Source organism: Ischnura elegans, chromosome 6, assembly GCF_921293095.1.
Source record: "Ischnura elegans chromosome 6, ioIscEleg1.1, whole genome shotgun sequence".
Classification (NCBI taxonomy): Eukaryota; Metazoa; Arthropoda; class Insecta; order Odonata; family Coenagrionidae; genus Ischnura; species Ischnura elegans.
Genome location: NC_060251.1, coordinates 3,755,771 through 4,040,936, shown reverse-complemented (window position 1 = coordinate 4,040,936; position 285,166 = coordinate 3,755,771). Strand labels below are relative to the sequence as shown.

The following is a 285,166-nucleotide window of genomic DNA, read 5'->3' as shown; positions in this document are numbered from 1 at the left end:
ACCAATCCGTTGGTGGTGACGGCCCGATAAATAAACAAACCCCTCGCAACGGAATCCGGCACACCACAGAACGGCGGGCGGTGAGCTTACGACGCTGCTGCCTGTTTGTGTGGAGGGGGGACGCGCTCGGCGGAGGGGAGGGGGCTGGCGTCGCCGCTCGCCATTGGTCGGGGGACCATAACAAACTGGGTCACGTGACTCCGCGCCACTCGACGGCGGTGGGGTGGGCGCCGCAGGGGAAGTGAGGGGACGCGTACAACTGGAAAAGAGGGGAATGGACGAGAAAGAAAAAAACAGAACAAAGGATGCTTGCAGCCGCTCGCATAGTGTAGGACAAGCGCATAAGAACAAACGCGAAAGGCCGCGACGAGTAGGTATGCTAAATGTCACCAACAGAGGGGTTCACTGTTGAATGTCTTTTCCGTTTGCAGTTCGCATAAATAATCTCAGCAAAAAGAAAAATAGCACCCATTCATTTCAAATGTGCTAGTGAACAATTATTTATTTTTCAATCGAAAATTCGAAATGAATTGATGATGTTGAAGTGGGAAAAAGAGGTCTCAATGTTGTTACAGTTTTAGTGTTTTATTATTTATAAATTAAAATCTACCATTTTTTTAGGAATAATAATAAATGCATAGAGTAAAGAAGTACATAAAATTTCCAACAAATTTTATCCATAAGATTTTTCTCTCCAACGAATCGCTTTGAATCACGCGTAATTTGAAAATTGTTGTCTTAGCCTTATCTCCGCTAAAAAAACCGTTTCGCCGTTGTCGATAAAACAAGCCGACGGTGGCTGTACTGATATTTTAATGCTATTTATATTCATCGCTCCGAAAACAGTGGTAATTCCTTGTTTAAATCACATTTAAGATATGGAACTGAACCTTCATCTACATCTACATAATACCCCGCAAGCCGCCTAAAAGGCGTATGGCAGAGGATCTTAGGACACCAGCCGTTTACAGATATAAAAAATTAAGTGCCCTAAGGAAATTACGACTCGCATTTATTAAAGTTCTTTATGGTTCGGGGGAAAAACGAATTCCCATATCTATCCGTTGGGCAAAACATCTCTCTTAATTTATCGCTTCTATCGGACCTGGAAATATAGTGTGGCTCTAATATTATGTTCTCCGTGTCGTTCTTCAAGATATTCATTCTCAATTGTTCAAGCGATCTAAGCCTATCGCGCAGCCTCCGAGTCTCCAGCGCCTCCCAGCCTAATTTGCTTAACATCTGGGTAACACTGTCTGTACGCCCGTAGCCGTTTTTGACGAAACGCGCAGCCTTCCTTTGTATTTTATTCAGTTCGCGGATTAAGTCTTTCTGCACCGGATTCCATGCTCTCGCTGCATATTCAAGGTGCAGTCGGACGAGAGCGAAATAGCACCTTTCTTTTACTTTCTCATCGAACACTTCCCACAATACGCTTGATAAAATCCTAATTTCTTCAGGGCTATACCGCAAATATTCTTTATATGTGTTCCCCACGTGAGGTTCGAAGTTATCGTAACTCCCAGGTACTTCACTTCGTCTGTTGCCTTTATGTTAATACCATCCACTGCATAAACATGGTTAGAATTGGACGAATTATGCAAGAAATGTACCGTCATGCATTTGCTCAGATTAAGTTCGAGTCCCCACTCTTGGCTCCACAAATGAACGTTGTTTAAGTCCAATGATAGAATATCATAGACAGAGTGATCACTACTTTCGCGATTGATGACAGCGTCGTCAGCAAATAAACGTATTTTACTGCCAATGCGGGAGCAGAGATCATTAATGTGTATAATGAACAATAGGGGACCGATTACGCTTCCTTGTGGGGTTTGCATCCCAGTGTTATATATGATCATAAGTAATGCCTGGCAGGAGGAAGTTCTGAACAGCTTAAATTATGTAAATGATAAATTGCACTTTGATTGCATAAAAATAATAATAAATACACCTTGTTACAATAATACTTAAGGTATGTAATACTGTTATGCAAATATCATGATGATATAAATTGTCAAAACCTATAAATCATCATCTAAATACCAGAGAAAGAATATAGAACTGAAATTTAACACCCAAAGAAAATAACATATGTGGAGAAACAGAAAGGAAGTATAATATCCCAAAGCTATTTTATACATACAGAAAATACAGAGAGGCTGTGTGTGACGGTCAAATTATTGTAAAAATTAAAACTGTGAAAATATTGCTAAAACAGTGCTCCAGTGCTGAGATGTTTAATTCTACATTACTCTAACTACTGGTTTATGGTTATTACAATAGCGAACCTGGGCTGCGTCATTTTCAAAAATTCGTGACTTTAAATGATCACGGTAGCATCTCCCTCACGTCCATCTCATGCAAAATACTAGAACGCATAATCTTCATCTCAGCAATGACGTATTTACCAAGCGAAAACTTGCCAATTGTGAGTAAAAATCTGAATGGATTCCGAAAAGATAGGTCGTGCGAGACTCAGCTAGCCCTATTTCAAAATGACATTCTTTCTTTTAGAGAGAGGCACTTTCGCCTACTAGACGCGAGATTTTTAGATTTCAAAAAGCTTTCGATAAAATTCAGCACGTGAAATTATTAATTACTCAATTATCCCATAGAATGCATTCCGATATCATATGTTGGATTGAGGATTTCTTAAACTACCACGAACAAGGGTAATTCTAAATGGCGTTAGTTCAGATAAGGGGAAGGTCACATCCGGTGTATCCCACAGAAGTGTTACTGTTCCTTGTGTACATTAATTTTGGCCCTATCGTTGATATTTCTTGATCGGTCGATCCATTTCATCCTCATCGTTCTTCTGTAGCACCACATTTCGAAGGCCTCTGTCCTCGTTTTCTCCTCGGCTGTCATTGTCCATGTCTCAATTCCGCAGAGATGCACTCTCCTGTGCTCGTGAATCCGATTCTGAGGCGCGTTACCAAAAACCACGTGCTTCACAATCGCACTGTTTAGTTTCGACCCGCACACCGAGAGCGAAGTGCGGTTGAATGAGGAAGTAGAGGTTCGGCCCACCGCCACTAGGCGCACGGGGCACCAATAGTTTCACCACAAACAGGAGAACGGTGAACGCAAACTGGCCATTCGATTTTCTAAGCTCAATTTATTAACCTCTCAATATTCTGTCATGAGATGGGTCGAAACTTTTCCCTCTTTTCCCCCTCCGCTCAACTTCTGGGATCGAAACTTAAGTATGAGCAGCAGATTTCGATTCATTTAGTTTCTTTCCTGGGAGTAAAGTTTTGTCCCGGGTCGAAACTAAACTCCTTGGTGATTTTAATTTCGTGCGGGAAATACACTAAACCTATGCCTCGTATTTTCGTTTCCCTCCTCGTCGAAACGAAATATTTTCCTTTCGATTCACCTGCCATCCCTGGTGTCAACTACATGATGGATTTTAATTACCATTTGATCACCTTGATAATCAATATCTAATAGTTGAAACCCAGGGTCGGAATAATGCATTTTTGTGGAGAATAATCAAATGAGTATTTCGCACTATCGAATCGTATGTAATTTTCAGCGAAGACATTAGCTGAAAATAAGCACAAAGAAAACCAAGATATTCGTATGCAGCAGAATATAATAAGTAGAGCTAACATTGAAATAGGCAAAAAACTGGAAGAGGTGTATGAATTCTGTAAAGTATTTGGGAAGCAAGATAACAAGCGATGGGAGAAGCGAGAAAGAAATTTTCATAGAATGGTCCAGGCGAAGAGAGCATTCCACCGAAAGAAAAATCTACTTACAGAGGGAAATTTAAACATACAAGTAAGGGTTTAACAGTTTATCAGAACTTAAATTTGGAGTACGCTCCTCTACCGAAGTGAGGCATGGACAATGACAGCTAAAGAGAAGAAGGATTTGGTTCTTTCCCGGCGAATGCTGTTGATGAAATCTTCTCGGGAAATCAGCCGGGTGATGATGGCCATTGCTGCCAACGTTTCGATGGCCTTCTCTGCCATCGCCCTGAAGACGATGGCAGAGAAGGCCATCGAAACGTTGGCAGCAATGGCCATCATCACCCGGCTGATTTCCCGAGAAGATTTCATCAACAGCTAAAGAGAAATCAAGGAAAGAGGCCTTCGAAATGTGGCGCTGCGGAATAATGATGAGAATGAAATGTAAATGATGATGATCGACCGAAGTAGTAATGAGGAAGTCCTAAGAAGAGTAGGGGAGAAGAGAAGCCTCGTGAAAACCTTAATAAGAAGACGGAACGACTTGATAGGCCACATCTTGAGACGTGATAGCGAGCCGTTTTATCGTCGAGTGTTTGGTCAAATCTTCATCCACGAGTGTACGAGTGGCAGATTCGTTCGTGGGCACGCACGAAAAGAATATTCGGGAAGTTTAGAGGAAGGGAAGAGGAGCGTGCTTGCTGGTGACTCGGTAATGGCGGCTCCCCTCCCCTCTCTCCCCTCCCTCCTCCCCCTCCCCTTCCACTTCCCAAACACAGGAAGACGCTGGTGGGCAAGTGGAATCAATGGAAGGGGGGGGGGCGATGCATGCATACTATGTACTACTGTTGTGCACCCACCCTGAATTCTTGAATGGCCATGAGTGTACAGCTAAAATATTATGCGCGCAGCCTGAATTCCAGGGCAGTGTCATAGGCCCACTCCTCTTCCTTCCCTATATCAACGGTATCGGTGAAACAGCGGTCAGGAAACTTCCGATTATTAGCAGACGACGCTGTGGTTTGCAGGGAAATCCGATGCAGTAACGGCTGTAATGAAATACTGAACGACCTTTCTGCAATCCAAGCATGGTGCGATTCGTGGCAGCTAGAGCTAAATTTGACAAATGCGTAGTAATGAATTTCTGGAAACTATAACTGCTACAACAGAGCTTTTTCATCCAGAGAATCCAATTTGAGTCTTTAGAGTGCGTAAAATATCTAGGAGTTGGACTCTATAAAGATATATTGTGGAATAAACAAATTCGGGAAATAACGGGTCAAGGTAATCGCAAATTGGGGTTTGTTAAAAGAATACTAAGATAGTGTGACGACAAAGTGTGAGAAATTAGCTACTTCTCCCTACGTCTGAGCCTAGTTGGAATACCTAAGATGTTTGACATCCTCATGAAATAGGTTGAAAAACAGAGCTAGAACGCGTACAGAGATGAGCAGTCAGATACGTTAAAAGTCGTTGCGATAGTCTTGTTAGTATTACATGCCTCTGAATACAACTCGGATGTCTGTCACTGTCAGACCGCAGAACGAAAACTAGGCTAACCTCTTACGTAAATTCAAGAGAAGTTTATTTTACGAGGATGTTAATCATATCTTACGAAAGACAACATACTACGGTCGAATTTGGGTTTGTTCTAATGACATCATGAACAGCTTTACTTTTCGCAGTAAATATAGGAAGCCAAACAGTTGATGGTTGCAGTACAAACATGCAGAAAGCTACGTTGGTCGCTACAGTGGTCGCTGTTAAAACCAGATCACAATGGATTAATCCCATTCATTGAGTGCGCTGCCTATGTGCCCAGCAGAAACGGCAGCTACGTCTTTTTGGCACCAGCATACCAGATAACAGACCAACTACTATGATGCAGGATTAAGAGCATGCTAGTTCCTTATCAAAAGACCTAGCACAGCACTGTGGATTCTAGTCGGCCGCGCTAGTTCCAGGTGTCGAGGATCGTTCTATTTAGGCTGAGGGGAGGAATAAGAACGTGAAACCATTCGCGTATGCACTCAGCGGATGAAAAACGTGGACACCAGGAAGCACTTATCAGAGAGACGCCTTCGAGACACGGGATATCAGATAGACGAAGAGGAACGAGGAGGCTCTTCTCGGGATTCTTCCCAGCGGGTTAATTTATCCATAATAGCCAACTATATTAATAAATATTCATAATAACCAATAGGCCAGTAATATCCATAATAGCCAATTTTCTATAATAGCTCCGACTCACTATGGGCTCATCCTCAGAGCGACACAAAAACGATTGAAACGTTGGCTCTTATGGATAAATTGACCCGGTGGGAATCCAGAGAAGAGTTTACCTACTTCATTCGCCGGGAAAGCATCAAATCATATTTCAGGAACGAGGAGGTATATATTATATCGTATAATAGGAGAAGACGTGGAAGTGTACAGCCATGGTACAACGGATACAAGATACGTCGAAACCAATATGAGACCCGTTGAACTCATGACGTCACCAGAGTGCAATTCGTGCAAAAGGTAAACAAACAAGTAAATAAACGAATCGAGATGCATGGTGGACGACTTGAACATTGGCACTGAAGTTGAGGATAAAATCTCAGATAACTTAGTATATAATAAAGTCAAATGATATCAGGCACTTATGTACAATACAAGGATCGCCTATACCTACAAATGCAAATTTGATAAAGATTGAACATTTCTTCTATTTCAAATTCCTTCGATTTTTCAATGAAAGCAAGGGATTTTTTTAAATAAATTTTTAATATTTTTCCTGATTTCTGAGATCCCTTTCCTGTTTTTTCATGTTTTTTGGTGTGACATACCTTTCATGTTTTTAGGTATTTGGTCATAAATTTGATTCCTTGTCGTAGAATTTTATGGAATTAGATCCATGACGCAATTATCCTCTGTTTTATCTACGAAGTCAGTGAATGAATGATTAAGCATCTCGAAATTATGGGCCGCCCAAGGGTCGTTAACATTCCTGAGTTTGGGAGGAGGCCAAGCTGGGAAACTGCCGGGGCGTACCATACTCAAGTTGGGCGAAGGAGAAATAGCAAAAGGTCGCGACAAAAAAGGATCCCTTCCCACTTCTGGCCGCTTTGGAGTGAAAAGAAGGGCAGCCGAAGGACATAGTATATTCAGCCGCTCAGCAGAAGTGCATGTAGCCGGGAGCATATTTAATTATAAAATATTACCAGAATCGCGCGATTTCGGTTGTTGGTATAACTTGCTCTTGTGGCGTCACTGCCGCGCTTAGCATTATGGAGACCGGAATTATATCTATCGCTCTAGATAGACTACGTTTAGGCAATAATAAAATAATATGTGAATACTCGTAAGACGCTATCGAAAATGAGAGGGAAGTGGATGCCGATGACATGGGAGCCCCAATTTTAAGATCAGAATTTGATGCGGCTGTTAGAGACCTTAGGGTAAATAAAGCATCTGCCATTGATGATATTCCCGCAGAGCTAATTAAAAATGCTGGAGAGAAGACGTTGAACCAGTTATACAAATTCATTAGTGAAATGTATTCTAAAGGTGAGATACCAAAGGACTTCGAGAGGAACATTATAATCCCTATTCCCAAGAAGAAAAGAGCGGAGAACTGCGAAGATTTTAGGACCATAAGGCTAACCACACAGGCGTCGAAGATACTGACAAGGATCGTCTATGGAAGAATAGAACGAAGAGCAGAAGAATATTTTGTTGAGGACCAATTTGGATTCAGAAAAAACTAAGGCATAAGGGAAGCAATATTGGTCATTATACTGCTCATAGAGAAGAGAATGGAAAAGAACAAGCCAACGTTCGTTGCGTTCGTGCACTTAGAGAAAGCATTTGACAACTTGGATTGGAGCACAATACATGGAATCCTAAAAGAAATTGAGGTTCATTAGAATGACAGAAGAATCATCCACAGTTTGTACAAAAACTAAGTAGCGGTCATAAAATCAGGGCCCAGCTGTGAAGAAGCTAGAATTAGGAAAGGAGTGAGACAAAGTTGCGCGTTGTCACCCGTAATTTTCAACGTTTACATTGAGAAAGCCATTAATGAAATCAAAGAAAAGGCATTGGGAGTGAATATCGGTGGAGAAAAATTAGCATGCTAAGATTAGCGATTACATAGCCGTTATATCAGAAATAGGGAAGGATTTGAAAAATATTTTGGTCACTATGGGTAGGGTGATAGGTAAATATCAACTGAAAATAAGCACAAAGAAAACCAAGATATTAGTATGCAGCAGAAGAGAAGAAGTCAAGAATAACATTAAAATAGGGAAGCAAAAACTGATAGAGGTGGATAAATTCGGTTATTTGGGAAGCAAGATCACTAGTGACGGGAGAAGTAAGAAAGAAATTATCAGCAGATTAGCCCAGGCGAAGAGAGCATTCCACCAGAGGAAAGACCTGCTTATAGTGGGAAACTTAAATATGGAAGTAAAGAAACAATTTATAAGAACCTACATTTTGGAATATGCTCCTATACGGAAGTGAGGCATGGGCAATGATCGAAGCGGAAAAAGCAAGGATAGAGGCCTTCGAAATGTGGTGCTACAGAAGAATGATGAAGATCAAATGGATCGACCAAGTTAGTAAAAAGGAAGTCCTAAGAAGATTAGGAGAGAAGAGAAGCCTCATGAAAACCTTAACAAGAAGACGGAACAACCTTATAGGCCACATCCTGAGACATGATGGTCTGATAAAGACAATCGTCGAGGGACAAGTGGAAGGCAAGAACGGAAAAGGAAGACCTCGAACAAAATATATGGAACAAGTAAAGAAGGATGTGAAAGAGAAGAAATACGTAGGTGTGAAAAGATCAGCTGATAGGAGAACTGAGTGGAGAGCTGCTTCAAACCAATCCTAGGATTGCTGACAAGTGATGATGACTCGTAAGATGTGAAGTATTAAACACTGTTATTTTTTTCTATTTTTGGTCATTGAACGTTCGGAAGAAATGCCTCGAAAGGTGATGGCCGTTGGATTGGATGCTACAAAAACTCGACGATAGGGGAGTTTCCTTAATCAAAGAAAACGAAAGGCATTGATAGCGATTCGTTGCCCACCATTGTTGTATTCATAATATACATATCATTTGGTTTTAGAAATCCCAGTTTACACGAATGTTAATGATCAATTTTAACCTCATTTGAAAAAGGCCAGATTGGCGCCCATGCGATGCCACTCCACGTGACGTCACAGGGACCTAGTTTCTATACGAGTAGATAGGAGTTTTACATCGTCTAAGATTACCAATGCACGCCTGAGGCACAGAGCTCAGGTAAACATCTCTAAATAATCACCTATTAAAATTGCCTACGATCGGAAATTTCCTTCGTTTGATAAGGTATAAATAATCCTTATTTAAGCCAAGCTCTACCTGCTAGCAGGGTACTCCACGCTACCGCCATGCTAGGCAGGAGGCAGTCTGCATCGTAGCGGTGCTCATAGCCTCGCACCCAGGTGGCCTCACACTGCAGCTGCTAAACGTCACACGGACTTTTCCCAGCACTCATACTTAGCCGTCGCGTTTTCGCGCGCTTGAAATTTTTCACTTCTCATTTAATCGCTAAAAATAGATATCGCTTTTGAACAATCTAAAAGCGTGAAAAACGTACCCCAGGAGTAATAATCTTTCGATTTGGGCAATGAAAAATAGGAAACCACCCTATTGAGGAGAAAACTACAAATGGAGTCGTAGTCGTGGTCGAGAAATGAGTATTAAGAATTTTCTTCATCAAAACCCGAAGAAAATGTCGAATAAAAAACCTTAAAAATTAATGTGAAATTTGTAAGTTTTTTTATTCAACATGAAGCAATTTCACCAAGTCACGTCTCAAACTATCAATTATATTGAGAAGAAAATCCAACAGGCGAGGGATCATCCGATTTGGATCACTAAGTTCCTTATCAAATGAACATCAAGAACGAAAATCAACCTGGACCTTTTGCGGGAATATGCATCTGCCATTTCCAACTGTGGCAGAAGTATGTATGCAAGAACCAAACAGCACGAACCATCACTCCGATCCGAAGCAGTAATCGTCACCAAAACGTCAGCTGACGAAAAAATTATAACCGCGGAAGACGCATCCAGGGTAGTAGATCGAAAACATTTACACTGGCAGAAAATTGATATTAGATGCTATGAAAACAACCAAAATATAAATTTAATCATTTTTTAACATATAAATCCTAGTCAATCAACGTCCCATTTTTAGATGTAAGCATTATATGCGTTTTGGATGAAAAATATTGTTCCTATTGAAAAATTAATACAGAAATTATTATGGTCACTAAAAGTCTGCTATCCATTTTTTCTTGCTATTAAATTTCCATATTATTACAAAATTCAGTGAGTTTATGTTTAGCCAATATGTTTGGTGTTTTAAGGCCAAAAATAATTCATAATACCTACTTTTAGAGAACACGAAAAAAGCGCGCTTCCGTCATAAGTTGTTCTAATATGAATCAATACATCTAAAGTCAATTTTTGAAGAAAAGATAAAGTTGGATACCCCAGGCATATTACTGCATAACCTACCAAGTCAAAGAGAGTTTCCAAAAAGTCGAAAAAAATGATTTTTGTGCGTTTCTTTCCGGACCAATTTGGACCACTGTGCGACGTAATCTGTCGCCAGTGATTCGACAGCACTCATCGTCTTGAGCTAGGTCACGGAAACCGCGATAAATGCACGCATACGTGCAGAGAGAGTGAAGGTGCAGAGCTCAGAGTGACTGGTAGGCGTGGGTGCCGGCACGTGGCTCCCGCCATTGTTGCGTGAGCGACGCAACAATGGTCGCACGCGTCTGCAACGCAGCCAGGGTTCGGGCAGGCCTAAACTCGCTCCGAAATAGAATGTACCTACGCTTTTTGGGAGCCATGGGAAAATATTTACGTTATTACTCATTGAGACGCGCTACGGCGACTACGAAATGGCTGTCGACCTGCTACAACTCCAATTCCCCACGGATTGGCAGAGAGAATTAGGTATGGTGAAGATATCCCTCGCTAAAAAAGGATGGTATAATCTCCAAAGGAGCATAACTCTGGGGTAGGCCATAGCTGTAGTCGGGCCCAGAGAGGATAATTATGAAGCCAGAAGTTTAAGCTACAGAAGTTATTCAAATATGCAGCTACGGCGTTACCTATCGGAAAATTATGGAGACTTGTGAGAATTGTGGGCTCGCTGTTCACGCAAATTCGGAATTTCAATCCATTGAAATGATCAGATGGAAGAAGAAAGATCATGAGTTCAGACGAAAATATAAAAAAAAGTCCCCTCAAACCGTATCCTCTCTTAAAATTTTAAAATTAAAACACGCGAAATTTGTCGCATGCGTTTCATGAGTTGGTGACGACAGCAAAGTACCTGTTCATTGCCCCGCCGGTGATTTTGGTGTATGAAATAGCTCGTAAAGCAAAACAGCAAAAGGACAGCACTTGAGAGATCAATGCGCGAGGGGCAGGTGCTGTGACTCGGCAGGATATAGTGTGACGTCATCAACTTACATGGGGAAAGAATATTACGTCGAGAATATCTCGAGAAGAATTCGAGAAACGGAAAACACTCGTGTCTCTTTCTTTATTCGATAACATTCGCAAATTTATTTATTGCATTTATTTACGTAATTTTTCACATACAGCCAATTTACAGTGAGTTTTTTTTAAATAAAAAAGTGGTAAACGAGTGTGATAACCATTTGTGAAGTTTTTAAAAATGCTAATTATTGAAGAGTTGTCCATTTCTCATAATTTTCAACAGGAGGTTTAAAAATGAGCAAATTCTACACCTGTCGACATTTGTCCGTCATTAGTAATGCACCGAACAATGGTGGTCTGCGACGACTCCACTTATTAGTTATTAAAAGGAAATCTAGAGGACTCTATGCACTTCCAACTTGGACTTCTCCCTTCAAATCATGATACAGTCAGCCCTCTTTCATTACCTCTTCAAATCCTATTCTCTTCATTTCTCTCCATCTCAACACTTCGAAACTGTTTTTAACATCCCCACCCGGTCCCACTTATCCGTATCCCAACCTTCCTGTGGGACCTGGAAATACCCTGAGATTCTAATATGGTGTTCTCCATGTCGCTCTGGAAGATATCTATTCTCAATTGATCAAGAAATCTCAGAGCCTATGGGCCTCTATTGACTCCCAGCCCAACCCTTTAATATCTGTGTATCGCTTTCTTATCGCTCGTAGCAGCTTTTGACGAATAGCGGAGTTTTCCTTTGTACTTCATTCCGGATTAAGTCTTTCTGCACTGGATCCCATTTTGTCGCTGCATATTCAAGGTGTGGCCGGACTAGTGCGAAATATCACCTCTCTTTAACTTTATCATCCGAAAATGTTCCCAAAATCCGCTTGACGTATCCTAGCTCCTTCAGTGTACTGTCACAAATATTCCTTATATGTGTTCCCTGCGATAGGTTCGAAGTGTCTTGATTCCACTATACTTCACTTCATCTGTCGCCTTTATGTTAACTCCATTCACAGCATATACACGTGGGGATAGTTGGACGTACACCGCAAGAAATGTACCGCCATGCATTTCCTCGAACTAAGTTCGAGTCCCCGCTCTTGCGCGTTGTTTATATCCCGTGAAACTTAAAAAGTCAGGGTGATAATTAACTTCGTTATAGATGACAGGGTCATCAGAAAACAGACGTGTTTTACTGCTAATTCGGGAGCATAGGTCAACAATTTATACGATGAACAAAAGGGGGCCGATGATACTGCCTTGTATGACACCTGATGACACTTTAACAGCATCAAAGCTATTTCCACCAAGAGCTACTATTTGTTTACGATCGCGATATTGAAAGACACGCATCCAGTTTACTACTGCTTCGTTCAATGCGCACGACCGTAACGTGTATCAAGGTACCAAGGCAGTATCATCGGCCCCCTTTTGTAATATAAACTAGAATCCGACTCTACCTATCACCACACCGTGCTTCAGAGTGGATAATACCGATAATCGCTACTCACTCTTAACCTTCTGCCGTTTTCGCAAATGCATGGGCAGTGGCGCAAAGGTAGAGAGTGGCACCAGGTAGACCGGCATCAAGGGAGGTGGGGGGTGCGAGTTGAGCTTGAGGGCCAAGGCTGTGTTTACAAACAAACGCTGCTCTTGCATCGATCGCGCCCTCCCCTCCCCTCTCCTCCCCTCCCCCCTCCTACTCTGGCCACGCCCACTCTCCCTCTGCTGCGTAGGTGCTCTCGGGGAGTGGCAGGGGGATGGAGGGGAAGGGAAGGGGAGAAGGAGGGGAAGGCGGCGTCCCCCAAATACGAATCGCAAAAAGAAAACAACGCCACCCCCTTCGCTTTCTCTTTTTATTTTCCAACCCTTTTCCGGTTTCCCTCGAATGTGCGCAACGTCTCCACCGAAAGAAGAATCCGACGACGCTTTCGATGACGAAGGGCTCTCTCACTGCTTTATAGGATAATTAAAAACTGACGATAAAATAAACGTATTGGAGCTCTTGTAGTTTGAGATTCCACTGCCTCTATGTCAATGGTGGCGTTCGCAGGATAAAAACTAGCGTGAAGAGGTTTGGTGGATTTCGAATTAACGCGAGACAGCGTGGAAATTTGGAACGCGCAGAGCCGCATTCATTTTTTCCCATGCGCTTTGCAATCGTGCTTTGTTAGTGCAATTTGGGGAAAATGCATCACCGCATTTATCACACTGGTGTCATCCTTCGTTTTTGTTTGTATTTAAATGTTGCGCTTCAAATTTTATAAATTATTGCACTTTAATGTTGAGCTTAAAATTTCAGATTAGTCTGCATAGTAAGTTCTAATTCATGAAAAATCGCCGTCTGAGACTAAACTGTCACCCGTGGTTTTGGTCGCCTGGGAAACAGCCATTCTCAATTCCAACACCTTATTTCCGGCAGTCTGCAGTCATAGTTCAGCAAAAAAATGATAGATGATGTGAAGTCCACGCTAATTATCTCCATGAACGCCCCGAAGCTAGCCGAATACCCGCCATGAAGGTGCGGAGCTAATATTTCCATCAATCCAAATTTATATAAATTACTCATTTTTCTATAAAACGGCCTAAATATTATTAAGTATCTAACAAAGGGGCGGACGATTCATCATTTTCATTTGAATTCTCACTCACTCTCCAGTGTGGCCACTCAAATCCAAGTCGAATTTTGACCTCGCCAACGAGTTGTCTCCTGTCCTCCGCCATGTCAACTTCTCCCTCAAATCTCCTCATGTGGTGACAACCACTTGGTCATTCCATCTTACTTAGTCTGGGTCTTCCCCGTGGGCGCCATCCTTCTGGCTGACCTCTCCACACTCCCCTAATCATTGCATCGTTCTCCCTTCTTCTCACATGACCAAGCCACCTGACTATCCAACTTATTATCGCAGCCACAATATCTGGTCCTCTGTATAGGTTTCTGAGCTCCCTGTTTTTCACTTTTCTCCGATACCCCCTTTTCAAACGTTGGCCCTCAATAATTTACTTCCAATTCTTCAGGGTCTGCTTTGTTAGGGTCCATGCCTCCGCCCCATACGACAGAACTGGCTGTATTAATACTGTGTGTGTATTATAACTTTTGGATTTCTCTTTTTCCTCTTCAATAATTTTGATGTGCTCCAGTAGCATATATTGTCTGCTTCAGTAATAATATAACAAAAGATCACAATTCATCATTGCGATTTACATTCTCCAGATTGCAGACTGTCCCATTGATCATGCGTCATTTTCCATATCTCTACTTTTAGACACATGTGTGACTTTGATAAAATTTATCACATAGACCAGACCAGAGGTCTTTCGTTCTGTAGGATTTTTAGCGGAATATTACATAAACGACCTTTTGACCTCATAATCTGGGTCCAAGCACAGAATTTGAATTTTTCTGATGGAATTTCGATATTAAATATTAGATACAAGATTAAAAATATGAATTTCTCTGTGAAAATGATATTTTCTGTTGTATTTTTTGGCGGTGGAAAAATGAATGAACTTGATTTATTTGCAACAAAATCCTCACAAGGCCACGAGGGTGGTCACCACCGAGGTCGAATTAAGTGCAAAAGAAAAGCTTGGCTTCCGAGGTGTTGAACCTTTGGTTTTCAGGGGTGGGTGCCGACGTCACTCAGCATGCATAAGATATGTTAGAATTGTACTAACATGATCTTAAAGGTAAATATATCTTTAATCATCTTGTTCCAGTCTCCATTTTTCGTTGCGTCATTGGCGAGATTATACCCCTTACCAATGCATTTAAGCCAATAAATGTAGATATTAGGAAAAATAAATACGTTAAAACACGTAAAATAATTCAAAAGTATGTGAAATGGAAAGAAGCTGTTTGCCGCAAGCTAAATTACCCTGTTTCCGACCACCGTGACCATAGGGCTACATCCTACCATTCTGAGCAAATAAAGCTCTTAATGAAAACCCGCACACCTTTATGCTGTCGAATCGTCACAAATATGTTGTTAAAGCTTCTTGCCATAACCGAAACCACTTATTAGTTTATTTTTGAAGGCGGTCGAAATGACGGGAAGAGATGCGAAAAGGATATTGAAATTACAAATAGGCCTACTGTCTGTGCATTAGAAGCGAGAAATATAAAAACTAAACAGGATATTACATTTTAAATATCCTTGTTGTATCTTCCCTTAAATTTCTTATTCTTTCATTATTTTATTCGACATCTGCTCTTCCACGGCATTCCATTTCGGTGGTCAGTCGTGAGATTTCTGATGTTTCCATTGGTGGCCATTCTTCACACCATTAGGTTACTGCGATTTTCACCATGCCATTGTATATCCCCCTTTCATTTTTATTACATGTTGTCTCATACTAAGTTATTCAAAAGTACAATTGCCTTTTTTAATTTATAGCATCTATCCCTGATGGCAGACTCCATCGTTTTGTTTTCTGAAATTTGTATCCCCATATATTTATACTCCTCGCAGCATCTCATATGTTGCCTTCTTTCTTCTATAATTTATTTAATATTATCAAATAATATGCATTCCATATGGTAATAGATATGAAGACCTACAAAATCATGCCATTAAACATTAAATAAATAATCTTCTATCAATTTAGAAATATGTCCTGCGTTCAGCCCATCTGACCATGTGCCGCCGAAACGTTAGCGGAATATAATGAATAATAGTGTTATTACGAGGCGTGTCCGTAAAATAAGTTCCACGAATTTTTTTCACATAAAAAACTGGTTTAATTGCAAAGAAAATTACATTGTTGGAAAGTTCAGTATTTCTTTTATTTTTCTGCATAATCGACGTTGCGTTCTATGCACTTCTGCATTCGAGACACCCACTTCTTCAAACCAGAGTCATAGAACTCTGCCGCCTGTCCGTGTAGAAAACTAACAACCGCGTTTTGCACCTCTTCATCTGCCTGGAATTTGGTTCCGCCAAGGTTTTTCTTCAACTCGGGGAAGAGATGGAATTCACTTGGTGCTAAGTCTGTGCTGAAGGGTGGGTGAGACACCATTTCCCATCCAAATCTTTCGATGAGGGCTGTGGTTCGATTGGCGGTGTGCGGTCGGGCGTTGTCATGGTGAAAACGCACTCCTTTTGTCAGCATTCCTCTTCTCTTGTTCTGAATTGCACGTCTAAGATTTTTCAAGGTCTCACAGTACCGGTCAGCATTGATTGCTGTCCCGCGAGGCATAAACTCGCACGACAATATGCCCGTTCGACCCCAAAAAACGCTAGCCATGATTTTCCCGGCAGACAGGATTTGTTTGAACTTCTTTGCTCTGGGCAAAGAAGGGTGCTTCGATTGCTCTTTTGTTTCCGGTGTGGTGTAGTGTACCCAGGTCTCGTCACCAGTAACAATAGTGTCAAAAAATGCCTCTTCCATTGTTCTGTGAAAAGCGAGAAATTCTTGGGCCGCTTCAACCCCTGCCGCTGGTGGTCTGCAGTGAGCATTTTTGGTACCCATCTTGAGCAGACCTATGACTAGCCTAAATGTTCAGTCAAAATCTTGTCAATTGTGGTTTTGCTGACCTCCGGAATCTTTTCGCGCAGCTCCCGAACTGTAATCTGTCGATCTTCAAGCATTGCCGCTTCGACTTTGGCAATTGTTTCGTCGGAAACCGATGGCCGCCCTGCACGGGCTTCATCGTGGACGTCTGTTCGGCCATTTTTAAAGTCCCTGACCCATCTGTGCACCATCCCGGAGCTCATACACTCTTCTTCATACACTTGACAAAGTTCTTCGTGAATTTCCTTAGCCGATTTCTTCTTAGCGGCCAGGAAACAAATAACAGACCGCAACTCGCAGCTGGCGGGAGACGCAAGAGGAAGCTCCATCGCTGACGGCTGATGAGTCAAGACTAAATGTCGCAGTGACGCTGGCTTGGTGAGGGATTGGAGTGGGGGAACCAAACAACCTGCCTTTGTTGCCTGGTCACGCATAGAAACGATCCTAGTGCCAGCGGCAGCTCGTGGAACTTATTTTACGGACAAGCCTCGTATAACGTGTAAGACTAAGGTACAAGTATGAAGCAAAGAGAAGAAGGCTAGGAATTAACTAAGAAAACAGAATCTTGAAAAGGCGCAGGAGTTTTCTTACCCAGGAACATAGAATTCAATAGTGGAAGCATTCGAAATGTGGTGCTACCGAAGAATGATGAAGATGAAATGGAACGACAGTGTAAGTGACGAGGAAGTGCTAAGAAGAGTGGGAGGAAAGAGAAGCCTCCTAAAAACCTTAAGGAGAAGACGGGACAACTTAGTTGGCGATATTTTGAGGCACGATGGCCTGATGAGGACAAACGTCGAAGGACAGGTGGAAGGGAAGATGGGCAAGGGATGAGTTACACAGGACAGATCATGAAGGATGTAAAAGAGAAGAAATACGTTGATATTAAAAGGTCAGCGGATAGGAGAGAGGAATGGAGAGCTGCTTCAAACCAATCTTAGGATTATTGACTCGTTGATGATGGCGTGTAAAGTGTGCTTGCGTTGATTGTTTAGGATGAGCCTTCTGAGTTTAAGTGAGCACGTGCCCTCTTGCAGCTTCTGCATCATGTTCTTCAACTCCGGATTTACTCCGCAATCCAATACCACTTGTACTTGTTTTTCCCTGCGTCCTTCAGCAGAGATGGATTCGGTAACATAGTGGCAGTTGCAGAAAGAACTGCAGGCTGTAGTTAGGCCCAGCGGACTAAGCACTATTACATATTTCTCCTACTTCATTGTAACATTTTGACAAAGTTTTGAAGTAATTGTACAGCTACCATTGTCCCATGGCGCCGTATTCAGGAGCAATATTGAATTTTAGTTGTTTCTATGATATCAATATACTATCTTTCTTTTGAGCTACAATCTCATCGCGGTGCATTAAGTAAGGCATTCCTACACAGCCACTGTAGGCCCAATCAAGCTGGATAGGTTGAAGGTTAGCCAGAAGAAAGGTAGTCCACGTGATGGTGTCACGTAAAAAACACTGCTGGAATGGAAGTGGGAAACCCTACCAACTATCTCTTCCCTGAAAACATGGACTGCAACCAAATGAGCCTGGGAATCTCATCGTCCGGGACCAGTCCGCAAAGGGCGGGTGTCGTTCACGGCAGCGAGGTCGGCAAGGTCCTCGGGGTCGTCAGCATGCGAAATTCTTCCAGAGACTTATCATCAGCAGCATCAGCAATCAAGAAAGAAGAAAAAGGAGATCATGAAAATGGAGAAAAAGAAGACATTAATAAATGCAGGGACGTGGAATGTGAGGGCATTGATGAGGGGGGTGAAGCTAGAAACTATCATAAGGGAAATGCATAAAGGGATGTTAGTTATTCTATGATAATGCGAAGTGAGGTAGAGGGACTATTGGAGTGATGGTTATAGGGCTATGTAGGGGAGAGTGGGGCAAAACCGACCAGGCTGGTCAAACCCTTTAATATTTCCCAGTAGGTGTTGTTATCCAGCGGCAAAACTATGAACTAGTTGAAGAGGCCGCCATTTCGTGCAGATCGAGCTTGGTTTCGTTGGCATGCTTGACGATGTTGGGGCTATGTAGAGTTCTGAAGTTTTAACCAGTTTATTTTACGACTTAAATGTCATATTTATTTTGATTTGAGAAGTGTAACCACAATCTGGTTTACCGAAGGTGAGTACATATGTTTATTTCCTGTGTTTACTTATATTTTAACGTACGATTAGCTTAGCTAATGATTTTGGATAACCTCAAATTGCCATATTTGTTTTACTGTGTACCTAGGGGTAAAACCGTCAACAGAAAGTGGGGCAGAACCGATCGGGGTCGGTTTTGCCCCACGATATTTCAACTTATCAGCTTTGCTTCATTATACCTAATAAAATAATAGAACCCAATTTATTAAGTACTAGCTGTACCCGTTGCCCGCATTAAATTGAGTTTTTAAACTGCCATATTACATTTTATATAATATTTTTAATTATTTTACATTTCATACAATGTACTTTTCCCCCCGTATTATTATCTATTATATATCGGCGTCAAGTATTCTCCAACCCCTTCCAATGGAAAAAAGTGTGTGGAAACAAATTTCACCCAAACCACTCATGCCACCTCCACAAGAAAAGGAAAGAGTTAAAAAGAAAGGAGGCTGTATGTCGTAACCTTATAAATTAGAACTGGAGGAAGGCGAGAAAAAAAGGAGGAGAAAAAGAATATTAAAAAAGAAAGAATGAAAGCTAAAAGCAAAGGAACAGTGGCGAAGAATGATAAAAATAAAAAGGGTCCTAAAAGAAAACTTGCTTTCCAAGCCACAGCCCCCCAAATGTACAAAAGTGAAGTCGAAGAAAATGAAAACCGATGCTTTCGAAGATGAGGAAGAATGTGAAGAAGACGAGGCGGCATGCATATTTTGCAATGAATTATATTCAAGATCTAAAGAGAGGGAGGGGTGGATTCAGTGTTTGAACTGTAAAGGATGGGCTCATGAGGCGTGCGTTAATTGTGAAGAAGAAGATGACAATTTCATATGTGACTTTTGTTCCTAAAATGTAAATCTAAACTCACACAGTGTTAATTTCTTATTTTTAAATAATAAATATTGCTGTACATTGTAAAAACAGTGAGTTTTGTAATATAAATTCCCAAAAGTAGCATTATAAACTTTTTTAATGTAAAACATATGGGTGTCCGTTTTGCCCCACCAGAGGGGCAAAACCGTCATTTTGTCAGCATTAGAAAAAAAATTCATATAAATTTAACCTGTATCAGTAAAGAATAATGCATCAGTATTTTATTTCTTTAAATAGTAAACGTTGCAATTACGCTAATTTTGTGTAAATATTTGTAGCAGAAAGCCAAATTTCTCATGAAAAAGCTTAGCAGGTCGGTTTTGCCCCACTCTCCCCTATAGTGGTGGGGAGGAAAGTCAACGAGGGGTAACATTAGTATTAAACGGGAAAATGGGTAAGCGTGTGGTAGGTATAGAGTCTATACTATAGACCAGGAACAGGGGCGCAGCTAGGAATTAAGGTTGGGGGGGGTTTAGGTGCAACTAATAATACCGGGGCATGTGGGGTATGGTATACCCACAAGGATAAGCGGTAGGTGCGAGATTAATAACTTGCGGAATTTAAAGATAAACGATTCAAAATGGTGAGTTTTACGGCATTTTGCGGGACATTTCATTGATCCTTACGCTATTCTATTAGTAATATCAATTCAATTTAGTAAAACGTATTAAACTTAATAAGATATCTGTGAGCTCTGGGGGGGGGGGGGGGTTTATCCCCCAAAACAGGAGGAACATTTCGAGGAAATAATTCTCCTGATAAGGAAAATCAAGTAGTGATGGGGGACTAGAACGCATCAGTCGAAGATATGAGGGATGGAAATGAAATAGGAGAATTTGGAGTAGGAATGCAAAAGGATAGACGAGAGAAACTAATTACGTCTCCGCATCTTCTAATCTGCAACTGAAAAATACCTTTGATCGTTTACATTGACTTTCAGCTTACATCCAGTCATAATATTTTCCGTATTTATTTTTATTAATCTGCATAAAGAAGAGTGGAGAAAGTAAAGTGGTAGGAGAGGAGGAGAAACGACGATTTGCTGGGCATAGTGGGTGAGGGGTGAGCTAGCTATTAGATAAGATTTGGAGGAGACAGGAGGGATGGATGGAGGGGGTACTCATCGGGGAGGGGATGTTGAAAACAGTGTTTAGAGGTTAGATTGTGAAGTAAACGAGGGAGAGGAAGGAAGGGAATTGGATTTTTACTTAGAAAGGAGTAAGTCTTATTATGAATTGAAGAATAAAAAAGAGGGAAGTCCATGAAGGAAAGGGAGGCTGCCAGAATGATGCTAACTCCTTGGAAACCCATCTTAATCAGTAAAATAAGGCAGATATCCCTCTGTTTCTGCTATGCCATCGAAAAAACGCGGAAAAATCGTCCTCTACAGCTTACTGCTCCCTAATATCACGGCAAATAGTTATTTTAATCATACTAATCGGGAGATCTCCCGAGAAAACTGAAGTTTTTCTCGGGAGATCTCCACAATAAAATGTTAACCTTAGCCGTGGGTTACAAAAAAATGCCTAACTGATGAAAAAAAAAAGAAATTTTTAAGTTTAATAATCTCTTATTTTCCGATAACTGCACAAATAATCGCAAAACAAATCTCACGCACGTGTCCCTTTGAAAGGGGAGATTGTTTATTGATAGGATTGCCAGTTGTTTAGAGGACATCATTCGAAGGCATTGGGCTCAGTACTTAGGATTCGTGATTCTACACACATCTATGAATAGATTCAGAGCTGCATCGAGATGGACCACTGCAGAGGTGGACATTTAGTTACGCTAAATAATCTACGGTTGAGCATAAGGTCGCGACTGGGATGAATTCGAATTATGGAGGCCCATATGTCACAACGGCCCACATGAGGATATGCCGTAGGAAAAAAGGCAGATAATGAGAGAGATAAAATGAAGCAGTGGAGAAGCGAGGGGGGCTCTTGAGCTCTGGGGGGGGGGGATGAAACCCCCCCAGAGCTCAGAGAAATTTTTAAGTTTAATTAATTTTACATTATTGGATTTATATTACTAATAGAATAGTGTAAGGATGAATAAAATATCCCTTAAAAAAAGCCGTAAAACTCACCATTTTGAACCATTTATCTTTAAAATTCCGCAATTTATTAATCTCGCACCTACCGCTTATCCTGGTGGGTATTCCATACCCCCACACACCCCGGTATTAGTTGCACCTAATCACCCCCCCCCTCCCCCATGCCTTAATTTCTAGCTGCGCCCCTGTAATGAAGCAGTGAATAATTGAAGAAGACCTAGAGATATATCTACATAATACTGCAGCCTGCAAGAGGACCGCTATAAGCCCGCCACACGGTCTTAATATATCACTAATAATTAATAACAAAATATGCGTGCACATTCATGGTACGGCAAAACTTGCCATCGGCTAGTAATTCTTATAGAAAATCCATGCAAGATTAAAACAACGGAAAAAATAAAAACATGCAATAAGTCGTCCTAGCGAGAGACGCTTTTAATTCTATTAATTGAGACACCGTTGCTATCCCTAATAGGACGGGGAAAGAATGACATTTTAAACCTCTCTGTTTTGCAGTCTTTTTTCTATATATTCTTCTCATGGTCACGTCAACCGCACGACGGTCTACGAAGAATATGATTCACCACGTCTAAGAAAAGAATCTTCTACGATTTTACCACGTAAACTTAGCCTATACTTTCCTCTACGATCCTGCAAAGAATCCCATCCTAACTCACCTTACACATTGGAAAAGTTGCACTTTTTACTGCAACAATTCATCATGAATCTGGATGTCTTGCACTGTGCTCTATCGATATCTGCTATCAGCCCTACTTCATAAGGGTCTCCAACGCCTGTAACATATTACTAATTATATTCCTACTCAGGATTGTTTATTGAAATAAATCTACTATGGCAACAAGTAAAAGGATCGCCTTATCAGCAGTGTCTATATGAATTAAAGACGTGTATCACGCTGTCGAGATGAGTAGATACACTAGAGAGGAGAATATGAGGGAACTAGATTTGGAAACGAACGGCTGTAATATGACCGCTAAACTCAGAACCAATGTTTATTATTGTAAATACACCACGGCAACAAATAAAAGTGTCGCCTTATCAGCAGTGTCTATATGAAGTGAAGATGTGCATCACGTCGTCGTGTAGTCGTCCGTTCTGCCGTCGCTTTCACGTATTGATTATTCGCTTGTTTCAACGGATATATCTCACCTCCCTCCCCTTATCCCTCTCTCCCCCGAAATACTCGGAAAGAGGGGAGACTTGTGCCAGAGAGTCACGGGGGTTATGCACGGGAGGGGAGGGGGGAGTCACGGTCAATGGCGGAGGGGAACGAAAGTGAAAATGGCGACCGTGAAGTGGTGAGGGGAGTGGGGGGGAGAGAGAGAGAGGCAACAAAGGATTGCGGCGTTGCCACGTCGAGGAGAGAGAGAGAGAGAAAAATACACCTCTCGGCTTTCGTCCGTGACGCCGGCCTCTCCGTGCACGAAATGCTGCCACGAATCGGTCCGAAAAATCCGCCAAGTCTCCTCCATCTTAAACCCCTCACTCGCGTTCGCCTTGCTGCGATTACATGTATTAAACGTGGCAAATTGCGAGGGCATCACATTCATAGTCGCACATTTTTTATGTGTTGCCACCGTCAAATTAATTTATGAGGATCTGGAAATTGGAGACATACAAGGGAAAATGAATGACTTAAGATACTTTTATCGAATAACTATTATAAGATACACCACGCGATTCTCTCGAAGGTGCAAAATATGTAGCCCAATTTAAAAACGACGTCGCTGTATCCTTATTGATATAACTTGAAGATCCACCACCGAAACCTATGTAATTATATGTAAGTATCTTATCAGCTTTGATAGCTGATTTTGCTGAATTTTTCAATATTTTTTATACTATTTCCTTAAAAGTATCCTCCTTTCACAATTAAAAACTACAACATCAAAGCCGATCTCTGAGGAAAATTATGGGGCACAATCTTTATGAAATAAATAATGACATTTACGCTTAATTCCAACATAACGAAAGACGAAATTGATGGAATTAATCTTTACTAGGAAGGAGGTGATCTCTCACGGCAAAGGCTTCGAAACTTAAATAAGGCATATGAAATCGCAATTAAATGTAACACGCAATTTATTTTCCGTAGGCACATGAAGTACAATAGTTCGCCAATTGCTGACTTTGCAACCAATACAAAATTATTTCTATCTATGAGAAATCGCCTCCGAGATCTTTATCGTGGGATATGCATGCTTCGGTGGGCCATCATTCTTTCGAGTCGAGTCGGCTGAGGGCCAAAGAGGGAAGAAAATATATGATAATGTTTAGCGAAATACCAACGAATGCTCAGAAATTTGAAATAGTGATAGTGCACTCATTGTGATACAAAGTGACTTCGTAGATACCGGAGCACGGAAACGCGAGTATTTAATATGATACATCTGGCAGTTACCTCGGAAATGTTTTAAATTATTATAACTTAGAAATTATAAATAGGATTTCGAATAAAAGATACAGTGTCCGGCGTGATAAAATGGCAATCTTTGATATTCAGCTTATTAAAAATACTTGTCTGTTTCCACACACTTTTATTTTCACCGACCATGGTAAGTACCTTGATAATGGCACCACTTGCCGAAACCATGGTCGGTGAAAATAAAAGAGTGTGGAAACAGACAAGTATTTTTAATAAGCTGAATATCAAATAAAATGTCCAACGTCATCACTAGCCAATAATCCCAACATTGGTTTGACGAAGCCCTCCGCTAAATTATCCTTTCTGCCTTTCACCTTTTCATACCCACAAAATTCTTCTCTGTCATATCCTTCTTTACCTGCTCCTGTTATTATGTTCGAGGTAATCTTTTTTCCATTCTTTCCATCTAGTTCCCCATCGATGATTGTTTCATCATGTACTAAGTGTTATGAATGAACATGTTATTCCGTCTTCTAATCAAGTTTTCATGAGGTTTCTCCTATCTCCTACTCTTCTTAGGACTTCGTCATTACTTACTCGGTCGATCCATTTGATCCTCGTCATACTTCTGTAGAACCACATTTCGAAGGCCTCAATCCTTCATTTCTCGGCTGCTGTCATTGTCCATGACTCACTTCCTTGCAGGAGCACACTCCAAATGTAACTTTCGATGAATTTGTTTCCTTACTTCAATGTTTAAATTTCCTGCTTCAAGTAAATCTTTGTTTAGGTGGAATGCTCTCTTAGCCAAGGCTATTCTGATGATAATTTCATTCTAACTTATTCCATCGCTAGTTTGACGCAAACCTCCGACATTGCACGCTTATAAATTGAAAACAACTACCTATAATTACTTCTCCTTCAGCCTTCTCAAAGAGGAGCGGCGGGTGTCGTTAGGAAACCAATCGTAAACAAAGACCAGAAATGAATGTGCGCATTGGAGATATTTGACTAATGCGCCCAACCAAAAGTATTTGACCATTTTCATCACTGATTATTACAAGAGTTTTGCAACCCGAAGCGAATCATAATATGCTGAGCAGATTAATACCAATATAAGATTGGTATGAAGTACCACGCGTCTTACAAAAGTTCATCATATTTACATAATTTATTATTTATTAAATAACTCAATGTAAAGGCCTAAGTGCTGTTTTTGGTGCTAAAATTAAATTGGAAGTAAATGCATAAATAGAGCTCATATAGCAATTACATTACGGAAAAATGATTCAAGTAGGATAAATTCAACAAAGAGACAGAGAAAGTATTGGTATTTAAAAGAAACGAGTGCATGATGAATGCGATGGTGGTTGGCGTAACATGGCGAAACTCCTTCATGATGCACAAAGGTTAAGAAAAAGACTTCGCTGTTTCACAAAATAAAATATATTTGCGACCGGTTTCGATACAGCGTATCATCAGCGATATACAGATACAGTGACGATCACGAGCTGCATCACTCAATTCTGTAGCAATGCAACCAAGCACAGCCTTCGCGACTGGATTTTGATTCACCGTCCCTTGTGAACAATTTCGATTTCGTTCCTTTTGATCGATTTTACTGCATCGTCATGATTCAAATCATTCGATTCATCACTATGAATCGTTAATTTTGAACGATTTGGTCGTGAACGAATCAGCTATTCTGCACCCACAGCACCTTCTGTTGCGCATTCGAAAGAGCCATTCCCTCTCTGACCATTGATGCATTCAGGCGGAACGAAGGTCGTTCGACGGATCGCTTACGTCTCTAACCTTCTCCTTTTTCGATACATAACTTGCCTCACTTTATGTAACCGGAAGGTCTCCTTGGTTTCCGCGAGTGTGAATTTTGGCGATCTCATTGTTGCTCGAATTTAGTATTTGATTGGGATAGTCAGGTCTGAACAGCGAATTGTATGTCGTTGGCAAAATCGCATATGACACAACCAAAAATTTAAAAAATCTTCTTAAGAATGCAAAAAAATATCGGGGCTGCACGAGGTTGTGTTGCACTGGCGCCAGAATCGAAGTACCCCGGTGAAATTAAAAAAATATCCATATCTTGAGTGTCCTTCTCCTTCGAATGAAGGCCACACATTACCTTTCCATGTAATTTTCCCTATAAATTGCATCTCATCACACTTTCTCATTTCCAAACATGCTTTAATGACGGTATTGTACAGTATAGCCATACATGAAATGTATTTACAAAATAGAGTAACAATACTCTTCACATATATATGTCTATATTTTGGCAAAAGATGTGTGGTAATGTTCGCGATATCCATGACAAAAACTAAACATCGACACCTCAACGTGATACTTTCTCATTCATTAGAAATAAAGTGTTTTAATGGCGTATTAATTCAAATACGCGTTAATACTGCCGGCCTCGGTGGCGGCGGGGTAACGTTCTCGCCTGCCAAACAAGAGGGTTCGAGACCCGCCTGGGTAGATTTCCTATGTCCAGGGTATGGTTGTTCGTGTACGTTTAGTTGTTAAATTTGTTGAATATCCCGATGTAAAATGGCCAATATAGGCTGTATTCGATGGTTTGAGAATAAAATAAAATTAAAAATAAAACAAATCGCGTTAGTTATATGAAAATGGCTTCACCATCGGTTCAAATAGCTCGAAAAGCCTTTTGTCATAACTCAAAAACACATTAATACAATGATTTCCCCACTTCCTTTATGCCCTTAATTTGCTGCCTTTTTTATTCGATCAGCGTCGTAAATGATCGAAAAACGACATTTTTTTATACATGTGCGCAAGTTGATTTTAGTTCGGTGCGGCTGACATTACATATACAGTGAAACCTGCCTTTAGCGGAACCTGAGTTAAGCGGAAACCTGTCTTATCCGGAAAATTTTGTTGGTCCTGGCGGTCACAATAGGGTTTTACGTGCATTGGTGCCCTCTGTTAAACGAAAACTGTCAAACGCGGAAACGGAATCGATTCCCGGGCACGTGTTTCTTGGTTAAGCGGAATTGCAAAAAGAAATTCCATAGACAATTTTTACCGTAAGGAAATAAAATCCTAACATGTTTTGTAAAGTCCTCTCCACAGAAAATAATCCAAAGGAACCAGCTAAATGTGTCGTACGTTGACAATGTGTACGTCATTATTGACTGGCATCACGTCGCAGGAGGGACTCAGGACAATATTGCATCAACCTTGACCAAAACACTTGGCCGCGTCTCCCTAAACCTAGTGTTAATCCTCCTCCAGTGCCTTATGTCCCTCGTCCCTAATGTAGTGAGTTTCGTTTCACGTATACATTGTATCAAATGCTCCACAATACTCCACCCCTCTTCCCTCCCGCCACCTCCTTTCTTAACCATTCCGCCAACCCATGCTTGCACACTTACCTCCCCTCCAACTCGTAGAACCCTCTCTCTACATACGCAAGAATTTTGTGCATCCTTGCTCGCAACCGAATAATAAGGAATCATTCTCCTTCGTGCTGCCGACAGGGTAGAATACAACGCGGAACGCTAAGAATAAAGGGAACTGCTGACTGATTTCCGCCATGCCACGAAACGTATTAACGCTGAAAAATAAACTGGACTTGATCGAGTGCTTTGAACGAGAAAAGCTCTCCGTGAAGCAGATACAAGAGAAGTTTAAGTGTGGAAAGACTCAAGTTTACGAAGCAATTAAGAAGAAGAACGAAATCAAGAAAGACTTTGAAAGAGGTAGGTTCTAAGAAACATATTTCTTCTTTTCCCATGCCACAATAGTTTGCAAAACGACACACCATAAAATAATTATTGCTACCGTCGATTATTTTAGGCCTTAGTTTACATTCAAAGAGGAAAACACCTATCTGCGAATATGAAGAGATAAACGAATTAGTTTGGGAATGGTTTGTGCGAGCAAGATCTAGGAATATTCCATTGTCAGGTCCAATAGTCCAAGAAAAGGCCAAGGAATTTGCAGTGTCTTTAGGAAAATTGGATTTTAAGGCCTCCAATGGATGGCTAGAGAGCTTCAGAGCAAGACACAATGTTGTTTGGAGCAGTGTTGTTGGCGAGTCCAATGACGTTGACATGGAAACCGTAGAGGAGTGGAAATGTATGGTTCAAGTAAAAATTAAAGACTATCAACCATGTGATATCTACAACGGGGATGAAACTGGAATGTATTTTAGGGCTCTGCCGTCTAAAACATTGTGCGTAAAAGGAGAAAACTGCAAGGGTTTGTATGCATTTCCGAGTTCTATTTCTAGAAATTAGGGTAAAATTTCAAATAATGATGTTATATTTACACTTTTTCTTTATTCTGTAGGAGGGAAGCACTCAAAGGAGCGTTTGACCATTTTCATTTGTGGGAATATGGCAGGGGAGCTCCTAAAGCCTCTTGTCATCGGGAAATCAGCTCGACCACGATGCTTTAAAAACGTTGAAATTGAGAAGCTACCGGTCAAATGGAGACATAATAAAAAAGCATGGAACACGGCTTCGATCATGGAAGAGTGGCTTAAAAGTTTCAATGCCGAAATGAAGAGGAAAAATAGGAAAGTCATACTTTTCCTTGACAATGCAACCTGTCACCCTAAAATTCACCTTGCGAATGTGGAGCTAGCCTGGTTTCCGGCAAACACAACAAGCATCACTCAGCCAATGGATCAGGGAGTAATTAGATAGCTGAAGGCACAATATAGGAAGTACATGATGCGATCATTATTAGCTGCTGCAGATACTGCGAATTCAGTATCGGAGGTGACAAAAAAATATAAGTGCTGGATGCCATTAATTGGATTAATTTGGCAGTGAAAGATATTAAAACATCGACTGTCAAACAATGTTTCGCCAAAGCTGGAATTCTGCCAGAACTGATCCCCGAGGAAGGTAAGGAAAATAATTTACATCCTAATATATCGCCAATTTAAATGCATATTTACGCATTTACAGGATAATATATATGACCTTTGCTATTTTAGAGCCAATGGTGGATCTAAGCGAATTGCTGCAAGTAATAGGCATTGACATGAATGCTGAGAGATTTGTGGATTTCGATCTTCTCACGAGCGATGAAGATGGTTCCTTAACAGCCAATAATAAAGAAGACGAAAGCTGTGACACCGACGAAGAAGTGCCCTTATTGTGTGAAGAAAATAAAAAATCGTATAAAGAAATGTTGGTCTCATTAAAAGAATTAGAAGAATGCAGTCTCACCAAAGGTAATACTGATTTGTATAATATCTTACATGGGGCCATTGGCAACGTAGAAAATTTTATTATAGAAGAAAAAAAGGAAAGACAAACAAAAATGACCGATTACTTCAAATAAACAATTTAAAAATAATGCGATGCTGTTCTTTTATTATTTCATTATAATTTCGTCAACGTGTAGAATTTGAGTCAAACCAACCTTTTAGGCAACGCATGCAATAGACGTGATATGACTTTCGCGGCCTTTTTTGAATTGTCAGACCCTGAGTTAAGCGGAATACTGTCTTATCCGGAAATAAGTGAAGGGCCCGAGAGATTCCGCTTAAGACAGGTTTCACTGTATTAGCCGACAGGAAAATTCTCCATTGCTGTAAGCCAGTGTAAGATTCAGTGCATGCATATTTTAATTAATAGTTGTAAAGGTCGTTCGAGTCTACAGTAGCTCCATTCTCATAGAGTTTACATTATTGGAATCTAGTTTTATCATGAATCTCTTTTGCATATAACTGTCCTAGTCGAGACAGAATGATTTGAAGATAACGTTGACAAATATCGGAATTCAATGGCTAAATATCAGTTGAAATTCGGAAAAAGAATAATAAGATATTAGTAAGCTGCAAAAGATAGAGCAGGGTAGGACAAACATTATAAGCTTAGGAAAGAATAAGGAAAACAAAAGCTTGAAGCTGTCTTGAAAGAGTTTGTTACTTCGAAAGCCGAATGAATTTTTATCACCGTGAACTGATTTCAACTTTATTAATTTTGATTTGGTATGCATTCGACCTTTATAAAAATAAAATATATCTACTGATTTACTTGAACACTCACCCATGATGAAATCATGAATCACTTGGATCCACAACGCATCAGTCAAAGGTTTGGTTCAATCGAAAGAACCGTGAATTTCTATGATTACGTTCATGACGAACTATTTGAAGAATCGAATCAACGTCATGAATCAAAACACGAGGACCGAATCCTCGAAATGAATCGAAACGTGCAGACTATCTTTTTATACATATATGTGCTTTCATATATATATTGACGGCTGGGGTCGTGCAGCCCCAGCAGACGAGGCGACGTTGCCACATCTACGCGGACTGCCTTTCCCTTTCATTCTCTTGCAGAAAGTGAAGCTCCCAGGCATAGTACTACGGTACTTCAATCACCACTACTCCATTTCATACGATAGTACTCACATAGCCACATCCAATCACATCGCAAATGCTTCCGATGTAGGAGCAAATTACGTATATTTGCTGACGACGCCGTCATCTATCGCGAAATTTTCAACACTCAGCAGTTTGAAGCCCCTCATCGGACCTGAACAACGCACTATTTGCGTAGAGCAAAAAATGGGGACTAGAACTCAATTTGAGCAAATTCATGGCTATAAATTTCGTGCGTAGGACGCCCAAATATTCCCACGAATATGTGGTGGATGGAGTTTAGAAAAGTTAGTCAGATGAAGTGTAATATCTGGAATAAATTTTAACCTATCGTGGGGAACACTAGAGAGTGCAGCGGGAAGATAGTCGGATGAGAAAGTGAAAAAGAGGTGACGCAGTCCGATCGTTAACGTGGATGTAGATTAATTTACAGAAGGAAAAACAATGGACCAATAGCACTCCCCTGAGGTACACTCGATGTGACCTTCGATGTACCTGACTTAATGTCAACTGGAAATACCCTTTCCTCGCGGTTATTTAAGGAATCCTTAATATGATATTGGAATGTATTCCATAATCTTCAAGCTCAAATTGTAATTCCGCATGTGGATATTTATTGAAAGCTTTTTTGAAGTCTAAAAATATCGCACGTATTTGAACGTGAAAGAATGTCATGTAGGAAGAGGGCTAGCTGAGTCTCTCGCGACCTACCTTTTCGGAAACTATTTTTATTTTGACTTAACAAGTTTTCGCTGTCACCTCATTATTGAGCTGACGACTATGCAGCTACAGTTCTGTAGCGACTACGATCTTATTTATCATCACTCTTAAATATAGGGGTAACTTTCCCAATTGTTACCCGGCCATACGTTGATATGCAGCGAGCATATAGGATACGGCGATGAAAGATTTAATCCACTAACTTAATAAAAATAAGTTGTGAGAATCGTCAAAAATTATTTCTCGCGAACAGACAGCGTTATACAGATGTGAACGATTTAGGCTGGAGGTAGCTATAGACTCAGAGGCTACGCGCTAGACGTAGATGATTTGAACTACTAAGAACAGATCTATTTCAGAGAGATATGGAGAACAACATCATGATAGAAGCACACTGTTTCTATGCTATACAGATACGATAAAATAGAGATTAATTATTCCTATAATAAAGGAAAGGAATTTTGTCGATAAGAATGCAATTCGAATTCGTATTTTCTATAGAGGACTCCAATGAACCCTTGGTTGGGAGCAAAAGTAAATTATTTCGTTCACGTACCTTATCTTTTTCTGTTATCCTTACATCCACTGTCACGTGCCCCCATTTAGGTGGCTTATTGCGGATTAGGACGTAGATGTAACTATAAAGTGATACGCTATACGTGTTCTTTGCCCATTAATTACCTGCAATGTAATTTATATACTTCTCCCTACTTAGTCCCAATTCGGAATACTCTGCCAGCGATTGGGATCCTCATGAAAAATATTTAAAAACAGTTTATACGCGTACAGAGAAGAGCTTCCAGCTACGTTAAAAGTCGTTACGATAGTCCAGTTAGTGTTACTGGCCTCTTAGAACAACTTCGACGGGAATCTCAGTCAGATCGTGGCATGAAAACTAGACTAAACCTATTTGATTATTCAAGAGCAGTTTATTTTCCGACGAAGTTGCCCATCCATATCTTACGAAAGCCAAAATACTAAGGTAGATCAGATCATAAAAATGAAATGTGAGAGATAGTGTGTAGAACAGACAAATTTTGAATGTTGTTTTTTCCACGATCCATGAGAGCCTATAACGGCTGCGTTAGGACTTACTAAAAGGTAAGTTGAATCATCGTGTAGCCTACTAACCTATGTATTTCTTAGTCCATGTTTCTGTATTTTCTTAGTATTTCTAACAATACGTTGTGAATGCTCTTGCTTCATAGGCACATTGCCTCAATGAGCAGTTGTCAAGTTTTGCCTCTGCATGCATGTGAAAGTACAATTTGTTAGCACGCGTAACATTTTTATGACCGTATGGTGTGCATGTGGGAATCCTCTTAGATGCTGGTAATTTATCACCCCTTGCCAAACACCCTAGACGTGGCTCGCATGGTACTACGTAGATGTAGATTTTATGTTTTCATTACGCAAAAAATCTCTCATGGTAAATTTCTCAATTTGAAGTAATTAAAATTCAATCCCACATTGAAATAACCTTTCGAAGCAGAATTACAATACGGACTTTCTTCGACCGAAAAATTTAATGACTATTTTGCTTCTACCAAAAATTATTTATTTCGAGGAAAACATACCAACGAAAGAAAAAAATCACACCTGAAATTATGAAACGAGTTGGACTTTCTTGAATCTTCGGATGTTACTCGTAACGCTAGCATGTCGGTACAAGGGAAACAATGTCTAAAAGTGATTGGTAAGGGCTGAATAGCACCATCATTATTTTTAACAGGAAGTGTTTACTCCAATTAAAAATGATATTAATTGAATTCACACCATTTTTACCTCGAAGATGATGTGAATACATCCAAACCTAGGTCGTAATAAATTTTTCTTCTCCTAAATCCTGCCTCTAGTACATACTTGCATCGAGAAATTAAAAAATGTCAAGATGAGTGTCATAGCCATGAGCCCTCCCACCAAAGGGCCAATCCAATCCCAGCGTAAGATGTCATTCTGGATATCAGTTGCACCTACTTAGAGGGTGCAGGCAACAAACAGGTCCCACCAAGGTCAGAATGAAATAATGGAATAAAAGAGAAGCGAGATATCCAAAATGAGAAGAAGGCGAGGAGAGGGCGTGGGATATTCCGCTCCTGCCACCAGAGCGCGGCTGCGTCACGCTTCGCGATGCTCATCTGTGCTTCTCGCGCGGATTATAAAGAGTAAACATAAAATCGAGATAAGGGCGGCCGAAATATGAGAAGTGTAGGAAAAATCCCAAAGCTCCAAATCACGAAATGGAAAATGAGAAAAAGATAGCGAATGATATACATGTACCTAAGCGAGAAAGAAATTATTATTAGAATATTATAGAAGAACATATTATAGAATATGCATATACATTATAAGAATATTAGAGAAGAAAGAAAGGAATCATTATTAGAACGGCCTAAGTGAAGAGGGCATTCCAACAAAAGAAAGATCTGCTTAAATCAGGAAATTTAAGAATAGAAGTAACGACTCGATTCATCACAACTTCAAATTCATTTCGATTATGCTTCTCCACAGAAGAGAGATACGGACATTGGCAGCAGCGAAGGAATCAAGGGCTTTCGGAAAGTGATTCTAAGCAGAAGAACAAATGGATCCACCGAGTACGTATTGAGTATTTCTTAAGAGGAGTAGGAGAGAGGAGAAGACTCATGAAAGCCTTGTCAAAAAAAGGGAACAACTTGATAGGCCACATCTTGAGACGTGATAGGCTGATGAAAACAACTGTAGAGGGACAAGTGTATAGCAAGAACGGAAAAGCAATACAAAGAACAAAATACAGTGGAACTTGGTTATAACGTCATCAAAGGGACCAGAAGATTTTTAACGTTATATCCGAGTGAGCCTTATATTATAGCAGCCTTAAATCTGAGTGAAAGGACAGAATAAAAACGCAAATGTTCTGCTATATACAACACTGTTAATTGAAATCTACTCGTGTATTGGAATATCTAGAGTAAAAAACGTTAATAAAAAAATGATATTAAAAATTAAATATTTTATGGCCTAATAAAAATCTTACTTTACTGTCGAAAAAAATCTGTGATCTTCTTTTGAACGGTCCTTTCAGAAATAAAAATTCTCTCCGCTGTTCAACAAATGTGTTGAAGGGCGCTGAGTGCAATGGGAATGTTGGCGGTGCGGCATTGCTTCGACCATTTAAGCAACGCCTCATCCACATCACTACGTTCGCACTTTCTTATTTTTTTACGTTTTCTCCGTCTTCCTTAAACGCGGATAAAATTTTGTCTTGATTCTTTAAAATTGAACCTACTGTAGAATTTGCCAGACCAAACTCACGACACACTTCAGCGATTTTTCTTCCACTTTCCACCGCTCTGATCATCCGCACTTTTTCCTTGATAGGAAGCACCTTCCGTTTGACACCACAACTTATCATTGCACTAACAAAACACAAGTAACGACGTATAAAACAACTGTCAACATACGCTATGCTCACACGGAGGTAGGTATATATGTTATAGTGATGTGACTGATGATCTTCCGTAACTAACGAAACAAACAATACAATACAGTTTTCCTGTGTCAGTGACCTTGTAGAATGTAGGGGTGGGAAGGGATAAGACCCAGGTATGCGGGACAGCCCCCGCTCCCTCCAGACACTAATTAAACAAAAGAGTTGCATCCCGTCAACAGCTCAACGTCCAGCTTGTGACCTGTTTTTGCTTTTGACGTTTCTACACATGGTTTCTATAAACTTTGGGACATAATACAACCACACTACCACTTTTGCAACCTAAGAATCGCAAAATTTTTGACGCTATACCCGAGCGTCGCAATATTTGTTGACGATATAAACGGGTTTTCGTACAACATAAAATGTTCAATTTTGGCTGGTCTGTATAAAATGTGACGTTAAACCCGAGTTGACGTTACAGCCGATGACGTTATAACCAAGTTCCACTGTATATGGAACAGGTAAAGAAGGATGTGAAAGAGAAGAAATTCGTGGATGTAACTAAATTAGCTGATGGAAGAATTGAGTGGAGTCAAGCCAATCTTAGGTTGTTGACCATTGATAATGATGAGAAACTACTGATCACTTTTAGACGTGTTTTAATTATGCGTGCCCTGAGGCCCCGTTTCAAATCCTGCCTGCTGCCCGACCCCTTTTCTAGTGCTTTGGCAGTATCACGACAAGAGCGATGGCAATTGGCATATCAGTCACGCTGCCGAACGGTCGATGGTAAATGGTTAGCCGCAAAAATAGGTCGATAGTAGCCAGAGAGGGTGAATTGACGGAGACACCTCGAGGGTAATTGGCAGGGGGTGAACATTTTCACCAAAAATACACTAATTGTAAGCTATAGTTACACGGTTATGGATGACAAGGATCAAAGCATATCAATCTTAGGAAGACTATCTGTGACACCTCTAAGATGCTATAGCTTATGTAACGTAAAAGTAGGTGGTCAAAAAGTTGAGCAGTTAGAACACTTCAACTATTTTGTCAGCACATCAGAGGAAAACGGATACAGTAGTAAGGACATCAGGAAGCGAATTGTGTTAATAAAGGAGGCGTTCATCAACAGGAAAGAGCTTATGAGAGGATCGCCATGTAAGATTTTAAAGAAAAGGTCGGTTAAGAGTTCGATATAGAGCGTAGCTCTCTACGGTGTGGAAACGTGGACTCTTAGGAAGTAGGACGAGAGAAGACTGAAGGATTTCGAGATATGGGTGCAGCAAAGAATGGAGAGGGTGAAATGGACGGAGAGGAGGAGGAACGACGAAGTGCTGGATACGGTGGGTGAGGAGAGGCAACTTTTAGATGAGATACGGAGGAGACAGAAGGTATGGATGGAGGGAGTACTGACGTTGAAGACAGTGTTAGAGGGTAGAATGCTAGGGTAAACGAGGGAGAGGAAGGAAGGTAATATGATTTTTTAGATTGAATGAAATGGAGTAGGCCTTATTGTGAATTGAAGGGAGAAGTCCATGAAGGGAGGGGAGACTGATAGAATACTTCTTAAATACTCCATGGAAACCTTCGTTTATCGGTAGAATATTATCATAAAAATCCTAATTATGGATCATACTCGCAGAGTTAGTGTAAAAATAATCAATTTTCATGGTTATTCCTAATACCCATTATGCTGTTTACTATTCCAAATTCCGGCGACGCGAACGATTTGGCATTACGAATGGAATGAATGAATTGACATTTTATTGATCTTTTGTCTCCTGGGAAGGGTGAGTAAAATCCCGATTATTTATTCCGTCCCTCTAAAATGATAGCTCCAGGGATCGCTCCAATGATGGCGGAAGAAAATGACCGGTTCACGCAATGATCATTTTTTGCCAATGCTCCACGTTTGGGAATTCCATGAGATCATAATTCATTCGCCATTTCTCCATTGCTGGAACCATCTTTTAGCCAATCAGAAATCATGGCCACTTTTCCGAATGTAATGCCACGTTTGATATTTTATGAAATGACAGTTGTAAATACGGAAAACGACGGATATGGGAAGGTGGGAATGACATTGTATTTCAGAAAATGACTGGTCGGGCCATCACACATCTGGTCCCTGAAGCAATTGCTATCGCTAGTGCTATCCCTTTGAGAGACACCAAAAATGATAGTTTTAATATTTAAGCTTTAGGGTACTAATAATAACAACTGAAATGGAATAAATTCCCCTTATTTTACAGCGGTCTTTCTTGAATGGAAAAAATCAATTGATATCAAAATAAGGGCGTTATTTTTGCGTACAATGGAACCCTTACATTTTTGCACAAATGCTTCCTCGTGCTTTCTGAGGCGACATCAGCGCCAACTCCTCGCAATGTATGTTATTTGACTTAAATTATTCCATTGACAAATCGAAAACACAAAAATAAAAATATCTACAACTCAATTCAAAGTCCGTAATAGTTTTTGCCACTAGGAGTTACATTGTTGTCGTAATGAACATGCATCCAATGCTTAAAACAATATCACGCGTAATTTTGTATGAATATGATGATTTCCGAAGGCCGTTACAAGAGCAGCAGCGACAAACCAACCAACGGTTGAAGTGGGAGGAGACGCCGAGATGAGAGGGTGGAAAATGTGGCCGGACCGGTACTCGAACCCGGATCGAATGTCACGAGGTTGAGCGGGTGGCCGACCCGGTTTAATGATGAAAAGCGACGAAACGAAACTATCTATCTGTGAGGAGAGCGGAAGCGCCGCCCTAAGACCAGCGGAGAAACCCGCAGTGACAAACGCGATGGAAAGAAGACGGTGAGGCGCGTGACGAAAGCCAGACCAATTCTGCACTTCCGAATTTGGGGTCGAGGGCGTCACAGATTTAACCGAGTAAGGACAGTGCAAGGACATTATAATTAGGATCCGCAAATCCCGTGGCCACAACAGCTTCCGTGCGGAGGAAAATGCCGATAGGTGGTGCTAGTGGGATCCGCCATTACTTAAATTACTTAAAAACGAGGTGCATTTCCTGATCGCAATAACAACGATTTAATAATCACTTCAACTAAATTGAGCTATAAAAAGCGCTCATATAACCTTTTGATTTTATTGGCAGCCAGTTAGCAAGCCCTTGCGCAAAAAACTTTACCGCCAGAACAAACAGAATATGCGATGTTATCGTCTGCAAGCGGGCGTATTTTATTAGCTCAGCAGCATTACACGGAAGTTATTTACGTCCTGAACGCCATAAATTTACAACTGAACGGCAATGAAAACGGCGTACTACCTGACATATGACAGTCAAGGTAGGTACCCGTCTCTGAAAAGAATTTGCGATGAAGACCATCGAGTTATCGTCTGCTCCGCCCGGGAATCTCAGTAGATAGGTTGTTCTGAGAGCGAAAATAAGTTTTCGCAGCAGTGAACTTGAAAACTGTGTAAACAGACCAGCTTAAATGGGTAATCCTCAGCAGGTAAAAACGATGGTACGTTATTTAGTCGCCAATTCTGAAATTACTTGATTCAGAATTCAGAGATTAGGTATCAGGGAGAGGGAATTTTTTTCTTCTCCAAGATGGCCGATGGTGATAGTTGTGTTTGTTGCTCTAAAACTATTAGCCCCAATGCTCAATATATTATCTGCAGCTTATGTGATAATCACATTAATAAAAAGTGCTCAAACTTATCTAGTAAACTTTTTAGTTGATTGCGAACGATCCTGAAGCAGACTGGTTCTGTGGTAATTGCAACCAGAAAACAAATAGTAAGATTGTCCATTTGGATTGCACTACTGTTAACAAGGAACTGAAGACGCTGATTCTCGGAATGAGAAATGAAATTGAATCGCTGAAGAAACAACTCTCTCAGATATCAAATGAGGTGCCTCATCCGAGCATGGACGTGGAGTTATTTTTCGCTGAAGTGAACGAGAAACAACAATGTGCATCGAACGTGATAATGTTCAATTGTAACGATACCAACTCCTCCCATGATGACAAGGTAACGGTCCAGTCGATAATTATGGACATCAGCAATGATATTCCCCTTGGTAATTTGAGATTTTTTCGTCTGGGTAAATTTCAAAACGGCAAAAATCGGCCGATAAAAGTTATACTGGACTCCCCAGTCTCCGCTAAAAAGTTATATCTACACCGCGGGTTATCTTCAGAAATAAAGATTGTCCCTGATCGTACAAGAATCGAAAGGGAATATCTTTGACAACTTCGTCTTACCTTGGACGAGTGAAGGGAAAACGACGAATCAGACCTAACAATTAAGTTCTTCTATGGGTGTCCGAAAATTGTGAGCTCAAAAAAAATTATCATGCTAAAATAACAGTCCAGCATCTCAATGTACCTACTATCAGAATGTACGAGGGATGCGTTATAAATTAAGTGACTTTAGAAACTCGATGTTGAATTGTGATCATGAGGTGATTGCACCAACTGAAGCCTGGCTTAGTCCAGACATTCTAAATAGTGAATTAGGTTTGAGTGATTGAAATATCATCAGATATGATCGTAGCAAGTATTCTAGTGTGAAGAAGAGCGGTGAAATCCTATTTGTGCGTAATGTTTTTGAGTGTGAACCGACCAAGGAGGTTGTAAATACCACGTTGTATCAGAGAACCGACTATTGAGTCAGTGTTTGTCTCGTTCTGTTCAACTCAATCTAAATTTCCGATAGCCACCTCTTATTTTCCTCCGAATTCGTTGTCTGACAGCTACCAAACATATTGTGAAACTTTATAAAACATCGTTGATTCTGATATATATTCTGAAATATTGCAACTGAGTAATTTTAACTTCCCGCAGATTGAGTCCTGGGATTTTTTGGAATCCAACGACTTAATGGCAGAACAGTAATATTCCCACCCGTCAGAACTCTAGCAAATACTTTGCACTATCTGCAGCTTAAGCAAGTGATTGATATCCACAACATCTATGGTAAATTGCTTTATTTAGTTTTTACCAACATATGTTCAGTGAGCAGGTTGAGCAATTCAACTATTTAGGCAGTACGTTAGAGGAAAACGGATACAGTAGTAAGGAAATCAGGAAGAGAATAGCATTAGCGAAGGAGGCGTTCATGAGCAGGAAGGAGCTTCTGAGAGGATCGTTGTGTAAGAGTTTAAAGAAAAGGTTAGTGAAGAGTTTGATTTGGAGTGTAGCTCTCTACGGTGCGGAAACGTGGACTCTGAGGAAAGAAGACGAGAGAAGATTGGAGGCGTTCGAGATGTGGGTATGGAGAAGAATGGAGAGGGTGAAATGGACGGAGAGGAAAAGGAACGACGAAGTGCTGGATATGGTTGGCGAGGAGAGGCAGCTTTTAGATGAGATACGCAGGAGACAGAAGGTTTGGATGGAGTTAGCGCTTAGCGGTGAAGGGATGTTGAAAATGGTGTTGGAGGGTAGAATGTTGGGGAAACGAGGGAGGGGAAGGAAAAGAATAGGATTTTTAGATAGATTGAAAGAGAGTAGGCCTTACAGTGAATTAAAGAAGGCAGTGCTGGAAGGAAAGGGAGGCTCCCAGATCACCTCTTTAGTATTCCATGGAAACCTACCTTAATCGGTAGAATACTATAATAATAATGTTCAGTGACAACTTCCCGTGAATGCTGCTCTCTTGTTGTGACCTCTATCATCCTGCACTTAATAGTCACATTACTCTTAAAGAGTCACATGGCATTGTCGTATCTAAATATAATTGCAAGAAATGTGACTTTGTCTGAGTCTATGAAATTGAAATAAACTCTGTAATCTTGGTCTAAATAAAGGCTCTGGACCTGAAGAGCTCCCTCCCCTATTTTTGAAGATGTGTCTAAACCCCATTACTGTATCCAATATTCATACTTTCTAACAAATACCTCAGTATTGGCATTTTTTCTGACTCCCTAAAGTTCACTTACATATTACCTGTACATAAAGAGGGGCAAAGAAATATCATCTCTAATTATCGCCCTAATGCCAAACTATCAGTATCAGCCAAAGTTTTTGAATCACTGGCTGTAGATAAACTTAGTCTTACTAATTTACCATTAACAGCATAATTATCTCAGAACAACATGGCTTTATTAAAGGTCCTTCTATTTTGACTTATATTTTTACTTTTCAAAACCAGTTATCAAAAGCTATGGAAATAGGTACTCAAACAGATGTCATATATACCGATTTCTCTAAAGCTTTTGACTCAGTTAATCACAGATTTCTCCTAGGGAAACTAAATTCACTTGGCTTTATTAGCACTCTGAAAGCATGGCTCGAAAGCTATTTATCAGACAGACCACTTGTGTTAAATATCAATTCCTCGAAATTAAAATTTTTATGCCACTTCTGGAGTACCACAAGGCTCCCATTTGGGCCCTATGCTATTCAATGCATTTATAATTGATATCAAGTCCATGATCTAGTTCCTTTTTTATTCTCTGCTGATGACCTGAAGATTTTTCAAATCATCCATTCTGAAACTGCCTCTTTATCCTTATAAAACTGCCCACAAAGGTTTTGAAACATGGCGTAGCCTTAGCTATCTGAATCTGAATATTAAAAGTGCAATGCTGTCTCTTTTCATAGGAAAAAATGCCATATCAATTTCATTTCAATTTCAAAGGAAATTATCTATCACAACAAACCCACGTAAAAGACTTTGGAGCTTACTATGGGGGGCGGATCTATAGCCCCCCCCCTTGGTTGTCCAATTTACAATAGATAGAATGGTTATTCTTTCCGACCCCCACTACTACTGGAATTTTTAACCCCACTTAGACCCCCCCCCTTGTCCCTGTCCTGGATCCGCCACTGCTTACGAGTTATATTTGATTCAAATCTCAACTTTCTGAAACATTTCAATTATAATGAAGCGGAATCGTTTACAGTCCTTGGCCTTCTTTAAAGATTTGGAAGAAAACTTGGGAGTTTTGATATTTACCTACATAGTGCACACTTCTCTAGTTAGATCTATTTGTGAGTACTGTTCTGTAGCATGGCCACCTTATTTTTTCTCTCATATCAACACCATAGAGTCCGTCCATCGCAAGTTTCTTCGTTAGATTTCAAAAAAGTTTCGATTAATTGATACAGACTATAGCTGTTCTGGTGTCTAACCTTTGTTTAATCATACGTCCATGTAAAAGCGAAAGTAGTGCTCTAATATTATTTTTCTCTATAAGCTGTTAAAAAACCTGGTTGACTCCCCGGCTTTACTAATTGTGAGTGAAATTCACATAAAAGTTCCAAATGATATTACACTCCCGTTGATACTAATCATCATTCGCATTATTCTTCTACACTCGTGCAAAGGCAAAATATGCCAACTGCTCATGAGTGCAATTTGACTTTGGCGATAGAACATAACAAAACATGTTATTAAACGCGCTGTGTTTCGGTGTGTATGTGTGCGCATGTTATTAAAAGCGCTGCCGCCCCTTGGACGCCTCCTCGCGGATGTATATTAAATTCAACGCGCACCTTTCGCTGGCTGATGATAATGGATCGAGATCTCTTCACTCATAGCCGCAGTGCGGGCGTTTTCGAAATCCGATTACTATTTGCCGAAATTGGCAACCGTAAAAATCAATCACCAATGCGATGGCGTGGCCCACATGTGTATTCCAGCGCAGCTCAGACACAGACGCGCACGGTAGAGACAGACAAAGGAGGAAGTGGATTATTTGAGCCCTCGTGTCCCCAGCGCAAGAATTCGCTCTAAAAATAGCATCACATGCATGAGACACACCCCAGAGGAAGGCCGGGGACCCGGGTTCGTCCCCCCCCCTCCTGGCGACACGCAGGCAGGAGAGAGAAAAAAAACAGAAGACTGTCACCGTCGTAGTCGATGGGGACGCGGCAGCAAAATTAGTCCATGCCATCCACGACATTTTCATTCATCCACTCATTCATTCCGTTTTTTTTCGTTTCGTTACGATTTTTCTCAGACAACGAGCAGCATATGAATCGCTCGCCGTCGTAATAAGGTAGAATTGATCACGAGAAGGAAGTAAAAAATTAGACTGCAAAACGGACTGCATGTGGAAATACTGTTGCATGCTGTATGTTTGTGATTGATCACCCCCTGCCAGACACCCTGGCTTGCAAGGTATTATGTAGATATATTCACATGCATATTAACCCATAACCACACAGAATACTTTCTCCTGGCGATTGCAAATATATTTAGCCTTTTTCTATTAATGTGGTGAAATATTTTGATGATATATCAGCTTGTTTCTCCAGGATGACCCGTAGCCATACAGCCGCACTGGGAGCTAGCGAGATCAGAGTATAAGGTCGTTTAATTTCTAAGAGTGACATTGATAGAAAGGATGAATCTTCAGTGCAAGTATATTTTTGGACGAAGGAAAGTTCAAATAATTTATACTATTTTTCATGCTAATTCCCGTATATATTTATGATACTTGCATGTATTTAGAGAAATCAGGTGTCCATGTTAAATGTTCGTTTCGCACCCGTCTCTTTCCGTCATTCAGAATGTTTCGACCGGCTTCAAAAATAAACTAATGAGCGGATTAAGTTATTGCAAGATTCAAAAACATATTTGTGTCGATTCGACGGCATTGACTTCAAGAGCGTCAAATGCTCTGAATGGCAGAATCCAGCCGCATGGCTACTGTGGGCGCAAGTGGGCAAAGAGGCAACATTCACCGTTAGCGTCTTTGTTGCTTTTATGTTAACTTCATATGTATATACTTTAAATGATGATTCTGATTGTGTTTTCCCTAGTTAGCCATATCTTACGAACGCCAGCAAGCTACGGTAGATCAGATCATAAAAATAATCAGATCATAATAAACGTTGGCACTGTCGAAGGAATAAGTGACCATAGGGTAGTAACTGCAAAGTTTTCTCTAAATACCGCTGTAAACTTTAAAAAAGAGCGTAAAGTTTTCATTTTTAAAAGAGCTAATTTTGATGGGTTTAAGAGTCATATGAAAAATGCTTTCCCCGAGTTTCAAGAATCAGTATTAAAGTTAAATGTAGAGAATACTTGGAAAGCTTTTCTTTCGCTCGTAACTTCGGGAATAAATAGCTACATCCCTAGTAAAATAGTAAAAGAAGGCAGCGAACCGAGATGGTACGACGCGGAAGTGAGAAAATCATTGAGGCGACAGAGAGCGTGTCATGCTAAAATGAAAAAAGTCAGCACGGATTTATCCGCTAATGAACGCGAGCTAATAATTAAAAAATATAGGATGACTAAAGCCGCCACGAAGGAAGCGTTCAGGAATGCGTTCACGAATTTTAAAAGAAAAACACTAGTAGAGCAGTTACAGGATAACCCAAAAGCATTTTGGTCATATGTTAGGGAAGTTCAAGGTAAACGATCTACCGTATGTTCGCTGAGAAACGACAATGGAGATGTGTTGACAAGCAGTTACGATAAAGCCAATTTATTAAATTCCTACTTTAAGAGCGTGTTCACGGAGCCTTCCGAAAACTCACCCGAGACCGATGACAATCCCTGTATACATAAGATGCCACCAATTGACATTAGTACGCTCGGAATAGAAAATATATTGAAATCGCTTAGTCCAAATAAATCACCTGGTCCAGACGAAATCCCTTCTCGCGTATATAAAGAACTAGCCTCAGAACTTGCCCCCTACTTGCAGTTAATATTCAGTAAATCCATCAAGCAACACGAAGTACCTAATGACTGGAAAATCGCTAATGTAACGCCTATATTTAAAAGTGGAGACAAGGAACAGCCATCTAATTACAGGCCGATATCTTTAACGTCCATCTCTTGCAAAGTCCTTGAACACATCGTAGTCAGCTCGGTAATGAAACACCTAGACGCGCAAAACTTATTAATGGGAAATCAACATGGATTCAGGAAAAGCAGATCGTGCGAAACTCAGTTAGCGCTTTTCGCCCACGATATTTTAGTCTCCGGGGAAGACAACATTCCAGTAGACGCGATTTTTCTTGATTTCAAAAAGGCATTTGATAAAGTACCCCACGGAAAGTTAATAACAAAACTGAAATCTTACGGTCTAGACGAATATGTCATTTCCTGGATTAGAGAATTTTTGAGCGACCGCGTCCAAAGAGTAGTATTAGACGGTGCAGTCTCCAATGAGGTTAGAGTGACTTCTGGCGTTCCTCAGGGTAGTGTCATTGGCCCACTCCTATTCCTTCTTTATATAAATGACATTGGCGAAGTAGTGCAGAGTAAGTTACGATTATTTGCAGACGACGCTGTAGTTTACAGAGAAATCCGTTCCAGCAAAGATATAGATGAACTAATGAATGACCTTGCTGCTATCCAAGCTTGGTGCGATGCTTGGCAGTTAGAATTAAATTTGGAAAAATGCGTCGTAATGAATTTCTGGAAGAAGAATAACTCCCTACAGCGTAACTATGTCATTCGGGGCACGCAGTTAAAGGCAGTTGAATCTGTGAAATATCTAGGGGTTAGACTCAATAATGATCTATCGTGGAATAAACATATTCGAGAAATAACCGGTCAAGCTAATCGTAAAATGGGTTTTGTTAAAAGAATATTAGGAAAGTGCGACGACAAAGTGAGAGAAATTAGCTACTTTTCCCTCGTTCGACCACATTTGGAATACGCTGCCAGTGTTTGGGACCCTCATGAAAAAGGCTTAATAACAGAGTTAGAACGCGTGCAAAGAAGAGCTGCCAGGTATGTGAAAGGTCGTTACGATAGTCTTGTTAGTGTAACTGACCTCTTACATAAACTCGGATGGGAATCTCTGTCGGACCGTAGATTGAAAAATACACTAAACCTTTTAGATAAATTCAAGAGCAGTGTCTTTTCTGACGAAGTTAACCATATCTTGCGGACGCCAACGTACTACGGAAGATCAGATCATATAAATAAAATAAGAGAGATAGATTGCAGAACAGACAGATTCCGAATGTCATTTTTTCCACGATCAATAAGAGATTATAACGGCAGCAACAGAAGGCGTAAATAGATTGCATGACTTGTAGTGTAGCCTACTAACCTATGTAAAACTTGCTGCATGTTTCTGAATTTCTATTCTAAATTCTATTTCTAACAGCATATAGTAATATAGTTTGTTATTATACGGGACGTTTCTTGGACGGTGTGGTGTGCATGTGGGAGTCCAAATGCATGCTGCATGCTGGTGATTGATCACCCCCTGCCAAACACCCTAGAGGTGGCTCGCAGGGTAATTTGTAGATGTAGATGTGAATAAAATAAGAGAGATTGACTGTAGAACAGATAAATCGGGAATGTCGTTTTTTACACGATCGATAAGATGCTATTTCGACAGCGTTAGGATTTAGTAATAGGTTGGTTGACATGTAGTGTAGCCTACTAACTTATGTCTTTCTTAATGCATGTTTGTTAATTTTCTTAGTATTTCTAAAGGCATACCTTGTGTGTTCTAGCTCTACTGGAAGGTAACCTTAATGAGTGGTTGGCAATTTTTGCCTTCGCATGAGTGTGAAAGTATAATGTGTTAGTGTATGCGTAACATTTTTATGTCCGTGTGGTGTGAATGTAGGATTAAAAGATACAGTGTCCGGCGTGATACGGTGGAAAATTTTGATATTCAGCCTAGTAAAACCACTTGTCTGTATCCACACACTTTTATTTAAACCGACCATGGTTTCGGCAAGTGGTGCTTGATACCTTGATGATAGCACCAGGTGCCGAAACCATGGTCGGTTTAAATAAAAGTGTGTGGAAACAGACAAGTGGTTTTACTAAGCTGAATGTGGGAATCCTCTTTCATGCTGCATACCGCTGATTGATCACCCCCTGCCAAACACCCTAGAGGTGCCTCGCAGTGTCTACTCTGCGAAATGCATGCAGAAGTTGATGCTCGTCCTATGGAGAGATGATGACTTTCATTCCACGAGGAATCGGTTATGTGAGGTGCAACCGGGCTCATATCACGGTGGGAGCAGAGAATTCTCATAGACTTGCTGTCTGCCTTAGAGGTCACCTGAAGTTCATCACCCTTGCCATCGGATAGGACTTGGGGTCTTGCATTAGATGCCGAGTTTCCCTCCGGCCAACTCTTGTCTCTCATTCTCCAAACGCCATTATCCACAAGGACACAGAGGAGGCTGCCTTGGCTCCTGTTGCCACTTATTGTCCTGGCAGATTAAAGACAACACTTAAGTGCTGTATCTCAATTTTGTTTCCAATATGTTAGGTAATTTAGGATGGGAATCTTTACAGGAGCGTAGATAAAGTATAGGCTAAATTTACTAAGTGAGATCGGAGATTTTTTCTCAGGCGACGTGAAACATATTCCACGTTTATCGTCGTAGGTACTATGATAGACGTGATCACGAGAAGAATATAAATGAAAGAGACTGCAAAACAGAGAGATTTAAAATGACATTCTTTCCTCGTGATATTAAGGATAGCAACCGTGTCTCGAATAATAAATTATATGGCGTCACTCGCTAGGACGACTCATGGCATGTTCACCTTTTTCCATTGTTTTAATCTTGCATGGATTTTCTATTGGAATTACTAACCTTTGGCAAGTTTTTCCTTTTCATGAATGTCCCCGTATATTTTGTCATTATGAGTAATGTATTAAGGCAGTGTGGTGTGCATGTGGAAATCCTCTTGCATGCTGCATGCTGGTGATTGATCACTCCCTGCCAAACACTCTAGTGGTGGCTCGCAGGGTATTACGTATATATCTCGGTAGTACTCCATCGGTTACTCTGAAATTAAAGTAAGATGGAAGGGGGTTTCTTTCCACGATTTCTCAACATCATTAAATACACAAACATTAACAATCTTTAAAATTCGGCATTTTATGAGAGAAGGCAAGGCTTTCGAGGCTCGGGAACCGGTACCTCCACGCTATTTTCTCAAGAATTTATCGATGTATTGACCAGAGGTTTCATTCAGTGAAGGAACGGGCTTTTAAACTTACATCCACGTCCCAGAGAATAAATTTGCATAACTCTGAAAATTGACACGAAAAGAAAGGTCCACCATTTTCGTAAATTCATGACTTAAAGAAATATTAAAAGGACTTTCATTTGGCAGGGCCTGTGGGCCAGGGAACTAAGGCGGGATAAGTGCCCCGGGCGGCAGATCCCAAGGGGTGGGAAATTTGAAAAGTTCGTTTAGAAAAAGTTATTTGCTGTTTCAAAATTATAATACCGCAATCAATATTGTTTGATTTTGCAGCACATTTGATCAAAATTTATTACCAAATTACAAAATTATTATTAATCATTGTATGTCAAATTATTTTCTTCTTTCAATGGCCGGATACGAGGATTAACTCACGGGTCGGTAGAGAGTGATTTACTGTCATGTTTACTTCTGTTATGCAATAGCCGCCTGAGCACTCGGCAGCGGGGGCGCGAAAGAAGTCTACATTGTAATGCATTGATGTGTTTTTCAATGGAAGATACAGGGAATTTATGATAATGTATTTGATTGATTATATATGTGTTATTAAGGAATTTTTTCCATGTGTAATATTTCTAATGGCTTTAATACGGTGTGTAATTTCAGCTACTGCATCTCAAAGAATAGCTTGCGTAGGTAATATATTTTAGTGACTCGGGAGAAAGGGAGGGTGGGGATGGGAGCGGAACTTGATCTTCCCCCCACCCCCCAAGGGTAGGGCATATTTCAATCGCTTCTGAATTAAGTCCGCAGCTGAACACCCATCAATTATTATCGTAAAATTCGGATTGATCTGACGTCGACGTCGCTCATGGCGACTTCATTAAATCCACTTCAATGCGCGGTTATTGCAGCGTTTCCAAATAAAATGTGAGGCACAAGAAGAAATGATTCTGAACTTGGTGAAAATTATAGATTTAAGTTTCTATTTCTCACTAACATCACCTTACACCAGCAACAATACACGTGCTCCATTTTATTCAAGTCTTTTTTTTTAACTGGATGGTAGAGGTTAGTACCTAAGGGCTCATCGGAACAACAGAACTATGCGCCCCTTAGGCGCGGCCATAAAAGTGATTAATTGGAAAACAATCATTCATTTTACATCAACTGTTGCGTACTTCTTCAAACTGTATACTCTATTTACCCAGTTGAAGGCATTTATTAACCTATTCCTTTCGGACACTTGGAAAACAATTTTACACATACCTACTCATCAAGTAACTCTTTTATGAGTCTTTAGAATGTCTTCACCTTCTTCCCACCATAGGTAATTAAAATTGATTGTTTGAGGCGTAACTTTGTGAAAGCGATTTATTATTTAAGTTGAAAAGAAGAACTTTTTGCTTTCATGTGAAATCACAAAGTTCTTCTTTTTAGTTTCAACATAGGTTATTAATTAGTAATATTATTGTTTTTTTCTTTTCATAATTTGTAAGGAAATTCAAAAAAGAAAAAAACCAATAGGATGTTAGTAATTCGCAGCAGTGAATTGAAATGCATTTTTAAAAATCAAGAGAAATGAAAAGAACCATATTGGTTAAAAAATAAAATAAATTATCAATTGGAAAAAATAATAAAAATTATATCTTTGTTAAAATTGGTCAATTGTTTCCTGAACTGTGCAAAAATTTATCAGTTTGTAGTTTTCTCTTCACACAAACATCACGTTACGCTAACAACGCAAACTTGAGCGCTAATTAAAATTGCTATTGTGAACTGGCTGGGTGGAATGAGTTTTGAACTCACCGGTAGAGCTTCTGGTAATTACCCTTTGACGTGAAAAATTGGTAATGTTTACGTTAATGTTGAGCACAGAGCAAAATATAGGCTAAATTCATTAGCAAATTAGAAAACAAGATATTCTCCGTGATTGTGTGACATATCTTTCATTAACCGCCATTTTATGTTAGAAGTCATCGATAGAAAAAAAAATTGATTGCAAGATAGAAAGATTCAAGATGTCAATTATTTTTTTTTCGCACAATCTACCACGGATAGACTTATGTTAGTTTCCCTAAATTTCATGAAATAAATTCCGGAACTCGCCAGGATGAATCACTGAACGTCTTTCATTCGTTCTAAATGGCAATTCACTAATTCTTTCTCCATCTTATCATTATTATCTAGTTTCGTTTGCACTCAATCTCCCCTCGATAAATACATTGCTTGATTCAAGCTTAACATGGATCCACTTGTTTTAATTATGTACTAACTTTTGGCAGAGTCTTGATCTCTATTATTAAAGTGTTCGTCCGATAAAGGTAGGTTTCCATTTATTATGTACGAAGTATTCTTTCGGCATGGCCTCTCCTCACGGAATTCAAAGCGCAATGCCTACTCCTTTTAATTCTATCTAAGAATCCTATTCTCTTCCTACCTCTCCCTCGTTTACCCAATATTCTACCCTCTAAAACTGTTTTCCACATAATCGCTCCACTCCAATCAATACTCTCTCCATCCATACCTTCTGTCTCCTCCGTATCTCAAGTAAAAGCTGCCTCTCCTCACCCACCATGTCCAGCACTTCATTATTTTCCGTCCATTTAACTCTCTCCATTCTTCTCCATACCCACATCTCGAATGCCTCCAATCTTCTCTCGTCTTCTTTCCTCAGTGTCCACGTTTCCGCACCGTAGAGCGCTACACTCTAAATCAAACTCTTCGCTAACCTTTCATTCAAACTCTTATATAACGATCCTCTCAGAAGCTCCTTCCTGTTCATGAACGCCTTTTTTGCCAGTGCAATTCTCTTCCTGATAACCTTTGTGCTGCATCAATTTTCCTATAATGTACTGCCCAAATACTCAAATCGATTCACCTGTTCAAATTGGACCTGGACAACTTAGTCGGCTATATCATGATGCATGATGGCCTGATGAAAATAATGGAGGAAGGAGTAGTGCAAGGAACGGCCCCGATTGAGTTACATAGAATAGGTTACAAATAAACGGAGGACATTTGGGCATTAAAATTGAAGAAATATGCAGCCTTTATAGGCACTAAAAATAGGCGCTTAAAATTAGGGATGAGTCGATTCCACTTTTTTTCGATTCCGATTCCAATTTCGATTCCTTCAAATCGATTCCCGATTCTCGATTCCGATTCCATCGATTCTTGTTCCTTCTAACAGGTGGGATTTTGATTTATCTGTAGCATTTCTGTCATTAAAATTTAAGAATTGAATGGAATAAAATAACTAGGGATGGACGGATCCAGGATTTTTGGAGCCTGATCTTTCGAATCGGATATTTTCGAATCCAAATGCATTTTCAAATTCCTGCCATTAAACAAAGTCATTATTCAAGTTTATTGTGGGTACATACAATCAATGGCATGCTTCTTAGATTTTCATACACATTTTAATATTTTTATAAATTAAAAATTATTTTATGAGCTTTCAAGGTGTTTTTTAAAAACATCTTTACATACTCAGGGCCTAAACTGTTACCCTTGGGTTTGGAAATGAAAATAGGAAGAATCTTTGGATGAACCACTGACCAGTGGCGTAGCGAGAGGACCCCCCAAAATATAAAAACACAATTACTTTCCTTCATAAAAGGAAACAAAATATTTAAAAATTATGAATTTACAAAAATGAAAAAAATGAATCTTTGAAAAATGAAGTTTTTTCTATTATGAAGGGCGTTAAAATAAGTTTGAAACCCTCTCCTTTGTACCCTGTTGTTTAAAAACTTTCCCCCTGGTTTTGGACCCCCCCTTAACAAAATTCCTGGCTACCCCCCTGCCATCGACTGAATTCCAATTTTCCTCACGCACGTTTCCCCTGAATTTTACTTTCTCATCGCTTACGGACTTGTGTTTCATCCGAAAATGCTTCAGTATGGTGAGGTGGATTTAGCACATCCTCGCGATAATTTACGCCACAGTGCACGCACACGGCATTCATTGGTTCTCCTTATCTCAATGGAAATGTTTATACACAATGAAAGACATTTTTATCGGTGTATCATTAAATTGAATTGCAACTGCGCAATAAGCAACACAATTAACAGTATTTAAAACGGCATTAACGTCAGGTGCGACGAGGTGCTCAACCGCTCAGCATGAGGAAGAAGTGGGCAGCAGAAGCGTGTAAAGGAGAGGTGGAGGGGAAGGAGCAGTGGCGTAGCCAGGAATTTCAATCGGGGGGGGGATCCAATACCAGGGGGGGAAATATTTGAAAAAACTGGGCACTAAATAATGGGTTTTAAACTAATTTTAACACTTTTTATAATCGAAAAACTTAATTTGCTAAAGAAAAATTTTGTAAATTCCTGATATTTCAATATTTAGTTTTCTTTTGTGAAGGACAGTAACTGTGTTTTTATATTTCGGCGGGTGGGGTCCGGACCCTCCCCATGGGGAACGCCACTGGGAAGGAGCGCGTAAAGGAGAGGTGGAGAGGAAGGAGCACGCTCCCTCCGTATTTCAAACAACAAGGCTACAAATGAGGGAGTCGGACGAAGAAGTCAGATCTTGCTTCAGTGACGTCGTTGCCTTCAAAGCGAAGCCGGGCGAGCTACGTGATATATGTAGTCGGCGTTTCTAATCCGTCTGTAATTGTTTGAGGGGTTAATGCTGCGCTTGTTTCTTTGAAAATTATGCTGTTTGGACAATGTTGCATATCAGTAAAATGTAATTGTAGAATTGTAGATAGAAAACTGAGTGGCAATCAATTACAGCTGAAAAATAAACAGAAATATCGCCAGGAATGCGTCTCGTTTGCTCTAATTCTTTTTTAAATCTCGTGCATATCATTGTCGAAGCTATCAAGATATCTTCGGGCCCAGAAAGTCACTCTCTTAGCATTTATCGTCTAGAAACGGAGAATTGAAGCAGGTAGGCCAAAAAAGGTCAGTTGGTGAGGCGCGTTAGGGATGAAACTTCAATTGTTTTCGTGTGATTTGATATTTTCCTTGGAAGACAATGATTTTTGGTTCGTGCGATTTCGGATACGAAAAAAAACAACAGAGACACAGGCTGATGGACGGCCGAGGTGGATTTCTGAAATCTGCGACGTAGTTACTTTTGACGTGGTTATTATCCTACGGCGCTGAAATTCCTCCGATGATTGTTCAATCTCTTGGGAAGAGTCACACTATGTGCCAGTCGTATTTTGCCTTTTTTATTTTCTGGCTGAAAATCCTGGCCACGGCTGAAATTCTACTCGCAACCTCTGCGAGAGCTTTCAAACAAAACGGTTCATGAGTAGGACAAGAATCGCATGCGACGGCGCATTCGAAGAGATAATCGGAACTTTTTCCACCCTTATTTGGGGCGTTGCATTCAGTGAAGCTATTACTTAAAATTTCGGATCCAGATCCGATGTCTTCCGCATTTTTGGATCCGATGTATCCGATGAAGGGCAATATCCGCGGATATTTGGATCTGAGGTATCCGATCCGACCATCCCTAAAAATAACAATAGCCGCGGTGGCTACATTCTCGTTTGGCCGCGGTGGCTAAACAATAATGTAGCGTTCATTGCGTCCATACACACTAGAGCAGCATGGCGGGTGCGCGGTGGCGGCCGAACGCTACCTGTCGAGTCCGCCCGGAAGCCGCGGCGGCTTCTGCCAAGCAATTATCAACTTCCTCAAGGGTGCATTGATGAAACTGGGCTATACAAATGCGAATGTGTCTAATTATTTATTATTGACGCAGACGCGTGTTTGTCTAAAAAATTTACATATATAAAAAAACCCGCTCTCAGCGCGTGTTTATAAGAAACTTTTTTCACAGGAAAACTCGCTCTCTGCACGTTTTTATTATCATCAGACTTCAAATATCATTCGGAAAAAAAAATATATATTTCGATCTATTATAATTTAAAATTGGCGGTCCAGATGAATTCTCCGAATGTGATTCATAATCGCAATAATTTGATTTGCCGTGACCAGCTGTTAATAAACGAACGGAAAACGCATGCATTGCTTCCCGATCCCGAGGCTTCCAATTTTTTTTTCTCTGAGAGTTGCTCATGAAAACGTGCCATTTCAGGGTTCGTCAGTTTGTCGCTCTTGCCGACATTTTCATGTTTCCGAGGCCGCTTAGGTATGTTCGTCGCAGCACCCGCGTGCCGGGCGTATCCTCCGCGCGGGCAAGGCTGACACCGCGGCCGCTTTGGTGAGAGGTAGCCTTTGCGCCCCAAACTTATAGTCTATACTCAAAACATTTATCTTCCTGGAATCGATGGAATCGGAATCGACTTTAGGCGATCGATTCTCGATTCCGATTCCGTGCCCTAGAATCGGTGGAATCGAGAATCGACATTTGGAATCGACTCATCCCTACTTAAAGTATTTTTTGCATTTCGGAAGATTCCGTCGAACCTGGAATTTCAAAATTCTAAGCCTGTACATATTGAGGTTTTTAAGGGACCTGACATACAAAACTTGGCGTACATCTATGCCTTGGGTCATTGGCGTAACTGCGAATATGCTTTGTGGGGATGGGATGGCCTGGGGTGGCAACCCCCCTCCCCTAGGCGACGGGGGGTTCGGGAAAATCTTTTTTGAAAAATATCATGCCTAGAAATATATTTTACATTATTTTGTAACTAAAAAATTAGCTTTGAGCAGATGCAGTTATTATATGTCAAAACTAGGCAATGGTTTGTAATATTTTTTTTATTTCCCTTAGGTTTTGGGGGGGGGGATGTATCCCCTCATTCCCCCCCACAGTTACGCCATTGCCTTGGGTGGTGAAATACCCACCCAGGTGGGAATCGATCCCGTAATACCAAGATTCGACGACTTTACCCCGCCACCACCGAGGACGGCTTGAAAAATAATGCGGCTTACTGCCGCAAAGAAGCATCTGGAATTTAAAGCTTGGGTCGAAATACACGATTACTTTGCGGTGAAACTGATGGAGAGGAAAGAGGATGAACCTCCAAATAAAATTAGCTTATACATTTTGGAATAATAAAATACAAAAGGTCACATTAGAATTTACATCTCATTTTTATAAATTTTCCCCGGTAAATTGATGCCCAGAGTCTGTCAGGATATTTCTATATATAGTAATACTTACCAACAGACAAGATGCGAGACCTAGTCCGTAAGTTGCATTTGTTCGTAAGTTGAAAAACTTACTCTTCTGCAATTCTACTATTCTACCACAATTACATTCTACTTTTCTACTTACTAGTACCCAGGGCATCGTAAAGTGGAGTTATCCTGCAGAATGCAACGATGCATTGCAATTTGCGTTAACTCCGGACGGTGACGAACTGATGTCGCGGGGCGTTCGACGCTGTTGGAACAGAAAAATTTCGCTGCCCGCAGGAAGGAAGAACGGGCGAAACACTGAACAGTTCCTGACTGAATTTACATCTCGCAGGAAGGAAGAACGGGCGAAACACTGAACAGTTCCTGACTGAATTTACATCTCGCAGGAAGGAAGAACGGGCGAAACACTGAACAGTTCCTGACTGAATTTACATCTCGCAGGAAGGAAGAACGGGAGAAACACTGAACAGTTCCTGACTGAATTTACATCTCGCAGGAAGGAAGAACGGGCGAAACACTGAACAGTTCCTGACTGAATTTACATCTCGCAGGAAGGAAGAACGGGAGAAACACTGAACAGTTCCTGACTGAATTTACATCTCGCAGGAAGGAAGAACGGGCGAAACACTGAACAGTTCCTGACTGAATTTACATCTCGCAGGAAGGAAGAACGGGCGAAACACTGAACAGTTCCTGACTGAATTTACATCTCGCAGGAAGGAAGAACGGGCGAAACACTGAACAGTTCCTGACTTAACAGCCGTTTAATCGATACTTTATTCAAAGTGCGAGTTCCTCCGCTCCACACCACGATGCATATAGTCAAACCTCCAGTGCACCAAATTTAAAAATTTTGGGCACGCTTGAATTTTGTTGCATGTTCATATCTCTGAAAGTTCGTAAGCTGAATATTCGCAAGTAGAGGATTTATTATTGCATGAAACTAACCTCTCAACCTCACACGATGTGATAAACCATTATTTAAGTGATGCAAGCCTTTGGTCCTGAAGTAACCTGATAAAATGTCTACAATTTTCTATTGTTTCCGCATAAAATGTCGTCAATCTAATTAATGTATTGCCATTCAGGGGTTTTCAACATAGTGTCATAATTCTTGAGCAATGGATTTTCCCAAATAACTTGGTATATCAAATAGGTCACTCTCCGTAGCTCAGATTTTCTCAATAGGCGTTACAACGAGTAATCTCTTGCATGCAGTGATGACATGAGTGATAGTAGTTAACCAAAATTGCATCTGATAAACGCAGGATCCTCGTCTAAATCAGCACCAGAGTAGCTTTGGATTTGAGAATGCAGTTTGCTTTTTCTTCTTCATCCAGATATTCTGTTGCCCATAGAAAACCTACTCATGCACCGTGATGGCTTAACATTCTTATAGACAGAGTTGACACGTAGTCTAAAAGATGATTGGAATCTGTTACAATGATGTACCTTTTAGTTGTCGAAAAATATGTTCGAACTGATGAATAGGAGGGGTAAATTATTCCTGTCTCATACCTAACGTGTATGTAAATAATTTTATCTGCGGAGTATATTTCAGAATACAGCCATACTCCCCATTATATCAATACCTACTGGCTAAAAAGGCACACCAACTTCGGGAAGAATCTCATAAAACTCAGCAAAACTGAGCGCTGCCTTCAAAAACAACCATAACCATCACATGCACACATCACGTTAAACAGCCATAGTTGTTTTTCTGCTCCTTATATAATAATTATCTGGGTGATGTATTATTTATGTACGTTTAATGACATTATTTTAACATTGACAGATTGTATAAGAAACTGAAAAATAGACTATCTCCGCACTAAGGAGAATTTTGGTGATGTTGGAAAAGTTTTCTTTTTTTAAGCCCTTAAATAGGCAATATCAGCAGAAAAAGCCATATTAACGTAAAATAGGCATTTTTAGGCAGTAAAAAACTGCCTTAATTTCGCTATAAATGAACGTATCACTTCGTAAAATTGGTTTCCTGAGTAAAAGAAAAAGAAGGCATTTTAGGCGATGTCCTCAGCTTAGTTATAAGGCACGTATAAGAGAAGAAATACGTCGCCATGCAAAGGCTTGTGGATAGGATAGCTGAATGGAGAGCTGCGTGAAACCAATCTCAGGGCAGTGTGATTCAACTCTCTTCCGGCGAATGGAATGAATAAACCTTTCCCGGGTTTCCGCGCGGGTCAGACATTCGAAGAGCGCCGACGCTTTTTAAGATTTTCTCAGAAAGAGAAAGGTTTATTCAATCTCAGGAATGTTGAGTAATGGTGGTAGTGGCAGCATATTTAGTGGCCAACAGGATGATAATCTATCGCTATATTCGTGGTAGCAGCATAAAGTCACGGAAGTGTCGCCGATTTAAATAAATAGTGCCGCACGTGAATAACTTCCTCTTGTACTCCGAAAAAAAACATGTCATTCTCTTTCGGACACGTGTAAACATTGAATCGGTCAAAATCAAATTCCTCCAGGATATGACGCCAGGATGCTTTGATTCCCACCATCCACGGAGACTGGATTGGCTATTTAAGCGGCGCTAGCCTCAGCTGCAGCTGAAACTCTTCGGATCGTCACCAACGGACACCAGCATAGATTCACCTGGATTTCTCAAGGTGCAGTCCAAGATGGCCAATATGAGAAGACTGGAACAGTGGCTGTTGCTAGTCGCACTACTCGCGATCACCATCAATGGCAAGTCATTGCATTTAAAAACAGTCAGTTTTCTGCTTCGACCTCTCTTTCAATCAGGGTACAGTGCTTCCCTCTCGATCGTCTTCACACATTTATCTAGAAAATATTCTCTGCAATACTTATTGAACCATGAAATTGCTCGTGAAAAATAACCCCCGCGACTCTGCAGTCTTGAACCGACTTCATTAAGTTAATCAGGGTGTTTTCTTGTCTCGGTTAAATGCAAGTGGAATCGCGGTTACAAAACGGGGGTTCCCTTTTTAGAATCGGGTCGTGAAAATGGGCCACTTAGTTTTTTAACCAATTTACCACGTCCGCCGATAAGGTTCCTGTAGTATGAAGCAGGGAAGTTCAACAGGATAGGGGAAATTTTTTCGCAAGCATTTGCGACATCTATTCTTGACGTAGTTGTTAAATATAGTATTTGTAGCCACAAAAATGCATAATTTAGCCATAAATTTCCAATTTACGCTATATTGCCTTTCCTTCTGATAACTAAATGTCTTTTTCTAATGATTTATATTTTCGGTCGAAGTGCTATTAGAAAAACAAATGAAGGTGACATCCGCGTCCTCTCAAGTGAACTCTGTTGTTGTTTCAGAGTTCTGTAGTGAAATCGAAGAATGTCGGCATTTGCCAGCGTGTATCGCATTGTAATAGATCTTCAAAATTTGGAGTATTGTAAGAAATACGTTACTGTTGCGCAGTTAAGGACTGCCCTTCCAAGGGCTGTAAGTTTTTTCTGTTTTCCTCGACAAGTAGCCAGGTAAGTCACATTTATTTTTATTGCATCTGCTGTCATGTGTTGTGAAATACTTTTCTCAAGAACGTAGTTGTTGGATGTTTTACATTTAGGTAACTTAATCCAAGTCTTTAGAAGAACAGCGACATTTCAGTTTATTTCCTCTCTATTGATAAAGACATATCTTTCCCGTGGAGTAAGTATAGGACTGTTAAGAATGATTAATCCAAATGTAGTTCATCTGCTTGAAGCGATTATTATTAAATTCCAAGGATCTCGAAAAAGGAATGCATAATTTTTACTATGCTTTGTTAACTTCCATCCTTCGCTCGTCACATTGTTTTTATGCTTCTATGTGCTTGCTCCAAACATCCAAACTCGGTGGTTTGAAGTTACTATGTATTAGAATTACTGTTTAAATCTATTTAATTAAGTTAAATCATTTTTAATTAATGCCTTTATTTTTCACTTATCTACGAGCTACACCAAATTGTGTTGTTAGTGAAGTTACTTTATGCATTTTTGTGGTGGTGTCATGTGAATCTGTCTTTAATTTTAACCTGGCATTGAAATACTCTTTGCAACAGTCTAAGATAATTTTCTTCTAAGAAATTACTGAGCTAAATTTCTAGTTCTTTTAAAAGTTTTGAATCATCGCCTCATCCATGCTGCCATTCAGAGGGGTAACTAGGACTATGCATTGGGGGGAGAGGATAGCCTGGAGTGGCGATTCCCCACTTTCGTTGGGGAAATTTTTTGAAAAATAGCATGCCTGGAGATACATTTCACATAATTTTCGCACTAAAAAATTGACTTTAAGCAGACGCAGTTATTAAATGTCAAAACTAGACAATTGTTTTTGTTTCTCTGAGGCTTTGGGGGGGATCTATCCCCCTTCCCACCGCCATAGTTACGCGTCTGCTTCCATTTTTGTCTTACAGAACTGATTTTTGTGGATATCGTCTGAAAATTGTTTAACAGTGCAATACTCAGTTATGGCCAATTCACTCAGCTAATTTTGTTTGAAAGTCCTAGCATTTCTCATAAATTTCTTGTGTTTTTCATAGGGAGGTGTAATTTTCCTTTAATTCCTGAAACATTACAAGTGATGTACTCTGATTGTGTTTCTTTCTATTCTTTCTTTATCCAGGAGTTCATGAATCATTCTTCAGAACTTCATCATGAAAAGAATTTGTAGCACAGAACTATTCGGATAAGTTTGTTATTCTCATGATTAATGTACTTATTGACAATAAATATTATTTTTGTCTTTTTATATTCGATTTTAATTTATGTGCAATAACCTAAGATAAACAATAAGCTACTGCCCTGGAGGCCTTGATGGATCTTTCCTCCAAATAAAAATGCTATGAAACTATCCATACGCTCCTGAGAATCAGTTATTTTGTGCGTACGAGTTTGCGGGCATTTTGAGTTGAAGCAAATAGACTTGAAATAATGGAATGGGAAGGGAGGTCGTGTTTTAGTGATTTGAATTTGGCGGCAGATGCCGATGCTGCTGCCATCTGAACTTATAGTAGTAAAACTCTTAACTGTCAAAGAAGTTTTGCGTGGAGTTGGACATCTATGGTATGAAGTGCTAAGGCCATTTTACGCGGTTCACGCAATTGCACAATCTGACGTGAGAACGACGGCGCAGTCAAAATTGTGTCATTTAAAGCGGCGCTTTTGCTATAAAGCATGCGAAAATGCATGGATGTGAGACGGAAAAATAGCCCCTTCTCTTATTTCTTTCGTGCATTCGCGCAATTCCACGCCATAAAGAGAAATTAATGCAATTATAACCTGCGCAGTTCCGTGTAAAACGGCCTTTTTAATCTCTTCAGGCATTTTATATCTGGCCACGTACGTATTCTGTAAATTATATTGACGCTTTTTGAATCTCAAGTTACAAAACTTCTAAGAATCACAGTTAAATCTTAGTTCAAGGGGAAATTTTGGAGCTCATTACACGACTATGTAGTCAGCTTGGTGTATAGCGAGAAGAATTATCTAGCAATGTTGGCCTTTTTTAGTGTTGAGGATAAGGAAGAGTGTATGGTTGATTTGGGGATGGTAAGTCATGAGGTGACTGGTTCCGATCAAACACCAATAAAGTGGACGAAAAGCCGAAATTTCCATTTTGAAAATTTCGACTGTATACTTATCTGTAAATCAGAAAAATCAGGTATAGAATGCACCGGAAAACTTAAATTCTCTGCAAAGGTTAAAAAATCGAACATCATCAGTAGTGCTTTTAAATTTTTGTAGAACTAAAAACAAAGTAGATGATTTCAGCTTTGTAATTCTGAAAACAGAAGCTGATGTAATCATAGAGACGGAAAGTTGGTTGGCGGATGAAATTCATGACAGAGATATCTTCCCGAAATCACGTACATACCTTGTACACGAAGGGCCGAAAAACGATAACAGGAGAAGGAGTGTTCATTGCTGTCAAACATGAGAACCGGAGCAGAGAATTTTGAATACAGCGATTTGAAAAGTGTTTGGAGTTCAATCAAGTGTTCAGTTAATTAATTCTCTACACGCGAATTCCGTAGATCACCATATTCAAGCCTGAATTTGGTGGTGGAGTTAGATAGCCAGAAAAGGCTTTTTACTCATCGGAAATATAGCAATAGTGTCCAAAATTAGCGGCCATTCATTGGTTCATCCAATGTTCCATCGATCGATTGGGAAAACTATTGTTTTTACAATGGAAGTAAAGACAAGGACCTGGGCGAAACTTTGCTTTTCACATTCTATTCCACTTCCTTTTCGCACCTAGTAGGGTAACAGCATTACAAGACCTACTAAAAACATACTAGACAAGACAAATGATTTTTTAAAGCATTAAGTCTTTGCAACACGAAAACATTGTATCTAGAGGTATTTTGGAGAGCAATTAGCTAAGTGGAAGACTGAATATATTCTTTTATAAAAATATGCAAAACAATTGAGTTCAAGAAATATAAATCTCGCATTGATGTTCAACTTTAGTAATCCTATCTTGTTCCATCATACAAAAAATGGACAACTATATATGTTTTTAATATTGATACTTGCACACCAGCATCGCAAATAACCTTAGTCCATATTCATGTCGTTGTCGTTGCCCTATTTATGTCGAATCACGTCGTTGATGAGAGATTGCGTGAAAATGAAATTTGAAAACAAAAGCCTTCTCTTTATGAGAAGCCCTACGTTGAGCCTTAAAAAGCCAAATGCTGGCATCCATGAGCTGTTTTCTTGGTCCAGACAGCTGCAATATGCGAGGCTATCGACGCTCGTGATCAGGTTTGTTCGGATGGATGCAAGGTTCGTTTCACACAATCTCAGTTACATCCGTTTTCGGTGGCCGGCGAAAAATAACTCATTCCCATTCCACACAAAATGCGCTGTTCACATCAGGTTTTTAAGTGGACACGATCGGGTTAATAACACATTTTGTTATCTGATGGGCACTTTTCAGTTACAACACAAAGATATCCTCGTAATTTATGGTGATATTATATTTTTGAAGTAACTCTGATAACACTTCTGTTACATTATGCTTCCGAGATTACTTCGTTTTTCGTTAGCATCGTTTTCTTCGTTTTTTTAAATATCCATATCGTGCCAAGGATGGTTTTATTTAGAAGAATGTATCATGAGACTAAAACGCCTACAATCTACGAGGATTGATAAAAAAACTTCATTTGCATGAGGTTGGAACTGCAGAGAGCTATTGAATGATATTTTGTGTTTCCGTAAAAAGCTACGTGTTCTTTAATAACTACGATTTGAGTATTATAGATTATTTGATAACATTGTGGAATACCTTTTGAAATTATTTTGCCGGAAACTGTATACATCGGAGGTAAATTTTATTTTTCTCCATTTGATCTCCACTAATCTAAGGCTCCAACTTCCTTGTGAGTTTTTCAATGACAAATACCGGTTTGGGTAATTCTTAAAGGCATACGGCCGTATTCATAGTTTCCTTAGTAAGCTACTAACGCCCAAGTAGTGTTCTAAGTAGTAGCATACTAGCAAAATGGTATTCATAGATCGTTAGTAAGGGCTACTAAGCTTAGTATGCTACTATCTTAGTAGCCGGTTCTTAGTCGCCCTCCGGCCTTGTCTAAGGGAGCTACTAAATATGGCGGACCGTTGTGGATGATCGAACTCCGGTTTTATTTGTATACTGTAATAGAGTTTTTATGCATTTGTGCCAAAATGGAATACGAGAATCCATTCTTCAAGTAAGGCAGGCAACGTATGTAGTGTAATTGTTGACAGGAATTGAAAGTTTTTCGTAGCTGCGAGGAAGCTACGACTTGCAGTGAACTTGTGCCTCTAGTGTAAGTGAACACAATTTGTACATTCAATGCGCCCCTAAGTGAATTGATTGCATATAGACGATGAAGTCAAGAGTGAAGCGACAAGTGAAGTGATTTGTGAGTGTATGAGCTACGACAAAATTATTTATTTCTTTCATACTGGTTTAACCATTTCGATCAAAGGTATCTACTAGCTGTTGCGAAGGGGATATGTTTCATATTTGAAGCAGTTGTTCTTTAGGGATACAGCAAACAATTATAAATTTTCATTCGTTTGTGCGCTTTTAATTTGTGTTTAATTATATTACTTATTCTAGTAACTTTATCGTGAGCTTTCGGCAGTGTTTACATTCCGTGTATTTCGTTCCGCTGTTGTTTTTGTTTTGGTTACGGTACGAGTGATAGTGGAGAGTGAAATTGGAAGTTTGTTGATGTTACAATTTCTGGTTTAAAAATTTGTCTCAGAATATTTATTTCATTGTCTACGTAATGGTAATGTGAAATAGCATCAACTGATTCTAAATCATTAGTGATGAGTGGGAAGTGAGATGTGAAGAATTCTTTCGAACGACAACGAGTGCAAATTTTTTTGGTGCGTGCAGAGTGATTGGAAAAATGATTATCATTGTTTACTAGAGTTACGTTATAGTGTTTTAAATTAAGTGTGAGTCAAGATTTTCATTGAACCAGTTGATTCAGAATGTACGGATTATAAGTGTCATAAAGACAGCTCGTGAAATGTGAAGCGAAATGTTGTGTGCGTTGTAGTGCTATTTGTGATATGATCAGCAATAAATAAGTAAAACAAGTTACGTTAATTATGCTTTGTTTTTTACATTAACCACCTCTAGTAAACTATATGCCGTATATTTCCGCACGCTGTCAATATTTGAAATATTTAAATGTAGCGACACAGATTGTTGTTTCCTTGACTAACATTTTAGGAGTAGCAAACATATATTACTAATTGCTCGCACGTAGGTGTTTGTAACGTAATATATATAATAATGTATCATTCACACATTTATCTCAACGTTATTTTCTTAACGTTTAATTTCTGCATTGCAAAAGTTTTCGTTTCTACTCCGACATTGAGGTGTATTTCTGCTTTCCGATATGTATAATACTGACGTTGCTAGTTATGTTTTTCCATACTAATCACGCATACACTAATGGAAACAAATATCGGAAGTGCAAACAATACGCGATGTATATGATCAATAAATATACGGCCGTTTGTAAAGCAATAACTGCATCTCAAACATACAAATACAAAATTCGGTATTACTCATAAATCTACCCTTTCCCAAAGGTATTGCATAATTTTTGTGTACAGCAATCAAAAAATATGTCTGAGATGCGATATCACATCGAATTATCCATTATGAAGTAAAAATTTCAATGCATTTTGCTGAATCAATTTCTTTTGTTTGATAGTGTTACGAATTTTGCACGCCGCGGAGGAGTCAGATGCAGTGTTGTCAAGCGTAGCCTAGCGAGTTGAACCCAAATCGCTACCGAGTATCGGCTGCCGAGCTGGCTAGTAGCATACTAAGTTAGTAGCTCACGTAATACAATCCATGAATACCATATCTTAGTAGGCGACTAAAAGGTCTTAGTAGCCGACTAAGTTAGTCGCCCTACTAGCGTGTTTTAGCGGAAATCTATGAATACGGCCGATAGAGTCTAATCAAAACCACTGGTTTTCTTCTGTTTTTCCTCAAACTATTTGACCTTCGAAAGGCAATGTAAACGAGAAAGTAATTTTGATTTGATTGACAGCTCACTTAAGCCGAAGCCAATTCTTTGATTTGTTGTTCACCGATGTGCACGTTCATCTACACTTTGGTATGCTCCAAATGCAAGTTCAAATGAATTGCTTCCTCGATTATATTTTTAGCCGTGAGGAGGAGACCCCACTTTTGAGGAATCGCTCCGGCTGTCCCACGGACCATTTCCTTCTTGCTTCGCCAATAATAGTTGGGCACTCGGTCACGCAACCAGCAGACCTCCTTCACCTCCTCAAATATATGGTTTCCCATTTCAGGGTGGTCTTCGCCTCCACTTCAGACCAAAACTTTATTTTATTTGAATTAATTTTCAGCTTGTATCTGATTATTATATTTTATATAATTACCAGAAATTTCCTTTTACTTGAACAACCGCGGTGGAAAGGCATCCGCATCCCTACGACCCCTAGAGTCATATCTCTCAACTATTGTTTGTTTTTGTGTAAACGGCTGTCGTCCTATCATCCCCCGCCACATGCCCTTGAAGATAGTGTATGTATACCCTTCCATGAGCAACCAAGTCTCTAAGTGCGTAGAGGAGGCACGAATCCATTCCACGGAAGGCTGATTTCCGCTGTCACTTCGGACGTTTAGGGTAGTTTCCTTCATCAGAGAAAACGAAAGGCATTGATTGAGATTCGTTACCCACCACTAGTGTATTCATAATTGACAAATTATTTGCTTTTACAAATCCCAGTTTAGACGAATAGCAATGGTCAATTTTCACTGCATTTGAAAAAGTCCAGATTGGCGCCCATGCGATTCCGACTCACGTGACGTTTCTATACGAGTAGATAGGATTTTTACCTTATTTGTGATTACCAATATATGCATGAGGCACAGAGCTCAGGGAAATATCACCTATTAAAACTACCAATGTTCGAAAAGTTTCCTTCGTTTGATAAGGTATTAATAATCCTTATTTAATCCAAGCGCTGCCTGCTAGCAGGGTAATCTGCTACCCGCTAGCAGCCTGCATCGCAGCGACGCACATATCCTCGCCCCAAGATCACCTCACACGGCGGTAGCGGGAGCCAGAATGACGTCACACGGGCTTTTCCCAGCATTTATACGTAGCCGTCGCGTTTTTGCGCGCTTGAAATTTTTCACTATTCCTTTAATCGCGGAAAATAGATATCGTCATTTAAAAATCTAAAAGCGTGAAATGCATACTCCATTAGTAATAATCTTTCAATTTAGGCAATAAAAAAATAGTAGGGAACCACCCTTTTTGTGCTTTTGGAATAAGCCGCGGCGCGGTGATGAGTGCAATGTGATCTTTTCCAATATTTTGCAGTGTAATGTTTTTAATTGAGAGGAATAGCTTTGAAAAGTAATGAATATTAGGAATAATAAGATCACATCATCATGTTTACAAGTTTCGGCTCATCATCATTAGTCAACAATCCTAAGATTGGTTTGACGCAGCTCTCCACTTCTCTCTCCTATCCGCTAATCTCTTCATAGCTACATATTTATTCTCTTTTACATCCTTTATAACCTGTCCGATATAACTCATTTGGGGCCGTCCCTTGCCCTTTTTCCCTTCCACTTGTCCTTCAACGATTGTCTTCATCAGACCATCGTGCCTCAAAATGTGGCCAACTAAAGCCCGTATGACACTTGCCAATTTATTGGCCAATATATCGGCGCGCAATATTGGTTAAAATATTGGGCTTTAGGCATCGTATGACACGTACCAATATTTACACCAATATTGGCCGTTATACTGTTCTAATACCCCACTAGAGAACGCCACATAACACAAAATGACAAAAGAGCATCTCAAGACGCAGATTGATTGCCGAGCTACAGAATGGGAGGTGGCATAATAATTGTAAATTTAATAACTATTTCGAGGGGCTGCAAAGATATTCTCGAATTGCTCGAAATTTCATTCGGGTGAGTTCCTTGAATGATGAGAGATAGGAAATATTGTGATCTCATAGGTGAGCCAAGATAACGTAGCGGCTCGTTTTGGCTGGAATATGTTCATCGAATAAACAGAGATTGTGTCATCAATTGGGACTTTCACCCGAAACTTTAGCGCTCAAATCATGAAAAATAGTTTAATAATTGTAATTTAAACAAAATATAGACGCAATCGAGGAGAATCACGACGTTCTTATTCCTTAAATATCCGAAATGTTATTTCCGAATTACCCACTTTAGACAGTTGATGTTTGTGAATTTATGTTCTCTCAAAGTACATATTAATTATTTGAGCTATTTCATGGATTGCTATGCTTCTAAAGCTTTTATATATGATATTAAAATTCCGAGGTTAAATGTTTTGCAACGAGCTTCTAGATTTGGCCACTAGGAGTCGACAAGACTGAGTTCTGATTGGAGATTGGCCTCGAGAAAATAGAACCCGTTCTAAAATCTAGATTGGCCAAGAAATTGTGCCCAATATTGTGAAACGGAGATTGGGCTAGAAATTGGTGTGTGTCAGTGGGTCCACAATCCAATATCCAATGGATTGGCCAATAAATTGGGAAGTGTCATACGGGCTTAAGTTGTCCCTTCTTCTGCTTAATGTTTTTAGGAGGCTTCTATTTTCTCCCACTCTCCTTAGCACTTCCTGGTTACTCACACGGTCAATCCATTTTATCTTCATCATTCTTCGGTAGCACCACATTTCGAATGCTTCCACTCTTGACTTCTCTGCTGCTGTCAACGTCCAAGCCTCGCTTCCATAGAGAAACATACTCCATATGAGGTATCTGATGAATTGTTTCCTTCCTTCTATGCTGGTATTTTCAGCTGTAAGAAGATTCTTCTTTTTGTAGAAAGCCCTCTTCGCCTGCGCTATTCTACTGAGTATTTCTTTCTTGCTCCGTCCATCGCTGGTAATTCGTCTTCCCAGGTAAGAGAACTCGTTCACCTCTTCAAGCTTATGCTTTCCTAGGTTGATGTTTGTTTTAGCCTCCTCTCTTTTGCTGCAAACTAATATCTTAGTCTTCTTTTTGTTGATTTTCAGCTGATATTTGGCCATTGTCCTTTCCATCTTTGTCAACGTCTTCTTCAAATCCTTCTCTGTCTCGGCTATGACTGCTATGTCGTCAGCAAATCGCAGCATACTAATTTTTTCTCCGTGGATATTGACACCCGAAGCTTTCTGCTTGATTTCGTTGATGGCTTTCTCTATGTAAACATTAAAAATTAAGGGGGAAAGCGCACAACCTTGTCTCACCCCTTTTCATATTCTTGCTTCTGCACTGTTTGGTCCACATTTGATCACAGCTACTTGGTTTTTATACAAACTATGAATAATTCTACGATCATTGTAGGGTACGCCGATTTCTTTCAAAATTCTAAGCATTGAATTCCATTCCACGTTATCAAAGGCCTTCTCTAAATCGACAAATGCAATGAAGGTTGGTTTGTTTTTCTCCATTCTCTTCTCTATGATCATCCTAAGAGCAATAATTGCTTCCTTTGTGCCCCTGCTTTTCCTAAATCCGAATTGGTCCTCATCCAGGAATTCTTCTGCTCTTCGTTCAATTCTCCTGTAAATGATTCTTGTCAGAATCTTCGACGCATGTGTCGTCAGGCTTATAGTCCTAAATTCTTCGCACTTCTCAGCTCTCTTCTTTTTGGGTATGGGAATGATGATGTTCTTCTCGAAGTCACTAGGTAAATCTCCTGTTGAGTACATATCGCAGATAGCTTTATACAGTTGAGTTAAGACCTTTTCTCCTGCATTCTGTATTAGCTCTGCTGGAATGTCATCTATTCCTGGGGCCTTATTCTTTCGCATGTCTCTTACTGCAGCGTCAAATTCCGATCTCAAGATGCTTGCTCCAATGTCATCCTTTTCAACTTCACTTTCCTTTTCGAGAACTTTTGAGCAAAGTTTGCTCCCGTTGTATAATTCCTCCAGGTATTCCTTCCATATCTCGGCTTTGTCTTCGTTTTCAATTAGAATGTTTTCATTCCTGTCCCTTATACTATTACATTTTGTTTTTCGTTCCTTGAAATGGTTCCTCACTATTCTATAGGCCGCTTCCACTTTCCCTTTTACGAGGTTATTTTGTACGTCCTCACATATGTTCCTCATCCACGCTTCTCTGGCTTTCCTCGCTTGGCGGCAAATCTCGTTCCTTATTCTCTTGTAGCAAGCCTGTCCTTCCTCAGTATTCGTATTCTTATACTTTCTCCGTTCTTCAATGAGGTCTAGGATTTCATCCGTGATCCATGGCTTTTTCTTAACACATTTTCTTATCCCTAGAACTTCTCTAGCGGCCTCCTGAAATCCACTTTTTATGGTAGTCCAGTTATTCTCAACTGAGTTTTCAGACTGATCTAGTCCTATCTTGCGCTCCACTACTTCTTGAAAGGCCTGTTGATTTTTTGGCTCCTTAAGTTTCTCTAATTGCCAGGTGTTCTTTGCTGATTTCTTCAATTTCTTGAATTTCAGATGGCATTTCATCATCACTAGATTATGATCACTGTCGATATCTGCCCCCGGGTAGCTTTTACAGTCCTTTATCTGGTTTCTAAACCTCTGCTTCACTAAAATATAGTGTAGTTGAAATCTTCTTTTGTCTCCTGGCATTTTCCATGTGTATCTTCTTCGCATGTGATTCTTAAATAGAGTGTTGACAACCACTAATTTGTGTTCTGTGCAGAACTCTAATAGCCTTTCTCCTCTTTCATTTCTATTTCCTAATCCATATTTTCCGGTTATTCTTCCATCCTGGCCTTCGCCGACGACAGCGTTCCAATCACATAAAACAATTAGGTTTTCTTCACCCCTTACCTTTTTGATTACTTCCTTTATATCATCGTAGACGTCTTCAACTTCTTCATCCTCGTAGTCTGTCGTGGGCATGTAGACTTGTACCACTACGGTATCTACTGGCTTAGTCTCTATCTTCACCATAACTATCCTTTCATTGTACTGTAGGAAGCTGTTCACACGCATTCCGGCGCTCTTTCTGAGCATTATCCCAACCCCAGCATTACCGTTCAGGGATCCTGTGTGTATAATCCTATAGCTTCCACTCCAAAATTCTCCCTCCTCAGGCCATTTCATTTCGCTGATTCCTAGCACGTCGATATTCAGTCTTTCCATTTCCACTTTAAGGTTTTCTAGCTTGCCGCAAGTCCTGAGTGATCTCACGTTCCATGTACCTATCCTCATAACTTTATCACAATTGACCGATGTACCCTCTCGGGTAGTCCCCGCCCGGAGATCCGAATGGGGGACTAGTTTACCTCCGGAATTTTTTACCTGAGAGAATTCCATCATGTCAGACAATTTAAAGTTGGAGTATCTGCGCCTCCTCGGGATAATAATGTGGTGGTTTCCCCTTGCCTTCCACATCGCAGTACTACAGCCGTTAAAGTAAATGTTACCACGCCTGAAGTGCAATGAGTGTCGCTGTACTGACCATCATGATCTCCACCTTCACTCATATGAAGAAGAGCTGCTGCCCTCTCCTCCGGGTGATGTGAGGCATAATTGTTGGCGGCCTCTCATCGCCAAGTCACGGTATCATCACAGGTTTAGTGTATCATTTAGATGGCCTATCTCACCCAGGGATTGACCCATACCACCTCGGATTACCGCCGCTTTTTGTCCACGACTGCTTATTCGACAAGTAAACTCGCTTATATCGCAGCTAACCTCTATATCTAGAGGTTGACCCACCATCCGCAACCCGGTGGACGCACTTGGTGGCTTAAAGCTCAGCCGCGAGAAGTTTCGGCTATAACATCTATTAATACTTTATTTCCCCGTGAATTTCGGATCACTTTGTCCGTCTCCAACCCCATCTTGGACTTGCCTCTTCTAATTTACAGTGCGGCCTCCTCCATTCCATTCTATAACTTTAAATGCTATTCTGTTCCTTTCCGCCTGTAATACCAAGCATTCTTCCCCCCTGGACGGGTTTTTACATCCCTTTCCCGCTCTGAACCCGCTCATCCAAATCCTCTGTCTCCTCCGTATTTCGTCTAGAAGCTGCTAGCTCTCCTAACCCGCCTTGTCCAGCACTTCGTCATTCTTCCACCTCTCCGTCCACTTCACATTTTCCACCCTTCCATGCACATGTGGCGAGGGTCGTGCTCACTAAGCCACTGTTGGAGAGAAAACCCCCACGACGAATTTCAAAGCACTGCAGAAACAATAGAGTATGTGCACATTTTTGGGAAGTGATCTTAAAAAAGAATTTACACCTCAATTAGGCTAAATTCCGAGTCTGAGAATAAAGAGGTACTTTTTAAGCGAGATATTAATTATTAAAATTTGCAAAATTAATGATGCGCTGAAACACCAGTCGGCCATATTCTCAAGGCTGTGACGTCATTTTGTTCGACGTGTTCTCAGGCATTCCTTGTTCTTTAGGGTGAGCCCCTCTACAGCGTATACTGAGTTTGGAAAGAAGCCATGGAATGCCTTATGAACTAGATTTAAAGTGTGTACATGCCATCATCTACATCTTTTAATTCATTTGTTTCTCGGTTACGCTGACGACGAGGCTCTATCAACTTTTCTACCTCGAACTACCTAATCGTATTTCTTACTCCTCGGTTCTCGCATTTGCGTTCGTTTGCAGATTTATAGTGACATTAAAATTAAGAGACACTTAAACAGTGATGATCCTTGAAAATAGTACGACTTAATTCGTGAAAACTAAGTCACTAATTAGTAACTAACTTAGTAACTGTACCCGTACTACTAACGGAAAATTAATTTTCGATAAAAAGTGATAGTTTGGGTATTCAAAATGTTTGTAATTTAATTCCAAACACAGTGATGCTAATATTTTCCAAATCGGATGTGAAATAAGCTCATTATTACGTATCACAAGTCGGGACTACTTTTTGGAAATGCACCGCGCGCAGGGATTCCTCGCTTAATGGATAGTCATAACAAGACACTTGTACCTTGAAAACCAATAAACTTATGCTGTGAAGAAATGTAAAATGAACCAATTATTAAATTGTGCTAACAAATGCTTCGAGAAGCATATTGAAACCGAATGAATGAAAAGTAATCGTCTGATCTAACTATCAAACATTTGATTTACAGCCCGAGAGATTTCCGTCATTCATCCGGACCAAGTTTTCAATGACCAATTTTTAGATATACCTCACAAATGCTATTCATAAACCTCAACCAAGCAAATGTACATCTGACTGACATATCTATGTTAGCGAACTGAAAATAACTTGTAGAAACATTGAGATAATCAGAACTCTGCTTTTGAAAACATTAATTCTACGAAAGAACAAATACGTCGACTAAAAGTGCGTTTCTTTTAAAGAAATTAAGATCAGATTACTGCTTAAACTGGACCAAAATGTAACTTCAGTTATTTGTGCTTACGTTTAAAACCTTAAATAGCCCAGAAGAAGAAGAACCCAGCTCAGTAACGGCAATTTAATAATTAAGTATGGATATTCATCCAGTCACCACGGGCCATAACTGAATATGAAAAATTATTTTTCGCGAGACAGTAGGTTAAATATTAATAGAATAGAAAATAGTTAAATAGATAGATTAAATTATGATCGGTATTTGAAATGACAATAATACAAATATCGATAGTTATCTACCTACCGGCACTTTTAGTTCCGCAAACCTTCGAATCGTGCTAACAAACTTTTGGCCAATTACCTACTGTAAACAATCTTACTTAATTCACTTATGTTAGACCTAATTTCCGATGAGGTTTCCCGTCCATTTCTCTTTATTATGAATGAGACAAGACAACAAAAAAGCTCCAGTTCAACATTAAAACTTCGTGCCGAGGCATGTAGGTATAGTCCAACATAATCAGCACGGTCAATCGTTGAAGCATCCACCTTCGGGATATTATTTGAAGAAACCCTCACGAAACCTGATTCCATGATAAGCACTTAAACGTATTTCCCTTTACACAGATCAGATCCACCAACTTTTTCCAATGCACACGTAGTTTATTGAATCATAAACACGATCATAACACGATAAACACCTTGCACGCTGATGAGATAGACCAGAATGACGTCACATACCGAGGAGCCAGTAGATGAGCGTTTTCGTCTGCCTAATATCGTTGCGAAAACAATGCATATTAAATAGTAATTATTAAACAAACTAAGCAACAATTAATGCTGTTAATCGAAAGTAATGATATTTACGATACACTTTATCGAATAAACTGCATTTCATTCGTATTCCTCCCGAGTGCACATACTCTATTGACTTTGTACGCAGTACGGGAGATCCGGGTTCGAATCCCGGCTAAGTCAAATATTTTTCCACGACCAACTTCATCTTTTGATGTATTTGACTTGCACCCGTGCGCGTGACTGCGTACAAAGTCACTTGTTTCTGCAGTACTTTTATGTTTAGTGTTTGAGGAAGGGATTGAGGATAATCCTTTCACAGAAGCCCATGGCATTGTCGCCGCTGAGTGAGGCACCGTTGTAGAAAGACATACTTAAATAAATACAGTGGTTAGGTACGATACGAAACTCTACTTGGAATATACTTTAGGGTAGACGTAACAACATATATTTTTTTCGGCGTGTCTATTGTTTCCTAAAGTTTTTAATTTAATTTTGAAAATTTCAAACTTATGTAAAAGTTTAGTTTTCGCTTAAAAATTTTGAAAAAATCATGATGGTAGAACGTAATTGTATTTACATTTTAAAATCAAGAAAACGATTTTACAAAAATTAAAACTAGAGATATGGTTGAAAAACTAAAAACCATGCTTAAATTTTTTTGGGGTTATTATCCGTCGTTAAGACCAGAAACTTTGGGGAAATACATAATTTTGGATGCACTTTAAGTGTACATTTTTTATTTTTCAAAATATCTGGGGGCACTTTTCACCATCTTAACCTGCTAGGCCCTTTAACTTTAATAGATTCGGGGTTATTTAAATATTACTAAATTATTATCACTTAATTAGGTTAGGAGCTGTAAAATGAAACATGTAAATAATTGATTAAAATTTACCTTAAGTAATCACTATTTAACTCTGAAAAATTGGCTAAAATGCAAAATTTTTTGTAATGTTTTTGGTAATTTGCGTGATCGGACGTCCAAATTTAATAATTTCTTTTTTGTTTTTCTTGTACTAACATTTAACAACTTTTCCACGCTATAGCGACACGAAATATGGGAGTTGAGTTTTTTCGCACCACCGTAGTATGGATCGTAGTATCGAGGAGGGAATATAGGGGGTAGAATGCTAGGTAAACAAGGGATATGAAGGAAGAGAAAAGGATTTTTAGATAGAATTGAAGGGAGTAAGCCTAATTGTGAATTGAAGAGGGTTATCCGTGAAGGGAGGGCAGACTACTAGAATACTTTGTAAATAATCCATGGAAACCTACCCTTATCAGTATAATACTTTAATAAAATAAAATATCCGCTTCCCTTTTTTAATATTGGTCTTAGGTTTGCGTTACATTCACGCTTAGAAGGTTGGCTAACCGAATGATAACAGTGAACCCGAAAGGTTTCTTGCTTTTATTTCGAGTAATCCTAAAATACGTAATACAAAAATGATGTTGATGGAAATCAGCCAACAAACAGGCCATATGGATGTCAACATTACACCTTTCCATTCCCAAGGGGTAGTACATAGGGGGAGTGTTTCAGAGCGACATCTTCAAGACGCTCATCTTGATGGCGTGCAGCTGCTCCTTCCTTCTCTCGTCCGCCTCGAACGCCGCCTGCCTCCTCCTCTCCTCCTCCGCGAACGCCTCCTCCCTCCTCCTCTCCTCCACCTCCAACGAGCGCAGCCTCACCCTCGCCGCCTCCACCAGCAGACTCTGCTCCTCCAGCTTCAGCTCGTACAGCCTCCTCACGTCCACAGCCGAGCGCCTCACGAACGGCGCCTCCTCCGGCACCCTCTTGTCCTTCGGCGCCTTAGCCCCGTTCTCTTCTTCCCCTTCCTCGAACAGCGGCTCTTCGTTCGGTGCGGGAGGGGGCGGAGATGAACCTCCAAAGGTCGCATCTTCCGACATGTCACCTGGCGAAAAAAAAAAACATTTATTTATTTCACCGCCAAAAGAACGCCACAAAAGCTTTTAAATTGGCTGAATCAAAAAATAATGACAGCTAAAAGATAACACGGTAAATAATTTAAAAAACAAGACACAAAATGTAGAATTTGAGTTTTTCCCGGCGTATAGTTTGGAGGAATAATTCTCGTGTTGCCCAACGGGCGTTGATGCACACTTTACCCCTGAAGATGATGGCAGAGTCAGCCTTCGAAACGTTGGGACCAATTGCCGGAAACACCACCCGGTGAGAAACCCGAGCATTGTTCCTTCAAAGAAACTAGTGGTTGAGGAAGAAGAGGTCGAGGGATGTCGAGAGATGTTTTGAAGAGTTAAAAAAGGATTAAGGGGATTCGGTATTAAAGAGAGCGTTGAAAGATGGATTCGCGGAATAAGAAGCAGAGAGTTATTTAGTAATGGGCGAGGAGGAACATGAAAACGGAAAAGAGGGAGAATTCGTTGGTCTGGAGAGACCATTTGGTAGGAATATTTATTTAGAGCTAATGGCATTATATGTTAGGAACTAAGACCATGTTAAGTTAATAAACAACTATTTATCAGGAAAGCTAATACGACGGCAATTATTTACCTATTAGGCTAGAGAGACGCATATTCTTTCAAAGCTTAAAAAAATCAATAAATGAGAATAAATGTGTTTATTTTGTTTATAAACTCATAATATAAGTAGTTTCAACGTCTGCGAGCTAAAATGAGCAGTATAATTTCAATATCATTTTTGCGCACAAAGGATCACATCTTTTTCTGGAATGACAGTAAACATAATGAATTTAATAAAATCCAATTCATAGAAAAAAAACTACAAGTAGTTGCTCGGTGTTTACTGGTTTCTATGTGGCTAAAACAATGGAAAATAAGTTGCACATACGCTGGGATCGTAAAAGAATGGTTTGAGTGTTTTCAAGAAGAAAAATTTGGAAAAAATGGGGAATAAATCTACATGATACTAAAATAAACTCGATGGCAACACAAAAGTCGATCACGAGATATGATATCGCTACTGAACTGTTTTCCGTCTTCGTTATGATTTTTTGTTTCCTGGCTTACGTTTCTCGTTGCAAATCAGCAATATCTTATACGCCTTGTGTCTTATACCCTCTGCCTGAAGACAAATTTTATACAGGAAATCATAGAAGAATGATAACGACCAAATTGATAGATCGCGTGAATAATGCGTAAGTAATGAGAGGAGAATGAGAGAAGAGAAGCTTTTTGAAACCTTGGGTAGAAGTCGGGACAATTTAATCGGAAAGATTATGACACACGATGGAATGGATAATGATCGTTGAAGGACCAGAAGAAGAGAAGAACGGCAGGGTTAGGCATCCATTGATGAAGAATGAGAAACAGTGGTGTAATCATAATGTGGATTATTGAATAATGTAATGAATACTTGTAATATTTGTAAAGAATGACTGATAAAGAGGAATAACGATACCTTCCAGTGTATCAGCCGAGTCACTTAAAATAAATCGGAATCCAGTTTGATTCGGGAGCAGCGACGCCGCAGTGGCGCTTTCAGGAATCAACCGGAACGATGAGTCATTGTTAGCCTCGCCGCCATTTGCAATCCTCAGATTGGCTGTTATCTCTCCGGTCAACTCCTTCTTGTGCCTCGCCTTCATGTTTATCCAGCACTTCTTCAGCTGGTGGACCGTGCGCTGAAAACAGGGACACGATTTTAGAAGAATAAAAGTCAACATATCCAACGTACATACAACGAGTTTCCCTAGAGTCCAATAAGTTAAACATATTCCTATCAAAGCACTCTCTTCAACTTCAGTTGGGTAGATATTATTTTAAACTCAGATCAGACGCAACTGTTAACAGACGTTTGGATGATAATAAGTAGACGCATTTTGAGTTATGAGAATTAATTCATTCCAAGAATTTATAACATATATATTGGTAAAAAAAAACTCTCCTAGCCTCCAAATTATGCTCTTTCACCATCTATACACTTTTAAATGCGAGTTTTCCACGCTTCGCACGCTCCCTATAAGTGAACAACCGAAGCATCCCTCAGAGCAAGCTTGCGAGCCGCTTTCACAGCATCCAGGGTCCGTGGTTCCCGAGCACCTGGCAAAAGAATGACATCATAACGAAATCCCTAAGGGTGCCTTCATAGCTCGGCGTTGCGTACTTGGGGGCGGAGCTAACTCATCGCAGCAAGCTGGAGCCCTTCACAGCTCTGCGTTGCGAAAACAAATGATAGGCAAAAAGCGTCGGCTCCTAAAAATCAGCCTGTGAGCATATCATCTTATGATTTCGAACTAAACGCAAAATACATATGTTGTTTTCTGCATGTTAACACAATTTTATTTCTTAAAATATTCTTCTTAACTGTAAATAGCATTTGAAGTTAATATGGCGACCACAAAGTCGATAATAATGCATGTAGTGATGGCCCTTGCCTATGCATTATTATGACCTTTAAATTATATTTCCTAACTCGGAATATTCGAAAAATAGCTAATTACATACACTCAATGAACATGAGTAACGTGGAATGTTATCAGGAATATTTATTAATGATATCTATTATTCAAACATATTGTCCTAGTCATGTCATCTAAATAGCTCTGAGTAGATCATGAGGGCACAATTATTGGATATAAAATGGAATTTAAACGACCTTATTTCTGCATGTTTACCCAATTTCATTTCTTAAAATGTTCTTCTTAACTATAAATAGTATTTGAAGTTAATATGGCGACCATAAAGTCGATAATAATGCATGTAGTGATGGCCCTTGCCTATGTATTAGTATGACCTTTAAATGTTATTTCCTAACTCGGAATATTCGAAAAATAGCTAATTACATACACTCAATGAACATGAGTAACGTGGAATGTTATCAGGAATATTTATTAATGATATATATTGTTCAAACAGATTGTCCTAGTCATGTTATCTAAATAGCTCTAACTGAGTAGATCATGAGGGCACAATTATTGGATATAAAATGGAATTTAAACGACCTTAGCTACCAACAAGCACCTCTAACGCTGTATTTAGCTTTTGATATAATTTACGGGCATGAGTTACGCTAATCTATGCTCCTCAGTGACTGTAATCTAATTTAGGGTTAACAATTGTCTTATGTTTAGGAAAGATACGAAATATCTAAGCTGAACACTTCAAAATAATAGTAAATAAAGAAATAAATAGCATTTGCCACTCCCATTACAGCTAATCTTGCATATTTGCATACCCATAAACAAACACCAATTCGAAATCGTCGGCGTACTGCCGCCTTGACGCAGAGAAAATTGAACAGGTTCAGTTTTTCTGCGACGACGCAGCGAGCTGGAGACGTGACGTCATCAATTCTCAAAGACGGGCTCTGATTGGCTCGCTAGCCGCGGCGTCAACGCAACGCCGAACTGTGAAGGCCCCCTCAGCCTCCGTACAGCCCTGATCTTCCCCCAGCAGACTTTTTGGTTAAGGTGCGTTTGGTTGGGCCATGGACCAGGTAGTCCCAAGTTGGGCGTGGCACACCCTCCGTAGGATCCCTAATCCCGAACCCTTTCCTCGACGCGTTAGCCCTCGCTGCCCCATCTCTAGGACCCTCCCAGCGGGGGCCTACCTTCCGAAAAGTGACCGCTATGACTGCAATTTGGAAATCAATTAATCAATCCAATAATCAAAAAATGATTGTTTGCATCGTACTCCTGTCCATCGCGCGATCAAGTACGTCTTTGAACCGTGTTTCTGCGATGAAAAATAACGATTTTGTTAACTTTGCTAAACACGTGGCTGCAGACCACCGGGAAATGGCAACAGCGCTTTGGAATGAGCAAGGTAGCGGGCTGTTTGAATGAGTTACGAGCATTATTTGGCCATATGGTACCGCTCATTTTCACGCCAGGGCTTCAGTTAATTTATCTACAGTTCCACATCGTCTCCGATAGATAACCTGGGTCGAGATAAAGTGTCTATAACAACCTTGACCTCTTGGCAGCGGATATTTCAGAGTGCGTAATCAGAACTGAGGCTGTTATTGTTGACCTCAAGGCACATACTTCATACCTCATGGTTCGCCTACATCTACGTAATACCCCGCAAGCCATCTAAAAGGCGTGTGGCAGGGGGTGTTAGGACACAAGCCGTTTACGCATAAAAAATGAAGTGCTCTAAGAAGGTGGGACTAGCATTTATTAAAGTCCTTTATGGTTCGGGGGAAAAACAAATTCCCATATCTATCCGTTCGGGAAAACATCTCTCTTAATTTATCGCTTCTATCGCACCTGGAAATATAGTTTGGCTCTAATATTATGTTCTCTGTGTCACTCTTAAAGATATCCATTCTCAATTGTTCAAGCAATCTAAGCCTAATTGCGCGCAGCCTCCAAGTATTCAGCGGCTCGCAGCCTAATTCGCTTAACATCTGCGTAACGCTGTCTGTACGCCCGTAGCAGTTTTTGGCGAAACGCACAGCCTTCCTTTGTATTTAATTCAGTTCGCGGATTGATTATTTCTGTTCCGAATCCTATACGCTCGCTTTATATTCAAGAGTGCGAAATTTTATTTATTTCACACACCACCGAAAACAGCTCTATTCGGCCTATACATCGGGGTTGATAACATTTAACAATCACAAACATCCATGCCCTGGACAAGGGTAACTTACCCAGGCGGGACTCGAACCCGCGACCTTCGGTTTGGCAGTCGAGGACTTTACCCCGCCACCACCGAGGCCGGCAACATGGCCGGCGAAATAGCAGCTTTCTTTCATTTTCTCATACGAAAATCTTCTACATCTACATCTACATAATACCCAGCGAGCCAACTCTAGGGTGTTTGGCAGGGGGTGATCAATCGCCAGCATGCAGCATGCATTGGACTCCCACATGCACACCACACCGTCCAAAAAACGTCCCGTATACTAACAAACTATACTACTATATGCTGTTAGAAATAATAATTGAATTAAGAAACATGCATTAATTTTTACATATGTTAGTAGGCTACACTACAAGTCATGCAATCTATATACGAGTTCTATTGCTGCCGTTATAATCTCTTACTGATCGTGGAAAAAATGACATTCGGAATCTGTCTGTTCTACAATCTACCTCTCTTATTTTATTTATATAATCTGATTTTCCGTAGTATGTTGGCGTCCGTAAAATATGGTAAACTTCGTCAGAAAAGACACTGCTCTTGAATTTATCTAAAAGGTTTAGTCTATTTTTCAATCTACGGTCCGACAGAGATTCCCATCCGAGTTTATCTAAGGCCTCTTTCAGACGGGACCGGGCTTTTCGCCGGCCGCCGTGAACGGCATGGCTCCATGCCTTTAAATAACCATAGGTAGCTATGGATGTCTTCAGACGAGTCGAATCTCGCCGTGGACGGCGCGGCGCCGTGGACGGCCGCCGTGGTATCCACGGCTCCCATTTCAATCCGGCCCGGCGTACGCCGTCTACGGCATGAAATAAACACTGTGGTGTATTGGACTTTTCAGACGCGTCGACTTCTGCCGTCCGCCGTGTTGTCCTATAGAATTCAGAGTATCGTGATCAGCGAATAAATACGGACATCAATAATATTTCATCGTTCCCATATTTGAAATTGTGTTTTTGAGCGAGAGGGGAGATATTGTAGTGGGCGCTGAACTCTTCATTTCTCTCGTTACGGATAGACCCATTCTATGGGATAAGAGTTTGGAAGGATATAAATCCACGACAGAGAGTAGTGCAGCATGGAGAGAAGTATTCCTGGAGCTGGACCCTGGATTCAACATCATGAATGCCGAAAAAATCGACAAATATGGTGAGTATTTGTATTCCATTAATATCAAACACCGCACAGATAATTACAAAGAAATCCCGAGGCTTGCCGATTGGACTTATGAATAAACTCTTGTTGTTAGATGATTGGTATGACATTCTGCAGCATGGAAGTGGAAGGGACACTTTTTCTTCCGAATCCAAGTCGTGCAATTACGTGTGCGATATGTCCAATAGCTATCAACCTATCTAGAGCTAATCATTTATTTAAATGGAGAAATAGAGAAAAAATGCTAAAATATGTGTATTCTATTAAGTAAATAACGAGCGTGATGCGCCCGCTCCCAGCGGGCTTTCCCCGCTCTTTTCAATGCAGGTCCACACAGGGATAGGCGCGTTTATAATTTTAAAATGAAGAAAAAAAGGCAGGGTCTTACGTACAAATTTAATTGGAATGTTCATTAGATGTTCCAAAGAAGAATTGCGAATTTCTCCGAGGAAATATTTAAGTGAAATAGTACTACATGGCGGCCCTGTCAAAGTAAAGGAAACATTTAGACCGTTGAAACACCATGAGCTTAGACGCACATAATGACTCATACTTACGTATCAACAGGAGACTTGAATGTGGAATCAGCCGCATTTTGATAAAGTTATTTAAAGAATGCGAGATATTGTTGCAAATGAACAAATGTATCAGTTTGTGCGCCGTTAACGTCAGGAATATTTACCGGTTTTTATTTATTTTTTTTATTTAAAAACCAATTTTAGGAAACAATAGCAATATTTAGGAAGTAAGATATGCCGTCGTATGTTCTCTGATAAATTCTGTGCATTTTGGTACCTCATTTGTAGAGTTTGGTTGCGTTTAAGTTGAGAAAAAGGTATCTTTACAGTAGAAATAATATAGAAGATGGATAAGACTAATAATATACGCAAAATAGTCTATATGGCTATAAGTACATATCAATTGAAAATTACGCCGAGGTACGACATTCCATACCATCGGGGAGCTGACGCGGACTGCGCGCGCGGTAAAAACATCGATTTTTATTTTGCTTGATTATAATGGTCGTAGTTGATTTCTTTGGATGGCCACTCTAAAACGTTTGATGTAATTCAACGTAAATATCTTGAGGTAACACGGTGATCCTTCTCTTAAAATCCCAAACAAACACAAAATTTCGGCGAAAAACAGAGTCCTCCAATTTGTATCGAATTGACGATAAATATCGCAAGACAGCGAAGAAATTAGGTTAAATGAAATGTAAATTAAATGCGGCACTAAATAAATTATATCTTATACATAATTCACTTGCTAAAAAATTCACTTTCCAACGTCCGTCGAGCACGGTATTTCCCGTGGCCAGCAGAAAGCTCCGAACTGTGCCGCACGTTCGAAAAATCGGTTTTAATTTCGGCGTCGCGGGTGGTCGCAATTCTCCTTTTGGTATCATGCTCTATAGGTTTTGTTGTATATGTGGTGTAAATATCTCGACTCGGTGATCCTTTTTTATAATCCTACATGAAAATAAAAGTGGAGGATAGTAATTTCAACTTTTTAAAGGAATTCTACCAAGCCTGCATAATCTCAAGGATGTGGAAACAGTTAATTTCCAAATCGAGGTATTGAACATTCTGCCGAGGATACAGCAGTCGCGAGCTGTTTCTTCTCCTCTAGCAGGATCAAGTCATTCTCCAGCATCACTTAATTCTACGCCGTCAAACCAGTCAACTTATTCTGTGAGAGATGAGGTAGTGTTTTGGGATCTGGGAGGCAGCGAAAGGTTTCAACTTTACCAATATTTTGTGTATTTTGTAAAAATCCTTTGTATTTTATTTTTTCTTCCTGTTTGATTTCTTTAAATATTTGAAAGTAGCGGAAAGAATTTTTGATGAATAATGTTTTGAGAAGTAAACAATAAAAATTCTAAAATCGGACTGAATGAATAAATTAGGGATGAGTCGATTCCACTTTTTTTCGATTCCGATTCCAATTTCGATTCCTTCAAATCGATTCCCGATTCTCGATTCCGATTCCATCGATTCTTGTTCCTTCTAACAGGTGGGATTTTGATTTATCTGTAGCATTTCTGTCATTAAAATTTAAGAATTGAATGGAATAAAATAACTAGGGATGGACGGATCCAGGATTTTTGGAGCCTGATCTTTCGAATCGGGTATTTTCGAATCCAAATGCATTTTCAAATTCCTGCCATTAAACAAAGTCATTATTCAAGTTTATTGTGGGTACATACAATCAATGGCATGCTTCTTAGATTTTCATACACATTTTAATATTTTTATAAATTAAAAATTATTTTATGAGCTTTCAAGGTGTTTTTTAAAAACATCTTTACATACTCAGGGCCTAAACTGTTACCCTTGGGTTTGGAAATGAAAATAGGAAGAATCTTTGGATGAACCACTGACCAGTGGCGTAGCGAGAGGACCCCCCAAAATATAAAAACACAATTACTTTCCTTCATAAAAGGAAACAAAATATTTAAAAATTATGAATTTACAAAAATGAAAAAAATGAATCTTTGAAAAATGAAGTTTTTTCTATTATGAAGGGCGTTAAAATAAGTTTGAAACCCTCTCCTTTGTACCCTGTTGTTTAAAAACTTTCCCCCTGGTTTTGGACCCCCCCTTAACAAAATTCCTGGCTACCCCCCTGCCATCGACTGAATTCCAATTTTCCTCACGCACGTTTCCCCTGAATTTTACTTTCTCATCGCTTACGGACTTGTGTTTCATCCGAAAATGCTTCAGTATGGTGAGGTGGATTTAGCACATCCTCGCGATAATTTACGCCACAGTGCACGCACACGGCATTCATTGGTTCTCCTTATCTCAATGGAAATGTTTATACACAATGAAAGACATTTTTATCGGTGTATCATTAAATTGAATTGCAACTGCGCAATAAGCAACACAATTAACAGTATTTAAAACGGCATTAACGTCAGGTGCGACGAGGTGCTCAACCGCTCAGCATGAGGAAGAAGTGGGCAGCAGAAGCGTGTAAAGGAGAGGTGGAGGGGAAGGAGCAGTGGCGTAGCCAGGAATTTCAATCGGGGGGGGGATCCAATACCAGGGGGGGAAATATTTGAAAAAACTGGGCACTAAATAATGGGTTTTAAACTAATTTTAACACTTTTTATAATCGAAAAACTTAATTTGCTAAAGAAAAATTTTGTAAATTCCTGATATTTCAATATTTAGTTTTCTTTTGTGAAGGACAGTAACTGTGTTTTTATATTTCGGCGGGTGGGGTCCGGACCCTCCCCATGGGGAACGCCACTGGGAAGGAGCGCGTAAAGGAGAGGTGGAGAGGAAGGAGCACGCTCCCTCCGTATTTCAAACAACAAGGCTACAAATGAGGGAGTCGGACGAAGAAGTCAGATCTTGCTTCAGTGACGTCGTTGCCTTCAAAGCGAAGCCGGGCGAGCTACGTGATATATGTAGTCGGCGTTTCTAATCCGTCTGTAATTGTTTGAGGGGTTAATGCTGCGCTTGTTTCTTTGAAAATTATGCTGTTTGGACAATGTTGCATATCAGTAAAATGTAATTGTAGAATTGTAGATAGAAAACTGAGTGGCAATCAATTACAGCTGAAAAATAAACAGAAATATCGCCAGGAATGCGTCTCGTTTGCTCTAATTCTTTTTTAAATCTCGTGCATATCATTGTCGAAGCTATCAAGATATCTTCGGGCCCAGAAAGTCACTCTCTTAGCATTTATCGTCTAGAAACGGAGAATTGAAGCAGGTAGGCCAAAAAAGGTCAGTTGGTGAGGCGCGTTAGGGATGAAACTTCAATTGTTTTCGTGTGATTTGATATTTTCCTTGGAAGACAATGATTTTTGGTTCGTGCGATTTCGGATACGAAAAAAAACAACAGAGACACAGGCTGATGGACGGCCGAGGTGGATTTCTGAAATCTGCGACGTAGTTACTTTTGACGTGGTTATTATCCTACGGCGCTGAAATTCCTCCGATGATTGTTCAATCTCTTGGGAAGAGTCACACTATGTGCCAGTCGTATTTTGCCTTTTTTATTTTCTGGCTGAAAATCCTGGCCACGGCTGAAATTCTACTCGCAACCTCTGCGAGAGCTTTCAAACAAAACGGTTCATGAGTAGGACAAGAATCGCATGCGACGGCGCATTCGAAGAGATAATCGGAACTTTTTCCACCCTTATTTGGGGCGTTGCATTCAGTGAAGCTATTACTTAAAATTTCGGATCCAGATCCGATGTCTTCCGCATTTTTGGATCCGATGTATCCGATGAAGGGCAATATCCGCGGATATTTGGATCTGAGGTATCCGATCCGACCATCCCTAAAAATAACAATAGCCGCGGTGGCTACATTCTCGTTTGGCCGCGGTGGCTAAACAATAATGTAGCGTTCATTGCGTCCATACACACTAGAGCAGCATGGCGGGTGCGCGGTGGCGGCCGAACGCTACCTGTCGAGTCCGCCCGGAAGCCGCGGCGGCTTCTGCCAAGCAATTATCAACTTCCTCAAGGGTGCATTGATGAAACTGGGCTATACAAATGCGAATGTGTCTAATTATTTATTATTGACGCAGACGCGTGTTTGTCTAAAAAATTTACATATATAAAAAAACCCGCTCTCAGCGCGTGTTTATAAGAAACTTTTTTCACAGGAAAACTCGCTCTCTGCACGTTTTTATTATCATCAGACTTCAAATATCATTCGGAAAAAAAAATATATATTTCGATCTATTATAATTTAAAATTGGCGGTCCAGATGAATTCTCCGAATGTGATTCATAATCGCAATAATTTGATTTGCCGTGACCAGCTGTTAATAAACGAACGGAAAACGCATGCATTGCTTCCCGATCCCGAGGCTTCCAATTTTTTTTTCTCTGAGAGTTGCTCATGAAAACGTGCCATTTCAGGGTTCGTCAGTTTGTCGCTCTTGCCGACATTTTCATGTTTCCGAGGCCGCTTAGGTATGTTCGTCGCAGCACCCGCGTGCCGGGCGTATCCTCCGCGCGGGCAAGGCTGACACCGCGGCCGCTTTGGTGAGAGGTAGCCTTTGCGCCCCAAACTTTAATTTCACGGCGCGGTGCCGTGGGCGGCAAGCGGCGAAAAGCCGTCCCGTCTGAAAGGGGCCTTAAGAGGTCAGTTACACTAACAAGACTATCGTAACGACCTTTCACATACCTGGCAGCTCTTCTTTGCACGCGTTCTAACTCTGTTATTAAGCCTTTTTCATGAGGGTCCCAAACACTGGCAGCGTATTCCAAATGTGGTCTAACGAGGGAAAAGTAGCTAATTTCTCTCACTTTGTCGTCGCACTTTCCTAATATTCTTTTAACAAAACCCATTTTACGATTAGCTTGACCGGTTATTTCTCGAATATGTTTATCCCACGATAGATCATTATTGAGTCTAACCCCTAGATATTTCACGGATTCAACTGCCTTTAACTGGGTGCCCCGAATGATATAGTTACGCTGTAGGGAGTTATTCTTCTTCCAGAAATTCATTACGACGCATTTTTCCAAATTTAATTCTAACTGCCAAGCATCGCACCAAGCTTGGATAGCAGCATGGTCATTCGTTAGTTCATCTATATCTTTGCTGGAACGGATTTCTCTGTAAACTACAGCGTCGCCTGCAAATAATCGTAACTTACTCTGCACTACTTCGCCAATGTCGTTTATATAAAGAAGGAATGGGAGTGGGCCTATGACACTACCCTGAGGAACGCCAGAAGTGACTCTAACCTCATTGGAGACTGCACCGTCTAATACTACTCTTTGGACGCGGTCGCTCAAAAATTCTCCAATCCAGGAAATGACATCTTCGTCTAGACCGTAAGATTTCAGTTTTATTATTAACTTTCCGTGGGGTACTTTATCAAATGCCTTTTTGAAATCAAGAAAAATCGCGTCTACTGGCATGTTGTCTTCCCCGGAGACTAAAATATCGCGGGCGAAAAGCGCTAACTGAGTTTCGCACGATCTGCTTTCCCTGAATCCATGCTGAGTTGCCATTAATAAGTTTTGCGCGTCTAGGTGTTTCATTACCGAGCTGACTACGATGTGTTCAAGGACTTTGCAAGAGATGGACGTTAAAGATATCGGCCTGTAATTAGATGGCTGTTCCTTGTCTCCACTTTTAAATATAGGCGTTACATTAGCGATTTTCCAGTCATTAGGTACTTCGTGTTGCTTGATGGATTTACTGAATATTAACTGCAAGTAGGGGGCAAGTTCTGAGGCTAGTTCTTTATATACGCGAGAAGGGATTTCGTCTGGACCAGGTGATTTATTTGGACTAAGCGATTTCAATATATTTTCTATTCCGAGCGTACTAATGTCAATTGGTGGCATCTTATGTATACAGGGATTGTCATCGGTCTCGGGTGAGTTTTCGGAAGGCTCCGTGAACACGCTCTTAAAGTAGGAATTTAATAAATTGGCTTTATCGTAACTGCTTGTCAACACATCTCCATTGTCGTTTCTCAGCGAACATACGGTAGATCGTTTACCTTGAACTTCCCTAACATATGACCAAAATGCTTTTGGGTTATCCTGTAACTGCTCTACTAGTGTTTTTCTTTTAAAATTCGTGAACGCATTCCTGAACGCTTCCTTCGTGGCGGCTTTAGTCATCCTATATTTTTTAATTATTAGCTCGCGTTCATTAGCGGATAAATCCGTGCTGACTTTTTTCATTTTAGCATGACACGCTCTCTGTCGCCTCAATGATTTTCTCACTTCCGCGTCGTACCATCTCGGTTCGCTGCCTTCTTTTACTATTTTACTAGGGATGTAGCTATTTATTCCCGAAGTTACGAGCGAAAGAAAAGCTTTCCAAGTATTCTCTACATTAAACGTTAATGCTGATTCTTGAAACTCGGGGAACGCATTTTTCAGATGACTCTTAAACCCATCAAAATCAGCTCTTTTAAAAATGAAAACTTTACGCTCTTTTTTTTAAAGTTTACAGCGGTATTTAGAGAAAACTTTGCAGTTACTACATTATGGTCACTTATTCCTTCGACAGTGCCAACGTTTATTACCTGATGTGGTATATTTGTCGCTTATAAATCAAGAATACTTTCTCCTCTGTTTGGTGCGGATGCTATTTGAAACAATGAATTAGATGTAAAAGTGTGTAATAAAGCCTCGCAGATCACTTTAAGGAAAAAGCGGGGGGAGGTGAGTGGGGAAAAACTACCCCCTCTTAACATGGCTGTTCTCAATCCCTGGACGGCGCTAATGCGCGCTACGTGGTTATCTAAACAAATGACACGTATTAAGAAGGTTTTGTGGGGTCTAATAAAAAATCCATCACTCCATGCAAGACTACTATGTATTTTTACCGAAATAGTGAAAGGCAAGAGAAATTATTGAAAGGTATGCCTTTAAAAATATTGATGGAAATAAATAAGGAGGCAGAAGGTATGGATGGAGCGAGTACTGAAATGGGAGGGGAAGGAAGATAATTGGATTTAAAGACCGAAAGAAATGAAATACGCCTAAACTTCAGACTACTTAAATGAAGTCACATTCCTAGGTTGGCAACGAAAATCATAAGCACAAGCCTGCTGTTGCCACCTTCGTTATCCGCTGAAATGGGAATAGATTTGTCGTAGCCTTCGAGATGTACGTACCGCATGTAGGGTACTTATCGCATGTTGGAGATTGGACACCCTCTGCCAAACAGCCTAGATGTGGCTCGCAGGGTACCATGTAAACGCAGGGTTTGTAGGGTTTCTCACCCCCTGCCAAGCACCCTAGATGTGGCTCGCAGGGTACTATGTACATGTAGGGTGATTTGTAGGAGTAGAAACATAAACTCAGACCCGAAATCGTTCACTCTGCGACGGCATTAGCTTTCGTGGGAGCGAAGGACATTTCATCACGTGACAGGTAGGTACACAAACACACACAAATAAATGGTGCAGTCAAAAAGGGGTGACTTTGAGTAGAGATGATGCACAGAACGTGTGGGATATCAAAAAAGCAGTTACCTTGGTGACATGTGGTTTGGAATTGTAAGCGGAAGCAATCCCCTCCCACGCCTTCCTCTTCCTCGCCATGGAGATGACGTCACATCCTTTCTGTTGCACCACGGAGTTGCTGCGAACCAATTGGATGAGCAGAGCCTTCTCATCGGCCGTGAACATCTTGTGAGCACTCGACATCATATTCAGGGTGATGACAATTAGATACAATCAGAATGCGATCGTCGAATGTTTTTTAGGATCGATGGGAATTGCTTCTCGTGGGCGTGTACGTACACCAGTCGCTGATGGCCCGACCCGGAGAAACAGCTGAGCAGAGAAGCGTGTCGCTTCGCTCGCATTGATCTCGAGTCCAGAACGAGCGGAGATACGTCTCAAGACGAGCACGAGCACAACGCCAGTGTCCTCTATGCGGCGGTAGCGGTAACTACATCATCTGACTAGGAGCGCCGTTCCCATTACGAATGCGTTAGTCGATACTACAATGGACATACACAACTAGATGAAGATTTCGAACAACACGCGAATGTTGCCCCAAAATTTGTGAACGCGCTAAAACCGTAGCTTACGAAACGCACAGGCAGGAGCGTCTGAATTTCGATAGGCATCTGATTGACAAATTTAAGCCTGTAATTGTGCATTAATAAAAAAAGATTAAATGTCCTATACCACTTAATAAAAAACATGCATTTTTTGAGCAACAGAAATGGAAAACCAACAATTAGGAACAAACATGGTGAAAAATTAAGTATAAATTAATAAAATTTTATGCTATGTATTGCGGAAATCAATTTTTTTAAACTCTTCCGTATACTTTTTTTTGAAGTTAATAACAGAAAAATTGCACTAAAATACTATTATAAAATAATTTTGAATTTCCACAACGGTAGGGTCAGATATATCTGGAGCTACCGTGCTCTCTTCCCAATTTATCACCGGCGCGCCGGACCCGCAGCCGCGGCGGGTAGTCCGTCGAATTTTAATTTGTTTGCAGATAAACATGACTGTGTTCCGACGGCATATGTATTTGACGCGGAGTTCTCAAACACAAAATAAGTGGTGTTACAATTCATTTCAATCTCAAAGTTGGTATTGAACAAGCAGCAGAAAGCGCCAACGGTAAACTAGATTTAAGACTACAAAAAAATAAATAAATAAAAATTAATTACAAAATATTAAAAAATATTATTAATATATGGCATTTAAAAAGTAATTTATGAGTAATACACATTTTGCCATAAATAGCGAGTCTATGCTTCTGTTCGTCCATTCATTTGCTCAATGGACACACTCGAACGCCCAAAATTTAAAGATAAAAAAACACAGGTGGCTTGGTATTCTACTATCACTCAGCTCTGCCGAATTTAGAGGAATTTTCTCTTGAGCCGGGAAAGGAAGCCTCGCTGGCATGCAGCGAATGGTTGCGTGCACCGAAGCGAAGCTGGACGACGCGGATAAGTAGTCAAAATTTACTCTTCAGTCAACAGCCCAAATGGTTATGCAAGGTAAGAGTTAGATTTCAGCAAATGAATAAGCGCTTATAAATGCAAAAGGCATGCAATATCCTTCAAAACCTCATACAAGGCGTCAGCGAAGTTTTTAAGACAAGAAAAATATCCACATTGTGTTTATAGAATGCAGTCATCGTTACTAAGATTTGATCCAATAGTCCGCAACATGAAACTTTGCCCACCACCCTGGAACGATTGCGTTCTCCAGCAGATTCAATTCCCAATACGTTGGCTGCCTTCACAGATCTCACGACAAGAGTAAACTCCATTCCAGGCGAGACTTGGGCGAAGCATAGGTCGGAGAATATGGGGAAATAATTTCGTAGTTGGGTCTTCCACGCGTTGTTACACTGCGAACACTCTAAATGGTATTTAATGAAGACCAAAGCTTCAAATGAACACAAAAAAGACAAAACAAAAATTATGGAGGTATAAAGAAAGAGAAGTGGAAAGATAACAAACATATTTAATGGCGGAATGAAATAGGAATAAGTTACAGAGTTCTGATACTTTGGTAGTACACTGTAAAATAATAACAAATGTGCCTCAGGAGTAAAATAAGGTTAGCGTTGGCCAAAAACAACCCTTCAATTTAAGAAATGTCTCCGATTAAACATCAGCGTTGCTCTTAAGACTAGGAAGAAATTCCTGAAACCGTTTTCATATTGTGTGCTGACACATGGATGCGAGATTGAACAATAAGATAAGGAAGGATGAGATGACCAATCAAAGCAGACATGTGGTTTGAAGGAGGGGTACAAGAACTAGGTGGACCTTCAGAAAATTAATTGAGCAAGTACCAAATTTAGTCCATGCAGAAAAAGAACTACGAATAGTTATCGGAAGAAATCAAAATAAGAAAGTAAAGGACATAGGAAAATACCTCAAGTAACAAAATATAATTTTACACAAGGAAAAATTCTTGGCAAAATACAGAGAGGCCAGCCGAGACCTTCATGCGTAGTACAAGTATTGGAAGTGAAAATGGGAAGCATCTCTAACGATGACAAGGAGAGAAAGGCAGAAAATTGCTGGAAGCCATGGCTACAACAACAAGATCGACGTTTAAAAGAAGCAGGACGTAAACAAACCAGCATTTGAAACTGCCGAAGATTTGCGAAAGACTTTAATTCACGTTCATAACTCTGATGGCTAACTTTTCTTTCTCAAAATTCGGGAAGCAGAGGTGTAAGCAGCCAGTTTACTATTATTTGACCGTATTTTCAACCACATTTTTCAGTGCTTTGTGCGTTTCTTATTACGGAGGAAATCACCACAAATCTGAAAATATGCAGCACAAGAATTCCCGTTTCAATACCTCTGCAAAAACAATAAATTGACGACGGGTGTCTTTAAGGGTAAAAAAAAACAGCCGAGTAGGTTACCTACGCGTTACACCCGAACATCTATAGCAAGGATCTTCTAGTCAGACGGAGTTCTTAATTGAATTTGAAACTAAATGAATTCGAAATAAACGAATGAATAAAATTAAGAACCTTTGCCATACGCAGTGCTGCAGTTGGAAAAAAATTTAGGCGGTATTCACCAAAAATTCCAACAGCTGAACATTTATTTTACATCCGGGCGCGATTGAAATGTCTAACTCCAACTCTCATATTAGTTCCAAGTTGTGCCACGAAATAACTCTGAACAACTAAATAATCATTTCTGATTTTCTTTCTGAAATCCATTGGAAAATTTACAGTAGTGTTCTTTTTTACAGATTTAAAAAGGTATTTTAACCGGTACGCTTATAACGAGTTTGGATTTTAGGGGTTACGCCGTACCGGCCCAACTACAGCACTGGCCATACGTTTAACCACGCTGTGGATACCAAGAACACATGTAAGGTTGTTGGTGTCGTGAAGAATGCAGCTCATTGAAGGTAAATGAATTTTTCTGTTAATATATCTATAAGACAACTTAAAAGTAAATAATACTATCGACTGACAGCAGAAGAATCAACAATAAGTAACATAGACACATAATTGAGTTTATGTCACAAAGCAACTTTTCGGCGTGTAAAATAATAAAATTTTGCATAATATCGGAAAAATGAAATTTGCTTGTAATTCATTCCGCACGATCTCATTCCAATGCAGGAGAATTCAAAAAAATATCACTCGTATGAATGACACATCCATGCATTGACACTGACTCGGTTTACTGGATATAATAAGAAAAAGTCGGATTCTGTATTGACATAATGCTGTCATCATTCACGGACCCAGTGTACGAAATGCATGCGTGCTGAAATATATTGTCATAGCAACATCCGGCTACTACAACAACGGAAAAGTTTGGATAAGAAATGAAACAAGAGAAAAATGATAGTTAGTCCGATAACTTATTCAATCATTTATCCTTTTTGATTGCTTAAGTCAACGACCAACGACAGAAAATTAAAGATGAAAAATGGAAGGTCTTGGATGGTTGAATTCAGAGGGAATTCCGGAATAATTGCGACAAGTAAAAGCAATTACAACCATTCGCCGATGACACGAAGAAGGGGTGCCTATTTTAAATCTCAAAACGACATATTAAGAAATTAGTCCAGTTAACTCTCTGCATAATACTTTGAGATCGATAAAAACAATATGCAGCAATCTGCGGTCAAACGGGACAATCTTACAAAAATTCCATTATGAAAGGTGACAAGCCTCTGCCAGCTCAGAATATTCTGGCGGGAAGAACTGCGAAGGCGCGAAAACTCAATGACGATCTCTTTCAGCCATCGATGGGGAACAAATCCGTAAAAGTAAGCTATTCTCAAAACATTTAAGAAATCGCCCGAATAGTGCATGCGAATGACCTTGGGGAAAGCACTTGGTCAGCCATTCAAAAATTCCCACAATTTGGTCAAAGTAATATGAATCCTCCTCGTTGGCAATAGGATCACAATATGGATCCCAAGGATCGCTGCAAGGGACAATTTACCAACATCTGATACGTGACGCATGCAGGAAACATAGCTGAAACTTGATTCCTAGACAGCGCACTCAACGATGAACATTTGAGGACAGTGGCGTAACAAGGAACATGCTTTGGGGGGATGCCCTCGATTGGCGACCCACCACCCCACGCAATGGGGGAACCGGGAAAATGTTTTGAAAAATGACGTGCCTGGATATATACATTTTACATAATTTTAGCGCCAAAATTTAAAGTTAAGCAGATGCACTTATTGAATTTCAAAACTAGACAATAATTTTAAATGTTTTTTTAAATTTCTATGAGGCTTTGGGGGAATCTATCCCCTCATCCCCCCCCCCCCCCCATAGTTACGGCAATATTTTAGGAGGATCTCGATGTACAATAGAAACCCGTAGAAGTGAATTGGGGAAAACAATTAAGAATGGGGATTGGAAATGAAAAATATCTAACATCCCACAGTCCTCGCATCTTAAGCAGGATTAAAAAAAGCATACAAGTCTCAACCGAGGATTGCGCAAAATCCCTATCTCTTGAAACTTGGTCCTTGGCAGAGGGTAGAACATTGCCGTTGGCGGCATTGAGCAGTGAAATCAAGAATAACAATCGCCATTAATCACAGTACATTTACTGATATGTTAAAAACTAAAATTGAACAGTAATGGCACAGACATGAACCGGCGAAACGATGATGTTTACATGGCTTGCTTTCTTACCTCTTAACTCGACGGCGGTTACCTCCGAACTGGGAAAGATCTGGCAATAAGTGCCCGAGAGAGAATAGTCATATAGATAGAGAGAGTAACAACTGTGATGGCCCGAAAAATAAGTCAAATATATTTTCGTAAAACAATATCAATGGAATTTTAGCATGAAATAAATGAATAAAAAATTATAAAAATGAATTTTCAAATGTAATATTTGTAATAGCTTTATTTTATATTATTTAGTTTTCCGAAAGCTTGTTGAGCGGGAAAAATATAACGCCACTTTTGATACAACTTCTGAAAACTGATAGTACTGTCATCTCGTCTACTTTCCTTTTCTTTAGTATATAACATACACGAATATTACAGAAGAGGATCATCAGTTGGCCCCTGAATGTTATGTGACCCGCCGCGCATTTAAATGAGTTTACAAAAGTCGCTGACCGGCAAATTGATCCAAGTTTCAAAAGGGAAATTAAGTATAATTAGGGGTATTAACCAAAATTTTAACACATGATGATGTCATCTTTCAAATTCAATACTTTTCAACGCTATTCCTTGCAATCACAAATATTATACTGCAAAATATTGAAAAATAAAGTGGATCGCATCGCGCTCATCACCGCGCCGCGGACATTTTTGAAAACCGATTAAAATGTGACCGATGGGGCGAGAACAGAAATAAGACTTTTATGGATTGGAATTGGGCCTCCTCTATGTAGTCTCCCTTTCCCTTGGGCAGGAACCTTGTCGCGGTGGAAAGGCTTGCGCGTTCCTATATCCCCTGGAGCCGCACCGGCGGGATTAATTCTAAATTATTCCCGGTAGAGCCGCCCATGCCAGATAGGTCGAAGGGTAGGAGCCAGACGAAAGGTAGTCCACGTGATGGTGTCACGTAAAAAAACACTGTTGGAATGGAAGTGGGAAACCCTACCAACTATCTCTTCCCTGAAAACATGGACTGCAACCAAATGAGCCTCGGAATCTCAACGCCCGGGACCCGTCCGCAAAGGGCGGGTGTCGGGCACGGCAGCGAGGTCGGCAAGGTCCTCGGGGTCGTCAACATGCGAAATCCTTGCAGAGACTTATCATCACCATCAGCAGCAGCAATGAAGAAAAGAAGACCAAGAAGATGGAGAAGAAGAAGTCGGCTGTACATGTAGGGACGTGGAATGTGAGGACAATGATGACGGCGGGGAAGTTAGAAAATATCAAAAGGGAAATAGATAAAGGGAGGCTAGATATCTTAGGATTATGCGACGTTGCTGAACAGAATAGGCTGTGTGGTGATACTAACGAGGAAACAAATTCAAATAATTTGATTGTCAATTATAAATCTAACGATTTGATCGTTGGATTATTCTTCCTCATAGAATAATCCTCCAAGGTCCAATAGTAGGACCTGCCCGCCTTTGTGACGGTGCAGGATTCCTCGTCCCCTCCCTTCCTTCCCCGTCCTTCCCCTAGAGGTGTCGTCGGGCTCTCGTCGCGGCGATGCCTCTAATCCTTTGTTCCTATCTGTCCTCCCCCTCTCGAGAGGCTCGGGCGTATAAGTCTCTGACTTGGTTCCCGGTCCTCGAGAGCGTATCCTTGCGGGGGCCCGCCCTTGGACCCCCGAACACACTGTCAATTATAAATGAAGTAGTATTAAAACCATTAGATTGGTGTTCATTATGGAGTTTACCCATTTACATCCTCCTACTTCCTCCACTCACTATGTCCTGTTCTCCGTTCTCGCGTCTTTGTGTCCAAAGTGCATTATCTCTTTGTCTTCCTCGGTGTACCTCTCTTTAAAAATTTTCCTCCGCTATATTCTCCCGCAATTGTTATTCTTAACCATGTTTGAATTTTCTGGATTCATACGCAGATTGCATCCATGAGTAGTTAGCGACTTTTATGTTCACATGAATGTGGAACTGCAATTTGTCAGTACTACGGAACCGGGGCGCAGCTAGGAATTAAGGCTGGGAGGGGTTTTAGACGCAACTAATACTGGGGTGTGTGGGGGTATGGCATACCCGCCAGGGTAATCGATGGTGCGGGGGCCCTCCCCAGAAAAGTTTTAGGATAAATAGTGAGTTTTGCCGTTTTCTGAGGGATATTTTATATATCCTTAGAATGTTCTATAAGTAATATTAATGCAATTAAGTAAAATGGATTTAACTTTAAAATTTCTATGAGCTCTGGGGGGGGGGGGGGGTTTATCCCCCAAAACCCCCCTCGCTGCGCCACTGCTATGCAACAACATTTTTATGACCATGTGTTGTGCATGTTGGAATGCTCTTGGCTCTTCTATGCCGGTGATTGATCACCCCCTGCCATACACCTATGCGGTGGCTAAAAGGATATTATGTAGTTGTACGTGTATTATGTCGTGGACCTCTTAATTTCCCACCCTATTCGTTCATTCTATCTTAACACCCTATCATGATTCAAAGATTGCTATATTGCACGGGAATTCTTTCGCGAACTGTTTCCTAGACTTATGAAGAGTGCATGGGCAAATTTTGTAAGCATCCCGTTCATATTAAGAATAGAACAAATCTCAAGATAGTGTATTCGTTAATATAATCAGATCCTGCGCTACATTCTTGTATAAACTGTGCCATTGAACTTTTGCTTATTGATTTTCATTTGATGTGAATTTATCGCTAATGCTATTAGTGTGCTATTATTATTATGTTATTCCTAACCTGCATTTTGCCCTTTGAAGGTAATTTTTCGAGAATTCATTCATTTTATCTGCGATAGTATTGGTGCTCACTTTGTGGAATATGCTAATTGTAAATAATATCAGTTGGTTACTAGACATTTAATCTATGGAGATAGCAAATCTATTTCTTTAATCTTTTTTAAATAATGTTTCTGATTTTAAAGTCGACATTTTGCATGTTGTAAACAAAGGTGCAAAGCTGGAGTTTATTGAGAAGTTTTCAATCCTGACGTATGCCAAGATGTCCTATGGACATCTGATGTATGAATTCATACTCACTCACTCAGTGAATCGGCCTAAAAGTTGCTTTTGCTAGGCAAGGGTAGAGCTCACCTCTAATTAGACGTCAGGCGTTTGAATTTTGAACATTCAGTGCAGGTAAGCCAGGTTCTTTCCCTGAGAGAAGTCGATTTCCGACGATTTAGATTTAGGGTGGAAATTTTGATTATGAACCCGGTACCCCTGGATCTACAGCCAAGTGCTCTACCTACTAGACTAGCACGCACCCTGACCTTGTACATTGAATGAGGAAGAGAATATGATGCGTATTGACTTAGAATGAAATGGAATCGTTTGTGTTGTTCGTGTTGGAGAATGTAGATGGCTATAATGATACTCACTTGCAATAGAATTCCTCAAAAATATTTCACTGCTTCCTCAGTTTATATTAAATATATAAAAATATATTGTCTATAAGTCAACATGTGGAGCAGAAAATTAGCTGTCAATGTTTATGTGCGGGAAAAACTCGACGGAGGTTTAGTGCAAGAAAGGCAGAACATTTCTAAGCCTTTTTATCAATGATGAAAGTCAATCTGTATTTGCAAATTATTAGTAAAGGTTTAATCTGCTTTCAGGTAATAAAGAGGATATTTTACATGTATTTTACAAAAGTATGTGTGGACAATCCTGGCCTCTCACCGCGTACAGTTGTAAATACATCCGCTCCTTGTACGAGATATTGAGAAATTCCTTGGGATACTGCCGTCGTCCTCAACAATGAGCCCAGTGTTCAACCTGCGGGGAAAATGAAATATTAAGTCATCAAGTGAGAAATAGACACAAGTTACTGTGCAGCCATTATGCTTCGTGTGACTGGGACATAAGCCATCAGAGTATCAGTATTAACTTAATACCCTGAGATATGCGCCATCAGAGAGCCACAGAAACATATCAGTATTGACTTAATGCCGGTTCTTAAGGAATAAAAAAGATATCAGAAAATTATCCGTACGGAACTCTAGCGTGAAATTCAAGTGCACACGCGCGAATGACGGATTGCAAATCGCATGTAAAATTTTACATTTAAGGATTTAGTACCATGATGTTAACTACTTAATGAAGGAAAAATAATGTGAACACTCTGAATGGGTAAATTTGACAATAGTTGTCTGAAGTCGTTTGATCCGCCCATAAACATTTTAAGTTTATGTAAGTACTTATTGACATCGCAAAAGATACGCATTGCAGAAGAAGCGGTGTTCATAGGAAAAATTAGATAAGAGTTTGGTCGATTTTTAATCAAATGGAAAATTATCATAAAACTTCGGATCGCGAAGTGTCATGAAATTTTTTTTCTTGCGTGTTTCGATCGTGTTTTGTTAGCTTTAATCATGGACGGTGGACGAAGACACCTCGAAAGAAAAAATAACGCGGATATAATATGACATTTAGAAGAAAAGTCATAAAAAGACATTGATGCGATGATAAGAAACAGCTCAACTCAATTACAAGACGTTTTGAGCGGCAATTCGGAGTTATAGTTTTGCAGGAGAATCATAGATGGCGAGCAGTTTGCGATTAGTTTTTATACGAACGTCCCGAAGCTGTGACGCTAGTTTTCTCAAAATTATATTCACTGCTAATCATATCTAATAACCACTTTTAATCCGCAAACCATAAGCCATAAGGACAAAAGTTAAGATCATCATTTCGGCGTACGTTTAGAAAATCAGATCTCGTTTAAAGCTACAGGGGTCTAGGTTCTGTCTTTCGCCAAACCTGCTTTTTGGCCACAGTTGTAACATCACATAACTAGTGGTAAGACATGCCGTCGTTATATAAAGTGATTGAACAACTTTCGGATTGAAAATAATGTGAAGGCTTAACTGAGTGAGGTATTGCATTTTACATTTATGAATTTAGAGCCGTAATGTTACCTTCATAGAGAAGATAGGAAAATATCCACACTCGGAGAGGGTAAAACCGAACATAGCTGTCTTAATTCGCTTGATCCGCTTAAAGCATTGAAAAGTAATATTCGGATTAATTGAAACTGCAAAAGAGTGTATTGAAAGATCTGGAGATTTAAATAAAGGAAATAAAAAGCTAAAAAACTTGTGTATCATCCATAAAACCTCTTCAAGTTTGAATTTCGAATGGTGTTAACGGGACTCAACTTTTTTTCGTCCGCAAGTAATGGATGCAAGCGATTTAAAGAAAGCACAACGCAAGTGTAATGAGAGGAATAATTATTTACCTTCTCCTGTTGCTCTCGTATGTGAGCACATTGAATTCATTCACCGTCAGTTGACGGTATTGTCCACGGCGAGTAGCAGTTTCATGTCCGTTGGTCTGAAAAATAATGAAAACGAGCTCATTAGGAATTAATTATGTAGTCAGAAACCCTCGTCACCAAATTCATTCTTAGCCTGCAGTTCATTTTTAAACTTTAACCGTTAATGTAATGCGTTAGTATCGGAAAATGTAGATATTTATGAGATGTGATATTTACATCCAATCTGTAGGTCGTTTTTCTCATCGACAAATGTAGGTCGTCGCAATTTCCAGTGACGAAATTAAAAAATATTTTCGTCTGAAATATGAGGAGTCGGAATGCGAAAATCAACTTCCATTTCCTGAAAGAAAAGACAAAACTCTTGTTAGCCACTTGAGTAATATTCTCATCGATTGTGTCGTGATTTTGAAAATACATATGTGTCGGAATATGAATCCATTCAAGTGAATACTCACATTTTCCTTATCCTTGGCATTTGCTGATTAAGAATCAGCATCAGCCGAGTCATAATTATGGATGGAATGGTGGCGAAAATGGTCGCCGCTAATAATCTCACATCCATTACAGGATGCTTCGATCAATCGCTTTAATTATTACTGTTAATCGCAGTAGTCACTTTTTCGACTTGCTTCCAAGCGAATACTCGGTTGCTAACTGAGTAGACCGATGGTTGTCAATGCTTTTTGGTATCACGTCGTCATTGTTGATGCGTTTCCTTGACCGATATTCACTCGATGAAGCGTTGCCGTGCGATAGATATCCATATTGTTGGACGTATCAAGTCGCCGTGTTTGCTAATGAAGGCGAGATTTAAAAGGCTTCGCTGCCTTGTTTGCGAATTATAGGCGTTAGGTCCCGAAAGTAGTCTCAACTGCTTAGAATTCTTCGAATGAGGTCTTAGCTGCTGAGAAGTAATTTAGATACTGCTGTATGCTTCACAATTTGACAACGGGAATATGTTACGAAGTATTCAGGTGTGTGTGCAAGCAAATGCCGTGGGATAAAAGTTTGAGTTTCAAATTTTGAGTAAGCAAATGAAACATTGCTGAAATATGATCACTAAATATAATTGAATAGAAGTCGGCAAAGAATTTCAATGAAGAACGTGCCCGAAATAAATGATATATTTATTTATGCGTAAATTAGATTCTGGTATTCGCGTAGGACTCCGGCAGGGCTGGAAAAATGGACTTTACGGTATGAGGACGGAGAATTCTAGATCAAAATATGAATGTTTCATGCCACGCAGCAAATCAGCAGCAGATTCAGCAGTTGGTGTTACGTCCTCACCAAATCATAGACGGATTCTAGGATAATCTCTTCTCCTAGAATCTGTCTAGGATTGGGTCAGGACGTAACACCAACGAGCACAGTATAATATTTCGACGGTGCACAATTTCCCAGCCCACCCTAATTATTCTCGCAGAGTACCCTAGTTTAGGAAAAATGACCTTAGTTCTGCGGGAGACTAAGCAACTCAATTCTGATATAAATGTAACTATTTATCCTTTCTATGACTATGTAGATACATAGAGATAACTCCATTTTTGTTTATCAACAGTTTTTGCAGATAGTTGGTAAAATAGCTACGCAAAGTGATTTCCATTGAAGTGTCTGCCAATTGAAGCTTAATATTAGCTTTCCTATAAGTTTTCTCGGCAATTATTCCTTTGATATTTTTACTATGTATTCACTATTCCAGGTAAATATATAATGAACTGATTAGTTATAGTTGGACATTTTTTATCGACATGTTCGAAGTAACACTTATTTTTTGTAATGTTAGCAAAGTAGTAAGTAGTAGTAACTCACCGTATTACGTGTTAATATTTGAATTATATTTTCATTTCAATAATAATCCCACGTCGGAAGAAATTGCTGGAATTGTGTCTAAAACCGTTTTGCATATGAGCCGTTGTTCAACAACACCCTTTCCAAAGAAGTTAGGCCTCGAGGGGGAGGAGAAAAGCTTGGAAGCCAAGTTGCGAAGGATGAATTGATGGGTATAAACAATTGAAGTTTCATATATATATATGTAACTGAATAAGAGGTGAAGTTATTTAGTTGTTACAGATCATCTTCACAAATGTATTTAGTATTAAGTCAGTAGTTTTCTTAAGAAATTATAAATTACCAGGTGCTTAGCGTAATTCGCTGTTGATAGAGTTTGTGCTTTCCTTTATAATTCCATTCGCATAAAAATAATTGCAAATTAGATTTAGGTAGAAGAATCGTCTTCCCGCTCATTTGGGAAAGTTCATTTCAGGTGGATAGTGGGATCCAGGCGAGGAATCAACCATTGTGTATGACCGAAATTGCATTTTGAGAACTGTCATGAAAAGCATCGCATGCGCAATATCACCGAAATGCATTTTAAAATCACTCGCGCGCTTGGGAACTGACTATCAGATATCAAAGAAACGCAGCCATGATGAGAGAAAAAGATTGCAACACCATTTGATTTAATCATGTCTAATTTTCAATGTGCTTAATCAAGTGTTTGTAATAAAATTACTATGAAGTGAATATTTTCCTGAAATTACATGTGTAAATAAATTGACATTATTACATTCTTATCCTAAGCAATTTGATCGTATTTCCTTATTAATCGTTCATTTCGTAATTCCTCATTTTGTAATAATTCCAGAAAATACGTATAACTTCACTTAAAATTTGGCCAATTGAAAATCCATTCCTTTCCCTGGGCTACAACCTTGTCGCGGTGGAAAGGCTTGCGCGTTCCTATGACCCCTAGAGCTGCACCGGCGGGATTAATTCTAAATTATTCCCGGTAGAGCCACCCATGCCAGATAGGTCGAAGGGTAGGAGCCAGACGAAAGGTAGTCCACGTGATGGTGTCACGTAAAAAAACACTGTTGGAATGGAAGTGGGAAACCCTACCAACTATCTCTTCCCTGAAAACATGGACTGCAACCAAATGAGCCTCGGAATCTCAACGCCCGGGACCCGTCCGCAAAGGGCGGGTGTCGGGCACGGCAGCGAGGTCGGCAAGGTCCTCGGGGTCGTCAACATGCGAAATCCTTGCAGAGACTTGCTCCATCTCCATCGCGTCGGCAGCGATGGAGATGGAGCTCACTCGGATGGAAACCCGAGAAGAATTCACCGCCATCATACGCCGGGAAAAAGTGAAATCATACAAAATCTGGTAGTGATGGGGGACTGGAACGCCTCAGTCGGGGAAGGGAGGGATGGAAACGAAATAGTGTGAAAAACTCGCGCAGCTTTCCTGATTCGGATGCGGATTCAGACCACAATCTAGTGCTCATGAAATACAACGTAAATTTCAAAAGACTCATGAAAGTTAGGAGGGCGAGGAAATGGAATGTAGAATCGCTGAAGGGGAGTATGAGGAGAGAATATCATGAACAAGTGGACAATAGTACCCGGGAGATTGGAGGTACACAGACTGTAGAGGAAGGAAGGGATAATATTAAACGGGAAATAGTCAAATCGGCGAAGTCAATTGGCTACGTGGACAGCAGAAGGGTAAAGAAGCCTTTGGTTACGGAGGCAATGGTGAAAGAAATGGAGGAGAGAAGGAAGTGGAAGAACGTGGACGTAGAGCAGGGCAAAAGAATGTATAGGGAACTAAATAATCGATTACGACGTGAAACTAAGAAGGCAAGGGAGGCTTGGTGGAAAAGACAGTGTGAAGAAATGGAAAAGTTCCAGAAGGATGGAGAAGTAGGCGCGTTGTACGCCAAAGTTAAGTCGCTATCGGGTGGCAAAAGAGGACAAGTCATGTCTAAAATTAAGGTTAAAGATGGGAGGATGCAAACCGAGCGAGAAGAGGTACGGAGTAGATGGAAGGAATACGTGGAGGATCTGCACGACGGAATGAGCAGACCAGAGAGGTTGACTCTAGAGGAGGAAAGTGCAGTGGAGGAGGATAATTTTGGGCCGGGGATCTTAGATTCGGAAATAGAGAGAGCACTTCGTGAAATGAAGGCTAGGAAAGCAGTAGGCGTGGACAATATCCCGTGTGAGCTTATGAAGAATCTAGGGAAGGAAGGTAAGAAAAGGTTTTTCGAACTAGCACGCAGGATCAATGAGGAGGGACGTTGGCCAGAGGATTTCGTGAAGACGGTTTTAATTTCGCTTCTGAAAAAGAAGCTATGGAATGCGGAGATTATAGGAGATTATACTATCATCCTAATATCGCACGCGACGAAAGTGGTACTAAGGATATTGAACAGACGAATGGAGGCGAGGGATAACGAGTATTTGGGCGAAGATCAGTTTGGTTTTAGAAAAGGGAAGTCAACTCGTGATGCAATAGCAGTAATGAGGTCCCTCGTGGAGAGGAACCTAGAAAACGAACAGGACGTATATGCGTGTTTCGTGGATTTTGAAAAAGCGTTTGATAGGGTGAACTGGGTAAAGTTAATGGATATACTCAAGAGAATAGGTGTAGATTGGAGGGATAGACGACTGATTCGTAATATGTATATTGCCCAGGCTGCGCAGGAGAGGGTAGCAGACGGAGACTGGGTGGGCAAGAATTGGTCGAGGCGTGAGGCAATGCTGTCCTCTATCGCCTCAGCTTTTTGATGTATACGCTGAAGAGATGGTAAGGGCAGCGTGGGATGAGTTAGAAGCTGAAATAAAAGTGGGAGGAATGATGTTCAAATCAGTGAGGTTCGTGGATGATTAGGCGCTGATTAGCCAGTCAGCGAGGGGGCTTCAGGCTTTAATGGATGTGTTAAACGAGCGGTGCGAGGAGTATGGGATGAGGATAAATCATAAGAAAAGTAAGGTTATGCGGTTTTGTAAAGCATCACGAGCGAGGAATGTGAGACTCAAGATAAAGGTTGGTGGTGAAAAAGTTGAGCAGGTTGAGTCGTTCAACTATTTATGCAGTACGTTAAAGGAAAACAAATACAGTAGCAAGGATATCAGTAAGCAAATTGCACTAGCAAAGGAGGCGTTCATGAACAGGAAGGAGCTTCTGAGTGGATCGTTATGTAAGAGTTTAAAGAAAAGGTTAGTGAAGAGTTTGATTTGGAGTGTAGCTCTCTACGGTGCGGAAACGTGGATACTGAGGAAAGAAGACGAGAGAAGATTGGAGGCATTCGAGATGTGGGTATGGAGAAGAATGGAGAGGGTGAAATGGACGGATAGGAAAAGGAACGACGAAGTGCTGGACGTGGTGGGTGAGGAGAGAGAAGGTGGGAGAGGCAGCTTTTAGATGAGGTACGGAGGAGACAGAATGTATGGATGGAGCGAATACTTAGCGCGGAGGGGATGTTGAAAATGGTGTTAGAGGGTAGAATGTTAGGGAAACGAAGGAGGGGAAGGAAAAGAATAGGATTTTTAGATAGATTGAAAGCTAGTATGCCTTACAGTGAATTGAAGAAGGTAGCGCTGGGAGGAAAGGGAGGCTTCCAAATCACTTCTTTAGTGCTTCATGGAAACCTACCTTAATCGGTATAATACTGTAATAAATAAATATGCAGTCTATTTGGTATTGTGTTTGGCAGTTTCGGTGCCAAGGCGCATGTGAATTTCCGACGGCTTCAGGGCCCCATTCTATCATCCCCCTAACCTCCTTTCTTTTCGCGAGGCCACGGTAATTCCTCCCCCACCCTAAAGTGAACCCAGATTAACGAACATGTTAACTGTCAGCTGACTATAAATCGTCCCTTGTGTCACAAGGTAGACACTGTTACGCTATGACCACCTTACATTAGTTCATCGCCATTGTTGCGTCGCCCGGGTGAAGCAAAGTGACTATTTAGTGTACACAGGGCACGCTGGAGTTATTTAAAATTGGTGAATACATGTGTTTTTGTGTGAATAGAGTTAGAGGATAACCTGGCGAGAAAAGCGGCTTGCTGACACGGAATTCGAAGGATCGATCGGGAATACGTGAGTGAGTAAATGTTATTGACGAGCATTCGTGATTTGGATTCCGTGTATTTATCACCGTATCACATCGAGAAATTACCATCAAAATAAAACATAAATTTCGAATGTTGGCGTTCTATGATGCAAACTTCATTATTTAGCAATCCTCTCAATACCTCCTCAAGAAGTCATAGAGGTAAAAACTGATATTCCTTCAAATTTTGGGATTCTCCGATATATTCTTATAAATAGCAACAGAAAAACTTTATTCGTCGGTCTTTCATGAGCATTTTATAGCAAACTTTTTCATTACTGTTTTGAAGGGCAATGATCCTAAGGTTGGGGCTGATTACAGAGTATGTGAGGACGAAGCAGGAGGAAGATTTGGTGAAGACGTGCGCGCGCAGCAGAAATCGCCGGGAAAGATCTTCATTGCGTGAGGGTGGAAGTCGTGCTGTTTATTTATTTATTGGTTTTTATTGTATTCCCAAAAACATAATTACAGGAAAAACACAATTGATAGAAAGAATATAAACATAATACAAAAATACAATCCCAGTTTTTTAGAATATAACACATCAAATTTAGTCGTCATAGTTCATTAACAGCCTTACAGTACTCATTTCTTTGTTAAAAGAAATTAAATTCATTAAAATATTTATTGTATGTCTTACACATTCTACGTATTGGTGAATTTTTTGCATAATCATGTTTCACACAATAAGTGTTTAAGTAAGTTTAAGTAAAACAAAGATTTGGGCCTCAAATTAACATTTGAAGCATAAAAATTTAAACTCGCCAAAGATAACTGGCATTCACCTATGCTCAGGGCATCAGGGGTGACCCTATGAGCTCAATGAGCACCCCTGATGCTATGCATTGAGTGTCGTCTAATCAACCTTTGTGCTGAATGAGTGATGATGTCAATCAGGGTCGCAGCTAGGAATTAGGGCTAGGGGGGGGGGATTTCAAGGCGCAACAAATGCTGGGGGGTCTGAGGGTGTGGAATAGGGTAAGCGGGAGGTATGGGGGGCTCTCCCCCAGAAATTTTTTTTTCAGATAAATGGTTAAAAATGGCGAGTTTTACGCATATTTTATTAATCCTTACACTATAATGTAAGTTATATCAATCAAATTAAGTAAAATGAATTAAATTAAAAAATTTCTCTGAGCTCTGAGGGGGGGGGGGGGTTAATCCCCCAAAACTCCCCTCGCTGCGCCACTGATGTCAAATGTATTTGTGTAAACCCCTTCAAATATAGCTTTACGCCCCATCCTAAATTTACAACGGCGCACTTAGCGTCGTCAACTCAATGAGCACCCCAGATAAATATTCCCTGAACTTAGCGGCTTGCATTTCACATATTAAATGGATTGTTGCTCACCGTTCAATCCCATAAAATATTTAGTACATCTACAATTAGATTTCATTAGAGGCAACGAATTCAAACTTCGACGCAAAGATCCCACGAGTTCATTCCAAAAGGAAACCCACGACGTGATCCACAGGAGCGACGGATTGTTCAGCTACAAAGAAAAGATTTGGCTATTGCAAAAAAATCCCCTCCCGCCCCGGTTGTATGGTTTGATCAAATTACACAAAGCTAACTTCCTTGTCCGGCCAGTAATCTCAATTACTCCTTCACCTACACATAAACTAGCAGCAAAACTGAACCACCTGATTAAAGACTACACGAAATTCATCCCTAAGTATGGCATAAAAAATTCATTAGACTTAATTGAGAGAATCAAGGATGTAAAAGTACCACACAATGCCAAACTGATCTCCTTTGATATCAACAGTTTATTCACGAATGTCCCAAAAAATGAAGTTCCACCAACCATTAGAGACCACCTACAAAATAACCATGTCAATCCCGTAGTAATTGAAGAGATATTGGAACTTACTAACACATGCCTCAATCAAAACTTCTTCCTATTTGATAATAATTATTATCAACAATTAGAAGGACTTGCCATGGGATCACCCCTTTCACCCCTGCTCGCAGAAATGTTTCTGGATAATTTTGAGTCAAAATTATTTCATTCAAATCACGTTCTAATTAAACATGTGCACTATTGGTACAGATATGTGGACGACGTGCTATGCTGTTGGACCGGCACCACTAGGCAGTTAGAACGATTTTTCACATTTATTAATTCCCAGAATAGCAATATTAAATTTACTATGGAAGTAGGAAATAAATCAATTAATTATCTAGATTTAAACACTCAACTAAATGAAGGAATACATCTTTTTGATATTTACCGAAAACCCACCTCCACCGACGTTACCATTCCAGCGGACTCATGCCACCCCTTCCAACACAAGACAGCAGCGTTCCATTCTTTAATCAATAGACTCATAAAAATTCCTCTCAATGTACAGAATTACAATAAGAAATGGAAAATCATTCAGCACATTGCAAAGGTTAATGGCTATCAACCAGCAGTAATTGATAACATCCTCAATAAAGTGCGGAAGAAACAGGCCTTATCAAAGGTGTTATCCTCGCTCTCCCGCATCAACACTACAAAAAATTGGTGCAGGATTCCCTTCCTAGGAAAAATTTCTCATTCTGTTACTTCCCGAAAGAGAAATACAGAATTGCATATTACACCCCCTCAACTCTCAAAACATTGTTGCCCAACTGCAAAGATCGTTTCCCACCAGAAAGAGGAAGTGGAATTTACTGCCTTAAGTGCGACGATTGTGTTATGAAATACATCGGCAGAACGGAGAGAAGTGTTAAGATCAGAGTAAATCACAACTGCTTCAAGAAGAAGAAAGAGCAATCCAACTTCGCCAATCATTTATTACATGGCAAACACAAAAGTGATTTCAAGCCGGACATTCTACACTCAGAAGGAAACAGGAGGAGACTCGATGCCCTGGAAACGTTGGAGATTATACAACATTTAAAGAACAACACCCCCCTTGCCAACGAACAAGTGCTCCCCTCCCACTCCCCTCTCTTTTCCATCCCCATCAATGATCTCCTACAGTGACAACCTTAAAATTTCCAAGAACGAATGCTACGCAGTGCCTTTACCAAAATTCCCCCAGTGACCCATGTCCTTCGGGGAAATCATTAACCCATACCAGCACCTTCAACAGCCGGACTCAACGACCTTCCATAGACTATTGTGATTTAGAAAACTCAATGTACCCTGCTAATCCTCTCTTTCTTCCCCAACACCGCCACCTTCTTTAGCTCTCGTCTCCTCACCCACTTTAACCCCGCCCTCCCCTGGCTGGTCAGATCCTCACAGGAAAAACCCTCGTCCAAAATCAAGGCTGCCCCTTCCCCCCCCCCTCTCCCTATTTCAGTCCGTGTTTAACCCTCACCCCCGCCCTTTCAACCAGTCCTTTTCCTTTCCGATAGATGTCCTCACTGTCACTTGTGTACTTTGTGCATGAATGTATGATGCATGCAAGATCAGTCACCTGACGATGTAACCAAGTTACGAAACCCGGCCGTGCCCATAAGTAAATAACAGTGAACCTTACAAAGTTTTATTTCTTTATTTCCAGCATCTACAATTTTTCGGTTTTCCTCCGTATCTCGGCAAGAATTAAATGACCCGCAAAAAATTTGGTCAGTAATTGGCCTTACTTGGTCATCTTATCAATATCTCATGTGATATTGATAACGATAATACTCTACATTTATTTAAAATATGGATTTCTCAACATTATTTTCAGGTATCACTCCTCTATTTCTAAAAATCTTTCCGATATCGTTCCCTTATGTGTAATTTCCAGTAACATTTACGTAAGCTTATTTCCTGGCATTAATCTAAGGTTCGTCGACGCTGCTGTCAGGGATATGAGGCAGAAGTGAGAAGAAATTTTGGTGCGGACACTTGCACCCTGATTATGTAACTGTGAGAAGGGTGAGAGCGATGCCGTTGCCAGGGGCAACGCGATCCCCACGACGGAAGGTGATAGCAGCGATTATTAAACCGTGATCGCTCTCTTTATCACGCTGCGAGTGCCATCGGCCTATCACGTTCGAAACCGATGGTGACAAGCATATGCTGACATAAAAACGAGCACTAAATGCATATATTAGCAAAAAGTATTGTTTACTTAATTTAAAAATGCCCTATAATCGAGTAAAAAACAATAAAAGTCTTAATTATTTCTACTGCAGTGCTGTCTTGACTATATTAGTTGTCCACGTTGTTCAACTGTTATATGCGCATGGTGGTGAATTCGATTGAGCAGCTTTATTTTCACGCAGCAAATTGGAAAGTACTGCTAATTGAAGTACATCCGTGATTTAAACGTCAATTACTTTATATCGAAGTTTAATTATAAAAATTTTCCAAGTACGTTCTCCAATATAGCAATACTGTCAAACTCCTTTTCGATTTTTTAATCATCATAAATCAACTACTAACTACTTACATTCAAAAAGCTAGCGCGATTACACTTCCGTTATCATTTCAACATTAATTAGTTTCAATACAAGGTCACGACTTTTCGACCATTCTCTAAGATATAGCAAATATAATGACTGCAGCATCTCCCGGCGAGCATTAGCATAACACATTACGTTATCACACATCGAAAAGTAAAACCACACTTTCCCCATAACTCTACCATAATACGAGTACTTAATCATAATACTACCTATTGGCGAAGCGAAGTACTTAGCCTTGAACTGCCTCCATTTTATGTTTTCGTCGTTTGTTATTGTTATTTCAAAGACTCCGCAAACGGCGCATTCTTGGACAGAGATGTGTCGAAGAATTTCATTGGCTCTTCAGATTTCTCAATGATACCATCTTCGCGCGCTCGTACCTTTATGATACGCGCGATGACGGTAGCTTACATGATCGCTGGATACAGCGGAACGTGATGGTCATCTATCGCCGTCGTCGCTGTCACATTTACATAATCGAGGTGCTTGTACGAGCACGCCGGCGGAGTAGAAATTCACGGAAAAATTCGACATTAAGTAAGTAAATTTTTTTTTTTTAATTAATGTGAAAATTGAAATTTGTAAAGGGGTGCCAACCCCCTCCCACCCGCACAAACCTGGCGACAAAACGCTCCAGAAACACATGACTCACCTATAACCCCCCACACTATTAATGCGTATTTCTATTTGCAAGAGGAATCAAAGTAGCTGGCATCTGGTGGTCAATTTAAGAAATGAGATTGAGATGATCGGCCGGTTTGTTTACCAGCAGTGGCGCAGCGAGGGGGGTGTTTGGGGGATAAACCCCCCCCCCCCAGAGCTCAGAGAAATATTTAAGTTTAATGCTAATCAATTTCACCTAATTGAAATAGTATTACTTATAGAATAGTGTTCCGATGAATCAAATATCCCTCAGAAAGCCGTATAACTCGCCATTTTGAACCATTAATCTTGAAATTTTCTGGAGTAGGGCCCCCGCAACTCTCGCTTACGCCGGAGGGAATGCAGTACCCCCACGCCCCTAACTATTAGTTGCGCCTAACCCCCCCCCCCCCCCCTAATCTAAATTCTTAGCTTCGCCCCTGTTTACCACTGCTTCAGCCTGGCGGTGAACGAAATGGGTGTGTTTTCAGCAATTTTGTGGAGCGAATACTGATGTATTTATCAGTCGAAAATAATGGATGAAGTAATTTTCTCCACATCCGACATTTTGGAGTTCATTAGAAAATTCAAGAGGCCCTTCGTTGAGGGCTGTGAAGTGGAACGCTATAATCACATATAATGGAAGTTGTCGTGGTTGAAGCAGTGGAGTATTTGGTTCTTGTAATGGGCTGATACCTGTAAAAGCTGGCGATATTAATGGCATGTCACATGAGATACTTGATTTTCGGAAGAAAATTGGCGCTTCTTTTTCCGTTTTCGTGTAAAATGTTTGGCGACTTTATTAACCATCCATTACAATAGATCATCAACCATTAAGTCCACTTACGAGTGATAAGTTTAGCAACAAATCACATTTGAGTGAGTGAGGAGCCAAGGGGTGATTTTTCTTTCTGAGTCAGGAACATGAATTGGGTGAAGAAAACTAACGAGATCAATAAGATACTTTGCATAGTGCATTTGATTCTCCACTCGATGTCAGCACAGGGGCCGTATTCTGTAACCCCAAACCGATCGGTGCGGCACCGATTCGTCGGGTGCGACGTCACACCGACTCCCGGTAAGAAGTCGTGCGATTCTGTACGAACCCGGTCGGTGCGGCACCGACGAGAGGACGGGAGATCGTCGGTAGCCGTACCGACAGCAAAGAGGTGTCGGTACGGCCACCGACTAGTGGGTTTCATGAATTCCCCGGTGCGCATTGTACGTTTTATTTTGTTTTTACCTCATCACCGAGTAAATAATGAGGTTTTCTCCAATGTTATCTTTTTCTGCCCCTTCGAATATGCCTCTATAATTCACTGTGTCATCATCTATATTAATTACCTTGACAGAAATATAAGATAATGGTTAATAAAAATGAGGTTTGCTAACATATAATGACTTTCTCTCATTTATGTTACCGCACTTTCACTCGCTTGTAATAGGCTTTATTTCTCTCTATCATCATTTTTTTGCTCCTTTGACATAAAAAAGATATTTTTGATTAAATATGAGTTTTGCCGCAATGTTATCACTTTATATCACTCTGAATAGGCGACTGTTATTTCACTCAATCATCAATTTGGCGTTTCTCTCGGCATAGAAATAAGATCTTTTTATTTAAGTATGAAGTTTGCCACAACGGTATCAGTTTCTTTCATTTGTAACGGGCAACTATATTTCATTTCATCGTCAGCCATTGATTCCCTTGACGATAAAAGAAGATATTTGTTAATAAGTATGAGGTTTACCGCAATATTATCATTTTCTCTCACTTGGAATGCGCAACTTATACATATGTATTTCACCCAATCACAATTTATTTACTTCCTCGTCATTACACTTCTTTTAATTGCACCCAGCTCCATACTTTTATAACAATTTCCTAACTTGTTCCTCTAATATTACATTTGCATTTGAATCCTACGTTCACGTTCCATGGTATGCTATTTTCGTCTGCTACGGTGCCAATGGCATAACCTTCCGTTGATAACATTTATACGGAACTTACTTAATGACAACTATATTACCAAATCATGAATAAATAGCATTATACGGAACCAATATTTAAAAAAAGAAACTACGATCTCAAGGATAGTTTCAATAATTCATTCCAGCAACAACAATCTCCATCACATACAAACTTTATTGTGATGTTGTAATATTGTTTCCTTCGATTCTGTAGGTACAGCATTACTACCACACATTATATAAGCATTGTCAACAACTTATCCAATATCGTTTATGTTAATCTAGCAATAAGTCGTAATTTCCGCAAATAAAAAGATTGAGAATGACGACAACAAACTGTGCCAATGAGTCTTCACTTGTTTTTACCCTTCTCTCATTGGTGGAGACACGTGAAACTTCGGATATATTCGGATTTTCCCTGTTTGGGAAGGAAGGGGAACCGTACCGACTGGTTTGAAACCGACGACCTTACAGAATCGCTGAAAGTGTCGTCGTCGGTGCGGAATCCGTTGTCGGTACGGTTTGATGTCCAGTCGGTGGGCTTGAAAGGGAAACCGACCGGTGCGGCACCGACGAAATACAGAATACGGCCCCAGAACAGAGACTCACCAGTATCACTCGACCACCATGTTTTTGTATATTTCTTTTATCAATTTATCTACCAAACTTCGTTTAGAAAGAAAATCACTTGCACCGCTTGGCTTCTCATCAACTCATTTTTGAGAGATGATCCTAAAATTAGTCGGACCGCTGTACCTACAGCTCAGTGGATGTTAGGGGGAATTTACATACAAACATGGCTGCGGAGGGTTCCGTCTTGGGGAGGGAATTTATCTTTGTATAGACTACATTTATAACTGGTTAAGTTTCTCCATTTCCAATGATGATACATTGACATTCATAAAATGTTACATTAACTTTGTCGTAGTTTATTGCGACGCGTTAAAAATATGCGCGCTAAAATCGAGCATGTAGTTCACGACGCAGGCGTTGTCATAGGAACAGAGAGCTGACTGATAGAGTATATAAGCGACAACGAAGTTTTTCCTCCGGGATATAAAATCTACAGATGCGATCGACGCGATAGGATAGGCGATGGAGTTCTTCATGCAGTCAAATCACATTTATACATGAAATAAGTGACGAAGGAATATAAAGTGTATGGTGAAAAATTAAAACGAATAAACAAAAGGATTATCCATATTTGCTCTTTTAGTAGACCTCCAAAGTCCCAAGTTTACATTGTTTACCAATTAAAAAAATCAAATATCCGCATTTATTTTGAGATACATCAAAAGTTAAAGAATTACTGGGGATGATTTTAATATACTATCTAAATATTACTTAATTTAATATACTATATAAATTGCTATTCTTACACTTAAATATCGAATGCAAGGAATAGAGAAATCACCGATATCTTACTAAATGCACCAGCAAATCACTCAATTGCACGAGTAGTTGACAAGCCTGCGAGAGGAAATAAAATATTAGACCTTCTCGCAGTAAGACTTCCTAAGTTTATACGACAAATTGATACCGTTGACGGTACAAGTGGTCACAGGGTAATTTTTGCTATCTTAAAAATTGGAGTAGAGTCATCTATAAAACCAAAACAGAATATATATTTTTTTATCTGGTAAATACGAATTCATTAAATTTGGCGAGATGCTCAACGAATCGTGCACGGACTTCGTATCTGAAGCAAGGGAAGCACTTACGTATCATGAAAATACTTCTTAGAAAATGTTCACCAAGGAATCAACGAATAATTTTTTTTAAATACCGAAATGTGATAGTAAAGAACCTCGCTGGTTCAAAATAGATGTTAGGAGGGACCTTAGGAAACAGAACACACAACTTGCTCGGGAAGTCCGTTGCGTTAAGTGAAAAATCGAAGGAACTTGAAGCAAAAGAAAGTTACGCTGCGCAACGCTCAAAAACGGAGAAAAATCCACTGCACTGCAAAATTTCAAGATAAAGTACATGATGAATTATTAGAAGAAAATCCTAAATATTTTTTTCGCATGCGAGAGACCTCCAGGGAAAATATTCAACCGTTATTCTTAATTTTATAAAGATGAGAAGCTTGTCACCCATAATATTGACGAAGCAAATACGTTAAATTCCCACTCCGAAAGTGTATGACTACATACGATATTGCATCTAATTTAGATATTCCTTCCACTGAGGAACCGATGACAGAAATCACTATTCAACGCGATGGCATAACAATCGATAAAAAATTGTAAATCTCCGGGTCCGGAGGGAACACCCACGGATGTCTTCGAGGAGTTAGCGTCACAGATCGCACCGTCCTTCGAGATAATATTCAAGAAGGCATTGTCTGAAGGAAAGGTACCAATTGACTGGAAATTGCAAGCATTACACTGATAACAAAAAACGTAAACAGAAATAACCCAAGGAACTATCGACCAATTTTATTAACATCGATCATAGGCTCGAACATACGGTCGCTAGCCGTTTCATGACACTTCTGGACAATCACAACTGAGGGTAAAAGACGGTGACAGTAAATGAAAGATGCTATTTCGCATTCATCCAACCACACCTTGAATATGCAGCGAGCATATGGGATCCGGTGCAAAAGATTTAATCTGTAAACTGAATAAAATACAACGGAAAGTAGCGCGTTTCGTCAAAAACTGCTACGGGCGTACAGACAGTGTTACCCAGATGTTAAGCGATTGAGGCTGGGAGCCGCTGGAGACTCGGAGGCTGCGCGCTAGGCTTAGATTGCTTGAACAATTGAGAATGGATATCTTCAAGAGCGACATGGAGAACATCTTGTCAATTCATGATCACCACTACATTTCCAGGCCCGATAGAAGCCATTAAGAGAGATATTTTCCGAACGAATATGTAGGGGAATTCGTTTTTTCCGCAACAACAAAGGACTTTAGTAAATGCTATGCGTAATTGGTGTCATAGTAACCCCCCAAAAGTCTTTATAGGCGGCCTGAGGGATAGTGGATAGATGTATAGAAATGATGATGAAATATAATTAATAATAGGGTGTATATGATTTAACACTTTCCCGGCGAACAACTTTTGAAAAATCTTCTCGGGATACCGCGCGGGTAAGATTATTGTAAGATTACCCGCGTGGTATCCCGAGAAGATTTTTCAAAAATAATAGGGTGGTTTCCCATTTTTTAATTGCCAAGATCGAAATATTATTACTCCTGGAGTACGCATTCCACGCTTATAGATTTTTAAATGACGTTATCTATTTTTAGCGATTAAATAAAAAGTGAACATTTTCAAGCGCGCGAAAACGCGACGGCTAAGTATGAATGCTGGTAAAAGCCCGTGTGACGTCACTCTGGTTCTGGCTGCCGTATGAGGCCACCTTGGTGCAAGGCTATGAGCGCCGCAACGATGCAGGCTGCTAGCAGGTAGCGCTTGGTTTAACTAAGAATTATTAAGAAGGAAACTTTACGACCATATGCAATTTTAATAGGTGATTATTAAGAGACGTTTCCCTGAGCTATGTGCCTCATGCATGCATTGGTAATCTCAGACGATGTAAAACTCCTATCTACTCGTATAGAACCTAGGTACCTGTGACGTCACGTGGAGTGGCATTGCATGGGCGCCAATCTGGCCTTTTTCAAATGAAGTTAAAATCGACCATTAACATTCGTCTTTACTGGGATTCCTAAAATCAAATAATTTGTATATTATGAATACACTAATGGTGGGTCGCAATCAATGTCTTTCTTTCTCTTTGATGAAGTAAACTACCCCATTATACAATTATGACCGACATAGATGTTACTCATGTCTTCAAACTGATTAATCACGCTCACCCGTGATTTTTCTGTGACTTGTTTAGGTGGGGTAAATGGTCATGGTGTTTTTCTTAGTTTGTCAGGGGTGAAATCTCAGGGCGAGTTAAATTGATTTCCAAATATAAATATTTCGAATGATTGATCAAAAGTTATTTAAAAATTGAATAAATGTATGAGATCCATTCTGTCACATGCGCATAGCTATTAATCTTCGTCGGATTATATAAAGTGAAACAGATTATGCTGATGTTAGGAATGACTCCTTTAATAAATGAAAAAAAGTATGATTACTTCAGATCCGAACCCTCCCAGAACTTCACTGCAGTTATCGCGTACAGAATAATCTTACTCGGCTAAGGACCCACATATTGGCGTGACACTAACGGTGAGTCCAAATGTGAGTCTAAAGTTAGGAAACTTCTCGCCACGGAGCCCGAAAGAAAACACTCCGAGGGCCCAAGGTGAGCGTGCCATTGGGTTTCCTCACAGCATTCTGTCCGCTAATCTTTATTCCGATTGGGCCTTTTCTCCTGGAGTTCGACTACAACTTCGGTAGCCCCGTCGCGTCCGTCCTCGTCTTGGTAATTGAATATCTCGCCTCTTGGTTCCGTGAGGGAAATGACGCAGGTTGTTTTATGTGCCAACCTTTCAACTTTTCACCGACCAAGTCCCATCAGTTAAGTGGGACTCGCGAGTGTCTACATCAGGGGCGCAGCTAAGAATTAGGTTCGGAGGTTTTTGGGCTCAAATAATACTTAGGGGTGTGGGGGTATTGCATACCCGCCAGCGTAAGCAGGAGTTGCGTGGGCCCTCCAGAAAATTTTCAGAGGCTTTTTACAGGCTTTCTGAGGGATATTTGATTCATTCTAACACTATTCTATAAATAATACTGATCCAATCACGTAAAATGGATTAAATTTAAAAAATTCTCTGAGCTCTGGGGGGGTTTTATCCCCCAAAAACCCCCCTCGCTGCGCTCTACATACTATTTAAAAGTGACAGTACGAAGACCTCAGTCCATTTATCATTCGGCAAATTCTTATGTAAGAGGCACGAATATTCAAAAATGGAGGATTATTCGTTCAGCTGCCACTCACCACGCGGAGCGAGCAGAATTTCACGGGAAAATAAGCGAATAAGCATTAAACATGATAACCGAAAATTTCATTCCATGGTGGTATAATCTTACAAATCCATTTATTATTTTCCACGCTTTTCTTCGCGATTGCAGATACTATACTGCTAATACAACGGGAGTAAATGGATCTCTAATCGCCGGGACACGGGCGTTTTCGAAAGCAGTTGGAGACGACCCACAGTGGGCTGAAATCGAAAAAAGCTGGACAAAAGTTCAAAATGACGTTTTTTGAGATAGAGACTTCAAACTTGGCGTAAATACTTATGAATGATTACCAACTATAGATGTATGTGCCATTTTACATCAATACGGTCCGTTACTGAGATACAGTGGCCCAAACATGATCAACTTTTTAAAAACACGCGCGGTCTCGTTTTTCTTCAGAAACCTTTGAATTTAAGCAGGTGGTGTTGCGTTGGCATGATTTTTATGGAATAAAAAACGCAATATTCCTTTTACTTGATGCTTTGCCTATACTTTCCGTGAATTTTGAAGATTTTGGTTCTCATTTTACTAGTTTTACAACGCAAAATGGCGGACCCGTTTTTCACGTGAAATTTGACATAAAGTAGACATTATCTTTCGTTTACGAAATATATAACTCGGGAAATTCACATCACGGTGTAAAGTAGAGATTTCTCAAGAACACTAAGCAGAAATCTTGGAAAAAAGTCTGCGACGAAGGAAATGAGAGCGATTTTTCGATCGCGAGTCAAGGCTGAGCTACACGCCGCGGGACCCTGACGCTCGGTAACCGAGGTTGATGTTCCAAGTTTTTTGAAACTTTATTCTTGAAAATCGTCATTTTAAGCACAGAACCTAGTCATTAATGACCTAAAACACTACACTGATGACATTAGCAAGGATTATGGGTCGACCGAATTGACCATTTAACGCGTTACTCGAGTGGGAATGCTTGGGATTGGATGTTTGTCGGAACCATTCCACGTATAAGAAATATGCTTCGGGTATTGAAGTAGGGTTAAAAGATTGATTTGGCATGCTAAAGAGAAAGAAAAACAAACTATTTTCGCGAAATGCAACTACCGTTACCTTTTTCCATTTCTACCCTCGCCGAGGTGGGTCGCGCGGAGAGGGGCGTTTTATGACAACGTACAGCCTTTTGAAGGTATTTAACAGATTCTTTCCTTATTTTTCTTTTTTTTTTTTTCAGTTTTTCATTTTTTAATCTTACCAAGATGTATACAATGTTTTAGTGAAAATGAAAAAAAAACTTAAATTTAAAATCATTATTTTTATGTTATTATAAAATATAAAATGAAGAGTTAAGCTGACCAGGTAAAATTTCAGTTTTGGTCGTCCATCTTAAAGACAATATACGTGGCAACATGTCCAATAAATGAAAAATCAAAATCCAATCATATATATGCATTGGAAAATTGTTTGATAATGCTTTTCTCTCTTCGTAAAGGGATATTTAAATTAAAATACAATATAGCCGCAATGGAAATCCATGTATTACTTTAACTTACAAATAAAATCAATGCGAAATCATAAATTGCGATATGAATGGAATAGTTGTCTTGTATGTCGCACATAATTGTTCTTCCTTAAAGACACTGAATTGTATTTTTTTTCATTTATAGTTTCTACCATTAATCCTCCGATGAACTTATTTCGTCACTACCGTCTGGACCCTCTACTACACTATCATTTAAAAAAATCAGCAGATCTCTTTAATCTTTTGGCATTTCCTTCGGTCTCCTCGGACTTGATAGGATGGTAAAAAGAAATGTATCAGACGTCAATAACAGTCTTTTAAAAAGATCTTCATTCGTGGTTTCTCTGGAGTGCTTTCTGTTGAATCTCAGGCGGAATTTACGTGTCTCGTTATTCTGGGCTCCTAATGCCTCTTCAGATAATTGTCCCATAGGAAGAATCAACTTTTATGCAAAATCGCGTCTATGCTAAAGGACCTTATGTACCGTGGTTGTTATGTAATACCAGGGATACATCTTAGTGAATAACTCCGCAGTTCTCTGGCAGTACTCCTAGAAAGCTGTATAATTTAGAGTTATGCCACTTGATATTGCCCTCAAAATGATGGAAAAATGTTTGATTAGGTCAACATTGATACCTGTAATTATGAAAAATTAATTTTCCTCTGATGGTACATTACACTTTCCTATGAAAACATAATTTAGATGAAGTATTTAACCATTTCATTTGAAAACATGCGTGAATGTTACATTTGCTTTACAGTGCATGGTTTACATATGCTATTGCAGTCTACATTTACTCAATGGCCCGTCAAATCAGCGGCCAAGTCTGAGGAATCGAAAAGACCTCTTGCGGTGTTACTGTTATTCGTGTTCTCTGATACAGACCTTGGAACTTCAACAATAAACCTAATCCTTCCTATAAAAGCATTCTGAAATCTAAATTTTCTCTGTATAAAGCGTGTTTACAGACATCCTCGGGCCTGTAAAGAATGTTGGCCGTAATTAGAAGGTATTTTTATCATTGAACTGGATTCCAGCTTTGTTGTATTCTTTCTTACCTACAATTTTTTTAATTCTATCCAGTGCGATTTGTGTAGCACACATTCAAAAAATCGGATGTAGCAATCTGAGGTTGATAATCCAAAAGAATATTTGGTCACACCTACAAGTCGATTCTATGCTGCCCTCAAATCATTCATCTCCATAGCTGTTGATCCGAATATGTAGCACTAAAACCTTTTATTTTTCCAGTAATATTGTCTCCACATTTTTTCGTAATTAGACCAGCATCTCAATTTAAGTAATTCACGGAGACCATCTAGAGCAGCCTCGTAGCTCTCAACATTTAATATCCGCTACAAAAAATCCAACAAGTGTATTTTTTATCCTGATGTCATTCCCTTCGTTTCTAATAATTCATTATGAGACTCAAAACGAGTAACTTGGTTTGAATACATTTGTACGTTAAAAAGCACTCGAAACCCTGCGAGGTGAATTGAAAATTAGAAATATATGTTGGCATCATAATTGACATGGTTACTGAGAGGCAAAAATAGTAAAAATTCATAAGTAATTAAAATATTTCATTGAAATTTTACTAAAACAAACTCATCTTTGAAATGGAAAGAATAAAAAAACTCACCTTAGAAAATTCAAGCTGGAAAATCACTGCGCCGTCAAAACGAACTTGACAATCACACTACTGAACGAAACGACACTAGGAGAACTAGCACGGCACTTTTTCACCGATTTCAAGATAATGCTGCAAGTTGAAACGTATTTTTGTAGAGAAAAGGGAAAAACCCTTGAGGAAGAATCTGTTAAATACCTTCAAAAGGCTGTACGTTGTCATAAAACGCCCCTCTCCGCGCGACCCACCTCGGCGAGGGTAGAAATGGAAAAAGGTAACGGTAGTTGCATTTCGCGAAAATAGTTTGTTTTTCTTTCTCTTTAGCATGCCAAATCAATCTTTTAACCCTACTTCAATACCCGAAGCATATTTCTTATACGTGGAATGGTTCCGACAAACATCCAATCCCAAGCATTCCCACTCGAGTAACGCGTTAAATGGTCAATTCGGTCGACCCATAATCCTTGCTAATGTCATCAGTGTAGTGTTTTAGGTCATTAATGACTAGGTTCTGTGCTTAAAATGACGATTTTCAAGAATAAAGTTTCAAAAAACTTGGAACATCAACCTCGGTTACCGAGCGTCAGGGTCCCGCGGCGTGTAGCTCAGCCTTGACTCGCGATCGAAAAATCGCTCTCATTTCCTTCGTCGCAGACTTTTTTCCAAGATTTCTGCTTAGTGTTCTTGAGAAATCTCTACTTTACACCGTGATGTGAATTTCCCGAGTTATATATTTCGTAAACGAAAGATAATGTCTACTTTATGTCAAATTTCACGTGAAAAACGGGTCCGCCATTTTGCGTTGTAAAACTAGTAAAATGAGAACCAAAATCTTCAAAATTCACGGAAAGTATAGGCAAAGCATCAAGTAAAAGGAATATTGCGTTTTTTATTCCATAAAAATCATGCCAACGCAACACCACCTGCTTAAATTCAAAGGTTTCTGAAGAAAAACGAGACCGCGCGTGTTTTTAAAAAGTTGATCATGTTTGGGCCACTGTATCTCAGTAACGGACCGTATTGATGTAAAATGGCACATACATCTATAGTTGGTAATCATTCATAAGTATTTACGCCAAGTTTGAAGTCTCTATCTCAAAAAACGTCATTTTGAACTTTTGTCCAGCTTTTTTCGATTTCAGCCCACTGTGCGACCCCTCGAAACAACATAAATGTAGCCAGTGCTGTAGTTGGGCTGGTACGGCGTGCCCCCTAAAATCCAAACTCGTTATAAGCGTACCGGTTAAAATACCTTCGCGGCCGAATGTTACATAAACATATGTTATGTAATTACATTTTCAGCTGTTGGAATTTTTGGTGAGTCATCATCATCACTGGTCAACAATCCTAGGATTGGTTTGACGCAGTTCTCCTATCAGCTACTCTTTTCACACCTACGTATTTCTTCTCTTTCATATCCTTATTTACTTATTCCGTATATTTTATTCGAGGTCTTCCTTTTCCGCTCTTGCCTTCCACTTGTCCCTCGACGATTGTCTTCATCAGGCCATCATGTCTCAAGATGTGGCCTATAAGGTTGTTCCGTCTTCTTGTTAAGGTTTTCATGAGGCTTCTGTTTTCTCCTACTCTTCTTATCACCACCGCATTATCATCCCGAGGAGTCGCAGCTACTACACTCAATTTATATAATGACATGATGGAATTCTCTCAAGTAAAATATTTTGTTGAGTACCGCCTAATTTTTTTTCCAACTACAGCACTGAATGTAGCGTGTAGCTACGGGACTCACTAGGGCCTCCTATATGAAGAAACATTTTAGGGTATCAATTTTGTTAGAGAACAAAGAACATCTCTGAATTAAGTAACGTCTGAATATCACACGACCATTTCCCCGCCCCTAGTGATAGGTCCTCCGGCGATGGGTTTTCAGGGACAAAAAAGATCGGTCGACAGAGCATTTTCCGAATCACACGGTCATTCCCACCCATTGGCGTTGCCAGGATTTTTAAATGGAAGGGGGTGGGGGTTACCGGAGGGTTTGGGGCCCTTCTGGGGTGTATGTATAACACCCCAGGGCAAAGGGTGGTCCGAGGATTTTTTATGTTTAAAATGTGATTTTTAGGGCTCAAAAGCAGTACTTTTGTACGAGTATTTGTTAAAATAAGGTATTTTTTATTTACCGAGGCCATCTTATTCGTATCGGGCACCTCTTTTAAAGCTCAGGGTGTTGTGACCCGGTAAACCTCCTTGTGGCCACACCACTGTTCCCACCGTCCTTTTTCCCATCGCTTATTCCCTCACTTTCCGTATTTTCAACAGTCATTGAATGAAAAGCTTAGGATGGCGCGGTCGTGCGTTCTTACAGGCTGAAAGACGTACGGTTCCAGTGATGGTTTCAGCGACAGCATAAAGGGGTGTGCCGAGAGAGATATCTCTCTCGGCACCCCTCCAATATTGGATGAGGGATGGGATTTTCATCCGTTGAGCAATCGCGGCAAATTATCTCGAGAAATGCTCATTCTTCTGCCACGACAGTAGCGACCCCTGGCCGGAAAGGGACGGAAAAAATGATCGCGTTATACAGATTATAGTAAGAAAGAAACAATACGCATAAAAAAAACTCGTCAGAAATAAATACCAAAATAATACATTAAGAAAACGCTTCTAGAGACGATACGTAGATGAATAAATAACTAGATGATTAAACAAAGAGACACAGAAAACGGAGAGCTCACAAAATATTTCCCATTTGTAATTTCCCCATGGGCAATGTTTTGTGAGTGTTCCTTTCTCAGAGATAGGAAGGAACAAGAGTGTTGGAAATGATAGAGGAGAGGTGGGAGAGAGAAATGCTTTAGCGCATAGTAAGTAGCCAAATGTGTATTAATTCGAGTGAATTAAGTTGAAGGGGGTGGTCTGTGGGGAAAGAGAAAGCCAAAACGGAAACATTTAAACACTCATTAAATGCCAGTAGATGAGCGTCCGCTGGTCCGGAGCTAGGACGGGGCAGAGGGGGCGCGTGCCCCGGGCGGCAGGGGGCGGCAAAATTTGAACAAAAGATATTATTATTTATTTCTTTTACGTACGGGGTAAGCCACTGAGAAGGCGTGTCAGTGTTTGCATCGAATTAAGTAGATTACATTCCTGGGAGTTCATGAGGACAGGAGACGAGATGAGTGGGGAAAGGAGGAGGGGTGGACAGGTCTCACATCTGAGATGGTCGCAGGCGTACTGTTGGGAGTAGTGGGTGACACTTTTAAAGGGTTTGTCAAGCGGAATAAATCAAAAAAGGTTTGCTGGTCGTCTGAAGGTGATGCATACTAGGGAGTTTGTCAATAAGACTGGCTGTATACCTATTGTTTTTAAGACTGGGAAGGGATCTTTAAGAATAGACTGAAGGGATTGTATTCCAGGAAAGTAAGTGGTGCAGAGGGAAAGGTCACGTGGTTTGTTTCTATTGCAAGGTTCTGGGGGGTATCTGTGTTTGAGAATTTTTTTATACAGGAGGGACTTTGGGTAGCCTCTCTGGAGGAGGGAACGGTGAAGGTTGTGAAGAAGATTATTCAGGGCATCAGGATTATTACAAATGCAGTGGCCTCGAATGGAAAGGGAATAGGGAAGGGAGTGTTTAGTGTGGGATGGATGACAACTGCTAAAATGAAGGTACTGCTGCTTATTCGTGGGTTTTACATGGACAGAGGTGAGAAATTTGTTATTGACAAGAGAGATATTGACATCATTGACATCAAGGAAGGTAATCTGGGAATTAGAAATGGTTGAGGTGAAAGAAAGAGAGGATGAGAAATTGAGATTAGCGATAAAATTGTTGAGGGGATCATTACCATGTGGCCACGGGAGGAATATGTCGTCAATAAATCTGAGCCAAAGGAGGGGTTTCAACAAATGCTGCGGAAGGAAAATTTGTTCAAAATGGCGTAGGTAGAGGTTTGCAAAGGGGGGACTGAATCTACTACACAATGAGAAACCTATGCTTTGTAAATAGTGTTTATTGTTAAAAGAGAATGAATCGTGCATTAGGATGATATTAACTAGGCATTATGGGAAGTCGGTGCTGGGGGTATGAGGAGTTGGGCGTTGGGAAGGGAAGTGGCGGAGGGAGGAAAGACCTTCAGAATGAGGGATGGATGTGCAGAGAGAAGTGACATTGTCAGAGGTGTTGAGGAAAACTACTGCAGATCCTTTGCCAGCTGAGGTTACAACTACTTCAGTATTGTGGATGAGTTTTCTGAGGGCAATGTTTTCTGATACAAATACAGTTTAGATTGGGACGAAAAGATTTTAGGAAGGAAGGGTTGCAGACTTCAGAAAGAAGAAGATCTATGAAAATTTCAATTGGGTGGCCGGGTGGGAGAGGTTTGGCTTCATGTGAGGAAGAAACCTGGAGAGGGCAATGTGGAGAGGATTGGGAGAATGCAGTTCTTTCTGTGTATCACAGAAGAAGCCTTTCAACCTCAATATCTACAAAATATCAGTGACTAACAGGGAAAATGATGCGATATAGGTGTGAGAGAAAAGGAAAGGCCCTTGCTGAGGAAGGAGAGTTCTTCTCTGTTTAAGCCCTTGGCTGCAGGAGTACTTGATTTTACGTAGCTACCAGTATGAGGGGGAGGGAACCAAGGAATGTTTTTCCCCCTAGACTGGCCGAGTGTCTCGCAAGGAGAGAACCCTTATAATCTGGGGAAACCCTTCTTTCTTTCTTACCAATGGATAGGCTGACATTTGGGCACATGTCAATGGCATATGAACAGCGTGGAGCGGTAAGGAAATAATATGAAATTGGCAGTACAATAGGAAATCCCGGGAGGCACCATACCCTGTCATGATGGATGGCTGAGAGATGAAATTTAAGCTGCATTTGTGATCCCTACAGTGGGGGAGTGAGCACTCTACCTGGGTGGCAATAAATATTTTGGGAAAGTTTCATAGGTAGTTGAGCAATGGTCAAACGTTTTCCCTGCACTCAGCATACAGTACGTTTGAAAACGTTTGCTTTGGGACTGAGGGTGCACGAATCGTTCTCTCTCTGGTTGTCGACTAGGTATTGTTGAGGAGGTAACAATTGAAGAGGGTGGCTGACTTAAGTCAGGTTTTTATGGACATAGAGGAGAGAAAGAGCAAAGATATACTGATAGCTGAAAATGCGAAATGGGCACAAAAATGATCTGCACGAGGGGAGAAGAATTTTTTAGAGATTTGGTTCAGCAAAGTTCTCGTGAGCAACGGGATGCATTGAGTATTTAATTGATAAAAGGCAGAAGATGTAGTGCTTTAGGAGAAATTCATTAATTAAGGTTTTGATCGCATTGTGAAATATTTTAGTTAGATAATTTATCATAAGGGTCACCAATGGAACAACAAAGAAGAAATGATTGTTGGAATGAAAAGGCACGAAGGAATGTCTGTAGGTGTGGAGGGAGACCACAGAGGGGGTATTTCACGTCAAGGTCAATGGGAAAAATACCTAAAGCAGTACATACATGATGAGAGAAATTCTGCATTCATTAACATTTCAACATCATTAAACTTTAAAAAATTTATTAGGATACAAAAACAACAAAACAGCCAAGTTTTAAAAAAATGGACACTAAAGATATACCTGTTACGAATTATTTAACACACATTTGTAACATTTCTTTCACAAAAAAGGAACAAAACATCTGATTGAAAATGAACAGGGTGCACAACTTGATAATACAGAATTAGATATCAATAAATTAAAGAAGCTGCCACAGACACACATTGAAACATTACTAGACAAAATTATCACCAATTTATCATGTGAGCAGTTAGGACAAAAAGGTCCAATGTAATGGGAACTAAACGACACATTCCGGAAAGGTAAACCAATAGTAGCTGCCAACTGCTTGATCGTAGATAATAATTCAAGCTCCAAAAACATGAATGAATCAATTTTATGAGATGGAACTTTCTGTCTGCAGAATTATTTAACGATATTTACACGTTTCCAAAGCACCAACAATAATTAGTCTAGCCATTGGGTTGTACTTACAGATGCAATCAAAAAGACTTTTACACCATACGTAGTGATTTTTAACTTTGGTTGCAATAGACTGTGTGCTGCACCTATTATTAAATTTTCCCTGACCACAGGTATTTATTGCTTCATTGAATCACACTGCTGAGTCAGTACATATTCACAACCATTTACCCTTCACAGTTTGTAACACCCACAAAAATGCTTACAATTCTTTCAGTCATAATTCATGCCACAGTTGTATACCACCGCAAAAATAAAAATTCACCAATGATCAGACAAAGTCAAGCAAAAAGGAAATACATTCTAAGCTTCACATTAAAAAAATATACACACCTACTGGCTATAACCACTCTTCACAAGACTTTGACACACAGAACCTTTCCAAACAAAAACTTGGTGGTATTTGAGAAGGCAATGAAAGAAGCCCATTGCTTGGGAATACTGTTGCTGTTGGGAAAAATTTTAAGTTACAGAAAAGTAGAATCAACCAACTATGGCATATACCGAAACAAGACATGGATATAAGATTCACAAAAATATTGAAGACGCTTAATTTTTGAGCTTTACTCACAATTTAAGGGTAAACTTGTTCATCACACCTCTTTTCTCCACAATATTAGGACTTTCCACAGCTATCTGGTCGACTTCATGAATAAAATGAAACATACGACTCTGTTTAGAATCAAAATGAGCTCAGACTGCACTTGGGTGGATCCGATGAAATTAGGTACTGATATCAAGAGAGGCCAGATCACTTTCCCCACTTGAAAATATTGCAACTCTTGAGGAATCTAGATTGACAATCGATACAGACTAACTTAAACGAGTCAACCAGAATTCCCCCATTCCATACTTTTACGAACATATTACTTATTACTTACTCCAAGCAATGGCTTCCTAAAGTTCATTTTGTGACCTTCTGCTATTGTGGCACTTCCTAAAAATATACACATCACGAGGATTGTGGAAGCATTAACTAATCTGCAATGATCACTTTGTAAAATTTAACCAGAAGTAGGAATAATATTTGTAGCTTGTTATAATGTGATGTGAGAATGAATGATGAGATGGCAATGAAAGGAACTAATTGCAATGTTAAGCAAGGAAAACATTGAAAAAAAAAAGCCTTGTCTCATCTTGTGCCTACGTCAAACAAGTTCCATCTGATGCTTCATTAAACCTATACATAAAAAATACGATGATTAATGTGATGCTTGCCAGTGGCACCAAAATTGGTTTTGCAACAGCACCATAAATTCTTATGTCAGTCACCAATGGCAAATCATTTCACCAAGAACAAGGCGGCACTGTATCAAATAGGAATGCAAAAGCATCAAACCAGCTGGTTATCAGATAAACAACATCCACCACAACACTATCCATTTCACTGAAATATAACCAAAACTGTGGAACAGGTAGTCGATTCTTTTGTTCAGTCACTTCAAATTATACTAAACTTAATAACTCTATTATTCTAATCAAGCTATGCAAGATTCAAAGAGTATTGTTTTTATAACAACGAAAATAACAACTTATGCACAAAAAATGTAAATAACTGACTATATTTCCTAATGAACAATTTAGTCAGCTAAAATTATGCATGCATACATGTTTTTCCTGGCTCAGAAATAAAGGACATCACACTAATTTATGCAACTTTACAGTTCATTAAAAATCAATCACACCTAATTGCTTCATTCTCACAGTTGAATAATAAGAAAAAAAAAACTTCAGACTTCTCACAGTGCACAAAAAATGATACTTGATTCATCTAACATTCAAGAATAGTAGAAATTAATCCAAAGACATTTAGCCATATATTGTTAACGAAAGAAAAGAAAATTCAACTCTATACATTGATTGTTCAGTATTACTTAGATATGTTAGCAACTACTGCGGAGAAGCACCAATTACTCCTTGACTACTCGAGGTACCACAACCAATGATGTTAGTGGAGTCAATTAATCACATTTTTTACAATGACAAGAATTCAAAAATGAAACCCATTCATCAAAGACGAGACGTTGCAGTCAACAAATTCACGGCAGAAGAGGAAGATACAGATTTAAAGAAAGAAAGATTATAAGGCTACAAAAGAAAAAAGTTAAAATTGTCATTATAAAAAACCTTGTCTGAGTTTTCAATTCTCAAACAAGTGCACAATTTCAAACCTTGCTAAAACACTTCCACTTTTGATAATGATACCTATTTCAACTCCAACAAAAACAACAGAAATTTGGCAAGACCAATGCCACATAATAGTTGCACAAAAAAATCAATATAAAAAGAGGGCTTTGTAAGTAGGGGGGGAGCTAGTCACAACCGATAGGTCAAACCCAGAGTGAATGCCAACTGAGGCCCTTGAAAGACTCCAAACGCATCGATCCGTGGTAAGACCAATCAACAACAAGAACAAATGGAAAATGAACAAAACACTTTCCAATCTGATAACAATGGTCGAGTAAAAAAAATATATTATGGAATAGGATTAAAAATTATGATCACCAACAAATGACCAACTGCCAAGAGTCAGGAAGCCTTTTTACCAGTCGAATCAATTATTAGACTTCCTAACGAGGAACACTTGTTCGTCCTACCTCTGAACGAGAACGGCCAAGCCAGTCAACAGCAGCACCAAGGGAAAACAAAAAAGCATCACCACATGAGTGATTGGAAGGATTCGAAACTGATTTCATTTCTTTGACGGATGAGCAGTTTAACGTGGAGTTGGTTCATCCATCGTCTTCATCGAGGAGTCCATCTGCGGCTTCCATGGCGGCTGGGTGATCTCGCCTCCAATGCATGATGGACCGCCACAGTCTTAGCTCAACCCCACCCCTGACAAAGAGACACAAAATGTCATTAGAATGCACTGACTGACATTCCAAATCAAACAGTCAAGCACACAGAATAGATTACATATTTTGCAATCGAATTAAGAAGCATACAAGAGATCATATGAATTTGATGCTCCGATATTTCACAACTGCCTGACAAATTTGATTGCTTCCTTTAAGCCTATTATGTTATTCCTCTGAAATTTAAAACAGTGGTTGTTTCTCATACGCAACACTGATGATTGCATGAAATTTGATTAGCCAAAATTAAGCGTATAACACATTAGATGCTGAGCAAGGGACCCAATGGTAAAGAGATCATTCATAATCGGGCAATTTCCATTTTATAAAATCTGCATCTATTCAAAGTTTTTAATGACTGGATTTGTCACAGCTGAATTTGAGATTAACATTTCATATTATTACCAGTTAATTATAAAATTTCATCCCCATAGAAAACAGTACCCTTTTCTGGAGGATTGTGGGAATTCCTACATAAGACGCAAATGATCATTTTCAAACCCCACTGCTACATGTTGTAGCTGCAGATGGATATCAATGGGAGCAAGTGAAAGCATGCGCGACAGGAATGATTTTCAGCTAAAACTTTTCATGATTTCAACCTCTTGAAATGCATTCGCTATGGGGAATAGAATCAATAAGCTAAAAAACAGGTCAACAGTTTAACATTTAGAGGTCATTCAAGAGCACACAATAAACTCAATAACAATTAATTTTCTTGAATAGACCAGGTGACATCTGACCTAAGGCTACAATGAAGAGTGACAGCCCTTCTGCACATGTCCTGTTTTTACGTCTGAGGAATAGTTTTCGAGGAATAATACACTGGAGTCTCCAATATGGCTCCCCCCTGTATAATGCTGCACTGGGTGCTAGCAAGCTTCACTCACAAAAAGCTGATTGGTCCTGCTTTGCCCCATCGCAACCTTCCTGGCAATGGAAGCAATTTGGATGATTAAGCTGCATAAGATAAGGCTTTATGGAACATGATGAATCAAATAGCAGTTCCAATTTGCACTTGCTTTGCGTGGAATGAATTAAGAGTAGAGATGGTTCAGTTCCGGTACCGGTTCTCGGCACTGCTGGTTCTTGGCCTGTGGAACCAGTATTGAGAACCTACTGCATAGAGTCGGCACTATGGAACAGGCTCAGAACGGTGGTGAGGATTTGAATTTGGCACCCAAAGCCAAATTGGTCTGGTGCATGTTCAAGGCCATGGCCAGTGTCTTGCACGACATTCTTTCAATTTTCATTCATAACTTAAAATACTATATTGTAGCAGAGCATTATCAGCAATTCTTAAAAACTATTTTATATGTTCAATCCACTTTTCATCATTGCAATCATTGCAAAGTAACGATGCCATCAGATGGCAATGAAGACCGCCACACACCTGAGCAGCCTTGGTGCAAGGCTAAATAACAATGCAGTGTTCGTTGTGCCCACATGCACCAGAGTGACCTGACTGGCATCGCCACGACCTGTGCAGCAGTTGGCTGCTTTCTTCCCCTACACTCTATACACACCTTCTGAGTTTTGCCACAGACCACAGTGGTTGACTCCTACTAATTTTCAACTTTATAATGGGTTGTTTTGAGAAAGCAGGGCCTAGCAAACACGAAACAGTCGAAACATTTCTTTTAATTAACGTTGGCAAGAGTTTGTCTTTCCTTCTGTAATCATGGAGCATTATTTTAATCATCAGATGACAATTATCTTATGAAAATTTTGAATACATTTCGACTCATTATAGCTCTGAAAATTGGTAGTATTTATAATTACTCTGAAAATAATTCATAATTGTTATTACAGTAAAACCTCTACGTAGTGAACCTCTTTACATCATACACCTCCACACATCATACCACCCCACGGTCCCATCTGATTTACATGTAAATTTATAGGCACACCTCTTTATAGTGAACCTCTTTATATTGTAAAACCTCCACTTATCATACCAAGGAGATTCCCCCGAGATGGCCTAACTACCACCGCAAATCGAACCAAGACAATTAGAGACCATTAATGCAGCCACGTTTACATACATGGGGTACTGACATTTTCAGAGATAAATGTTTCACCCTTATTTTTTTTTCTTATACACCTTTAATATGCTGTAATTTTCAAGTTAATCATTAGATGTGCCATTTTGTTCATTTTGAGAGCATACCTAACACTAAATAAGAAAAAAGGTATCCAACTATCCTAATCAATTGTTAGTGACTGTTGAATCAAGAGAGATCACATTGTTTTCCCTCGAATCATGGTAAAAATCATGCGATAGCACTCACTTTCTGTAATTATTAAATGATAAATATATGTTCACTAATGCATGCATGTGTGTTTAACACCTTGAGTGCGGCATGACGTGATATCACGTCATGGTGCGCTATCCCCTGGTGCTGATGACGTGATATCACGTCATGCGTACCCCGAAGGTTCCGGCCCTCCGTAAGTGCTCGGTTCAGTTCTAATAGGACATTTTGCCCCCCTAAGTTGCTCAGCAGGGATCTAGCAGCGAATTTGTGAATGCCGTTTCAAGCAACCTTTCCTGGGAGGATCGGGAGAAATTTTTTCTTTTATCTCAAGGTAAGCCAAATTCCATTCATTTTCCCCCTGTATTTTATGCTATTATTTTTATTTCTTTCCATTAATGCATCTTTTTATTTGAGTTTTATTTTACAAATCATAAGTATTTACTATCTGGAACTTAATTATGCGTGTTTATTAATTTTTAATTCTATTTTAATAATGTTTAGCGAGAATATAGATATTTTTTTCCATCCTTACTTTTTTTTCTTACGAGCCTAGTATTTTTCGAATCTTTATTGTTTGATGTAAATAAGTTTTATTCAATTAATACATGAAGTACTGTGATTAGTTAAACTTAAAGGAAATTTGAAAATGCCATTACATTTTATTTATGCAACGTATCATATCTCTAATTTTTGCACCCTTCCTTTGTTTGTCAGTGCAACTCCTAAGCAGGGTGGGGATCGACCAGCGGCAATATTACGAGAGTGAAGGAAGTTATTTACTGAAAAAGTGTAAGTTATTTATAATATTTATTGTTGATATATGTATATTATGCACCTATAAACATTCTTATTATAATTGCAAATAACTGTTTGCACATTATCCCATGGATTGGCGAAGAAGTGCTGAGGAGTTGCTCCATAAAAATGCTTTTATTTTCTCGATAACTGTGAAATCAATGGCTTATGGGTGCTCTCAATTCTTTGTCTCGCCATTGTGAATATTTAGTTCCTAAACATAGTTTTACATTAGTAAAGCTGTTTGTAGCATTTCAGCTTTGGCCTATTTCACAGAGAGTGTTTATTTTGATCCTGTTATTTATCGGAAATTTTACAAAAAAAATTCAATGTATTTATTGTAGATGGTACGGAAGCGAGGAGTAAAACGGAAAATTTTTCATGCTGGCCGGTAGTCGATGCCGCCTGAAAGAGGTGAAATTCTCTATTCATCAGCTTTTGCAGATGATCAGCAGTCTTTGACCATCCATCAGGACCTGCAGCCATCGACGTCGAGGGAGGAAACCTCTGCAAGGACACAAACATTTCCTTCTTAGCTCTCTGCCGTCTCTAGACGAATGTGCACGAAGAAGGAATAGCGGGAGCTCCTGGAAGAGAGCGGGATCAGGCATTCTCTGAAGACTCCGAGCTAGAAATTAGAGAGGAAGAGGGTGGGGAGGAGGTTGAACCCTCCCAGTCAGGTACTCCGTTGCCTCCTTCTATGCCCCATCCCTTTATGTCAATCCCTGGCCCATCCCCTTTGTCCTATTCTTTCCCTGAACCCTCTAACAATACCGTCAGTCCTCCTCCATCCGAATGTCCTTTGGAATGTCCTTTGCGGTGGACCCATAGTTCAGTGACCCCTCAAAATATCACTTTCATAGAAAACCTAGCTCTCAACACTCCACCCCTCTCCAACGACCCAAATGTTTTTTCGTCTCCTTTTCCCAGACACCCTCTTTCGTATACAGACATACTTTCTTATAATCTCCGAAAGAATAGGTTAGGAATTGGAAACAATTGACCTATGAAGAGTTTTACCTTCATAGGCCTAATATTTCACAAGTTAGGTATTCCTATAACTAATATATCCGACTAATGGAGCATTGCTATCTTGTTTGACCTGCTTTGCTTTCGGAAATAAATGAGTCGTGATTGATTCTTTAGCATTCTTCAAGCCCTTCATTTTTCACCGAACACCGGCCCAAACGATTCAGAGCCTGAGTATTTCCTCTAAAAAAATCCATCCCTTTTAGATTCATTTCACTCCTCCATTGATTCTCTAATAATTCCTTCCCGAAAGCTATGCACGCTTTTTCATTTATCGTGAACCCGCCGGAAAGATTTCCCTTTATAAATTCCGTCTTTCTGTCATTAGATTCTTTATTCTTCCATCCTACATTCCTTGTCCCAAGCCATTTTTACCATCAATATCTCAATCTCACTTCCCTGAACTCATCCAAGAGGAAGGTGGCAGAAAGAAGAATCGATGGTGCAAGTATTGCACTATTGCGGTGCAAGCACTCTTGGGCGTAGGAAAGAGACCGCAGATATCTACATTGGCTGCTAGGTCTCCTCTACTCATGAATAGTATCATATATTGCAATAGTATTATAGGTTAAATATATTGTTATAAAATTTGTGAGAGAGGTATTCCCTACATTCGTAAAACATACATGACTGTACGTAGTTGTATATAATATATAATTTGAAAATGGTCATCATTTCGATTGTATTGAATTTGTTTTGGGTAAATATAGTATTTTTTCATGTCATGAGATTCCTTTTTTCAATAAACTAGGGCCCTTTCATAAATAAGAAGTAACTAGAGATTTCCAAGCACGATGGAATTAGTCTTTCCCTCGTGTAATTAGAAAGAAAACGCCATCGTTACTTTCGGTAATCGGGTAAGTAATAAGGGGCATAGATGCTGCAAATCTATTCCTAGCAATACGTATTATTGAATTGTTTACTCGAATTGATATTATTATGCACCAAATGAAAAAATATTATTGCGGTAAAAATTTACATCATTTTCAGATTTTCGCAGAATATTCGTAGTAAGAACCGCGATACGTGGCCTAAATGAAGATTACTTGCAAATACTATTAGTTCCAGTTTTTATGCATTAATATCTAACTCGGTCACAACATATTGCAAAAATATGTTATTGGCTTGATTTCAGAATGTAGTAATGAGGAAGTTATGGGTTGATTATTTTTGTTTCCACATCCATTTTTATTTCGGCAACGGAGTCTATACCCCAATGACCCAAAAAGGACACGTATCAGCAAAATCTTTCCCCATACCTTCCCCATCTTTTTGATGTGCCGATGGCACTCCCAAAAAAGTTATTCCTAGTTCTTACAAGTAGACCGACTAAATCTTACTATCACCCCTCGCTTCATCTCCGTACCCCCTCCAACCTTAGAGCAGCCGGCAAGAGTGGTGCACGTCAAGAGACACCTTAATACACTGTCGGAAAATAATCTCGAAAGCGGAGTACCACCCATCTCAAGCACCTGCAGTGAAGGGAATACATAATGGTATGTGAAAACCATTTTTGTTAAATATCTGATGCTTACGGGTGGTCGTATGGGAAGAAAGGAATTGGAGCTGAAAACATGAAATGACTAAAGGAATTTGTGACGAGAACAGTGGCTTCAGAAGAAAATGTAGAAATTATTCAATATTATAGAACCCTGCCACGATACTTAGGATTACTAGTACAAGGAATACGCCGAAATATCTTGCGCAGAATTACCGTCACAATCAAACAGCTGTTCACGGCGACTCCTTGTACTTATAACTTGCATTACATCTATCTTAGCCAAAAATTTCCCTATGGCAGTGGCAAAATACCAATGGCGATACCAGTAGAACATTACAAATTCATTTTCCTCGTATTTTTTTTGGATACATAGAGCAGAAAAAAAATTGAAAGAAAACGGTAGCGCGGGGAAAAATCCGACAGTATGCAACGCGCATCACGTTTATATCCAGCTGTGCGGGTGACGTGTTATCACGTCATAAATAAAAAAATTCATTGCTAACAAATTAGGGCCAAGAAAATTTTTTCATTATTTTTCCCAGCTCTTTTGGCACCCATGCATGCGTTTTGCATTAAAAAACGACAGCCGCACCGGGGGTCGATTTTGAGTTTTACATGGTCAGCATTGAAAGTGTTAAGCACATAAATATAATGGTTTAAAAGACAGTAGTGCCCTTCATTTCCAAAGGATATGAAAAAATGGTGCCTATCACTGAAAACCTCTCTATAGTGAACCTCCATACATCAAATTGCCCAAATTCTGGTCCCCTCCATTACGATGTTAAGAGGTTTTACTGTAGTTGATTTGCCGTGACCAGCATTGAAAAAAATACTTAAAAAATGCATACATAACTTTCCAATCGCATGGCATCCTAGTTTTTTTTCTTTAGAGAGTTGTTTGCTAACTCGCGCATTTAAGGGTTCGTCAGTTAGTCGCTCTCACTAACAATGAAACATTCCCGTAGCCACTTTTAGACAAAACGACTTTTTGCCGGCCTCCTTCCGCATGGAATTTAGGTGACTTTCACACAAGATGACTCTCTGCAATGGTGTGTGCCCTGCCGTGAATAGGGGACAGCGGAAAATCGTTTTGTCTGAAGTGGTCTTAGGCATGTACACAGCGGCACCCGCGCGGCAGAGGTATCTACCGAGCAGGCTAAGCCACGGCCATCCATGGTGTCGCTGTACTGGCGTGGTGAGCAGTGAGGCATGCAAATAAGTTGTCAATCAAAATAAGAATTTAAGCTACATCGCAGAATACAGAATATATTTTGAACTGACTCACAAGTTACCACATATTAACGAATGATGTCGTCAGAAGTTGGGGGAGTTTCCCCATTGATCCTGATGCTAAGCTAGCAATCTATCTCTGCAGTATGTGAACTGTGCTCCAAGCATATTTCATGCTGTTCAGTACTGCAAGCAATATTTCTGTCAAAAAAAGAATAGATCCAAGGTAGATTTTACCCAGGTGGGGTAAAAATGTTGAATTTTTCTAAAACAAAAACCAGAGAAAGAACCAGTGGCCGCCTGATGCAATGTGACATATTGGTCAATCATGCATACCTTAACATGCCATTTACATATTTTTACTAGGAAAATAAAATTACGGAGACGATCTTAAGTTTTTTTAGAGAGCTTTCCTGCTAATTTTCATCTTTAGTGAAATTATTTTCATTCACTTCAACATTTTTCATTTAAATTTACCATTAATTCTGAAAATAAGAGTTCATCCTTGAAACTCAGTATCCAGAGCCAAGAACCGAAAAAATTTAAGAACCGACTCATCCTTAATCGGGAGCATTATTAACACGTTTGGTCATATTGACCAAAATGTGTACTACTTCTTCACGCTGCTTCGGTCATTATGACCAAAGAATGAGTCACTTTTATGGCCTCTCATAGCACGCCGTTGGTCATAGCTGCTTCAGTGCCATCCGTGTATATGATATGACTGATGTGGTGCACGAATGCACACCAAAAGTCAAATGGAAAGGATCCAAGTGTTCAAGCGAAAGGAAAATGAAAGACATTAGGCACGATTGGGGAATTCTTTCATGGCAGGGAATGCATTTATAAGGTAGTGGGTGTATATCAGCCCATCAATAAGATATGACTCATTTTTGCCCTTCTTCATTGATAAATACCAAGCTATGTTTTTCACCACCAGATCATAAAATTTGTGTTTTTCGCACTCCTAAGGGTACGATTTTTACCCCACTTTCGCTAGAGTTCATCTACTACTCTTCAGGATCCCTCCTTGCTAGTCAACAGATTTAAAAAGCAATGAAAGAAATATATGTATACCTCAAACCAACTCGACGCAAGTCATTTCGTGACATGTGCAGACGAACATCGTCCAACGTGTAGTCTTCGTTCACAACCTGAAATTGAGAGAAAGAACAGTTCAGCTCACCCCAACTGCTAGGGACATCCATCAATTAATTTACAAGTACATAACAAAGATAAACATTTTACAGAAATGAAATATTGACAGAAGGTCCCAGGATGATGATACAGTTCGGATCCTGACAATGTCAGATTACCTTGACATCTAACGAATAGCAAACAAGTCTTTTCCGTGAGAGGGCCCTGTGGACCCCCTCGTTTCACTGAGGGGTATTCCATAGCCCCTATATTCCAGACAGGATTGCTGCCCGCCCAACATAAAACTCCAACGTTAGAACTATGCCAACAAGAATGTCCCACAGGATATGGTCAAAATTTTGCTTATGTACTTATAAAAGTTTCAGTGTCTCCACCAACCCAGAATATTCCCTTGCTCTGTATCAACTTTCCATAATGTTCCCCCATAACAGAGGAGGAAAGCAGCTTCTTATTGGTTATCCCTATAAATTCCCAAATAGTTTTTGTAATGTATACAGTAATAAGAATCACATGGTAAATGCTACACAAATTGACTGGGCTTATTCCATGCACGTCAGTGATGAACATCATTTTCAGCTGGTGAAAAAGGGTGGGAAAGGCTGACTGGCAAGTGCATTCATAGAAAAATATGAGACAAACCAATTTCTTATCCAAGTTTATCCCTAACTTTCACAAGAAATCTCTGACTTTTCCAGAATTTCAACATTTCCTGACAATACCAGTTTTTCCCAATTTTCCCTCGCAATCGCCACCCTCATTATAGATATCAGTTCATGCTTCTAATACAATTAGGTATTGATTATCATCTTTTTTAATTGTAAAATACCTAAATATGTTTCCCATCTCCAGAGCATAAAATTAGCGATTTTTGCATCAATGGTATGCTATGACTTTTAGACTGCTGTCCGACAAATTTTTTACCACTTTTCGGGGTCCCCAGAGATAAGCCACTTTCCTTCCAAACTGTTGATTCCATTGCAATGAGGGATTTCTCTGACTTTAACAATACATTCCAAGCAAATACATCCACAATAGGAACGCCCACCTTCTCCGCAGAGTAGTGATCCACGCCTTGGGAGGTGAGCCACTCCAGCAGTTCCTGATCGCCCGGGTGTCCACCCGCACTGTCCACAACGCTGATCTGGGGCATCAGGATGCCTGGGCTCACACCCCCGTCAGATTTGGGCCCTGTACTCAGCGAGTTGTACCTGTGGTCCAGAGTATCAAATATTAATACATACTAATCAATGCTAACGAAGAAATATGCCAGTCTAGGAGAGAATTTAACTTCAAAAGTGGCTTACTAAGTATGCAAAGGCATTTTTACACTCTCGTACACAATGCATTCCTAAAAATGTGTGCCAAAGTTCAATGTTTGAAGACAGAAAATTATGTTACCAGCTTATTCAGAGTTACATTCTCAGATGGTGAAATACAAACAATCATGCAAATGCATAATTCAGTAAACTTTGCCCACTCCCATTATTTCAATCAAAGCTCAACATGTAATAAGCACTGCTAACCAAAGTTGAAATTTCCCATGAAAATATCACTTTGAAATGATTCTTTCGTGGCAAATTTAACCCTTGATACAAATAAATTTGCACCAATTCAAGTGACTGTGTATTAAACCACTAGTTCAATGAAGTGGTTTGGAAAACGTCCAGTTGCAGACCAGCGACTAAGTGGTGTCTTTCTTTCTGCAAGTGGCTCATCTAGCACGACCCACCCCTCCAGTGTCAAAGCGTGGATGCTAGCACCTTCTTTGGCAAACTCAGTCTCTGTGGTGCAAGTGGTAGCAGCCCTGAGGTGGTGGCAATTCGGAGAAGAGGTGAATTTCCCACCCGAGGCACCATTGGCTCACCCCGTGTCCTGGCGAGAGCGCCTCCCTTCCCCCCACGCTCCATTCACTGAACTCCAGAGCAGCGAGAGCTGTTGCACAGCCTGGTTCAGCAGTGCCACGTTCAGCCGCTGCTCTTCCAGCGAGTTCTTGAGCACTTCCTGGCAAGCCTTCTGCCCCTCCACCAACTCCTGCAAAAGCCTTCAAAGGCAAGAGAGACAAACGTCAAATCAATGCAACCACAGATCAGTCAGACATTAGCTAAAAGTATGTGTTATCATAATGGAAGAGGTGCTCCTTTTCTCTCCCTATTCTTGACTGCCGTGTTAAGCACCATCTAAAAGTCTCCTCCAACCCACCAATGTGAGCGCCTGCAAGCCAAAGTGAGAGAGAAAGAACTCTGCGCTCAAGCATACGAGGCCATGCGGACCAATGGCGCAATGGGATGACGCAATGAGAGAGCCAGTCGGCATCTATCCTAATGAGTATTGTTCTTAATCTATGATTTATTGTCCTAGGAAGTGCAAAGCCAAAATGCAAGGCCATCATGCGCATTCATTCAATGCTGTCTCCCCCTTACAATAATGATACATAATAAATTGATATTAACAATGATAAAAGCAATAAGTAATGTTTTAATTGAGCTGATGATACTTCACTGAGTATGTTTAGTAATCATGCTGAATAAATTCAGTTGCCAATAATGCTCTTGAAATGATTCACATGTTCATTGAATGTGCTCTAACTGTCCTCTTCATCACAAGCAAAGTAACCTCAAGATAATCACTCATTCTTCAGTTTATGTAAGATCAATCAAATATGCACCTTATTTCTAGTGCAGTTCAATCAGGCAGTGTTGATCTAAATACAAAATTGACACTTCCGCCAGAGGATATTGATGCATCAATTACCATAGCATAAAATTCCCTGAATCTAGAATCGAACCACAGACCTCTGGCTTCTCAGACCACTTCACAGAAGACCACGCACCTATTCAGGTTCCCTGATTCCCATGGCAATTTCATCACGGTTTATTTTGTTAGATGTTATGCCCTCGCAAGATGGCAATGCAAGGTAAAGTGACACTTTGACATAAGGATAGAGGAGCGTTGAGGTCATAATAGCTGATGATCTCATGAAATGAAGAGAACAAGTTGTTTGCGCCTCACCTGTTGTTCTCCGCCTTGAGCTGCTCCACCTGTTCCTGCACTTCCAGCAAGAACTTAGATGCCCGTCCTCCAAGAATGCCGCGGATGCCGTCCACCGCCTTGTTTGACTTGACTGAGTTGACGGTCGACGAGACGACGGAGTTTGAGCGAGAGGGCGTGGGGTGGCCACCAGGGGGAAGCACCATGGCGCCACTGTCCACGTCCACCGTCCCACTCCCCCCTCCGCCCACCGTCGACGTGTTGCTCCCTACGGGCGTAGCCGAGAGGTGAGGCGAGGTGGGGGGGACTGGGTGCAGCGAGATCTCGGGGGCGGTGCCAACCCCCCTCGGGTGGTGGTGGTGGTCATGACCAGCCAAGTTGGCGCCAAGCTCTGCAATCATACAAACGTTACGTGTAGCGTGCATTACCACTGGGTCAGATGAGACATCGTTGAAAATATGGAGGAACAATTAAATTAAAATTCCATCTCCACGCCTCAAGCTGCATGAGACATCAAGGAAGACGTTCGGAGGTATTAGGAAACCAGGTGTTGAAGAGTGTGAGAATGAAAATATTTATGCACGTATACAATTCGAGGAATCAAGCGAGATGGAGTGGAATTGATTCATAATGAAAGATGATTTGCAATTTTCCACAAAATTTTTGTGGAAAATTGCAAATCATCTTTCATTATTTAGGCACGTGTTGTAAGAGATTTGATAGCCAGAGTTGGACATTAAAGAATTAAAGACATGAAACAATATGTAACAACAAAAATATTTTGATTCAAAGCTCTTCGAATAAATAAATGGACCCGATGTCTTTTATCTTCAAGGAATTAACTCTGATAAAAAAAATCTTAAGACAAAATTTCCCCAAATACTTAAGCAGGGAAAGATTTTGGGTCATATACAACACATCCATAACATCCGTACGACATATGAAATCGATACAAAAGACATCCAAAACTGTCAAAAATAATTTTCTTCATTATTCCAGAAATGGAGATGATAAGGTTGCAATATAATGACCAAATTATAGCGCTGTACAAAAAATAAAACTTTACGATTCCTAGAAAGTTCCCATCTCACGAATCTGCATTGAAAGGTTTAAGCAAAATAAAAAACTTTGTTGTAATTACTCCGATTCTCAATCTACCCTTTCTCCATTACTTGACGCTGAGTACATCATTTCCTTCACCATGCCTACAGACTCTCGAGTCATCTTTGTCATTGTAATTCCTTGCTTGTATTTTAGGTGTTTCAGCAAAAATAAAAGAAGTAGTACACTAGAAAACTGATTTAGGCCGTTTTCCAATCCACGTAGTATGCACTCATTCCCTTGATCCCTTTCTCCCTTGCACCCTGTTCCCTTACTAATGCTCTACTGGCGCCATAAAGTGTGAACGGAAATAATGCGAACTATTGGCAGTAACGAAATGTGACACACGGGGTAGTGTTAGAATATCTGGTGGTTGATTTAAGAATCAATTTCACCTTTATACTTATATTTTTGCATGCGAAGAGCAAGAATTCACAATGCCGATATAATATAACGTAGAGGAGCTCACATAATAAACACAAAATTACTTAAAACTCCAGTTCAAGATTTCTGAGTTTTCCATTGCCGCCATTTTGACGTCCACTTCCTACGAGGGAAAGTGAGCGAGGGAGCATCCGCGTTCCCTTGTTCACTTACCCTTCGTTCCCTTGCGCCCTCAACCGATTGGATCCACCCTTGCTGTCGTCACATCCGTAAGTTGACGATCGAAAAGTGCACGAAGGGTGAATAATTGCGAATTGGAAAACGGCCTTATTCTCACTAAACAGGCAAGACAGAATTCGCCGGATGAGGCCAAAAGTAACATTTGAACGGTCGTATGGGCACAGCACCGGAGTACTATGAGAGAAGTGTCCTTGTCAGAAAGCGGTTCAAGAGAGAGCTAGCAAACAAGCACTCAGAGAAGCTACTGGCCCTGCACAAACAAGTATGCGCAATAGAATTTCCCTAGTGGAAAGAACTGGAACTAAAAAATACGCAAGGGCATATATTTGAACAGGGAAAAATCCGCAACATTAGGTGTATCCCCATTGATTTTGTTGGTATCTCTGAAGATAAGATAGGATATTTTTTTTCAATAGAGAAATATTTTTCACTTCCACAGCATAAAATTTGTGATTTTTACACAACTGGAGATAAGACTTTTACACTGTTTTCCCTGGTGCTAATTTAGCTATTTTCAGTTCCTATCAATAAATGAGTGGAGAGCAAATGATTACCTAGAAATAATTAGTTTGGTATCAGAATGGAAAAACCTGCTTAGATTTAGAATATACAAGTGTGTCACCCTTGCTGGTCAATGGATGCGTTGGTGAGATGGGTGGGGAGGCGTGGGAGGAGCCAGATGTGGAGTGTGAAAGCGTAAGAGGGGGGAGGGAGGGATTGAAGTCAGTGTGGTTCGTGGATGACCGAGCATTGATTGAAAGGATAGCACAAACTGATCAATGCACATATCAGGTGAACTGTGAAAGCAATACAAAATGCATGATTGATACAAATGAAATAGGAGTCACATGGTTTTGTAAAACTTAAAGAATAAAAGAATTTGAGGCTTGGCATGAAAGTACACGATGGTCACACCAACTTACACGAGTAGAGCAATCTGACTAATCTGAGAGCACATTAGAGAGACACAAAAAGACAGTCATCCAGGGTGTAATTTGCCATGAAAAAGTCATTTAGGACATGGATCTAGTGATTGACAATGAGAAATGTAGCCAGTTATGCCATAAAGCTGTTTTCCTACAATGCACTGCTTATGACTACACACAAAGATACTTGTTCCACACACTGCGTACTTGGGAAAACATCTGCAGCTGAGTAGTGATTAACAGGGTTTTCTCTCAGAAAGTAGCTAAGTAAGCACAACTTTCATCTTCTGCACCAAAATATCAACTAGATACTCTAGTCTTTGGAAGACTCAGTCTCCGGAGGAAGAATGCTTGGTGCTTTCACAGGCAGTACATATGAGTTGCAATGGCGAGAAGCAGGTTTGAACCCCAGATAAACCAAATAACTTTTTTCTGCTGACTTTCACCTTTGGTGTAAAAAATTCAAAGACTCACCTGGCGAGAGGACAGTGATGGCCGCCTGGACAGCATTTCTCACGAGGTTGTCAAGGGCGAACATCCAGTGGGGCTTAATGCTGTGCGAGCGCAGGACCACGTTCACCTGGGGAGCACTCACACATCAGTCTACACCCATTTCATACAGACATTTCGTACACTATGTACAGCAACCATGCCCAGAGAGCGAAAGAATATCTCAGGCAAAGCACTCCATCTAACCCTTTGGACTGTTTGGCAGTGAATCTGGTTTCTGGCGTCACAAAGCAATTTGACGCATTTCACCAATCCTGGATGATACCATATCCATGATCATTTCACTAAACATTGTGTGTCATGCAGTCACGGATCGGGTGGTTTTTAGAAATGAGTGACATTGACTGTTTTGTAATATTACATGCAAATGAGCAACTTAATGCAAATACAGATCTTAGTCCACAGTGAAATGAGACCGATATGGTAGAATAGCAGAAATTAAAGATGAATACGGGAGTTGAATTATTTGAATTGAAAATATAACTGAAGGGCGTCATCCATCACCTTTGGGATAGAATGAGCACATGATATAAGGAGCAATTTTCTAGAGATTAATGTGGTGATCGGAAGTGTGGTGGCAAAGGAGGAGCGACACTACTTTTCCCGCTCTAGGGTGCGTGGGTCCAAGGAGCATTTCTGAGAATTCGGACCACGCACTAGGGTACCCTACCTTTTCTGCTGCGACCCCTTTCCCCCCACCCGCACCCCCAGAAAATAGATATATAGGGGAGAAATTGTGGCCCGCGCTGGACAGTTTCGAGGCAGTACAGCAAGTGCGGAGTGCTTGGGCAGAACGAGTTCGTCGTTCGGGGACTTCTGCCACTCTCCTCCGGGGACTCTTCGGGACCTTGACGCGGGAGCTGCGGTAGTTCTCGAACGACGACTCGTGTGGGAATCGAACCGGGTACGACCAGGTCCACGTCCATCGGCATCGCCTCTTCCTACTCGCCGCCACATAAGTTCTATACCCAAGCATTCCACTTCCGTGCGCGCCAGCCTCAAATCCCCCCCCCCCCCATGCAAGTGCAAGAACTGAATAAGAATGAAAAATAAATCTGAGTTTAGTAACTCCCGAAGTGCCTTTGATTCGCTCTCCCTTCGCAACCTTATCCCTAGTAGGTAGCAGTCGTCGTCCCGTCGCGACATTTTGGTGTCAGGTGAAAAGTTAATTTATTTAAAATTCATTTTACATTCGGGAGCTAACTTTACATTGAATAATCTAAAGGACATTTATTCCGATTTTTTTTGTTATTTTCGTGCATTTATTTCATTTTTGTGCGTTGAATTTTGGTATTACTTCATTACATACTGGTCGCAGGAAAATTTCCTTTTCATACGAAACACGAATCCATTATTTTGGCAGGAGCATAGCTTGGATTTAATTGATTTTTGTCCATCCGTTAATACTATAACCCATAATCATTCACAGAATTTATCTCAACCACCATCCCCCACACCTAACTCCGCCACTATGACTGCATTTCATTGCCCTTATGACTACATGTAGTCCTATATTATTATTACCAACAGGCCACCTGGCGTTGCTCGGGAAGGGTAGTAGCCAGAGAGGGGGGAAACTTGAAAATTGGAATTCATGGTCACATGGCAGGATTTTTTGGTGAAGGAGCAAAGCAGGTATGATGATGGTGATGATACCTACCATCTGAATACCATCATTATACCATGTGCAACAGCAAACATTGGAAAAAAAGATTTGTGTATACCACACACGTGATCACCTTATAACCCGCTCCACAACATTGATCGTTGTGTGCGTCCTTACGTGTACAGATCAAAAACATCATGTGAACGCATAGCAAAGCAAAAAGGTTTGCACCAAGAGGATTAATATGTAGTTAAGTGCAGAATCCTTTGAGTAATGTTTTCCCTTTGAAAGATATGTGCCTAACCAGTAGGATGTTCAACCACAGAAGTTGCATGATCTGACATAGCAAATGGTAATGAGAAAACAATTGCCACCCATGCAGCCGTACGGAAATACACAACAGACAGACAAACAGACATCCTCTTTTATACATATAGATAGATTATTATCATCTACATATTTTTCATAACATTATTTGTTAACATGTGAGTGAGAACAAGCACTCTCGTCACTTTGCTCAGAACCCAGAAACCTTGTAACAATCTGGCATACGTATTCAAAACTGACTTCTGCTCAGCAATGAGAAGTATTTTCAGCATTACATGATCCTTGCCTGATTTCCATAATCACTTAATTTCCTTCCAATTTTGGTGAAACAGGTTACTGTGAGGATTCACACATGTGATCGAATGACACCAATCTATTAAATGGGTTGAGTTAAGACTTTTGACTGAGCACACCAGAGTTGGGCTATAGTTTTTATTTGCTTGGTCAGTGATAATAATTTATCTGTCAAACTTAATGCTAAAGAGATCACTTTCAAGAATGTTTTGAGATTTGTACTTTAAATGGTGTAATGCTTTTTTATGAGTTAATACTTTTGGGCTTGTTCCTGGTAGTTGATGTTACAGATCTGAGAGCACTTGTATGAATAGACTTTTTGGAATTGATTGGTGCACCAACTTGAGACATGTTGTATTGCCTTTGGAAAATTATGGCATATGCTACACTTGTTGCTCAATAAATTAGGACTTGTTTTTCTTATATAGTTAACATAATTTCTTTATAATCCTATCCTCCATTGTGGTTATAAATCTTTTGATTTCTGGATAGAGTCCCTCATGATTGGGCAGTTACAATTAATGTCATTATTATCATCACCTAGGCTGCCATTAGCAGTATGAGTAGCTTCCACCAATTCAAGCATAAATATGAACCTGGCGCTGAAGCCTTATGCCATTTTAGAACCACTAGATCATAGAATGCACTGACTGCTTTGATCAATTGGTAAATTGGCTGATATGCTCTCCTAGTTGATCATTCCCACTGCCCTTGACTCACCGCATCTTGGAAGAGGTAGATGGCATAGTTGAGCTGGTTGATGGCATACACATCGAAGTCCAGCTCCTCTTTGAGCGTGTGGATTGCGTTCTCAATGAACTGCCTGTTCTTATCCGGAATGTACTCCTTGAGGCCTCGCATCAGCGTCTCCAGGTGAGCCTGCAACGCAACGCACACACGTCACAACCGTTTCAACTGCGCTTGAATTGTAACGGCATTTATTTAGGGCTCCACAGAATTTTCAGTGCTCATATTAATTCTCAATTATGTACCCTGAAGCAAATGGATGCAAGGTGATGCCAGAATAATAAAAAAGTATTGATTATCAAGAATGCAAAAAATATGGTCCTGATACCAAAAAGTTTTTCGCATTGTGGAAAATATTTTGCATTAAGGCAGATACTGCGAAAGGATAGAAGTTGAAAAATCAAATATTCCCCACGTCATTTCGTCTCAATTCAACAAAAGTCTGTCCCTTTGAATCTCAGATTATCAGGGAGAAACATTAGCTATTTTATCATCAAGACACAGGCATTGCCAAAAGCATCATAGAGTGGTTTATGGGCCATGGACCACAAAAGATTGAAAAATTTACCTCGTCCTGCCTCACATCCTAATGGAGAAAAATGACATTTCCTCTGTGACCACTCTGCTGAATGTGCATTTGTGGGTGACTTTGTAAATGGATGCCACAGGCTATTCTGTGGTCATTCGCTCAATGAATGACTATCACTAGGATGCACATACCATGGTGAGCACCGGCTCCGCGACTTCCTTCTCGAGGTTGCTCATCCAAATGTCGCAGATCTTGCTCTCGTCCTGGCTCAGCACTTTGGTGAGCGTCATCCTGCGCTGCGAGTCCTTCTTGAGCAGGTAGAAGCCGTCCTGCTCACTCGCCTCTGCATTACCCAGCAGCGTGTCAACCGCCATGCCAGCCGTCCTTGTTCCGGCTGTGCCCAGGGGTGTCGGGTGCCCCCCCTGTGGAAGCAGGATGCCCTTGCTCGTGCCGCACGTCACGGGCGTCTCCACCTCCGGGGACATGGGGCCTCCCGACGAGCTCCTCCTCGACGCCAACGACCCCGTGTCTTCGAGGTCAATGGTCGAAATGCTGAGGAAGGGAAAGAGAACATCTCGCTGGCATCATACGCGAGGAAATGGCGAGAGCCATGAACTTATCAATGAGCATAACCATTGAGGTCGTCCCATCAGACCCTCGATTGAAGATCATTACAAACAGTGGCGTAACTATGGGGGATGAAGGGATGGATCCCCTCAGAGAAATAGAAAAAAATTATTAAAAACTATTGTATAGTTTTTGCATATAATAACTGCATTTGCTTAAAGTTAAATTTTAAGTGCCAAAATGAAGAATCCGGAAAGAAGAAGAATTCCGAAAACCAAGATAAGTTACAGCAATAATCTTCCCCTCTCATCCATTCGCTCAGGATTAAAAGATATAAAAATTAAATTCAAAGTTAGCAGCTCACTTTTCACAATTTGGCGACGGCATTAAATTTTCCACTCGTCAACATGTTCACAGAGAACCACTAATTGAGGGGAGAAATCGCTTGCAAGAGTACAAACAACAACAAACCACCTGAGACCCTTGTGACCAACATATACCATATGTAAATGAAATTTTTTTTACTTTTATATACGTAATTTTTCATTAAGTGACTTATATCTTTCTTTAGTAAGATCTTTGGACAAATAAATTATCATTTTAACACATTGCAAAGAATGTACAAGGAGAAATGCAACAACATACATTCTAACAATAGCAAACAACAACCACAACATGGGGTATGCATGGCTTTTACAATCAAGAGAAAAAGAAGTCCGAGAAAAACAAAAGAACCTGAATCAATCTTTCAAATGAATGAAAATAATTCTATCAATATGAATGCACCAAAAATAAAGCAGACATTCCACAAATTTACAAAATGTTGCAAGCTGTTTTGGCAAACAATAATACAATACATTTTGCATGACAATATGATCGTCTTTCCTTTCAATGGAAAATTTCTACTGTATTACCATATATATGCATTCCATCAATTTTCCCCACTTAATTTGGAATGCGACATCACAAAAACTCATTGGAAGAAATGCCCATAATATAAGCTACGTTAACATATGTATTTAATTCAAAACAATTCAGCCCCATTGGAAGAATATTATAATTTTACAAAAGACAGGATGATTTTGAAAATGAAATAATATTTTTTTTATCACTAAAGCAAATCACAGCCTTGTAACATTGGGATATTGAGAGAAAAATTCATATAACTAAGACAACACATTATTAATCTCTCTCAATTAAAGATCTTTAGAATTTGCTCATGAATTAGAAATTATTGGAGGAAAGAGAACAATAAATAATTGGCGATAAAGTATAAATTATGCTAAGTTATCAGAACCTTCATTTTCCTAATAAAAAATGAGTGAAATAATTGAATCAATGAATTCCCAAAGCAGATTTAACACATCTTTCTGTTTCAAAGACAATCTCTCGGCAAGCCAACCAAAGCTAGAGTGGCTGTTCAATAGGCATTCCTTCAAACCAAGACAGAGTGCACAAATCCTTCATTCAATGATACAATTTTTCCACCCAAAAAAATGAGGTTCTCACGCAACCCTAAACTATTTGGAGGAAAAAAGCACATCACCACACTTTCTTTGATTGAAATAATGTTATGATGAAGCTCAGCTAACAAGGTTACATCACAGATGGACTTTGCCAGCAATAGCATATAAGAATACCGGGCATGCATCCTTTTCTCACGTTCCTTGAATCAGCACTTAGGGGATTGGGTGGTGTCCCTTCAAAAGTGTGTCAAATCAAGCAAGAGTTTGCGTTGTGTAGCGTGTACACGACGTCGTACCTGTTGCAGGAGAGTGCCGCTGGCATGGCGATGGGGCTGAGCAAACACTTGCCACGGCCGTCCACGGGGTTCGACTTAGTACTGAAGCCACCACTGACAGACAGAGAGAGGGGGTGAGGAGGGAAGGGGCAATGATGCGAGAGGTCAGTAGTGTGTGGATGACGGTTAAAGCACTCCCCCCTCAAAGTTCAAACAAATCAAAGGATCACTCACCACTATCACTATCATTAGAGGGCAGAGAGAGGCATTAAAAATAATAATAATTATAACAAAGCAGTGAGTTGCATCACCACCAAACACTCAAGGGATGACGAACAATAGCAGTACATGTTATTACATAAATAAATAATAAAACAAACGATACTTCTTGATATTCCTCAATGAGGTATTAAACACAAACACAACCCACCTTGGGTAAGATACTGTATATAAGACAATGAAAGACACAGTAAAAAATACTCACTCAATTAAATTTTCCGTGGCACTACCACCTTCCTCAGAATTAGGAACAAGAGCGGAGTTAGAAGCAAGACTCTAGCCTTGACAAGACTCTTGTTCCTAACACCAAGGAAGGTGGTAGTGCCACTGAAAATTTAATTGAATATTTTTTATTGCCTTTTTCATTGTCTTGTATAATGTGTCTTACCAAATCTGGGTTATATTTGAAATAATAAAACAAACTAATAAAGAGTTCCAATACCTAGTACATATTCATAAATTCTTAACTGCTGTGCATTTGAACATTACTTTGGAAACATGTTAAAAATGCTTAATTATAATCACCTGACAATAACAAAATGATATTCATTACAATTTTGAGAGAGCTAAAAAGGCTCAAATGGGATTCGATGAAATAAGTTACAAATATGCCGTACAAATATGTTAAAAAGTTAATTTGAGAGAAGTAAACTGAAATTATGTGTGACTTATGTAGAAATGTAATGTGTTAGATAAAAATTGTGAGTGATGTCATTTTGCTGAACGAGCACAGGTTTCTTGATAATGGAATTCGTGTTACTCTATGAAAGGCATGAACTTTGTACTGAAGATAACAAAGGTGGAGGTTTGGTGATTATTATGTAAAACTTGATGCTCTATGGCATAATTTATACTCCTGGACTGCACAATTTTTATACTTATGGGATGCATAAAACATTATTATTATCATTTAATCAGGTTCATTTCAGAAAAAGCCCCATGTACATGGGCAATGGAAATGTAAATAGGAAAAATGAAGAGAAACCAGCAATGAAGGTTTTCTCATGTATGATCAATGAATATGACCACAAAGTACGCTATTGTTCATCATCCCAGTGGATAAGTAGCAAAAAATATGCATAAAATAGATAAAAATAGGGGAATACTGCATAGCATTCAACTGGAATTCATGAAAAAGTCACCTTTCTTAAAAGTTATCTGCATCTTTGAAAGACAATTAACATCTTCAAGCCACTATGCTAAAGGAGGAAATGTTATTCAACTACGCATAACAAATTATGAAATTCCATGCAAGCACACGCTCATGCCTCATTCAGCATATGTACTAATATTTCGCAACAGTGCAAATTCATTCCTCTGTGAAACAACACCAATCCGACGCTCAGCCAAATCACCTAATGACTTTTCCTTGCTTCGATCAAACCTGAACTACCGACAAGTGAATACAACATTATTATCATTTTACACAACTTTACTTAGTTGCTTGTCTCAAATCATCTTTCTCCTTATGTCTTTTGCATCTATTTTTTTAAATATTATTTTTAATGCTACTTAAATGTTACAATCAGAATGTAAACTATATAGAGTAAAACTTTGATTTTACGCAGTTGGAGGGACAGAAATATGGGCACTGTGTAAAATCAAAGTGTGTAAAATCAAGAGTTGGTATTGAGGAGTAGTATAGTTTTCAGGATAACACTTGCTCATTATATTTAGAACGCTTAGTCATACACTTTAGTGCAGTTCTGATTTAAGCCAGAACCGGAACCAGAAAAAGTCTCATATGTGAGATTTTATGGTAAAAGAGCATGAAATTTTCAATGACTTCAGATATCCCCGATTCAATTACTCATTTGGAGGCAAGAAAATGAAGCCTAATAATCTTATTCACTCACAAGCAACACCACAGATGACGTGTTACCTTGAGAGAAACAACGTTGCATTCCTGAACAATGTTTCCCATGGTTGAACAACATGGTTGAATTGCATTTCTCGCACTAAGATTACTTCTGTTACCCAGGAGAAATGTCGCAATGGTGATACTAAATGCTCGCAGAGGAGCTAATTTTTGAAAATATTCTCATTAAAAGCAGTTTTCAGGAAATCCGTTTAACCACCTGCAGACAAACAAAGATTGGAGATTGAAGAAATGAGATATCTGAGGATAGTCATCCAAATTAACCCCATTAACAGGGAGCAAAATTTCGCTATTACATCACAACATCTTTAAAACGCACCCTCAATCCTCATAAATATACTATTTTTAATGAAATTGTTCCGATAGAGTCCACCATCAATGACCTGGGTGTTACTTTCGACCCCAAACTAACTTTTCTTCCACACCTAAATAAAATGAAAACCAAGGCCATGTCAGTCGTGGGTGTTCTTTATCGACTCACTTCTGTTACCGATCCAATCGCCATGAGAGCTATTTTCACCGGTTGCGTTCTCCCAATCCTCGAGTACTGCTCCGTTATTTACTCCACTGCCAGCCCCTCCAACCTTAAAATTCTTGAACGCCCAGTTAATTTCTTTATTTCAATAGTCCGACACCGTGTACCTCACCTCCGTAATTCTTCTCGCTCTGAAGTAATGTCTGCCCTATCATTGGTCCCACTAACCTCCCGAAGGAATTTTCACGATATTTCCTTCATTTACAATGCCTTAAATGGCAAGTTCCGATCCTCAGATATGCTGCCTTTCTTTTCACTCCACATTCCCACCCGCTCCGTCCGTAATAACCACCTACTACACCAACCTAAATTCCGTCTTTCTCTCTCTCAAAGATCACTTTTTTACAGACTCCCTACCTCCTTCAATTCCATTTCGAGTACTCACCCTTCCCTGGATCTTTCAATGCCCATAAGATTATTCAAGAGGCAACTTCGAAAAGCCATCTACTGAATCCATTTTTTTTCTTTTTTATATCCTTTTTATAGTTTATATTTGTTAAAGCTGCAGATTTTATGTTTTGTATTCAATGTAAAGGCCATTATGGCTGTGTTTGAATAATTTAATAAATAAATAAATAAATAAAAAAGGCTTTACACCCTTTGGGCCTGGGTTCAAGTCCTGGCAGTAGCAGAAACTTATCAGAGATGGCCCTAACCCTACTTGAGAGTAATGTGGAGGGCACTTCCAGTGCACCACTCTGTCCATCAGATGGGATGTTGAGTCCTTGTCCCTTTTGAGCTTATCATTACAACCTGGCTAATGCCAACATAGGGTTCCTATCCCCCCAGCCCTTACTTCATGGCGCTAATGACCGGTTACCTCCTTCCAAATAGCAAACCAAAGATAATATGGAGCACACAGGACCCGGAATATTCGGAAATTCAGATTTTCCGGTGTTTAGATCACTTTTTTTTAAGTGAGCTAATTAAATATCAGCGCAACTACCGTCATGCCACCAGAGATGAGTAAAAAAAATGATTAATAGTCCGGAACAATTTTCCCTCGTTATAATTTTTACGCATTGAAAAAGCATTTTCCCATGAACTTTTGGCACTAGTAGATTGAATCTACCGGGTACAGCTTCTCCGTCGGCATTCTTCCGCGAATTCAGTGCCGGGACCTTCGACTCACAAGCTGTGTGACTCATCTTCACGTAATATTTGCCTCCCTATATCTGATAACAACACTGGACACTTTTTGTACTTCGATATAATGGTGCTAAGGCATTCCTGAGTTTAAAGGGACTGCCTTATCATTCACGTCTTGACTTTGACTTCAATGATTACATGACGATTGACGACGCGAGTAATTCTCCGAGGGCATTAACTATCGTTCCGTTAAAAATAAACGCTTGCCACCTAGCAGAGTTAAGCTAATAGCTATCCAAGTTCCAACCATGTTTAATTTAAACCCACTGACAATGAGATTCAAGTTGAGTCAGTTCTGATGAGCGCATCGTGCAGGCAACTTTCCCTCGCCTCTATTCGTCCCGCAGATGTGGGGTTAGCCCGCGGAATGAGACTACGCATGCTGCTTTTACCATCGCTTTGAATCACCATCGACTTACATCCATACAAGATGTTCGAATATCTTTTTTGGATCACCTTGGAAGCTAAAATTGTGGCACGGGAGGATTTTTAATGGCTCATTTCGCCATTATATTTTGCTGGGGCGACAGGAAACAGCGTTGGCAAAATTCTAGAAAACCTTCCGTTAGGGATAGATATTCCGTAGTTCATAATTCCGGATTAACGACCATCTCCTGTAATTACAATACATATGTTATAACCAGCTTAAACCAATAAGTCGAATAATAAACGAAAGGTGATAGTGTTAACATCTCTGGCAATGATGTCTTAATCAAAAGTAGTTACGCATACACGGTGATTGCCCTATGTTTTAGGTTTCGATATCCTTCTACGCAAACTGATTGAACTAAGAGCGATATTCACGTTCGTAAAGGAGCCTGAAATATTACTGAGAGGGCGCAGGGGGAAGCAATAATTAGATTCGCGATGTTTTTCCGTATGCTTTCCGGCCAGACTTGAGTGTCGCTGCGTAAAAACGAGACTTGATGTAAAATCAAAGTGCGTAAAATCGAAGTTTTACTGCATTAACATTATCACCTTTAGTTTATTATTCGACTTATTGATCGACACTGTTTTGAACATATTTATTGTAATTACAGTAGTTGGTCCTTAATCCGGAATTATGAGCTACGGAATATCTATCCCTAACGGAAGGTTTTCTAGAATTTTGCTAAGGCTATGTTTTCCGTTGCCCCAGCGAAATATAACGGTGAAACGAGTCGTTAAAAATCCTTCTATTTGCTCCAGTCAGGATTTTCAAAACAAGTTGAAAGACAACTGCGTAAAATCAAAATTAGTTTGGGGCTGGGGTTATGCTGCGCAAAATCGAAAAACTGCGTAAAATCAAGAAGAGATATAAAATCGAAGTTTCACCATTGCAATTCCCTATGCTTTCCGGCCGGACTTAAGTGTCGCTGCGTAAAAACAAGACTTGATGTAAAATTAAAAGCGCATAAAATCGAAGTTTAACTGCACGTTTCAACTTTAATTTTCTGATTGTACAATGTAAAAATGACGACATCCATCACATGTAAATGTGCTCAGGATGAATAAAGACTTTATTATTATTATTATTAGAGTAATCATCTAAATCCTTCACTAAATGGCTAATCCTTCCACGGCGGGAAAAAATACTAAAAAGGTAACCTTTAGACGACGAGGGAGAAATGAAGCACAGGCCAAACAATCATAATAATGCAAATAAAAATTTCATCCCACAGAATGTTTACCAAAATACCTCTTTTGCAGTCAATTCTATCAAAAAAATGAAAGACGAGAACTATCTTTACCCTTCTAATTTTTGTTACCTAAAGAAAACATAAATATCCATTAGTATTTATTTCCTCACTCTCAGAAAGGTTCACATCACTCTGATTAAGTCAATACAATACAATAATCTGTCTAGTTGCATCAAATCTGCACCCTCTAGAAAGTTGTTTATCAGAAAGTTATAAGTATTTTAGCTGGATCTGACTATTATAGCATGGAAAAGTTTCTAACAGACAAAAGAACATGAGCTTTGCAAATGTTTCCATGTTTTTTATTTTCACCTCTTCTCTAAATTTGAGATATTATCTTATCTGCAATGTGTATAACATGATTGGCCCCTAATATGACCAACATATACAATGCATAATTGTATTTTTTATAATTTTTTATGAAGTATCTTATATATTCCTTTTACTGATCCTTGAATAAATGAATTATTAAAGTAGATTCTGGTTAATGGGCCCACCAGTTACTAGGGGCAGCCGCTTAATTGGGGAAAATCTCGAAGAACAGAACCTATTAGGAGAATATCCTAGAGTTTTCTCCGCTTAAATGGGACAGCAAGCTGCTTTATTGGGCCATGATTCCACTCTATACTCGCGACGGAATTAAATTGTTTTCGTATCAGAATACATGTTTTTTACATTCCCCTCCTTAATTTTGGTCTTATTTTTCACAAGGGTACCTATTCTAGCCTTATTCTTAACGCTCTTGTAGTTATACTATCCGTTAGAGGATTTGGGTCCTGTTTCCCGACCCTAAGACCTCATTCAATATGGTGTTATTTTAAGAGGAGAGGACTCCCATGGCGATATTTGGGCTACACATGATTAGGTAAAACTGATATAGTGAGAAAGAAGTGGCAACACCCGTTGTGAGGGCTTACGAGGTGGTGCGGGCCAATTTCTAGTGATTACTGGCCGATGTCGAGCAGAGGAGACTGGTCGAGATGAACAATGCTGCTTACCAAGAGCTTTTTGTTTGCGACATCTTGCACAAAATTCAACTGACTCATGTGGTCTATCCTCTTTCACCATTTTCCACTGTACAACGGAGCTATCACTATTATAAGATTTTGTGAGTGCATAGAAGTGGAAATTGAACAAAACACCCAGATTACTTGAGAATGTTTGTGCTGATGACACTGGCAACACCGATGAAACGGGACTACCAAGCTGTATTATGGAGCGACACCAAATGGCAATCTATGTTACAGTTAGGTAGGAATAATGGGCTTAAACAAATAGATGGATCATATCACTGTTTTGCTTTGTTCAAATGTTTCAGGAACTGATAAAAAAAACTCTTCTGGCTGTTGGAGAAGTGCTAAGCCTCGATACTTTAAAGGGTTAAGAATAAGCAGTTCACATCCTAATTGCTAAAGTGATTAAAAATATTCAGTTGAAATTCTACCCTTGAACACAACATCCTTGGTGAAAGCTTTGGATATTGGGATCACTAAAAAATTGAAAACACTTTGCTGTGGGAAAAACCTAAGTAGACTTTATTCTAGAATATATAGAAGATAATCTTCTGACTTTGTTATCAACCGCCAACAAAGTACAGTAAACTCTCGATTATACGAAGCAGGATTTTACGAAGTTTTCGATTATACAAAGTGATATTGCGGTCCCGGCGAAAAGCCTATGCTAAATACATGGCGCTATTCGATTATACGAAGTTTCGATTATGCGAAATGTTTTGAAATAACAAACCAAGGCTCGGTCCCCAGGAGCAAATGGCATTCGTTTATACGAACTACGGCGAAACATTGGTCAACAAAACTAGTTACGCCGGCGTAGTTAGCTAAAAAAATCAGCGCTTCTGACTGTGGTTCATCAAAAGTGTGAAATCGTAAATGATAGTGCAACTTTGGAGGGAAAGGGTTCGCCTAAAACCTCACAGTGGGAATTTAGGGGAAGTAGGAGTTCAGTAAAAATATCGCGATTGACATAATGCCCCTATTTAGGTGCCTATTCGTAAACATAGCATCGACAATACATCGTAGTTTAACATGTCAGGAAGGTCGTACGGGGTATTTCATACACTCCTACTTAACCCTTTGCACTGCTGTGAACGTACCTGGTACGTTTGCAAGGCAGGCTGCTTGGAACGTACTTCGAAGACTACTTGACTACTTTTCGCCGAAGCACTTCGAAGGGTCCCTAATCCGGGACCCTTTCCTCAACGGGCTCACCCTTGCTGGCCTATCTCCTCGACACTCCGAGCGGGGGCCTCCCTCCCCAAAAGCGACCGCTTTGTCTGCCTTTTGAAAATCTATCAATCAATGCCATCATCAAAAAATAATTGTTTCCATTGCACTCTTGCCAATCAGCCAATCAAGTACGTCTCTGAACCGTGTTTCTGCGATGAGAAATAACGATTTTTTTAACTTTGCTAAAATGGCCAAGTTAATAAAATTGTTATTTTTCATCGCAGAAACACGGTTCAAAGACGTACTTGATTTCCTCCACTACAATCACAAATTGCTGGAAATCGGCCGGATTCCATGTGATAGCACATCATGAGAATGTTCCCGAGGTTGGTAATTGATACAACTAGCCTACTAGTAATTCTACCGCTATAATATCACGGCTATGGTCGATTCGTTACGTTATACCTTCAGGAAGCTGCAGCGGATGAAATCGCGGAGAAGATTAGAGGCTTAAAGGATGATTTTGAAAAATACTTGGACAAAGCAGGATGAGCACAGCGCGCAACATCAAACGATTATATTGCCTTAGACGATATCCAGGCTTGAGACAATGCAACGCCGGTACCTACGTCGGATGAAGCAGCGGCTGGGACTAGTCATAATAGCAGTGACGACGAAGATGAAAGTGAGGAAGTAATTTCACCAAATAAACAAGAAGTATACGCTGCCCTCCAAAAATTAAGATATTTTGATCTAGCTAACTACCGATTCAGATCCCCAATTTAATTCCCATTTATGCAAGTGAGAAACCATGGTGGAAGCGGCGATGGAGAAGGGCAAAAAGCAAAAAAATAACGGATTTTTCTGGGTAATATCTTTTCGTGTATACATTAACCTTCCTGAATAAACTACTTAAATATCTGAAGTATTGAGCTCTATTTACCACCAACTTATTTTTCAGGCTAATCGTAATGAAGACGCACTTCTAACTCTAACCATAAACTTTCTTCTCGCGCGCCTCCCCGTTCTCCCCTGCCGAGAGATCTATATTTCCAAAGTCTTTGTTTACTCCCTCCTGCATCCTTCTGCTGATCTTGCTGACACCCACCTTACGCATCCCAAACCCCTCCTTCCCCAGCATTTCCCATTCACTCCCTCCCTAAGGCAACTGAGCTTGAGTGCGTCGTAAAAAAATATGCCCCCCAAACGTAGACTGAGGCAGAGCTGAAGGCCCTTTCCCCACCCTTCTTTCTCCTGCCCTTCACCCCTCGTTATGCTGACCACACTTCTTTCCTCATTCCACTCATATGCAACCCCCTCCCCCACTGGTAACGTTCTCCAACTGTGGAGAAGGGCATGGTTCATCTTTACCTGCAATGGGGGTAAGTTTTTAACCGGAGAGGCTGAAGAAGTATCTTCCACTATCGGGGAAATGGTGCCGTGCTTATAATTGTCTCTCTTCTTCTCTGCTGACATTTCAATTTAAATTATTTTCTTTGCTCTTTCCACACTATATTTATTTACGATTATGGCGCCACTATTTTTTAGTGCTAAAACTAAGAAAATATTTTCTCTATGTCAATGATCCTTCGCATAACTTTCAATACGGCGGAGAAAGGAACACGAAAACTAAATGAGGTGAAGGTTTCTGTCACTGAGCGATAGAGGGCGACATAAATGGCGGTTAGGCCCTTAGAGTATGATTAAGCCAGCTGCCGCTAATATTTCCGTGGGTGCTGGAAACAAATATCTATCTTACGCTAACTTAATAGTTTCTATTCGCTCCCAACCACAAATCTTTAACATTAAATTCTTATAATAAACTTTGCAATTCATTATTTGATTACGTTTCTAAACTGGTCGGTAATTTCTTAAGCGATCGTTGATATTGAAGTATGTACAAGAAATGGGAAATTTATGGTGGTATAATTATTGAACGATCTTTCACAGCAATAAATCGACAACAAAAAGCCTTTTCTAAGAATTCTACTGTGAATAACCACCGAAAACATTTAAATAAGGCCAATAATGACAAAAAAGGGCGGAAGAAACAAAAGCGAACATTTTTTCGTGACTTATGAAAAAGATTTGAAATTACGAAACTCGATTTGATGAAGTGCCAATTTCCCGGTCCCACTGACTTCGTATAATCGAGAGTTTACTGTACCTTCAAAGGTGAACCTTCTGCAGGCTGAAAGCTGGCAAAATAACACCGGTCAAACCATTAAATTTTTTTTTTCATTGCGGTTTAAAAAATTTCAAGGCAATTTTCAACATTCCAGCAGAACATGAAAGTGAATTCAACTCGAAACTGCACGAAGTACATAAAAACCGATGAAGAGTTTGATAATATCGACTGCAATATGGACTGCTGCGGCACCAATGAAAACTGAGAAAATCATATTGTTGAAATCATATCATACAGGTAACAAGGTGAAGCTGAAGGTGAGGATATAGTCCAGGAAATGAAGCTCATAAAAGTGAAAAACCTTGCAATTTTTTCAAATTGAATCGATTTGCACAAAAATTTGGGATTAGACTAATTATACCCCCTACTTTAAAATCTATATTATGCCGAAGGGCGCCTTTTATTTTTTAGGGGTGAAAACTACCCCCAAAAGCTAAAACTTAAAAAATTATATTTTAAAGCTAAATATGGGTAAAATTTAGTTTAAACTATTTGAAAAATTATTTTTTTATGTTTGGAAAATAATTTTAAGGTGTTTCAACCCATAATAATCAACCCTTATTGGTGGTTATATTAAAAAAGAATTTTCAAACCAAATCGATTTGCATAAAAATTTGTGATTATACTAATCATACCTCCTTCAAAATTTTTTTCAAACCGAATCGATTTGCATAAATATTTGAGATTTTGAAGAGGACAGAGAGAAAAGGTTTTTGTATATATATGTAAGAAAATTCAAAGAAGGGCTTGTAACATTTATGAATACGAACATATTTTGAGTTGTCAGAATAATTGGCTCAAGAGGAGCATAGGCATGGAAAAGCTCAAGTTTTAGAGAAAGAAACGTGAAATTGCTATGACGAGGGGAGATCTCATATCACATTATGACGATAAAAAATTTTCCTCATGTCTATGCTTGCTTCAATTAAAATTATTCATATGCTTGTTGCGTTACGATCAAAATGAAGATGACAAAAAAAACTTTGCAAATGTTGCTATGGCGTAGGCTCGAACCCTGGCCCCCCTGACTGCGAATCGACAACGGTACCACTACACGAACTGCCCGACAAATTGACACTGTTGAAGCACGGACGCGAGGTTACGGTTCCAGCGCCTCACGCCGTCTGCTGCGGCCCAACGCGCATGCGCGGGATCCTTGAGGCGCCCTCTCTCGCCGCTCCGGCCTCAATTCTCGTCCGCGCACTGACTCTCTCTCTCTCTTACTACAACCTCAACGGCGTGCGGACCTGATCCAACTGCATCAGCCGAGCACTATCAACGAGCGCAGCCTGCCTCATCCAGAATATTTTTAGTTGTGTATCTTTGTCCTTATTTCAATTTTCAATACACAATTAGCAAAGATAAGCCAGGAAATTTTAATTTACTCCTGCATTAACCATTTGGTGACCCCGACGTGATTCTTTGCATGAATCAACCACGTGGCTGCGATCGGTTTCCGAGTCGTATTTCTTCACGAGAGAGCAGTCTTCAACGAGAAGGAGCTTACTTCGACTGCTGCGCGACCCCATGTGCAGTTTTCCCGACGAGTGTCATCACGCCTGTGGAAACCACGCCGGTGGAACGACGGAGCGAGCGGCTGTTCTGCCGATTCTACCATTCCTGTCGACGATTGCCGTCTCTGGTGAGTGTCATCATTTCTGGTTCTGGCTCTTCCTTCTCCCATTGTAATCCTCAGTATCCTTTGATGCAATAAGTTACCAAGCTAACATGAGTGAGGATCTTAAAAAATTAATTCATAAGCGGGGTCTAATAAAATCTCGCCTCACGAGGTTTAAGGCGTACTTGGACGACGAAGAACGAGACCTCGCGGAGTTTCAGTTATCAAGCCGTTTGTCAAGGGTGCGAGAGTGCTGGTCAGAATTTGATTCTATTCAAACAGAAATTGAATTATTACCATCAGAATCTAAATCTGTAAGCGAAGCTCTTGCCGAAAGAGAAGCTTTTGAAGATACTTATTTTGAGTTGGAGACCCGTTTTGAAGAGCTTATCAAAAGTGGAACTTCAACTTCGTCAAATTCGCCTCCAAACGTCAATGCCTCAATCGCCGGACTCCAGCTGCCCGCGTTAAATTTGCCATCTTTCAGTGGAGCATACGAGGAATGGGTTCCATTTCATGACACCTTTCAGTCTCTAATTCATGATAATGCATCGCTCTCTCCCATTCAAAAACTCCATTATCTTAAATCATCTTTAAAGGGAGCGGCTTCTCAATTACTGGATAGTTTAGAGATTTCTGCCACTAACTACCAAGTGGCTTGGCAATTATTAAAGGACCGCTATGAGAATAAAAGAATAATCATAAACAAGCACGTACAAGAAATTATGAATTTCCCTCCGATAGCCAAGGAATCGGTGGCAGCGTTAAGGCGTCTCTTGGACGAAACTCTGAAGCACGTTAGAGCCTTGAAGGCTTTGGGTCAACCCACAGAGCAATGGGATACCCTATTAAGGGCCAGTTTCACCAACGAGGATAATTGAATTAACTCGGATAATATTCTCAAAAACCGAGATATTACAACAATCGCGTTTCACCAGATGCATTAACTCGGTTTTGGGCTGTTATCTCGGTTTATACTTTTACTGACGATATTCCGCAGTTCAAAGCTTATTATCCGAGTTAATCTGAGGGCAGATGGCACGGCGCGCATGCAGCTTCATCAGCTCTCGGAAAATACGAATGACAGCGATGAAGAATATCGACATTCTATTCGGAGACCACGTTCATTATGGATAAATGAGCGTGCAGATTATTTTAATATATATGGTGAAGTACATTTATTTACTCATCCCAAAATGGCATATGAAACTGCAAAGGCAGTTCTCGCTCTCATTGAAGAAGACGAATTTTACTAACAAGGGGAAGCGGAGGTTTCCTATGCCGTATATTTTATAGCATTCGGAATGGCGAACACATCTATAAACTGGTAGTGGTTCTAATGAATGAGCCTTAGTTTGGCTGTAATAAATTAATTTTCATGCGGTACTTTTAACAAGCCTTATTCAATAATGATATATAATGCTAAAATAGCGCTATGTCCCATATCTCGGGTAGTTGGTATAGTGGTACCGTCGTTGACTCTCACCCAGGGGACCAGGGTTCGAGCCTTCGACATAGCAAACTTTTTTTTCGTCTTCGTTTTGATCATACGGCGACAAGTATATGAATAATTTTAATTGTAGCAAGCATAGACATGAGGAAAATTTTTTATCATCATAATGGGGTACGTGATCTCCCATTGTCAAAGAAATTTCACGATTCTTTCTCTTAAACTTGAGCTTTCCCATGCCTATGCTCCTCTTGAGCCAATAATTCCGACAACTCTTGCCAAAATATGTTCGTATTCATAAATGTCATAAGCCTTTCTTTGAATTTTCTTGCATATATATACAAAAACCTTTTATCTCTGTCCTCTTCCTGAATTAATACCTACGTAACAGCATCGTTATCTTCGAAATCGCAATTTTACCAATGTGAGACGTAATTAATTATTGTAGCACAAAAGAACCAAGAACTGTGTTTGTTTTAATGTGGGAGTCTCGGTAAATTAAAAATTTTCATTTTTAAATAACGATGCATTAAACAAAGGTGATTACAAGTTTTTTTACCGCAATATTCTCGCATTCCTTGATCTTGCCAAATGCGGTTCCCCTATTTGTTTTTTATTTATTTTTTACTACCCGTGCGTGGTATTCGGTAAGGCAAATTAAAAAATCCTTGCACGAAAACTTAATATTTGAGCTTTTCGAACTCTCATTGTCTATATTAATACTGTTGCTGTTCATTTTATCACTCTGTACTTGATTGTACACTTACCGGCTAATTAAAGCTGATTCCATGTCATACGGTTGCTTGCCGTCATTTGTTTTTCCCACGTCAGAGTTATGAAAAACGTACGAGCCAAATCATTTATTCTGATTATCTCGGTTTTTGAAAACTAGGATAAAAAGTCGTTGGTGAAACACGGTCATCACATTTCTGAGATAATAATTTTAACCGAGTTTTTGAAAACTGAGATAATAGAGAATATTATCCGTGTTGGTGAAACTGGGCCTAATTCACATAGTTTCCCATAAATTGGACTCGACAACAAAGAGAGCATGGGAATTAGGTAACATTGAGTTCAAATGAACAACCAGTTTTCGAGGACTTAATTTCATTTTTATCCCAGCGTTGCAAAATCTTGGAGGCATCTGAAAATGATCAGTGCGCTCACCAGAGGTCCATTCAGTATGTATCCCCGGGAAAATCTACAGTGCATTCTCGTCCACCGGGGGAATATTCTCGCAAGTCAAGCGTTCATGTTGCCGCGCAACCCTCCTCTTGTGCGTTCTGTGAGAAGTCTCATCAGCTATTCCAATGCAGCGCTTTCCAGAAGTTACCGACTTCTGAGAAGATAAATAAATGCAGAAATCTAAAGTTATGTATGAATTGCCTGCGCCGGGGCCACATGACAATTAATTGCAAATCGACTTCATGCAAGAAATGTGGGAAGAGGCATAACACATTATTGCATTTGGAGCAACCCATTCACGATTCTTCCGCCTCCTCCACTCAACAGCCTCAAACGGCCGGAAACGAGTTTTGCCTCCACAACAGCGATGAATCTCAACAAATCATTTTGGCCACTGCCATCATCAACATCGCAGATTCACGAGGCCATTTGCATAGTTGCAGAGCATTGTTGGACTCTGGTTCTCAATCGAATCTCATAACAGAATCACTTTCTCGATCCTTGGGACTTAAAAGAATTAAGGCTTCCAAACCTATTATGGGCATCAATCAAAATATATCCCGAGCATCTCATTATGTTACTACTAGCATCAAATCAAGGATAAATGCTTTCACATCGGAACTAGATTTCATAGTTCTGCCCCGTATTACCGGGGATTTACCATCAACAACAGTGCGTCGTTCGTCATTTCATGCACCCAAGAATATTCAACTCGCTGATCCCTGCTTCTATCGCCCCAGTAGAATAGACTTACCGTATATCTCCGAATATAGTCCCCCCTTTTTTTCCAAAAATGGCCGCGGAAAAGTAAGGGGGGGGACTATAATCGAGTGTAATCCAATTTAGCATACTAAAGGTGACCATAAAGTAATAAATAACGGCATAATGGCTAATGTTCTCGTAGTCTTTCTATTTGAGTACATTTATGAGGATTAAAATCAGAGATATTAGTAAATACTGCCACGTTTTACCGGAAATTAAGACAATTTTTACCACAAATGTTGTACAGATACGATTATTCCGATTCAAATAGCATATCGAATATGCGTTTGCACGGAATCCATCGGGTAGCCGCTAATTTTTCTTGGAAAAGTATTGTTAGAATAATTCAATCGACACTGATCACTTAATGACGCAAAACAGTAAATAATTAAAATGAAAAATAAACACACACTATCATTACATTAATCGAACACTAGAATTGAATCAATAGTATATGTACCCGTCGCTCATTTAATAACTACACGATTTAAATAATTGCGAAAAATAAACAGATAAAGTGAACCTTTCGTGACGATTTAGCATTTCATTGCGTCCGTAGCTACTATACGTCCGTGCGGTTCGTGTTTACAACCACTGCCTTTACCGCCTTCACAGAACAAGAATGCGCAATAGGTGATGCATTTGTTTCTGAAAAGGCGCAATAATCGACGACTTTAAACCAGAAGCGCCGGCATTACTGCATTTGATCGAAATACAGCGACTCAGCATCGAAAGTGTAATCAATTTATTGAGGAATATCTTCAATTCGTCTGAGTAAATAGCAAAAAATAATTTTACGTTCAACAGTGAGGTGATGGATCAAGTAGAAAGATGAGGATCAATCCTGCCGCAGATTAGAGGCCTTCAAAGACGGAGTTTCGATGCCAATTTAAAAATAGCCGTTGCAGAATACGCCGTAAATCATAGTATTTACAGCGCTAGCAAAGCGCTAATACATCGCGGAAGTCATTTCGGGGGTCTCGATGCGGCAGATTCAAAGAATTAAGAGGAAAATATCGTCGAATTTGTGCGCAAATGCAGAGCAGAAGCTCTTTGTGTAACTTATGCAATGATTCGCGACGAGGCATTGAAAATTGATATAATTTTTTTTCAGTTTTAATGTTTGTTGGAAAAAGTTTATTTCTTAATTTTATTACTTTGATATTTGTAAGTCCTGTAGTTTAATTGTTTTGCTTAGCAGGCATTTGATAGCAATATTTTTATAATATTTATAATTTATTTAACACAATTTTATTTAGATTTCCTAAATTCTTCAGGTCACTTGGATTTGTGATGACTTGATGGGTGTGTTACACTGGATCTAAGGAAGTTTCAGGGCCAAATGCAATACTGTTTATGGGCTTTAAGTTAAAGCTTATATATTGACATTGTCTGTAGTCATTTGGAAATCAAAAATATTAATAATTTGTGAAGGTTTAAAAAATACAATAGCCTTGGATACTTAAAAAAATTCTAATTTCTTCATTACATCTGGTTAAGGAACTATAAATTACTGATACATGCAATGGATCACAACATGTTTTAGGTATAGTTATTTTGTTGTGATGGAAAATATGTGAACAGATTTGTTCTTAATCTTCACAGAAAATAATAGTTTTTATCGAATCTAGAATCTTAACTTGCTAACCACAGAAAAATTGCCTTCCTTTACATTTTAAAATTTTTCCCAAAACTGAGGTCTCAAATTTGGGGGGGGGACTATATTCGGGGGGGGACTATATTCGGAGATATACGGTACTTCTTGGTGCCGAGATATTCTGGCGTCTGATGTGTGTTGGCCAAATCCGAATTTCTGATAACTTACCTACCCTACAGAAAACTATTTTAGGATGGGTGGTATCAGGAAAAATTACAACTAACGTTTGCTCACCTCATTCATTACCACCAAGTGTCTGTAATCTTAGCATACTAGGGGACAGCTTGGAGGATACTATGCAGAGATTTTGGGAAATTGAACAAGTAAATAAGAGGGAAATTTTCTCTCAGAAGAAGAAAAGGCTGTCGAAGAACATTTCAAACGCCACTTCAGTCGCAGTTTGGGAGGAAGATTTTCAGTTAGACTTCCGTTTCGCCATGATCCACACCTGTTAGGTGACTCAAAAACCAATGCACTTCTTCGATTTAAAAAATTTGAAAGGCGATTTACGGCCGATCAACAATTAAAAGTGGAATACGGCAATTTTCTTAATGAATATTTAGAACTGGATCACATGGATTTGTTAGATGAATCTGATTCTGAGAACCATACATCAAAAACAGTGTTTTATTTACCCCATCATGCGGTCATAAAACAAACCAATGCCGCTAAAAAATTAAGAGTTGTATTCGACGGTTCAGCGAAGAGTTCAACTGGCATTTCTTTGAACGATATTCTGATGGTCGGTCCAGTGGTCCAAAGGGACTTGTTCTCAATTCTTCTTACCTTCAGGTCATACGCTTTTGCCGTCACCACGGACATTCAGCACATGTATCGGCAAATTAAGCTTCAATCACCTGACACCGACATGCAGTTTGTGGAGGGATTCCGTGAAGGAGGAATTGAGGACCTATCGCCTAAACACCGTTACCTATGGATTATCGTCCTCATCTTTTTTAGCCACCAGATGCCTCTTGCAGCTAGCCATCGAGGGACGAGCGGAATTTCCTTTGGCATCAGCAGCTTTGGAAAACAACTGTTACATGGATGACATCATGTCAGGAGCTAATACACTCGAGGAGGCCTTAGAATTGCAAGCAGAATTGAAGAAATTGCTTGAATCTGCTCAATTTAAACTTCATAAATGGTGCGCAAACCATCCATCTATCCTAGAAAGGATCCCGATTGAAGATCAAGAAACATTGTATCAACTCCCAAATGAATCTGAAAATACCATCAGGACTCTAGGGATGCAGTGGCAACCAATGATGGATCATTTTTCTTTTATTGTTCCTCCCATCGATAATCAAGTTCAATTTTCAAAACGCAGCATTTTGTCTGATATATCTAAATTATTCGATCCATTGGGGCTCTTAGGACCAATAATCGCAAAGGCCAAAATAATAATGCAGAAACTTTGGCAACTCAAGCTGCAATGGGACGAATCTATTCCTACCCATATCCACACTGAATGGTTGGAATTCCGACGGCAGCTTGCAGAAATCCATCGGATACAGATACCCAGAAGTATTATAAATGGCGGTGGAAACCACAACGATGACCAGCTGCATGGATTCTGTGATGCTTCCGAAGCTGCGTACGGCGCCTGTATTTACGTACGTTCCGTTAACGACAAGGGAAAAATAAAAGTGACATTATTGTGTGCAAAATCCCGAGTCGCTCCATTAAAACAAATGACTATTCCGCGACTGGAACTTTGTGCTGCATTATTATTAGCGCAATTAGCTTCAAAGGTATCAAGTCATCTCAAGTGTCAGCGTTATTTTCTTTGGACGGACTCGAAGATAGTTTTAGCTTGGCTTTCATCCCCATCTAAAACTTGGCAAACATTCATTGCTAACCGGGTTGCAGCGATACAGGAGCTAACTGATAACATGGAGTGGGGCCACGTTCCCTCTTCTGAGAATCCGGCCGATGTATTATCCCGAGGTTCTTTTCCGCTTCAACTTCTTCACTGCAACTTATGGTGGTCCGGGCCAACTTGGATAAGTGATTTCAACTCAATTCCTCCATATGAACACCATGCTGATGATTATTCCGACGCGCAGCTTGAGAGAAACTCTGATTACCTCCAGGTCCATCTTGCTGTTCATGTTAGCAGCGATATCTTCAAGAGATTTTCATCATTTTCCCAATTGAAGAGGGTCATCGCCTATTGCCTCCGATTTGTAAATAACAGTAGGCTACCGAAACGTCAACGAAAAATAGGAATACTAACTTTGGGCGAAATTCAAGATGCTCTGTTTCATTCAATTAAGGTCATTCAATCTCAGCATTTCGGTCCAGAATTAGAAGCTTTGAGGAAGGAAAAGGAGGTGCCCCCTAGAAGCAACCTGAGATCCTTAAACCCTTTTCTGGATGATAAGGGTGTGATCAGGGTGGGCGGCAGACTTGAAAATTCACGACTAAATTATGACCGGAAGCATCCAATTGTTTTGCCAAATAATGAGCATTTTACTGAATTGATAGTAAAAGAATTTCATATATTATCCTTACATTCAGGACCTCAAGCGCTCTCATGTGAGGTTCGACAATTTTACTGGCCTATTCATGGCAGAAAACTAGCCCACAAGGTAGTAAGCAAATGTTTAAATTGCTTTAAAGTGTACCCTTCCACTTCTAAGCAACTCATGGGACAACTTCCACCTCCAAGAGTGGCACCCAGCAGAGCCTTTAGCAACACTGGCATCGATTATTTTGGTCCTGTGTGGTTTCGACGGGTGCAACAGAGGCGCAGTCCACCCGTTAAGGGCTACGCGGCTCTTTTCATATGCCTTTCCACAAAGGCTATCCATCTGGAGCTCGTCAGCGATCTTACTACTGCTTCTTTTTTGGCAGCTTTGAGACGCTTTATGGCACGCAGAGGGAGACCGCATGACTTTTACAGCGACAACGCTACCAATTTCGTGGGAGCAAGAAACGAGTTGATAGCACTACGCAGATTATTCCAATCACAGCAGCATCAATACGAGGTCTCTCGCTCTTTATCAGAATACAATGTGGCGTGGCATTTCATACCACCCAGGTCTCCGCATTTCGGGGGTCTCTGGGAAACAGGCGTCAAATCTGCAAAACGCCATCTTCTACGAGTGATCGGCAAGGCTATCCTTACGTATGAAGAATTAACTACACTGCTAGCGCAAATTGAAGCTTGCATCAACTCACGCCCTATCACCCCCATGTCTAACGATCCTAATGACCTAATGCCTCTCACTCCCGGCCACTTCCTAATTGGCCAACCCTTAACCTCAATGCCAGAGCCAGATTTGATTGCTCTCCAGGTCAACCGACTGTCGCGGTGGCAACATGTGCAGCAGCTCTTCCAGGCCTTCTGGAGGAGATGGTCGACGGAGTATTTGTCCAGTCTTCAGCAGCGGACCAAGTGGACAGTTAAGTCGGAGAATCTAAGAGTTGGGACTCTGGTGCTGCTCGTCGAGGAAAACCAGCCCCCTCTTCAGTGGAGGACCGGAAGAGTGTTGGAGCTTCATCCAGGGGGAGATGGCTTATGCCGGGTCGTTACCGTAAAAACCTCCACGGGTGTTTTTAAGAGAGCTATTAACAAGCTGTGCATTCTACCAATTGAGAATTAAGAATGTTTTGTGTTTTCATGTATTATTTTCATATCATTTATTTCAAAGCAGAATCTGTTTCATTTTAGATTTTTATTATGCTCTTTTTTTTTCATTCCAATTGTTTATTTTTGCATGTCATTGAAAGCGCCTGCTTTCAAGGTGGGCGGTATGTTGAAGCACGGACGCGAGGTTACGGTTCCAGCGCCTCACGCCGTCTGCTGCGGCCCAACGCGCATGCGCGGGATCCTTGAGGCGCCCTCTCTCGCCGCTCCGGCTTCAATTCTCGTCCGCGCACTGACTCTCTCTCTCTCTTACTACAACCTCAACGGCGTGCGGACCTGATCCAACTGCATCAGCCGAGCACTATCAACGAGTGCAGCCTGCCTCATCCAGAATATTTTTAGTTGTGTATCTTTGTCCTTATTTCAATTTTCAATACACAATTAGCAAAGATAAGCCAGGAAATTTTAATTTACTCCTGCATTAACCAGACACCGTGCTATTTTAGCGTTATATATTATTATTGTATAATGCTTGTTAAAAGTACGGCGTGAAAATTTATTATCACAGCCAAACTAAGGCCCATTCATTAGAACCACTAACAGTTTAGAGATGTGTTCGCCATTCCGAATGCTATAAAATATAAGGCATTGGAAACCTCCACCTCCCCTTGTGAGTAAAACTCGTCTTCTTCAATGAGAGCGAGAACTGCCTTTGCAGTTTCATTTGCCATTTTGGGATGTGTAAATAAATGTACTTTTCCATATATATTAAAATAATCTGCACGCTCATTTATCCATAATGAACGTGGTCTCCGAATAGAATTTCGATATTCTTCAACGCTGTCATTCGTATTTTCTGAGAGCTGATGAAGCTGCATGCGCACAATGCCATCTGCTCTCAGATTAACTCGGATAATAAGCTTTGAACAGCGGAATATCGTCAGTAAAAGTATAAACCGAGATAACAGCCCAAAACCGAGTTAATGCATCTGGTGAAACGCGGTTGTTGTAATATCTCGGTTTTTGGCAAATATTATCCGAGTTACTTCAATTAACCTGGTTGGTGAAACTGGCCCTGAATCTTTCAAATTTAGCGTATGACGAACAATAGTTAACCATCAACAAGTTGTAGCTCGGTCCGAATTGGTCATAAAGGAAATATAAAATAGGATTTTTATTTAATTTTTTACTAGCTAGTTTTTGTAAGTAACAATTTCCTAATAAAATTAATACTTTTCAAGTTATTTGCCCATAATCGATTAAAATCGTTGATTTTTCTGTCAAAAAACTATTACTTTCAATCGCAAATACCTCAAAAAATATTAATTTTACGCAAGAAATGGAAAGAACATTTTATTCTTAGAATTTCTTTCTCTATTGATTCCTGCGGTCAAAATATAATTAAAAACTTCCACCCCCGAGATGGGGTGGAAACCACCCCCAGGGTAAAAGTGCCCTTCAGCAAGATATAGATTTTGATTCTTGGTATATTCCCTACTTATTGTGAAAATTTCAAGAAAATCGATTCAGTTTGAAAAAATTGCAAGCCAAAATGCTTCATTTCCTGGACTAATAGTAATGGAGATGAAATCGCACCTGAGTGTAGCCGAGTGACATCTCAGGATACAAGGACGTTCATTGAGGGATTACGACTCTTCTTTATGCAAGAACGTAATGAAGGTAGCCCAATGTCGTCACTGGATGTCTGTGCCAACTTTGTCTGAAATCATTAGAATTTGTGCGAATTTATTCGACAAATTCCTCGGACGAGGAATTACAATTTGAACAGTATGTACTCGCATGTTTATAAGTTTATGAAATATTTAGGAATCACATATTCTTAAATAATTACCCCTGAATTTTTTAAAAATAGGACTTGGTAAAAGGCATTCATCCAGCATCGCCTGAGCGTGTGAAAAATATTTTCAACTAACAAGGAGACTTTGCCTAACTGATGTCAAGAAAGTAGATGAAACCTTTTTTATTTGAAAGTAGACACTTAGATAGGAATACTGTTGAAGGGTTTTGTCCAAATACGCCCGGGTTTGAGAGAAAAAAGCATTTAAAAATTTAAAAATATGGTTACCTAGAATATAATATGAAATTTTTCGCTGATTGTTCAAGGCCGATTTGGCCGAGTGGTAGCGAGTCGAGTTTCTGTTTAGAAAGACCAGGGTTCGAGACTCGGAGAGAGTGAATTTTTTCCACACTGCCACCTCCTCCATTTTTTGTAATCTGTTCCATCATCTTCAGATTTGTTCATTTCAAACGTTTTACATTTTTTTACATCACTTCTTTTTGAGAATACGCCCTAAACTGACATTTATGTCGCAAGCTAATCCTTGCTTCAAATTATTCTTTCCGTTGCCAAGGTTCATCCAAGCAGGAATCATAAAACTGGGGCTGGCACCGAAGAGCAGGGAACTCATTTCCAAAGCAAAATATTTTAAACATACTGTCTTCGGAGTTTCCCAGGCTCCATACGGGAGAAAAATATAAAATCAGGGGGAACGAAACTCGACAAACTTTAAATGATCAACAGATGGGTATACGATCGCTTTGTGGAAGCCAGGAACAGGAATGAGCCGGTGATGACCCGGACGTTACAAGAATATGCTATTTCAGCGTGATTTCAGCACATATCTCCAGGATTTGAATTCTCTGCCAGTGCTTCATGGGTTGCATCTTTCAAGAAGAGACACCTAAGAGGATCGCGGGACCTAAAGTAACAAAATACATGTCAACGAGCGAGAAGGCGTGTGCTGAAGAAATACTGCAATCAGCAATGACGTTTCAGAAGCAAGCACAAAGCCCAATCTCCAAATATAATAGATTTTGTAATTAATACCGATCAGACCGGGTGTCCGTAGAGGTGGATATAAAGAGAACGCTCCCCAAGAAAGGAGAGAATATTGTTCAGGTGGCTCTTGGGAGTGTGGTCGAAGTAACACACTCGTATACAGAGCAGGATGCTGCTACGGCCTCAGAAAAGCTGCTTCCTAAAGTTTTTATTGTGCATGTCAGAACCTGGAGGTGATTTTGGTCCGCGAGTGTGTGAAGAAACAGGAGAGTGAATTTTTAAATGTTTCTATTGTGTATCCTAACTCTGGAAAACGTACGACTGGGTTTTATTTCAAGTTTAAAAAAATGTTCTCCAGCAATGCGTTAAGAACAATACATTTTATTGCTTATTGATCCGTGGGGGACAAACAAATAGTGCCATTTATGATGAACTATTTATCGACAAGGAAGGAGAACCGATATGCAGCGTAAAAACTATACCACCGAAGTGCACATCCGTAAGCCAATCGTGCGATGTACATTTTTACGGGAAAGTAAAGATGTTTAATGCACGAATCCACAACTGCACCTTCCTCCTTCAAGGGAAAAGAGAGATTTCCTCACGTGAGGATGGAATAAAAATCCATTCAATCGTGCATCATCAGTTGTCCCCACCAGCGTTCAATGATAAGCAGAGGTATTCATGGTATGCCTCGAAGTTAGTAGAGAATTGAATTGTTTTAAAAAAATTAAGGGAAATATGTTTCCCTGAAGACTTAAAGAAACGCAAGTGCGAATGCTCAGGTAACAGTTTTATAGAATGAGCATGGTGATTTTCAACTGTGTGATTTACTTGTTTTTATGACAATTACCATGCAAATTCCTGTAAAGGGGCGATATAATAATTAATAAATAATGGAAAATTGGAGAAGGCAGTGCCAATTTCAGTATCATTCAATTTTATATTTTTGTGCCTTATATTATGGAGGTATTTCCTCCAATTCATGGTTCTTCATGCGACAGCAATTTCTCGCGGGCATAAGGTCTAATGAAAGCAAGAGAAAACTTAACATAATTGTGCTGCGGGAAAAAGCAAAAGAAGCCAATTTTGAGTTGGCCGAGTAGTATATTCCAGGTAATTAAAAATTCACATGTATCGACAATTTTACAAGCACCACAGTTTTATGATTCCTGCTTGAATGAACCTTGGCAACGGAAACAATAATTTGAAGCAAGGATTAGCTTGCGACATAAATGTCAGTTTAGGGCGTATTCTCAAAATGAAGTGATGTAAAAAAATGTAAAACGTTTGAAATGAACAAATCTGAAGATGATGGAACAGATTACAAAAAATGGAGGAGGTGGCAGTGTGGAAAACATTCACTCTCTCCGAGTCTCGAACCCTGGTCTTTCTTAACAGAAACTCGACTCGCTACCACTCGGCCAAATCGGCCTTGAACAATCAGCGAAAAATTTCATATTATAGGTAACCATATTTTTAAATTTTTAAATGCTTTTTTCTCTCAAACCCGGGCGTATTTGGACAAAACCCTTCAACAGTATCCCTATCTAAGTGTCTACTTTCAAATAAAAAACGTTTCATCTTCTTTCTTGACATCAGTTAGGCAAAGTCTCCTTGTAAGATTAACAGAATTCTTGAATTTTTTATCATGTAACTATTCTTGCTGATTTATTAGGCATATTAATAGTTTAATAAACATTGTTTGAATTATAAAAAATTATTTAGTCTTCTTTCTATCATTTCAAGGTTTGTTTATGCCCATATATGGGATAGTTCGCCTAATTGGGGCAGCCGCTTAGTCGGGGCAAAGTGTGCCTGTCCCGATATGTCCCAATTAACCGGAATCTACTGCATTACCTACACTTCGTCTCCAACTAACCTCGGTGATAAAGTGTTGTCGTTAAAACACAAGATTTTGACTAAATTTAGAGTCATAAATATTGACATAAATATTTCATTTTTACTCCAATCAGATATTGAACACAATTTCGATTAGTGCCATGAACGCACTCAGTGTGCCTGATGTGTTGCGATAAAAAATTTCCCTCCGAGGTTTTCCAGGTGCTTTGCAGCCGAATTGCCTCATTATTTTCCAGTGGGGTGCTATCCACTCCTCAGCACAAGCATTATAAGCTATCAATTTCACAGACAATAAGGCTATAGTCGTCTGAGAAGACGATTAGCAGATGAAATTAAGTGTGTTCCTGAGAAAGGTTTCTTGATAGTTACTAGGAATAATTTCAAAGGCAATTAGTGCTGTGTTTAACATTTCAACAAGACAGAAACTTAGTTACACACCTAAGTTACCGCAATTACCTGAGGTTGAATACATCTTAACATCTATACATATATATAAAAGAAAGTCGAAAATCGTGTTAGTTAGAACACTTATAACTCGAGAACGGCGGCACCGATTTTAGTGACATTAGGCTCTTTGGATTCGTATAACATATAGGAAATTAAAAAATAGGAAAAGTTCACAAAAAAATTCAACTTTATCTTACAATTAGAGATATGTTTTTAGGAGTTGATTGTTAAGACGGTTAAAAAATAAGATTTTTTTTTCGTTTTTACTAATGTATTGACTGATCTTTTTAGCAATATTAAAAAAATTTAAATGTTCAAACATGTTAAAAATATTAAAGTAATATTAAAATAGTATTAAAATAATTGAATTAGAGGTAACCTCAGTTCGAATTGAGTTGTCAAGAAACACATAACTACCGTGTGTGTAAACAAATCTCCAAGCAATTGTTGATTATCAGTAATGTCCGTGTACTCTGCATGAATTCAAATATTTTAACTTTGTAATAAACGAAGACGAAGTCACCAACTATCTATCTGAATATTTAAAGTCCTTGGACGCACCTGGCTTACCATGGTACGATTTACAGCTAAAGGTAGGCTCTGTGTTCATGATATTTCGAAACCTAAACCAACCAAAACTATCCAACGGAACGTGTTTGGTTATTAAAAAAACTGACAATGAAAGTGATTCACGCCACTATACTCAAAGGAAATTTCAAAGATGAGGAAGTTCTCAATCCAAAGATTCCAACCTTATATGACCTAATGATCCTAACTTATATGCCCTTTTGAGCTTAAGCGTATTCAAATTCCAATTCGTGTTGCATTCGTGATAACGATTAACAAATCGCATGTTCAGTCTTTCAGTTTTTGTGATGTTTGTTCTCATGTGTCAGTGAAAACCCATGATTTTCTCATGGTAAATAATATGTGGTAAGTTTACGAGTCGGTAAACCATCCACTGTATTTCTTCCTTCGCTTCAAGGGCGCAGCTAGGAATTAAGGATAGGCGCAGCTAATACTGGCAGGTCTGTAGGGTATAGAAAACTCGCCAAGGTAAGCGAGAGGTGTGGGGGCCCTCCCCAGACATTTTTTAGGATAAAAGGTTCAAAATGGTAGGTTTTGCGGCTGTGTGAATAGCTAAATATTTTGTGACTCATCCGTCCCCCTAATATTAATAACCAAATGTTTTATAAAAAGATTCTCTGAGCTTTTGGGGGGGTTTTAACCCCCCATAACCCCCCTTGCTGCGTCCCTGCTTTGCTTCGCTATTTTTATTTAGCTTCATTCACTTTATCTTGCGCCTGATAACAAAACAAAAACTGTTCTTTATCAGAAGGCGCTTGACGCAAGACATTAAACCCGAATGTGTAGGGCACACCGCATGCAGCACGTTTACGCAGTGCATTTTTTCCAAACAGAGATACTATAACTGGCGCGTCTAAAGTCATTTGAAACGAATGCTGCTTCATAGGGGCTTTTCTTACACAATTTTGAGCATCAGTCAAGCGTCGGTCTAGCGTTGCGTTAACCTGCCCCGTAAACGAGCCAAGTTTACGCTACGGACTTAAGACCTAAAAACATTTTTTTACGGTTACTAACACAAATAGCCAACAACTGAATGCGTATAATTTTTATTTCATCAATATTTTCTCATTTAATTTATGATAAATCAAATATGATTAAAACGATACAGCCGCTCTTTATTTATAAATGGTGCAACTAAACTATAAGTTCATTGAATGTTAGGCGGTACGAAGTTCGCCGGGTCAGCTAGTATTTTATAAAACTATAAAGCTATTGGCGGAAAAGCTTCCACCAAAATGACTTAGATTTTTCGGAAAATAAGAACAAAAATCCAATAAGAGTTAATTTTATTTTTTTTCCTTCGCCTTGTTACATCATGAGCACATTGGACTAGTTTTCGCATAATGCTGCGAGATTATAAAATACGTTTTTCCATGACAATTGCCGAATCGCCACTGAGTTTGTCAGCCAGAAGATTGAATTTCCCAAGAATTCCCAGTATTCATCTACATATACATTATACCCCGCAAGCCGCCTAAAAGGCGTGTGGCAGGGGGTGTTAGGACACCAGCCGTTTACAATTGATAAAAAAAATGAAGTGGTCTAACAAAGTTGGGACTAGCGTTTATTTAAGTCCTTTATGGTTCGGGAGAAAAACGAATTCCCGTATCTATCCGTTCGGCAAAACATCTCTCTTAATTTATCGCTTCTATCGGACCTGGAAAGTTCCAGTTCCAGGTTAATGGACACTCTGGAATCCATTATGCTAAATGAGGCATGAGTGTAATTAGAATTTTAGATTCTTAAGGAAAAAAAATATTCCAAAAGAAAATACTGATACAAAAAACAGTAAAAAGGACAATCACCTAGATAAATTGTATAAATAACAGAATATAAGAATAAAACAAAGTAATGCCACAGACAGTTAAATTAGTGAAACCTTTGAAAAGCAGGCATAGAAAATATTTCATAATTCGTGCCACTAATACACCCATGTCTCGTATAGCGCAAGGGATGCCTTCCTTGGGGTCTTTGCGCTATACGAATTTGCGTTATATGAGAGCGTTTTAACATTGGGAAGATAGGGATGCGTTCCTGGTAGCATAGGTCTTGGGTATTGAATTTCCTCTAAAACATCTATATTCCCATAAAAAGCCTTAGAAAACATTATTTATATAAATGCCTATAGTTTAAAACATCTTTAAAGATAGTATGCTCGCATTCAAAGACTTTTATTCACGTTAAAAAAATTCTTACGTGCTTTTGAAATTCCCTCCTGTCGTGCGGGTGGGCTAACATCTGCTATCTCAGGGGTTTGCAATGCGTTGCCGGCAGTTGACGATTTTTCAAACTAGTCTAAAAACAACTATCGTGTCACCCAGGCCCTTTTGTCGCTCATCGAAATGACAGGAAAATGCTACTTTGAATGCCACTTCATAGCTAGCGGAGTTTATGAATGATAAATCATTTTAATTTGAAGTCCTTCGAGTCATTAGCAGCTACGTGAAACAGTCTTTAAATGCCTTGAAACCTGACCCAGGTTTTCCTTCCCTGAAAATGAATGAACGAGATTGCATTCTTTTCCAAAAGAATATCGTCTCGTCAACACTAAAAACTAGTTGAGGGGAAAGGAGCCACTTTCAATCACAGCTTGGAGTTCATCAGAAAATGTTGTGGTGGCTGCGCTATCAACGCTTGCAGATTCACCTGATATCGCCGCACTGAAAATACCTGCTTGCCGTTTAAATTCTGGAACCAACCGGAGCTTTCACTAAATGTCTCGGAGCGATTACCACTCTCGTCTTTTTGTACTGATTCACTATGAACTTTCCGTATGTGTAGACTGCTTGTTTGAAGTTGGTGCGGCTGAGGTCACTGATGTTTTAACTTCGTCTTTATTCAGAATAAGGCATCGTGCGTTTAAACTTCTGCGCAATATCGCTTTGACGCTCTCCATTTTCAAAGCAATTGACCTCTTTCAATTCCTCTTCTAGGTTTATGGTTTTCTTGATAAATTCTTGATTTTTCTACACGCATTCCTATTTTTTGCCATATTATCTTGGTTTTTACTCTGTATGGCTCTATCTAAATCACCTTCTACCGCTGAACTGTATTTCTGAGACGCAGAAGGCCTACGACTGCGGGGAGGGAACGAAGCCATTGTGTTTGAGACTCTATAGCGGACCCTTTTATGTGTTGATGCTATTCATGCTCAACTCAGCCACCGCTCCATATCTCCCCCGTGAATACCGATGACCTTGAAGGCTTTAGCTTAGACCCTCTACCTGGAAGTCAATCGCCCGATAACCTATGACGGCAAAAATACGTCTCAAACCGTGTTGCTGAAAAAAACTCATTTCAACAGCCCCACGCTTAATTAACGATCTAAATTATTTATTATCATTCTGTTAAGGAGACGAGATAAATTACTTCGGTAGGTCGGCTATCTGGACCCAATGACGAGTAATACTTTTAGCCATTGCGCAGCAATGGATTTCGATTAATATATAAACAAAAAAGAAGATATAAGGCAAGCAATAATATTAATATGCGTAAAATGATAGAAATTTCGTGTGTACTTAGCGCAAGGTCACGTTTTATCACGAGAGCGTTTAAGATTTGTGATTAGGCTACACTGCGTTGCAATGTTTCCCCGAGGAAAGAATTTGCGCTATATCGAAATTGCGCTATACGAGACATGGGTGTACTCCCTTAAAATTAGCAGCCAAAATGAAGAGGTAATTAAGCAATTTCCTAGAACAAAGATAAATATTAAAATTGACATCCACGTTTACATTAATGCAGCCATTCTGTTGTTTCACTGAGATTAGTTCATTAAATTAATGAGGGTCTAAGTGTAATAAGTCTAGGATATGTAATGGCTATCTCAAGAATTTCTTTTTAATATTTTATCATAGACATGGAAATAAGCAGGGATCGGTTATGTATTAATTAAGCAATCAGTTGTGTTTTTTGGAGTAAAACATGAAAATTAATTTCAGAAAAATATATTTCTGTAATTGAAACATCCTCATTTCTCCTTAATGTCAATGATCAGGAGAGGGTAAATGCCCAAAACTCCATAAAAATAATGAATAATTCCAAAGGTTTTACTGAATAACTTTATTTGAAAAAATCATTAAATGGAATACTTGACACTTTTGGACCAACCTACGCATGACAGGGCCACCAATGGTTAAATGCACCATTTTCCAGGAATAACTTTCCAATAGTTCAATAAATTATGATTTGACAGATATTTGGTAGACATAAACAAATAAAATGAATGGAGAAGTCAAGATTGTGAAGATATAATGGGTACTTTTGAAAGGCAAATCCAGAAATGGACATCACACAACACACGGAGTTATCACATTTCTCATTTCTTAAATTCAGCAGGGCAAGATCATTAAGAAGCACTGCTGAATTAAAAAAATGAGAAATGAATTGACTACCCATACACAAGTTATTCAAGCTTTCACAACAATAAGTCTTGGCATGAACATCTTATCATCATTCACATACACTTACCGCATATTTTACCCATCATCAACAGCTAAGAAAGCATTGCAAGAAAAGCTAGACAATAAAAACTAAGACAATATTCATTGCAAGGCACTCTCTGTTTGGTCCAAATTTCTGTCAGTGATGCATTCTTTTGCAGGAAAATAAGTGTAAACAAAATACATAGACTCAAAATTGGAGCAGAATTGACCAAATAATAAGATCACATACGCAATTTAAAAGCATGCAAAAAAGAAAACTAAGGACTCAAATTTTGGTTGTTGAGGTTATAAAGGTGGCAAAAGAATTTTGCTGACATGATTTCCCTCGAGATTGTTAGAGAAGAAGAATGGACGAAAGTCCACTTCTATGGAAAGCAAACCAACCTCTCATCTGGTGTTATCGGTGTGCGAATACCAGAATTGTTGCCATGGTGATGGGCCGACTTTCCCTCGGCTCGAGCCATCGCGGAAATCTTCTCGCCTGGAACAGAAATACTTCGACAAAAATCAGCAGATGCAGCCAGACGAGATGACTTCTTTTTTCTGAAAGGATAAGAGAACAATATGGTTGGCAGTCGGACTCTCTTACAATAACACAGCTGCCGTGTTCATAATCTTAATTTTACTGTCAGTACATTTTAATAGCTCATGGTCATCATTAGGACAACTGATTAATTCACTCACAACAGGCCATATACACATGCATATGTATACATTCAGTACACATATGTAATATGTCGCAGGGTCATTCCATTTCAAATCAAACGATATTTTGACCAAATGACACCCACCGACTCGGATTTTCATGAAACTTGCCATGGTCATACATTCTGGTATGATTAGAAATTGTGTACAATTTTAGCCTCCAATTGTCAATTGATAATGAAATATGAGCAATTGAAATTTGGGCGTGACCCCTAAAGTGCCGCAACGCGCAACACATGGTGATTTTTATTAGGGATGAGTCGATTCCACTTTTTTTCGACTCCGATTCCTTCAAATCGATTCCCGATTCTCGATTCCATCGATTCTTTGCCCTGTTTCATAGCCCTGTAGACTGTGCAGAAAAAGTATAGCAGGTTGATTCACCTGCAGAAAAGAAGCAAGCAGTACGGAGATTTATGGTCTAAGAGTTTGTAATACTAAGGTATTATCACCAGTTGTTTTTACATTACCGCCCATCCCCCAGTTTCATCAGAAAATAACCAAGGACCCTTATCACTGTTGAGCAGAAAAAATTTCTAGGTTGGTATTTGTCAGTTGTATGAGTGGATATGAGTAGGATATCCTCAAGTCCTGCTTGTTTGTTTTTATTAAATTAAAAACTGGTTAATTTTAGGTGCCGGTAAGCCAGAGTATTTGTTTATTTTTTTGCATAACCGAAAAATAACCGGAGAAAAATAATCTGGCTCCTGATTACCGCACTCTCTCGGGAAACGTTAGAACTACCTGCACTATTTGCCGCTGCCAGACGGCCCACTGGCTGGGGTTTTCCTGCGCCTCTAACGACCACAGAGCACATTATAACTGGTTATTTCTGATATAACCAAAAAACCTAGCCGGTAATAACCTAAGCGACGAGTACTCGTTGAAATAACCAATGGCAAGCGGGAGAGAAATAACTGGATGAGTGAATACGCGTGGGGAAAACCTATCGCTGTGAAAAGGCTTTTTTCAATGGGTCTCAAGTTGAAATGGAATGAGTACTCAGTTAATTTTGGTTATGTCGTATATGTCTAAACAACTGGCAGAAATAACCAGACGCCTGAATGCACGTGAGGAAACCATGCTGCTCATCGCTGGGGTATGGGTTTTTATCAATGCATCATAGGGGGTTCGCAGTCCCCTCAGGTAAGGGTCCCAGCGTCCCCAGAAGGATCGTAGCTTAATGAAAATGAAAAAGCAGGAGCAATTTCCACAATTTTACATTTATTGATACGACCGGTTTCGCTTTTCAGCATCATCAGGTGATACGCGTGGGGAAAACCTATCGCAGCACCTGATGATGCTGAAAAGCGAAACCGGTCGTATCAATAAATGTAAAATTGTGGAAATTGCTCCTGCTTTTTCATTTTCATTATGTCACGTTTCCACTCCATCTCGCCTGAAACCTCAGACTATATGATCGTAGCTTACCTGAAAATTCAGGGGGGTGCCGGGACCCCCCAGCTGTTAGCACAAAATCAGGTTATGTTTAGCATGTCTGTGACATATGAGTATCTGGAGGATTACGGTGGGTCCTGACCACCCAGAAAAATTCTAGGAGGGTGTCGAGCCCCCCTAATTTTTTGTTGCAGATATTGTTGTTTTCAAGCTCGGCTGTACCTGGAGGGGTCCTCCCACCCAAATGGTCGTAATCCCTCATAAAATTTTGGGGGGGTTTGCCCCCCCAAAAACTATGTGAAACGCTTGTACTTCATCACCCTGATGTCGCATTATTTATATCCCAAGTAGTAATCGTGACACAGTAGCAATAGGAAAACTTGCCCAAGAATAACAGAGCAAAATAAAGTGACGATGAGCGGCTAAATACTCCCGCAAAACAAATTTTACGGCATGCGCTCAGCATATTTCCCAACTCACTACGGTTGTTTAGGCACCTATAATGTCACGCCTGGCCTCGGCAACAACGCTCGGGTGTCCTCGCGCAGTGGTTGGCTCAGAGAAATTTTTCTCGATTTAAAGTCAATATTTTTATTTCTTTTGATGATTAATAGAGAAACTATAGGTATTTCTGTGAGATAATGTATCCATTTTACTTATTCAAAATAGTTTTTAGAGCAATCGACAACCCATACAAGTTCCCCATTGTCTGTGCAAGCATTTGTTGTTTCTCATTATAGCAGAGCAGCTCTCGAAAGCAACTTGAAGTGGACAAGTGGAACCAGAGTTATGAGGGCTAAAACATTAAACAGAAATTTTGCTAGCGTCAGAATTCTTTGTTTGCTTTTAGTTCTCTTTCAGACTGTACTTAGCTATTGTATTTCCCATATCAATAAGAATTTTCACCAGATCCCTCTCTGTCTCTGCTGTGGCTTATGCAATTTGCAGCATGGTATTATTATTTCAGTATGGATGTTCACTGAAAGCAATGCTATTATTTGCTTTATTATCTTAATTGTCCAGATTTGCAAAACATTACACTTGTTCAAATAAAAACTAAGATAATTTGACCTGGAAGATTTTAAAAAGACTCCCTTGAACACTTGGAAATGTTTGAAATTTCCTCTCTTGACTATGGTGAACAATTTTGTCACTGAGATGATGCCTCCAATGCAATGTAGAATGGGAGGGTGGAGCACTTTTAGCACTCTGCTGCGTTATTCTTTTCAGATGCTGGTGCTGGAGCCTTCTAAAATATACATGCCGTCCTACGCCAATGTCAATTTGGGTGCTGAGCAGAAGTCCATCCAGTTGTCGAATGTTTGCCTGGACAGCATGAAGGGCACTTGCAGGCAGGTGCACGATTGGCTGTTTGAAGCAAACATGATCAGGAGTGTGAGGTAAGTTGCTGTAGGAATTAGGTAAATGAGGCTAAGGTACTTTATTTATGGTGTTATCATAACTAGGGATGAGTAGATTCCACTTTTTTTCGATTCCGATTCCAATTCCGATTCCTTCAAATCGATTCCCGATTCTCGATTTCGATTCCATCGATTCTTATTCCTTCTAACAGGTGGGATTTTGATTTGTCTGTAGCATTGCTGTCATTAAAATTTAAGAATTGAATGGAATAAAATAACTAGGGATGGACGGATCCAGGATTTTTGGAGCCAGATCTTTCGAATCAGATATTTTCGAATCCAAATGCATTTTTAAATTCCTGCCATTAAACAAAGTCATTATTCAAGTTTATTGTGGGTACGTACAATCAATGGAATGCTTTTTAGATTTTCATACACATTTTAATATTTTTATAAATTAAAAATTATTTTATGGGCTTTCAAGTTGTTTTTAAAAAAAAACATCTTTACATGCTCAGGACCTAAACTGTTACGCTTGGGTTTGGAAATGAAAATAGGAAAAATCTTAGGATGAACCACTGACCAGTGGCGTAGCGAGAGGACCCCCCAAAATATAAAAACACAATTACTTTCCTTCATAAAAGAAAACAAAATATTTAGAAATCATGAATTTACAAAAATGAAAAATGGAAAAAAATGAATCTATGAAAAATGAAGTTTTTTCTATTATGAAAGGTATTAAAATTAGTTTGAAACCCTCTCCTTTGTACCCTGTTGTTTAAAAATTTTCCACCCTGGTTTTGGACCCCCCCTTAACAAAATTCCTGGCTACCCTCCTGCCATCGACTGAATTCAAATTTTCCTCACGCACGTTTCCCCCGAATTCTATTTTCTCATTGCATACCGACTTGTGTTTCACCCGAAAATGCTTCAAAATTGAAACATTGTATGGTGAGGTGGATTTAGCACATCCTTGCGATAATTTACGCCACAGTGCACGCACACGGCATTAATTGGTTCTCCTTATCTCAATGGAAATGTTTATACACAATCAAAGACATTTTTATCGGTGTATCATTAACTTAAATTGCAACTGCGCAATCAGCAACACAATTAACAGTATTTAAAACGGCATTAACGTCAGGTGCGACGAGGTGCTCAACCGCTCAGCATGAGGAAGGAGTGGGCAGCAGAAGCTCATAAATGAGAGGTGGAGGGGAAGAAGCAGTGGCATAGCCAGGAATTTCAATTGGGGGGGGGGGATCCAAAACCAGGGGGGAAAGTTTTTGAAAAACCGGGCTCTAAATAATGGGTTTTAAACTAATTTTTATAATCGAAAAAACTTATCTTGTTAAAGAAAAATTTTGTAAATCCATGAATTTTAAAATTTTTTTTTCTTTCGTGAAGGACAATAATTGTGTTTTTTTTTTTGGGGGGGGGGGGATGGTCCAGACCCTCCCCCTGGATACGCCACTGGGAAGGAGCACGTAAAGGGGAGGTGGAGAGGAAGGAGCATGCTCCCTCCGAATTTCAAACAACAAGTCTACAAGTGAGGTAGTCAAGGACGAAGAAGTCAGATCTTGCTTCAGTGACGCCGTTGCCTTCAAAGCGAAGCCGGGCGTGATATATGTAGTTGGCGTTTCCAATCCGTCTCTAATTGTTTGAGGGGTTAATGCTGTGCTTGTTTCTTTGAAAATTGTGCTGTTTGGACAATGTTGCATATCAGTAAAGTCTAGTTGTAGAATTGTAGATAGAAAACTGAGTGGCATTCAATTAGAGCTGAAAAATAAACAGAAATATCGTCAGGAATGCGTCTCATTTGGTCTAATTATTTTTTAAATCTCGTGCATATCATCTAATTGTCGAAGCTATCAAGATATCTTCGGGCCCATAGAAACGGAGAATTGAAGCAGGCAGGCCAAAAAAGGTCAGTTGGTGAGATGAGTTAGGGATGAAACACGATTCAATTGTTTTCGTGTGATTTGATATTTTCCTTAGAAGACAATGATTTATGGTCCGTGTGATTTCAGAAACGAAAAAAAAAACAACAGAGGCACGAACTGACGGACGGCCGAGAGTAGTTTTCTGAAATCTACGACGTAGTTACTTTTGACGTGGTTATTATCCTACGGCGCTGAGATTACCCCGATGATTGTTCAATCTCTTGGGAAGAGTCACACTATGTGCCAGTCGTATTTTGCCTTTTTTATTTCCTGGCTGAAAATCCTGGCCACGGCTGAAATTCTTCTCGTAACCTCTGCAAGAGCTTTCAAATAGTGATGGGTAGGTTCGATTCCTCGATTCTTCGATTCCTCGATTCTCGGCCAAGAACCGGAATCGAAAACGAGTACTTGCCAAGGCGAAAAATCGATTCCGATTCCAGCAGTACTTCAAACAACAAAATATACGACCGCATTTCCAATAGTCATTTGAATTTTCGCGCCACGTAATCGTAATAACAAAACACATATCTTCTTGATATGTGCGAGTACTCGAAAATTCAAGTCGATCGAGTAGTTGGTACTCGACTCGAGCGTTTCGAGTAGCATTACGGATGTCGAGTCGAGTAGTTAAGGTTACAGAGCTTTCGAGGCTAGTAGGTCCAGCAATCTGCCGACAGGAAGCGCTATCATGAAACTCATGTAATAGTGCAGGTTTTAAAGCCGATAAGTCATTCTAATGCCTTGGCCTGCAGGGCTATTCAGTAACTCTTTACGCGGTCGCGAAGACGAAAGATTCCGTTTACGTGGTTACGCCGCGTAAACATTCGAAGACGCGTAATTTGCTATTCAGTAGGCTTCACGAAAACATTTTCGTGCCTTCCCCTCCGCGGTAGTGGGGGAAGACGAAGATACCCGAAGTTTTCCTGCAATACGTCACTGCGAGCCAATCAGAGAAAATCGGCATGCAATTGTCCTCGACAAACAAAAATAGAGCGAGATTCGGCTGGTAAGTGCAATGTTATTGTGAATTATAACATTGATTAACGAAAAGTATGTTGTACACTTTTAAATATAAGTGAGAGGTCAACGTGTATATTAATGTTGAAGGTGAGTGCGTTGGAAATGTGTATGCGACTGAAACCAAAGATTACAGTGAGTAATTGGGATAAAAACTTGTAAATGAGAGGAATTTGGCGTTATTATGCCTTCGCTCATGCCAGATTTGCTTATGCCTTTGCTTTGATGGACCTATTTTAATGATAATACAAGTGTTTGAATTGATGTAGTCAGTTTCGTCATATCGTTTCTCGCAGAATTGGCCAGATAATTAGTTATAGGCAATGAAAATAGTAATGTAAACGGTCCTCATGAGTGTGGTAAAATGTTTTGAAAATTATTATCAACAGCCAGCGATGTCCTAAGAATAGTTTGCTTAATTATTGGAAGACTGTAGATAAGAAAGGATAACTTTACGGGATAAGAGCTGGTAACAGGGTGCTAAGAAGACGGAAAATAAGGTGAAGAACTAAACCCCTCAAAATAGATAAAAATAAGAATCTATTTACAACGGACTGCCTATCATTACGTTGCAGCCCTGACTTCAATGTTCACAATGACTATAGTGATGAGTCTTCTACTTTTACCCTGAAGTACCACCTCGCAATCAAGAAGGTTAAGAGACCCAAACAGTAAGGGAAATTTCTACCTAGTGGAAGAAATTATATGTCTTATGCAAGTAACAGAAAAAGGCATAAAAAAATAATGGATGAAACATGACCTATTCGTAATATTTCTTTTCTCATTTTAGACCATTCTGATGAGGTTGGTGGCAAATACTGGGTATGCCTTCTATGAAGGATCCCATGATTAATTTTAAGGCGGAAAACCGTAGTTTGACCACCAACAAAAGCAATGTTAGTGTATCTATATGTAATTTACCAATGCATTAGGTAACCTGTTAATAATCGCTTGTCTAATAGTTCTGGCCTTGTTTAATATGCCTCTTCCATTAATTAGGGACTCTGCAAGAGCTGGGATTTCCATAATAATCAGCCTCATCTGGGAAGGGAAAACCAGCCCCTACACACATATTATGAAGTACAACACAAGAATTCACTATCAATCCTGATTTTATTGGTGTACACTCCAGCACTCAATGTCTCAGCAATCCTCTGAACCTAGAGTTAAGAACCCCCATGCACCTCTCAATAGACTTCATAACCCGCACATGGGCTTCAGTTTAATAAGTTTCAGGGGTACTTGGCCTGCCACATAGTATTCCAGTCAGGGGTCAGTGGTGGTGTGGGTTACCTAAGCCTCCTATCATTCATTACACTGTTTTTAATATATTCAGTGCATAAGCATACATATATGATATAAATATTATTCTTTCTTTTCGATGCGAGGAGCTTACCTTTAAAAAATGAAGGTCATTTCTTCCAATATATTATAAATATCATATAATGTATGCTAAATTATGTACCAGATGATCATTTTCCCAAATTTATTCCAATCAACAAACACTGATATCCAATCTCCCAAGAACCTTTCATTTCCCTATGCATGGCTGATTGATTCCATATATGTATCGACATAACTGATAATCTGGAAAAAATTATGCTTGCAAATTACTATTAAATAAAATAGGAATGACTTAGAAATGATACTCTCTTACTTTATTTCCTTTGAGCTTACCTGTAATTATTTAGTAACTATAAAGAATAACGAAATGCAACCATAGTTCTGGAGGAGGTATCAGTTACCAACACATTTCAAATTGATTAAGAGCTTGTGCTCACAAGCATGTTATTAATATGCTTCTGAGTAGGTTTACATAGCATATGGGATGAGAGTAGTTACAAGAGACTTGAGCTGTGGATGTAGAATGGGTTTCATGATATAGCGAATATGAATCATTTAATTACAGGGGGTGGGGAGCTGTAAATTGGTAAAAGTTTGCAATATGAATAGAAGAGTGGCATTGTCACCAATTTTTTTGGAATGCTATGTTTCTGATCCCACACTAATGGAAACAATCTAGGTAAAGTTCATGAACATCTGGAGCAACATCTCCATTTATCGGTTACTTACATCATGCCATATTATAATGCAGGAAATTTAATGAAAGGAACTGGATCCCTTATTGTGAATGCATAAATACCCATTATCTGTGTTAGGCCTATTTGTAGGAATACTTCAATTATCACCAATTAATTTGAAAAGGACTGGCATATAAGGCAATGATGATTTTAAAACACTCAAGTGAATATTTTCAGAATCAAGGTCTAATCCATGACAAATTATTAAAATAAATTATAATGTTGGTTTGATTATTCTCCAACAGTATAAATTTGTTGGAAAATGCTATGTAAACAGTAATGGGCTCATCACAACTTGTTACAAAAATTCATGGGCATCGACATCAGCTGCAATTCACGCTTAATTTTATATTACTCTACTCAGTTCTTTTTTTTTGATGGGAATTATATATCTTTGGTCAATATGGGAGGAGCATCCTATCCTTCTGTATCCCCCTCAACTTCTCTGCTGACAGAGGGATGGCTAAGTCCCAAATTATTGTCACTACCAGTAGCTGCCATGCCCATAAAAATGCAGTGCACAAAATATCTAGATTTAGGTAGGTATTCCATGTACAATTTTCACTAACTTATTATAGGGATAGTGGTTGATGTGGTTTAATACTATACCTTCAAATGCATTGGTACTCTTTGAGCTGGAATCATGTGGGGGACATAAAATATTTATTAGTCTCCAAGCTAAATATTTATCCAATATTTTCCCTGAAATACCTCTTATGTTAATACAAAAGGGTCATATAATTTCATTAGTTCCCTCACACAAGACTGTCTCTTTCATCTCTCTCCTCCTCCTAAGTATTTCTAGGGCTCTCACACCATTAATTTTCAATCAGATTCCATCATTAAATAAATTAACGATACACATTCAAATGAAGATAGGTTAGCCTCACCTCACCTTATGAGAACATTAAAATTGTTATCTCAGAAACAATAAATGGTCTCAAAATGTTATATGGAAGAATATATCTATCTGTAGCACATTATGAAGTAATTGGCTGTCTTATTTCATAGGTTTACTATGAGTCATTTCACAAAAAAGCCTTAAAAGCCAGAACCCTTATCTAGGGTTCTGAGTGGCTAGAATGTGGGAGTCAATTCCTTTATATACTGCATTCCATCATGATACTGCAGCAGGCACAAATGGGTATCTGACTCTCAGACAATATCCTCTCACCACTATCCACAATCAATACAAATAAGATGATTGACTTGCCTCAATTCTTTAATAGGGACCATCACAATAATGGCCATTGAATAAATACTCTCGCTCTCTCTTCAATAATAATCATAGTCATGCCATGGACTCATAGGCATAATCGAAAGGAAACATCCTGTATGATAGATATCACAAAAACAACATATGTCCCCAAAGTATATACTAACCATTTTGAACAAAACAAATCTCTTATGTCAAGAAATACTTACAGTCATCTTTTGTCGCAAGACAGATGACACTGAAAACAGTAGTATACTCAATAACGACTACTTGGTAAAATAATTTAAGTTGTACCCACTATGCTATATTGTACATAAATAACATGCCTACAAACGTCTATCAGTCATACAAGCATCTACCTATCCACAGTTTAGACATGGTAACCTCCAGCCACAGCAGCTGCACATTTCATTTGCGAAAAGGACCTAATATAAACACACAAAATCGATTCACCTATCAGTTATATCCTTTCAGTGTCAATATCTTGTATTTGATTAGTTAAAACAATAGCCATCACAACGTAGAGAAAAAAATATACATCCACTATAGGGCAATAATTGTGAATATTTATACATCGCCAGCTTGAGTAAAAATATTGATCAGCAGAGGAGCTGTCTTTCTGCTAGTTATGTCCCTCCAACTTCATCATCCAAAAATATCTTATACAACTGTATATACAGAATGTAGAGCGCAGCATTCATTCATGTTATTTTAGCATTGATGTTGAACATGAGCCCTTTCAAACCAGAGGAAACAAAATAATCTTATGATCATACTACGAGTTGTTTACCTTCTTAGTGGATATTAAAAGTAGCATTTGTACGTTATCCTAAGTTCTTGAATCCCGCTACATACTCCTTTTGCATATACACTAGTATTCATAGAGTAACACTGCATTCCGAAGTGGGAAAGCACTGACTAATACCACAAAGGTGACTCGCAGCAGCAAATTCATGAATGGAACACATACGTTTCCTCTTAACCAGCAAATATCTTCCTAACTTTGTAACCGTCCCGGGGAAAAGTAGAATAAAGCATTTAAAACATCTACGCTCATACACCATCTACACTCATAGTGAAACAGACGACGGGAAAATTTCTTGTAAACACGGCTTAAAAATAAGATGCGACGACACATTTTCAACTTAAGTATTCACTTTGATAAACGGTTGAAAATAAATAGAGTAATATTGAGATATGCAATTAAGCGGGCGATAACGATAAATATGAAAAATATAAAACATTTCCTCAATGACAGATAACAACACCTCCAACTCCAATAGGTATGTATTCCGAAAAGAGAATATGAGAAGCATATACAAGACAAGAATAATTTAAAATACAGGAAATTAATAGTTGAATATGCAAAAATATTACTTGCACGAAATGAAATTACGTCCACAACTACAATGAACACCGCTGTTTACATGGCAAAGCAAATACATGACATATATTAACAGCATGTGGCCCCGTCGTATCCCGCGGTCTGCTGTTTACGCGGCGGAAACTGAGTTTTCGTTGACAACTCTCGTCGCGTAAACTGAAGCACGAAACTTACGCGGCGGAATGTTCGAAATGGCTTACAGAATAGCAACAATGTGATTTTCGCGATCCCGTCACGAAATCTTTCGTCTTCGCGACCGCGTAAACAGTTACTGAATAGCCCTGCTGGTAGTTTCAGCTTGCCGAATACACTATTGTTGTTGTCGACGTGGGCGCCGAATACCTTTACGCCAGCCGCGGCGGCCGATCGTCTTCCTACCCGCGCACACTGGTCCGAAATCGGAAAAAGCTGGAATTAAGTCCAAAATGACCTTTTTGGGGATAGAGACTTGAAAATCACCGTAAATACTCATTAATCATTACCAAATATTGCTTTATATGCCATTTTACATAAATGCGAACCTTCTGTGAGATACAGAGGCCCAAACATGACCAATTTTTCAATGCCACACGAGATATCGTTTTCCCTCAAAAAATCTTTCAATTTATCCAAGTGGTTTTGCGTTAGTATGAGTTTTGTGGAATAAAAAACGCAATATTCCTTTGATCTGGTGCTTTGCCTATACTTTCAATGACTTTTGAAGATTTTGGCTCTCATCTGTCTGGTTTTACAACGCAAAATGGCCGACCCGTTTTTCACGTGAAATTTGACATTAAGTAGACATTATCTTTCGTTTACGAAAAATATAACTCGGAAAATTTGAATCGCAATATAAAGTAGAGATTTCTAAAGAGTACTAAGTAGAAATCTTGAAAAGAAAGTTTGCGACGAAGGAAATAAGAGCGATTTTTCAATCGCGCGTCAAGGCTGACCTACACGCCGCGGACCTCTGAGGCTCGGTAACTGAGGCCGATTTTTCAAGTTTTTTAAAACATTAGTCCTGAAAAATCGTCATTTAAAGCATGGATAATCGTCTTCATTGACTTAAAACACTAAATAGGATGTTAAAAAGGATTATGTATAGATCGACTAGACCATTTAGCGCGCATTACTCGAGTGAAAATACTAAGGATTGGATATTTTTCGGAACCATCCCGCGCGTAAGAAATATGCCTCGGGTATTGAAGTAAAGTGAAGAGATTAAGTCAGTATGCTTAAGAGAGAGAAAAATGAACAGTTTCCGTGAAAGGCAACAAGCGATACCCTTTTTCCCTTTCCACCCTCTCTGAGGTGAGTCGCGCGTTAGGGGGAGTTTTCACACCACAAGGCTCTTTTAGCCTTTTCTATTACTGCGTCCGTCCGATGTAATATTCATTTGTAGCGTTTAGTTTCTTTCTTGAACTTTAAAAAGCAAGAGATTTAAAGGTTGATTGAATGACGTGAGAAGTCTAGCATTTTTTTTGGCTCTACAAAACTAAAGTTTAGTTCAATAGTTGTTCGCTTCGTCCACTTGAATTCCATTAAGATTCAAGATCCAACAAATCGTTGATATAATTTTTAATAAAAATTCCAAAGTCTCCGAAATCTTGCAATTTTGGTGGGAAAGTACTTGCCCAATAACAAACATGTGTAGCAAAAGGCAATTTTCTGCAGGCAGTAATACTGTAACATGGAGACGTCAAAACCTGCTGGCTGAGCATGTAGAACAGTGGCGGATACAGATGGGGGGCGCAGGGGGCGCGCGCCCCCCCCCTTGCGGGTCCGCCTGTATTGCCGAACATTGCAAAACCACAATTGTAACTTTTTTATATCATAAGATGGCATTGTCTTTTACATGTTTATAATCACTTTAAATAAAATTTTCATATAGGTACTTTGCCTGTGACTTGATTATCTTTCATCACGATAAAAGTAAAGACAACTCAAGATATGTTGCGCCCCCCCCCTTGAGTTTTTTCTGTATCCGCCACTGATGTAGAATAATTGGATTTTCTGCTTGAGAATTTGAAAGGGCCAAATATTACATGATTCATATACGTAGTATGTAATCTTTATTACAGCTATGAAAATTCCTGTACTCAGGGCTCTCCCTTGTAGTTTGGATATATATATATATTGTCGACATATTATGAGTGCCAATATTCTAAAGTAATACCTATCATGTAACACCACTTTTCAGGTATGTTCTGTTTTGAAATTTAGCTATTATATTTTAATTGCATAGTAATGATATGAAAGATTCTTTTGTGAACTGACTCTTTCACAGAGTAATATTTTAAAAAGCAGTTTTCTTGTTTCCTGGAAGTGATATTTTTCTTGGAACCTATGGCATCACAATCGATGGAATCGGTATCGGTTGAATCGGAATCGAAATGTCAGAATCGGAATCGGGATCGGAATCGATAAAATTTTGGAATCGACCCATCACTACTTTCAAACAAAACGGTTCATGAGTAGGACAGGAATCGCATGCGACGGCGCATTCGAAGAGAGAATCGGAACTCTTTTCACCCTTATCGGGCGCTGCATTCACTGAAGCTATTATTTAAAATTTCGGATCCAGATCCGATGTCTTCCGCGACTTTGGATCCGATGTATCCGATCCGACCATCCCTAAAAATAACAATGCATTGTGGCTGGTGGCTACATTCTCGTTTGGCCGCGGTGGCTAACCAATAATATAGTGTTCATTGCGTCCATACATACCAGAGCAGCCGGGCGGGTGCGCGGTGGCGGCTGAACGCAACCTGTGGAGTCTGCCCAGAGGCTGCGGCGGCTTATGCCAAACAAGTATCAACTTTCTCAAGGGTTGCATTGATGAAACTGGGCTATGCAAATGCGAATGTGTCTATTTTTTTATTATTGACGCAGACGCGTGTTAGTCTAAATAAATTACATTTATAAAAAAACCGCTCTCAGCGCGTATTTATAAGAAACTTTTTTTCACAGGAAAACTTGCTCTCTGCACATTTTTATTATCATCAGACTTAAGATAACAGTCGAAAATAAAAAAATATATTTTGATCTATTATACTTCAAAATTGGTGGTCCAGATTAATTCTCCGAAAGTGATTCATAATCGCAATAATTTGATTTGCCGTGACCAGCGGTTAATAAAAGAACGGAAAACGCATGCTTTGCTTCCCGATCCCGTGGTTTCCATTTTTTTCTCTTAGAGTTGCTCATGAACAAGAGGCATTTCAGGGTTCGTCGGTTTGTCGCTCTTGCCGGCATTTTCATGTTTCCGAGGCCTCTTAGGCATGTTCGTCGCAGCACCTGCGTGCCGGGCGTATCCTCCGCGTGGGCAAGGCTGACACCGCAGGCGCTTAGGTGTGTGGCAGCCTTTATGCCCCAAACTTATAGTCTATGCTCAAAACATATACCTTCCTGGAATCGATGGAATCGGAATCGACTTTAGGCGATCGATTCTCGATTCCGATTCCGTGCCCGAGAATCGGTGGAATCGAGAATCGACATTTGGAATCGACTCATCCCTAATTTTTATTTTCATCCATAACTCCATTCCTGTGAGACGGAAAGGCATGATTTTTTTTTCTAAAGCTAAGTGGTTCATAATAATCCCACGATTATCATTAAATATTCATTGCATGAAGTAATTCAGCTGCAAAAAAATTAAATTTACAAAAAAATTTTGCTTGTACCATTTTTCATTGTCAGCATCCACAGGGAAAGGCCATGCGAATACAGACTCATGGTTCAGTTTAAAGTAACCATTAATGTATGAGCAAAGATCCCGATGAAAAAAAATTGTGAGTCCGACGTTCCTTTTAGTAAAAAAAATACTCATTCATGGTCATGGGAAAAAAATGGCTCTTTATCAAGGCACATAAATATTACACAATTTAGAGGAGATATAAGCTTATACTCATGATTAAACAATATTGGAGCATGCATCATCTCACTATAGCGTATGATACTGGCTCTTAGAGTAGGAAACACATAAGCAATCATGTAAATGTACTCCCCAACGTACTGTTAATTTCATGTTGTCTGAACTATTCGAGCAGAGGCGGTTTTAATAAAAAAAAACTCCATGATCCATAGCACACTATTTCACCCTAAATTCCTTTTAATCTGTGTCCAAAGACTAGATAAATTTCATAACCAGATGTATTGACATCGCAGGAATTATTAGTGGCATCAAGGTCAAAAAGAAGACATCCTAGTCAGCTTTGACGTGACATTGCCCTTCACAAATATTCCTTGTGACGAGGCGGTAAATGTCATCAAAGACAGATTCACAGACAACATCGCCAAGCTGGCAGAGATTTGCTTTAAAAGCACTTTCTTCCGGTGGAGGAATAATTTTTATCAACAGACGTCTGGAGCAGCGATGGGTTCCCCTCTCTCCCCAGCAATTGCAAACATATTTATGGAACACATAGAAGAAACAGCAATTCTAAATGCCGCCCACAAGCCTAAGATTTGGGTCAGATATATCGACGACACTTTTATAATTTGGACGCACGGCAAGGAAAAGCTTCAAGAATTTTATACTTATTTGAACGGGATTAATGACAACATTAAGTTTACAATGGAGGGGGAGGAAGACGGAAAACTTCCATTCTTGGACGTTCTCGTGGAAAAGAAGACGGATGGAACATTGGGGCATACAGTGTATCGAAAACCAACAGCAACAAATCGGTACCTGCACGCTTTATCTCACCATCACTCAGCCCAAATAAATGGAGTGGTAAACACTTTGATTCACCGCTCCTACACAATAAGTGACCAGGACAACTTTGCCGAAGAGAGACGGAAGCTAGAGGCCATTCTACGGGGAAATGGATTCGACGACAGAGTTATTTCTCGCACTTTTAATAAAGTCATCAAAAAGAACGAAATGAAAAACAACGCCGCAGAAGCCGTGAGCTCATCCATAAACGACCTCAGCGACCAGAAGAAAGCCTCCCTGCCATACATTAAGGGGACGACTGACGTAAAAGGAAATATCCAACGAAAATTCCAGATAAGGACAATCTTCTCGCCTCACATACAGATAAAACATCTCCTAAACACCGTCAAGGATAGAACTCCACTACAAGTGGAAGGGGTTCACCAAATTCCTTGCCAGACCTACATTGGCGAAACAGGCAGGTCGGTCAAAACACGCCTAGAAGAGCACGCGAGAGCGATTCAACTGGGGCAATCAACAATGTCCGCGGTAGCCGAACACGCAGTGCTTGGCCACATCATCGACCTCGAGGAAGTCCTCGCCAAAGTTAAGGGTTTTAAACAGAGACTCGTCAGAGAAGCCATTGAAATATCCAAAGAAAATAAGAATAATTTCAACAGAGACACCGGCATTAAAATTAGCCGTACTTGGCAACCCGTAGTGAGAATACACAATCATCAACCCACTCCTCCAACCACCCGCTCCCCTCCCCCCACCACCTGACGCAGATACTTATATAAAAGATCCTTAATTCCCATATCTTCATAATCCCTTGAAAAAGCGACCAGCATCGGTCGGGAAACGTTGGGGCCACCCAAGAATTGACGCAGCGACGTAGCCCAAAAGTTTTTAATCATAGGAATATCTACTACTTCGCGCTCCATTTCGAAAATTAACGTAATCACTTGAAATACAGTTATCACTTACATAAGTATGGATTTACGATTTAAGTTGAGACATACGTAACTCGGGGGATGCCTGCACATGTCCACCAGGAGAGGGGACAAAGAAGGGGGACGAAGGGGCCCATGGCCAATCCATTGGGCTGTTCATTAAGTACACCATAAAATTTGCAAAATTAGACACACAACAATAGAAGATTGAAATCTTCAATAGTTGTGTATCTTGTGTGACCAATCCGTTCAACCTAATTACCTTCCTCCCTCCCCCTCCTAGCCTAGTATAAAAGGATGTGACTGAGGATTGAGGATCTGAAGAGTTCACCTGATGACAATGACATCTAACCATGAAATGAAAACAATGACGTGAAACCATGGTCGTGTAAATAAATATTCATGTGAAAGCACAAAGTTTTTCTTTTTAATTTTAATAATGAATTGCTTTCACAGAGTTACGCCTCAATCAATCAATTTTTTCTATCTGCCATTTAGTCCGACAATGTACACACTTGTTTGAATATTTTAAACAGCAGGTATTGACACCAATATTATTTTCAATTGCAATAATCCTCATAGTAGTGTCTGAAGATGATTTTTGAAAAATCAGGCCCTTAGCATAATGGAAATTACTCGGCAACACAGATGTTGACTATTAACTAGAGATGGGTCGAATAGCAGATTTCTCGAACTCGAATATCGAATTCGAATATTAAATCATAGCTCGAATATTCGAATATCTCGAATTTTGAATACCTCAAATTGTGGAAAGCATATAAAATGTTATCCTTCTATTTCACTTTATGAATGTACAAATAAAAAAGTATACATCAAATACATTTTAAAAACCTACTTTTTTATTTTGAATAAATTCCCCACATTGACTGCTGTTACTTTACATCAGCTATTTTCGGTTGCACTTTTCCGAAGGTATCTGTTTTATGGTAACTTTGTTTAGACAGACATGCCATCTCCAAAGCCAATTTATTTTTTATCATCTCAACTATATTTGAATATTGGAAATCACTGATTTTGAATTGTACATCAAGGATAGGGTGGTTTCCTATTATTTTTTTATTGCCTAAATCGAAAGATTATTACTCCTGAAGTACGTATTTCACGCTTTTAGATTTTTAAATGACGATATATATTTTTCGCGATTAAATGAAAAGATGAAAAGTGAAAATTTTCAAGCGCGTGAAAACGCGACGGCTAAGTACGAATGCTGGGAAAACTCCGTGTGACATCGTTCTGTTTCCCTCAGCCACAAGTGAGGTGACCTTGGGGCGAGGCTTTGAGCACTGATACGACGCAGGATGCTAGCAGATAGCAGAGTACCCTGCTAGCTGGTAGCGTTTGGCTTAAATAAGGATTATTAAAACCTTATCAAACGAAGGAAACTTTTCGACCATAAGCAATTTTAATAGGTGATTATTATGACATGTTTCCCTGAGCTCTGTGACTCATGCATCCATTGGTAATCTCAGACGATGTAAAACTCCTATCTACTCTTATAGAAACTAGGTCCCTGTGACGTCACGTGGAGTGGCATCGCATGGGTGCCAATCTGACCTTTTTCAAATGGGGATAAAATTGACCATTGCCATTTGTCTAAACCGGTATTTCTAAACCCAAATAATTTGTATATTATGAATACACTAATGGTGGGTAACAAATCGCAATCAATGCCTTTCGTTTTCTTTGATGAAGGAAACTACCCTATTGTGGCAAAAGTGAATGATTGCTTTTTTTCAGAAATTCATACCAAATTTTACTGGAAAACAGCAAACCATTGACGAAACCTTGTTGATGACTATGCGAAAACTTCTTAGTTTCTAGGAAATTAATAATGCTATTCAAAAGGAGATAAATTAAGAAACTGTGACTATCAAGAAATGTAGCTCCTTCAAAAACATTCAGAACATCTATCAATGGCTTGATAGCATCACCCTGTGTTGGAGTTATGTATACATTAAAACTCAGGTTAGAGGCAGCTAATGTTATTGCTTGCTTCTCTTGCAGAAGACGCTTCATCATTTAAAAAAGAGAGTTCCATCTTCTGGGTTTATCCTGGATGAGCTTAGAATGAGAAGTGGTGAAAATAATTTTTTGAATGCAGGTGTATAGATGTAATCAGCCAGGGGCCCGCGCATGTGCCGTTTTTTACCGTTATTTTGATGAAAATTTCGATCCTTTTTCAAATTTTACGCGTCAATGCAGTGCTGCCGTTCTGCATAGAGGATGAAAACTGACGTCAGGGGAAGCCCGCATCCTTGCAGTTTTTGAATCCATGATGATCTTCCCGATGAGTGGAATAGTTCGGGAGCAGCAGCAGAATGCATAGCAGAAGGTACCCCAAAAGTTGATTTTCTCCGCCATTTTCAATTTTTTTGAGGGGTTTTGGGGGGGACACCGGGGATTTTCGGATTTTCCCCCCCCGATCATTTGTGGTTCCCCTCGTCCAATGATATCTTTTCACCACTCTTATACACGAATATGATGTAGTTCATGAACTTGTCCAAAACGGCACTGCAGGCACTAAATGACTTGAGTCCTCTATGTTTTTCCGAGACAACTACCAACAACTTGCGTGCGACAGTGTATGGCATGAAATTCAAAGTATTCGAGATCATACTTTTAGCATAATTATTCGAGATCTCGAATATCGAATACTTCCTAGTATTCGAGTATTTGCGGATACTATTCATGCATCTCTACTATTAACCATATTATCCTTCAAAACTCGCATTTCTCTATGTTTGATAAGCGACTACTATTTGCAGTATAAATGATGTGGGATGCCCACTCATAGCAGTAAATTTAGCGTGCCCTCCGGAGTGAAAAACCCCGTGCCATCTTTTTCATGTTCACCTCTGAGGGCCGACGCGACAGTGCTATGTTTACAAGTAAGAAACACAAACAGGAGAATCTTAAAAATACGTCAGTAAGGGAGAAACTCCCCTGCCTCCCACTTCATTTTGACCTTGGTTTTTAGAAGACTGACTCACGATGAAAACCAAGTCCACTCAGTTCCCCTGACCTTGCGACCAGTGAAGGGGAGGGGGGGAGGGGAAGATAAGAAGTTTGTGTAAGAGGCGCACCCCCATTTTCGTCTGCAATTTCTGGGAAAAAAGGCGCGTCTCTTACACGCGCTTATACGGTACTTGCCAAACCTTGCCCTATTGCACAAATGTGTGCCAGAGAAAGCGCTAAAGTGAAGCAAAAGTTTAAGGGAAAAGAGAAAAAGTGTTAAAAAAACAAAAGACAAGAGCTCACTCGGTTAGGAAAGCATCCTCCAAAAGTACAGAGGCTGACGCCCTCTTCTCAGGGTCAGGAACAAAACATTTCAAGATGAACCCCTTGGCTTTCTCAGACATCTCAGATGGGATCTCCGGATGAATCTTGTAATATCCAACCTGTAGGAAAAAATTCAATATATATACTTGATGAGATGGAAGGAATCCCTAAAGAATTTTGCAAAAGAAAGATAAGACTAGAGTAGGGTTGTAGTAATATGGCTGCACACTTGAAAACTCCCCACCATTCCTACATTCTCTACAAAAAGTATTATTTTTCCCATTAGAAATAGGTATTTATTATTTCTCGCACAGTAGGAGGAAGTTTTAGGTTTGTTCTTGTCTGAATAAATGTAGGGATTGTTGTATACATGTATACTTCTAACAAAGTAAATAAAAAGAGCTGATTAAAGTAGCATTTATTTCATGCACTTCTACATGAATTTTTATCATAATTTATCCAGGCTTACATCTATAAAGTTACTGAGTTTCAATGCTCCAAAAGCTGGCATTTTAATGCATTAAAAATATCATGATTCAAATAATTAGTCGCAGTGGCACAGCAAAAAACATTGCATGCTACATATGAGGCAAGCATGAATTTTCATACAGTTGTTCCTTGAACTAATCTAATCAATATTCCTCGTTTAGATAAACTGTGGATTGTGGAAAAATGTATATTTTTAAATTGATTTTTTTGATCAATAGGGAAGTAAACTAGTGTTTCAAATGCACCAAACACAGTTTGAATCCTAATAGTGAATACTTGATTCGAGATAACCGTCCTAAATATGGAAAAATTCAAAGGCCGCTAAAACAGGTGTCCATGTTGAATATTGGCCGTGACGTCAGAAGGCAGTAGCAGAAGGCAGCTTCTACGCCGTTTAGTTCTACCACTATTATTGCATAGAAAAATTACTGAATTTGAGGATATCCGTTTTTTGCTGTCATAAAATATCTTCAGAATATATATGTGGCTGCTTCTCTTTTGAGTACATAACTTCATCATTGCGTAATATATTAATATTCATTTACGTGTCAACTTCAAGTTTGGAAAGAGTAGTACGAATAGCACATTGAATCTTTAATAAATAGATGATGGTATTTATTTTTCGCTGGGTATATTTTGGCACAATGCCGTTTATCATGCCAAAACTTTTGTTGTGAGAACTGAGTCAAACTAATAAACCTATTTCAGACGTTTGCTGCAAGACTTATTCGTTGCGTACGTATTCACGCCGGCCGGCACGCTCGCCCTTCGCAAATAGAATCATGGAATGTTAGCCTTATTTCCGTGCTGGCTGGTTGTTGCAGTGGTTCGCTGTCCAGGATGGGTTCAAGAAAAGTTAATATTAATTGGGAGAATGAAAATTCCAACGATTTATAAATGGTTTACCAAACTTTGATGTATTTATGGTCACTGAGTTATAGAAAAACGAGGATAGGTTCAACGCTCCATAGAAATGCGAGGCGTTAAGGCTAACAAGGGGAGACCACGTACCTTGCTCCACCTTTTTCAATGGCGTATTTTTCATGGCCTTCGGAAAGGTGAACACATCTCTGAACAAGTAGTGGTTTCGTTGTTTGGGCCTTAGTTACGCTGTTATTAATTAATTTTCATGTGGTACTTTTCACAAGCCAAGCATAAATTTAAAATATCTCCCTTTCACAGATGGGTCAGGTGGGGTAGTGGTCGCGTTTACGACTCCCACCCTAGGGGCTAGGGTGCAAGACTTCGCCATGGCAGTATATTTTGTTGTTTTCATTTTGATCATAAGGCGTCAAGTTTATCATTAATTTTAATTGCAGCAATCATAGACATGAGACAATTTTTTTATCATCATAATGGCGTTTAGGTATTAAAGCAGTGTCATTTCAAACGCAGAGATACGATGACTACAAAGGTTGGTGTGCGCTAAAATGTTAATTTTTTGTTTGCTTATACTGACCAACTTCCACATTAAAAATGGAAACCACTCTTGCAAGAGCACATACCATTAAAGGCTCGCGGCGAGCAACAATATGCGTACAGACATAATTAATAAGAACACAAAACAAATATAAAATGCCATATCTCTCGAACACTTGTAATTCACATTACTCCAAAGGGAGTTTACTTACACAGTACCCATGTGCTAAAAGAACCATTCCGAAATATACTTTCAATTAACAAATAGGATGAAATAAAAGTTGATAACCCTGGACCGGGCGCGCTGGCGTATAAAATACGTCAATCTTTGAAAACCAAGGATTTCAACATTGTACATACATTCTTGGCTAGAATGGTCTCGTGTATTCCTACCATGTACTTTGACTGCCTATATTGTGAGTTTTCAAAGTTCGAGGTATTGTAGCTAATTTTTTAGATCAGCAAGAGGAACCCGTCACCAGTGGAGTATAAATTACGCCGCGCAACCTGCTGTGTATCTTTATATCTGCATCACCTATAAATGTACTAGTTTCAACAAATAAAGATTAACTTTAACAAAAAGCATTTGTTATCATATACAGTAAAACCTCTTTACATCGTAATGGAGGGGACCAAAATTTGGGCATTTGGATGTATGGAGGTTCACTATAGAGAGGTTTTAGTGGTAGGCACCATTTTTTTCATATCCTTGGGAAATGAATGGTGCTACTGTCTTTTAAGCCATTATATTAATATATTTAAACATATAGGTATACATAAGTGAACATATATTTACAATTTAATGATTACACAAAGGTAAAAGTAAATTGTTCCAGATGCCTTTTTAGAAAATAAATTAGTTAATGGGTTTGCTTAAAAATTTTTTCTCTCTTCTTTCTCTCTCTTTCGAAATAATGTTTTCAATTCCACAAGCATTTTTGAATGCCATTTTCACTACAAACAAATCATTAGCTATTTTCGTTAATGCATTTTGACCCAAGAAATAATTCCCTGGTCTAAGGGTTGCAATTTACTAATAGTGTTCGGAGGAAAGAACAATAGTTTTATATTTCTAAACATAATTTCTTCATCCTCATATTAACTGCCTGAGTTTTTTTATTTGTGCAGCCTAGATATACAGTTTCTTCTTTTTTTCCTCGGTTGTTTACAATAGATGTGAGGGTGAATGATGGTATTCCAAAGGTCACTGCCTTCTGCCTGTCCTCGTTGATGGCAAGGAAAATTGCTAATTATGTGGTAATGTCAAGCAGACGCCTTCTTTTATTTCTTGAATCCATCATCAGCCTATGATTAATTAAGTAATTTTCATATTTTTTCATATTTTATGGCAAATAATTGAAAATACTCCTTATTATATCTTTTAGAATTGATTTATCTTTCTTATAATATGTGACTTGTTAAAGATTGTAAAAAAATAAATAAACACGTGACTACTACAAAAAATAGACAAAAAATTGAGCGTAATTTTAAAAATTTTGTTGAATTCCCTCTCTCCAAAATACAATGCACGTAGCGTTCCGAAGAAAAACTCTGTTGAGAGCACACAGAAACGCTAGGTCTGTGAAAGGACGTTATTTTCCGATGAGAATGCTGGGCGAACTACTTCAGAATGCGGCGGCGACGGTAAAAAATTTCATTACCCTACCGTGTATCAGCTAATTAGCTGTCTCCTTCACCTAACACTGTCGCGCATGGATTGATTTTCGTTCAGTATTGCTAGAAATTGACGTCCCGAACTCCCGATGGAAGAGTCAGATTTCGCGGCAAAAATACGCAGGCAAGACATATGACTGTCGCTAAGCGCAATAAATTTTTAACTACGATCGCTCAGGAAAGAATCAAAAAATTACCAAGGCGGTAGTAAGAAAGTGCTACACCGGGAAATATGGGAATAAAATAATTGCAAAACTGTATTTGATTTATTTCAAGTCGCGGAAAATTCATGAAATATTTTCATTTTAGAAGCGGAAGTAGCAAAGCGGTCGAGTAATTCGGTCTCCGTGGATGGGAGTGAAGTTAGTTGAAATATTTCCATCAGCAAGTGATTATTGGCTGCGCTGGTCGCCTCTTTTATTAACTGAACATAGTATGTAGGCACTTACAAGAAAATAAAGCCATCAGTAAAAGAAAGCGAGTGCTATCGCGCGATTTTGACCATGATTCGAGAGAAAACGATGTGTTCTGTCCTCATTTACCATCACATAATATGATTAGGATAGTTTGATGCCCTAACTAATGGTTAACGTGAAAATTATTAAAGGTGTATAAGAAAAAATAAGCGTGAAACATTTATCTCTGAAAATGTCATTCCATGTAAGTAATCGCGGCTGCATTAATGGTCTATAGTTGTCTCGGTACGATTTGCGGAGGTAATTAGGCCATCTCGGGGCTGTCTTGTTGGTACGATATATGGAGGTTTTACGAGATAAAGAGGTTCACTATATAGAGGTTTGCCTATTTATTTACATGTAAATCTGACGGGACCAGAGGGTTGGTACGAAGTATGGAGGTTTACGATGTAAAGAGGTTCACTACATAGAGGTTTTACTGTATGCACATATCATGGGCAAAGTACGCATTTTGCCCGGTCGTGTAAAATAACAGTCGCACCATAATTCTTTAACCAAACTACTTTCAGTTTATACATTACATAGGTCTACGCGGAAGATGCTATATTTTGACTCAACACACTTTCTGATATGAATGAGGTACCTACTAAGTAAATTATTATTACATAAATATCAATTTGATCTTACAATACCTTCAATGATCTTCAAAACAGAATTTCATCGATAGGTAAGAGTCAGGAGCAGCCTTGAACCATTTATGTATTCCGTATGGCTTGTGCTTTAGGCACGGGAATGAATATCTTCTTCAGGCTTTCGTTTCGACGTCGAGATGCAATTTGGAACAAAAAATCATTTATAATTCTTTTTTTAATTCATGTTTTCCGTACTAGCCGACATTTTTAGGAAGCAAACTCCACCGATTCCCGGAAACTCTCGCCACGCTAAAGAAGGCGACGGAATACAGCGATAGTCCAATAGTGACTACTGCCTTGTGACGTCACATCTCAATCAAGATGGAGGCACTGTGTTTCAGCGCAACATGAAATTTTCCGACTTTCAAAACGTTTTAAAGTGCATCACCCTGATGCAGGAAATAAAAGTGACTATACTAATGTTTCTTTTTTAGGCTAAACTTTCAAATTCGGCAATAAAAAAAAATTAGTGCACTTCCCAATTGTTATACCATTTTCAAAGAATTAGTTAACGGCAGACAGAATACTCACTTTGAAGACAGCTGCCTGAGGTGATCCAAGTTCAATGAAAGGTGGTTTTCCAGTCGCCATCTCAACAATAGTGCAGCCAAGAGACCAAATGTCGGCCTGTTTCCAAGACAAACATAAGAAATCATTGCTAAAAAATTGACTCACTGATCACTTTGAATCTACATGAATTTGTTTAATGTACTATTCAATGGCCTAAAACAAACAGATCATAAAGCAGAAAAGTTTGAGACACTAATATTACAGTTGATTATAAAAGTTAAACATACACTGCAATCTCAGGGATCCAACACATATGCAACCATGATACGATTGCTAGACTCCTGGAAATGTGCATCAAACTGCTAAAAATCAAGGTCACAGTCCAGCTGGGGAGAGTTGTCCGATGACAGTTCAAAGGGAGGGGCAGAGAACCCTGTACCAGCACGGTTCGCAGCCAATCGCTGTCCCCCAAACGCACCTCACACCCCTGCTTTGTCATGCTACGTTGTCACATGCACATGAAGCACTCAAACAAGCCTGAGCCACCAAAACATGCCCTTTCTTCGAATCACCAAAACAAAAGATTCTTTCTTTGAATCCTTTACACTCGTCGTCCCTTCCAGCTGCTTTCTTCACGGAAACCTTTTATTTGCAAGTGATGAGGGCGTTTCCCTTTCTTACCTGGTAACCTTTCCCCTACCCCCAACTAGAACCTTCTGCCTGTCATTGGACAACTCTCAGAGGCCAGGCGATAGTCGCCTCTCAGGGGCTGAGATGATGCAGCGCAAAGTGACGTAAAATTGAAGTTTCACGATTGCAATTCTATGAGAATGCTTTTTGGCCAGACTCGAGTCTGGCTGCATCAAATCAAAACATGACATAAAATAGAAGAGTTCAGGAATCAAAGACAGAAGTTATATTTACAATACATGTTATTAAGTTTCACCAGCAGAGGAATGCAAGAAAGTCTAAATTGGACACTGATTAGAGGTTGTTCGTCAGCCTCATATGTTTTTCCTGGTGATTAACACCTATCTACCTACTTTACAGGGGTGCGGTGCTTGGTTGGGTAAAATGTCCACTCATTAGGTGATTCTAGAGTGTTTCAGCTTTCATGTGACACCAACGATGTCATCTCCCAATGAGAGAGTGCATCAGAGGAAGGTTTGATTGTGATAAACATATTCTTTGCATTTCCCTACTTCACTGAGGACACGGCAGTTCAGTGCATAAGAGCATACTCCACTCAAGATATCATGACATCAATTCCATCTCCACTTGAACATAAAGTGTGGCAGAGAGGGCTGACGTACCAACAAACATTCTTCTCTGTCATAATGGGCGAGGAGAGCGTACGATTGATTGGTGAGAGCACCAATGGCACAATAATAATAATAATGATTTATTCGACGTTAAACAAAATACAATGCAATAGTCTTCGTCAAAGTCAATGAAATACTAGAGCTAAGTAATATAATTCTGAGTACTGCATTCAAGAAATTCATTCATAGAGTAGAAAGCTTGGCTACATATCCATAGGTGGAGACAATGCTTAAACCTGGGTAATGAACAGTCTCTGGCCGCTCGGGGAAGGTGGTTGAAAAGGCACAGCTTTACATGGTCAAAAGACTTGCTTGTTGTTGACAGCCTACATTGAGGCTGAATGAGATTATTTTTTAGCCTAGTGTTATGATGGTGAACGTCACTACCACTTTTATGGCTGTCCAAGTTCATTTTTACATTTATAAGACATTTAAATATATATTGACCATACAATGTCATTATGCCTAGCTCCTTGAATGGAGGTTTACAATGTTCCATAGCTTTTGAATTCGTAATGACTCTAATTGCTCTTTTCTGTAAAATAAATAATTCTTTAGCGGAGGAAGAATGGCCCCAAACCTCAGTTTAAGTGGCAGTGAAATATGGCAAAGTAAACTGCTCGAAGATATTCAGTGGGAATGAGAGCTTTCAGCTTTCTTAGCATGTATATAGCTTTAGACAATTTTACAGCAGTAGAGGAAGTATGACAGTCCCATAGTAGTCTGCAGTCCAGGTCAAAGCCTAGTAGCTTTAAAGTGCTGGTATGATACAAAGTGGGGCTTAGAGAGAATACCATCTGTTGGGTTTTTTCTGTATTGAGGGCAAGCCCATTTGCTGAGAACCATTCTTCAGCCACGGAGAGGATAACATCAGAGGGGTAAGTGGAGTTATTAAGATCATGTATCAGAGTAGTATCGTCAGCATATAATACTGAGGCGCAAGGTAAATGGTGTGGGAGATCATTTATTAGAATTAAAAATAGAAGAGGGCCAAGGACTGATCCTTGAGGTACACCCTGTAATATGTTTAGAGGGGCTGACAGTGTATTGTTTATTTTAACGCATTGTGAACGGTTTGTTAAATAGGACTCCAGGAGTTTTAGTTCCAAATTGTTTTAGATTTCTTGAGTTCTTTTGGGAAGGAGCCAGACTGGAAGCAAGTGTTGCATATTATTGCAAGGGGTTCGCCGAGTACCGCTGCTAATTGTATAATAAGATTGGTAGATAATCCATAAATGTCAGTGCTGTTGGATTTTTTGAGACTAGTGATGGTTTTATAAATTTCAGAGGGAGTAACCCACTGCCATTTGAAAGCAGGTGCTCTGAGATTGTTAAGAAGATTAGTGGCAACAGCAGATGGGCTATTAATAGAGGAGATGATTAGATTGATTGAGTTGATGAAATGCTTGTTTAGGCTATCGGAGTTGAAAGGGAGTTCTGAGTTATGGCGTGAAGAGCCAGTTTCATTGTTTATAACTTTTCAGGCTGCCTTTATTTCATTGTCAGCATTATTAATTAGATTACCGTTTGCCATAATTTTAGATTGATTTATTTTGATAATGTACTCCTTCTTATGAAGAAGCCAGACCTTTTTATCCTCAATGTTGCCGGAGTGAATGTATTTGGAGTGTAACTGGATTACTTCAGTTCGTAAATTGGATAATTCCTTAGTGAACCACTTATTATCAGGCTTTTTGGCTTGCATGGTGCAATGTCCTGAATGGTGCATATGTGGTGCTAATTAATTACTATTTATTAGTTTCCATATTTGAGAAAAGATTCCAAGACCCCAGACATTTCTCAGTCATTTCCCTGTCCAATTCCAATGCATTTAACTCCCTTGTCTAACCCCTTTATTCCTTGCTTGCAGGCATCCTGTCTCTAAAACAATGAATACACTCAACCCCCGATTAACTGTGTTTGAATGAGTGCTGCTCACATTTTGAAACCCTCACTCGTCAAAATGTACTCTGCTTAAGCAATGAGCAGCAATCACATTGCATGGTGTGCCCTTTCCCTCTCAATCAGAACTGTTTACTGTTACGAGCCTTTTTGAAATTGAATAGGAAATGGCTGACTTTAAACTTTTATAAATAATTATTGTCATTAAAACATAGTGAACAAGAAGAAAAGTATTCATTACAGCAACATTAAGGCTTATGTCATAACATTAAAAAGTCTGTGGAAAAAAACATACGGCTATTGTCTTTACTGGGAATATCGATGACTTTCAACACATAAAATGACCACTAAAATAGAGGAAAAATGACTTACTGGAGCTCCGTAGCCTCGTTGGCCCTTGTCAATGACTTCAGGAGCCATGTACTGCAACGTGCCGGCAAATGTCTCCGTACTTGGGCACAGACCAGCCAAACGCTTCGAAGTCCCAAAATCAGATATCTTCACAACTCCACTGTACGTGTTGACCAGAACATTATCTCCTGAAATGGGATCAGAAAATATACATTTGAAGGGCAATAAATGGAAGACACTGAGATGACTGACAATTGGTGATCTGAACCACTTTGTAGTAGTAGACCAAATAAGGTATTAAAGAGAGAGGTTGGATTGAGTATTAGAAGACCAACTGAAACAGAAGTTCCTTAATGAAGGATTAAAAAAAAAAAAAAATTATACTTCCAATAGAGCTGGCCAAACAGCAAATTTTCAACTTTAACAAATTTGAGCTAGAAGTTAAGAGTTTCAGAATTTCATCATTTGCCATCCACAGGATTTGAACCCAGATCTCGCAAAATCACTGCCCACAAAACCAACAAAACTCATAAAAGGAAAAAGATGCGTTGGTAGTTCAAGTGGTGGAATGCCTCGTGTGGATGCAGGAGATACAAGTTTGAGTTCCAAATGAATTTTTCTCTGCTTAATTGTTACACTCGAATACGCCTTTGCAGTTGACTCCACGAAGGCATGTCCTCGCTCGCTAGTCTGCACGTGTATTTCCTTTAATATGTCCTGAGAGTTACAAGTCAAGTTCAAGTTACGCTACTATGTATGACATTTTAAGCAAAACATTATATCCATTAGTTTAATTTAATTCCAAATTAGCTTCATAACTATCATTAATACTGCCAATGGAATATACTAGTTGACTTTGTATTGGATTCAACAAATCTTATGAATATTTGGAAAACAACACGTTAATATGATTGTAGAAAATTTCATTGTGGTTTCATTTCATTTAATGTAAACATAGGTATTGTAAATCATGGACAGCAAAATTGATCAAAGTAGAACAAATGGGTAATTTTGGACTGTTTATTCCGGAGAGATTATGCTTATGCTCACCAAAAATCAATATAAGTACACAAAGATGAACAGTACATCAAATGACAACATTAAACAACACCACCTCATAAAAAATCAAGGCACTACAAAGTGATAAATAGCCAATCAATAGCATAAAATTATTTGCACAAATTAAGAATCAGAAAGAGGAATAAATGAGTACAGCAAACAAAAGTTAGAATGATAAAATATTTACTGATAGATAATTATCGATATACCAATAAGTTTATTCAGTTGCTGAATTGAATTTTGTATTTTCGTGCCCTTGTTAATGATTAATAAGCAGCTCATGGTAGACATCCGTTACATCAAATATTCTAACATAATCATTTCTTTAATTAGCATTTAATGTTGATAGATTTACTTCAGAATGAATAGAAATGGCTAAATTAAAAACTCCTATTTCCCGTGCCTTAATACCTGGAAAAAAGTGAGTTACTCAGCAAATTGGCTATAAAAGTTTGCATTATACCGAGTGACTTTTCAGGAATTTCCAGCACCAGATAAAATACACTTCTACCGTATAAGCACATAGGGTACCTTTAATATCTCTATGGACTATCTTCTGATCATGCAAATACTTCAAGCCCTCAAGGATTTGCTTGGTGTAATATGAAATAGTCGATTCATTTTCCTTCAATGGTCCCCATTTTGATTTCAACAATGCTGAAAGACTGCCTGGAATGAAAAAAAAAATTATCTAAATGAACATACAGACTCTAATATCCAGCAATTTGAAAAAGCAGTACCCTAATCATGAAACTCAATTATTGATTAGACAATTTGAAATAAAAAAGTGTACGGAACATACAAAGCAGATGTTTGACGCAACTTAAACATTAGATAAGGACAACTTGTCTGCCGACCTGGAATGTCTGATGGAGTCATTTTGCACGCGGTTGACTTATCATCAGAAAACTAGTTAATTTTATGGTTGTTGCACAATTATAATACCAATTTCTATAATGCAAGCAGGTTCCACCAATTGCTTAAGTGTTTTATGGTATACACAAAACATATTTAAAACCACTCACCCCCTGGATACGGAGGCAGAATTCAAAACTGCGGCCTTCCCTTTGGCAGGCAAGGACAAAGACCCCTCTGCCACTGAGGCCAGCAATAGATAATTATACTCTGAGAAAGGATTCATAGTTTTGGGGATAATTTCATTACAAATTTGGGATATTTGCTATAACTTGAGAAAAATGTACAACTATAAATTGTAAATTGTTCACTCATCATCATTGATCCCAGGAAATGCTTAAGTTGAACCACATACCATAATCTCCCCTCATAATTGCTTGTAAGAGCAATGATTTTATAAATTATACAGTACAGTGGAAGCCCATTATAACGACAGCTCTTGGGAACTGATAAATATGTCGCTATAGTGAGTCGTCGTTGTTACCGAAGGCAATTATATCACCACAAAAAATCACTTCTCAGGCGTCACTACGGCTGTTTCTGCCGAGAGTCAAAAATTGCCGCATGTTAGCCGTTTAAATCATACTTTTGAACATTTAGTTCCCTAATGATCATATTCACTTGCAATCTATCATCCAATCATATGTAATTATACAGGATGCTATATGCCGAGGCATTAAGAAGTCGATTTTAACAGTCCCAGCATCAGACACACTCGTACTGAACCGTGTATTATGAGCTGTTATTATCCCTATTTCTTGGATGCCCCAAATATATATGTACGTCATGACTACCAGTTACGGCTATGCATCAGACTATTAAATGCTAAAACTTCAGAATCTGTTCAAAAATTCATTCCTTCTATCTTTCCGAGTAGTAGTGAAAATGATGAGTGGCGGCTGCAATTGAGTGACGAAAGGAGCGTGGTGAAATTTTAGGGTTCCACATGAGTATTGCAATTCTATCTTTTTCATGTTAACGGCGGAATAAAGGTGGAAATAATCTTCTTACGCTTCAAGTCTGCCTGTATGAATGGTTTACTATCGTGTTTCAAAACAGCTGACTCAAATGCTGTCAGAATCATGAAACCTAATAACATCAGCATTACGGCATCTAAAAGCATATAAGTCATATCAATTATCTTCGGTGGAAATGCGTGAAAAATTGTTTGAATAAATAGAAGGACAAATGATAGATTAAATCCACACTTAGTCTGTCTGTTAGTGCAATATTTAAGTTTCGTAGAGATTCACGCAATCAGACGCAATATCACCGGACGTAGAGACATCTAGAGGCCTATTACGAACGGCTTACCGCATGCGGTGAGATACCGCCTGCGGTATCATACCGCCCCGAAGCGCGTTTACCGCCCCCGAGCGATTACGAGTGGCCACCGGTCGGTATCATACCACGGCTTAGGGGTCGGTATGATACCACGGCCAGCTACCCCGGTGGTGAGATACCGACCCCTTAATGGCGGACGTCTGTTTACATTTTTCGGGTCGAGCTGGCGTTTTTAAAACAAAATATCCGACGATAGAAACTCGGAAGCTATCATATTTTGTGTTATTTATAATATTAATGTCTGAGTAAGCGTATAAAATACAAAACTGGAGCCGACTGGAGCAGTTGAACAAAAAAAGTATAATACCCATATAACAACAACGTTGTAGCCGTCTGAGATGAGAGAGAGAGAGCCACGGCCGTAGGAGATGGATACGTTGATTGTAAGTTGACCCTCATTCATTTATTTAATTAGAACAATTTGGATGTTTTTTAATGTCCGCAATGTTTTAAATGCAATAACATCTTCCATTTCTTCATAGGTGCCGGAAAATTCGTCGTTATGGACTGCCTGTGCTTGTATTGTATGGTGAATACAGCTGTTGCTCGCCGCTTGGAGATTTCTACGAACATCTTTTGTGGCAAAATATTATTTTTTCAACGTGACATTTTCTTGTATTGCAAGGTGAATACTACTTTTGCTCGCTGCTTGGAGATTTTTACGAACATCTTCTGTGCCAAAGTAGTGTTATTTTCAACTTTATAACTGCTTGAATAGTGAGGTGAATGTAACTTTTGCTCGCTGCTTGGAGATTTCTACGAACATGTTTTGTTTCAAAATAGTGTTATTTTCAAGGTGACAACTACCGTTAATCACAGTACCAGTGGTTGTAATGCACAAAGTTTGACGAGGTTGACAAACATCTGCCAAGAGCTGTAGTTATCACTGTTCCATTGTGGTTGGTTTTTAAACAGTGGTTTACGCTATCGAGAAGTGTCTGATAGTAATGTAAAGATTGTCAGTGGCGTTTATACCTTCGTCATTCACCGCAGAGATAACATTTCACGATCAAGCTATCAAGTTCAAAGTCATGCGTGAAATTTGTTTATATACTAGTATATCAATTTCGTACCAAGGAATTGTAGTGAGAAAAGTCACCTGTGCCACTTGCGTAGGATAATCTGTATAAGAATGGTAGTGACTTCCAGTTTTTGATGATCGTATTTGCCTGTTTACCATTATTTATAATGGTGTGAGCTTGTATCGATTGTGGATTTTACCTGAAATATTGAAATAAGTTGTAGCCTGTGTGTGTGTGATTGCCGAGGAACCGATTCGCGATCTCACATGTTTATTGTGGGCAGACTGTTTTGCTGTGGTTGTGTACCCGTGATTAAACCAAAGAAATGGTGAAACTCTGTCACATTATTTTGAAATAAAATTTTATTGTAACCAGAAGTGAATATCTTGTGTTTTTTAATTCTCCATTGCTTTTCATAGATAACAGCCAAAAAGTTATTTTTCATTATTTTTAAAAGTGCCTTTCTTGTTCTCTGAATTTGCATTAGGTTTCCAAACCCCGTAACTAACACGAAAGGAATGCAGAGCAACAGATATTTTGTCATTTCACAGATGTTGAGTGTCATATTGTCTGTGATTAAGGCTCTCCAGCTAAGTATTCGTGGTGGATTTTCATATATTTTTTAAGAATGGACATTTCGGTCAAAGCTCTAATGGAATTGGTGGTTCACCTTGCCCGTTGGCCCTAAAAGTACTTCTATCGTAATTTTTCGATGGTCTGCCACGCAATTTGTCACTACCTGCGTCTGCTCATACGTGATTTTTTGATGATATCTTCCGCAAGTCACTGCTAATTATTGTTTTATTCAACTTTTTATCCTATAAGTAAGAATTGAGGAGCAAAATTCGTTCATTTGTCAAACTTTTAAGGTGAATTAACGAAGAACACATCCTTATTAATCCATAAATACCACTAATTGTCTTTATAGACTGCCAACAACTCTTGCCGAAATATTCGTCTGCTAGGAACAGTTGCCGCGGAATTGGAACACCGCACGCCCTTGCCATTGGCTACACCATTTTCGGGCTGAAGGAGCTCAGAATTTTTCATACAAACGTCACTTCCGCCGCATCGCTCCTTACCGACCCCCTGACACGTACTCTCCGCCCGGCGGTGACTTGCCGACCGTCCCATTCGTAATCGCAAGGGGCGGTATGATACCGTATACCGAACGAAAACTCCGCCCGGCGGTAGCGTACCGCCCGCTCGTTCGTAATAGGCCCCCTAGTGGCAGTAGCGCACACTTTTTGATAAGAATGCTGCCTGGAACTGACTTGGCTACCTGTGGCTGGATGAATGCGATTTTAGTTACTGACAATCATGCAAAATAACATGTTTACACTATTTATTGGATGTCGAAATCAATCATCATGGATTTTTGCAATATATTTTACTCTCGGAAACAATAAAAACAGCATATGATAGAACATTAAAAACAATTGTCATTTGCATCCTCAAACCTTCATGCACTTAAGTACAACATATAAAAGCGATAATAAAATAAATATTCTTCTCCAACTACTTGTTTGAAGACGTAAATAAAACAGGTTTAAACCGCGGCAGCTTTTAAAGATGACTAGGTTACTTCTCCATAGATAAATGGTCAATAAGGTTAATCTAATGACTCTAAAAAAACTGCATTGATAAACACAAAAATATTCTGGAAAATCATTGCCTTTTAACAATCTAACACAGAAAAATTTTCAATCACAGATTCATTGCCTGACAAAAAATGAATCAAGTTTTGTCTGCTTCAGACTCCTGGTCGCACTTGCTTTGAGCAGAAATCCTTCTACTTCATTTAGTTTATTGAATTCGCCCGGTGAAGCATCACTAGCCCGGTAAACGTCAGTTATTATTTTAATGGCATGTTGCACCTCAACCACTGAAGGCATCGACACCATTTCATCCTCAGATTCAGAACTACTTTCAGAAATGCCTAGGGAAGCTTCGTCTTCTGCAGCTGCAATCAACTCCTCCTCCGTTAACATTTGACGAACAGGCACACATTCATCAACGGCTACATACTCTTCTAAGTCACAAGAGCCAAAATGTTCTTGAATTTCTACCCAACCATCAGGTTCATCATTTTCCCTTTGCGCTTCCTCCATAATCTCTATGGCCTTGTTGTTCTCCTCTCGAATAAATTCAGCATGCCGGAAACATGCTGACATGTGCGCTGGAGGAATTTTTTCCCAGCTGACTGATATTGCCCGCATGGCATCCAAAACATTCCACTTCAGTTCTTTTAAATTTCGTCCAGGTACTCGAGCGACCAAGTAATTCACCAGTAAACTTCAGAAATTGTGTTTGAAAAGCTTAATTACTCCTTGGTCTAGTGGTTGAAGATCGCTCGTAGTGTTAGGCGGCAATAACACAATTTTGACTTTTCTTAGTTCTATTGGTGGATGGGCTGGGCAATTGTCAATGAATAATTGCACTTTTTTATTCCTTCCACCAATCCTGGCATCAAACGCTCGTAACCACTGCGTGAAGATAGCAGCCGTCATCCAAGCATTTTTGTTTGCTTCATAAGTACATGTGAGAGTTTTAACTCCCTTAAAACATCGGGGATGGGCGGATTTCCCCACCACGAACGGTTTTAACTTATCTGAACCATTCATATTTGCACATAAAAGAACAGTTATGCGGTCTTTACTTTTCTTCCCTCCTTTGCAGGGGTCCGTTCGAGTGGCGAGAGTTTTGTCCGGGAGAAGGTTAAAATATACACCCGTCTCATCAGCGTTGCAAAAATCGCGGGGGCTGTAATTATCCAAATAGGCTTTAAGGACCGGAGCCCAGCCTTCCACAGCATTAACGTCAACACTTGATGATTCACCGGATAGTTTATGAAGGGATATTCCCTTCCTATTTTTAAATCATGCAAACCATCCATCCGAGCATTTAAAATTGTCTTCACCAAGCCTCTCACACAAATATTCAGCTTTAGCCTTCATCATTGGACCAGTGATAGGAATCCCCGCGGATCTTTGGTGTCAAAACCACGAGAAAAGGGCAGTTTCTAGCTGCGGACGCTCTCCGGGCCGCAGGTGTTTTTGGGTGCTTGGACGCCTTTCCTGAAGCACTGCCGCACGAATTTGTTCCTTTTTCTTTAAAATAGTGAACAATTTCGATGTGTTAATTCCAAATCGCCTCGCTATTTCACTCTTTGTACACTCTCCACTTTCACAATCTGCAATAATTCTCATTTTGGTTTTTAAATCCAAGGACTTGCGTTTACCAGCCATGGTGCTAGCAGACAGGTGGAATAATTTTTAACCTGACTGTGGGAGGCGCAAGTAGATGACAAAAGAGCAATGAAATGTGTACATGAGAAATTTATTATGGAAAGAAGAATAGAGGAATACTGAACATTTAGACATCGAAGTTGGTAGAAAAAAATGCAGTTTTAATAGCATTGAATGCCAGAGATGCGGTACGTGGTCAAAAAGTCTACCTGTCGTAATTACGAATGGCGCAGGAGAGGAATCGAGCCATTATCGCTAATACGAATTTATTTTACATTTAAATCATAGGGTTGAAAATGGTTCCTTGGGTAGCTGTCGCTAATTCCAGCTTGTCGCTATATCCCGTACACGTTATAAGGGGCTTCCACTGTATAATTAAAAAAGTCAATGAAATTTAAATTGGTAGTAAATTGTTTTTTATGATTGTGTGCCTAAATTTTAGCAAAGAACAGTGTACATCAGTACAACTTAACGATGTTGACATCTTATTTGCAGACAATGTAAAATTCCTTGGTGTTGTATTTGAGCCATCCTTAAAATGGTCCTCACACATCAATTCAATAATACCCAAGCTAAGTAAATCTCTGTATCAGCTTAGATATCTTCGCCTTAGCTTAAGCTTTAATATTCTGAAGATGCTATATTTTCCTAACCTCCAATCCATACTGGCATATGGCCTCATTTTATGGGGCAGTTCGTGCCACAGTGCAAAAATTTTTAAATTGCAAAAGCAGGCCATAAGGACTCTCTTCAACCTATCTTATAGAGAGACCAGTAGACCTTATTTTAGTAGGGCCAGTATAATGCCCCTACCCTCCTTGTATATTTTTGAACTCATTCTGTTTGTTAAAAATAACATGAATTTATATAAGTTAAACTGCAACATTCACCAGAATCATACCAGGTCAAACCTAGATATCCACATCAAAACTAGATCTACCACACTAAATACTGAGGGTCCATACCACAGAGGAGCCAAACTCCAAAATTCACTCCCTCAAAATATTAAGGAAATCAGCAATTTGTATAAATTCAAAATTGAGCTCAAAAAATTTTTAATAAAAAAACCTTTGTATTCTGTTGATGAATTTTATGCTCTATGTAAGGAAAAACTTAAATGAGTAAGGGTAACTATATTACAGTAAATTCCGGTTATTACGCAACTCACTTTACCGCGGTTTCGGATATACTGCGGGTCTCACCATGTCCCCCTAGATGATTACATTGACCTTTTTTTTGAGGTAGGTAACTTTGTGGCGAATTTTATCTCGGCGTGACTACCGACGAGTCGCAACTTCAAGCGACTGTATTAACGCGGTTGGCGACGTATTCCATACATTGTTTCGCAGCCATAAAAAAAACTCAGTAATGCCTGATCGGTCATTGTGTCTCGTGAACTCGAGCATAAATTACAAAAACAGTCAGAATGCCTGGATGACTCGAGACATTTTTTTATCTTGGTTCAATGAAGATTTTGTTCCATCGGTTAAGAGCCACGTAAGATCAAAAAAGTTAGAAGAGAAGGCACTACTTCTGTTAGATAACTGTCCGGCCCATCCGTCTTCTGAGCTCTTGATATCGAGGGATGGCAAAATAGTGGCTTCGTTTTTACCAAAAAATACGACAGCTCTTATTCAGCCCATGGATCAAGGGATAATTAGAGCATTTAAAGCCCATTATCGGCGGGAATAGGGTGGTTTCCTATTATTTTTTTATTGCCTTAATCGAAAGATTATTACTCCTGGAGTACGTATTTCACGCTTTTAGATTTTTAAATGATAATATCTATTTTTCGCGATTAAATGAAAAGTGAAAATTTTCAAGCGCGCGAAAACGCGACGCGTTAGTAGGAATGATGGGAAATCTCTCCGTACGTCGTATTTCTGGTTCCCCCTCCGCCCGGTGAGGTGACCTTGAGGCGAGGCTTAGCGCTGATACGTCGCAAGCTGCCAGCGGGTAGCCTAGTGCCCTGCCGCCTGGTAGCGCTTGGCTTAAATAGGGATTATTAATACCTTATCAAAAGAGGAAAACTTTCCGACCTTAGCCAGTTTTAATAAGTGATTATTAAGACATGTTTCCCTGAGCTCTGCGCCTCATGCATGCATTGGTAACCTCAGACGACGTATAACTCCTATCTTCTCCTATAGAAACTAGGTCCCTGTGACGTCACGTGGAGTGGCATCGCATGGGCGCCAATCTGGCCCTTTTCAAATGAGGATAAAAATGGACTATTGCCATTCGTCTACACCGGCATTTATAAAACGAAATAATTTGTATATTATGAATACACTAATGGTGGGTAACGAATCGCAATTATTGCCTTTTGTTTTCTTTGATGAAGGAAACTACCCTATTGCTCACTAGTGTCATAAATTCAGAACTGCAGGTACAAGAATATCTGAAAACAGTCACCCTGAAGAATATGGCTTATAATATTGGATTGGCATGGAAGAAAATAACTTCAGCTACAATCCTAAATTGCTGGTCAAAGTGCGAGTATACAGCGGGCGATAGCATGGAAGATGAATACAAGTTTTTGGGTTTCACGGAAGAGGATGCGCGTGAAGCTTCAGATGTTCTTTGTAATAAACTATTTGTGAGTGATCTCGAGGCCTGGGTTCGCGAAGACGAGGAAACTCCTGTATCTGCTTATAAGAGTGACGAAGAATTGTGGCTGCAGTCCAGAGCAGCGCAAAAACAGCTGCATCATCGGAAGATGAGAGCAAGAATGAAGAAGACGAATGTGAGGTCGAGATGCCAAAAATTGGCCATTTATTACATAATTAAAGTGAATTGATGAACTGGTTGGAGGGACAAAGTGATTGCGATAGTATTCATCTGTTGCACTTGCAAAGCATAAAAAATTACATGACAAAGAAAAGCCATCAACTATCGCGGCAAAAGAAAATATCCGAGTATTTTAGTAACTCCCCTGTAAACACAAATAGCTGCAGCAGCGCTGCACAGGGGTTTCACAGCTGCAAGTTCGTTTCCGTTTCAATGAAGCGCGGTAACAGCGCTTGTGCAGCGCTCTTTCGCAGCACGCTGGCAAAACATGCAATTGCAGCGCATCAACAGCGCATGCGCAAAGCATGCCTGCAGCACGATGCTGGAACGCTGCAAATACGAGTTTGTGCAACAATCCTCCGCTACGCGATATGCGATTGTTTACCAGGGTGCTTGGGAAGTTTGCTGAGGCTATGGCGGCCAACGTTGTGGAACTGTTGATCGTCCTTGGGGATTCTTATTAGGTAAGAATTTATCATATTCTTTTAAAATGAATAATTTTAGTTACTTTAAATTCTATTCTCCTTGAAATTAGGTAGAATTGGCATTCTTTCATGGTGAATATAAACACATTTTAAGAGTGAGTGTTTTTGTTTACATACGTGGTCGTAGTTATGTTTGGAACCATTGGAAATAAGCTTTAAAATAATGATCATATAGGTTTCCATTAATAGTGAAATAGGAAATTTGTAACGCATGTCACAGGAAAAGTTCACATCTCAAAAGTCTTTAGTTAGCCAACCTTTTTAGTAAAATACTAAAAAGATTGTCTAACAAGATGGGCTGACGCGGGAGTGAAAAAATCATTAAAGCGACAGAGAGAATGCCCTGCTAAAATGGAAGATGTCAATACTGATTTATCCAGTAATTATCTCGTGTTGCTAATTAAAAAATATAAGTTGTTTAAAGCTTAAGAAAGCCTTCAGGAATGCATTGACGAATTTTAAAATGAAAACACTGCCAGAGGAGTAACGGGATAACTCAAAAGCATTTTGGTCTGGTGTTAGGGAAGTACGAGCAATGTAAAATATCTTCCGTTTGATCGCTAAAATACGATGATGGATAAGTATTAGCAAACAGTTTCGTGAAAGCCAATTTATTGAATTCCTACTTCAAGAGTGTGTTCACTGAACCTTCTGAGAACAAATTAGAAAATATTGACAATGTTTTTGCAAGTTCTAGCTTCAGGGTAAATAATATTCCAGGCTTCCATAAATATTTCAGCTAACACAGGTGAAAGAGGGGAACCCATGGCAAACAGACGGCCTTGCCATGGGTTCCCCTCTTTCACCTGTGTTAGCTGAAATATTTATGGACAATTTAGAATGCCAGTTATTTGATTCCAGACATCCACTTTTATCCAACATCTTCTACTGGTACCGTTATGTTGATGACATCATCTGCTGCTGGACCGGAAGTGCTAGACAATTAGATACATTTCTGAATCTTTTAAATACCCAACATCCCAACATTACGTTCACAGTGGAAATAGAATCCGATAAACAAATAAACTTTCTTGATCTCTCCATATCCATAGTTGGTGACAAACATGAATTTGGTGTGTATAGAAAACCCTGCTATAGTGATACAATCATTCCAAGTGACTCATGCCACCCAACCTCCCAGAAATTATCCTCATTTCATTCCATGTTGCATAGATTGGTGAATTTACCGTTAAGTGCTGTGAATTTCAATAGTGAACTTTCTAATATCAAGTCAATTGTAGTTTCAAACGGCTATAGTGTAAACATCATTACCAAAATGCTTCAAAGAAAGTTAAAAACGCGAGCTATTTCACAGCTTTGCTCCCTTCCCCTCATCACTGAGAAATCCAAAAAAATGGTGCCGGCTATTGTTTGTAGGGGATCTTTCAAATAGGCTTGCTCGCAAATTCCCCAAAAATAAATTCAATGTCTCTTTTTATAACCCCCACACTCTTGGTAAAGTTTTGTGCCGCAAAATAGATTCAATCAATCAATCTGGCATTTACAAGGTTAATTGTGAGTCATGCAACATGTGTTACATCGGCCAAACAGGCAGAAGTTTCATTACCAGAATGAAAGAACATAGAAGGTGCTGGAAAAATGGAGATGAAACGTCACTTCTCGCTAAACACCTTCTTCAGACCTTACATTATTGTAATTTTAAACCTGAAATTCTACATTTAGAAAGTAAGGGTACAAGACTGGATGTTTTTGAGCAATTCGAAATTGTACAAAGTGATTTGAATACGCTTATGAATGAGCAAGTGTTTTTCACCCACTCCCCTCTCCTAAAGATACCCTTCACCAAAAAAAATGGTGAAATTCTTTCCTCACCCACGCCTTAAGTGACCCCTACATCCACGGGGTGTTTCCCGTCCGCCCATCCTCTCTACGCATTTGACCATTTTCTATTGCTGGCAATCTCCTCCCTTGTACCCCCGCTAACTTTCACTCCTTCTCAGCTAACCCAAAGGGACTCCTCACCCCGCCTTTTTTTCCTGCGCCGCTACTTACTCCTCTCACTTTCAAAAGACACGAGGCCTCTTTTTACCCTAAGCCCCCCTTTTTTTCACTCTTCTCAACACCCCCTCCTCCTGTTTTGCTATGGTCTTCCGCACGTGTCGTCATTTTACAGTTATGACCAGAACCCTCCCTCCAACGTGGGTTCTCCACATCCCGTAGTTGTATCTTTCCCCATTGTCTATACTCTGTACACCCGTTCCCACCCCCCCCCATCCTCAAAGATGTCAAATCCTCTCCTTCTCCAATACTCTCCTCTCTCAAGGGTATAAAAGGGATCTTCACATGTGTTCAAGCGTCTTGTACCAGATGATGGCTCAGTGAGCCGAAACGCGTTGTACGCATTAAAAATTCTTGTGGAAAAGTGCTACGACCTTTCAGTTACTTAAAAAAACCATGTTTTAGTTAATGAGACAAAAAGAAAGTTCAACATGCATACCATTAATTCCTCAGATAACCGAAGCAAGGCTGCCTGGAATTTAATCAAAAATTCCACTTCTTCAAAAGCTTCTGAATCCTCCATTGACGTGGTTTTGCATGACAGCTCTTTAATATCAGATAAAACTGTCATAGCCAACTTGCTCAATAATAACTTCCTGAATACCATCAATGATCAGCAAGCTTTCTCAAACCCTCCAAAGAATCCTGTTAACTCTCCCAACCTCAGAATTCAGTATTCTCAGTCTATCTTCCTTTACCCCACAGATGAGAAAGAAATTAATAGCATACTGACAAAAATTAGTAGGAAACACTCTGCTGGTTATGATAACATTCCTGGCACAATATTGAAAGGAAATGTAAAAATGGCTATTATGACTCCACTTATATATTTAGTTAATGAGTCACTGTCACTGGGTATTTTTCCTGAGAAATTAAAGGTAGCGAGGATTGTCCCAATTTTCAAGAATGGTGACCCCCAAGATATGAATAATTACAGACCAATTTCTGTTCTATCTGTATTTTCAAAGGTTTTTGAACAAGTCATCTTTAACAGAATCTTATCGTTTTTAACTAAATTTGATATTCTCTCTAAAAAACAATTTGGTTTCATGAAAAATAGGTCAACTGAAATTGCCATGGCTAAGTTCATTCACAATGTTATTAGTGAACTTGACAAACACAATTCTGTTACAGGAATCTTCTATGACCTAAAAAAAGCTTTTGATTCTGTGGATCATGAGATCTTACTTTCTAAACTTGAAAGCTATGGTATCTCAGGCATAGCAAATCAGTGGATAAAATCCTTCCTAACAGGTAGATCTCAATCAGTGAGTATCTTCTCCTCGACTATAAGTACTTATGCAACATCAAACCCCCCCACCAAACATTTTTATCATTTATGACAACAATGTGGTCATAAATGATAAAAAATCTACGTTTATTCAGTTTCATACACATCAAAAGAAAATAACCTCTACTCCACTTCTGAGGGTAAATGGCAAAATTTTCAGTTCTTCCACTGAAACAAAATTCCTGGGACTATATGTGCATGAATCATTATCGTGGAAAATTCATATTGATACTCTTTGTACCAAAGTGGCATCTGGATGTTACCTCCTTAGAATGATCAAATCGCTCACCGACACCAACACGGCCCTTTCTGTCTACCATGCGTTTATCCATAGTAGGCTGAAATATGGAATTGTGGTCTGGGGCCACTCTCAACACAGTATTAGGCTTTTTAGACTCCAGAAATGGGCCATTAGGATCATTCAAGGTATTTCTGGTAGAAGTAGCTGCCGGGAGCATTTTAAATCTCTGGGTATTCTTACATTACCATGTATATATTTTTTTTCAACTATAGTTTTTATCTGTCAATACAAAAGCATGTTCGAGATTGGAGTAAATGGTGATATACATAATTACAACACGAGAGCATCTAAAAACTTCAGGATTGTCCCCCATAATCTAAACATGCATTGTAAAAACCCTGTGTATGCTGGAGTGAGTTTTTACAATGCTTTGCCGAAAGAGTTAAGGGAAATATGCTCTATGAGCACCTTTAAGAAAAAACTGTACTTGTATCTAGTAAGCAATTCTTGTTATTCTGTTGATGAGTATATGTCATTGCATTGGATTTTATAATTTTTACTTTCATTGTTTATGTTTTGTTTTGTGTTGTACATACTTGACTTGTTCTATACATGTTGTCCACATGTCCGGGAACCAATAAAGAATTATTATTATAATTATTATTATTATATATCTTAAGAATTGGGAAAAAAATCGAGACATATAAATAAAATTAAGTAGCTGAAAAATTTTTAAATGTGAAATGTTGCTAATTTCGGAAAATAGCCTTGGCAGTCTTCGTACATCCCACATCCTGAAATGGGCACATGCAGTAAAAGGGTTAAAATATTTGAACCTTTGTTTTTCACCCAGCACAGTGGGTCAGACTCCAATCAATCAGATTTGCAGTATAAGTCTATGGATTTGCTACACACTAAGTACAGTGGAACCTCGATCTGTCGTTTTTCAGGGGATGGATGAAAAAAACGATGAATGTGGGAAAACGATCAATGCGGGAATGTTTGTCCGGGTTGCCTATGTCCCAGGATCCACTGGATTTTTGCGAATTATGACATTCATTAACAGATTCAAACAAGATTTCAGCTGATTACAGGAATATTATTAATATCTTGTATGATGTTAGGCACGATGTGGTGGAAGTTCGTAATATTGTTGAAATGACACATTGCAATATTTCCACTTATAGATTTATTTTACACTACGCGTTTCGTCGTTACAGCGACATTTTCAAGTCTTTATCGAAACACTTAGGTCTTATTGTTGATTCGACTTATCCCTCTTTCTAATATCCTAAAGGAACAAGCCGCCTTGCTAAAAAATGTTTGCACTCCACTCGGAATTTTCACGGCTATTATGCATTTCTGTCTGATGTAAAAATTCTTATCTATCAAATGCCATTTCAAGTACACGTATTTACGACAGAAATGTGCGTGTTATGCCTCAAACAACTGATTTCGCCGTTGCAGTGATAGGTTATGAAATGGATCAAGAAGGCCAAAAATAGTTTATTATTTGAAATGTTCCTTTCTAGCAATTAAATTTTTAATATGATTGAGGCAATGTGGCGTTAATCGTCAGCGGCACGCCCACCTGATCCTCGGCTTCATCCCACTTCTTGTTTTCACCAGGGATCTCGCTCTACCCACACCCCTGCCGTCATGTGCTACCGGACATACCGAGGCGTTCTGCAATATTCACGTATTTCTAGCCTGGGTTCTTTTCTTCATCATCAATTATTTTCAGTCCATCTTTTAAAGTTCTCACTTGTGTCTTCGGAAGGGCCATGGTCCGAAGACGAATAAGAATAAAACTAATAAAAAAGAAACCTGACTCCATTGCATCCACACGGAAAACACTCGCTGGTTTTAAGTCAACCCACCCCGGAAAGTACGGAACCACTCGTACGAGGTGAAGTTCGGCACTAATGCTATCGCTTTCGCGTAGGCAGAGCTTACTGCAGAGGGTGAAGCATGACCATATGACTGCGCAATGAAATTTTTTATCCTATAGAGAAGGCAACTTACCCACTCATTTCTAACAATAAGTAGCGTAGTTCTAGATGCAGATGAATTCAGATTGCTAGTAGAGAGAAACAAAATAATATGAGAAGACATCACTTCGTTAGCAACTCAGACAAGTGAGACTTGTAGCATAACTCGTAAATTGTAACCAGACGCCCTCCCTGTTTTCGAAAAAAAATCACATCAACTGCCGTGAAGCTCACTATCAGCTGCGAGGATATCGTTATTTGCCAGAAATCACCATCGTATTATTCCAACTATTTCCTTGCTTAAAATGCTTAAATAACGTTAGAAATATGTTGTGTTTGGTATCATTCTTTTTTGACTTACGTGCACATCACTAATATCTCAATCTAATAAAAGTATAATACCAATTGCCGAAATTCATTTTTACACACCTTTTGGGCAAATCGGTGATTCATGCAGCAGTTGACCTCCAGAGGTGGGTATCTTTGAAGCGAGTCAGCTAAAAAAAAGTCAGCGGTCGAGAAAGGGGGAGGCGTGAAAAAGGTTTCTTTTGTTCTCGAGTAACTTGATATTTTCTTTCGAAGCTAAGGTCGTCGTAATACGATCCCTGCTCGAGCTGGGACCTTTTTTATTTCGGAGAAGAAGAAAGCTTCAACCGGGGGGAGGCGAGTGCTGAATGGAGGGGGATACCGGATCTTGGGAAATGCGCTAATGTAACTATCCCATGGCACTCTGCTTCTCCCTATCGCATTTCAATCCCCTGGGGAAGATTCAAACTATGTGTCTGTTGTTAATAGCCATAAATAACACGTTGTAAACACTTCGTCTCATTTTTATCAAACGATGAATGCGGGAAAATTATTTGACGGGACTGCGATCTCCAAACGATCAATGCGGGAAAACGATACTTGGGGGAACGATAGATGCGGGAAAAAATTACATTGTCTTTATGGAACTTAATTTGGGACCAGGAGCGGCGAACGATGAATGCGGGAAAACGATGAATGCCGGAACGATAAATCGGGGTTCCACTGTAATCAAAAAAAGTAAGGAAAAGTCATCCAAGGAAATTCTTTTATGGCAAAAAATAAAGCAGGGTTGGCCATTTAAAATTCCAACTGCTGTTAATACGACCATACTGGTGTTCTAGTGTTCAGGGAGTGAGTAAGTCAAAGGAGATACTTAATTGAGTCGACTCACCTCCAGGAACCTGCTCCATGAATATTTTGAAGAAGCCGTCTTCAGACACTGAGCCCAGGTACTGCACAATGTTGCGGTGGCGCAGCTGAGAGTGCAGTTTGATCTCTTCATGCAGAGGCTGGACATCACTGCAAGCGCAATCACAAAGCGTTTACACAAGGATTGCGAAGGAGAGACATTGACTACATCCACCATACGAGCTCAAGGAGTCCACAAAAGTCACAATGTCAAGCACAATTACATGCCATCAAGGCGAAAAATTAAACCATTTCCAGGTTCCACTACAAAAATTACCACATGAACCATATGAATGTGATTTTTCAAAATTTTAGGTTGATCGTGAAATATGAGCGACAAACTCAGGTTTGACATGGTGGAAAATTCTCCTATCATGGTGATTGAATAGCACAAAGCTATTGTAAATTCTCACACTTTAATCAAACTTACAGTGACCAAAGTTTCAACCAATAACCACCATTCTCAAGGTGTCGCACCCCAGCAATGTACCAAAATACTTACAGTTATGGTGGGGGAGGCAAAAATTCACGAGGTGGGGATTATGAAGGACAAGCATTAAGAACGTACATTGTATTTCACACCCAAACACACAAAACAATCACCAATTAGTCTATATATATATATTAACACCAGAGCATGATGAGAGTTCAGCAAAAAAGAATATTGAGCAGATGGGAAATAAATGGTAGGCCACTGATGGATGATTCCTTTGAGGAAGGTTAACCACAGCAGCAGTGGGCAAAAAGAAAAAAAAAGTGATTGACTTACAAGAATTTTTTGGTAGGGGCATTGACTATTTTGAACATTTGACCATGAAACCAAATAAAATCAATAGTCTGAGGCGTCACTTGGAGAAATTGCTCCATTAAAAATAACTGTAAATTTCTTAAATAAGTTTTGGAGGACTGTTTTTGTTTCCATACTTCATCATCTGGAGACCAGATATGATGTGCGATAAAACCGTTTGACCAGATGATATAGATAACACACCATTTCCCCACTCAAGAAGGAAAGGGCTACAAATGTAAGAGGAGGCTGATATGAAAATTAAGATGAAATAGGGTGGAACAAGCACATACTCTTTTATCTGCAGTTGCCAGTGCACACATTCTATGATGCGCAGCACAAAAGGCTAAAGCAATACACAGCAAACTCTCGATTACCCGGACTAATGATGGCAAGAGGCAGCATGAATAATCGGAAAACATGGATAATCCAAAATTTCACTCTAATTTCCCACAATAGTTATAGTTCACGTAAATCGAACAATATACAGTGAAACCTCGATTTTACATTCCCCCATTATACATTTTCCCTGATTTTGCACAGTTTTTATCAGGTCCCAAACAATACCGCCTTTAAACAATGATACTCTATTTTACAATATCCTCAATTTTGCACTTTTTGTAAGTGGTCCATTCAAAAGTGTAAAATAGAGGTTTCACTGTATTATTACTATTTAGGCACGTAGTCTGCTATTTGGATAGCTTCCCGGACTCATTGAGAACTTTCTTCACCCAACCAATCTTTTTAGCGGCAATAATGTGATTCCCACAGCTCCATTACACTATCAGCGCAGGCGAGTGCCTGGCTGTGATTCATGATATCTCTGCTTCCACTTCCCCCACTGCTTTCACTTCTACTGTTCCCTTCCTCTCCCGTTTCACCTTGACTGGTTGCGCCCCAAACATGCCATGAAATCTCTGATTCCCTTGGGCTGTATTCAACTGCATGAAAAGCTGCAGCAATGATCGCGTATTTGCAATAAGAAAAAGAAATTTTGAGGTCATAGATAACATTTTTCTTAATTTATGATGGGTTAACCATTGAAAAATCTTCTAAAATTAATCAAGGGTTTTTTCATGCCTCTCATTGTCTTCTGCAAGGCTAAAGCAGATGTCCAAGTAAACTTTAAACATTCCTTGTCAGCAAGTAAATAAAATAATTCTGTTTTACAAAGGGACTCCCAATGGAATAGATTAGCCCAGTTTAGCCTTTCATTAAAATGAACTACCCCTTGTACTTTAGTGCCTGATTTTATCCTCTACAAAGATCACGAAAAACATCAAAAGAGGGAGAAATTCAAGCACGGATAATCCACAGCCGGATAATTGGGAGTCAGCTGTATTCCACAATAATTGATTCCTCGGGCAGAAGATAACATTACTTGGCCACTCACCCTAAATTACGCTCTGGAATTTCTTTCACAGCAATCCGGACTTGTGTGTTGAGATCTCTTGCTGCAAAAACAATTCCATACGTCCCCTTCCCCAGCACTATTTTCTTGTTTTGATCATCAAGCTCGTACTCAAACTACGAATAAAACAGAATTAAAATAAATCACACATTGAGGAAAAGAGATGTGAAAATACATAAGAAGATTACTTGATGTAAGCCCAATGACACTGAGACCATTACAATATGCATCCAAAAGGTGTAGAATTAGCAAGGTGATGCACATCATAATAAAAACACCTTTAAAAGTACCTAATAATGGCAAATAGCCAACAAAAAGAAATGTTTCACAGAATTTCAAAACAACCACCCAGGTTTTGACTGTGCTTCTCAAGATGGATATTATTACTCACTGGTGCCATCCAAATACGTAGTTGTAGCAACTATTAGGGACGTGCGAGGATTCAAATATTTGCAGACCCACTACTCAATCCGACATCAGCGAAACCCACCAACAGTATCAGGGCTCGATTGAAGAGCACCCTCCCCTCACCTGTCACCTTACCCCAAAATAGCTGGAACCCATTCGACTACATTGATTCCAATTGCGCTGATTTTGCGACATTGGCATCTGAAACTGGGCCGTAGGCATGATGCATTGGCGCCAACATCCAGTTTGTATAGATGCCACTCCAGTCGTTGGCTGGGAGAGCAGGGCTTGCTTTGCTTCAAGTGTTTGGAGATTGATTGGATTCCTTTTTCATTCACAAATAATCGCATTTCACTTGCGAAGACCACAATTAAATTTGCAAAAAGTATGTGTCGCTTTTTAAGGAGTTAGAAGCAAGTGAACAACAAATTGCCAAAATATGGACTACAATTTGGAAGGTGAATGTGATTGGAGGCCTGGGCCTACTACATATTTCCAAAGATGAACAAAGTGCTGCTGGACTTAGTAATACACCAAGTGTGTCAAACACTGAGGGAATTGAAGGTCTAGGGCCTAGGTCTTTGGTAGGCACATCAAAGGTGCGGGCCTCTTTGATTTGGGAATTGTATATCTATATTATAATTGTACAGATGCCTTTACCACAGGCTCTTTAGGCAGTTTGGATATATAATTAAATTAAAGTGTGGAGACATTACTGGAGGTATCATTCATATCAGTTGTCCCATTGGAACTGTTTAAAACACATTATTAATGCATCAAAAGAGTAAACATACAAGTTCAAAATGCAAGCAAGAGAGTATTTACCTTCATTTGGTCTGTTGTCAATGCTGAGTCCAGGTCTGTGACCATTCCTTCCTGATCCACAGTCATCTCCAGAATGAGATCATAAAATCGCTGACGATATTGTTCCGATGGAAGATAAATCTGGAAGTCGTCAGAGTTTTCATGGACGTATAGGAAAAGGCACCGTTCATCTCTCTTGTACAAACTGAAAAAAGGAGTAAATAAGGAATATGCCACTCAGGCTGTTCCACTATTCTTTCACTTCATCTAACCCTGAACCCTTTCTTAGAAGGACAACCCCATCCAGCGATTCATCGCTCTCCCACTCCTCACAACCCATCCTCCTCCCCCAGCCCTCTTCACTCTTCATATCTTGCTTGATCACATCACGTTCTTGCACCTGATAATGCTTCTGGGAGCTGAAACGCACTGATTAAGGAACGTTGTGGATTAGTCATGAATAAATTTTTTTGACTAGTGCCAAAGAATCTCTTTTATGGATACCGTCCTCCACAACTGATGCTAATAAATAATATGTTGGCTAAGGGTCAATTTCCAGAGTGCTGAGAGCATGGTGAATAGGAGAGTTATGATAAGGGATGAGTCGATTCCAAATGTCGATTCTCGATTCCACCGATTCTCGGGCACGGAATCGGAATCGAGAATCGATCGCCTAAAGTCGATTCCGATTCCATCGATTCCAGGAAGATGAATTCTTTGAGCATAGACTATAAGTTTGGGGCATAAATGCTGCCACACATCTAAGCGGCTACGGTGTCAGCCTTGCCCATGCGGAGGATACGCCCGGCACGCGGGTGCTGCGACGAACATACCTAAGCCGCCTCGGAAACATGAAAATGTCGGCAAGAGCGACAAACCGACGAACCCTGAAATGGCACGTGTTCAAGAGCAACTCTCAGAGAAAAAAAAATTGGAAACCTCGGGATCACGAAGCAATGCATGCGTTTTCCGTTCTTTTATTAACCGCTGGTCACGGCAAATCAAATTATTGCGATTATGAATCACATTCGGAGAATTCATCTGGACCACCAATTTTAAAGTATAATAGATCGAAACATATTTTTTTATTTTCGAATGATATTTGAAGTCTGTTGATAATAAAAACGTGCAGAGAGTGAGTTTTCCCGTGAAAAAAGTTTCTTATAAATATGCGCTGAGAGCGGGTTTTTTTATAAATGTAACTTTTTTAGACTAACACGCATCTGCGTCAATAATAGAAAAATTAGACACATTCGCATTTGTATAGCCCAGTTTCATCAATGCAACCCTTGAGGAAGTTGACACTTGCTTGGCATAAGCCGCCGCAGCCTCCGGGCGGATTCGACAGGTTGCGTTCGGCCGCCACCGTGCACCCACCAGGATGTTCTAGTATGTATGGATGCGATGAATGCTACATTATTGTTTAGCCACCGCTGCCAAACGAGAATGTAGCCACCACGGCTATTGTTATTTTTAGCGATGGTTGGATCGGATACCTCGGATCCAAATATCCACGGAAGACATCGGGTCTGGATCAGTTATTTTAAATAATAGCTTCAGTGAATGCAATCAGGGTGGAAAGAGTTCCGATTCTCTCTTCGAATGCGTCGTTGCATGCGATTCTTGTCCTACTCATGAACCGATTTGTTTGAAAGCTCTCGCAGAGGTTGCGAGTAGAATTTCAGCCGTGGCCAGGATTTTCAGTCAGAAAATAAAAAAAGGCAAAATACGACTGGCACATAGTGTGACTCTTCCCAAGAGATTGAACCATCATCGGGGAAATTTCAGCGCCGTAGGATAATAATCACGTCAAAAGTAACTACGTCGCAGATTTCAGAAAACCACCCTCGGCCGTCCATCAGCCCGTGCCTCTGTTGTTTTTTTTTCGTATCCGAAATCACACGGACCAAAAATCATTGTCTTCTAAGGAAAATATCAAATCACACGAAAACAACTGAATCGTGTTTCATCCCTAACTCATCTCACCAACTGACCTTTTTTGGCCTGCCTGCTTCAATTCTCCGTTTCTAGACGACAAATGCTAGGAGAGTGACTTTCTGGGCCCGAAGATATCTTGATAGCTTCGACAATTAGATGATATGCACGAGATTTAAAAAATAATTAGACCAAATGAGACGCATTCCTGACGATATTTCTGTTTATTTTTCAGCTCTAATTGATTGCCACTCAGTTTTCTATCTACAATTCTACAATTAAACTTTATTACTGATATGCAACATTATCCAAACAGCATAATTTTCAAAGAATCAAGCGCAGCATTAACCCCTCAAACAATTAGAGACGGATTAGAAACCCCGACTACATATATCACGTAGTGCGCCCAGCTTCACTTTGAAGGCAACGACGTCACTGAAGCAAGATCTGACTTCTTCATCCGACTCCCTCATTTGTAGCCTTGTTGTTTGAAATACGGAGGGAGCGTGCTCCTTCCTCTCCACCTCTCCTTTACGCGCTCCTTCCCAGTGGCATAGCCATGGGGAGGACGCCACCCCCCGAAATATAAAAACGCAGTTACTGTCCTTCACAAAAGAAAACAAAATATTGAAATATCAGGAATTTACAAAATTTTTCTTTAGCAAATTAAGTTTTTCGATTATAAAAAGTGTTAAAATTAGTTTAAAACCCATTTTTTAGTGCCCAGATTTTTCAAAAACTTTCCCCCCTGGTTTTGGATCCCCCCCCCCCAATTGAAATTCCTGGCTATGCCACTGCTTCTTCCCCTCCACCTCTCATTTATGAGCTTCTGCTGCCCACTCCTTCCTCATGCTGAGCGGTTGAGCACCTCGTCGCACCTGACGTTAATGCCGTTTTAAATACTGTTAATTGTGTTGCTGATTGCGCAGTTGCAATTTAAGTTAATGATACACCGATAAAAATGTCTTTGATTGTGTATAAACATTTCCATTGAGATAAGGAGAACCAATTAATGCCGTGTGCGTGCACTGTGGCGTAAATTATCGCAAGGATGTGCTAAATCCACCTCACCATACAATGTTTCAATTTTGAAGCATTTTCGGGTGAAACACAAGTCGGTATGCAATGAGAAAATAGAATTCGGGGGAAACGTGCGTGAGGAAAATTTGAATTCAGTCGATGGCAGGAGGGTAGCCAGGAATTTTGTTAAGGGGGGGTCCAAAACCAGGGTGGAAAATTTTTAAACAACAGGGTACAAAGGAGAGGGTTTCAAACTAATTTTAATACCTTTCATAATAGAAAAAACTTCATTTTTCATAGATTCATTTTTTTCCATTTTTCATTTTTGTAAATTCATGATTTCTAAATATTTTGTTTTCTTTTATGAAGGAAAGTAATTGTGTTTTTATATTTTGGGGGGTCCTCTCGCTACGCCACTGGTCAGTGGTTCATCCTAAGATTTTTCCTATTTTCATTTCCAAACCCAAGCGTAACAGTTTAGGTCCTGAGCATGTAAAGATGTTTTTTTTTAAAAACAACTTGAAAGCCCATAAAATAATTTTTAATTTATAAAAATATAAAAATGTGTATGAAAATCTAAAAAGCATTCCATTGATTGTACGTACCCACAATAAACTTGAATAATGACTTTGTTTAATGGCAGGAATTTAAAAATGCATTTGGATTCGAAAATATCTGATTCGAAAGATCTGGCTCCAAAAATCCTGGATCCGTCCATCCCTAGTTATTTTATTCCATTCAATTCTTAAATTTTAATGACAGCAATGCTACAGACAAATCAAAATCCCACCTGTTAGAAGGAATAAGAATCGATGGAATCGAAATCGAGAATCGGGAATCGATTTGAAGGAATCGGAATTGGAATCGGAATCGAAAAAAAGTGGAATCTACTCATCCCTAGTTATGATAACACCATAAATAAAGTACCTTAGCCTCATTTACCTAATTCCTACAGCAACTTACCTCACACTCCTGATCATGTTTGCTTCAAACAGCCAATCGTGCACCTGCCTGCAAGTGCCCTTCATGCTGTCCAGGCAAACATTCGACAACTGGATGGACTTCTGCTCAGCACCCAAATTGACATTGGCGTAGGACGGCATGTATATTTTAGAAGGCTCCAGCACCAGCATCTGAAAAGAATAACGCAGCAGAGTGCTAAAAGTGCTCCACCCTCCCATTCTACATTGCATTGGAGGCATCATCTCAGTGACAAAATTGTTCACCATAGTCAAGAGAGGAAATTTCAAACATTTCCAAGTGTTCAAGGGAGTCTTTTTAAAATCTTCCAGGTCAAATTATCTTAGTTTTTATTTGAACAAGTGTAATGTTTTGCAAATCTGGACAATTAAGATAATAAAGCAAATAATAGCATTGCTTTCAGTGAACATCCATACTGAAATAATAATACCATGCTGCAAATTGCATAAGCCACAGCAGAGACAGAGAGGGATCTGGTGAAAATTCTTATTGATATGGGAAATACAATAGCTAAGTACAGTCTGAAAGAGAACTAAAAGCAAACAAAGAATTCTGACGCTAGCAAAATTTCTGTTTAATGTTTTAGCCCTCATAACTCTGGTTCCACTTGTCCACTTCAAGTTGCTTTCGAGAGCTGCTCTGCTATAATGAGAAACAACAAATGCTTGCACAGACAATGGGGAACTTGTATGGGTTGTCGATTGCTCTAAAAACTATTTTGAATAAGTAAAATGGATACATTATCTCACAGAAATACCTATAGTTTCTCTATTAATCATCAAAAGAAATAAAAATATTGACTTTAAATCGAGAAAAATTTCTCTGAGCCAACCACTGCGCGAGGACACCCGAGCGTTGTTGCCGAGGCCAGGCGTGACATTATAGGTGCCTAAACAACCGTAGTGAGTTGGGAAATATGCTGAGCGCATGCCGTAAAATTTGTTTTGCGGGAGTATTTAGCCGCTCATCGTCACTTTATTTTGCTCTGTTATTCTTGGGCAAGTTTTCCTATTGCTACTGTGTCACGATTACTACTTGGGATATAAATAATGCGACATCAGGGTGATGAAGTACAAGCGTTTCACATAGTTTTTGGGGGGGCAAACCCCCCCAAAATTTTATGAGGGATTACGACCATTTGGGTGGGAGGACCCCTCCAGGTACAGCCGAGCTTGAAAACAACAATATCTGCAACAAAAAATTAGGGGGGCTCGACACCCTCCTAGAATTTTTCTGGGTGGTCAGGACCCACCGTAATCCTCCAGATACTCATATGTCACAGACATGCTAAACATAACCTGATTTTGTGCTAACAGCTGGGGGGTCCCGGCACCCCCCTGAATTTTCAGGTAAGCTACGATCATATAGTCTGAGGTTTCAGGCGAGATGGAGTGGAAACGTGACATAATGAAAATGAAAAAGCAGGAGCAATTTCCACAATTTTACATTTATTGATACGACCGGTTTCGCTTTTCAGCATCATCAGGTGCTGCGATAGGTTTTCCCCACGCGTATCACCTGATGATGCTGAAAAGCGAAACCGGTCGTATCAATAAATGTAAAATTGTGGAAATTGCTCCTGCTTTTTCATTTTCATTAAGCTACGATCCTTCTGGGGACGCTGGGACCCTTACCTGAGGGGACTGCGAACCCCCTATGATGCATTGATAAAAACCCATACCCCAGCGATGAGCAGCATGGTTTCCTCACGTGCATTCAGGCGTCTGGTTATTTCTGCCAGTTGTTTAGACATATACGACATAACCAAAATTAACTGAGTACTCATTCCATTTCAACTTGAGACCCATTGAAAAAAGCCTTTTCACAGCGATAGGTTTTCCCCACGCGTATTCACTCATCCAGTTATTTCTCTCCCGCTTGCCATTGGTTATTTCAACGAGTACTCGTCGCTTAGGTTATTACCGGCTAGGTTTTTTGGTTATATCAGAAATAACCAGTTATAATGTGCTCTGTGGTCGTTAGAGGCGCAGGAAAACCCCAGCCAGTGGGCCGTCTGGCAGCGGCAAATAGTGCAGGTAGTTCTAACGTTTCCCGAGAGAGTGCGGTAATCAGGAGCCAGATTATTTTTCTCCGGTTATTTTTCGATTATGCAAAAAAATAAACAAATACTCTGGCTTACCGGCACCTAAAATTAACCAGTTTTTAATTTAATAAAAACAAACAAGCAGGACTTGAGGATATCCTACTCATATCCACTCATACAACTGACAAATACCAACCTAGAAATTTTTTCTGCTCAACAGTGATAAGGGTCCTTGGTTATTTTCTGATGAAACTGGGGGATGGGCGGTAATGTAAAAACAACTGGTGATAATACCTTAGTATTACAAACTCTTAGACCATAAATCTCCGTACTGCTTGCTTCTTTTCTGCAGGTGAATCAACTTGCTATACTTTTTCTGCACAGTCTACAGGGCTTTGGTTATTTCCTTATGCAACAGATGAAAAATCTTGCGAAATAACCGATTTCGGTTTATTCTCATCACGAGTGCTATGTTATTTCCTGGACGACCAATAAAAAACCAGGGAAAAATAACCGGATCAATGCCCTCTGTCAGATAATCTAGGTACTTCATGCTCCCGACCAGATTTTCGGAGAATGGTATTCAAGAAGCAGGACGAAGTTCAAAAATGCAGCATTTTCATGAGAACCGAAGATATGCAATACGCAATGCTTTAAGTTATATAACCTGGAAAAACCTGGTTTTTTCCATCTGGTTTTAATACTCATGTACTCTACTTACTCAAAATAACTGGTTAACCTCACCTCACCTAATACCAATTGAAAGAGGAAATTTTGATAGCGTCGGCGGTAATAGCGGCATAAGAGGAAGTAGAAAGAGTTCCGATCCTCTCTTTGCACACGCCGTTGCTCTACAATGCTAGTCCTACTCACAAACAATTTTGTTTAAAAGCTCTCGCAGGAGTAATGCAATAGAATTGCAGCCATGGAAAATTTTAAGGCAAAACATGAAAGGCACATAGCATGAACCAGGGCTTTGGCACAGGGCGGGCGAACTGTTGACAGCGTGCGACACAACAGTTTGACGGGCGTTTTCCTGAACTAACGCTATCATTTCGTAAGATAGTTTTGATTAATAAATATTATTGGGTAAAAAATTATTTCATAACTTGTGTAATGTCACTCAGTTGGTATCTTCAATTATAAATAGGAAATATGAAATATGTGCGCTTCCTCTGTCTCACCCATTGACCAATCATGAATCGGCCAATGAAATTTCGTCTCCTCATTTCGAAAGTTTTGATCGTTAGGAAAACATCTACACTATGGACCGGTTAGATCTTGTGCTCTCGCGATGTACGGTTTTAGGCGTTGTTTGTATATAGTTGTTGATTCTATTTTAACTTAATTCTCTCTACATCAAGTTTTCAAGCCTGCGTGTGGTGTGTGAAGTGGTTGACAACGTTATATTTTCGAAAAAGTCACGTATATTCAGCCCATTAACGCTTGTATGGTGATCTTGATTTTGCTTACGAATTTTTGTTTTTCAACAATCTCATATTCAGTGCAGTGAAGTGGCCACTGGTAAAGGAATTTTCTTTGTGGTGTTCTTATCCCGTAATTTGTGATGACACTGAGGAATTATAGTTCGCTGTGTGTGTGGGTACGAGGACTTATGCGTACACAAGTGAGGCATGGAGAGATTATTGTCAGGCTTTCGCCATCCTGTGTATAGTGTTTATTTATTTACTAATTCAAATCATTGTATTTGGCAGGTGAGTGACTTTTTATGTGAACTTTTATAAAATAAATGGGTATTTGCTTTGCACATGTTGTGATTTTATTTAAATGATATCCCGCATAGTATCCCTACCGCATGCAACACGCAAAGCAAGAATAAAAGTGGAATGGGGACTGGAGGGGAGGGGGTACGGTAGGGGAGGGTGCTAGTTTACGGAAAACGCCCGCAGAATGCGCTGTAGTGGCCCCAGCCGCGTCGTCCGCTACGCTACGCTGTCTACACTTTTTAACATTGTGTGTCACGACTGTGGCATGAACCTTCCCAAGAGATTGGACCACAATCGGGGCAATTTCAGTGCCGGAGGATAATAACCACGTCGAAGATTTAACGGAACCACCCTCAGCCCTCCATCAGCCAATGCCTCTGGCGTTTTTTTTTCCTTTCCGAGACCCCACAGGAAAATATCAAGTTACAGGTGAACAATGGAAACGTGTTTCATCCCTACCCCATCTCACCAACTGACCTTTTTCGGACTACCAGGTTCAATTCTCCCAGTTTCTGGAGGCCAAATGCTAGGTGAGTCACCAACTGAGCTCTAATATATCTCAACATCTTTCAGCAATTATATGACACGCACGAGATTCTAAAAAGAATGAGACCTAACGCGACGTATATCTGACAGCATTTAAGTTTTTTAAGCTCTAATTGATTGACACAAACATTTATCGTTAAAACAAGGCTACTAATATTCAACGTAGTCCAAACAGCACAATTTCGGAAGAAACAAGCGTAGCATAAGCACATTCAAACAAGACGAGACGGACTGGAAACTTCAGGCAACGCAAACTGCGTGTATCACATTGCTGTGCCTTCGCCCCTTCACTTTGAAGGCAACGACGTCACATGCAAGATAGGACGTGTTCTTCCCTTGCTCCTTCGCTCATAGCCTCGTAGCTTGAAATACAGAGGGGAGGGAGCGCGCTCCTTCCCCTTGACCTCTCCTTCAGCGCTCTTCCCTTGTAAGCATTTCCGATTTCTTTTATCCACCATTTAGTCCAACAATGAACACACTCATTCAAATTTTTAAACCGCAGGTTTTGACACCATTATAATTTTCAGTTTCAATAACCCTCATATTAGCATCTGTGGATGATTTTGAAATATCAGGTCCTCAGCGTGATGGAAATTGCTTGGCAAGACAGATGTTGACTATTAACCAGGAATGTCCTTAAAAACTGCATGTTTCTCTGTGTTTGATAAGCGATTACTATATGCAGTATAAATGCTGCGGGATGTCTACTCGTGGCAGTGAATTTAGCGCGCCCTCCGGAGCAAAAAACCCTGCGCGATCTTTTCCATGTTCAACTCTGGGGTACTGACATGACGGCGCGATGTTTACAAGAAAAGCAGACAGGAGCATTTTAAAAATACGTCACTAAGGGAGAAACTCCCCTCCCTGCCCCTTGTTTTGACACAGGGTTTCAGATTACTGACTCACGGCTGAAAACCAAGGCCACTCAGTTCCCCTTGGACTTGCAACCGGTGAAGGGGAGGGGGGAAGATAAGAAGTTTGTGTAAGAGGCTCACCCCCATTCTTGGCTGCAATTTCTGGGAAAAAAGGTGCACCTCTTACATGTGCTTATAAGTTAATTCTGACCAATGTACATACAATGAGCCCACGTTTAACGTCGTCAATTCGTTCCTGAAAAACCCGACGTTATGGGAAACAATGTTAAACGATGCAATATTTCCCATAAGAAACAATGTAAAAAAACTTAAATTGGTTCCTAACGATCCATTTCTTTGTAAAGAATCCAGAATTTCTTGGGTGTGAATCCAAGGAGGCCAAAAATTGGAGGCGTTAATTTTAAAAACACATCGCGACCAATCGGGAGTATCTGAACAAGTCCGAACATACAGTCTAGTGGGACCAGGTAAAAATTCTGTGCGGCGAGGCAAAATTCTGGGAAAGACTGAAAAAGGAATCAATTGAGATCCAGCTTGCACGTAACATCCTCAACCGTAACACTGGGTATTCACTCAGAGATGCATTTAAACCGGCCCTAAGGACAATTTGGCTGGCTGACTCCAAGCAAATCACGTGGCACCTGATAAACAGTACAAAAGCTAGCCTTCTTCATCCACTCGACCACAGCCCTGATGATGCAACGAGACTCTCGTTCAGAAACGTCGGCTGAATGGAGAGAGATAGCCTTGCTAGAAGCTCAAATAGCCTTTTTTTTAAATAAGAGCAATGCTTTCAATATCACACTTCAATTTGCCCTCAAAGAGCATGATCTATCAATGGAAAAAATGGAAAGATTACACGCATGCAAATAAAGAGTGATGCTTACAGGAAAACGAATGGCATCCCCCACTTCACTTTTGGTCGCCTCCATGAAATATTCCATCCAGAACTCAAAGATTTGTTCCTCAGGCGAACTCTCAGGACTCTCGTTCTTCTTCCGGAACCGGTCGATCAATTTAATGTTTCCAATTGTCGACTTCAAGTACCTGAAATAAAAGTGCAACCAATGCTGCTTCTGTAATATGTACTAAAATAAATTCAACTAACTATAAGGGCATTAAATTTAACAATACGATCAGGTGAAGTTTTAAAGACTTTGATGGCATTCTAACCAAAAGCATTACCATAAAAATAAATAAAATTTAATCAATAAATGTTATTATTCAATAAAGGAATTTTTTGAAGACCATGAATCTGGTATAGAATCCGTACTGGATAGTAGGTATTAAAATTATGGCGATGCTGTGATATACTGATGTGATGCCTAGAATTATGAATTACATAGTATGTATGTACATATTTTGTAGAGATGTGCAAATAGTATCCGCGAATACTCGAATACCTCGAATACTAGAAAGTATTCGATATTCGAGGTTTCGAATAGTTATGCGAAAAGTACCGCCTCAAATACCTCGAATACTTTGAATTTCGCGTCATACACTGTCGCACGCACGCCGTTGGTAGTTGACTCGGAAAAATGTAGAGAACTGTAGTCATTTAGTGCTCGCAGCGCCGTTTTACGCAAGTTGACGAATTACATCAAACTCGTGGATTTTAGCGGTGAAAAGAGTTCGACGAGGGGAACCGAAAATGGTCGGGTGAAAAAATCCGAAAATCCCCGATTACCCACACCAGGAGAACCTCAGTGCCGTAGGATAGCAACCTTAGGGCATTTCCCACGATCCGCTATCCCCCTCCATTCAGCACTCGCCTCACCCACTCTGACGCTTTCCTCTTCTCCGAAATCAAACAAAAGGTCCCAGCTCGCGCAGGGATCGCATTACGAAGACCCCTGCTTCAAAAATAATATCGAGTTACGAGAACAATAAAAACGTGTTTCACGCCCTGTCCCCTTTTCTCACCCACTGACCATTTTCTGGCTACCTGCTTCGAAGTTCCCCATTTCTGGAGGTCAACTGCTGTGAGAGTACCATGTGATACTTGCATTAGCGCATTTCCCAAGATCCGGTATCCCTCTTCATTCAGCACCCCCCCTCTGAGGCTTTCCTCTTCTTCGAAATAAAAAAAGGTCACAGCTCGCTCAGGGACCATATTACGAAGACCTTAGCTTCGAAAAAATACCAAGTTACACGAGAACAATAGAAATGTGTTTCGGGCCCTCCCTTTTCTCCCCCACTGACCTTTTTTCCTACCAGCTTCGAAGTTCCCCATTTCTGTGGAGGTCAACCGCTCCATAAGTCATCTATTAGCACAGCATTTCCCAAGATCCGGTATCCCTCTCCATTCAGCACTAGCCCCCCCCCTCTGAGGCTTTCCTCTTCTTCGAAATAAAAAAAGGTCACAGAACAGCTCGTGCAGGGATCATATTACGAAGACCTTAGCTTCGAAAAAATACCAAGTTACAGGAGAACAATAGAAACATGTTTCGGGCCCTCCCTTTTCTCCCCCACTGACCTTTTTTTTCCTACCAGCTTCGAAGTTCCCCATATCTGTGGAGGTCAACCGCTGCATGAGTCATCTATATAGCACAAAAGGTGTCTAAGAATGACTTTCGTCAATTGATGTTACACCTTTATTGAATAGGGTAGTTTCCTTCATCAAAGAAAACGAAAGGCATTGATTGCGATTCGTTACCCACCATTAGTGTATTCATAATACACAAATTATTTGGTTTTTGAAATACCGGTTTAGACGAATGGCAAGGGTCAAATTTTATCCTCATTTGAAAAAGGCCAGATTGGCGCCCATGCGATTCCACTCCACGTGACGTCACAGGGACCTAGTTTCTACACGAGAGGATAGGAGTTATACATCGTCTGAGGTTACCAATGCATGCATGAGGCACAGAGCTCAGGGAAACATGTCTTAATAATCACCTACTAAAACTGGCTAAGGTCGGAAAGTTTTCTTCGTTTGATAAGGTATTAATAAACCTTTTTTAAGCCAAGCGCTACCATTCAGCAAGGTACTCGGCTACCCGCTGGCAGCCTGCGACGTATCAGCGCTAAGCCTCGCCTCAAGGTCTCCTCACCGGGCGGGAGGGGGAACCAGAAATACGACGTACGGAGATATTTCCCGGCATTCATACTTGAGCGTCGCGTTTTCGCGCGCTTGAAAATTTTCACTTTTCATTTAATCGCGAAAAATAGATATTGTCATTTAAAAATCTAAAAGCGTGAAATACGTACTCCAGGAGTAATAATCTTTCGATTAAGGCAATAAAAAATAATAGGAAACCACCCTATTGAAATATTAGTAATGTGCGTGTAATTTACAAAAGAACAAGACCAAACGCGACGCATTTCTGACTTTATTTAAGCATTTTACGCAAGGAAATAAATCTCAAAATAGGACGGAGGCTTGGCATTCTGGCGAGACTCGATATGAACAGCAGAGCTTCTCGGAAGTTGATGCGGTATTTTTTTCCGAAAACATATATCAAGTTACAATTTATGAGTGGTGCTATAAATCTTTATTGTTACAGTCCCAGACAAAGGGATATTTTATCAGAATATTTGGTTTCTCCCTGATAGCAATTCCAATTCATCTTCTTATCTCGTGAGAACTCCCAAAGATGGACTGAAAACAATTGAAGAAAATCCGGTGGAAAAGAGCTTGTATGTTGCAAAATGCCTCAGATTATCAGCTAGCACTTGGCAGCAGGAGTGGGGGTAAAGTTATGTTAGTTGAATTAATTATATGCCCAATTGTTTCCATAAAATTAAAATATTCATTAATCAGCTAAATTCCTGTTCGAATCATTTAAAGGAAATCAAAATTACTCCCCAAAATCTTGTGTTGCCTGCTGCATAGGCAACCGAGTCAAACATTCCAGCATTCATCATTTAGTGTTCGAGGTATTCGAAATTCGAGATATTCGAATATTCGAGCAATGATTTAATATTCGAATTCGATATTCGAATTCGCGAAATTTGCTATTCGACCCATCTCTAATATTTTGTTATTTGTTTAATCTTCTACTTTGTTTGATAAGGCACCTATTTGTGGGTATCTGCAAGCTACCAACACCATGTAAAGGCAAATGTAATACGCTAATAAATGTTTTATTGATTGATTGTAAAATCATTAACAAATATACAATCTTAAGTGTAGGTTTCCAAGAAAAAGACATCCGTTGTTATGTCATGCATAATTACGTGATCATGCATCGTTAATTATTCTTTGCTAAGATGCATGGTATTATTTTTCCAAGTCAAATTGTACATTCTAGACATTAGCAGTTGAATCACACACAAATTTTGAAAAAGATAACACTTGAGCAATGTAGTTCAGTAATCACACAGTAATATTATTGTGCCACTCATTGCTCTCGGGAAAGGAAAATACAGAACTAATAGATACAAAACTTGAGAGCCATCACAATTAGTGTGACCACAGGAACATAGTGTATGTATGTAACGTTTTCTTTGTAAGTGTATTTGAAATTTGGGGATATGGAGCCTCCACAGCTAGAACTAAAAAGAAGAGTATTATCTTAAGAAATAAAAATGAAATTATTGATGAGGTGGAGGCGAAGAGATCAACTATAAGTGAGATAGTGGAAAAGTTTGGAATCCCACTGTCGACTTTGTCGACAATTCTAGCAAACAGCGGCAAACTACAAGAAAAAGTCGGGTCCGGTGTTTCGAAGAAAAGGAAATATCTGCGCTGCGCCAAGCTCACGGAGGTTGAAGAGGAGCTATACACTGTTGACAAGAGGATGATGTACTTCAAGAATATAGTCCCAGAGATCGCTATAATTTTGATAAAACTGGGCTATTTTTTAATGCATTACCTGACGCAACCCTGGGTTTCAAAGAGCAAAGGTGCCTTAGGGGGAAAAAGAGTAAAGAGCGTGTTACTGTGGGGCTGTGCATCAATCAAACGGGCACGGACAAAATCAAGCCCGTTGTCATTGGGAAATTTGAAAGGCCACGGTGCTTAAAACATGTAAAATTTGAAGCCCTTCCAGTTTTTTACCATGCAAATAAAAACAGCTGGATGACCCGAGAAATTTTCCAGGAAACTGTTATATGTCTACAGAGAAAAATTGCTGGAGAGAACCGCAAAATAGTTTTAATCATGGATAATGCCACCGTCCATAAATACGTGGAAGGTCTAAAATTGGCTAATGTTTGAGTCCTCTTTATACCCCCGAACTCGACTAGCAAGTCCCAGCCCTTGGACCAACACATTATCCAGAATTTTTAAGTCCTGTACTGGAAGAAGCTTGTGCGGTGAGGTGATTAGAGGCTTAAAAGATGATTTTGAAACATACTTGGGAAAAGCAGGAGCACAACACGCAACATCAAGCGATTATATTGCCCTAGACGATGATCGATGATCTCCAGGCTTGCGACGATGCGACGCCAGTACCTACGTCGGAAGAAGCAGCGGCCGGGACTAGTCATAATAGCAGTGAAGACGAAGATGAAAGTGAGGAAGTAATTTCACCAAATAAAAAAGACGTATACGCTGCCCTCCAAACATTAAGATATTTTGATCTGGCTAACGATTTGGACCCCCAATTTAATTCCCATTTATGCAAGTTAGAAACCATGGTGGAAGCGGCGATGGAGAAGGGCAAAAAGCAAAAAAAATAACAGATTTTTTGGGTAACATCTTTTCGTGTTTATAATAGCCATCCTGAATTTAAACAACTTAAAAATCTTAAGTATTGGGCTCTATTTACCACCAACTTATTTTTTAGGCTACTCGTAATGAAGATGCACTTCCAACTCTTACCATGAACTTTCTTCTCGCGCGCCTCCCCATTCACCCATGCTGAGAGATCTTTCCTTCCAAAGCCTTTGTTTACTCTCTCCTCCCGCCCTTTGCTGATCTTGCTGACACCCACCTTAAGCATCCCAAATGCCTCCTTCGCCATTCACTCCCTCCCAAAGGTGACGGAGCTTGAGGGCATCATAAAAAAATACGGCCCCCAAACATAGTCTGAGGCAGAGCTGAAGGCCCTTTCCCCACCCTTCTTTCTACTGCCCCGGTCACCACTCGTTATGCTGACCACACCTCTTCCCTCAGGCAATCCCCATCCCACTCTTATTCACCCCACCCACTGGGAACGTTCTCCGACTGTGGAGAAGGGCATGGTTCATCTTTACTGGCCACGGGGGTACGTTTTTAACAGGAGAGAGGCTGGAGAAGTATCTTCCGTTATCGGGGAAATGGTGCCGTGCTTATAAAATTGTCTCTCTTCTTCTCTGCTGACTTTTCAATTTAACTTTAATTATTTTCTTTGCTCTTTCCACACAATATTTATTTACGATTATGGCACAACTATTTTTTAGTGTTAAAACTAAGAAAATCTTTTCTCTATGTCAATGATCCTTTGCATAACTTAAAATACGGCGGAGAAAGAAACACGAAAACTAAATGAGGTTAAGGTACAGGTTTTTGCATATCATTTTTGGGCATTTACGCAAGTGAACCAATACTTCACACACGTTGAGAAATGATAAAACTAGAGATGGGTCGAATAGCAGATTTCTCGAACTCGAATATCGAATTCGAATATTAAATCATTGTTCGAATATTCGAATACCTCGAATTTTGAATACCTCGAATACTAAATGATGAATGCTGGAATGTTTGACTCGGTTGCCTATGCAGCAGGAAGCACAAGATTTTGGGGAGTAATTTTGATTTCCTTTAAATGATTCGAACAGGAATTTAGCTGATAATGGAATGTTTTAATTTTATGGAAACAATTGGGCATATAATTAATTCAACTAACATCGCTTTACCCCCACTCCTGCTGCCAAGTGCTAGCTGACAATCTGAGGCATTTTGCAAAATACAAGCTCTTTTCCTCCGGATTTTCTTCAATTATTTTCAGTCCATCTTTGGGAGTTCTCACGAGATAAGAAGATGAATTGGAATTGCTATCAGGGAAAAACCAAATATCCTGAGAAAATATCCCTTCGTCTGGGACTGTAACAATAAAGATTTATAGTACCACTCATAAATTGTAACTTGATATATGTTTTCTGAAAAAAAATACCGCATCAACTTCCGAGAAGCTCTGCCGTTCATATCGAGTCTCGCCAGAATGCCAAGCCTCCGTCCTATTTTGAGATTTATTTCCTTGCGTAAAATGCTTAAATAAAGTCAGAAATGCGTCGCGTTTGGTCTTGTTCTTTTGTAAATTACGCGCACATTACTAATATTTCAATCCGACAAATGTGTAATATCAATTGCCGCAAGTCATAGTTAGACACCTTTTGGGCTAATAGGTGATTCATGCAGCAGTTGACCTCCAGAAACTGGAAACTTAGAAGAAGGTAGGCTGAAAAAGGTCAGTGGGTGAGAAAAGGGTAACTTGATATTTTTTTCGAAGCTAAGGTCTTCCTAATTTGATCCCTGCGCGAGCTGGGACCTTTTTGAAATCCAGAAATGGGGAACTTCGAAGCAGGTAGGCAGAAAAAGGTCAGTGGGATAGAAAAGGGGGTCGTGAGACATGTCTTTATTGTTCTCCTGTAACTTGATATTTTTTTCGAAGCTAAGGTCTTCCTAATAGGACCCCTGCCGGAGTGAGGACCTTTTGTGAGATGTTACTATCCCACTGCACTAGAGTTTCCTGGTGGGGGAAACCGGGAATTTTCGGATTTTTTCACCTGGATCAATTTAGGTTCCCCACGTCGAACTCTTTTCACCGCTCTGACCCGCGAATTTGATGTAGTTCGGTAACGGCGCTCCATGCACTAAAAGACTAGAGTTCTGTACATTTTTCCGAGTCAACTACCAACGACGTGCGTGCGACAGTGTACAAAGCGAAATTCAAAGTATTCGAGGCGGTACTTTTCGCATAACCATTCGAGACCTCGAATATCGAATACTTTCTAGTATTCGAGGTATTCGAGTATTCGCGGATACTATTCGTACATCTCTAGATAAAACGTCTCTTGTAGGAAAACAATCAATGTGGATAATAATGTTTCTCTCTTTATTTCTCCGATAATGGAAGATGTTTCTCCTGTCGTTTTCCGGTTGGAATCTTGCTCCTGTAGGCATAAAAGAAGAGAGACATACTATATGAACATAGCATCTCACACCCGGTATGAAGAATATGGTCCTGATGAAGAATAAAGTCTTTCATATCAATGTTCATTTCAATCAAATTCAGAAATGGGGAGTTTATGGTGGTATTATTATTTAACGATCTTTCACAGCATAAATCAATAACAAAAAGCCTTTTCTAAGATTTCTATTGTGAATAACCACCGAAAACGTTGAAATAGGGCCACTAAAGACAAAAAAGGGCAGAGGAAACAAAAGCGAACATTTTTTCGTGACTTATGAAAAAGGGTTTGAAATTACGAAACTCGATTTTATGAAGTGCCAATTTTCCGGTCCCACTGACTTCGTATAATCGAGTGTTTACTGTATATCTGGGAAACCAGCACAATATAAAATAGAAAGTCACTCTCAACTTATGAATTGCCATCAAAAGTACTCGTCTATGCATTTTATTGCAATAAATCTAATGGATTCAGAGCAAGGAGTCAAAAATAAAATGTGAATCATCTCACCAGTTAGGAGGTTTCAATTTGAACATACACTCAGCTGCCTGGATAGCTTTGGCATAGTCTTCAGCTAGGACACTTATTTCAAAAAATGTAGCTACATCCCAGTAATCTTGAAGTGATGATAGGCTACCTTTCTTCCCAATCAGGTTGTTCAACACCATACCTATAAATGAAATAGGTAAAGTGATAGCAGGCTAATCAAATACTACACTAAAAAGGGAGACCTACTTCATGTATTAAAGTAATTCAAATTTCTTAATATATAGTTACAACCAGAGCCTTTATAAAAATTCATGCAGTAAAGACCCAAAAAAAAGCAAAAATTTCTAATTTTTTAGGATATTTACTTTATTCTCCCAAACTGCTCATTATTTGGGGTAATTAGTTATTGCAACTTTTACACATAAATAAATTTACCATGAATAGAGACCTAAATCAGATCTGTAAATGCTATGGTTCTGTGCACAAAGCTCTTAAAAAATAAGCCATTTTTTAAAAAAAAGTTACATTTCCTTAAATAAGTCATATTTTAAGCCAAGTATTAGCCAAAGAAATTATCCTTCCATAAAAACTATAATTAATCATATTGTTAAAAATCTAATAACCTTTGATTTAAGGGTATAACTGTACCAGTAGGTTAAATAAGTACTATCTATGAAATATGTAATTAAAAACCGAAAATGTTACTGTGGCAGAAATTTTGCCGTGCATGATTATGCAATTTGATTCCTCAATTTTTTCATTCCTCATGCATTCCTGATTTAAGGCACATTTTTAGATTTCAAACAAATTTTCATGTTTTTAATCTGTGACCGTTCGTAACAGAAAAAAAATTGATGTTTTTACTAGAGATGGGTCGAAAAGCAGATTTCTTGAACTCGAATATCGAATTCGAATATTAAATCATTGTTCGAATATTCGAATACCTCGAACACTAAATGATGAATGCTGGAATGTTTGACTCGGTTGCCTATGCAGCAGGCAACACAAGATTTTGGGGAGTAATTTTGATTTCCTTTAAAGGATTCGAACAGGAATTTAGCTAGTTAATGAATATTTTAATTTTATGGAAACAATTGGGCATATAATTAATTCAACTAACATCGCTTTACCCCCACTCCTGCTGCCAAGTGCTAGCTGATAATCTGAGGCATTTTGTAAAATACAAGCTCTTCTCCACCGGATTTTCTTCAATTATTTTCAGTCCATCTTTGGGAGTTCTCACGAGATAAGAAGATGAATTGGAATTGCTATCAGGGAAAAACCAAATATCCTGAGAAGATATCCCTTTGTCTGGGACTGTAACAATAAAGATTTATAGCACCACTCATAAATTGTAACTTGATATATGTTTTGGGAAAAAAATACCACATCAACTTCCGAGAAGCTCTGCTGCTCATATCGAGTCTCGCCAGAATGCCAAGCCTCCGTCCTGTTTTGACATTTATTTCCTCGCGTAAAATGCTTAAATAAAGTCAGAAATGCGTCGCGTTTGGTCTTGTTCTTTTATAAATTACACGCACATTACTAATATTTCAATTCAACAAAGGTGTAAAATCAATTGCCGAAAGTCATAGTTAGACACCGTTTGGGCTAATAGGTGATTCATGCAGCAGTTGACCTCCAGAAACTGGAAACTTAGAAGAAGGTAGGCTGAAAAAGGTCAGTGGGTGAGAAAATGGGGGGATGCAAAACACATTTCTTTTGTTCTCGTGTAACTTGATATTTTTTTAGAAGATAAGGTCTTCATAATATGATCCCTGTGCGAGCTGGGACCTTTTTTTATTTCGGAGAAGAGGAAAGCCACAGAGGGGGATGGCAGATCTTCGTCGAACTCTTTTCACCGCTCTAACCCGCGAATTTGATGTAGTTCGTCAACTTGCCTATAACGGCGCTCCATGCACTAAAAGACTAGAGTTCTGTACATTTTTCCGAGTCAACTACCAACGGCGTGCGTGCGACAGTGTACGACGCGAAATTCAAAGTATTCGAGGCGGTACTTTTCGCATAACTATTCGAGACCTCAAATATCGAATACTTTCTAGTATTCGAGGTATTCGAGTATTCGCGGATACTATTCGCACATCTCTAGTTTTTACCATGCCGCACAGGCGGCAGCTGCTTCCTGGGCACATGGAATGCCATAATGCGGTGTACATTGTATATCGCGATGGATGCATAATCTTTGTAATGGATATGTTTTTTAAAGAGTTTTTCTACAGGGCCACCTATATTCTGCCATGCGTGTTGCACTGAACTGAAGTTGTGATGCGTGTGGAACAGTGGCGGCTTGCCCATAAGGACTCTCGAACACTGCCCCTCCCAAATATTTGAAAAAGTAAAAAAAAAAATAAATATCCATTAATTTATAATTATATATCTAATTAATCAGAGTGTTTTTTCAGTCGCATTCATCGAAAGTGTAGGAAAAACACGGAAAGAAATAGCGCGAGAAGTTCGTATTTGTAGCCGTGGGGCGCTGGCCAGAACGTCCCAATCCATCCCCATGCAGTTATATGGAGAGTGGTAGTGGTGGGGGCCGCTGGTGCTATGACGCGTCTAACGTTGTGCCTTATGGAAGTCTTCGGACGTCGTCCGAGAATGCGCAGAGCGACGAGTGAGTTGACATTGCTGCGCCGCTCGGCGGGCGTATAATTTGGCGTCTACTTGGTGCTGCCACAGATAAGGGACCTAGGGAATCAGAATGGTCACTGTACTGGGTGTAGTTATACGATTTTAATTTTTAATTACTGGTAGGTATTACTACAGAAAATAAATTATCTCATTATGCTTCCGTTTTTGGGTGTTTGAATTCCGGACCACATAAAATCCAACCAGTTAAAGGCCGTATTGACGTAGGAAAACTATTCTCGAGTATTTGCCACAGCTCTGTTATGATTACGAATTTCAAGAACCTTTGGGAAACTAATATTATTATATTTAGGCCTTAACAATGTATTCATATCTTCCCGATGATTAGAAATGCGGAACCTATTTTTCAGATAAATTCATCAAAAGACCTGCAGCATTGGGAAAAATTAGTTAACATTCCCCACTGATTTATAATTTAAGGAATAGGTGCGTGCGTGATAGGGTGAAGGATTGAACATGATTTAACCCGTAACACGTAACTTTAAATAGAGTCATTCAATGAATGTCAAGAAGTGCCGTGTACAATGCACCTTTTGTGTGTAGGTTCATCATTTTTCTAGCCGTCCTTGTTCTATTAGTTCATGTTCACCTAATTACTCAGCGGCAGAGTGGTAGCTGTCTGACGGAAAATGTCCACTTGGGAAAATGTCTGATTTAAGTGGCTTCGAAGAGTTCATATCATGGTGCGGAGATCCTTACAGCTCCCATCTGTGGCTCAGAGTTGTCTTCTTTTACGATCTAGAATTTATTTTCTATAATATCATGGCAATGATTTCGAAGACATGGTTATTCCAAGTGCGACCGGTTGGCGTTTCGTGTGTTTACCACATATGAATCTTAGACTCAAGGAGATGGTCCGTGAAGTCTTTTGTTTGCTTGAATGCCTTTGCTGACCTTAAATTCGTCCCTCAGCTGAATCAGCATTAGTGGACCACGACTTCTATCTCCCTTGAGTCGTCCTTATAGTATCGGCAAGACTCTTGGAAAGAACGGAGTGAAATGAGTTCAGACATCATTTTCGAGGAGTTAACTGTGCGTAATTGCCGATTAAGAAGTTTCTTAGTGTTGTGTGTACTTTCAAGAAGACAATTTTAATTAATCACCAGTGCTCGTTTTTGTTTTAGGGAAATATAGGGAAAAATTATCCCAATTGTGTGTCCAGGCACCTTGTTCTTTTTGGTCGTATTTTTCGTCGGCCTATTTTGTGTCGTCCCTTATTTATTATAGACTAGTACCCTTGCCATGTGTTCAATCGGAAAGAAATTGTTTTCAGGCGCTGATTTCAACGAACATGTAATTGATCACTTTGCTGGACAAAAGGAAAGAAGGATGGACTTCTGCAATATAACTAAAGGAATGTGAGTATTTCAGATTTTGTTAAAAATGTGTGAGATATGTTTAATTATTGATTTTAAATCATATTGTATTCAAGAAGCAACGCAAACACCGCAATCAAAGTTTACATTTGCCATAGCAAAGCGCGTGAATTCTATCAGTGTTTGTTGCCTAGTGGAAGTCAGTGACACTCCCCTCCCTCCTCAGGTGTTACAAGTGTCATTGCTAGCTAAATCATTGCAAATGTTGTATAGATTTGACAAATAACACATTATGATTGAAAAACTAACAACAGAAGTGTATTGCGGGCATATCCGCACGAAGAATGTAGGCACTCAAACCTAAAGTTACGTATTTTCGTTTGTATTTGCAAAATATCGCAGCAAATATATTTTTATTCTTCAAGATCATTGATCAGAATAATCTAGAGTCCGGACTAAGCCGATCCGTATGACCGAGAGTCTACTGCATTAAGTATTTATTAATCAAGCTTTGTTAGGAAAACTAGGTATTTTTGTTGAAAAAAACGGATCATATGGCATCACAAAATTTAATTGCTAGATTGCCGTAAAACTTAATAAAATACAAGAAATATTAAAAAATTATGACCCCCCGGTGGAGTGCGTTTGACTCATGAGCATTTGACTCACGAGCCGCCACTGGTGTGGAATAAACTTTTAATTGTTTGTTTAGCACATAGCCATGAGCACATAGTAAAACAAGAACTCTTAAACTTAGTCTCATTCACATAAAAGTCAAAGGACGGTCTTCATAAAGATTTAACTTAATTTACCGCACTTTGACGCGCGTGTGTGAAAAATGACTCACCAATGTGCTGAAGCTCCTCAGATTTGGAGAATTCGCTCCCCGCAATGACCAACAGCGTTGCCAGATTGATGCCAGCATACTCGTTGGGCTGCACTTCAAAGCCCTTCCTGTACCAATGGATGGCATTCTGCAAACTCTCCCGGTCCTCATGCTGCGACTCCACAAACTTGTCCTTGTAGATACGGCCCAACAAGCACAGCATGTCCGGAACGTGATTTTCCTTCTTCTCGAGAGCCTTTTTGATCACATCCACTGCCCTCTCCCGGTCCCCCTCCCTGTTCCTCCTGAAAACACATGCAGCAGCACATAGTAGGGGTGAGAGAGAGAACATCCGATCACATCAGCAAAAGTAAACCATGACAACTTGCAATTGGGTCAGAGTTGTACAGCATAGGGGGGAGCACGTTTCCACAGATGGTCACTGATAGTTTCAGCCCAAGAAATGAAATATGACTTTCAAACCAAGTATAATCGCAGATTCTATAAGAAAAATTTACCAGCAAAAATTTTGATATGTGGTTTCAATGGCTTTTTTTTGCCTTTGCTTCCAAAAATTGTACAAGTGATGACGACAAAGGAGAGATGAATTTCCTGATATGGCCACATTTCAAGAACCGTGTGCATACTTGCTTTAGGTACCACTTCAAAACACTGCATGAAAAAAGTATTTTGTACCCAGTCATATACACATGTGCAAATATACACTAAGGTTGAAAGTCACCATGAAAAAATATTTTGAATCAGCTGGGATTCGAACCCAGATCTCCCGATTGCCAGTCAGGTATGCTAACCAGTTACTCATAGTGACTTTCACCATAAGTGTATATTTGCACTTGCGTGCATGACAGTGTGTAACATCCTTGCTTCATGCAGTGTTTTGAAAATTTTCAACTCTGAATATTGAAAAATAAAGGGTTTTTTCTCTGCATCAGTGACTGTAAACACAACCTCCGTCTCCTATGCCATAGTGTAGACTTGATACATCAACATCTGATTTGGTTAAACCCCACTAGAAATTTGCCTTGGAAGAAGATGATTTGGTGTTGTAACTGCTTAGCTTACCAAATGGAAAATCAGGAGATAAGCGTTCAAGTCTCAGGTAAGTCAAAATATCTTTTCATGGTGAATTCTACCAATAGTGTCCACTTCAAAATATAGGACCTGAAGAATCTTTTAGAGCATACTCATCAAGAGCCTTCCCTATCATATTCCGCTTGCCACCATGAAAGCCAACTGACACAGATGTTAACTTAATGCTGGCCATTACAAAATACCCAATGATAATGAAAAATTAGGCCTAACCACCATAGAAAATAATTGAGTGCAATGCTTGGATATGATAACTGCATGCATGCAAAATATGAACAAGCCAATTTAAACAAGGCAAAGCAAATGTGGGTGGACCTCTAGGGTTAAAGGTTTGCGGGGAGAAAATCAACAGTATTCCCAGATGATACTGGTCAATCCTTTGATATGAGCTAACAATTTAAGGAAATCGCTGGGAAGAGAAAAGCTGCCAAGAAAAAAAATCATAATCAGAGTGAACACACATGGGAAATGCCCGAAGACCTTAGAAGATTTCAATTAGACTACAGTCTAGGGAAGAAAAGACTTAAAAAACGGAATAAGAATTGCAGAAGCTACATACCCCCGGACAGATATCAACAAGGGTCATTAAGTATAGATGGTTACATGCCAAAAGCATTTATAGAAAGTAAAGAAAACAGTGAAGAAAATAAGACAAAGAGAAAAACTGAAGGAGCCTCAACATAAACTGGCATTAGTGAAAGTAAAGAACAAAATAAGATAGGATCTGAACGAGAAATCAGTGGTTGATAGCTGGAAAAACATAAAAAGTGAACTCAAACAGGAGCATAAGAAGTTGGTGGGAGAAGAAAATCAGCTAAAAAAAGATAAGAAAGAAGGAAATGAGAAATAAAGGGTGCAGTCATAAGAAATGAGGAGTGATAAAAATAGAATTGACAAGGCGGATGCGAGGAAATCTTAAGAACATATTGAGAAAGAAAGGAAGTCAGAAAAAACCCTTAAGACAAAGCAGCAATGACTTGATGATCCACATCAAATGACACCATAGCATGATTAAGACAATTACTGGAGGACAAGTGGAAGGGAATAACAGCAGAAGTAGGTCTAGGATGAGATGTACAAAGCAGGTGATAAAGGTAGTGAAAAAGAAGAACTATACATATGTGCCTTAAAAGACTAGCTGAGAGGCTTAGTAGCTTAGTGGAAGGCTGCATCAGACTAATCTTTTGGATTGATGGCTACAGAAGATGATAACAGTATTTTGTTGAGCGGTAAGATAATCACAACTTATCTACATCTCAATTTCCACAAAAAAACTCTGCCAGCATTTTGTTTTAACAATACCTATTCCATCTCACTTCAAGTGATTCATGCGTGGGTACGTTACCACATTCTTCAAAGAGAACTTCCAAACGTGGTGAATGCTTGGGTCAAACTATCATTGAAAACATACGGGGGGGGGGGGGTGGTGAAAGTCTCTTCATCTACTTAGTAGGTGAAACATAAATAAGTGAAAAAACTGTGACCAAAAGCCCTCACAGAGATAAGAATGAAGAATATGACCTTCAAAACTATGGAAGTTCTTTTTATTCACTACAATTCAAGAGGGACAACATTCGACTCAAGTTTCCTCGTCCCTCAGGTTAAACCATTCTCATTAAAGAGCACACTGCTCATACAAAATGCCCTCGTAACAACAAATCCACATTTTATTTCCTCAAGACAGTTAAATATCCATAGCTAATGTCTCTTTACTCAAATCATGATTAATAATACCATAGACAGGGTTGTCACAAGATTTCTGATTTCAAATTTCCCGCCCACTACATACTCCCTTAGAGCAATTTCTTCAATCGTACCCTCTCCACTTCTCCCACTTGTTTCCTCTTAATTGTTGTCACTCAGTTTCACCATTCATTCACATGTGATTCAAGTTTGCCCAACACCATCTTACAAAGAGTACTTATGGGTTATTTTGAGTAGCTCACATCATGGTCAAATTTTCTATCAAAGAAGCAAGGCAAAGCTGACTGCAGAGTCAAAGAATTTTCTTCTGTACTTTATTAGGGGGAAGAGAATAAAATAATGGTTGAGACTCTCTCATCATTTCCCTTTCATTTGCCCTGTCATAGGTTTGAGGCAACCAGTGCATGGGAGTGCTCACAGCTCACCTGGAGATGCAAACATGGAAGATGCAGCCGTGGCGAGAGGGAGGAGGGACCAAGAGTTATTGCTGAGTGGAGGACGGGCTGTGATGAGGGTGCGTCGACAAGGAGTGGGGGAGAGGAAAGTGAATCTCCACATGCCGAGTGGGTTACGACTCGGGGAGACTCTACTGGGGAGGCCTACGCTGCAGTAGTACACTGTGTGTTCCATGATTTCAGCATACACATTCCATTCACTCGATTAAATCATTCACACCAACTTCACAATTTTTTCCCTTATTGTCTCTTCTCCAAACCCATTCCTTTCAGTCAAAAGCAGTTTAAATTTTCATACTTGGTGATTAAGTATACCCAATGCAATGCCATACGATATTTTCAGAACCTTAATTTTCCTAAAACAACCACTAAAATGGTATTACATGAAAGTAATTTCTTAGCAAAGGCAAATTCACATTTCAACTTTCCATATAAAACACTCAAGGCCTCAGCCGTCTGACTAGGAAATTATTTATTTTGATTTGCTCATCATTACATCAATTTTTTTCAATGCAATTCAAATCCCTTTTTGCAGATAACCATGGGTGCCTTGACCTGTGACAACCCTGTATGAGAGAGGCTTGGGAAAGACTAGACGGAAGCAGGAATACCGCAGTATTGATATGAAAGCAGGTTAGCCACAGCAGAAAGCATCTACACCCTGTGCATATAACATTAAAAGCTATCCATTCAAAAATATGTAAGTTTATGGTTAGTAACTGGCAATAGCGTGAGTGAATCACTTAAAATTTGATAATTCCTAGGCAATTAAATGCAACATTCATAGGCATTATTTGGAGTGTTAGAATAATTCTAATCAGACGAATCATTTGTGATGTTAGCAGCAGTTATAAAGCAAAGGAAATGGAAATAAACAAACCTATTGAGGGCGAATGCATACAAATATCGAATGGCAGGGGTATTAATATAGTTCTTCTTGTTTGGAATTGTCCTTAGATCATCCACTAATTGCACCATGGCATCGTAATCCTAAATAAAACATAATAATTATACAATTAGCAAAATGAAAAAATAAATACTTGCTTTCACCAATTCACTTCTATGCAAAGTAATAATCCCTTAACAAGTGATTAGACCAGAAATATAAAGGAATGAACCAATTATATTCACAATGTATGAAAATAAATTTCATGTGGACAAAGCACTGAGAAAGAGATTTCTATTGACTTTAAAAGCAATTAGGAAGATATTTACACAGCCCAGGACACAGAGTCTAAGTTCAATATTTTCATGAATGTTTTCTTCACGAGTTCAAACTGATGATTCCCCCTTTAAGAAGATCAATGTGAAAATAAAATAAAAAAGGAAATTATAGGAAATTATATTCCCAGAAAATGTGTAGGTAAATATGTACATAATTTACATGAGCTATGTCATCATAATGCATAATGCATGTATCTTCTCAGCAAAATATTGTGTAAAAGGAGCTAGGATTATCATTGAGCACTATACAAGTCCAAAATGTAAGTGTCATACCTACCTCTTCATTAATGACTTTCAAACGGATACAGATGTTACAGGATATAAAAGTTTCAATAAAAAATTCTATATTCAAGGAATTATCTGTGGAATAGCCAATGGCGCACCTCTACAGTGTTACTCACAAGTGTACTTGAAGTGCATTAATTCCACATAGGAAAAATCATTTGTCTTGCCCGTGATTAGATTCCAGATCTTCCGCATTCACGCCAGGTGGACTACCACTTAAAATACCAAGGCCTTTTGAATATCAACTTCCGGTCTCAATCTATGACAAAGGAAATGGTTTTTTCTCCAAGGAAACAATTCAGCTGTGTTGTTCCAGATAGTAGACTTTCAGAGCTAAATTTAAATAAACAAACTACTTAACTTGGAAAATTGAACTTTTGTTTGTCACCGTAAGGTAGTGTGGAGTAGCTGTTAACAACTTCATATGGTGTGACTCTTTACAGGGTGTGTGCTTAGTGCGCTCTCACTTCAATTCATTTCCTGTTACATTTAATGAAGAATACATACGCACGTTCTCAATATCTCCACCCATTTTTTAATAGGCACCTTGGTACTTATTGAGACACCACATCAAAAACAGGCTATGATGTCATCCTCATCGCGATTGATTCCCCTTATAAAATTTAAAAAATTGTCTACCTGAGAACTGAACCTCAGTTGGTAATCCAAGAGTGAAACTGACAAATTTATTGAATCAATGTAGGATATACGTTTCTGCCTACTTCTAGAATCAAGAAAATAGTGAGTGCATGATAAACACTTCTCTGGAATCCTTCGTTGACGAGAAAAAGTTAAGGCAGGATACTGTCTACCTGATGTTCAGTCAAAATTATAAATTAAGCTTTCACTAAATAAAATCTTTGATAAAATTTGCAACACAAAACACCAACGAATGCCCATAGACTTCCCATATTCATTAATATGTAAGCCATTTTGCATTGTCCAATAGCTCATCAATACTATTCAAGCACAATTTAGAATCTTATTACAACCCACTTTGACGAATAGGTCTAACAAGAAAGTCTTTAAACTATTATCATTCTTAAATGGGTAACTAAAGAATACAACCATTGGCACACACACCACTTACCTGAATTTCCCGAAACGATATTAAGACAGTGAGCACCACGTCACCAGAGAGAACGTTTGGATCGTCTAGACGCTTCCTCATATTGTGCAGGGCACTTGCCAACTCCTCACCAGATAATGTTTCCCTTGCTTTTCGCAGATCTGATAAGAACTTCTCCTTCATATGAGCCCTAGAGGATAAATGGTACAATCAACACATGGGATGTTAGAGTAGCAATAAAAATGGCACTGTCATCAAGAATGAAATTTGCCATGAAAAACTCTAAGGATGAGTTGGTTCTTAAATATTTCTGGTTCTCGGCACGTGTCGGGTTCTCCCCCATTAGTTCTCGTTTCTCAATACTCGGATCCAAGGATGAACTCTTATTATCTGAATTTATGGCAAATTTAAATGAACAACCACAAGAAAAGAATGAAAATAACTTCACCAAAGATGTAAATTAGCAGGAAAGCTCTGTTGAAAAAACATAAGATCGTCACCATAATTTTATTTGCCAAGTAAAAAAGTTTAAATGACACGTTGTTAAAGAATGCATTATCGACCAAAATGTCACATTACATCAGGCAGCCATGGGTTCTTTCTCCAGGTTTTGATTAGAAAAATTCAACATTTTCAAAGTATCTGGGTCTAATCTATTCTTTTTTTGGCAGACATATTGCCTGCAGTACTAAACTGGCGTTCACTGAAAACAGTAGTGGTTGATGTTGATTTTGAAGGGCCACACGAAATATGCTTGAAGCACAGTTCACATACTGCACAGATAGATTGCTAGCTTAGCATCAGGATCAATAGGGAAACTCCCCCAACTTCTGACGACATCATTCGTTAATATTAGAGATGTGCACATAGTATCCGCGAATACTCGAATACCTCGAATACTAGAAAGTATTCGATATTCGAGGTCTCGAATAGTTATGCGAAAAGTACCCCCTCGAATACCTCGTATACTTTGAATTTCGCGTCGTACACTGTCGCAAGCACGCCGTTGGTAGTTGACTCGGAAAAATGTAGAGAACTCTAGTCTTTTAGTGCATGCAGCGCTGTTTTAGGCAAGTTGACGAACTACATCAAATTCGCGGGTTAGAGCGGTGAAAAGAGTTCGACGTGGGGAGCCTAAATTGATCCGGGTGAAAAAATCCGAAAATCCCCTGTTTCCCCCACCAGGAAAACCTCAGTGCCGTGGGATAGTAACTAGGTAGCACAATTCCCAAAACGAGCTTCCCCCTCCATCCATCAGCCCTCAACCCTCCTCCGACGCTTTCCTCCTCTTCGAAATCAAACAAAAGGCCCCAGCTCGCGCAGGTTTCGTATAAATGAGACGAAGTGTTTACCATGTGTCATTTATGGCTAGTAAGAACAGGCACTCTTGAATCTTTTCCAGGAGATGAAACTGCCATAGGAAGAAACTCAGTGCCATGGGATAGTAACATTGGCGTATTTCCCACGATCTGCTATCCCCCTCCATTCAGCACTCCCCTCACCCACTCTGACGCTTTCCTCTTCACCAAAAACTAACAAAAAGGTCTTTGCTCGCGCAAGGATCGTATTACGAAGACCTTAGCTTTGAAAAAAATATCGAGTTACGAGAACAATGAAAACGTGTTTCACGCCCTCCCCCCTTTTCTCACCCACTGACCTTTTTCTACCTATCTGCTTCGAATTTCCCCCTTTCTGGAGGTCAACTGCTGCATGAGTACCATGGGATAGTTACATTAGCGCATTTCCCAAGATCCGCTCTCCCCTCCAGTTAGCACCAGCCTGAAGCTTTCCTCTTCTCCGAAATAAAAAAAGGTCCCAGCTCGCACAGGGATCATATTATGAAGACCTTATCTTCTAAAAAAATATCAAGTTACACGAGAACAAAAGAAATGTGTTTTGCATCCCCCCATTTTCTCACCCACTGACCTTTTTCAGCCTACCTTCTTCTAAGTTTCCAGTTTCTGGAGGTCAACTGCTGCATGAATCACCTATTAGCCCAAACGGTGTCTAACTATGACTTTCGGCAATTGATTTTACACCTTTGTTGAATTGAAATATTAGTAATGTGCGTGTAATTTATAAAAGAACAAGACCAAACGCGACGCATTTCTGACTTTATTTAAGCATTTTACGCGAGGAAATAAATGTCAAAACAGGACGGAGGCTTGGCATTCTGGCGAGACTCGATATGAGCAGCAGAGCTTCTCGGAAGTTGATGTGGTATTTTTTTCCCAAAACAGATATCAAGTTACAATTTATGAGTGGTGCTATAAATCTTTGTTGTTACAGTCTCAGACTAAGGGATATTTTATCAGGATATTTGGTTTCTCCCTGATAGCAATTCCAATTCATCTTCTTATCTCGTGAGAACTCCCAAAGATGGACTGAAAACAATTGAAGAAAATCCGGAGGAAAAGAGCTTGTATTTTGCAAAATGCCTCAGATTGTCAGCTAGCACTTGGCAGCAGGAGTGGGGGTAAAGCGATGTTAGTTGAATTAATTATATGCCCAATTGTTTCCATAAAATTAAAATATTCATTAACTAGCTAAATTCCTGTTCGAATCCTTTAAAGGAAATCAAAATTACTCCCCAAAATCTTGTGTTGCCTGCTGCATAGGCAACCGAGTCAAACATTCCAGCATTCATCATTTAGTATTCGAGGTATTCGAATATTCGAGCAATAATTTAATATTCGAATTCCATATTCGAATTCGAGAAATCTGCTATTTGACCCATCTCTAGTTAATATGTTGTACCTTGTGAGCAAAATACCAAAATATATTCTGTATTCTGCCATGTAGCTTAAATTGTTACTTTAATTGACAACTCAAACATATGCTTCACTGTCACAGTTCTTATAACCTCAACACGCCGGTACAGCAACACCATGGATAATATGAGCGGATGTGAGCTATGGCAAAATTGCAATGCAGTGTTGCATTCTGCAGGATAACCACAATTTTCCATGCCTTGCATAGGTTTACCAACTTACGAAAAAGCACTCAGAACGCATCTTGCTCGTATTTGGAAGAATTACTGTAAATGCACATGATTCAATCATGAGACCACTTTCAGACCAAACGATTTTCCGCCAGGCGCTGTTCACAGTACGGCACACGGCATTGCAGAGAGCCGTCTCGTCTAAAGCTGCCTGAATTTTACTTGAACGGCGGCTGGTGAAAAGTTGTTTCGCCTGAAACTGCTTCAATGTAGCACTTAGTGAATTTCATGCCGTCGATGGTGCATCGGCGGGCCGGATTGAAATGGGTGCCGTACTGTCTCCTCTGAGATTCAACTCGTTTGAAGACATCCATATACAGTAGACCTATGTAAGTTGAAAGAATGGCACCATGCCGTGGATGGCGGCTGACAAGAAGTCCGCTCGCTTCAAAGCGGCTGTGGCTACGGAAATGGTATGCTTGCGATAGTGACAAACTGATGAGCCCTTAAATGTGTGTGTTAGTGAGCAACTCTCAAAAGAAAAAAACGTGGACGCCACGCAATCTGAAAGTAATATATGCTGTTTTAAATATTTTTTTTCTCTTTCCATAGGCAGAACCGGCAGTACCGAGAACTGGGTACTAGAACCCACCCATCTCTAAAATAATCATTTGACTACGCCGGGATTTGAACCAGGATCTCTAGTTTGCTTTAGTTTAAAGGAGGTTTTAGTTTAGTTTAAAGGAGGTTTAGTTTGCAGGAGAAATAATGCACAGTTAAGAGTATAAAGAGATGGAATTGAGAGGATGAAGGTTCTTGAATAAAGGTCTGTCAGGGGTGCATAAGGGGAGGTGCAGCATTGCATTGATGGCCAGCTTTTGGTGAGAAAAATAGGTATCTTGTGGGAAAGGTTGTCATTACCACAGAATAAGATGCCATGTGAAATATGAGTTTCATGGTATCTAGAATGATAGTTGGAGATAGTTTTATAATCAAGAATAATCCAAGGGCAATTTTTTTTCATAATTTTCTTCATGTGGTCAGCCCAGTCCCGGTTTTCATTGTTTACTAGACGTAGAAATTTGACAGTTTGAGATCTGATGTGGATGTTAACATTCAAGCAAAGTAAGAAAGTGGAGGTGAGAGGGGAGCTTTTGTGGTGGAACAGCACGTGAAGAGATTTATGAGCATGTTTATGGTGAGTCTATTTGCTGCTTTTATGTATGGGCAATGCATGCTAGATAGTCTATGAGATAATTTTACACGGAATGTGGGACACACAAGCTTTCTCGGCTGTTTCATCCAAAATATTCCAGAAACATAAACTGATATAACTAATAACTTCAAGCTTTACTTCGTGAAACCTTACTTCCAACATAAACTGATTTGAATTAATCTCTGCCAGAGAACAAATTTTTTGTTAATACACCTCAGACGCAATCCACAGTTGATGACTACTGTCACAATTCCTTCTAAGTATTAGCAAATGGCTGACAACCATGAGATTCACACAAGGGGTCAAATGAAGGAGAGACGTATGATTTTATAGGAAATAAAATTACATGAAAGCCCTAAGACGAGTAGGAGGGAAGAGGAGCCTCCATAAGAAGAAGAGAAGAAAACCACAAGAAGACGACAGGACAACTTAACTGGCCAGAACTTGAGACATGATGGCATGCTGAAGACAGTCGTTGAGGGACCAATGGCTGGAAAGAATGGAATGAGAAGACCTCGAACATAAAATATTCAGAACAGGTAAAAAAAGGATGTGAAAGAGAAGACATACATAGGCGTGAAGAGATTGGCTGACAGGAGAATCGAGTGGAGAGAAAGTACCTTTGAGGGTGGGGTCTATAACAGGGTGAATATAAAAAAGATGAGGGTTATGGTAGCACACACGCATGAGTAGTCCCTTACTTGGACTGCACTTCCACGTCCTGCAGGAGCTTCTTGAGGCGCAGGGTCAAATGCTGCTTGTTTGGGTTCACCGTCCTCCCTTCGTCACTCGGTGCCACCCTCACTGCTGCCATGGGAACAGTGCTGACACACGTGCCACACTCCATCACTCGGTACGACACAAATGTGTACGAACCACAGGAGAGCTGAAACACAAAGAGAGATAAATGAAACGTATCCTTCCTCAATGTCCACACACTCATTTGGAGATTCAACCCTAAGGTTGATTTGGATAGTTGAGGCTATGGCTCACCCTGGTCTCAGCCACAGGCATGTGAGTCAACGCTCAACTTAGGATCAACATTTCTCTATTTCTCTTTTCTTTGAGTTCTCTTTTTTCTGTTCCCTCAACAAACTGAAGCTAACAGCATGTGAAAAGATTCAAAGCAATGTGTTTTCCTACTTGTCATCCCATCTGCAGACAAACGGCATCATGGTGTATTCCCCTCACCTGCAACGATCCCCCAGCAAAGATGTTGCTAAAGTCAAGTGACTCCTTGCCTATTCAAAGGTTGTTCGTGTTCCCACTCTCCCAAATTTTCCCAAGGCACACAAAAAGCCACTGCTATCATGCTTGGGGAAGGGATGATGGCATAGTTTGTGTGCAAGCTGGTCATGGTGGGCACATGTCTGCACGAGGAGAGGAGGTCACGGGCACCTAAGGAATGGGTGGGAGAGGGTCAGTGCAGGTGATCGAGAAGGAAGTACATACTGGAAAAATTTGCATCCACATAGCTGCCACTCTCCGATCGGTGGGTCAGCAAGAGAAACAGACGCTGCAACACACTCAGGAGACAAAGACATCGCAGTTGGAACATACCATCCCTAAAACCACTATCATCTAGGTATTTTTTATAAGAACTGTCCATTCCCAGAAGAAATCCCCGAAAAAATCCTTGTCTGGTTAACCTCCCCTCCTCCCCCAGGATCAGTACCATTCCCCCCACCACTTAATGCCAATTCTTGTTCATTTTCTGCCCCATCTTCTGTGCAAAAGTGTTAGAATGAGGATAGGGAAAACAATAAAAATAAAATGTAATACTTACAGGCTTATGAAGCTGCACTGAATGAATTATTAAGGCAATTTACAATTGCTCTTGATTTCATTAGCTTGTTCAATGCCTCAGCATAAGGCAGCATTGCTTCCCATTCCATTTTTTATGTATTTAGCTTTAGTTTAGGGTTAGCATTAGATTCTTCTCTTTATTTGCACAAATCAATGTGACACAATTTATCAACTTTTTTTCAATAGAGCTATCTTCTATAAAGCCTATTTTCTGCTTAATACATAATGTTTTGCATTGTGTTATGCACATTTAAGTCTCCTATCAATTTTTTGTCAACTGAGAATTAAACTTGATTTCATTTCAAGCTTGTCAAATGTCTCACCTCACCACCTTATTCTATGTTTACGCCAAATTCGCTTACTTTTCCCCATAGTTTCCCACTCACATCCTATATGCAACCATGCATTTCATTCATATTAGAACAAGCTTGGAGCAAGCACAAGCAAGTGCAAGTTCAAGCTTGCAGTCATCCCTTTCCTAACCCTCTACAGCACACCACTTCCAAGGCCTGGTGCCCATCTACACCCCTTTCCCTCAAAACATCCCATCCTTGTAATGCACCTCTAGTTCCTCCCCTATTAACATTGAAAATGGTTAGAGAAATCAAGGGTAACTACATTATGTTTGTCATCCCCCACATGTACGGCATTGCAAAAGTAAATGACGATATCAGCCGTATTTGCAATTGGTCCCGTGAAAATTTGTTGAAAATTAATCCTCTAAAAACCAAAGGGATTATAATTGGCGCCCCACAATTTATTAATAAACTTAATTTTGATGCATTACCTAAAATTTGTGTTGACGGCTTTGAAATTCAATACTCTCAGTCTGTTAAAAACTTAGGAGTTACTCTTAACAATGTACTCACTTGGGAGGAACAAGTAGCACATATTTCAAATAAGTGTTATAAAACGTTGGCACAGCTTAAGCATTTTAAGCATTTAATACCTCTTGAATTGCGCAAAAAGTTGATTCAATCGTTGTACCTTCCTCATATTCAGTATTGGCCGCTGGTAATGTCTGATCTAACTAATGAATTGTCTAATAAAATGCAAATATTGTTAAACGCTGATGTAAGATTTATATTTAATGTGGCATTACATGAACACATTACTCCTTATTACTTAAAGATCGAGTGGCTAAAACTTGAAGAACGAAAAAAGTTACAGTATTCTATTTTTATGTTTTATTTATTGTCAAGCAAAACTCCTATTTATTTATATGAAAGAATAATGGTCAACATTAGCAATTGTGACAGGGTTGTTAGGGCGCGGAGACGTTTTAAAATACCAAAATGCAGAACAAACTCGTTCCTGCAATCCCCTCTAAATACATCAATGAGAGTATGGAATGATATCCCTGATTACATTGTTAAGGTTAATAACATTTACCAGTTTAAAAGGCTTATGACAGCTCACTTATATCAAACTTTCCGTGCAAACCTGAATGAAAAACGATCTGGTTCATTGTCCGATGCATAATAATAAGTGTATATATATTATGTTGGTATATTTGTAACTATTCATTTTCTGAAGATGTGTATAATTTATTTTTTGTAAATGTATACATGGGTATACTCTTGTATGTGTGTTACCTTTTGTGCACACCGAATGAAAAATAATTAGGTTTCTTGTCCAAAGAACAATAATAAGAAAGTGTGCATATATAAGTGTATGTATATGTATGTATGTATACATATTTCACACATGTGTGTATATAGCTTCAGAGGAGATGCATAATTTATACTTTGAATTTTTTTTTCCCTTGTGTATAATCTTGTATGAATACCTAAGCATGTTTTCACTGTCATGTAATTGGAATTTTGTCTATGTTAACATATGTATACTCCTTTATGAATATCTACGAATGTTTCTATTGGCATGTAATGCGCAGGTATGAAATTCAAATAATTGGTATACTGTCCATCTGCAGCACCAAAACTAAAAAAGGTTAAATTGTAATCCTGTTCCATAGGACACTAGTCCTCGAACAATAAAATTCTATTCTACTCTATTCTATGTAGAGCACCTGATGATGACTTTTGTGAATTGAAAATTTTAGTGAGTTTAGTATAATTGGGGACAAGTGCTTCAAGCATTTAAATTACCATCTGGATGATCTTAGGAAATTGCCTACCTTGACACGTAGTGTTGCTTCTGAGTCGTAATCATGGTATAGAAGTATGTTTTCCTTCATCTTAAAGCTCTCTCGCACCCCAAGATGGTAGAATAGGGCGCTTTGTTGAAGCTGGATGGATAAATCCACCACGGCAACATCAGCATTGTAAAATGTGTCCAGTACATTTGTCTCTCCAAAATCCAACTTTTCAAACTGTAATAAAGTAATTCAAACAATAAAATCCCTTACAATTCAAATGATTAAAAACAAGCAGATTTTCTGATAACATTTAAATAACTCTGAGTGGTTTTTAATAACAATTACAATTAATAATAATAAATACTGATAAACACAGATAGATACAATAAAAGGTCAGCTGAAAATCAATATGTTTGAAGAAAACTAATGTAATATTATTCAGCAGAAAAGAGGAAACCAGGACCAACATAATATGTACAAGAAAAATAAAGACTAGAAAGGCCTGGTTACAAGATTCATTGACAGTTACGAGAGTGAGGATTGGATGTTGATAGCAGCAGAAAAGTCAAGAGTGGAGTCAAGCATAGTGGGCAATAGAAGAATGATGAGGATAGAATGGATTGACATTGAGGTTAAAAACAGGATGAGAAAAGTCCTTGGACAAATGAAAAGATACGTCTTGTGAAAAACCTAAATTGAATACAAAACAACTTAATCAGTCATGCCATGAGGCATGACGACGATGTCCTAAGACAGAAAATACATATGACATTTAAAGTGGAAGGAAAACAGTCTCATAAAATGGTTTTTCAATCAGTGGATAGGAGGAGAGGTATTGAGCAGCCAATGGCTTTGTCATTTCCTAGCTTAAATTGCCAGTCTGAGCTGAGTAGCAGTCACATAAGCATCACCAAGAGCAAAATGTACAGGGAAAATTACCACACTTGCCATATGGCTCAGCTTTGACATTCTTTCACCTCTATGCTGCTTGGAGAGAGGAATTTGTAAAATCAATTGACACTAAAGATAGACATGGTTTCTGAATGACACATCCAAAACAAAGCAACAAAAATGAATGCACAAATATCCATCACGGAAACCACAAGATTTCAGAAAAACCTTCAACAATCACAATAGCATGCCTACTGGGTTAAGGAATCAAAAAGGTGATGCTTGTGGATTTGGTTCAGCTCAGGAAGATGATAAATAGAGCTATTTATAGTGGGAAACATTATTTTGATTGTGCAGAGCCATTGAAAACAAGTCAGACATGCTACCTTCTGGAGTTGTTGTGATTCATGACAACAACCAAAGCACTGATAGATTAGTTCTCAAGTAATCACATTGGGACATTTTCCAGTCAACCATCATGCAATCCTGACCACATTCTGAGGGACATACATGCATATTTTTGAAGGAATATATAGGCGAGCAACATTTTCCAATGAAAAATGTGGATCAAGACAATTTTTAAACACATTAAGAGTGATTGTCAGCGACATTTAAGAAGAGGGTTTTGCAAAACTCATCCACAGGTACAACCACTGCCTCCATGTGATTAAGTCAAAAAGTAACCACAAGTGTTCATAATTGTTAGCAATAAAAAAATAATTATCGTTCACTTTTTCTTATGTTAATAGTCTGCTATGGTTAGAATAAAACATTGCCCTCGTAGACACGAGAGGGTTGGCCATTCCTTCCAAGTCTGTGGTAAGCACCAAGTGGAGACATTGGATGCAGTGGGGAGGAAGGGGTAAGCCATTTTCTGTTGGAAGATGTGTATTGAATGATCTATCAAGTACATAGTTGAGAGAAAACACAATGGCCAAACTCCTCCCAATCTTCAGCAGACCTTCCAGGGCCACTTAAGGACACCCCTTCCCAGTAGCCGGAATTCTTCTCAAAGTGTTTACAATGTGTGTGACTTTGTTTTGAACCACTGAGTCATATTTCGACCAGACCAATGCCTTCTCCTTCCCTGACATACTGGTTTTATTCTCCTATACCTCCTTCTTGCACCCTCACACGTCACAAAGAAGGGAAACTCTTAGGAACACAGATGAACTGATTTCTGAAAAGCCATGCTATAGAGTGATCACTTTCCTACCTGGAGGGCAAATCTGTAACTTTGGGTGCTTCGCTTTGGAGAAAGAACTCTCACCCAAAGTTTTCTCCCGACCCAAGTCTGCAACTGGGTAGAGAAAACTGTTTCTCTTGACCGGATGGGAGAAAACTCGCTCCGATAAGCAGTATGAAAAATTTCTAAGGCGAATCTGATATTGGAGCTTGAGTATAGAAAAATTAATCACGTGGGTTTTTTAAATGATTGTAATTTTATGTCAAACGTAGTGATGCAAATATTTTCTAAATTGAATGCATAGTATCCTCATTATGACGTATCAAAAGTCACACTACTTTACTACATTTTTGAAATGGACTGCTTTGGATTACTTTTTTGAAACGTACCGCGTGCAGTGATTCCTCCCTTGCAAGGCTAAATTCAAGTGCCAGTAAATTATACTTGTCAACATGTTAAATTCTTCATTTCGTCTCAATTACAACCTCACCAAAGTTGTAAATTAAGAGTACATTTCAAATGTGAACACAACTTTTGCTTGCTGCTTGGAGATTTCTACAAACATCATTTGTGCCAAAAATGTGTTAATTTCAACATGACAACTCCCGTTATCTACTGCTGATAAACACAGAGCCAGTGGTTGTAATGCACAGAGTTTGAATGATTGAAAAATACCGGCTAAGAGTTGTAATTATCAGTGCTCCATCATGATTGAATTGTAAACAGTGCTATTATGCTATCAAAACATTTCTGACAGCATTGTAAAAATTGTCAGTGGTGTGTTCACCTCCGTTGTTTATCATAAATATGGCATTTCACGATCAAGCTATCAAGATCAAAGCTGTGCGTGAAGTTCGTTAATCTATTATATCAAATGTATCAACCAGCAGCAGTGAGAAACGTCACCTTTTCCACTAAAGTGTGCTAATTTAAGGCTTTATTTCAGTGAATAAATATTATTTTTCATCATAACAAGCTCAGTGATTGTAAGTTGTTCGTTATGAATATAAGAATGATTGTGACTTCCAGTTTTTGGTGATTTTATTCGCCTATATCTCACTTTATATTTATGGTGTGTGCTAGTATTTCATTTGAGGATATTCCTTTATTAATGAAATACCTTGTAGCTTGTGTATGAGTTGGCATCAGAACCGATTCACAACCTCACATGTTGCATGCAGACTGTTTTGCAGTGCATTCGTATTCTTGAAAGCAATGAAATGGTGAAACTTTGTCACATCATCATGAAATAAAAGTTTCTGTTAACAATAAGGGCATGTTTGGTAAAGAGTTCTCGGGATCGCCACCGGGTCAGGAACTCCATATCTGCCAACATTTCGATGTCCGACTCGGTTTTCGTCCTCAGGACGATGACCGAGTCGGACATCGAAATGTTGGCAGATATGGAGTTCCTGACCCGGTGGCGATCCCGAGAACTCTTTACCAAGTCCATTCGCCGGGAAAGCACGAAATCTTTCTTCAATAAGGGCATGTCTTGTGTTTCTTTAACTGCCTATTGCTTTTCATAACTGCTTACAAGTTATTTTTCATTATTTTAGAAAGTGCTTTTCTTGTGCTCTCTGCATTAGAATTAGCTTTCCAAACCCCGCTACTTGCAATAAAAGAATGCAGAGTGACAGATTATTGTTATTTCACAGAATTTCAGTGTTTTTGTCTGTGATTAAGGCTCTCCAGCTAAGTATTCGTGATGGTTTTTCAGAAAGAGATACGTCAGGCTCTTGAGTGTGACGCAACTGAAGCACCTGTCTCGGACGCCGGAAGGCACTTGAGAGGGCTTACAGACTTGGGTCGAGAGACTAGTTTTCTCCCAGGCAACAAATTGTCTCCTTTCTCTGGCCGAAAGCGCTAGAGACTTAGGGCGGGGACAACTCTTGCACAGGCGCTTCATGAAGCTCCTTTCTCCCATTTTTGGGAGGAAACAGAGTTACAGACTTGCCCTTCTGGAGTCCACCTACAGACTTTGTTGGACTGAGGATGCTTTGTAATTGTAGACGGTTATCATGGGAGGGTTAAACTCCAGGCATAACATATGGGAAGATCCTCGGACATGAGTTCATTGTAAGGAGTTTGAGTAAAAATTTTCCACATGGAGGTTTGTTACACAGAGGTTTTACTGTATCTTCCTTCAAATAATAATAATCTCCCTCCCTGATAATTTATGAAGTATTCATAAAATGGTAATTGAAGATTATAAGGCCAGTAATGATTATTGCATTGCATAATTTTTGCTTCTGCACCATTCTATATGGCTTTTGATAAAAGTTTTTGCTTATGTATTCTCTAACATCCTAATTAATCATGGGAGATATTTGGTCTTACTTGCAGTCCGCAAGGTTTTCATAAATTTTGATTCTGCTTAAAATAAATCTAAGAACAATAAGCTGGTTCTCTACTGAAGTTCTTATCAACAAAAGTGCAAACATTCCTCAATCAGTGCGCTACCAAAGACAATCAACAAGAAGAACATTTTAGCCTTTAGACTTTCACAAGATATGAATACAAATATGTCTTATGGGCAATACTCTTCATTGATCCATTATATTTAGGATTCGAAAGTTTTGCCAGCGTTGCAGTTGGCTTCTTTGGTTCACCAACTTTAGTGTGAGGAAGATGTGTATTTTCCTATTCAGGAAGTTTTTACCATTAACTAATGCCCAGGATCCAAATAAAGGCAATAAAATATTAGCATTCAAGGGTAAAGCTACGCACAATATATGAATGCGCAGGTGAAAAACTGCCAAGAAAAGTTGATCATTATGAATTGTTACCATACTACCTTTAAGTACCTGATTTCAGTGGCACTGAAATGGCTTCTGCGACCTTAACCCATTACACAATATGTTCTACTATTAAACATTAAAAGTTCTGACCGAAATTCTCTTATTGACAGGGAATGATTTGAGCCAGTCGGATGACAGGCACAGCTATTCACAAACCTGTATGTGGTGACAATTAGCATTGACGAGGGCACAGGCGTGCTTCACTTCATCCAAGGCTTTCTTTCTCTCAAACAGATGCTCGGCTTGGTGTAAGTCCAAAACACAGACAACATCCATTCTGGGTCTCACACTGCCAATCGTACCGCAGCTCGCTGAGCTATCACTCTGGCTGCCAACACTGTCAGTGACGCTGCGGTATTCTATGGAGGAGATTCAAGTCAATTGTAAAATGTAACACTAACAGCAATGGTCATTGCAAGCTCATTGTGAACAACACTAATGAATTGCAGGCATATTTTCATCAGTAACATAATATTTTAAAAGGGACAGATTTAAACGCACCTGAAACATCTGATTCCGTGGTAGTCGGCATCATTTCTCGTCACCTTCTAATATTGTTGCTTGTTGCGGAATATTGTGAGTGACAATGAACAAAAATGAACCTGAAAAGACAAAGGAAAGTTGGTCGCATTGGGAAGTTATAACGAACTTATAAAACAGAAGAAATTAATGGACCGACAACCATTTGTTTACGTTGAAATGAAGCAGTAAATAATGTACCGGTGGATTGATAGACATGAACGCCAAAGGCATGCGGTTTTCTAAATTTAGGAGTCGAAAACATTTGTCTCCCCATTCATATTTAACGCACGAACATCAAGCAGACTTTATCCGCTGCTAATGAAAACAAAGAATTCTTAACTATGGTGGCCTGAACAGCTTACATTGTACAATCACGCCGATGTCAAGCAACAGTTCCCAAATCTCATATCCGCACTTACACAAACATAACAATTCGCATTTCGCAACACTAACACAAATTTTGTGAAAATTGACGAGAGAAATAACAAGCGCTGCTTGCCGAGAACCCGAGAACCACGACAACAGGACAATGGGGTATTCTTATACAAACACTAAATTTCCGCATGAACTTTACAGTTCTACTAATGAGATTACTACGCCGCTAGTTTGGTAACTGACTAGAGTGAAAATACGTTTTATTTGCATCATTACTAATACGAATGATGCTTTTAATTAATTTTAATATTTCAAAAGTATTAATTGACCCAAAAATTCTTCTTTTAAAACTAAAATCTTAATTCAGAGTTCAACAATACGAAGAAGAACAGTGAGAACATTAGAGCCATCTATTCAATAGAAACGACAAGCGTTCGGAATCATGCTCGCATGATTGTCTTCGGTCATTGTATTCGACCTTCGACAATTCAGCACATGCTTTCGTGCCGTGATCCGGATCAAAGATACTGCAAAGTGCAAACGGAAGCAATCGCCATAAAAAGCTTAAGTTTTATAGTGTTTTCTAATATATTATTTAGAAACATTTTTGTCGAGAAATGGTTTACGCATGTCCATTAATTCCTTTAAATTTGTAATTGTCATTCAAGAGTGAAACATGTGAATGGTTCGAATCACGCAACATTCATATGAACCATACGAACAGACAAATCTTTAAGTCGTTTGATGTCCATGTGAAACAAGATGCATATAAACAATGAGGAAGTAATTTCTCCGCGCCAATTTTGTTTCTGTGTTTGCTACAGGCAATGCATCGATGATTATTTTAATTAATTGCCGCAGTTGCTTTTTCAGTCCTCGAACAATTCAACTCGTTCATGCACTTCAGTTCAATTAAACATGGCGTTCGGCGGCACGAGCGAGTGGTGAAGTTCTGTGGCTACTGGTCAACTTTTTCTTCTCCAATGGGACACTTCTAAGTTGGAGTATTTTATCCTGTACTTGCTCTCTCCAAGTTTCCATACTTCACTTTTGGGTGAGTTGTTCCCTGTAATATCTTGTTAATTGGTGCGAGCCATAATCATTATTATGTTGCCTCGTTCCCTTTGTAGCGACTGTTAATTTGTGGAAGTTATTATGTGGACTGTGATCATGCCATTTTTTATAATTGTAGCATTATTTTAAAGAAGTGGCAATGAGTTCGTTTTAGTCAGGAAACGGTTTTTGGGCCTTAAGTTACAGAAAAAGCCGGTTGGGAATATGCATGGAAGGTCAAGGTTGGAACGAGAGTATTGCCGGTCTTACACTATTCACTCTTCGCTCGCCTCCGCACTTGAGAAATATATGGAGAGGTAGTAGATAATGCGTCAGCCCCAAATACTACCCATTTTTCTGTCTCCTCTATTTGCTATATGTACGGAGTGTCATGGTTTCTGGAAGACCGTATGTGGCGCCAAATTCAACGCGGCACCTCTCTGGCCGATAAAGATATGGTGTCCCCCTTAAGTTGTTTCTTCATTCAACTCATCTTCCCCATTCTTCTGCTAACCCTAAATTTCTCTTCATACCGCCGATCCTTATCTTAATTACACCGTTCCCATTATTGTACTGCAAATGACACAGCATACCATTTGAGTTATGCGTTCTTCCAATGTTTCGAATCGAGTGGATTAAGTTACCATGCGTTCCCATGTCGGCTGAGTTTTTCCACCCAAAGAATTGCTTGTTTTTTGTATGAGCGGTACTTCTTCAGTATCCTTTTCAGGTTATCAAAAATCGCTTCCAAATATCGTCTTTTAGGTACTAGAAAGTTGAATTGCCAGTGAAGATGTGCCGTGCCTGTTGTGGCTTTGAGAACTTGCTCTTTCGAAGCTTTTCCGACTCTGCTACGGTAGAAGGAAAGTAAAAGTTTAAAACGCGGATATTAAAGAGAAATATTTAGCAAAGATATGGCTCAAGTAGGAAAAATAATGGAGTGAAAAGTTATATCGGTGCTAATGTTTCCAACTAGTCAAAATCTGATCAAGCGTTTAGATAATGTGTGTTGATCATGACATTCTACTCAACAAATTAAATAAGTATGGTATATCTGGAAAAGCAAATCATTGGATAGAATCTTACCTTACTAAGCGTATGCAATTGGTAAACTTAAATGTTTCCTCTGGCAAGCTCTTAATTTCAAAAGGTGTCCCACAAAGGTCTACCTTAGGTCCATTACTTTTCCTTTTGTACATTAACCCTTGAACGGCTAGCGTGCCCATATGGGCACAGCTGCAGTGGTCTAAAGAATTTCGCATAAATTCCGACCCAAACATTATAGAGCATGCTGTTTTCGCCAAGAATGATTACAATGTATCACTTTACTCGGTTCGTGTGCTTACGGCCAGCATTTGTACCTGCAGTTGACTGTGGCATGATATGTATTCTAACTCACTCTGTTCGAGGCGGCAAAAGAGGAAAAATGGCGAAGTGTCTTAAGTAAATGCGATTTTTTTCCCTTTTATTTTTTATACTCGGCTAAGTATTTAATCTTATCCTCATAATGAATGTTGTCAACTTCGGTTTCTTTTGCCAGAATTGTGATATCTTTCGTATGAGAGAAGGAATTTGAATATATTTTTGAGTGATCCCATATGGGCACGCTAGCCGGTAGTCGGGGGTGTCTTTTTTGGCGGGTGTCCTTCGCTACAAACGTCGTTATTGGGTCTGTTATCAAATAATTTCGATGTAAAACACTAAGTTTTTGTCAATCTTTCATTTTTCTTATGTAATTCGATGTAGACGACTTCAGTATTTTTTGCTGTATTTTTTTTGTAATATTTCCATTAATTTTTAGTACAAAAAATGCATTTTATACTATTCAACACTTTTATTCATGGTGCTTGCGTTATACTTTGCTCAACTACCTAGTATGAAGAATGATAGGGCTATTTTCTTCCACTGGTATACATACGGCCCAACCATCAGGGGCATGGTGGAAGGGTAAAGGATGTTTGATAAATACAATGATGAAGCTCATGGTGACGCGCTTTGTATCGCGTATAAAATTTTGAAACAATAAAAAGGAGACTGAACCTTGATCACATCGACCACATTGAACTCGTTATCAACTTTTCCAACTAAGTCCAATCCCTGTATGAAAGTCGCAAGGAGACAATCAAGACGAAAGTTAACAAGCAACCATTGAACCGCCCCGCTGCTCCCATGCTTTCGCACGGGAGAAAAAAGGGAATATTGTTGTTGTTAGATAGAATGACTATTCGGTAGTGACTGTCAAGTCACCTTGCCAATGTGTGCACCCACTCACAAAGGTCACGAGATTCCCATGTGTTACCTCAAAAATGGTACAAGTTAGGCAGCCAGCAGTGGTCTCTAGCTACAATATTTAGATGGGCGGAACTGATCTCACGGATCAAAATATCAACAGGTACAGGAATGTTATCAGAGGAAAAAATGGTGATGGTCCACATGAAGCTATCTCCTTGATGCTGTCATTGTAAATGCCTGGATCTGTACGGAAAGTTATGGTTCAAATATAGCGCAGTAAGCCTTAAGGCGAGAGATTGCACAAGTAATTGCAAGAGCACTTTTGTAACGAAGATGTACCTTTCCCAGACCTGGCGGTCGTATTTAACATTCCCGATCAAGTGCAACCAATCATAGAAAGTCTGATGACATAAGGTATGATGGTAGTGATAGCCAATTTGTCCCGTTTCATAAACGCCAATGTTCTTATGCAGAATATTCTTCCTGCGCGCACTCAGAATATGCTAAGTGTACAGGTCTTCGCCTTCAATGAAATTCTATCATACTTGGCAATTGAAAATCCAATTTATATCATTCAAAGACTCTACCAGCAATATAGGACTAATTTTGTTAATAAACGCATTGATAACGTGTTTTTTTTTATTCAATAACTGTTTTCAAATCTGAGTTTTATACTGTTAAGTTCTTTGGACAGCAAAAAAAAAAAAAAAAATGTTTAAACCGAAAAAATATAGTATAATGATTTGAAATTACTTCAAATTGCCAAATAAAAGAGGTATTATAGGTAAATGCAACAATATATGGCGTATTACGCAATAAAAATGAGAACTATGATGGTTCGAGCGATTTTTCGGCAGAATGTAGACCGGTGGCCGGAACGGCTAGCGTGCCCATTTGGGCACACCCCCTCTAGCAAGAACGACTCAACAGAATTTTAAAACAAAGTGTTTCTGTGAATGTTTGGGCAGTAATTAAGCAGTTTTTAACCGAAAAACAAAATAAAACTCCGAAAAAAAACTCCGCTGTTAAAGGGTTAATGACCTTCCCTCACACTTCAACTCTGGTGACCTCATCATGCATGCATGCAGATGATATGTACCAATCACAATCTCTTAAAGTTCAATCATGAATCATATACTGGAGTTCAGCATGCCATCAACTCAATGACTAGGTGGTGTGAAATTAATAACGTTCTTCTGAACGAGGAAAAATCTACGTTCATACAATTTCACCCTCACCAAAAAAAATACAGCTAAGCCCATTGCTTAAACTAAATGGTAAAATACTATCTGGATCTACATCCACTAAATTTCTAGGAGTGTTGGTGGATGGTTGCTTGCAATGGGATCTGCATTTAGACACCATTTGTTCCAAGTTAACCTCAGGGTGCTACCTGCTAAGACGGCTTGTTCCTATCTCCAGTATGGAGACAGCTTTATCAATCTATTATGCTTATATCTATAGCAGGCTCAAATATAGCATTGCTGTATGGGGTCACTCACAACACACCCTGAGATTGTTTCAATTACAGAAATGGGCCGTGAGGATATTGGCAGGTGTTGGAAAACGCAGTAGCTGCAGAATCCTTTTTAAGGAGCTGAACCTCATGACCCTCACTTGCATTTATATCTACTCCTCAATTTTATATGTAAAAAAACAGCACATGTCCCTCAAGCTGCTAGTAAACAACGACATTCACAATCACAACACAAGATATAATAAAGACTTTAGAGTGATCTCTCATAACCTCTCTCTGTATGCCAAAAGCCCAGTGTATGCTGGTGTGTTGTTTTTTAATTCTCTGCCAAAAGAGATTATGGAAACTTAATCTTTACTGCAATTCAAAAAACTGCTAAAAGTTTTTTGATTGATGGAGCCTTTTACACTGTGAATGAGTACTTATTTCAATCGATAGAGTTTTGGATTGTGTGTGTATAATGTGAATTTGTACTTGTAAAATAATTGTTTTTTTCCTTTTTTTAATCTTTTTATAGTGAGTTTGTACTGATTGATATTTGCTGAAAATGAATTATTTTACTTCTCCATTCTTCTGTATATGACCTTGATTGTGTGTACATATTGTGAGTTTGTAGTATTTTGTGCTCTTGACTTGCCCTATATCCAATTTCTTGGATCAACAGGGCTAATAAAAATTATTATTATTGTTATTATTATAAAGACTTAAGCAGTAGAAGAATCCATGCATGGCAATTAATGGCTTTGGTATTAAACGGGAAGCTCCGAAAGTAAGTAGTAGCCTGTATAGATCTGGTAAGGGTCATTCCATTTCAACTCAACCAATTTTTGGGGGATCCCACGCCCACCATCTCAGATTTTGATAATTTTTTCCCTGTTGTTAGTTTCAACCTTAGTTAAGAAAAATCCAAAATATTAAAGACCCATTGCAAGTATTTACCAAGATATGAGTGTTCGAAGTCAATGAGGCACACACAAAAATTCTGCGCACCAGTCAAATTATTCAAAACTACTATATTTGTGCCCCTGTAAAACCTAAACCAAATGAGTGAAGCTAGCAAAAAAATTAGAGGCTATAAAAATCATCCCTTCAGTCTTAGCCCACACATCTCTTAGATGATTTCGGTCCTCATTCGCTCCTTAGCAGAGAGAATTGTGTGGAACTTTGGGTCGAGACATATCGTGCTTAAGAAAGCTGGGCATTCAAATAAATTTTTTTTCCTTCTTCTAATAGCATCATATAAATCTGCAGCAGTTTTTTATTTTATTTTCTGAGTTTTAACTTTTAATCTTAGCCATGTTTCCAGGAAGTCGCCTGGGGTCAGCTGCTCCCCTTGTAGAGTTAGTGTTCGCGCAATCTGGCCCGAAGGTGGCTCAGAAGAAGTGCGCGCGGGGACGTGTGCCCCGGGTTATGATGAAATGAAAGGCAAGGACACCTTCAATCGAATTAGGTTTATTTCGCGTGCAACTTGCAAATAAGCGTACGCCGAAACTCTGCGTCCACACGCTCCCGGAATTTGTGAAACACTGACAAACACCCACGCAGTCGGCATAGGCATGGATCCTAGAGTATAAGGGTTACTGACCCTCAAGTAACGGCACTCCCTCACTCCAAAAGGGTGTGAGTCGAGTACCCTTGGCGGAGACCATGAAAAAGGGGCCGAAAGGGACTTGGCCGGGCCTTGGAAAGCCCCGAGGGCAACGACACTCGCCGAAGGGGAGGGGGGAAATACCCAACAGTTAGGGATGCGAACCTCGCTGGTTCCAGCGCTTCAGCAACTTCCTCCAGCAACCTCCAAGTGTCATCAAAATTGACTGATTAATGGCTGCATCCTGGGAGGAATCCCTCAGTGGTATGAGGCTGGCTATCATATCATAGGTGGTATTCCACCTCGTATCACAGTCTATTTTAGGTTTTTTCAGCCCTTGTGCCTTAAGCTTTGCGAGCATTGTGGGGGTTCCAATGGCACTGCAGAGCTTCCTTGTTCTTATGAGGGCCTCTGTCAATTCCTGTCTCTTAAGAGAATCATTAACGGCAAGCTGCAGAGTATGGGCAGCACATCAAACCCCAATAAGTCCAAATTCAGAGACAGCCACCGGTAGTAATTGATCGCTTTCCTCCGCAGGACTGCTGATTGTTGCCTCTTTAGGATTGGAGCTCATTGAAATCTCTCGGTCTTCTTCTTCCAGTAACTCGTCTTCCTCGTCTGATTCTTCTTCATCTTCAATATCTTGAAAATGAGATATACAGGAGTCTTCAGAGAGTAGACGTACAGTCCAAAACATATTCGATGTGTTCTTTGTAGTAATTGAATAAATGTGGCTAGGATGAATGTGACAGTCTCTAAAATATTCAGGATTTCTTGTCTCAAATTTTCTGCGGTGTGCTGCGTCCTTATTTCCCGAACACAGAGTGTCCGCAACACAACCTTACCATCCTTCACATACTGTAAATTTATGCCCAAGATTTGCCTAAAGAGACGAGTCGCCGAGTATTTTAAGACAGACAAGTCTGTCTTTCACCTCCCTTCGAATTTGACAGTGGATGAGGCTTGCCTCGCGCTGCATGTCGTCACGGATATTGTATCTAGTGAAGCATGGGCCCTCTTCATTGTAATTCTCCTTCAAGAGCGTCGATTATAGGATCGATTATCAAGCGAAACCCAGAATCATGAATAAGACTGAAGGGTCTAGCATTGACTGTAACAAGCTCTGTGCATGCTTTTTTTAGCACATCTTTGTTCATTGTAATTTTTAAACAGTCATGACTCCTCTTTCCCGCTTTCGTTGTCGAGATGTTGATGAACTGGCGCGCTCCCATCCTGCAAGAAAAACAATTACGTATTTTGGCATAAATTTTCATGAATTTTTTAAAATGAAAAAATGCAAAAAAATGCTTCTATTATTTTCATACTATTTTCAGAAATTAAGTTTGGCTGTCGAAAGGCATGAATTAAGTCGTAAAAGCCTCTTACCTGATTCTGAAGGACTGGAAGAAGTTAATTGTTTGAGGCGTAACTTGGTGAAAGCGATTCATAATTAAATTAAGAAAGAAGAACTTTGTACTTTCACATTTATATTTATTCACGACCATGGTTTCAACGTTAGACGTCATCCTCAGGTGACCTGAGGATGACGTCTAACGTTGAAACCATGGTCGTGAATAAATATTAATGTGAAAGTACAAAGTTCTTCTTTCTTAATTTAATTTGACTGGAAGAAGGATCGTTAGGGGACTCAGGCCTCACGTATTCTTTATTTTTCTGCCTCGTAGCTCTGTCTCGAGCAATCAAGAGAGCCTCTCTTCCATGGAGCCTAAGAATATGGCGTTCCAGGGTAGGGGAATGCCTTCCCTGTAACATGATAAACATTCATTAAATATATTCCTAAGTATCAAAACATTTGTATTTGCAATGAGTAATCAATTCTTTTAAGCCAATACACTTATTGGAATAATATTTACAGAAATTAAAAGATAACATTTACTACGCATATTGTTTTTCTATCAAGCCGTATTTGACGGCAATTCCGGCACCTCACCATATAATGTGCAGCTAATATCAGTCAGAGGTTAGATTTAAATAAATACTTGTGAGAAGCAACCTAATACCCTGTGAAAGTTTGGTGAACAGTGTAACGGCAAAGAAAATTTGTAATAAAAAACTTGAAAGAATATTAGCTGCGTTGCTGGAATGAGAGGAACCAAAATTGAAGGCTAGTGTTTTGAAATGAGTAATTTTTTTTACTTTTTTCCACAAAATCTTAAAATGTCTGTTGTCAACTACTGTATATTACTTATTCATGGTTAAATAAAAACACAGTACTATTCCACAACTTTATATTTTTGCAGTCTACTAGTTTCAACGTTACAACGTCATTATCAAGACTAACTTAATTAGAGTTAGACTAAGTTACTAAGACTAACTAATAATTACTTAATCGCACTCAAAACAATTAGTTTTCTCGCTTTAGGAAAATTAAAACAGTCGACTAAATATGGTGGGTTTGCCCCAAAATTTTCCTTTTCCGACGCTAACAAATTTTATTTAAGGTATGAACTTGATTTGCATAAGTTTTTTAAAAGTACCGTATAAGCGTGTGTAAGAGGCGCACCCCTATTTTGATCATCGAAGCTATGAAGAAAAAAAAATTGCGGCATATTTTTATCTTATCGTGCGGTGTTGCAGACGTATGCCTGGAATTTTGATAACTGTGGCGATAACAGCGGCATAAGAGGGAGTAGAAAGAGTTCCGATCCTCTCTTCGCATACGCCGTTGCTCTATGATGCTTGTCCTACTCACGCACACTTTTGTTCAAAAGCTCTCGCAGGAGTATTGCAATAGAATTGCAGCCATGGAAAATTTTAAGGCAAAACACAGCAGGCACATAGCATGAACCTTGCCAAGAGATTGCACAACAATAGGGGCAATCTCAGCGCCGTAGGATAATAACCACGTCGTAGATTTAACGGAACCGCACTCGGCCCGCCTTCAGCCAATGCCTCTGCCATTTTTTTTCCTTTCCGAGACCCCACAGTAAAATTTCAAGTTCCAGGAAAACAATGGAAAAGTGTTTCATCCCTACCCCATCTCATTAACTGACCTTTTTCGGTCTACCAGGTTAAATTCTCCTAGTTTCTGGAGGCCAAATGCTAGGTGAGTCACCTACTGAGCTCGAAGATATCTTGATATCTTTCAGCAATTGTATGACAAGCACGAGGTTCTAAAAAGAATGAGACCTAACACGACTTATATCTGACAGAATTTAAATTTTTTTAAGCTCTAATTGATTGACACAAAAAACAGCGCAATTTCGGAAGAAACAAGCGTAGCATAAGCGCATTCAAACAAGACGTGACGGACTTGAAACTTAAGGCAATGCAAACTGCGCATATCACATTGCTACGCCTTCGCCCCTTCGCTTTGAAGGCAACGGCATCACATGCAAGATCGGACGTGTTCTTCCCTTGCTCCTTCGCTCATAGCCTCGTTGCTTGAAATACGGAGGTGAGGGAGCGCGCTCCTTCCCCTTGACCTCTCCTTCAGCGCTCTTCCCTTGTAAGCATTTCCGATTTCTTTTATCCACCATTTAGTCCAACAATGAACACACTCATTCAAATTTTTAAACCGCAGGTTTTGACACCATTATAATTTTCAGTTTCAATAACCCTCATATTAGCATCTGTGGATGATTTTTGAAAAATCAGGTCCTCAGCGTAATGGAAATTGCTCGGAAAGACAGATGTTGACTATCAACCAGGTATGTCCTTCAAAACTACGCATTCCTCTACGTTTGATAAGCGATTACTATATGCAGCTTAAATGCCGCAGTATTTCCACTCGTGGCAGTAAATTTAGCGTGCCCTCCAGAGCGAAAAACCCTGTGTGATCTTTTCCATGTTCACATCTGGGGTACCGACGTGACGGCACGATGCTTACAAGAAAAGCAGACAGGAGCATTTTAAAAATACGTCACTAAGGGAGAAACTCCCCTTGTTTTTCACCTAGGGTTTCAGATGACTGACTCACGCGGAAAACTAAGGCCATTCAGTTACCCTTGGACTTGCGACCGGTGAAGGGAAGGGGGGAAGATAAGAAGTTTGTGTAAGAGGCGCACCCTCACTTTCGGCTGCAATTTCTGGGAAAAAAGGTGCGCCTCTTACACGCGCTTATACGGTAATTGCACAAAAATTATAAAATGCTTGCTTCGCAAACATGAACTGCGATAAGCAACGGAGGAATACCCAACCAACCGGAATAAGCTCAAATAAGAGTGAAGACACCAAAGGTGCATACGTTATGTCCTCAATGAATATCAACTAATTAATTTTTTAGAATTTTTGCGAGAAATGTTCTTGGCAAGTAATCCACTTCGTAGCATGATATGACTGGTATGGCAAAATTATCGATGCTGTTCAATAAAGAAGTAAAATGTATGAAAGTTATTGTTTTAATATAGTAGCAAAGGAGCAAATAATCTACCAAAACATTATGCCATTATCATAGGAAAAATGACAGATATTGATGACTTTTATTAGCATTGGGGAAAGTCGCCGTCGTATATAACTAAGTGAATGATTTTACAGTAAACTATCTCACATCATTGGGTCCTATTACTTATCGTTTGGAAATCCCAAATAGAGACCTTACAATTCTTAATGAGGCGCTAATTTCGAATTTATGTCCCGAAATTTGTCAGGTTACACTCCTAAGATTTAGCAAATGAAAGTAAAAAGTAAACATTTGTGAGGTAGTGGTTTAATAACAGAGGTAGCAAGGATTATTACAGCACTCGAGTGGTACTCCCTTAACAAAACTCGCACCGTCTCTCTACACACATTCCGCGCGACTGACTGCGCGTCACCCTCCTTACTGGCTCTACCGTCCGAGTTCCTCGGCGTCCCCCAGAGGGGCAGCACCTGCCGGACCATTTCGAACAGCCCGTTGATGACAGTCGGCCTTTCCTGATTTCAGGGCCGTCCTCGGCCCGCTCTTGCGGTTGGCTGACCTCTTCTTCTACAGCATCGGATTCCTCTTGAATCGGCTCGTTGGCTCCCTGGTCTCCGAGGCTGCATGGGGGTGGGTTGTCATCTTCTTCTACAGCATCGGAGTCCTCTTGGATCTGCTCGTGGGCTCCCTGGTCTCCGGGGCTGCATGGGGGTGGGTTGTCATCTTCTTCTACAGCATCGGATTCCTCTTGAATCGGCTCGTTGGCTCCCTGGTCTCCGAGGCTGCATGGGGGTGGGTTGTCATCTTCTTCTACAGCATCGGGGTCCTCTTGGATCTGCTCGTGGGCTCCCTGGTCTCCGGGGCTGCATGGGGGTGGGTTGTCATCTTCTTCTACAGCATCGGGGTCGTAGTCTGGTGGGGGTTGGCACCATGGTTTCATTCGATCTGCACAAAAGACCGAATGAAACCTCCTCTGGGTTCTGGCTGCTCCTGGGATGTCTGTCAGCAAATATCTATCCCTGGGGAATACCTTCTCCACCCTGTATGGTCCCTTAAATTTGGGTGCTAGCTTTCGAGACGTTCCCGTCGCCTGGGCTTCTCGCTCGACTAACACTAACTCTCCCCGCACGTATTTTCTTGGCTCCTTGTGAGCTTCGTCAAACCTTTTCTTCTGCCTCTCCTGACATGTTACCATCCTGCCTAAAGCTTCCTTCCTAACCTCCTCTATCACTTCTTTGTTCACTTCATGTTCATCTTCCTGCAATGTCACTACAACTCGGTTCCTTAACGCATTCCGCGGGCGGTACGCGAACAACAGTTCATGTGGACTGGCTCCCACCGTCTTGTTCTTCATCGAGTTCATGGCAAATTGAATGTCTTTCAAGCGCCCATCCCAATCACTTCCATCCTCCGTTGAATTCATCGTAGTGATAGCTCGAGTAATTATGGCGTTTGATCTCTCTACTTGTCCATTTGCCCTAGGCGTTGCAGTGGCGTTCTTGATGTGTTTTATCTGATGCCCCTCGCAAAATTCCTCAAATTCTCTCGACGTATATGCCGTCCCTCTATCCGAGATGATACGGTCCGGACAACCAAACAAGCTAACTATCTCACTCAAGGCCTCACAGACTGGTTTTGACCTCGTGTTTTTCACAGCTCGTAGTACTATGAACTTCGTAAAATTGTCTTGGTACGCGAGGACGTATTCACTGCCTCTTTTGCTACGAGGGAACGGTCCTAGGTGATCTATATTAACGGTATGAAAAGGCGTACCCTCGCGCTTAGTTGGGTACAGTATTCCTTCCCTTTTCCCGCCTGGTCTCTTGTGGTACGCGCATTCGATACAGGCTGCGATATATCTCTTTATCCTTTGTCTCATCCTCGGGAACCAGAAATATCTTCTCAGGTGTTCCAGAGTCTTTTCTTCTCCGTAATGTCCCATGTCATCATGGCTCCCCTTTATGATTCTCCAAATCGCATCTCTTGGGACCACCCAACGACTTCCCCCCTCCACTCTTCGACATATTCGATGGTCTCTTACTACATAATCAGTGTGCACTTGCTTATCCTCGTTTGTCTGTGCTGGCTTTTTCAATGTCGCATGTATTTCCTGGAGACTCGGATCTTGCAGCTGCATGGTCAACAGCCAATCCTCCTGCTGAATTCTGGTGGTGAATATTTTTGAGTCCACCATCTCAGGTTCTACCGCCTTTCCCACCGGGTTTCTGCTGAGGGCGTCTACGTGGCTCATGCTCCTGCCTGGTCGGTATTCGATTTCGAAGTCGTACTCCTGTAGTCTCAACCACCACCTGGCGATTCTTGGCAACAGCTCCCTCTTAGTCATCGCCGTCTTTAATGCATTACAGTCCGTTACTACCTTGAACATTCGATCCAACAAGTACATCCTGAATTTGTCAACTGACTCTACTACCGCTAAGGCTTCGAGTTCGTAGCTGTGATAGGATTTCTCTGCATCCGTTGTTTGTCGGCTGTAGTACGCCACAGGTCTCAATGGTCCCTCATTTTGCGATTGCATAAGAATGCCTGCTAATCCATGTTTGCTGGCGTCTGTGTGAACCTCATGCTTTGCACTCACATCAAAAAGCGTCAGCATAGGTCTTTCGACCAGTCTTGCCTTGAGTTCTTGGAATGCCACCTCTTGTTCCTCATTCCACTTGAACTCCACTCCATTCTTCGTCAATTTTGTCAACGGTTGGCTAATCGCAGCAAATCTTGGCACAAACCTTCTAAAGAACCCGGCCAATCCAATGAATTGCCTGATTTCGTGGACATTTTCCGGTCGCTTGAACTCTCTCACGGCTCGAATCTTTCGTTCGCCTGGTTTTATTCCATCTGCGTTTATCTCGAACCCCAAATAGTCTACGCGCTCCTTGAAGAATTCGCATTTCGCCAACTTCAATGTTAGTCCTGTCTCTTTGAGTGCTTCTAGAAATCTTTCAAGCTTCTCAAGTCCTTCCTTCACGGTTCTGCTCGGTATCAGAACATCATCCATATATATCAACACATCCCCTGGTTTTGTGTTCCTGATAACTTGTCTCATCGCCCGATTAAACACGGCTGGTGCGTTTACCAGACCAAAGGGCATACTGTTGAACTCGAACAACCCTCCCGGCGTCACAAACGCTGTAAGATGCCTTGACTGAGGCGCCACTGGTATCTGATGGTAACCCGACGCGAAGTCTAAAGTGGAAAAATAACGGTTTCCCGCGAGGCTATCCAACTGCTCATCAATCGCCGGCATGGGAAACTTCTCCTTCCGGGTCTTCTGGTTCAGCCCTCTGTAGTCGATGCATAATCTGTCCTCTCCATTTGCCTTTTTCACCAACAGAGCCGGGCTAGCATATTCTGATGTAGAAGCTTGGACTATTCCAATCCTCATCAGCTCCTCCACCGCTTTTTGCATGCTCTCTCTTTTTGCGTAAGGCAGACGATACGGACGTGACGTCACGGGTTTGTCGTCATTCAAGTCAATGCTGATGCTGGTGAAGTTCGCCTTGCCTAACTCGCTTAAGTTTTTAGCAAAACATCCCCTGAATTTATTTACGAGGTCGCATAGTGCCCCTTCGTCTTGCGTCGTCAGGTTCTCGTTCATGTGTATCTCGTCTTTCTGGATCCGTGACTCCTCTTCCACCTTCCGCACTTGAGAATTCTTTCTTTCACTAAGGTCGGCGTTTTCTCTGGAAATGGTGAGTCTCCCAAACTCCTTTTCGACCCGAATTCCTGGTTGGTCTAAGGCACTCCGCCCTACAATGATAGCATCCTCCTGAGAATTTTCTGGGACAATTAAAACCTCTACTTCCACATTCACATCGTCTACTTTCAAGATCATTCGTTTCGTGCCAATAGCTTCACAACCCCCTGATCCAAACCCAACTAAACGCTTCTGGCTCGCCTCATATTCGACTCCTAGTTCTTGTGCAACGTCTCTTCTCAGGGTGACAACATCGCTTCCTAAATCAACGAAGCCAACCACCCTGTCGTCGTTTATCTCTATCCACTTGTGGTACTCGTCCTTTATGATGCAATTGGGTCTAGTGATTTTCCTAACGTTCCACTTTTTCTCATTCTG

The 285,166-nt window shown here is 39.7% G+C and overlaps 3 protein-coding genes and 1 long non-coding RNA gene across 7 annotated transcripts; all 4 read right to left on the bottom strand.

Annotated features, from left to right (window-relative positions):
• Nucleotides 1–16,694: 16,694 nt before the first annotated feature.
• On the bottom strand, nucleotides 16,695–17,048 carry LOC124160419 (protein GVQW3-like). The gene has a single exon (XM_046536273.1). The coding sequence runs from the start codon at nucleotides 17,046–17,048 to the stop codon at nucleotides 16,695–16,697; it is 354 nt and encodes a 117-aa protein (XP_046392229.1).
• Nucleotides 17,049–73,358: 56,310 nt separating this feature from the next.
• Nucleotides 73,359–88,347, bottom strand: LOC124160242 (myb/SANT-like DNA-binding domain-containing protein 3). Its single transcript, XM_046536055.1, has 3 exons — nucleotides 87,996–88,347; nucleotides 75,675–75,897; nucleotides 73,359–74,187 (listed from the first exon to the last, which is right to left on the bottom strand). The coding sequence occupies exons 1-3, from the start codon at nucleotides 88,170–88,172 to the stop codon at nucleotides 73,811–73,813; spliced, it is 777 nt and encodes a 258-aa protein (XP_046392011.1). The 5' UTR covers nucleotides 88,173–88,347; the 3' UTR covers nucleotides 73,359–73,810.
• An 8,379-nt stretch (nucleotides 88,348–96,726) lies between these two features.
• LOC124161567 lies at nucleotides 96,727–98,694 on the bottom strand. The gene is made up of 3 exons (XR_006865375.1): nucleotides 98,586–98,694; nucleotides 98,331–98,425; nucleotides 96,727–96,868 (listed from the first exon to the last, which is right to left on the bottom strand). It is a non-coding gene; the product is annotated as an uncharacterized LOC124161567 (long non-coding RNA).
• Nucleotides 98,695–124,826: 26,132 nt separating this feature from the next.
• LOC124161210 (mitogen-activated protein kinase kinase kinase 15) lies at nucleotides 124,827–270,514 on the bottom strand. 4 transcript variants are annotated; one of them, XM_046537474.1, is made up of 28 exons: nucleotides 270,152–270,514; nucleotides 269,971–270,071; nucleotides 269,626–269,828; nucleotides 264,631–264,825; nucleotides 261,389–261,573; nucleotides 256,552–256,720; nucleotides 254,833–254,942; nucleotides 250,705–250,988; nucleotides 245,893–246,052; nucleotides 238,212–238,371; nucleotides 232,115–232,284; nucleotides 228,218–228,401; nucleotides 226,967–227,100; nucleotides 224,770–224,897; nucleotides 208,760–208,897; nucleotides 207,191–207,357; nucleotides 203,616–203,711; nucleotides 198,374–198,513; nucleotides 178,785–178,943; nucleotides 148,117–148,209; nucleotides 145,979–146,339; nucleotides 145,232–145,390; nucleotides 142,249–142,354; nucleotides 139,145–139,514; nucleotides 138,000–138,176; nucleotides 137,181–137,343; nucleotides 136,055–136,131; nucleotides 124,827–128,144 (listed from the first exon to the last, which is right to left on the bottom strand). In XM_046537474.1, exons 2-28 carry the CDS (start codon nucleotides 270,002–270,004, stop codon nucleotides 128,039–128,041), a joined length of 4,428 nt encoding a protein of 1,475 aa, XP_046393430.1. In that variant the 5' UTR covers nucleotides 270,005–270,071; nucleotides 270,152–270,514; the 3' UTR covers nucleotides 124,827–128,038. The 4 variants fall into 4 exon arrangements, with proteins under 4 accessions (XP_046393430.1, XP_046393429.1, XP_046393428.1 ...); XM_046537473.1 differs by having other exon boundaries at nucleotides 270,190–270,514; XM_046537472.1 differs by having other exon boundaries at nucleotides 270,354–270,514.
• Between the last annotated feature and the right edge of the window lie 14,652 nt (nucleotides 270,515–285,166).

Excerpts from the sequence above, each read along its gene's own strand:
- LOC124160419 (XM_046536273.1), bottom strand. The coding sequence starts at position 17,048 with ATGGAGCTTCCTCTTGCGTCTCCCGCCAGCTGCGAGTTGCGGTCTGTT.
- LOC124161210 (XM_046537474.1), bottom strand. The coding sequence starts at position 270,004 with ATGATGCCGACTACCACGGAATCAGATGTTTCAG. Across the intron at positions 232,285-238,211 it reads GGGATGCCATTCGTTTTCCT|ATGCTGGTGCTGGAGCCTTC; the intron begins GTAAGCATCACT and ends TATTCTTTTCAG. Across the intron at positions 207,358-208,759 it reads AGTCCATAGAGATATTAAAG|GAGATAATGTTCTGGTCAAC; the intron begins GTACCCTATGTG and ends ATCCCATTTCAG.
- LOC124160242 (XM_046536055.1), bottom strand. The coding sequence starts at position 88,172 with ATGATGTCGAGTGCTCACAAGATGTTCACGGCCGATGAGAAGGCTCTG. Across the intron at positions 75,898-87,995 it reads CCAAACCACATGTCACCAAG|CGCACGGTCCACCAGCTGAA; the intron begins GTAACTGCTTTT and ends CCCTGTTTTCAG. Across the intron at positions 74,188-75,674 it reads CTCGGCTGATACACTGGAAG|GTGACATGTCGGAAGATGCG; the intron begins GTATCGTTATTC and ends TTTTTTCGCCAG.